This window comes from Oncorhynchus keta, chromosome 14, assembly GCF_023373465.1.
Source record: "Oncorhynchus keta strain PuntledgeMale-10-30-2019 chromosome 14, Oket_V2, whole genome shotgun sequence".
In the NCBI taxonomy this organism is placed as follows: domain Eukaryota; kingdom Metazoa; phylum Chordata; class Actinopteri; order Salmoniformes; family Salmonidae; genus Oncorhynchus; species Oncorhynchus keta.
In genome coordinates, this window is record NC_068434.1 from 48,766,342 (window position 1) to 49,037,782 (window position 271,441).

A 271,441-nucleotide genomic window follows, 5' to 3' on the forward strand; every position below is an offset into this window, starting at 1 on the left:
ACATTTAATATATATATAAAATATACATTTAATATATATATGTATATATATATATACATTTAATATAATATATACATTTTATATACATTTTATATATATATATACATTTTATATATATATATATATAATATTTATATATATATATATATATATACATTTTATATATATATATATATTTAATATATATATATATATATATATATTAAATGTATATATATATATTTAATATATATATATATATATACATTTAATATATATATATATATATATATACATTTAATATATATATATAATGCCTAATACATTTAAACTCAGTTTTTCACAATTCCTGACATTTAATCCAAGTAAAAATTCCGTCTTAGGTCAGTTAGGATCACCACTTTATTTTAAGAATGTGAAATGTCAGAATAAAAGTAGAGAGAATGATTTATTTCAGCTTTTATTTCTTTCATCACATTCCCAAACATAACGATGGTCATTATGGCCAAACAGTTCTATTTTTGTTTCATCAGACCAGAGGTCATTTCTCCAAAATGTACCATCTTTGTCCCCATGTGCAGTTGCAAACCGTAGTCTGGCTTTTTTATGATGGTTTTGGAGCAGTGGCTTCTTCCTTGCTGAGTGGCCTTTCAGGTTATGTCGATATAGGACTCATTTTACTGTGTCTATAGATACTTTTGTACCTGTTTCCTCCAGCATCTTCACAAGGTCCTTTGCTGTTGTTCTGGGATTGATTTGCACTTTTCGCACCAAGGTACGTTAATCTCTAGGAGACAGAACGCGTCTCCTTCCCGAGCGGTGTGACTGCTGCCTGATCCCATGGTGTTTATACTTGCGTACTATTGGTTGTACAGATGAATGTGGTACCTTCAGGCATTTGGAAATTGCTCCCAAGGATGAACCAGACTTGTGGAAGTCTACATTTGTTTCTGAGGTCTTGGCTGATTTTTCGGGATTTTCCCATGATGTCAAGCAAATAGGCACTGAGTTTGAAGGTAGGCCTTGAAATACATCCACAGATACACCTCCAATTGACTCAAATGATGTCAGTTAGCCTATCAAAAGCTTCTAAAGCCATGACATAATTTTCTGGAATTTTCCAAACTGTTTAAAGGCACAGTCAACTTAGTGTATGTAAACTCCTGACCGACTGGAATTGTGATAACAGTGAAATAATCTTTCTGTAAACAATTGTTGGAAAAATGACTTGTGTCATGCACAAAGCAAGGTGTCCTAACCGACTTGCCAAAACTATAGTTTGTGAACAAGAAATTTGTGGAGTGGTTGAAAAACTAGTTTTAATGACTCCAACCTAAGTGTGGCAAGAAAAAATATGTGAACCCTTTGAAGTTACTTGGATTACTGTATAAATGAGTCATAAATCTTAGTAACAACAATAGACAAACATAGTGTGCTTAAACTAATAACACACAAATGATTGTATTTTTCTTGTCCATATTGAATACATAATTTAAACATTCACACTGTAGGTCAAATCTACACAGGAGTTGCTTACCAAGAAGACAGTGAATGTTCCTTAGTGGCCGAGTTACAGTTTTGACTTTAATCTACTTGAAAACCTATGGTTTGACAATGATCAACAACCAATTTGACAGAGCTTGAAGACTTTTGAAAAGAATAATGGGCAAATGTTGCACAATCCAGGTGTGTAAAGCTCTTGTAGACTCACTGTAAATCGCTGTCAAAGGTGCTTCTACAAAGTATTGACTCAGGGGTGTAAATTGTCGTTATGGGGTATTGTGTGTAGATGGGTGAGATTAACCAAATATTTATTACATTTTTTAATTCAGCTGTAACAACAAAATGTGGAATTAGTCAAGAGGTATGAATACTTTATAACTTAATAATAAATCATCTGATTGGCTAAGAATAAAAACCGGTATGGTACAACAACGACATGAGCTGGTGAAACGTGAAATGGCAGAAAAAAAAAATGTTTTTCTTTGAATCCAAAGATTGAAGTGGGCTTAATGGGTATACTTACCCTACATCAGGGATGGGCAACATTGATGGGAGTGGGGCCACAAAAAAATGTATTTTGCCCATCCCTGCCCTGCATCATCACCAAGCACAAGGTGGATGCAGGTGAGCTACGCTGAATCTCCAAGCTTGCACCATATTGCTTTGAGATCAAACACAATCCAGGGAAACAATGTTGTGCCCAACTCGCTGAGCAGGGACCCGTTTGTGAAGCCACAGAGTCATCGACTCTTGTCCGAGCCATATTTGGAGCTGCTTAGGAAAGTGTGTGATGTGGAAGATGGATGTGTGCAGGATGCATTCCACCAGACATGTCAGCCGCAAGTCCTAGGATAACTCCTCCCTGAGTGTGTCTGCGGATGTGTCCTTGTCTGAGGATGGCGTGTCAGTCTTACTCTCCTCTCATGAAGACTGGGAGTCTGCGTCTCAATAGAGAGCTGCTTTGTTAGTGGACCACATGAGCACCAAGCTAGTCAATACACACTCCCCTCCTTGTCCGTAGAAGAGCTCAAGCCCCACCAACAACATGATGCCTCCATCTCCACAGTGATCCACTATGTTGAGAGGAAGTGCAGACCAGCCAAACGTAAGCATCACAATGACAACCAGCTCGCTCGGAAGAATCTGAAACAATGGGAAATGCTCACACTGGTGAATGATATATTGTACAGAGTTTCCAATGATCCACTTAACAAGAGCAAGCAATTCCATACGTCCTACCTGAGACTATGAGGAAGGAGGCCTTACCTGGTGGCCAGCCACGCAACGTCTCCCTCGCCTGTCAGAGGTTTTTATGGCACGTAATGGAGAAACACGTCCGCAACTATGTCAAGACCTGTCAAAGGTGTGTCCTCAGCAAGACCCCAGAGCCAACAGCAAGAGCCTCACTGGAACTTGTATGCATCGACTTCTGGTCTGCTGAAGACAACCAGAACAAGTCTGTGGATGTCCTAGTGATTAGTGATCACTTCACCAAGATGGCACATGCATTCCCCTGCTGGGACCAGACAGCAACGGAAGTTTGAAGAAGCTTTGGGACAGCTTCTTCTGTGTCCATGGATTTCCTACCCATCTCCACTCAGACCAGAGAGCGAATTTCCAAAGTGAATTCATTGTCGAACTCCTGGAGTTGGCCTGTGTCAAGAACCTGGACTCCACATCTGCAAGATCTGGGGTCATAGTGGAAATGGGAAGGTGGTGCAGAGAAACCTCCTGACACAGGATATGTCAGACCCCAGCTTCAAGAGCGACAACAGTATGGGAAGTGACACCCATGTGACTGATGTGCCTGATGTATTGATGTGGTTTTGAGCAATGTATTATGACACCCTTTGAGTCCACCTTTGGTATATGTGTGGCAATGGCGGAACAACATAACTTGTTGACCATGATTTGTGGCCATGTTTGTCTCTGCTCGCTGTAATACATCTAAGACTGAAGCTTCTGGTGTTCAACAGTGCAGTGCAGCTGAAGACACTGGCAGCCTCAGCCCAAGTAACCCACAGATGAAACATTCACCTCAGATGAGCTTCCTGTGGCTGGTGCTACTGGTGCTGGTGACCCTTCATCCCCCTCCTCTTTCCTTGCCCCTCAATGCCCTCCTGCCCAAGAACAACCTAGGAAGAGCCCCCATGCAGGCAGTCACCCCCCTTCTAAGTTTGGGAGGGTTATCAAGCCAGTGTGTGGACTGAGAGTCTATGGTAGAACAAATTGTAGACACTAAAGGACAATGGTAGGATAATGTACCCTGTTATTGATAAGGGAATAAACTTAGATGTTGAGAAGTTTTAGTTCACAACAAAAGTATAGGTTTGGCCTTAGTCCTCATTTTTCAAGAGAGAGTGCTTAGACCTGCACAATCTCTATTCTCTCAACATTTTATTAGGTAGCTATTTAGCTGATTTATTCCAGTGAGTGGTTTGGTAAAACGTAGGGCCTGTATATAGGAAGTCATTACAAGTATTTTTATTTTATTTTCATACTCTCCAGATGTCACGCCCTGGTCAAAGTATTTTGTGTTTATCTTTATGTATTGGGTCAGGCCAGGGTGTGGCATGGGGTTTTTGTATTGTGGTGTGTTTTGGCTTGGGGTTTTGGTGTTGGTATTGGGATTGTAGCTTAGTGGGGTATCTAGCAAAGTCTATGGCTGTCTGGAGTGGTTCTCAATCAGAGGCAGGTGTTTATCGTTGTCTCTGATTGGGAACCATATTTAGGCAGCCATATTCTTTGAGTTTGTCGTGGGTGATTGTCCTTAGTGTCTTTGTTCCTGTCTCTGTGTTAGTTCACACAAGTATAGGCTGTTTTCGTTTCGTTATTTACGTTATTTGTTTTGTAGTGTTTGTGTTAATTCGTGTTTACGTTTGTTGATTAAACATGGATCGCAATCTACACGCTGCGTTTTGGCCCGACTCTCCTTCACACCTAGAAAACCGTTACACCAGAGGTTTGCGTAATTTAACATGTTGTAATTATATGTTGTATAAGTACACAACATTTCAATAGTTCCATGCCTGATATTACTGTACATTCGTTTTGTTGTTGTAAGTGCCCTTTTTAACGTTGCACACTCCCTTCTGCATTCCCCCTCAAACATCCCCTGCCCCCCTTAACTCTTCGCTGTCTACTACTGTACCCACGTGGAAGGTAGGGTACTGAAAAATTGTCCCATGAAAATCATAATCAGGCCTATATGTTAAAACACTTACAATGAGTTTATATGGTCACTGACAGTGTATTATAATGGTCTCCCACCAATATATTGAGATATTCATGTATTTCGGTCATTTATTCCAATTGTATCTGTTGATTTGTGAATGTTGTACATGCTAGCTAGCTACTGTACTTTCTACTGTAGCCTACATGTCGTCATTGGGCTTGCATATCTATTAATGTCCCCTTTTGTTGTTAAAAGGGGAGCACAGCATTTGTTTATGAAAGTTTTTCCTGTCATTAAATATGCCATGTGTTTTTGTTGAAGATATTTTTACCATATTTTACTGTTAGTAGTTTGCAAGTGCACGTCACGTACTGTACATAACACCAGGTTGTCATTGAGAAAGCTAGCTAGCCTAAGGTCCATAGACTATACTGTACATAACACCAGGTTGTCATTGAGAAAGCTAGCTAGCCTAGGTCCATAGACTATTCTGTACATTTCTATTTCATACTGTATATTGCATTTACCTTGTATTATACTGTTATGTGAAACTAGATTACTGTTATATTGCCCTGTCTACTGTACCCATGTGTAAGAGAGGACTTTGGCATATAAGGACAGCATTTGTTTATGGATATTTTTCCTGTCATTATCAGAGAATAAAAAATCAACACCAACCCTGATCCTTTGGTCATATGTATGCTGATCAAAACACAATGCAGATAGAGTAGATTGTTGTTTTTATAAGAGGATATAAAGTGGGGCAAAAAAGTATTTAGTCAGCCACCAATTGTGCAAGTTCTCCCACTTATTTTCCACCATAATTTGCAAATAAATTCATTAAAAATCCTACAATGTGATTTTTGGTATTTTTTTTTCTAATTTTGTCTGTCATAGTTGAAGTGTACCTATGATGAAAAATACAGGCCTCTCATATTTTTAAGTGGGAGAACTTGTACAATTGGTGGCTGACTAAATACTTTTTTGCCCCACTGTACATTTGCATAACCTACTACAGTCAGCTGTCATCAAACACATCTAAACAAGACATTTAGGCTAGTGAATTACGTTTATCAATTTATTTTTGTGCAAATAATGACGGCGGCCTGACTCAAAATAAAAATCTACCTGAAGAGTTAAGAAATCCTTGAATACTTTCACACCTAAATATTGCAAATGACAGTTGGGGACATGTGGCCAAATCTCACCCGCAGGGCCGATCCTAGCTTTTTGGTGGCCCTAATCAAGATTTAGTTTGGGGGCCTCACCACCTTGTGGATAAAACATTTTTGTGGTCCCCCTTTTGACATCAGTTAATTTCTTGCAATTGTATGCATTTTTCTATAGGGCGTAGAGAAAATGCTGTGGTTTTAAAGCACATTTTCTGCAATTCTACCCATTTTTCCATGGGGCGGAGAGAAAATCTTGCAGTTTTAAATTGAATTTCATGCAATTCTACTCATGCCATGGGGCGGACAGAACATTTTGTAGTTAAAAGCTAATTTCCTGCTATTCCCAAAATGTTGTGATGCGTGGATAGAACATTTAGCCCTTTTAAAGCTCATTTCCTGCAATTCTGACTGTCATCACTGAAGTCATTTGTGGTGACGAGGCACACAAGGGTTGCTGTACAAAACAAAGTAATTACCGGTTTGATCGTCTCTAACCAATCAGAGTATCAAAGCCAATGGGGGCTGGAGGTTAGGGCCCCTTGGCAAATGCCATGCATGGTAATGTGTAAGGTGTAGATAACTGGCTAGACTAATTTACCAATTTAAACATTTTTCGCTGACATGGGCTAATTGAGTGACTGTCAGTGACTGACATTACAAGAGGAAAAACTGCTGATGCACTGCCAATTTCAAAATTGCATCTTTATGTATTCTACCATTCTAACTCTCAACAGTAAATTGAGACCATGACTGAGTTCCTAAAAAAAAAAGGCGGTTGGGGGCACCCTAGCGGCTTGGGTCCCTGCCGTTTATGCCCAGGGCCGGGACACATGGGTCCCTGCCGTTTATGCCCAGAGGGCTGCACACGCGCCCTTTCCTGCGCCCTTCATGTGCCTCTGACAAAAATGTGAAACGCAATCCTAGCCCTTGTCACAAACAGCAGTTATTTTAAAACTTCAAACTCCGCCACCTCGAGACGACCATAGCAGTAGTAACGACGCTAAGATCGACCAAACCCAACTGACGGATCTCTTCTTTAATTTAGGAATAAAACTAAAACGATCACCCGCCTCATCCAGGTTCAGTTGTTCTCCTCCTGGTGGCGCGTATCCAATGTCTATACCGGTAGTTCTCCCCGGATCGTGTTACCCTGTAACTAGGGTTTCTTTGGGTTCTCAGTTGGCAGACTCGTCGTTCAGGAGCCGGCCGCCCCGCTGTATATCTAGCTCTCGCATGCCTGGTTCTCAGTCGCAGCTGCTACCAGCTCTTCTCCCAGGCGGCCCACTGCTCTCCCTCGGATTACTGCAGCTGGTTCTCGGCTGCTCCATGGTCGCGCTCTCCTTCTCAGCTCTCTCCCTCAGCAGCTCGCCACCCATCCGAAACTCATGCCCTTTCTGGGTCGGATCTTCAGTGAGTAGCCTCAGGTTTATTATTAACATCTAACACATAATTAATAAGATGGCAGTCAATTTTTTTGACTCCATATTCTTACACTATGATAGCTAGTCGACTATATCAACAGGTTGTGTAGTGCTTATCAATTATGCAACTGTTACCCAAATCACACTCTGGTTAGGGGATTAGATCATATCCACCAGAACCAAAAGACATGGCAAAGCGATGGACTATTTGTCAGCTGTCGTGTTCTGGTGTCATATCTAGATGCTGTTTAAGAGTCCAGTGGTATTGGGTGACTTGTGTGCTGACAAGTACATTATTATTATGGGGTGACTTATATTGGTAGCCCCTACAGTTGGATACGAGCCCATTTATGAGTGAACTGGATTGGAGCACATACTGTACAGTTGAAGTCGGAAGTTTACATACACCTTAGCCAAATACATTTAAACTCAATTTTTCACAATTCCTGACATTTAATCCTAAAAATTCCCTGTTTTAGGTCAATTAGGATCACCACTTTATTTTAAGAATGTGAAATGTCAGAATAATAGTAGAGAGAATTATTTATTTCAGATTTTATTTCTTTCATCACATTCCCAGTGGGTCAGAAGTTTACATGCACTCAATTAGTATTTGGTAGCATTGCCTTTAAATTGTTTAACTTGGGACAAACATTTCGGGTGGCCTTCCACAAGCTTCCCACAATAAGTTGAGTGAATTTTGGCCCATTCCTCCTGACAGAGCTGGTGTAACGGAGTCAGGTTTGTAGGCCTCCTTGCTCACACACGCTTTTTCAGTTCTGCCCACAAATTTTCTATGGGATTGAGGTCAGGGCTTTGTGATGGCCACTCCAATACCTTGACTTTGTTGTCCTTAAGCCATTTTGCCACAACTTTGGAAGTATGCTTGGGGTCATTGTCCATTTGGAAGGTCCATTTGCAACAAAGTTTTAACTTCCTGACTGATGTCTTGAGATGTTGCTTCAATATATCCACATCATTTTCCTACCTCATGTTGCCATCTATTTTGTGAAGTGCACCAGTCCCTCCTGCAGCAAAGCACCCCGACAACATGATGCTGCAACCCCCGGTCTTCACGGTTGGGATGGTGTTCTTTGGCTTGCAAGCCTCCCCCTTTTTCCTCCAAACATAACGATGGTCATTATGGCCAAGCAGTTCTATTTTTGTTTCATCAGACCAGAGGACATTTCTACAAAAAGTACGATATTTGTCCCCGTGTGCAGTTGCAAACCGAAATCTGGCTTGTTTATGGCGGTTTTGGAGCAGTGACTTCTTCCTTGCTGAGCGGCCTTTCAGGTTATGTTGATATAGGACTCGTTTTACTGTGGCTATAGATACTTTTGTACCTGTTTCCTCCAGCATCTTCACAAGGTCCTTTGCTGTTGTTCTGTGATTGATTTGCACTTTTCGCACCAAAGTACGTTCATCTCTAGGAAACAGACCGCGTCTCCTTCCTGAGCGGTATGATGGCTGCATGGTCCCATGGTGTTTATACTTGCGTACTATTGTTTGTACAGATGAACATGGTACCTTCAGGCGTTTGGAAATTGCTCCCAAGGATGAACCAGACTTGTGGAGGTCTACACATCCTTTTCTGAGGTCTAGGCTGATTTATTTTGATTTTCCCATGATGTCAAACAAAGACGCAGTGAGTTGGAAGGTAGGCCTTGAAATACATCCACAGATACACCTCCAATTGACTCAAATTATGTCAATTAGCCTATCAAAAGCTTCTAAAGCCATGACATAATTGTCTGGAATTTTCCAAGCTGTTTAAAGGCACAGTCAACGTAGTGTATGTACACTTTGACCCACTGGAATTGTGAAACAGTGAATTATAAGAGAAATAATCTTTCTGTAAACAATTGTTGGAAAAATTACTTGTATCATGCACAAAGTAGATGTCCTAACCGACTTGCCAAAACTATCATTTGTTAACAAGAAATTTGTGGAGTGGTTGAAAAACGAGTTTTAATGACTCCAACCTAAGTGTATGTAAATTTCCGACTTCAACTGTATATCTGAAAGGACTGGGTAGAAATGTTGATATCCAAAGCTATGTCTTTATAAATCAATCACACCAAATAAGGGACTATACAATCCTTTGGCAAAATAAACTGTATTGTTATGAGTTATCAGGGTCAGGGGTAATAACCTAGTAATTTACCCCAGGAAGCACATTGTGATTAAAGTTCTTATAAAACAGGCAGTTTCTTATTGGAAAACACTGAACCAGAATTTGATATTGAATGTTTCTCGATCTAAGGTGTCCATCTTGGTCCAAGTCCGAAATGGCACCCTATTGAATAAATGGCACCCTATTTTCAATTTATCGCCCATAGAGTTTGCACTGTGTAGGGAATAGGGCCTATTCCTGACATATTGCAAACCCTATGTGCCCTGGTCAAAAGTAGTGCACTAAATTGGGACCTGGGTGCATTGTGGGGTGCAGCCCTGGTATTTCTCCATCTTGGTTTATTTAAAAAATTAAATGTAAAATAAAAATGCAGGTTTCACTTTTATTTAGTTACCACATTATTTCCATGCACCTGCAACAACTCAGATGTGCAAACTTTTACAGACACTAATGTTACCACACACTAATGTAACCACACAGTACAATTTGTTTTTGTGTTCTTATGTGGTGGAAAACCCCTTCATAAGGCAGTCCAATCTCAATATACAAAAGCTTTATTTCAGCATGCATTGGAAAACCAAATAAATTCGCTTTTTGTTTTCACAGACATCTTATACAGAAAGAAGATGGGTGGGGTGTTTCACATGCCATTCAAATGAGTCCAGTGCTTCTGCTTATCACCACAGATATTAGGTCCAGACAGAGACAAATCATATCAAGGACATGTCCACTCTCCCACACATCCTGGGATAACAGGAACCATGAATAATTGTTTTACAGAAAGTTAGAAACAGTTATAAAACAGACTACAAAAACTTACAGGGCAATTTGTAACAATCTTACAGAAATTAAGAGGAACAGGATTACCTATCTCTTCTTCAAGCCATATAAGATAACAAATGACATTTTCCTCTTTGACACCACATTATACGGGTTTCACATTGATCTATAAGGGCTTGGGGTGTTGCAGGCTTCTGTTGGCCTTTGTACAAGTCTGTTTTAATGTCCACTGGCAAATCACTCCTCACCAAAAACACAGCAACTCACTCGGCATACATAGCTTTCCTGGAACATGGGTGGGTGTAAGGGAGATAAGGCCTATTGAGCAACTAACTCTAGTTATTGTTAGGAAGTGTGGCGCAATGGCCTACAAAGGAAGATCACTGCTTTAGTTCATTATGTCAGACAACATTCACATAACCTTAAACAACATCCACACACCATGTGTGACTGACCAGCTGGATTCGGTCTTATGTAGCAACGTTTGAAATTGTGTTTTTTACATTGGATAACAGTAGAGACTGCTAGAACATGGTATATCATACACTGCAGTTGAGGAACAATTGGAAAGTCATTCTGCTTTGAAAGTTGATAAACTTGTAACCTCACTTTAGAGAAAATGGCCCTTGAATGTTTTGATATGCCTACTGGAGAGCTCTTCTTAGTCTACACCCATTCAGCATCATTCACACCCGCTTAAGCTTTAGCCCAACCCAGCTCTTTAGATATTCACATGTGAGGCCGTGTACTAAACAACCAAAGATTTCAAGACTAAAGGCTGGTTTATACTACGGGTGTGTTCGTAAATTCAATCTGGAGTGCCAGAGTGCGCTCTGGGCGTTCGTAAACTCAGCGTTGTCAGATTGTCCATTAGTAAATTCAAAGTGGTTAGCTCTCAGAGCGTTCAGAGTGCACACTGGCCACTCTGGCCGAGGAGTAGGGTTGATCCGAGCATTCGGATCTAACAACAGCAGTCAAGCACCCAAGCTAACTGGCTAACTTTGGCTAGCTGGCTAGCTACTTCCAGACACAAATGAGTGAACAGCTCACTCTTACCATTTTACTTGCTCTAGTGGAGCTGGTTAGGCTGTTTTCATGTTATCCAGAACTGTGCTGCTGGTAATAATTTATTACGCTTTTTTGCTAATGTTTACTGACACCGGCCATATTCAACGGGTGTTGAGCGTTCGTAAATTCGTCACATATTCTGCACTCTGACACACTCAGACGAGTGCTCTGAAAACGGAGTATATAGCCAGAGCGAATTTACCAGCTACTTGAGAAACAGACACTCCTCAAGTCCTCAACTGGCAGCTTTATTAAATAGTACCCGCAAAACACTAGTCTCAACATCAACAGTGAAGAGGCGACTCTGGGATGCTGGCCTAAAGCTGCCAGTTGAGGACTTGTGAGGCGTCTGTTTCTCAAACTAGACACTCTAAAGTGCTTGTCCTCTTGCTCAGTTGTGCACCGGGGGCCTCCCACTCCTCTTTCTATTCTGGTTAGAGCCAGTTTGCGCTGTTCTGTGAAGGGAGTAGTACACAGCGTCGTAGGGGATCTTCAGTTTCTTGGCAATTTCTCGCATGGAATAGACTGATGAGTTTCAGAAGAAATGTCTTTGTTTCTGTCCATTTTGAGCCTGTAATCGAACCCATAAATGCTGATGCTCCAGATACTCAACTAGTCTAAAGAAGGCCAGTTTTACAGCTTATTTAATGAGCACAACAGTTTTCTGCTGTGCTAACATAATTGCAAAAGGGTTTCTAATGATCAATTAGCCTTTTAAAATGATAAACTTGGATTAGCTAACACAACGTGCCATTGGAACGCAGGAGTGATGGTTGCTGATAATGGGTCTCTGTACGCCTATGTAGATATTCCATAAAAAATCAGCCGTTTCCAGCTACAATAGTCATTTACAACATTAACAATGTCTATATTGCCTCCCGGGTGGCGCAGTGGTTAAGGGCACTGTACTGCAGCGCCAGCTGTGCCATCAGGCTCTGTCGCCCGGGTTAGGGAGGGGTTGGCCGGTAGGGATGTCCTTGTCTCATCGCGCACCAGCGACTCCTGTGTCGGGCCGGGCGCAGTGCGCGCTAACCAAGGTTGCCAGGTGCACTGTGTTTCCTCCGACACATTGGTGCGGCTGGCTTCCGGGTTGGATGCGCGCTGTGTTAAGAAGCAGTTGGGTTGTGTATCGGAGGACGCATGACTTTCAATCTTCGTCTCTCTTGAGCCCGTACGGGAGTTGTAGCGATGAGACAAGATAGTAGCTACTAAAAACAATTGGATACCACGAAATTGGGGAGAAAATGGGGTAAAATTCATATAATTTATTTTTAAAAACAATGTCTATATTGGGGCGGCAGCGTAGCCTAGTGGTTAGAGCATTGGACTAGTAACGAGCTGACAAGGTACAAATCTGTCGTTCTGCCCCTGAACAAGGCAGTTAACACACTGTTCCTAGGCCTTCATTGAAAATAAAGGTAAAATAAAAATAAATATACTGTATTTCTGAAAAATGTGATGTGATTTTAAAATTGCTTTTCTTTAGAAAAGAAAAGGACATTTCTAAGTGACCCCAAACTTTTGGGCGGTAGTGTATGTGACAAGTGGTTGGGATACAACTGTGATATGTGGTTGTGTCACCTTTCCATCTTGATATGAATGCACGAGCTGTGGGTCGCTCTGGATGGGAGTGTCTGCTGAATGGCTAAATTGTAATGTAAATGTAGTTCTATGTATGTATACTTATGTATATTATGTATTTTTTTTGTTGTGTTTCCTGTTTGGACCCAAGGAGGAGTAGCCATTGCCTTGGCAGCAGCTAATTAGGGGTCCTAATAAATACAAAATACTTTAATGAAGACAAAAATGTGTGTGTGTGTGTGGGGAGGGGGGTTACTGTCTGTGTATGCACATGGTATACAGTATGTAACATTGCGGATTTCTGTATCTGTTTTTCTTCTTCTTCTCCAGGTGATCCTGTCAGGGATCGTTGGCCTCACAACATGGAGGAGACCCATGCTGCTGCTGGTAGGTCATATATCGCAGAACTGTTCTTTTTATACATGAGAGGGATCTGTACTTGCTTACTGTATGAGGGAACCGACCTAAGTACTGTATGAAGGCCAGGGGTATTCAACCATTTTTTCCATATTTTTGTTTGAATATCTCTAGCAACAACAGAATAAACACATTTTGAATTAAATACCTGCCAGTAGCGACTCCTGGTTGGCTAAGTAGGTGGGGGGGAGCAGAGTGCAGGCAGGTTTTTTCCAATTTCAACAGGCCACGCACATTGCTGTCAGGTGTATAAATTTGAGCACACAGCCATGCAATCTCAATAGACCAACATTGGCAGTAGAATGGCCCTTACTGAAGAGCTCAGTGACTTTCAAGGTGGCACCGTCATAGGATACCACCTATCCAACCAGTCAGTTCATCACATTTTTCCCTGCTAGAGCTCCCTGGTCAACTGTAAGTGCTGTTATTGTGAAGTGGACCCTTGCAAAATATTAAAAGGGCTCTGTACACAGGAGGACTGACCGTTCTGTGTTTTACTTTGGACCCAGATGTTTGACGACAGACTCAAGGTTGCGAGAGTACCACGTATTGAGCTTTTCTGGTGTCGAATGTGTTTTCAATCCTTCTTTTATTTATGGTTTGGTCTAGGAACAACAACAGCTCAGCCGCAAAGTGGTAGGTCACATAAGCTCACAGAATGGGACTGCCGAGTGCAGATGCGTGTAGCGCGTAAAAATCATCTGTCTTCGGTTGCAACACTCATTACCAAGATCCAAATTGCCTCTGGAAGCAACGTCAGCACAATAACTATTAGTTGGGAGCTTCATGAAATGGGTTTCCATGGCCGAGCAGCTGCACACAAGCCTAAGATCAACATGCGCAATGCAAAGCATTGGCTGGAGTGGTGCAAAGCTCGAAGCCATTGGACTCTGGAGCAGTGGAAACTCTTTCTCTGGAGTGATGAAACACGCTTCACCATCTGGCAGTCCGATGGACGAATCTGGGTTTGGAGGAGAACACTACCTGCCCGAATGCGTATTGCCAACTGTAAAGTTTGGTGGAGTATGAATAATGGTCTGGGTGTTACGACTTCTTGAAGTAGTGGGTGGAGGAGCAGGCGCAGAGAGCAGGGTAGTTCGATATGTGGATATTTATTTCCAAACAACAGAGTGTTGGTCAACGCCACACACAAGGGCGCATAAAGACCCAGTCCAAACAAACAGGACGAAACTGTTCGGAAAATAGAATCCACAAAATATACACACACCAATAACCGAAAAACAAGCCCGCACAAAAGCCGGCGGGCCTACCGGGTTTAAATAGCCCAAAACAAAAACCCAAACAAGAAACAGGTGAAACTAATCAGACAACACCAAATGAAACAGAAAAGGGGATCGGGGGCAGCTAGTAGGCCGGCGACGACAACCGCCGAGCGCCGCCCGAACAGGAAGAGGCACCATCTTCGGCGGGATTCGTGACACTGGGGCTGTTTACCATGGTTTGGGCTAGGCCTCTTAGTTCCAGTGAAGGGACATTTTTGCGCTACAGCATACAATGACATTCTAGAAAATTCTGTGCTTCCAATTTTGTGGCAACAGTTTGGGAAAGGCCCTTTCCTGTTTCAGCATGGCAATGCCACCGTCTACAAAGCGAGGTCCATACAGAAATAATTTGTCAAGATTGGTGTGGAAGAACTTGACTGGCTGCACAGAGCCCTGACCTCAACCCATCAAACACCTTTGGGATGAATTGGAACGCCGACTGCGAGCCAGGCCTAGTCGCCCAACATCACTGCCAAACCTCACCAATGCTCTTGTGGCTGAATTGAAGCAAGTCCCCGCAGCAATGTTCCAACGTCTAGTGGAAAGCCTTCCCAGAAGAGTGGAGGCTATTATAGCACCAAAGGGGGGGGGCAACTCTATATTAATGCCCATGATTTTGACAAGCATTAGGCTAGACGCATTGAACACACACTATCCATACAACTCCATCAAGTATAGGTCTAATCAATGTAAACTGAATATTAATATGCCTATAATAATGATTTATTTAATTCATAGAGGGCTTTAGACTTGAGGTTTTAGACTAAATTACCTCATGCCTGTCATTGATTTCCACCACTAACAACACCTCTTCTGGTTCCAGCTGCGTCAGTGTACTTGGCACAGAGCAATGGCGCGGAGTCTCGTACCTTGGACAAAACATCCATAAAGCATTTGATGGCATCCTGTGCATCAATGCTTCTTTTATGCAGGTGCTCAAAAAGAATGTCCACTGTGCTGGAACAAATCAAGGAAAAAAAGAAAATCCTTTAACATCGTCGAGAATCCCTTGGCTTCCCTGTCAGTGATGTTGTCAAAGTCATCAGAGGCTAGAGTGATTTCTAAGCACTCCAATAGTTCACCTGTATTTTCATGCACGGTGTTTACAACACGGCTCTGGAAATTCCAGCCCGTCTGGGATGCGCGGGGGAGCCTGCGTACCACTGTGCTGTCCAACACATTTATTTTGTTGGATCGTGAGAAGCAGGTTGAGCGCCTCCTTAAATCTGAGAAAAATACACAAGCATGTGTCACGGCTGATGCTGCTTGTTGGGCATTCAGGTATATGTCTTGAACCTTCTTACTAATGCGACCAGTTGAACCGCGCATCACGCTTTCCCCATCATATGTTTGACCAATATGATTTATCTTGTCTACTTCTTGCTCTGGAAAAAGTAGGCCCAGATTTTAAAGGAGAGCCCTGCTGATGGTGTCTGCATTAGGGCCTCCTTCCAATTTCACAAATCCCCAATATCTCTCTTGCACAGTTTTGGCTGCATCAATGTAGCGGCAAATGATGGCAAGCATCACATAGGTTGTCTCATTCGCTTGTATGGCCATAAAGTCAGTGTTCTGTAACTCCTGTACAATGTGCTCTTTCTTGCATTGTGGAGAGCCTACAGTCTAGTAGCTCTTGCGACGTGCCTTTTAAAAACCAATAGCGGTGTCCAAGTGCTCGTTCATTGCAGTGTCCAGTGATGACACAAAATCAATCAAGTCCCCTAAACACTCCTGGGTTCTCGAATACTTGTGTTTTATCTTGTCCCCTTAGTGCTAGCTCAAATGCACCAAAGAATTTGACTCGGTCAATTAGCTTAGATAAAATGTAGTAATTTTTTTTCCGCACAGTTTTGCGAGCTGGGCAGCCAAACAGCCATGCTTTATTTTCATACCAGGTCCACGAGAAGGTTTGATTGAGAAATTGCTGGATGAAGATGTCTGGTTTATCAGGTCCAAAATGCTTTATTTGCAATTATTTGGAAGGGTCAGCCTTTCAAATTCTGCTTTTAGAAGTGATTCCACAGTGTTAAGTGACAGAGCTGGTGTCACTTTTGCAGCCACAATAATGACACGGTTAGTTTATTACAAGTCAAGTACAATTTGCTCTTTACCGCCATCTGTTGACTACCGGGAGATCCAGGAGATCTGAGCTCAAATTTCAATGCCACAGGACCATCCATTTGCTTTGTGCGGTTAAAATTAATGTGATGAAATCCTTCAATCTCATTGGTGCCGTCCTCCCTTATAGAAAATAGCTGGCAAAATAACCCAAGCACTGGGTGCACAGCCCGTGTGCTCGGAGCTGCTGCTGGCAGAATAGTAAGTAACTGAACAGCTTTGTTTTGAACAATATTTTGTTTTTACAGAACAATGTACACACATTTACCACACTTTTATGAGCATTAATCCATGAATTACGCTGAACAAAAATGTAATCGCAACAAGCAACCATTTCAAAGGTTTTACTGGGTTACAGTTCATATAAGGAAATCGGTCAATTGAAATAAATTCATTAGGCCCTAATCTATGGATTTCACATGACTGGGAATACAGATATCCAACGGTTGGTCTCAGATACTGTACCTTAAAAAAAGGTAGATGCTTGGATCAGAAAATCAGTCAGTATCTGGTGTGACCACCATCAGCTGCCTTATGCAGCACTGTTGATTGTGGCCTGTGGAATGTTGTCCGACTTCAATGACTGTGCGAAGTTACTGGATATTGGCGGGAACTGGAACACACTGTTGTACAGGTTGATCCAGAGCATCCCAACAAGCTCAATGGGTGACATGTCTGGTGATATGCAGGCCATGGAAGAACTGGGACATTTTCAGCTTCCAGGAATTGTGTACAGATCCTTGTGACATGGATGCCGTGCATTGTTGCCTTATGCAGCACTGTTGATTGTGGCCTGTGGAATTTTGTCCTCATGCTGAAACTTGAGGTGATGACGTCGGATGAATGTCATAACAATGGGCCTCAGGATCTCGTCACAGTGTCTTGGTGCATTCAAATTGCCATCGATAAAATGCAACTGTGTTAGTTGTCCGTAGTTTATGCTTGCCAATGCCATAAACCTACCGCCTCCAAGCGGCTCTCTGTTCACAACGTTGACATCAGCAAACCACTCGCCCACACGACGCCATACAGGCTGTCTGCCATCTGCCCGGTACAGTTGAACCGGGATTCATCCGTGAAGAGCACACTTCTCCAGCGTACCAGTAGCCATCGAAGAATAGCATTTGCCCACTGAATTCGGTTACGATGCCGAACTGCAGTCAGGTCAAGATCTTGGTGAGGACGACAAGTGTGTAGATGAGCTTCTCTGATACAGTTTCTGCAGGAGTTCTTCGGTGGTGCAAACCCACAGGTTCATCAGCTGTCTGGGTGGCTGGTCTCAGATCATCCGGAAGGTGAAGAAGCCAGATGTGGAGGCCCTGGGCTGGCAGGGTTACACGTGGTCTGTAGTTGTGAAGCCGCTTGGACGTACTGCCAAATTCTCTAAATTGCAAGCTCCCTCAAAACTTCAGACATATGTGGCATTGTGTTGTGTGACAAAACTTCACATTTTAGAAGGCCCTTTTATTGTCCCCAGCACAAGGTGCACCTGTGTAAATATAATTATTTTTAATCAGCTTCTTGATATGCCAAACCTGTCAGGTGGATGGATTATCTTGGAAACGGAGAGATTAACAGGGATGTAAACAAATTTCTGCATAGAATTTGAAAAAAAAAGTTGTGCGTATGGAAAATGTCTGATATTTTATTTCAGCTCATGAAAAGTGAGACCAACACTACATGTTGCGTTTATATTTTTGTTCAGTGTATATATTTTTTGAAAAATCTGCTCTTTTCATTTTTTTCCTTCCAAAGGTGAGGCGCCACCCCTAACGCCCTAATTAGCAGGTCGCCATTGATACCTACTACAGTAGAAAAGAGCAGAAAATATTATTTTTAATGATGTCAACTTTATTTATCAACTCCTAATATTGAGCTAATTACAGTCATTGGAGCATATTACACTCACTGGAGTATCTGACATAGAGTGGTTATTCCTTTAAAAGTTGCGTCATACTGCAGAACAGCTTGCGGGCTGCCACAAAATTCTAACATGTCAGCCATTGTTGCCATTAATGCTAGTTAGTGCTAGTTTGACCATCAGAGGGCATCTTTGAGAAGTATTTGACAGTTTTTAAATTTTGACTGTTAGGGTGGCACATTTTGGGGGATATTCAGAGGTGGAAACTTTCCGTGGGAATTAATATTAATACCAGATAAATGTAGATGTTTTTTAAATTGGATATATTTACCATATATGGAGAAAGAAACAAACCTTTCACCTTATCGTAAGTAGGCATAATTGCAAATGATTAAGTCCTTCCAATAGAAACAAAATGTTACGAATTTAACTTTTAATGAAATGTCACATCAAAAGAAAGAGAATATTGAATGATCCCCATCACATCTCCAAAAAAACATTTTTAACATACCTCTGTAAAATGATAGTGTTTGAGCTAAAGCTTTGGTTGTCTTCCTCCCAGGCTTGCATGTCTTCTCCCTGGACCTCTTCAATGTCCACATCTTGAACATCAGACTCTGAGGCCTCATCTTCACTGTCACTTTCCAACCCTGTTGAGGATGGCTCGTTGTCAGGCTCAGAAAGCCTCAAATTTGCCCGGATGGCCCCCAATTTCTCAACCCTTTTGGTCAGCCTGTTGCATGCTTTGGTGTGTGTGTTCCCAAACAATGACCAGTTGCGCTCTGAGGCAGCTGATGTTGGTGGGAGGGTGATGGAGGCAACAGGGGAAAGAGCCTCAGATCCACAAAGTCCCTTCCATCAGGTGGCTGATGAGATATGTTGGCACGACTGCCATATTTCATCTCCATCCCAAAGCCCTTGTTTGGAAGTGTACTTCCACAGACTGCCAAGAAACGTGCCCTCATCCAGGCCAAGGTGGCGAGACACGGTAGTGATGACACCATAAGCCTTTTTGATCTCTACACCAGACAGGATGCTCTTGCCAGCATACTTGGGGTCCAACATGTACATTGCGGCGTGTATGGGCTTCAGGCAGAAGTCTTCACGCTTTTTGATGCATTCCAGAACTGTAGAATCTGAACATCAGACAGGATGGGATTGTCTCCCTCAGTCCGTGCAATAGCCAAAGGTTTCAGGAGTTTCAGGCTGCTTACCACTCTCTCCCAAAATACATAATCCAGGAGGATCCTCTTGATGGGGCTGTCTATATCAGCAGACTGTGATATGGGCATTTCTTGGAGAGACTCCTTCCACTCCAGGAGATGGTCAAACATGATGACAACACCACCCCAACGGGTGTTGCTGGGCAGCTTCAATGTGGTGCTCTTATTCTTCTCACTTTTCTTGGTGAGGTAGATTCCTGCTATAACTTGATGACCCTTCACATACCTAACCATTTTGTAGAGTGTATCCATTGTTTTCAGTGTCATGATGTCATTGAGGAGCAGATCCAATGAATGAGCAGCACAGCCAATGGGTGTGGTGTGAGGGTAGGACTCCTCCACTTTTGACCAAGCAGCCTTCATGTTCACAGCATTGTCTGTCACCAGTGGAAATACCTTCTGTGGTCCAAGGTCATTGATGACTGCCTTCAGCTCATCTGCAATGTAGAGACCAGTGTGTCTGTTGTCCCATGTGTCTGTGCTCTTGTAGAATACTGGTTGAGGGGTGGAGATGTAGTTAATTATACCTTACCCACGAACATTCAACCACCCATCAGAGATAATTGCAAAACAGTCTGCTTTCTCTATGATTTGCTTGCCCTTCACTTGAACTCTACATCCAGAAAATGAGTAGATCAAGCATGTCTGGTTGGATGGGTGTATACTGGGCGAAGAATATTCAGAAATCTCTTCCAATAAACATTGCCTGTGAGCATCAGAGGTGAACCAGTTGCATACACAGCTCAAGCAAGACATTCATCAGCATTTCTCTGACTACGTTCCTCCATTGAGTAAAAAGAGTAAAAAAGAAAATCTGATTCCAGGAGGACCATGAGCTGTTGCTATCGATGAGATGTCTGATTCATCATTTTCACCTCGAATGGAAGTAAAGGGACTTTTGTCAGAGGTTGCTTGTTGTGAGTGCTGAGAGAATTTTTATGGACTTGGCATCTTTGTTGCATTCTTCACATATGATTTGGCACAGTATTTGCAAATGTACACAGCTTTTCTTTCTACATTAGCTGCAGTGAAATGTCTCCACACAGATCGCGCCCGTGGCATTTTCCTTTAAAGATTAATAACAACAACAAAAAAAGTTTTTTATAAACACACATGTAATTCAATGTACAGATAATTAGTTAAGCAGTTAGATTAAGCAACTCCTTTGTAAGATAAATGTTTTTTCTTAATGAAACATGAATTAACACTTAGTTAGCAGGCTCAAGCAAGCTAAAACCCATATGGTAGCAAAAACTAACTAGCAGAAACTGTTAACAAGTTAGAAATTATTTAAACACACTTTGCTGTAAGCTACTATTTAGTAGTTAACAAAAAATGATGTCAGAAAATATTTACCCCACCCAGTATTGTAATCAAAACTTACCAGAAAGCATGTAGTCCTTGGCTCAGACAGTGTAGTAGTGTGGGCTCAATATCATCTCATTTGTGTGCAAGATCTTGAGAATCAGCTGTACATGTGAAGGAAGAGTGCACTGCACATGCAATGAAAGAATGCACTGTGCATGCAGGGGGTTGCAATTCCATTTTCCATTCCATGTTTTCTTTTTTTTCTACTGTATTATTGACTGTATGTTTTGTTCATTCCATGTGTAACTCTGTGTTGTTGTATGTGTCGAACTGCTATGCTTTATCTTGGCCAGGATGCAGTTGCAAATGAGAACTTGTTCTCAACTAGCTTACCTGGTTAAATAAAGGTGAAATAAAAAAATTAAAATTAAATTGGGGATAGTGTTACACGGAGTGGAACAGGGGAATCCAAGAGCAGACACAGACGAGGACACTGGAATGAAGTAACCAAGGTATTTATTGAAACACAGGGAGAAGATGGAGTGCAGGTCAGGGGAAGCTCAGGCGGGTTGCAGGAAACCAAATGCGGAGGCTGAGGCTGGAGCGAGAGGGGTTGGGACAGGGTAAGCAGGTCTGGAGGGGAATCCAAGGAACTAGTAGAGTGGGGAATCCAGGACATAGTTGCAGGATGACGAGACAGGGACCAGAGACATTTCGGGCAGAACTGTAACAGAGAGGAAAACAGCGTCAGGCAAGGAAAACAGGCACATCAGGATCTGAATAGAAACAAACGGCTAGAAACATTGACTGATCAGAGATTACGTTCTGGCAGCGCGGAAGTTGCAGGGCTGAGTATTTAGTAGAGGTCTTGATTATGGAACAGGTTGCAGCTGGTGGGGATCTGCTATGACTCCAGCACACCTGTCTCTGCCCACACACACACACACACACACACACACACACACACACACACACACACACACACACACACACACACACACACACACACACACACACACACACACACACACACACACACACACACACACACACACGATAACATACGCACTATACATAGACATGGATTTAGTACTGTGGATATGTGGTAGTGGTGGGGTAGGGGCCTGAGGGCACACAGTGTGTTGTGAAATCTGGGAATGTATTGTAACGAGAGAGAGGAAAAGAGCACTGGGGGAGGCGGCAGGACATGGAGATACAGGATGAGCAGTAGAGGGCGTTGCATGAGCAGATGTGACAGATAGTTTAACTAAAATATGCCACAAAACCTAAAATTACCATGTGTATCCCACAAAAAAGGTTCACAGCTATAAGCTAACTTTTTTGATGACATTTAGCAAAATTCCCAATTTTCTTGAAAGTGTTCGACTATATGGGATCTTTTTTTATTATGTATTTAGCTTAATTAATTTGATAAATATGATCGGGTTTCTATTCCATGAAAAACGAAAATATTTTTTTTACTGTAGCTGTTTTTAGCATAACTTACTTATTGGCATAAAGGCCTACTTCAGTATACAGTGTATCATTCAATCATACAATAATTTGTGCATGTCAATCAATACAAGTCATCCATGTCTTTAAATACAGTCAAGCATTTTAGTTGTAAAACTAATAACATAGGGAGCGTAATAACAAAGGGAGCGTGAAAAAGCACCCGCAAGTACCAGTCACGGCAAATGGCAAATACCTCTGCCTGCTGGTAAGCTTTCTTGACTTGACATACAGTGCATTCAGAACGTATTCAGACCCCTTCCTTTTTTCCCACATTTTGTTATGTTACAGGCTTATTCTGAAATTGATATTTTTTTCTCATCAATCTACACACAAAAAAACTGGTTTTTAGAAATGTTTGCAAATGTATTAAAAATAAAAAAAACAGAAAGTATTTACATAAGTATTCAGACCCTTTGCTATGAGACTCGAAATTGAGCTCAGGTGCATCCTGTTTCCATTCATCATGCTTCAGATGTTTCTACAACTTGATTGGAGTCCACCAGTGGAAAATTCAATTGATTGGACATGATTTGGAAAGGCAAACACCTGTCTGAGCCCCTCAGCCCAGAGCCGCCAGAGCCCCTCAGCCCAGAGCCTCCCCTTCCCCTCAGCCAAGAGCCCCTGCCCCTCAGCCAAGAGCCCCTGCCCCTCTGTCCCGAGCTGCCGCCCCTCTGTTCCGAGCTGCCGCCCCTCTGTCCCGAGCTGCCGCCCCTCTGTCCCGAGCATGCGCAGACAAGCTGGCAGGTGTAATTACGGACATATTCAATCAATCCTTATCCCAGTATGCTGTTCCCACATGCTTCAAGAGGGCCACCATTTTTCCTGTTCCCAAGAAAGCTAAGGTAACTGAGCTAAATGACTACCGCCCGGTAGCACTCACTTCCGTCATCATGAAGTGCTTTGAGAGACTAGTCAAGAACCATATCACCTCCACCCTACCTGACACCCTAGACCCACTCCTATTTGCATACCGCCCCAATTGGTCCACAGATGACGCAATCACACTGCACACTGCCCTAACCCATCTGGACAAGAGGAATGAATACCTATGTAAGAATGCTGTTCATCGACTACAGCTCAGCATTTAACACCATAGTACCCTCCAAACTCGTCATTAAGACCCTGGGTCTCGACCCCGCCCTGTGCAACTGGGTCCTGGACTTTCTGATTGGCCGCCCCCAGGGGGTGAGGGTAGGTAACAACATCTCCACCCCGCTGATCCTCAACACTGGGGCCCCACAAGTGTGCGTTCTCAGCCCTCTCCTGTACTCCCTGTTCACCCATGACTGCGTGGCCATGCACGCCTCCAACTTAATAATCAAGTTTGCAGACGACACTGCAGTGGTAGGCTTGATTACCAACAACAATGAGTCGGCCTACAGGGAGGAGGTGAGGGCCCTTGGAAAACAGCTTCTATCTCAAGGCCATCAGACTGTTAAACAGCCATTACTAACATTGAGGGGCTGCTGCCAACATACTGACTCAACTCTAGCCACTTTAATAATGGAACAATTGATGTAATAAATGTATCACTAGCCACTTTAAACACGGCACTTTAAATAAAGTTTACATACCCTACATTACTCATCTCATATGTATATACTGTACTCTATACCATCTACTGCATCTTGCCTATGCCATTCGACCATCACTCATTCATATATTTTTATGTACATATTCTTATTCATTCCTTTACACTTGTGTGTATAAGGTAGTTGTTGTGAAATTGTTAGGTTAGATTACTTTTTAGATATTACTGCATGGTCGGAACTAGAAGCACAAGCATTTCGCTACATTCGCATTAACATCTGCTAACCATGTGTATGTGACAAATAAAATTTGATTTGATATGAGTATCCGGATATCCTGCCGTTTGCACAGTTAGATAGGGTGGCAGCGTAGCCTAGTGGTTAGAGCGTTGGACTAGTAACCGGAAGGTTGCGAGTTCAAACCCCCGAGCTGACAAGGTACAAATCTGTCGTTCTGCCCCTGAACAGGCAGTTAACCCACTGTTCCCAGGCCGTCATTGAAAATAAGAATATGACTTGCCTGGTTAAATAAAGGTAAAATAAAAATAAAATAAAAAAGATGGTACAATGATTCTCTACGCTGTACTGCTTTTGCTTGTTTTATCACATAAACTGAAATTATGCGAACTATTCGAATTTTAGCAACCAGGAAATAGTGGAGCGATTTTTGCATTGTGCACCTTTAGTGCAACAGATTAACATCAATAATGTATCTTCAGACATAGCCTACCCCTTGGGGAACACTCTTATTAGTGTAAAGGGGGTCTTAGTCTTAATCCCCTCAATTTGTTCAAAACGTGACTTCAGGAAACTGGAAGAGTGAGTGTTCAGTTGGAACTGGGGAGTTGGCGCTTGCCTGAGAGTGAAATCTGGAGTCGAGCTGTCTGTCCTGCAAGCTGTGTATTTGTGTGTGTGTGTGTGTGTCCTGTGTGAGAGTGTGAGAGCGGACACACTGACTGAGTTAGGACAAATTAGTGACTGTATCCTCCCCGTCACAAAGAATACACAGAGCCCCACCTCTGACCTGAGTGATCTCCATGGCCGCGGTCGCTAGACAGAAAGGGACAGACACAGAGAGACAGACAGCGGTCACCATGCGTCCCAGTCTTAGCTCCAGTATAAATACCCCTCTCCCTCACTGTGAGAGGCAGTGGGGGGCTGGATTTGGCCCATCCCCTCCCTTATGCCCGAGACCGCCAGGCGACCGACACGATTTTGCTGCTTGAGGCACGCTTAAAATAGTCCGATCTTTTCCGAGACCACCTATTTGTGTAAGCTTTGAAAAGGGGTCATTTTCATATTGATTGACATATCCTTGGCTGTTCTGAATTACATGCACTATAAACCAACACTCACATCAAGTCAGTCTAATAGTAGTATAGTTAAATTACCCATTGTATATTCCATGATGTCAGCTATCAACAAACAGGTATTGGTCTGTTTTCCCTCCTCTCCTTCTTCTTTCTGTCTTTTTTTCAATAACAGTGTTTATATGACTCATTTTTTCTGTCATCTTTTCTATCTGTAATTTCGTCTTGTGTTTTAATCATTCGTGTTTTATTTGTTTTTACCATTGAGGACCACTTTGAAAACAATAATTTTATGTGATTTCCTCTGGGAATACATTGTTTATCTTGTTGTACATTATATGTATTTTACCCAAATAAATTCAGTTCAATTACAGTGCCTTCAGAAAGTATTCACACCCCTTGACTTTTTCGACATTTTGTTGTGTTACAAAGTGGGATTAAAATGGATTTAATTGTATTTTTTGTCAACGATATACACAAAATACTCTTATGTCAAAGTGGAAGAAAAATTGTAATATCTATAAAACATTTATGAAAAATAAAACAATATTATATCTTGATTAGATAAGTATTCAACCCCTGAGTAAATACATAGAATCACCTTTGGCAGCGGTTACAGGGTCTTTCTGGGTAAATCTCTAAGAGCTTTCCACACCTGGATTGTACAACATTTGTCCATTATTATTTTCTAAATTCTTCAAGCTTTCTTAAATTGGCTGGTGATCATTGCTAGACAACCATTTTCAGGTTTTGTCATAGATTTTAAAGCAGATTTAAGTCAAAACTGTAACTCTGCCACTCAGGAACATTCACTGTTTTCTTGGCCAGCAACTCCAATGTAGATTTGGCCTTGTGTTTTAGGTTATTGTACAGCTGAAAGGTAAATGCATCTACCACTGTCTGGTGGACAGCAGACTGAACCAGGTTTCCCTGCAGGATTTTGCCTATGCTTAGCTCCATTACGTTTATTTTTTATCCTGAAAAGCTCCCTAGTCCTTAAGGATTACAAGCAAACCCAAAACATGATGCAGCCCACCACTATGCTTGAAGATGTGGAGAGTGGTACTCAGTAATGTGTTGTATTGGATTTGCCCCAAACATAAGACTTTGTATTCAGGATAAAAAAGTGAATTGCTTTGCGACATTTTTTGCAGTATTATTTGAGTGCCTTGTTGCAAAGAGGATGTGTGTTTTGGAATATGTTTATTCTGTACAGGCTTCCTAACTACAATGTTGTTGATCCATCCTCAGTTTTCTCTGTTATTTAGGCTTCCCATAAGAAAGGGGTTGAAGATGTATTTCATATTTTCAGTTGTAATTCATTTGTAAAAAATTAAAACATAATTCCACTTCGACATTAAGGGGTATTTTTTTAGGCCAGTGACCCAAAAAATCTCAAGTGTGTCCTTTTTAAATTCAGGCTATAACACAACAAAATGTGGAAAAAGTATGGGGCCAGCTATGAGAGCCTTTCTCTTTCGTCATAAACAGTTTTTCTTTCAACTTCCCTTTCTTCCCTCTCTCTATATTATGGTTCTGTATTATTTGAGGATTTAGTTTTAATATGCTCTCTGATTTGGACTATTTTCCTATTAGGCTGTGTGATATGTTTTGCCAATATCTCCATTACTATTTCTCTCTCCCTCTCCTCTCTTTCCTCCCCCCACCATTTCCCTCTCCCAGGTGAATATGTTTGTGCTGTCGTCAGTGGTGTGTGTTCTTCTCAACCTGGCCGGCTTCATCCTCTGCTGTCAAGGAGCTCAGATGGTCTCCACCATAACCAACTGTCAACTGGTGAGACACCCACACACATGCAGACATCACCCACACACAGTCAGGCAGGCACGCACACACAGACCCACATGCATGCGCGCACAACACAAACTCTTTCCCTGATTTGAAATGTGTGTAGGTGTTTGATTGGTCGAGTGTGTGTGTAGATGTGATGATGTTGTGTGTAGGTGTTTGATTATGGTGTGAGACAGACAATGATTGGGGATAAGTGGATCATGATTATCAGTGATCTATCTTCACATGTTTGTGTGTTGTTATTATAGGGGAGATTTAGATGTCTTAGGTGGCAGGCTGTATTCCTGTATTCATTCTCTCTCTATGTCTCTCGCTTTTGCTCTCTCTCTCACTAACACACACACACACACACACACACACACACACACACACACACACACACACACACACACACACACACACACACACACACACACACACACACACACACACACACACACACACACACACACACACACACACACACACACACACACACACACACACACAGAGCTTCCTGCATTCAGAAGGTATTCACACCCCTGGACTTTTTCCACGTTTTGTTGTTGCAGCTTGAATTTAAAATGTATCAAATGTAGATATTTTGTCACTGGCCTACACACAATACCCATAATGTCAAAGAGGAATTATGTTTTTTTTTATGTTTACAAATGAATAAAAAATGAAAAGCTGAAATGTCTTGAGAAAATAAGTATTCAACCCCTTTGTTATGCCAAGCCTAAATAAGTTCAGGAGTAAAAGTGTGCTTAGCAAATCACATAATAAGTTGAATGGACTCACTCTATGTACAATAATACTGTTTAACATGATTTTTGAATTACTTCCTCATCTCTTTACTCCACCATACAATTATCTGCAAGGTCCCTCAGTCGAGCGGTGAATTTCAAACACAGATTCAACCACAAAGACCAGGGAGGTAATCCAATGCCTCGCAAAGAAGGGCACCTATTGGTAGACGGGGGAAAAAATAAATGAACTGACATTGAATATCCCTTTTAGCATGGTGAAGTTATTAATTACACTTTGGACGGTGTATCAATACACCAAGTCACTACAAAGATATAGGTGTCCTTCCTAACTCGGTTGCCAGAGAGGAAGGACACTATCTGATCTACCTGATGTCTCTTTCCTCTCTATTGGAGATGCTATCTCAACAATGTGACCTCTCTACATCCTAATACCATCCATCATTTTTTTTATTAGTCCAACCGGCCCCACACAGAGACCAGGGCTGTGTCCCAAATGGCACCCTATTCCCTACATAGGGCACTACTTTTGAACAAAACCCTATGTTCCCTGTTTCAAAAGTGGTGCAGTACTGTTTGTAGGGAATAGGGTGCCATTTGGAACAGAAACCACGGCTGGTTCCAGTTCAAGGCATATCAACATCGTATATTTTATTAGCCTAGAAACTTGCCATCTCACACGTTAGCCGTGCAGGAACTTCTCCCACCCCAAAACGAACTTGAACACAAGCAGCGTATCAGACTGGAGCTGAGATCTGGACATTGACACACGCATACGCATGTACACAGACACAAACACAAAAGGTGTAACCATTGAACAGGTTGAACTCCTAGGAGTAACATTGGATAGTCAGTTATCATGGTGAAGCCATATTCACAAAGTTGTTGTGAAGATGGGTAGAGGTACAGTATGTCTGTTATAAAAATATATTCTGCATTTTTGACTCAAAGATCAAGTGTTCTAGTTGTTCAGGATCTGATCTTGTCCCATCTTGATTACTGTCCGGTAATATGGTCAGGTGCAGCAAAGAAAGACCTAGCAAAGCTGCAGCTGGCTCAAAACAAAGCAGCACGCTTTGCCCTTAACAAGCGCACACAAAACTAACCTCCACAACATGCATGTTCATCTTTCATGGTTGCGGGTTGAGGAGAAATTGACTTCTTCTCTTCTAATCTTTTTAAGAAAAATGTGTGTTGAAAATGCCTACCCAATATTTGCATACACTTCAAACAGAGACACCGTACATACCCCACCAGACATGCCAAGGGTTTCTTCACTGTATCCAAACCAAAAACAGACTTAATGCGTTGCTCAGTTCTGTGTAGAGCCATGTAATCATGGAATGCTCTGCCACCAAAGGTTACTCAGGCAAAAAGCAGGTTAAGGCTTAAAGAAAAACACATTTAAAAAACGTATTGTATCACAGCGCCTCTCCTCTTTCTAAAGATCTACACTGTTGGTCCCATGTTTCATAAGTTGAAATAAAATATCCCAGACATTTTCCAGACTCTCAAAAATATTATTTCGCTCAAATTTTGTGCACAAATTTGTTTACATACCTGTTAGTGAAAATGTCTCCTCAACCAAGATAATCCATCCACCTAACAGGTGTGTCATATCAAGAAGCTGATTAAACCGCATGATCATTACACAGCTGTACTTTGTGCTGGGGACAATAAATGGCCACTCTAAAATTGCAGTTTTGTCACACAACACAATGCCACAGATGTCTCAAGTTTTGAGGGAGCATGCAATTGGCATGATGACTGCAGGAATGTCCACCAGAGCTGTTGCCAGAGAATTGAATGTTAATTGCTGTACTATAAACCGCCTCCAACATCATTTTAGAAAATTTGGAAGTACGTCCAACCAGCCTCACAACCGCACACCACATGTAACCACACCATCCCAGGACCTCCACATCCGGCTTCTTCACTTGCGGTATTGTCTGAGACCATCCACCCGGACAGCTGATGAGATTGTGGGTTTGCACAACCAAAGAATTTCTGCACAAGCTGTCAGAAACCATCTCAGGGAAGCTTATCTGCGTGCTCGGCATCCTCATCATTGCCTTGGCCTGACTACAGATCCCGAGGCCAATTGTCGTGCCATTCATCCGACGTCATCACCTCATGTTTTAGCATGATAATGCATGACCCCATGTTGCAAGTATTCACAATTTCTGGAAGCTGAAAATGTCCCAGTTCTTCCATAGCCTGCATACTCACCAGACATGCCACCCATTGAGCACATTTGGGATGCTCTGGATCAAACGTGTACGACAGCGTGTTCCAGTTCCCGCCAATATCTAGCAACTTCGCACAGCCATTGAAGAGGCCACCATCAACTGCCTGATCAACTATATGCAAAGGAGATGTGTCGCAGTGCATGAGGCAAATGGTGGTCATACCAAATACTGACTGGTTTTCTGATCCACGCCCCTACTTCTTTTTAAGGTGTCTGTGACCAACAGATGCATATCTGTATTCCCAGTCATGCGAAATCCATAGATTTGGGCTTAGTGAATGTATTTCAATTGACAAATGTACTAATATGAACTGTAACTCAGTAACATTTTGGAAATTGTTAAATATTGCGTTTATATTTTTGTTCAGTGTGTACTGTGCATTCGTAAAGTATTCAGACCCCTTGACTTTTTCCACATTTTGTTATGTTACAGCCTTATTCTAAAATGCATTAAATATCACATTTACCTAAGTATTCAGACACTTTCCTCAGTACTTTGTTGAAGCAACTTTGGCAGCGATTACACCTTTGAGTCTTCTAGGGTATGATGTTACAAGCGTGGCACACCTGTATTTGGGGAGTTTCTCCCATTCTTCGTTGCAGGCCCTCTCGAGCTCTGCCAGGTTGGATGGGGAGCATCGCTGCGCAGCTTTTTTCAGGTCTCTCCAGAGCTGTTAGATCGGGATCAAGTCCAGGCTCTGACTGGGCCACTCAGGGACATTCAGAGACTTGTCGCAAAGCCACTCTTGTGTTATCTTGGCTGTGTGCTTAGGGTCGTTGTCCTGTTGGATGGTGAAACTTTGCACCAGTCTGAGGTGCCAAAGAGTTCAATCGCCCCGGTCTTCAGGCCAAAGAGTTCAAACTTGGTTTCATCAGACCAGAGAAACTTGTTTCTCCTGGTCTGAGTGTCCTTTAGGTGCAGTTTGGCAAACTCCGAGCGGGCTGTTATGTGCATTTTACTGAGGAGTGGCTTCCGTCTGGTCGCTCTTCCAAAAAGGTCTGATTGGTGGAGTGATGCAGGGAAGGTTGTCCTTCTGGAGGGTTCTCCCATCTCCACAGAGGAACTCTGGAGCTCTGTCAGAGTGACCATCGGGTTCTTGGTCACCTCCCTCACCAAGACCCTTTCCCCCGATTGTTCAGTCTGGCCGGACAGCCAGCTCTAGGAAGAGTCCTGGTGGTTCCGAACATCTTCCATTTAAGAATGATGAAGGCCAATGTCTTCTTGGGGACCTTCAATGCTGCAGATATTTGTTGATAACCTTCCCCAGATATGTGCCTCGACACAATCCTGTCTCGGAGCTCTACGGACAATTCCTTCGACCTCTTGGTTTGGTTTGCACTGTCACCTGTGGTTCCTAATATAGACAGTTGTGTGCCTTTCGAAATCATATCCAATCAATTGAATTTACCACAGCTGGACTCCAATCAAGTTGTAGAAACATCTCAAGGATGATCAATGGAAACAGGATGCACCTGAGCTCAATCTTGTGTCTCATACCAAAGGGTCTGATTACTTATGTAAATAAGGTATTTCTGTTCTTTATTTTCAATAAATGTGCAACATTTTCTAAAAACCTGTTTCGCTTCGTCATTCTGGGCTATTGTGTGTAGATTGATAAGGAAAATAAATAAATGGTCAATTTTAGAATAAGGCTGTAACGTAACAAAATGTGGAAAAAGTTAAGGGGTCTGAACACTTTCCGAATGCACTGTATATACATGTCACGCCCTGACCATAGTAAGCTGTTTATTCTCTGTTGGTTGGGGCGTGATACTGACTAGGGTGGGTCATCTAGGTTTTTTGTATTTGTCTATGTTGGCCTGATATGGTTCCCAATCAGAGACACTGTTTATCGTTATCTCTGATTGGGGGTCATATTTAGGTAGCCATTTCCTCATTTGTGTTTGTGGGAGCTTGTCTACATTTAGTTGCCTGAGTACACAACAGTAGCGTCATGTTTCGTTTGGTTGGTTGTTTGTTGTTTTGTTCAGTGAGTTTCGGTTTATTAAAATGATGTTGAACTCTACGCACGCTGCGCCTTGGTCTAATCATTATAATGAGCGTGACAATACAGTGCAAGTCAAAAGTTTGGGGACACCTACTCATTCCAGGGTTTTTCTTTATTTTTACTATTTTCTACATTGTAGAATAATAGTGAAGACATCATAACTATGAAATAACACATGGAATCATGTAGTAACCAAAAAAGTGTTAAACAAATCAAGGTATGTTTTAGATTCTTCAAAGTAGCCACCCTTTCCATTGAAGACAGCTTTGCACACACTTGGCATTTTCTCAACCAGCTTCACTTGAAGGAGTTCCCACATATGCTGAGCACTTGTTTGGCTGCTTTTCCTTCACTCTGTGGTACAACTCATCCCAAATCATCTCAATTGGGTTGAGGTCGGGTGATTGTGGAGGCCAGGTCATCTGATGCAGCACTCCATCACTCTCCTTCTTGGTCAAATAGCCCTTACATAGTCTGGAGGTGTGTTGGATCATTTTCCTGTTGAAAAACAAATTATAGTCACACTAAGCGCAAACCAGATGGGATGGCATATCGCTGCAGAATGCTGTGGTAGCCATGTTGGTTAAGTGTGCCTTGAATTCTAAGCAAGTCTCTTATTCTTATTGGTGTCCTTTAGTAGTGGTTTCTTTGCAGCAATTGTACCATGAAGGCCTGATTCACACAGTCTTCTCTGAACAGTTGATGTTGAGATGTGTCTGTTACTTGAACTCTGCGAAGCATTTATTTGGGCTGCAATTTCTGAGGCTGGTAACTCTAGTGAACCAATCCTCTGCAGCAGAGGTAACTCTGGGTCTTCCTTTCCTGTGGCAGTCCTCATGAGAGCCAGTTTCATCATGACGCTTGATATCGCTTTTTGCGACTGCAGTTGAAGAAACGTTCAAAGTTCTTTACATTTTCCACATTGACTGACCTACATGTCGTAAAGTAATAATGGACTGTCATTTCTCTTTGCTTATTTGAGCTGTTTGGTCTTTTACCAAATAGGGCTATCCTCTATATACCACCCCTACCTTGTCACAACACAACTGATTGGCTCAAACACATTAAGAAGGAAAGAAATTCCAACAACTTTACTTTTAACAAGACACACCTGTTAATTCAAATGCATTCCAGGTGACTACCTCATGAAGCTGGTTGAGAGAATGCCAAGAGTGTGCAAAGGGTGGCTACTTTGAAGAATCTGAAATGTAAAATATATACACTGCTCAAAAAAATAAAGGGAACACTAAAATAACACATCCTAAATCTGAATGAATTAAATATTCTTATTAAATACCTTTTTCTTTACATAGTTGAATGTGCTGACAACAAAATCACACAAAAATGATCAATGGAAATCAAATTTATCAACCCATGGAGATCTGGATTTGGAGTGACACTCAAAATTAAAGTGGAAAACCACACTACAGGCGGATCCAACTTTGATGTAATGTCCTTAAAACAAGTCAAAATTAGGCTCAGTAGTGTGTGTGGCCTCCACGTGCCTGTATGACCTCCCTACAACGCCTGGGCATGCTCCTGATGAGGTGTCGGATGGTCTCCTGAGGGATCTCCTCCCAGGCCTGGACTAAAGCATCCGCCAACTCCTGGACAGTCTGTGGTGCAACGTGGCGTTGGTGGATGTAGCGAGACATGATGTCCCAGATGTGCTCAATTGGATTCAGGTCTGGGGAACGGACGGGCCAGTCCATAGCATCAATGCCTTCCTCTTGCAGGAACTGCTGACACACTCCAGCCACATGAGGTCTAGCATTGTCTTGCATTAGGAGGAACCCAGGGCCAACCGCACCAGCATATGGTCTCACAAGGGGTCTGAGGATTTCATCTCGGTACCTAATGGCAGTCAGGCTACCTCTGGCGAGCACATGGAGGGCTGTGCGGCCCCCCAAAGAAATGCCACCCCACACCATGACTGACCCACCGCCAAACCGGTCATGCTGGAGGATGTTGCAGGCAGCAGAACGTTCTCCACGGCGTCTCCAGACTCTGTCACGTCTGTCACGTGCTCAGTGTGAACCTGCTTTCATCTGTGAAGAGCACAGGGCGCCAGTGGCAAATTTGCCAATCTTGGTGTTCTCTGGCAAATGCCAAACATCCTGCACGGTGTTGGGCTGTAAGCACAACCCCCACCTGTGGACGTCGGGCCCTCATACCACCTTCATGGAGTCTGTTTCTGACCATTTGAGCAGACACATGCACATTTGTGGCCTGCTGGAGGTCATTTTGCAGGGCTCTGGCAGTGCTCCTCCTGCTCCTCCTTGCACAAAGGCGGAGGTAGCGGTCCTGCTGCTGGGTTGTTGCCCTCCTACGGCCTCCTCCACGTCTCCTGATGTACTGGCCTGTCTCCTGGTAACGCCTCCAGACTCAGCAAACCTTCTTGCCACAGCTCGCATTGATCTGCCATCCTGGATGAGCTGCACTCCCTGAGCCACTTGTGTGGGTTGTAGACTCCGTCTCATGCTACCACTAGAGTGAAAGCACCACCAGCATTCAAAAGTGACCAAAACATCAGCCAGGAAGCATAGGAACTGAGAAGTGGTCTGTGGTCACCACCTGCAGAACCACTGTCTTACTAATTGCCTATAATTTCCACCTGTTGTCTATTCCATTTGCACAACAGCATGTGAAATTGATTGTCAATCAGTGTTGCTTTCTAAGTGGACAGTTTGATTTCACAGAAGTGTGATTGACTTGGAGTTACATTGTGTTGTTTAAGTGTTCCATTTATTTTTTTGAGCAGTGTATATATTAGATATTTTTTGTAACCTTTATTTAACACTTGTTTGGTTACTACATTATTCCATATGTGTTATTTCATAGTTTTGATGTCTTCACTATTATTCTACAATGTAGAACATAGTAAAAATATAGAAAAACCCTTGAATGAGCAGGTGTGTCCAAACTTTTGACAGGTACTATATGTACATATAGTACAGTGCCTTTGGAAAGTATTCCGACCCCTTGATTTTTTTCCGCATGTTGTTACGTTACAGCCTTTTACAAAATGGATTACATGTTTTTTTTTTATCTCAGAAATCTACACACAATAACCCATAATGACAAAGCTAAACCCTGTATAAAGCAATTGGGGGCAAATGTTAAAAATAAAAAAACAGAAATACTTTGTTTTCTTAAGTATTCAGACCCTTCACTGTGAGACTCGAAATTGAGCTCAGGTGCATCCTTTTTCCATTGATCATACAACTTGATTGGAGTCCACCTGTGGTAAATTCGATTGATTGGACATGATTTGGAAGGCACACACAAGGTCCCTCAGTTGACAGTGCATGTCAGAGCAAAAACCAAGCCATGAGGTTGAAGGATTGTGTCGATGCACAGATTGACATCGGAAGTTTACATACACCTCAGCCAAATACATTTAAACTCAGTTTTTCACAATTCCTGATATTTAATCCTAGTGAAAATTCTCTCTCTTAGAGTCACCACTTTATTTTAAGAATGTGAAATGTCAGAATAATAGTAGAGAGAATGATTTATTTCAGCTTTTATTTCTTTCATCACATTCCCAGTGGATCGGAATTTTACATACACTCAATTAGTATTTGGTAGCATTGCCTTTAAATTGTTTAACTTGGGTTAAACATTTCAGGTAGCCTTCCTCAAGCTTCCTACAATAAGTTGGGTGAATTTTGTCCCATTCCTCCTGACAGAGCTAGTGTAACTGAGTCAGGTTTGTAGGCCTACTTGCTGGCACATGCTTTTTCAGTTCTGCCCACAAATGTTCTATAGGATTGAGGTCAGGGCTTTGTGATGGCCACTGTAATACCTTGACATTGTTGTCCTTAAGCCATTTTGCCACAACTTTGGAAGTATGCTTGGGGTCATTGTCCATTTGGAAGACCCATTTGCAACTACGTTTTAACTTCCTGACTGATGTCTTGAGATGTTGCTTCAATATATCCACATAATTTTGCTTCCTCATGATGTTGTCTATATTGTGAAGTGCACCAGTCTCTTCTGCAGCAAAGCACCCCCACAACATGATGCTACCACCCCTGTTCTTCACGGTTGGGATGGTGTTCTTCGGTTTGCAAGCCTCCCCCGTTTTCCTCCAAACATAACAATGGTCATTATGGCCAAACAGTTCTATTGTTGTTTCATCAGACCACAGGACATTTCTCCAAAAAGTACGATCTTTGTCCCTGTGTGCATTTGCAAACCGCAGTCTGGCTTTTTTTATGGCGGTTTTGGAGCAGTGGCTTCTTCCTTGCCCAGCGGCCTTTCAGGTTATGTCAATATAGGTCCTGTTTTACTGTGGATACAGATACTTTTGTACGCGTTTCCTCCAGCATCTTCACAAGGTCCTTTGCTGTTGTTCTGGGATTGATTTGCATTTTTCACAACAAAGTATGTTCATCTCTAGGAGACAGAACACCTCGCCTTCCTGAGCGGTATGACGGCTGCGTGGTCCCATGGTGTTTATACTTGCGTACTATTGTTTGTACAGATGAACGTGGTACCTTCAGGCGTTTGGAAATTGCTCCCACGGATGATCCAGACTTGTGGAGGTCTACAATTCTTTTTATGAGGTCTGTGCTGATTTCTTTAGATTTTCTCATGATGTCAAGCAAAGAGGCACTGAGTTTGAAGTTAGGCCTTAAAATACATCCACAGGTACACCTCCAATTGACTCAATAGATGTCAATTAGCCTATCTGACGCTTCTAAAGCCATCACATCATTTTCTGGAATTTTCCAGCTGTTTAAAAGCACAGTCAACTTAGTGTATGTAAACTTCTGACCTACTAGAATTGTGATACAGTGAATTATAAGACAAATAATATGTCTGTAAACAATTGTTGGAAAAATTACTTGTGTCATGCACAAAGTAGATGTCCTAACCGACTTGCCAGAACTGTAGTTTGTTAACAAGAAATTTGTGGAGTGGTTGAAAAACATGTTTTAATGTCTCCAATCTAAGTGTATGTAAACTTTCGACTTCAACTGGTTAAATTGTGAGAGTTTTTGAGTAATGGAGTCTCCCGTCCAGAACACCTGCTCCTCAAATCTGTTGTTACTTTCACTAAACCCTGACCCCTTCGCTTACCCTAACCTTAACCTTACCGCAATCATTTTAAATGTCAACTTACATTTACATTTAAGTCATTTAGCAGACGCTCTTATCCAGAGCGACTTACAAATTGGTGCATTCACCTTATGACATCCAGTGGAACAGCCACTTTACAATAGTGCATCTAAATCTTTTAAGGGGGAGGGGGGGGTGAGAAGGATTACTTTATCCTATCCTAGGTATTCCTTAAAGAGGTGGGGTTTCAGGTGTCTCCGGAAGGTGGTGATTGACTCCGCTGTCCTGGCGTCGTGAGGGAGTTTGTTCCACCATTGGGGGGCCAGAGCAGCGAACAGTTTTGACTGGGCTGAGCGGGAACTGTACTTCCTCAGTGGTAGGGAGGCGAGCAGGCCAGAGGTGGATGAACGCAGTGCCCTTGTTTGGGTGTAGGGCCTGATCAGAGCCTGGAGGTACTGAGGTGCCGTTCCCCTCACAGCTCCGTAGGCAAGCACCATGGTCTTGTAGCGGATGCGAGCTTCAACTGGAAGCCAGTGGAGAGAGCGGAGGAGCGGGGTGACGTGAGAGAACTTGGGAAGGTTGAACACCAGACGGGCTGCGGCATTCTGGATGAGTTGTAGGGGTTTAATGGCACAGGCAGGGAGCCCAGCCAACAGCGAGTTGCAGTAATCCAGACGGGAGATGACAAGTGCCTGGATTAGGACCTGCGCCGCTTCCTGTGTGAGGCAGGGTCGTACTCTGCGGATGTTGTAGAGCATGAACCTACAGGAACGGGCCACCGCCTTGATGTTAGTTGAGAACGACAGGGTGTTGTCCAGGATCACGCCAAGGTTCTTTGCGCTCTGGGAGGAGGACACAATGGAGTTGTCAACCGTGATGGCGAGATCATGGAACGGGCAGTCCTTCCCCGGGAGGAAGAGCAGCTCCGTCTTGCCGAGGTTCAGCTTGAGGTGGTGATCCGTCATCCACACTGATATGCGATTCGCCACCTGGTCATCAGAAGGGAGAAAGGAGAAGATTAATTGTGTGTCGTCTGCATAGCAATGATAGGAGAGACCATGTGAGGTTATGACAGAGCCAAGTGACTTGGTGTATAGCGAGAATAGGAGAGGGCCTAGAACAGAGCCCTGGGGGACACCAGTGGTGAGACCGTGTGGTGAGGAGACAGATTCTCGCCACGTCATCTGGTAGGAGCGACCTGTCAGGTAAGAAGCAATCCAAGCGTGGGCCGCGCCGGAGATGCCCAACTCGGAGAGGGTGGAGAGGAGGATCTGATGGTTCACAGTATCGAAGGCAGCCGATAGATCTAGAAGGATGAGAGCAGAGGAGAGAGAGTTAGCTTTAGCAGTGCGGAGCGCCTCCGTGATACAGAGAAGAGCAGTCTCAGTTGAATGACTAGTCTTGAAACCTGACTGATTTGGATCAAGAAGGTCATTCTGAGAGAGATAGCGGGAGAGCTGGCCAAGGACGGCACGTTCAAGAGTTTTGGAGAGAAAAGAAAGAAGGGAAACTGGTCTGTAGTTGTTGACATCGGAGGGATCGAGTGTAGGTTTTTCAGAAGGGGTGCAACTCTCGCTCTCTTGAAGACGGAAGGGACGTAGCCAGCGGTCAGGGATGAGTTGATGAGCGAGGTGAGGTAAGGGAGAAGGTCTCCGGAAATGGTCTGGAGAAGAGAGGAGGGGATAGGGTCGAGCGGGCAGGTTGTTGGGCGGCCGGCCGTCACAAGACGCGAGATTTCATCTGGAGAGAGAGGGGAGAAAGAGGTCAGAGCACAGGGTAGGGCAGTGTGAGCAGAACCAGCGGTGTCGTTTGACTTAGCAAACGAGGATCGGATGTCGTCGACCTTCTTTTCAAAATGGTTGACGAAGTCATCTGCAGAGAGGGAGGAGGGGGGGAGGGGGAGGAGGATTCAGGAGGGAGGAGAAGGTGGCAAAGAGCTTCCTAGGGTTAGAGGCAGATGCTTGGAATTTAGAGTGGTAGAAAGTGGCTTTAGCAGCAGAGACAGAGGAGGAAAATGTAGAGAGGAGGGAGCGAAAGGATGCCAGGTCCGCAGGGAGGCGAGTTTTCCTCCATTTCCGCTCGGCTGCCCGGAGCCCTGTTCTGTGAGCTCGCAATAAGTCGTCGAGCCACGGAGCGGGAGGGGAGGACCGAGCCGGCCTGGAAGATAGGGGACATAGAGAGTCAAAGGATGCAGAAAGGGAGGAGAGGAGGGTTGAGGAGGCAGAATCAGGAGATAGGTTGGAGAAGGTTTGAGCAGAGGGAAGAGATGATAGGATGGAAGAGGAGAGAGTAGCGGGGGAGAGAGAGCGAAGGTTGGGACGGCGCGATACCATCCGAGTAGGGGCAGTGTGGGAAATGTTGGATGAGAGCGAGAGGAAAAGGATACAAGGTAGTGGTCGGAGACTTGGAGGGGAGTTGCAATGAGGTTAGTGGAAGAACAGCATCTAGTAAAGATGAGGTCGAGCGTATTGCCTGCCTTGTGAGTAGGGGGGAAGGTGAGAGGGTGAGGTCAAAAGAGGAAAGGAGTGGAAAGAAGGAGGCAGAGAGGAATGAGTCAAAGGTAGACGTGGGGAGGTTAAAGTCGCCCAGAACTGTGAGAGGTGAGCCGTCCTCAGGAAAGGAGCTTATCAAGACATCAAGCTCATTGATGAACTCTCCGAGGGGACCTGGAGGGCGATAAATGATAAGGATGTTAAGCTTGAAAGGGCTGGTAACTGTGACAGCATGAAATTCAAACTTCAATGGGGTAGGGACGTCCCAAGGATCCCGGATAGCAAGGACCCTTTCATTGACCTGGAGGGAGGGAGGGAGATGAAAATGTACATGCCTGAAGGTAAAATATGTCTTGCTCTCACTCTGTTGATGTCTCTCTCTTCAGTTTCCCTCTTTGCCCTATTTCTCTCTCCCTCCTTACTTTCCTCTGGTTGAAAGTGTTAACATTCTTAGAATAGGTTGGGATTGGCATGCCAACATGTCAAACAAAGTCTGTTTGTTTTTGACATTTCTTAGACCTGGTCTGTTGTGTGTTTCAGACTGAGTCTCACGGCCATGTATCTGTTGTGTTTTATGTGTTTCAGTGTGAGTCTAAACGCCATGCATCTCTTGTGTGTTTCAGAGTGAGGTGGGAGATGTGTGTAACTGCTGTCCTCAAACCCCCACTGCCAAGTGTCCTGAGGACAAACTACTCAAACTCTACCCTGGACACTCCTGTAGTACCATGAGGGTCCTACTCAAGGTGTGTATGTGTTAGTTTGTGCATACCATGTGTGTGAGAGAATTTATGTTCATTGCATAGAGTTGTACAGAGATCGCAACATGGTATCTGTCCCATTATGGCATCTGGGCAGCGCCACTGAGTCCATCTCCATTTTTTTTATTCTACTACTTCTATGAGTTGGTTAACAACCTGACACAGGGTGCATACTGCCACCTGGAGTGTGTTGCTAGAAAAGGTTTGAAGCCAAGTTTGGCGATTAACTGCCACCTTCAGTAATGGAATGTTTGCTCACAAGTATAATTCATTGTCTGATCCCTCCTGATGATCTTGATGGAATTATGTGATCCTTACTTAACCCATAGGAATTCCCACCCAGGTGGCTACGTAACCTTTCACACGTACCAACAAATGGGTGTGATCATTCTACAGTGGTCACTGCAGCTTACGCTCAAACTGGTGTGATAACAACGCTTATTTAGAAAGTCCAGTTTCGATTTACACAACAGTCAGCATTTAAGCTTGCCACATTGTTTATTCACAGAAACATTTTGCACAAACACAGTCCTTACAAAGTTATGTCCTGAACGTGCCAAGTTTATTTTTGGATGCAATGTTCAGACATTCACAGAAGTAAAGAAAATGGAAAATGTAGGCTACGTTAGTCCTAGCACTAACTGAGGAAAGATTGACATAACACAAGCAGTCATATTTAGATAACTCTCGACTGTCAGAAACCACAATATGAATTAGCTAATAGCAATTACTATTTATATTTCATCACATCATGGGTGAGCTTATCGAAATAAAATAAATATATATATATATTTTTTTATTTTTTTATTTACCGTAATTGCTGGACTATTAAGCGCACCTGAATATAAACCGCACCCACTGAAGTATTAAAAAATATGTATTTTGTACATAAATAAGCCACAGGTGCCTACCGGTACATTGAAACAAAGGAACTTTACACAGCCTTTAAAAGAAACACGGCTTGTAAACAAAAATAAATAGGCTTTAACGAAACACGGCTTGTAACAAAAATAAATAGGCTTTAACGAAACACGGCTTGTAACAAAAATTAAAACAGTAGCCTACCAAGAAAGTCATTGGTCACTATCTTCTCCTCCTGTGCACTGAAACCACTGAAGTCATCTCCTCGGAGTTGAATGGCCTCAGAATTGCTTCATCCGATGTTGGATCGTTTTCATTGTAGCTCTCCGCTGAGCTCATGCTGCCCCTTCAACATGCAGCAGTCCAGCCTTTCGAAACCCGTTGATGATAGTGGATTTTTTGACAATGCTCCACGCTGTCAGGACCCACTGGCAGACTTGACCATAAGTTGCTCTTCGCATGCGGCCTGTTTTAGTGAAGGATTTCTCCCCACTTGTCATCCAAGCCTCCCACTGAACACGGAGCGCCACCTTAAATGCACAATTTACACTGATGTCGAGTGGCTGCAAATACTTTGGGCCATCTGCTTTTCTTCCCTCTGAAAGGTTTGTTGTCTTTTTGCACTGAGTCAGTTCCTCACGCTGCTGTTTACAAAGTCTTATAATCGACTCATTAAGGCCAAGCTCCCATGCAGCAGCTCTATTTCCTTTTCCAACAGCCAGATCGATCGCCTTCAACTTGAAAGCTGCATCATATGCATTTCTCCGTGTCTTTGCCATGATGAGGGTGACAAAATTACTACCGTAATCAGAATGATGGGAAGTTTGAGTGCGCTCGATTTACGTCACATTATGTGACGGTGCTCAGTTTTGCGGCATGAATCTTGCGAAAGCAGGAAAAATCCATAAATTAGCCGCATCATTGTATAAACCGCGAGGTTCAAAGTGTGGGAATAAAGTAGCGGCTTATAGTCCGGAAATTACGGTACCCCTTTTTCTCCCCGATTTCGTGGTATCCAATTGTTTTTTTAGTAGCTACTATCTTGTCTCATCGCTACAACTCCCGTACGGGCTGGGGAGAGACAAAGGTTGAAAGTCATGCGTCCCTCCGATACACAACCCAACCAAGCCGCACTGCCTCTTAACATAGCGCGCATCCAACCCAGAAGCCAGCTGCACCAATGTGTCGGAGGAAACACCGTGCACCTGGCAACCTTGGTACTGCGCCCGGCCCGCCACAGGAGTCGCTGATGCGCGATGAGTCAAGGATATCCCTACCAGCCTTCCCTAACCCGGACGACGCTGGGCCAATTTGCGTCGCCCCACGGACCTCACGGTCACGGCCAGTTGCGACAGAGCCTGGGCGCGAACGCAGAGTCTCTGATGGCACCGCTGGCGCTGCGGTACAGCACCCTTAACCACTGCGCCACCCGGGAGGCCATTGATCGAAATAATTGAGTAAAACACTTCTAGAAATCGAAAGTAATCCGATAAGGGTTAGTTTGTGCGCGCCGCCATGTTAGTTTTTTCACGTCAACCAAAGATAATAAGAGGAGAAAAGATGAGTTTGGTCTGTTTGCAGTATGCATGTTGAAGGGGGTGTGTCGTCTATGATCATTCACTTCCCTTCATTCACTTTCGGAAGTTTACCCTTAACCTCATTATAAAATATTTGGTCTGACAGATGTTTCCGTGACACCCAGAATTCATTGAATAATTTCAACAAGCATAGTGCCACAAAAATAGCATATAGCTTAGCATTAGCTCATTATAATCAGTACAACCCTCAAAAAAGTATTTTACACGCATCCATTATAATCTATGCAATAATCGGAATGCGTTATTTGTCACCAGTACTTGAAAACGTGAATAAAACTGTAAATGCTCATATATATATATATATATATATATATATATATATATATATACTGAATGCTAAGGTAGAAATTACATACAGGAAATAAGGCGCTTGCTTTGATAGGAACGCACGTATGTTCAAATGTATTATTTGTCAGGAAAAAAACAAGGAAGGCAATACCAGCGCCAGTCTTAAAATGTGCCAGTTCATGTAAGACTGCGCAAATGTCTGCATACTTGATCTGCGGAAACATTTGTGAAGTGTGTGGGCTCTCCTCGAAGAGAGAAGTTTGTCCAGCTCAGTAAAGCCTCAAACATAAATTGTCCGCAATGCTGAAATGGGCTACTTCTATGTGAATTAATGAGGAGGCGAAACACACCTCAATTAAGGTGTTGTTAGAAACTAAAACTTGTTCGAAAATAATTTGAAATTGAAAAGTTGAAACATAGATAATTAGCAAGCAGCACGTGTTAACTGTCCTGTTTACGTAACAATCACATTTTGGAACAGTGAGTGCATTCTGACATCACGTGCATAGAGATATTTTGAACTCATGTGTGAAAAGGTTAAAAATGGCGAAAGTGCTCAAAGGCACTGTTAAAACGGGGTTTTGGGCACTAGAGCCCTCTATACAACTCTATGGTTCCTTATGGTAGTCTTTAACCATAAAGCAAGTTAAGATGGTTATTGGTGTTTGTGGGGTGGTTTAACCCAAACTGTTTCTCGTCTGTCCGTGTTTCCAGAAGGTTCTGTTTGCGCTATGTGCTCTGAATGCTCTGACCACTGCAGTGTGTCTGGTGGCTGCTGCCCTCCGATACCTACAGGTCTTCACCACCAGAAGACCATGTATGGTAAGACTACCCCATGTACTCTATCACAACCATTCACAGGGCCTGAGAACCCCCAGCTACATTCATGTAGGTTAGAGTCTGCACCACGTCCAATCACATAACCGAATAATCTCCATATCAGAGTGTGTGAGCAGAGTTGAGTGGTTGGAAATCCCGCTCATGCTGTGCTTGTGCACCACTCCAGTGCTCACAGGATAAAAAACTGCAGCTCTGAATTCACTCCATTCATTAAAATCACAATTTAACCGACACCCATTTGGCGGGTATCCCTTTTCCATCTATTTTTGTGACTACCTGGTCGTACCGTTTGGTTTGGAAGTATTGAAACCAAACCAAATTATTTGAATGAAAAGTATTTTAATAAACATGAAAAGGTGAATGTAAGAAGCGCTTATAATTTCAAATAGGCTACGTGTCATATTTAACAGCATATAAACTCTCTAAATAGGTCAGGAGCCAGACAGGGAGCCTAAGAATATATATATATATATATGCCATTTAGCTGACGCTTTTATCCAAAGCGACTTACAGTCATGTGTGCATACATTCTACGTATGGGTGGTCCCGGGAATCGAACCCACTACCCTGGCGTTACAAGCGCCATGCTCTACCAACTGAGCCACAGAAGGAACGCAAATGTATTTTTCAGGCTATATTATTTCAATTATTTCAAGGCTATAGCCTACAAAGAAATACATTGTGAATCATTTGCGAGTGCGACACTAGGCTGGTAGGGACATAAAGCGCTCAGCATTAATCAACATTTAGTTGTATTAAATCATTATAGTTTATAAATTGAGCATATTGGCTGTGACTTACTTAGAATGAAATACAAATTAAATGAAAAATGCCTTAGGCTTAGTCTACAGTGGCTTTGCATTCATTTTTAGAAACACGAGTTTGGCCAAAGTCTGTGGCTTCAGGCTCATGCAATGGTGCCTGGAGAACAGGCCAGCAGTGGAGAGGACACACTTTCCAGGCTAAGCAGAGATGCAGAGTTCTTTATTTTCATTTTCTATAGGTAGGCCTAAAGGTTTTTAGACAAAATAACCCAATCAAAACTGAAAGCTCTTTTAAGTGTGAATATGCCAGGCCTATTGGGCCAAAATATGGCTTATTGTATAGAACAAAAATGAACAAAACGTTTAATAGATCAGATTTTTTGTTTATATTTACTTTGCTACAATGTCACACTTCGTTATCTACCCACCTCGTTTCTTTCTTTTAGCATGTTCACGTAGTAAGTACACCATCATGCTTTCCGCATATGTGTATTTTCAGATTCCACAATGATTCTTTAGTTGTGGACACTACATCACTGCACTCCCTCTCTTGCTATTGGTCCTCGTCTTTGTAAATCACCTTGATTTTGCACCTGTGTGTTTTATCAAATTCTTTGTGAAAATATTTATCGAACTCCATGACAGTAGCTAAATCAAGGGGCTATAGCAGCACAGAAGTAGACTAGAAATACATGCTGGGCCAGGCATGCCCTGAACTCGTGAAGTGAGCACTACTGGAGCGAAGTCCAATGCTCAAACTTTTGTGAATCTCGCTCTGTGCTCCTGTCAAATTGGGCATACTGCTCCTCGGTCCGCTCCAGCTCCACTCCGCTCACATACTCTGCTCCATATTGACCAATGCTTTTTTAATTTGTCAACACTACAGGTGCATCTCAATAAAGGGGCTTATCTCCCCCCTCTATTAGGATGATCCCAGGCCAATTGCAGAGGAGGTGGAGGAGCCAACTATTATCCCTGACCCGGATGAGTTTGTCCCCCCTGCCCCTCCCCCCTCCTACTTTTCAACCTTCTACTCCTACACACCACGGCTGGCTCGCAGGATGTTTGGGGACAGTGTGACACCACTACCTCATATCTATGGTGCCAGGATTAAAGGAGTAGAGGTGTTCAGTCCTTTAGACCCACCCCCTCCCTACGAAGCTGTTACTGGAGGCTCCACCCTGGCCAGCGCAACACAGGTACTTACAGCAGATTACATTTATATCATTTTATGGGTACCTTGAAAGTAGACTATGGATTTAGATAGTCATTTAGTTACAGCTTAACATTAGCATCGTTTATTGCAAAACAATGGGAATGGCTGGCCCCCATCCAGTCAGCATGCTCCAAGTTGTATTCCAGCAAAAACTTAGTAACTTCAAATCAAGTAATGCAGCAATGTGATACCTTTGAGTTGTAAATGCTTTGTATTGATAGTTGCAGGGTTGGAGTCCATTTGGAATTTCTGAGTTCAATTCAAACAATGCACTTAAATTGAATTGGCCACACCCCCATAAAGAAGCAGAATTTTAATTGAAGGAATTAGAATGGAATTCATACCAATTCAAACCATGGAGCATGAAAGTTTGGTTCATTTGACAATTATTTTATCAAAAGGATATATAACATATTAATGCAAAGAATACACATACTATTTAAAATATTAGTTTTGAATTATTACACATTTTGTTACAACCTGAATTCAAAATGAGTTAAATATATGTTTTATAACAAAGTGAAAAGTTTTAGCAAATTTATTGGAACTAAAATACAGATTTAATTTACATGCATTATCAGTCAAAAGTTTGGACACACCTACTGAGGTGTGTCTCCTCTAAACAGTTGATGTTGAGATGTGTCTGTTACTTGAACTCTGTAAAGCATTTATTTGGGCTGCAATTTCTGAGGCTGGTAACTCTAATGAACTTATCCTCTGCAGCCTGTGGCGGTCCTCATGAGAGACAGTTTAATCATTACCTCTTGATAGTTTTTGCAACTGCACTTGAAGAAACTTTCAAAGTTCTTGATATTTTCCAGATTGACTGACCTTCATATCTTTTACAGATTATTGTATGTGTGGGGTACTCCTGAACTTATTTAAGCTTGTCATAACAAAGGGGTTGAATACTTATTGACCCAAGACTAGAGCCGTGGTTGCCGGTGTCGGTCTCATGGCAATTGACCAATAATTAACATAAACACATTTAGCATCTCCTGGCTTCCACACATAGCCTACAAGCCATTTTAGTCTAATAAATGCATGTAATATAGCCTAAACCTTCACAATAAATCCATTATTTGTTTTAGACAGGTCTATAGAAACATGATATGAAGAAAATGTATTCTATTTCAGAAGAAAATAATTGCATACTCTAAGTTGTCTTTAAGTTGTTCCTAATGTGGCTGTGCCAGATGGATGTGGGCTACACTAGTTCATTTAGCAGACAAGATTTGCCTATAATTCCGTGTCATTATTTGATATTATTTTATAGTATGAAGAATACAATTGAACAAAGCTGAATAAAATGTAAATATTTTCTCCAAACATTTGAGGGAGTGCGCACATGCGGCTATTATGTGTTAAGCTGTTAATAAAGAAATAGGTACTCCTATATGCTTAATTTAGAGTTACTAATGTAACTTTAGTTGTTCTACAAACGTCCGGGCTATATGTTTTGATGTTTAATACATTGTAAGGCTGCATGATTCTAATGATGGAAAAATTCGCTTGAAAGGCATGAGCTCTGCGTTGTTTTTTGCGCAGGCTGTACACACTCCAATAGTCTCTCATTCACAATTTGACAAACACTTGATAATGCCACGAATTTCCCAGCAGCATTCCCTTTGTGGCCATAATGCACCCTAAAAAAACATGCCTTTTGCGGACCGGAGTGCTGCGTTGTGTCCTTCTCCCCGAGTGTACTACGCAATCCGAAGCGTCTCTCACTCACACTGCTCTCCGTCAGGTGATCGGGGACGCAACCGCGTGCGTCCTTATCCAATTCCGAGGTGCATACTGAAAATATTGGAAGAACTGTCAACCAAAATATGAGTATTCCTAACAAACAGAAAAAGCACTAGCCTATGTCAATCTACTCTCCCTCATAGTACAAAAGTCGATCTATTCTATGTAATAAATAAATATTACAAACATAGTCTGGGACAGTTGAAGGATGCGATAGATCCCAAATTAATACAACCACTAGCATTAAAAAAAACAGTTTTATACAATGTGGCTGACGCAACAGATCAGAACAATTAGCTTAAAATGTTGATAATCTGTTAGGCTATTTCTTCGCATTATAAACGCAGCAATGCGCTCATGCTAGTAGGCTGTACGCGGGAAACACCATTATCAAAAGTGATCACAAATGCAATTATGTATGTAATGCTTTTATTATAAATGTGCATTTTTATGGTGAAAATCATCTTCCCCAAACTTGAAACTCACGCGCTGCTTATATATGTCAATTAGGCTCCATACCCTTGTAAAAGTGGATTATGTGCTTAATTTAAAAGTTATTTGGCCACTTTAGTTGTGAAGGCATTGTTTCATTCACAAGTGATAATATACGATTCACAAGTGATAGGCTAATATTCTCACCGTTCAGAATAGCCTTGATTTCATCTTGTCTTTACATATACTAAATAGTATATGTGTGACATTTGTTTAGATTTAGAATGGACCTGTATCGAAACAGGGGCAGCGGAAATAATTACACGTCATTACATTACATTTAAGTCATTTAGCAGACGCTCTTATCCAGAGCGACTTATGCACTTCCAGTTGAAGTCAGAAGTTTACATACACTTAGGTTGGAGACATTAAAACATGTTTTTCAACCACTCCACACATTTCTGGTTAACAAACTATAGTTTTGGCAATTCGGTTGGGACATCTACTGTGTGCATGACATAAGTACTTTTTCCAACAATTGTTTACAGACAGATTATTTCACTTAAAATTCATCGTATCACAATTTCAGTGGGTCAGAAGTTTAGATTACACTAAGTTGACTGTGCCTTTAAACAGCTTGGAAAATTCCAGAAAATTACATTCAAGGGTTTTTCTTTAGAAGCTTCTTAGAGGCTAATTGACATAATTTGAGTCAATTGGAGGTGTACCTGTGGATGTATTTCAGGGCCTTCCTTCAAACTCAGTGTCTCTTTGCTTGACATCATGGGGAAATCTAAAGAAATCAGCCAAGACCTCAGGAAAAGAGTTGTAGACCTCCACAAGTCTGGTTCATCATTGGGAGAAATTTCCAAATGCCTGAAGGTACCACGTTCATCTGTACAAACAATAGTGTGCAAGTATAAACCCCATGGGACCACACAGCCATCATACCACTCAGGAAGGAAGACGCATTCTGTCTCTTTGAGATGAACGTACTTTGGTGCAAAAGGTGCAAATCAATCCCAGACCAACAGCAAAGGACCATGTGAAGATGCTGGAGGAAACAGGTACAAAAGTATCTCTATCCACAGTAAAACAAGTCCTATATCGACATAACCTGAACGGCCGCTCAGCAAGGAAGAAGCCACTGCTCCAAAACCGTCATAAAAAAAGCCAGACTACGGTTTGCAAATGCACATGGGGACAAAGATCGTACTTTTTGGAGAAATGTCCTCTGGTCTGATGAAACAAAAATAGAACTGTTTGGCCATAATGACCATCGATATGTTTGGAGGAAAAAGGGGGAAGCTTGCAAGCTAAAGAACACCATCCCAACCGTGAAGCATGGGGTTGGCAGTAGCATGTTGTGGAGGTGCTTTGCTGCAGGTGGGACTGGTACACTTCACAAAATAGATGGCATCATTAGGAAGGGAAATGATGTGGATATATTGAAGCAACATCTCAAGACATTAGTCAGGAAGTTAAAGCTTGGTCGCAAATTTATTTATTTATTTTTCACCTCTATTTATTAACTAGGCAAGTCAGTTAAGAACAAATTCTTATTTTCAATGACGGCAAAGGAACAGTGGGTTAACTGTGGGTTAACTGCAACCTTGTCAGCTCGGGGATTTGAACTTGCAACCTTCCGGTTACTAGTCCAATGCTCTAACCACTAGGCTACCCTGTGGTTAGTGGCCATCACAAAGCCCTAACCTGAACCCTACAGAAAATGTGTGGGTAGAACTGAAAAAGCATGTGCGAGCAATGAGGCCTACAAACCTGACTCAGCTACACCATCTCTATCAGGAGGAATGGGCCAAAATTCACCCAACTTATTGTGGGAAGCTTGTGGAAGGCTACCTGAAACGTTTGACGCAAGTTAACTAATTTAAAGGCAATGCTACCAAATACTAAGTGAGTGTATATAAACTTCTGACCCACTGGGAATGTGATGAAAGAAATAAAAGCTGAAATAAATCATTCTCTCTACTATTATTCTGACGTTTCACATTCTTAAAATAAAATGGTGATCCTAATTGACCTAAGACAGGGCATTTTTACTAGGATTAAATGTCAGGAATTGTGAAAATCTGAGTTTAAATTTATTTGGCTAAGGGGTATGAAAACTAAGGGGTATGACTTCAAATGTAAATAGCGAATGGAAGATGCTTTCCCCCGTGGTTTATTATCATGCCAGCCAAATAGGCTATACTCCTGTGGTAAATATAAGCAATATGCTTAATATTAGGAAAGGTGAGAAATAAATATAGTAGGCCTAGCCTATAGAACGATGATGGGATCCTCCTCTTTTTATTAGTGGCCATCAGTCTGTTTTTTCCTGCGATTGCATAGCCTATAGAAATGTTGCGCAACATGAGCTCTCATAAAGTGTTTGATTAAATTTTCATAAACACTTGTATTAGATGTCAGAATGATTAGAGGGACAATAGAATGCTGAGTAGGCTACTAATTACCAGCAGCATCGGAGCTTGGAGAATCCTAATTATGGTGACTAAACGGTCATGTGGAATTTGACTGTCTTCATGGCTTGTGACCGCTGGTTTGGTGGTAATACGGTCACCGCAACAACCCTACTAAAGATATTTCAGCTTTTGATTTTTTGGTTTTGTAAAAATGTAAAAGAAAAAGATTGCTACTTTGACATTATGGGATATTACATTCAGACTGTTACAATAAAATGTGGGAAAAAATCAATATTGAATATTTTCTGGAGACACTAATTGATAACTGTATAACAGTATTTTTTCTTTGTCATGATATTAGATTGTTCCCTTCCATACTGCAGTGTTTGATATAATCAATTCTGGGAAATGTATTTTGATATTTAAAAACATTAAGGGAACTATGAACTGTTATAGACAACCCACAACAATGTTAGAATATTTTTCAGGCCACTATAATTCTAGAAAATTGATTTAAGAGAATGTGTTTTATATTTCTAAAGCTCATTGTCCTAAAAATATATATATGTATATTATTCTAACATGTTGTAGGTTGTCTATTATAATTCATAGTTAATACTTGTTAAATATCAGAATACATTTCCCAGAATGCATTAGAAATGTTTCCCAGAATGCATTCCCAAAAATGTTACAACCTTATGCTACATGGTATTGGTAACTATACGTGAAGTCAAAATAAACATTTCTATGGTGATGTATAAAGGCACAAGGTGAGACCCAAATGCAGACACAGGAGGCAGAATGGTCAGGCAGGCGGGTACAAAGTCCAGAAACAGGCAAGAGTCAAAACCGGAGGACTAGAGAAAGGAGAATGCAAAAAGCAGGAGAAGGGGAAAACCGGTGGTTGACTTGGAAACATACAAGACAAACTGGCACAGAGAGACAGGAAACACAGGAATAAATACACTGGGGAAAATAAGTGACACCTGGAGGGGGTGGAGACAATCACAAAGACAGGTGAAACAGATCAGGGCGTGACAGTGATTTGTAGAATAAATAGTGCATTTGAGTCTAAATTAATTAAATTAATTAAATTCTACTTCCTTCAATTCAAATTCTATTAATTCTGCTTCCTGTGGGGTGTGGCCAATTCATATTCAAGAATTTAATTGAAATTAAATGGCAATTCACAACTCAATTCAGAATTGATCCCAACCCTGGATAATTACTTTTATTGTTTGTTTCATAACTGTGTGGATTATTAATGTCTCCCAATCTCCAGTTACAGTATAATATTGAATGACTATGTTATCTTCAGGAGACAGAGATTCAGATTCCCGTGACGGATCTGACAGAGTTGACAGAAGAGTTGAATAACAGCTCAGAGGCGGGTACTTCAATTAGAGGTAGGACACACGGATAGATGGATTGATGGACCGACATACTGTAATAAAGCTTGAGAGAGAGGTGGGACAAGTACTGGGTTGGGCAGAGTAGTGTAGCATAGTGCATTAAGCGGAATGGCGTCAGAGGTCTGAACATACCAAAACACAACCACAATGTAAGATATTTTATTAGATATTAAAATTCATAGGACAATGTGGCCCATACGGAAAAATTATATTGACAGATATTTTAACATGTATTTAATTATATGTAAATTACAGATATATAAATATATGTTTAAGCATTATATGAACATATATTTAAATATTAACCAGCAGGTCTGCTATGTAGAGGCAGTGAAAATAGCTGAAGGAGTAAGAAGTGAGATGGCTGTGGATGGCCGTGGATGTCCCACAGTCTGCAGGAGTGCCATGCAAGAGAAGGATCCCAACACATGAACAGTGGATAAAAAATATTATGAAAGACCAGCATTGTAATTTAGAATTCCGTAAAGTAAGTGTGGAAGAGGTGAAAAAAGTATTGTTGTACACCATCAATGACAAGCCACCGAGGTCTGACAACTTGGATGGAAAATTACTGAGTATAATAGCGGACGATATTGCCACTCCTATTTGCCATATAAATTTAAGCCGAATTTAAGCCCTCAGTGTGTGCCCTCAGGCCTGGAGGGAAGCAAAAGTAATTCCGCTACCTAAGAATAGTAAAGCCCCCTTTACTGGCTCAAATAGCCGACCAATCAGCCTGTTACCAACCAATAGTACACTTCGAGAAAGAATTGTGTTTGACCAGATTCAATGCCAATCGACAACAGACTTTCAACACGCTTGTAGGGAAGGACATTCAACAAGCACAGCACTTACATAAATGACTGATGATTGGCTGAGAGAAATTGATAATAAGATTGTGCGGGCTGTTTTGTTCGACTTCAGTGCGGCTTTTGACATTAACGATCTGGAGAAACGTATGTGTTATGGATTTACACCTCCTGCTATATTGTGAAACAAGAATTACCTGCCTTAACAGAACACAGAGGGTATTCTTTAATGGAAGCCTCTCCAACATAATCCAGGAAGAATCAAGCAGCTCTCTAGGCCACTTACTTAAAAAAAAAAAAAACCTACTAACGAGTAAGGCCAGTGTGTCTATGTATGCAGATGACTCCACACTATACACGTCCTCTACTACAGCGACTGAAATGACTGCAACACTTAACAAAGAGCTGCAGTTAGTTTCAGAATGGGTGGCAAGGAATAAGTTGGTACTAAATATTTCAAACCTAAAAGCATTCACTAAACCTTATAAACCTCAACAAAATCTTGTAACAAATCGTGTGGAAATTGAGCAAGTTGAGGTGACTAAACTGTTTGGAGTTACCCTGGATTGTAAAACTGTCATGATCAAAAGATATTGATACAACAGTAGCTAAGATGGGGAATGTTAATAATAATACAGTGTCCTCCACTAATATTGGCACCCTTAGTAAATATGAGCAAAACAGGATGTGAAAAAAGTCTTTATTGTCTATGTGTCTACACCAAACCCACTTCTGGTGTTTGTTTCCAAAAAGCTCTATTTTGGTCTCATCTGACCATAGAACCCGGTCCCATGGAAAGTTCCAGTAACGTTTGGCAAACTATAGGTGCTTGAGCTTGTTGTTTGATCAAGTAAAATAAAAGTGTATTTGTCATGTGCGCTGAATACAACAGGTGTAGAACTTACAGGGAAATGCTTACTTACAGGCTCTAACCAATGGTGCAAAAAAAGGTATTAGGTGAACAATAGGTAGGTAAAGAAATTAAACAACAGTAAAAATACAGGGCATTTACAGTAGCGAGGCTATAGAAGTTGCGAGGCGACATACAGACACTGGTTAGTCAGGCTGATTGAGATAGTATGTATGTACCATGTAGATATGGTTAAAGTGACTATGCATATATGATGAACAAAGAGTAGCAGTAGTGTAAAAGACGGGTTGGTGGGTGGGACACAATGCAGATAGCCCGGTTAGCCAATGCGCGGGAGTGCTGACCTTCCTCTGTGTGCAGGCCTTCCTCTGACACCGCCTGGTGTAGAGGTCCTGGATGGCAGGCAGTTTAGCCCCAGTGATGTACTGGGCCATACGCACTACCCTCTGTAGTGCCTTGCGGTCAGAGGCCGAGCAATTGCCGTATCAGGCAGTGATGCAACCAGTCAGGATGCTCTCGATATTGCAGCTGTAGAACCTTTTGAGGATCTCAGGACCCATGCCAAATCTTTTTAGTCTTCTGAGGGGGAATAGGCTTTGTCGTGCCCTCTTCTCGACTGTCTTGGTGTGTTTGGACCATGATAGTTTGTTGGTGATGTGGACACCAAGGAACTTGAAGCTATCAACCGGCTCCACTACAGCCCTGTCGATGAGAATGGGGGCGTGCTCAGTCCTCCTTTTCCTGTAGTCCAAAATAATTTCCTTAGTCTTGGTTACGTTGAGGGCTAGGTTGTTATTCTGGCACCACCCGGCCAGGTCTCTGACCTCTTCCCTATATGTTGTCTCGTCGTTGTCGGTGATCAGGCCTACCACTGTTGTGTCGTCTGCAAACTTAATGATGGTGTTGGAGTCATGCCTGGTCATGCAGTCGTGGGTGAACAGGGAGTACAGGAGGGGACTGAGCACGCAGGGGAGCTCCAGTGTTTTTTTTTATGGTAACCCTCCCAAACAACTTGTGGTTAAACTTCTTAATTATTGCCCTGTTAGTGGAAAGGGGCATTTTCAACCTTTGAGCTATTTTCTTATAGCCATTTCCTGATTTGTGCAATTTAACAACCTTTTGTTGCACATCATTACTGTATTCTCAGGTCTTTCCCAGAGTGATGGATGACTCTGGGAACTTGGCCTGTGTGTCACCTCATATTTATACCCCAGTGAAACAGGAAGTAGTCTTAATCACTCAGATGAACTAAAAAACGTAAAATATGAATGGGAATATACTTCAGTTAGATTGCCAATAATTGGGCACACGTTTCGGAAATAAAAAAAAATTCACATACATTTTACTTCAATTAAAGGTTTGATTTTTGTGAATATTTTGAATGAAAGACCAAGAGGATAAAAATAAAAATACAAATTTTCACAACAAATATCAAATCATAGACTTCATTATAACATAATAACACTCAGAAATACGAGCCTTAGGTCATTAATATGGTAAATTCCGGAAACGATAATTCGAAACAAACGTTTATTCTTTCAGTGAAATACGAACCCTTACGTATTTTATCCCTAAGTCCAAATATTGCTGTTACATTGCACAACCTTTAATATTATGTCATAATTATGTAAAATTCTGGCAAATTATTATGGTCTTTGTTAGTGTAATATTTGTGTTGTGGAGAAATGACCAGGCAGGAGACAGTTAGTTTTTCGTTTAGTCAAAACCCCTCGTGCTCCACAGTTCGCGGCATTCCAGTGCGCATGTGCATTTCCTATTAGGTGTAGTAACGTAACACTGCCGTAATGCATTACTGCTTTGTAACAGCACAGTAACTAATATAAACAGATGTAGATTCTAGATGTATCGGCCTGCAGCAGTTGGTGAAGCGGATGCAACAATTTTTTTAAACATTTTATTTCACCTTTATTTAACCAGGTAGGCTAGTTGAGAACAAGTTCTCATTTGCAACTGCGACCTGGCCAAGATAAAGCATAGCAGTGTGAACAGACAACACAGAGTTACACATGGAGTAAACAATTAACAAGTCAATAACACAGTAGAAAAAAAGGGGAATCTATATACAATGTGTGCAAAAGGCATGAGGAGGTAGGGGAATAATTACAATATTGCAGATTAACACTGGAGTGATAAATGATCAGATGATCATGTACAGGTGGAGATATTGGTGTGCAAAAGAGCAGAAAAGTAAATAAATAAAAACTGTGGGGATGAGGTAGGTGAAAATGGGTGGGCTGACAAGTTTGCCACAAACTTTCCGTAATAGTTCAGGAGCCCCAAAAATGACCTCAGCTCTGAGATATTTGTGGGTGCTGGAGCGTTTACGATTGCTTCCACCTTGCTGTTGGTTGAGTGCAGGCCTTGTGCATCAATCTTGTATCCGAGATACTCCACTGTCCTGGAGGAACTCACACTGCGTTTCATTCTCACTCCGTATTTCTCCAGTCTTGACATCACTTTGTCCAGCACTACAAGGTGCTCTCCAATGGTTGGTGCTGACACGAGGATGTCGTCCATGAAGCACACGACATGGTCTATACCGTCCAAGATCTGATCCATTGTTTGTTGGAATATCGCTGGAGCTGTCGAGATTCCATAGGCCAAGCGATTGAATCTGAATAGCCCCTTGTGTGTATTGATGGTCAGATACTGTTCTGACTCCGGATCCAGCTGCAGTTGCTGTTAAGCGAATGCCAGGTCCAGCTTACTGAAAACCGTCCCACCAGCTAGAGTGGCAAACAGATCTTCAGCGTTTGGTAGTGGATATTCCTCTGGTAGTATGCAGCGATTTACTGTGACCTTGTAGTCACCGCACATTCTGACGGTCTTGTCTTTCTTTGGGACTACAACAATCGGAGCGGCCCAGTCGCTCCTCGCTACTTTCGTTATTATGTTATTCGTCTGTAGGCGGTCCAGTTCCTTCTCTACTGCTTCCTTAAGAGCATAGGGAACTGGACGTGGTTTGTGAAAGATAGGCTTGGTTCCTTCTTGCACTCTGACTTTTGCTGTGAAGTCTTGTATTTCACCGTAGCCATCTTTAAAAAGTTATTTGTGCTTCTCCAGCATGTTAGTGAGTGTAGTCTGACTCACTGGTTTGTCATTTGTCAGACTGAAGATTTCTCCCCAGTTCAACTTGATCTTTTGTAGCCAGTTTCTGCCTCGCAAGGCTGATTTTTCACCTTTAACAATGACAAGCGGTAGCGTCCACTCCTTCCCCTCATACCGGACTGGTACCTGGAACTGCCCTAACACAGGAATAGTGTCACCAGTGTATGAAGAAAGGTGGATGGACGCGGGCTGAAGAGGGCACTCTTTCAGTTTTTCTTTGTAGAGTCTCTCTGGAACCAGGGATACAGACGCTCTTTTTGGTGAAGTAGGCTTTGATTCAATGAGAAATGAACAGGCACCCCATCGATTATATGCAACGCAGGACAAGCTAGATAAACTAGAAATATCATCAACCATGTGTAGTTAACTAGTGATTATGTTAAGATTGATTTTTTTTTATATGATAAGTTTAATGCTAGCTAGCAACTTAACTTGGCTTCTTGCTGCACTCGCGTAACAGGTAGTCAGCATGCCATGCAGTCTCCTTTTGGAGTGCAATGTAATCGGCCACAATCGGTGTCCAAAAATGCAGATTACCGGTTGTTCTGAAAACATTAAATCGGCCCTAATTAATCGGCCATTCCGATTAATCGGTTGACCTCTAGTACAGAGTCCCATTATCAGCAACCATCACTACTGTGTTCCAATAGCACGTTGTGTTAGCTAATCCAAGTTTATAATTTTAAAAGGCTAATTTATCATTAGAAAACCCTTTTGCAATTATGTTAGCACAGCTGAAAGCTGTTGTTTTGATTAAAGAAGCAATAAAACTTGCCTTCTTTAGACTAGTTGAGTATCTGGAGCATCAGCATTTGTGGGTTCGATTACAGGCTCAAAATGGCCAGAAAGACCTTTCTTCTGAAACTTGTGAGTCTATTCTTGTTCTGAGAAATGAAGGCTATTCCATGCGAGAAATTGCCAAGAAACTGAAGATCTCGTACAACGCTGTGTACTACTCCCTTCACAGAACAGCGCAAACTGGCCCTAACCAGAATAGAAAGAGGAGCGGAGGCCCTGGTGCACAACTGAGCAAGAGGACAAGTACATTAGAGTGTCTAGTTTGAGAAACAAGATGCCTCACAAGTCCTCAACTGGCAGCTCCATTAAATAGTACCCGCAAAACACCAGTCTCAACGTCAACAGTGAAGAGGCGACCCCAGGATGCTGGCCTTCTTGGCAGAGTTGCAAAGAAAAAGCCATATCTCAGACTGGACAATAAAAAGAAAAGATTAAGATGGGCAAAAGAACACAAACACTGGACAGAGGAACTCTGCCTAGAATGCCAGCATCCCGGAGTCGCCTCTTCACTGTTGACAGCCGCGACCGGGACTTAAACCCGGGCTCTGCGAGTGTCAAGCCAACACGTTAACCATTTCACCAAGAGGTCAGAATAGCTTGACAGTCATCTCAGAAGTGGGATGGCACTCGAGAGGCCATTGTAGAGGATTGTATACGTGAGGGACTTGGTATAGAGAAAAGGGGTGGGTAACACCTAGCGAGCTCATCAAGAGGTTCGGAACTCTTAGCATAATGGTTTAGGTGTTGGCTTAACAGTTGCTGGACCTGGGTTCAACCCCACCAAACACCCACACACAACCAGACATTGGTTGATTTATTGATTGGAGACAGCTTGTCAAAGAACATTTCCTTGGAATTGTTTTACCTGCATAAATATGGGGTCAATTTCACGCCATATGTATTGAATTGAAAATGAAATAAATCATGAACATGAAAAATAAAGTTGAGAATGTAAACATTATATTTTTGAGGACGGGTGAAATAATGGATGTTGAAATCAAAAACCAAACAATTAAAATAAACATTTATAGAACAATATTTGAAAAAGAATGCAAAGATATTTTCGGTTAAACTTTCCCAGCAACTAATCCTATTGAATACATTTTGCCTACACTCTTGCCTGCATGTACTACCTTTTGGTTACGCTACTCGTATCTTTGTTTTCGATGTCTGTTTCTTTCGAGTTTTGGCATTATTTTTCTGTGAAGGGAGGGGTTTAGAGGGAGGTGTAGACAGTGAGTCTCCATTGGTCCTCTATTTTTGGAGTGAAGGTTCGTCTTGACCCAATCAATGAACATGATAAACTTTGAAAGCAAAGATACGAGTAGCGTAACTAAAAGGTAGTACATTCAGGCAAGAGTGGAGGCAAAAATGTATTCAATAGGATTGGTTGCTGGGAAAGTTTAACCGAAAATGATTTTTTATCATTTGTCATAAGAGTTTTGCTCTCGCTTTAAAATTATTTGCTTACAAGTTTTGTGGTTTTGCTTTTGATATCTTATTTTTGTTTACAATTCTATACATTTTGCTTTCAATTGTTTGGTTTTTGATTTCAACATCCATTATTTCACCAGTCCTCAGAAATACAATGCTTACATTCTCAACTTTATTTTCATGTTCACGATTTATTTTATTTTTCAATTCAATACATATGGCATGAAATTGGCCCCATACAGCAAACCTAATGAATAATGCTGGAAATGCCAGTTACAAAACTGAGAGAAAAAAACTGTCCCTACCTATAAATTACAGACTATATGCAAAACACAGGGCATCCTGTGAATGGACATGTCCAAACCTCGGTATGAATCTCTCATATCTTCTTTCCACCATCATAATTCACATTAACACATGTGAGCCTTGGAAAAAGCTAAATGTGTGTGTCCTGACAAAGCATCCGCGAACTTGTATCCTTTTATTTTTTATTCAACTAGGCAAGACAGTAAACAACAAAATCTTATTTTACAATGGCGGCCTTCTCCGGCCAAACTTCCCCTAACCCGGACGACGCTGGGCTAATTGTGCACTGCCCTATGGAACTCCCAATCACGGTCGGTTGTGATACAGCCCGGGATTGAACCAGGGTCTGTAGTGATGCCTCTAGCACTGAGATGCAGTGCCTTAGACCGCTGCGGCACTCGAGATCCTTGCTGAGAGAGTCCTGTTGCTAGTCGGATGTCTGTCTGTAGCTATTCCATTACAGCTATAGTTACTGCTAACTTACAGTGAAAGTACTGATATAGTTATCCTAGTGAAAGTGCTGCTATAGTTATCCAGTGAAAGTACTGCTACAGTTGCTGTATCCCAGTGTACTGCTATAGTTATCCAGTGAAATTACTGCTACAGTTACTGTATCCCAGTGTACTGCTATAGTTGTCCAGTGAAAGTACTGATATAGTTATCCTAGTGAAAGTATGGCTATAGTTATCCAGTGAAATTACTGCTACAGTTACTGTATCCCAGTGTACTGCTATAGTTGTCCAGTGAAAGTACTGCTACAGTTGCTGTATCCCAGTGTACTGCTATAGTTATCCAGTGAAAGTACTGATATAGTTATCCTAGTGAAAGTATGGGTATAGTTATCCAGTGAAAGTACTGCTACAGTTGCTGTATCCCAGTGTACTGCTATAGTTGTCTCAGTCAGATGAATGGGACTTAACCTTGCCCTTCCGTCATAGATTCACCCACTGACAGCTATGCCATCAATGTATTATAAGAACATTTATTTCAGTCTCAGATGTTACATTCACCACCCCCACCCACCCTCTATCTAGCTCTCACAAACTCTGTCTCCTTCATACATACAGCTCAGGATAGGAACGTTTCTTCCCTTTCTTCAATCTCTGTGAAAAGTGTAGTTTCACTCCCAGTCTGGAACTATTTTAGAGCAGAGACATGTTTGTCAAGCTGAGAAGATTAAGACGTGGCGAAAAAAGTCTGACAGACAGAGACATTATTATGATCAAACAATTCAAATTGTAACTTTCCCTTTCTAAGGTCACAGTGCCTGTGCGATAGAGATGGAGCTTTGGGTGTGACCCTGGCATAATTTGTCACACCACACACACTTAAGGGAGAGGAAGAAAGAAAGGGAAAAAAACTGACAGAAAGACAGAGTTAAAGAGGGGCAAGAGAGGAGTGAGCGCTACGCATAGAGAAGGTATAGCTGTTTATGCATGGTTCTCATTAAATCTCTAGGGAGTTTCTTAAGGATAGAGTAACAACATTAGCTTGGGGAGTTTCCTGAAGAAACGCAGGTGTATCAGCGACTGGTTTATGACCCCTATTTACACTAGATATGAATCTGTAACCCCTCCCTCTCCCTACGTCTCTCTAGGTGTCCCACTTTTCCCTACCCCTCAACCCACCTCCTTTCCCCCTACCCACCCCTCTCCTAACTGACTGACTGTGCTTTTTATGTGTGTCTGTTTTAGTGCCCCCCTACCCCTCTCCTCCTAATTGTGTTTAGTGTTCCTGTGATTCAGACGTTGCTCCCCAGACGACGGTTATGGCGGTGCCCACATCTCCGCTGTCTTACCCCTCTCCGCCATCACCCCCCCTGCTCCAGGCCAGACCCCCCCAGGGTGCCCTGGTGCCCCCCGTCAGGAGGTCTCAGCGCCAGAGAATCATGCGCTCCTACAGTGACCCTGTACTATTGGACCTGGCTGCCAAAGGTAAGGCAGGGTTACCCATGCACACACACACACAGTGGCTCCGACAGTCAAAAACACGATTATATCAACTTTATAGTTCCTCAGTAAATCTACAGTCTCTGCGTGCGTGTGTTTTAGAATCTCCTCATTCTCTGAAGAGTGTAACTACATTTACAAACATTTCCCTTGCACAAATTCACATTTAATATGATACCATTTGGCAGACACTTTTATCCAAAGCGTGTGTACAGTTTTAGTGTGGGTAAGCCCCAGCAGTGGTTAAACCCATGATGCTGACATTGCAAGTGCCATGATCCACCACTGAGCCACACAAGACCACAGTTTTTGCAAGAAAGGAAACAAATGTTTATTCCTTCTGACAGGGAAGGGAGTTCAAAAACATGGCTCATTAGATTTTATAGTGGGATTACATGATAAAATACAACAGATGTTTTTGTTTGTTTAATATTCACTCAGCAATAGATCAGAAACAAACACTTGAAATGTCAATTCACATTGTAACGAAAAAGAAGAAAGGAGGACCAAGGCACTCTTCATATAATTGATTAAAATGCCTTGATTAGTAAGGCATGTTCAATAGAAACAAAGTTTTTTTTTAAACCGCCGCGTTCTTTGGAATTGGCCATATGGAATGTTCGCTTTTAGCCTTTTGGGGTGAAAGCTGTCTGCCCTCAGAATGGTTTTCCCATCTGTAGGCTTCCTAAAGATAGATCTGTGCAAACAGCCTTTGTCATTTTTACTAATGTTGAGGTCCCAAAAATGAATGTTATGTTTGCTGTACTCTATAGTTAGTTTGATGTTAGGGTTAATGTTGTTAAGGTATTGGTGGAAGGAAGTAAGTTCATCTTCTGAGCTGGACCAAAACAGGCAAACATCATCAATACAGCATCCCCACCATATAATCCGGTCAAAGAACTGGTTATTAGACTGATCCAAAATGAAGTCATTTTCCCATTTACCCAAGTACAAACCAGTGTAGGAAGGGCTGTAAGCAAGCTCCCATGGCACACCCTTTTACCTGTTTAAAAATACTGTCCTGAAAGATAAAGATGTTATGATTAAGAGTCCATTCAGTCAGAGAGACAATGAATTCTGTAGGAGGCATCTCAGCCTCAGGTCAGGTACTCAAAAAATGGTGCATAGCTGCCCATCCTTGTTCATGTTCAATGGTGGTGTATAGAGACTCCACATCCATGGTGACTAAAAAGGAAGCTCTACCTATATTGTTCAATTCCTTCATTTTGTTCAACACATCTGTGGTATCTTGACGATAGGCTGGGAGGAACGTCAGAAAAGGCTGAATAAAGTAATCAATGTACTTAGAGATGGGTTCTGTCAGGCTTTCATTACCACTAATGACTGGTCTGCCTGGGGTGTTTTCAAGATTCTTGGAAGAAGTTAAAACGAAGCCATACTGCCATTGAAAAGACATTTGAACTCCTTGTCTGAAATGTAGCAATTCTCCTTAGCTTCTGTGAGGATCCCTTTCAATTAAGTTTTTAGGTCCTCTGTAGGGTTGAAGGTTGGTAGAATTCATCATTATCTAATTGACGGTAGGCTCCTGTCACATATTTGTCTTTACTCCACACTACTGTAGCACCACCGTTGTCTGCTTTTTTAACCACGATCTGTTCATTTTTGGACAATGATTCAACTGCATCCCGCTCTGTCTTAGAAAGATTACGTCGTGTTTGGTTGGAGTAAATTTTACCCTTAAACTGTCACGCCCTGGTCGAAGTATTTTGTGTTTATCTTCATGTATTGGGTCAGGCCAGGGTGTGGCATGGGGTTTTTGTATTGTGGTGAGTTTTGTCTTGGGGTGTTGGTATTGGGATTGTAGCTTAGTGGGGTATCTAGCAAAGTCTATGGCTGTCTGGAGTGGTTCTCAATCAGAGGCAGGTGTTTATCGTTGTCTCTGATTGGGAACCATATTTAGGCAGCCATATTCTTTGAGTTTGTTGTGGGTGATTGTCCTTAGTGTCCTTGTTCCTGTCTCTGAGTTAGTTTACACTAGTATAGGCTGTTTCGGTTTTCGTTACGTTCTTTGTTTTGTAGTGTTTGTATTTAGATTCGTGTTACGTTTTGTTCATTAAACATGGATCGCAATCTACACGCTGCGTTTTGGTCCGACTCTCCTTCACACCTAGAAAACCGTTACAGAATCACCCACCCCAAATGGACCAAGCAGCGTGTCAACAGGCAGGAGCCACAGGAGAAGCAACAAAGGCAGCAACAGTGGCGCAATGAGGATTGGACATGGGACGATATATTGATGGCAAGGGTTGCTACACATGGGAGGAGATCCTGGCGGGAAGGGATCGCCATCCATGGGAACAGGTGGAGGCAGTGAGGAGAGCAGAGGCAGCCGGAGAGAGGAGCCGGCGATATGAGGGAACACGGTTGGCAAGGAAGCCAGAGAGTCACCCCCAAAAATTTCTTGGGGGAGGCTCACAGGGAGTAGGGCTACGCCAGGTAGGAGACCTGCGCAAACTCCCTGTGCTTACCGGGGGGCTAGAGAGACCGGGCAGGCACCGTGTTATGCAGTGGTGCGCACGGTGTCCCCAGTGCGGGTGCATAGCCCGGTGCGGTATATTCCAGCTCCTCGTATCGGCCGGGCTAGAGTGGGCATCGAGCCAGGTAAGGTTGGGCAGGCTCGGTGCTCAAGAGCTCCAGTGCGCCTGCACGGTCTGGTCTATCCAGTACCACCTCCACACCCCAGCCCTCCGGAAGCAGCTCCCTGCACCAGGCTTCCTGTGTGTCCTCGGTCTAGTACCACCAGTACCAGCACCACGCATCAGGCCTACAGTGCGCCTCGCCTCTCCAGCGCTATCGGAGCCTTCCTCCTCTCCCTGCGCTGCTGGAGTCTCCTGCCTGTTCAGCGCAGCCAGAGCCTTCCTCCTCTACTGCGCTGCTGGAGTCTCCTGCCTGTTCAGCGCAGCCAGAGCTGCCAGCCTGCATGGAGCAGCCAGAGCTGCCAGCCTGCATGGAGCAGCCAGAGCTGTCAGTCTACATGGAGCAGCCAGAGCTGCCAGTCTGCATGAAGCAGCCAGAGCTGTCAGTCTGCATGAAGCAGACAGAGCTGTCAGTCTGCAAGGAGCTGTCAGTCTACATGGAGTAGCCAGAGCTGTCAGTCTGCAAGGAGCTACCAGTCTGCAAGGAGCTACCAGTCTGCAAGGAGCTACCAGTCTGCACGGAGCTGCCAGTCTGCAAGGAGCTGCCAGTCTGCAAGGAGCTGTCAGTCTGCAAGGAGCTGTCAGTCTGCATGGAGCAGCCAGAGCTGTCAGTCTGCAAGGAGCTGCCAGTCTGCATGGAGCTGCCAATCTGCATGGAGCAGCCAGAGATGTCAGTCTGCATGAAGCAGCCAGAGCTGTCAGTCTGCATGAAGCAGACAGAGCTGTCAGTCTACATGGAGCAGCCAGAGCTGTCAGTCTGCAAGGAGCTGTCAGTCTGCAAGGAGCTGCCAGTCTGCAAGGAGCTGCCAGTCTGCAAGGAGCTGCTAGTCTGCAAGGAGCTGTCAGTCTGCACGGAGCTGCCAGAGCTGCTAGTCTGTAAGAAGCTGCCAGAGTTGTCAGCCTACATGGAGCAGCCAGAGCCGCCAGTCAGCGTGGAGCAGCCAGAGCCGCCAGTCAGCATGGAGCATCCAGATCTTTCAGTCTGCCAGGATCCGCCATTCAGCCAGCCTCTTCCAGATCTGCCAGTCAGCCAGACTCTTCCAGATCCGCCAGTCAGCCAGACTCTTCCAGATCTGCCAGAACTGCCAGTTGGCCAGGATCTGCCAGTCGGCCAGGATCCGCCAGTCAGCCAGGATCCGCCAGATCCGCCAGTCAGCCAGGATCTGCCAGTCAGCCAGGATCTGCCAGTCAGCCAGGAGCTGCTGAGACCACCAGCCAGCCAGGATCTGGTAGATCTATCTACCTGCCTAAGCTTCCTCACTCCTGAGCTTCCTCTCACTCCTGAGCTTCCTCTCACTCCCGAGCTTCCTCTCACTCCCGAGCTTCCTCTCACTCCCGAGCTCTCACTCCCGAGCTTTCTCTCACTCCCGAGCTTCCCCTTAGTCCCGAGCTGCCTCAGTCCCGAGCTGTCCTTCAGTCCCGATCTGCTCCTCAGTCCAGTGGGGTTCTGGGTGAGGACTTACTAGGCCATGGTCGGTGGCGAGGGTGGACTATCCAGGGACGCGAGGAGAGGGACTAAGACATTGACTGAGTGGGGTCCACGTCCCGCGCCGGAGCCGCCACCATGGACAGACGCCCACCCGGACCTTCCCTATTGTTTTGAGGTGCGTCGGGAGTCCGCACCTTAGGGGGGTTCTGTCACGCCCTGGTCGAAGTATTTTGTGTTTATCTTCATGTATTGGGTCAGGCCAGGGTGTAGCTTAGTGGGGGGATATCTAGCAAAGTCTATGGCTGTCTGGAGTGGTTCTCAATCAGAGGCAGGTGTTTATCGTTGTCTCTGATTGGGAACCATATTTAGGCAGCCATATTCTTTGAGTTTGTTGTGGGTGATTGTCCTTAGTGTCCTTGTTCCTGTCTCTGAGTTAGTTTACACTAGTATAGGCTGTTTCGGTTTTCGTTACGTTCTTTGTTTTGTAGTGTTTGTATTTAGATTCGTGTTACGTTTTGTTCATTAAACATGGATCGCAATCTACACGCTGCGTTTTGGTCCGACTCTCCTTCACACCTAGAAAACCGTTACATAAACAGATTCTCCACATCAAAATTCACTTTCCCTACAAGCTTTTGATCATATTAATCATATTCCGGCCTCTATTAGAAAATGGGACCGTCTTAGACAGTTAAACCAAAGGGAAAGTTTTGGGATTTACAAACTCCAGGCCACTAAATACCCGGGTTTATATGAAGATATGGATTCCTCACCCTTCTTGTAGGGTCGTGATGGGTCCATTTGCTGTCATCTAGTGGACATTTTGCTCTATTGCCCTCAGCTATGGTTAGACTGTTGTTGTTCATGTTTTGCTGTGTTCTAGTGTACTATGGAATATCTAGCTTTCTTATTTTTGACACTTCTGCCAGTCATATTTAAGGTTAGAACTACTTTTTAGTGTTCTGATACTTCTAGTTTGGAGTTGTATTTTTATGATAACATAGCTACAGTATTTCAATGTGTATAGTATTGCTTACTAGGTGTGTCCAATCAATTGTGTAACCACTCCCTCTTCCAATTAGGGCTAATTGATAAGCTGTTTAAAAGAGGACCTTGTATTCCTGTTTTTTTTTTGTACTCCCCGACGAAGGCCATACAGCCGAAACGTGTCTTTTAAAAACAACTTTGTTTCTATTGAACATGCCATCAATGCATTTTTTAATCAATTATATGAAGAGTGTCTTGGTCCTCCTTTCTTTTTGATGACCAATTTACCCCTTTTACCAAAGAGCACCTTCTATCTACCAAAATGTACTATTGTGTACCTTAGTAGCGCTTCCCTTCCTCCTCTTTCTCACATTGTAATGAATTCATTAAACAAGAAAAACATACATGTTGGTATGTTATAAAGTGCATTAAAAAGCTATATTTCTAAACTATTGTATTTAAAGGGATGTATGCGTGTGTGTACGTGCATTTTTGCGTGTGTGTGTGTGTGTGTGTGTGTGTGTGTGTGTGTGTGTGTGTGTGTGTGTGTGTGCATGTGTGTGTCTGTAACTGGCTGATCCACAGATAAACAATCTCACAGATCCATGTTGCCTTTTCGATGCATGGTAGGTCATTCCAACTGTACAACTGATGCGCAGGCTCAACGGTGACACAGTCCTCCTCTTCCCCACCTCCATTTTTAGGCTGTCCGGAACTCCAGAACCTACAAACCATATATAATGTTGAACTTTGAACTTATCCTCAATCATGTGCAAAGAGACTTACCTTCTGCCCACAATAGAATGACAGTGTCGATTTTCTTTTTACATTTATATTTTGATATACATTGTTGATATAACCATTTCCTGGTTTCCCTCAGAATCCTTGTCAGTCAGACCAATCAATACGTGTTGAAGAACTGACTGATAACAAACAGTGAAAGAAGAGAGTAAAAGGAGCGTTATGATACAACTGCACTGAAGGCAATTAATATTGACTTTTTTTCTGTTTCACTTCTGATTTGAAAATCTGAAGTCTCTCGCTCCATCTTTCTCACACACACACACACACACACACACACACACACACACACACACACACACACACACACACACACACACACACACACACACACACACACACACACACACACACACACACACACACACACACACACAAACCTGTTGTTTTTGATCACCTGCTATCCTCTTCAGACATTCCTCTCTGTTCTTCTCCCAGGTTTTATTCTCTTAGGAGAAGTACCAGCTGGGGTTAAACTTATTCCGTCCTTTCATACAGAGTTGGGAGAAAAAAGTGAATTGCTTTCCCTTCATTGGAGTGCACTGTTAGCTGATCCCCCACACACACACATGTACACTGTACAAACACACACACACACACACCAGGGGTAAAATATTAGTACCAGCAAAATAAATATTGAATATGAGCCTATGACAGTAATTAAAACAAAGATGCCAAAAAAACTGTAGGCTATTAAACTATTTACACTATGTATACGAAAGTATGTGAACATCCCTTCAAATTAGTGGATTTGGTTATTTCAGCCACACACACGGGTGTGTAAAACCAAGCTATGAGGTCGAAGGAATTGTCCGTAGAGCTCCGAGACAGGATTGTTTCGAGGCACAGATCTGGGAAAGGGTACCAAAAAACTTCTGCAGCATTGAAAGATCCTAAGAACACAGTGGCATTCATCATTCTCAAATGGGAACCATCAAGACTCTTCCTCGAGCTGGCCGCCCGGCCAAGCTGAGCAATCGGGAGAAGGGCCTTGGTCAGGGAGGTGACCAAAAACCCAATTGTCACTCTGACAGAGCTCTAGAGTTCCTCTGTGGAGATGGGATAACCTGCCAGATGGAAGCCAGATGGAAGCCACTCCTCAGTAAAAGGCACATGACAGCCCTCTTGGAGTTTGACAAAAGGCACCTAAAGACTCTCAGACCATGAGAAACAAGATGTTCTCCTCTGATAAAACCAAGATTGAATTCTTTGGCCTGAAATGCCAAGCGTCGTGTCTGGAGGAAACCTGGCACCTACGGTGAAGCATGGTGGTGGCAGCATCATGCTGTGGGGATGTTTTTTAGCGTCAGGGACTGAGACTAGTCAGGATCGAGGCAAAGATGAACGGAGCAAAGTACAAATGAAAACCTGCTCCAGAGCGCTCAAGTCATCAAACTGGAGCGACGGTTCACCTTCCATCCTGACAATGACCCAAGCACACAGCCAAGAAAACGCAGGAGTGGCTATGGGACAAGTCTCTGAATGTCCTTGAGTGGCCCCTATCAAACATCTCTGGAGAGACATGAAAATAGCTGTGCATCAACGCTCCCCATCCAACCTGACAGACTTTGAGAGGATCTGCAGAGAGGAATGGGAGAAGCTCATACATCATGGAAGCAGAACTTAATATTTGGTACAGAAACCTTTGTTTGCAATTACAGAGATCATACGTTTCCTGAAGTTCTTGACCAGGTTTGTACACACTGCAGCAGGGATTTTGGCCCACTCCTCCATACAGACCTTCTCCAGATCCTTCAGGTTTCGGGGCTGTCGCTGGGCAATACGGACTTTCAGCTCCCCCCAAAAATGTTCTTTTGGGTTCAGGACTGGAGACAGGCTAGGCCACTCCAGGACCTTGAGATGCTTCTTACGGAGCCACTCCTTAGTTGCCCTGGCTGTGTGTTTCGGGTCGTTGTCATGCTGGAAGACCCAGCCATGACCCATCTTCAATGCTCTTACTGAGGGAAGGAGGTTGTTGGCCAAGATCTCGCGATACATGGCCCCATCCATCCTCCCCTCAATACGGTGCAGTCATCCTGTCCCCTTTGCAGAAAAGCATCCCCAAAGAATGATGTTTCCACCTCCATGCTTCACGGTTGGGATGGTGTTCTTGGGGTTGTACTCATCCTTCTTCTTCCTCCAAACACGGCGAGTGGAGTTTAGACCAAAAAGCTCTATTTTTGTCTCATCAGACCACATGACCTTCTCCCATTCCTCCTCTGGATCATTCAGATGGTCATTGGCAAACTTCAGACGGGCCTGGACATGCGCTGGCTTGCGCAGGGGGACCTTGCGTGCGCTGCAGGATTTGAATCCATGACGGCGTAGTGTGTTACTAATGGTTTTCTTTGAGACTGTGGTCCCAGCTCTCTTCAGGTCATTGACCAGATCCTGCAGTGTAGTTCTGGGCTGAACCCTCACCTTCCTCATGACCATTGATGCCCCACGAGGTGAGATCTTGCATGGAGCACCAGACCGAGGGTGATTGACCGTCACCTTGAACTTCTTCCATTTTCTAATAATTGCGCCAACAGTTGTTGCCTTCTCACCAAGCTGCTTGCCTATTGTCCTGTAGCCCATCCCAGCCTTGTGCAGGTCTACAATTTGATCCCTGAGGTCCTTACACAGCTCTCTGGTCTTGTCCATTGGGGAGAGGTTGGAGTCTGTTTGATTGAGTGTGTGGACAGGTGTCTTTTATACAGGTAACGAGTTCAAACAGGTGCAGTTAATACAGGTAATGAGTGGAGAACAGGAGGGATTCTTAAAGAAAAACTAACAGGTCTGTGAGAGCCGGAATTCTTACTGGTCGGTAGGTGATCAAATACTTATGTCATGCAATAAAATGCAAATTAATGACTTAAAAATCATACAATGTGATTTTCTGGATTTTTGTTTTAGATTCCGTCTCTGACAGTTGAAGTGTACCCATGATAACAATTACAGACCTCTACATGCTTTGTAAGTAGGAAATCCTGCAAAATCGGCAGTGTATCAAATACTTGTTCTCCCCACTGTATTGTAGACTTGTCAACAGAGATGTTAGCATCTTGCAGATATTTCTGTCTTTAGCTGACACTCTAAGGTTCTTCTTAATTAACCTCATTGAGCATTCTGCGCTGTGCTCTTGCAGTCGTCTTTGCAGGATGGCCACTCCTAGGGAACAGTGCTGAATTTCTCCATTTATAGGCAATTTGTCTTACCGTGGACTGACGTTTAGAGATACTTTTGTAACCCTTTCCCTTTTCGAGGCATGGTTCACATCAGGCAATGCTTCTTGTGAATAGCAAACTCAAATTTTGTGAGTGTTTTTTATGGGACAGGGCAGCTCTAACCAAAATCTCCAATCTCGCCTCATTGATTCGACTCCAGGTTAGTTGACTCCAGACTCCAATTAGCTATTGGAGAAGTCATTAGCCTAAAGGTTCACCTACGTTTTCCAACCTGCACTGTGCCAAGTTTAAATTATGTATTCAATATAGACAAGAAAAATACAATAATGTGTGTGTTATTAGATTAAGACTTAGTTGAAGATCAGATCAAATTGTACGTCAAATTTATGCAGAAATCCAGGTAATTCCAAAGGGACACTGTATATGCAGTTGAAGTCGGAAGTTTCCGTAAACTTAGGTTGGAGTCATTTCCACTCGTTTTGCAACCACTCCACAAATTTCTAGTTAACAAACTATAGTTTTGGCAAGTCGGTGAGGACATCTACTGTGTGCATGACTCAAGTCATTTTACAGCAATATTTTACAGACAGATTATTTCACTTACAATTCACTCTATCACAATTCCACTGGGTCAGACGTTTACATACACTAAGTTGACTGTGCCTTTAAACAGCTTGGAAAATTCCAGAAAATGATGTCATGGCTTTAGAAGCTTGATAGGCTAATTCACATAATTTAAGTCAATTGGAGGTATACCTGTGGATGTATTTCAGTGCCTACCTTCAAACTCAGTGCCTCTGCTTGACATAATGGGAAAATCTAATGAAATCAGCCAAGACCTCAGGAAAATTGTAGACCTCCACAAGTCTGGTTCATACTCAGGAGCAATTTCCGAACGCCTGAAGGTACCACGTTCATCTGTACAAACAATAGTATGCAAGTATAAACACCATGGGACCACGCAGCCGTCATACCGCTCAGGAAGGAGACACGTTCTGTCTCCTGGAGATGAACGTACTTTGGTGCGAAAAGTGCAAATCAATCCCAGAACAACAGCAAAGGACCTTGTGAAGATGCTGGAGGAGACAGGTACAAAAGTATCAATATCCACAGTAAAGCAAGTCCTATTTACTCATTTTAATTCTTCAGAATGTCTTTGGAACAAGAGATACAAGGAATTGTAAAACGATTGTAAAACGTCTTCTCTTTTTAGTGAAATATAGGCTTAGCTGTGCCCAAATGGCACCCTATTCTCTGCACTACTTTTGACCAGCCCCTGCATCACTGAACATGGTTGGAGTGGAGTTACTGACATCAAAAACTCATAATTCCGGTGTCCCGGACACAGATTAAGTCCTTCACTAAAAACACAAAATGTACAGGACATTGAAACCTAACATAGACAAATGTGTACAATATAATCTTCTCTCTTACCAGATGCGTGGGCCACTTGTAGGTGTACTGCTGTGTTGGTCGTCGTATTGACATACGTAATTGGATCCTCACAGGTTTGTTTCAATCTCATGGATCCTAGGGAATAGGGTGTCATTTAGGACGCACACCTAGACTAGTGAAGTCATCACAGACCATTCACTAGTCACTTGTGATATCTTTGAAGAATGCTTTGTTATAGGCTAATGTCGTGTTTGATTCGTTAGAAGTGAGATCTGATCATCTACTCAGCATGACTGCAATAAAGACGTGTGTGTGTGTCATTTGCTAAACTGTAAAGCAAAGCTGACGCTTCCAACAGACGTCCCACTGCATGCCAGTCTACAGACACACTAAGCCCCTACCCCCTCTCCTTCTCAGTATTAAGTTGTGAGGCGGCCACACAGACCACCCAGACTTCCACCCAGACTTCCCAGTCCGCACTGGCCGCCCAGTCCTCTCGGACCCAGACAGTGACCCTCCGGCAGGGAGGTAGAGGCCCTCGGCGGCCCCGGCCCTCCTCCATGGTGGACTACCAGAGCTACAGACACACCCAGCAGCTGGTCAGTAGGTTCCTGGAGCAGCCAGTCCACTGCAGCCTGACCCCCGAGGTCCAGGAACTGGTGGACAGCATTCGCAGCGTGCTGCGCTCTGACCAGAAACAAATGGAGGAGGCCGTACGCTGTGCCAGCTACATAGAACAGGTATAGTGGCTACATAGAACAGGTAGAGGTTTACATAGAACCAGACCTGGGACAACTATAGTTTTACCTATGCTTCGTATAATATTTTTTTTTATAAATGGGGAAACAAATAGTTACTTTGAAGGGGACTCTGAATAAAGATCCAAACAAATGACTTTTACTTTACAAAACTATTTCAATGAAGAGCTCCGAAAGTTACTACTTTTTCTAAACTATTTAAATACAGATCTGAGAACACAACTTCTTAATATTTCTTAATATATTATTATATTATTTTATATATTATTAAATATATGATATATTATTAATTATATTATTTAAATAAAAAAAATATCCAGATCTTATGAAGCTATTGGATTTGCTGGTTTCAACTAATTGCAGGGCTGCATCTGCCACTTCATGTTGAAGATATAAATAGAATGAATATCTAACACAATCTCCAATCTATCTTAGTCATATTTGATCTACACAATACTATCTACTATTCTATCTGAACATTCTGTAAATATCTATTCTCCTGAATGTCTATTGCCCCAGGTGTTCATAATCAAGTCAAACCAATTAAACAATTATATTTTGTACAGATAACTATAAATAAGTTGTGACACTCAATCCAGACTCGGTTTCCCAAACTTGGTCCTCTGGACCCCAAGGGGTGCACCATTTTGGTTCATGCCCTAGCACTACACAGCTGATTCAAATAATCAACTAATCATCCAGCTTTGATCATTTGAATCAGCTGTGTACTATGCATTCCTTGGGGTCCCTAGGACAGAGTTTTGGAAACGGTGAATTAACCAATTATATTTTGCTAAGATAAGTATAAATACGTTGTGATGCTCAACTACTGTATGACTCTTTCAACATGCCACTGAAAAGGTAAAAAGCTGCAATTCACTTAATAATACCCGAAAATACAAAAGCCATTTGATAACATTGCAAATTGCAAGTCGAATTCTGAGCTAAATCAACTTCTAACCTCTTTGTCCATCTTCTTATTTCAAACACACTATAACATAGTTAAAAGGATAGTTTATGCAGAATACAAACCAACACGTTTCCCCCCCTACCTTGGCTGTAGTTGATATTTGTATGTGGTATATTTTGTTTCCTTTCGACACTTAGCCATATTTTGTTACTGTTAGTGTTCTCAGTAACGCTTAACATTAAACTGTTCCTGTGCCTGTGTAATAAAGCTGTAATTACTTTTGGAGCAACATGTTATTAGCATGTTGTTACATAATACTTTGGTAATTGCATTTTAATTGCATAATGAGCTGAGAGGAATAGTGACTGTTCCTTATTCCACGTACGTAATAACTCCATTATTATGCAATTATAAAGCAATTTCCAAAGTCATATGTAACAACAATGTTGCTATTGTAATAATCACAAAGTTAGTATATATAATAATTTCAGCTCACTGTTGTAGCTTTTTTCAAAATACTTTCAAAGATGATTTGGTTTTCTGTATGAATATGTATGAATATCAAAGAAAAAAGTTGCCTTTTAGTTTAAACTCTATATAAACTATATTTGACTATTTAAAGTATTTACAAAAGTTGGTATTTTCAAATAAACTACAAAATACAACTGTTTTCTGCCCAGGTCTGCATAGAACAGATAGAAGGTATATAGAACAGGTAGAGGAGTGGAGGACGGAGGAAGAAGGGGGTGAGAAGGATGAGTCGGTGAGAAAGAGGAGATAAGAAGAGATACATTTGTGTGAACTATCCCTTTAAACTGGACCATTTATATCCTCCTCTCCAGGTGATCACAGTATCAGAGAGAGCAGCTATCCTCCAGCCCCTCTCCCTCCCCAGGCCCCGCTCCAGACCCAGTGCCCCCCTGTTGAACTGTTCCTCCCAGACCCTGCCCCAGCCCCTCCGGAAGAAACCCTGGCTGCTGCACCTCGGGAGCTGTGGGGACCTCAGCACCTTCACCTGGGCGGAAAAGCAGCCGCTAGAGGACAGGCAGGGTGGTGGCTCTGGCTCCAGGTCCTGGTCTAGAGCTGGGTCTAGAGCAGGTTCTAGGGTGGGTTCTAGGTCGACGTCACGGGCGGGGTCACACTTGGATCATCGCGAGCGCCCCCACAGTCTCATAGGGGTGTTCAGGGAAACTGTGCTCTGATGAACTCTGTTATCCCATCTCAAAACTCCCTACCGAAGAAATAATGCTATGCTCCACTGGGGGAAAACAGCCCATTGACTCCAAGTGAAGTGCTCCTACTAGTGGTGAGGTTTGGGACTGCCACTGCTAAAGCTAGTGGAGAAAAGTCCCACAGACTGCAAGGATTAGCCTTTGGGAAGGCTGCATGGGCGTGTGTGGTTGTGTATGAGAGTGTCTGTATGTGTTTTTTATTTTTTATTTGTGCTGTGCTAATATTGTTGAAGTGTTCAGTACAGATGTTTGAATCGCGAGAGAATATTTCCCATGAACTATTCTTTGCTATACAACCTGTTCTAAAATGATTGGCACTGAACATATGGCTAGACAGCACCTGCCCCTTTGCCCTCCCACTCGCCAAGTCCCATTTTGGGTGGCGGTATACTTGTTTTTTTGAATACCGTTTTTGACGTTGTTGTTCTGAACCCACTGCCCGCAGGTCATCGTTAAGTTCGCCACCCCCACCCCGTCTGTTGATTGCACATGTTGGTCTGCCTTGTGCGGAGCTTGGGCATGCCCGGGTTGTGCCTGTTTCCCAGTCTGCCCTGCCACTTGATTTTACATAATCATCAGTACTCGGTCTGGTTGGCTGATACGTGCAGCAGCAACACAGGTAGTCTGTACCTAACCACCATATACTCAAATATCCACCATGAGTTAGACGATTGTGCATATTCTATTATGAAGTTATTTTATCATTTAAGAGCATTTATTGATCACAATCAGTAAAAAATAAATCAAGCTAGCTAACTAGCAGTTTAACGTCAATCATCAACAATGATCAGCTGAATCCTCACCCTATTTTCCCGTAGTCAATCATGTATTTTTCTGATGTGTGTGTTGTTGCAGAAATAAATAGGCTTATGCAAAAAAAAAAAAAAATTGAATGAATTTCAAGATTGAAAGTATTTTTTTTCTTCAGTCTGTGCACGACCCTGCTAGACAGCAATGTGTCACTGAACAATAAGAGCTAGATTCAATCCAACCTGCATCTTTCAAAGGAAATGTTTCTACATTTGCGGTTAACCGCTATATATGTCTGCTCAATTGAAAATGTAGGCCTAACTGGAAGGAGAACTGCATGTGAGAGTCTGTGGAAGGAAGAGTCTCTCTCTACACTTCACTATCTACCCAGGAAAATTCAGTTCAACCCCTTCTGCCTGTAAATGTTCCAAATCATGTACATTTGAAATGTTCAAAATGAATTACACTGGTCATACAATGCAAGAGTGTTTAGTATTGGGATGCTAAATTTAGCTTCAATTCATTCAATCAAACTGCATCCTTTAGACTGGGATTCAACCCAATGCGCATTATAGAGCAGTGCACGTTAGGCAATGTCCCTAACGTTAGCAGAGATGCCATTCATGGTAAATGCTGCTGATGTTCCCATGCTTAATTACCTTTAAAAGGCACATTGTCGGCTGTCCAGTGCATTGCTCTATAACACACCTTGGATTGAATCCTGGCCTTTAAAGGCAACAAAAAGTGTGTGGTCCAGTGGTTACAGCCGCTGACCCCGGCACACACATGTATGTATGCCAGTCGGCATGGGGTCGAATCTGGCCCACTGCCCTTTAACTCACACTTCCCCATCTTCCACACTGTAGTACCTCTTCAATAAAGAAAACAAAAGGACTGCCGCACTCTTTAAAAAAGAAAGTGACAACAGTACTGTCCTTTTGCAAGTAGTTTATTGTTGTAAATACTGTTACAAACATTCCAGTTCTGGTAAGGTAATGTAGTTCAATAACTGTAACATCACAGAAAAGCTAGCAAATAAATAAACATTGCCATTGCTTTACAGAAAGTGTTTTTTTTTTTTAGATTAATTACATTCAAAACAGTGCATTATAAACACTAGTTATCCCACCTCTCAGTCACCATCTACTCAAGTGTATGTTTGCTACCATCTCTTTACAAAGTACAATTTTTTTTGCGGGGGAGGTCTACAGTAATTACGCCCCTGTGTTTGTTACCTTGTGCGCTCGTCAAATATGTACAGTTATGTATTTTCACACAAATCAACTCCATCTCTAGTTCATATGAAACCCCTTCTTTCTGAGTCACATTAAGGGCCCTTGCCATCAGTTTGAATTCTCTTTTCACGTTACTTGTTATCCATTGAAGCTTGCTTATATGGTCAATCCAAACACACAAATAACCATTAGAAGTATATATACCTTTATATATATATTTATGTATATATTATGTAGTCCAGCTGGTTTTGGTTGAACATGGAGTAAAGAAGTTGTCATTACACACCACACACACTAGAAGCAGGAATGATACAGCATATTACCGACCAACCGGTGACTCCATAGATAAACCATGCTAGAACATCATGTGGTCAACCGCACAGGAACTACTTTTTCAGTATCATTTAGTAGTTCAATGTCATAAGTACAGTAATAAATAAGGCCAACATTTGATTTAGGGATGAGATAGAATAGACATTTGGAACAATCAATGGTTTAGAGGGGAGAGTAGGGCAGAGGGGAAGGGTCAACGTTTGGCACACAAGCTCAGGTGGCAGGGTGCTCCAGCAGCAACTCGCAAGAGGTGTAGCGTCATAATAATGTGTCCCCTCCACAAGTCAGTGTAGGGGAGGTGTCGCAACAGAATGTGTCCCTCCTACAGAGGCGTTATTATGACACACGTCATAATGTGTGCCCACTCCCCAACCCGGAAACTGTCCCATGACGGTTTGTAAACACGAATCCAAAGGGGGCGTGTCTCAAGCGGGAAGTGACACAGGGGACAGGAATTGAGGGAGAGGATGTCTGGGCAGAAGGTCAAAGCTCATTCACGTTAAACAAGGTGGAAGCTTCCTGGAATTCATTTTTTTTAAATTGTCTAGAGTTCTAGACATTTCTGAATGACATTTTAAAACATTCTAAAATAACTAGATCTGATTCTTAAGTAAGCTTACAGACCCAGAGTAGAGCTAGAGTGAGAAGAGTCTTATTTACTTCTGTGAAGAAAATAGGTTTTGAAATGTATACGGCAGGCCAGACAGATCAATGAAAGGGAGGATATGTGGTTATAGAGGAGGAATCATAACATCAACATTAGTCATTTCTTCCCATTGTCAATCCATCATCTGTATTAACTGACACTCCTAGAGCAAGGCCATAATCAGAGCATCTGCTCATCAATTTACTACTACAACATAATGCTTCCATTGTGGTTGACGTGTTCATTACCAGTGGTAAGTCGTCGCATCTTGCTTTAGTTACAAGGGCTATAGCGCGAATGAAATGTAAAGGCACTATTCCTGCGTTCGCGGAGACTGAATTCACGGTGAAATGCTGCATATGTTGGCTAAATCAGAAATGACCTTTAAATGTCAAGTTGCTATTCACCGATAAGGATGGAATCGAGCTCCTAGTCTCAAAACACTGTAGCCTCATTAATCACTTCTAGTCAGAAAGGCAGCAGGGCCCAACATAAACAGGAGAGGAACATCTATCCACTTTATGCAACAGAGATACATTTGAGGACTTGTGAATCATGTACACCAGGGAGATAATATGTTGACTCATTTCAGTACTTTCATTTCATCACATTTGCGAGATAACAAAATAAAATCTAAAAATAAAAGAATAAATCATGTTTTTTAAATAACAAACTAATGACCCATTTCATGTACTATGATAAGCATCCTTCAAGTATAAAGATTGAGATCCAAATGCAATGCAATATAATGACCTATAAACAGAATTACAGTATAGTCTGGCAAAAATATTGCAGATTATATTCAAGACATTTTTAAAAATATTAAATAAGACAGAGGATGAAAAATCCTTGGTAATGAAAATATAAAATAATTTCATTGCAGGTTGTTTTTAAGGTTGTACTGTAATACAATCTTATCCAACTGTCATGGTCGCAAAAAAATATTAAATCCTGAACTTCAGTTTGGTGCCAAAGTCTGAGGTATTCTATACACATCTGGTTGACCTCTGCTATCTCTCCTCAGCCTAAGATGGATCTGAACAGTTTTAGCTTCTACTGTATTCCACCACCAGAGCCTATAGTACAGAACCTTTGTGGAGGCGTCCCGAATGGCACCCTATCCCCTACATAAGTGCACTACTTTCGATCCAGGCCCTATGGGCCCTGCTTAAAAGTAGTGCACAATAGGGAATAGGGTGCCATTTGGGATACAGACTATGTGAAATGTAACGTATGGCTTAAAGTAACTGCCCAGTTAAAATTTCACTTTTAAAGTTCATATGCTGTTAACTCATATCCAAATAATGTTGTTGACTTGAATGTGACCAAAACATAAATTGTGGGGGGAAAAAAAGACTTCAAAAACCCCACCTCAAACTTGTATCTCAAACAAACCTTTTCAAAAATGCTTGCTATTTTCTCATAGACGTATCACCCTGAAGGGGATGAGGTGGTCAATCAGCTGTCTAGAGGAGGCTGAGCTGGTCAATCAGCGGTCTACTTGCGTGAATATTTTTAATGACCAGTATACGGCCACACTATTCTGTTGTTGGGGTACGCCCATACCATTCCAACACAGAAAAGCTACTTTTTAACATACCAATTACCATTTTTTTTAAACGAAATTCATTTCACTCATATTGTAATTATTGGTCATATTTCATAGAAATTTAGAAACACTGGGCATTTACTTTAAGCTCTGGTCTCTGAGTGACTGTAAACCCTTAAGACATATGGTGGTGTGATGATGCAGAGTCCCCTCTTCCCAGAGTGGAAATAGTATGTGATTAGCCGAACCGATTTTGAAAAAATATTAGCAAGTGTTTGTTTTTTTTCCTTCCGTAATAGTGGTTGTGAGTTCTGTTGTCACCTAATCATAGTTTTCAGTTCAAGATGATGCTGAAGGGAAAGATGAGGATGGAGAGCGTTTTGCTATTAATGCTAATTCCATGTGAGAACGAGACCAGTGTTATTTTGTTGTCCTGGCAATAGGTAGAATTACATGTTTACTTTCAAAAGCTCCCATTTCAGGGCTGGCTTCTGTCTAAACACTGTCTTACAAGGCTGTCCTCCAGCCTTGTAGAACTGTTTTCCCTGGGCTGCATGTTGTTTCAGAAGGGAATGTGAATTCCTTTGGAAGGTTTTAAATCATTTGGTCTATGTAGTGTAGCCTTCCCTTGACGAGGCCTGACTTAAAACAGATGCGCGTGGAGAAACTTGGAATGCTTGTTATATCAGACCAAATCTCAGCCTTAAAAACAACATTTAAAAAAATAAAATAAATGGGAACGTTTGGTTTTCTTTGTCTTTCCTGGAGGACTTCCACAGTCGGGAAAAGTCCTCCCTGCTTGGACATTCATTAACGTTAGACGGAAGGCATGGAATGTTATGACGAGGAATGATAGGGGCTTGTTGTTCAGAGTAGTAACACTTGTTTATCAGCAAGTCTCACACTCCCTCTCTTTTTGTTTGTGTTGTGGGAGAACACAGAAATATTCAACATTACATCAGACGAGTGCAGCCGGTGAGAGAAAGGGAGAGGGATAGAGAAGAGAGGTAGAACGATAGAAAGTGAGAGGGAGAGGGATAGAGAGAGAGAGAGAGAGAGAGAGAGAGAGAGAGAGAGAGAGAGAGAGAGAGAAACAGAGAGAGGGAGAGAAAGAAACATGGGAAGGTCAGTGTGAAGCTCAGGGAGCAACCCTCAGTATGGGAGGGGCTTGAACAAGCTGTCTTTTTCAGCCAAACTCTACTCTCCACAGCAAAACAATCAGATAAAATAGTCATCCAGAGCATGTGATATGTCCATTCGTTATGATTAAGAAGCTTCAGTCTCCAATGGTGATCTGGGGCTTGAGGGAGGGGGAGGAGTTGCTCACACATAGAGGGTGCAGTGATGCTGGGGGTTAGGGAGTGAGGTCATCGGGGGGTGAGGTCGGATGTCAGGGTAGGAGAGGGAGGTCATCACTAGATGTAAACAGGTTGCTCCTGGGCAGTTAGCAGGCGGTACATGGCAGCTGGCATCGTCTTCATGTGGATCTGTGGAAGAGAGCGAGAGAACGAAAGACGAAGAAAGTCAGAAAGCCGAAGAATGAGAGTCACGCTGATCATGGATATACAGTAACTACACAACCATAGCCTTACCCCCAACCCTAGCTTCATGTCCACATGCCAGCTCAACCCTAACCCTAGACAAACCTAACCGTAGCCTTGTCGAGAACCAGGCTTCCCTATACAGAAAGCCTGGGGAAATCAATGGCAGACAACAAAGATGCCTAACAACACGTCAAACAAATGAAATGCCTTGCTTGGGCAGAGCTCCACAGGTGCCCACTCATAACGTCTCTTTTTTTGTTGTAGAGTTTTCAAGCAGAGAAGTTTCACCGACTCGATTTTGTGTGTAGAGCACCCACTGGCAAACCATAATTCAGTTTTTACTCCAAGCTTTCTTCCATTTTCACCAATGTTGCAAACTAGCAACAACTCTACAAAATGTATCTTACCTGGTCTGAAAACAGTGACAAACATAGCAAAGATGCAGCGCCCATTTAGGGGCATGTGGGGAAAGTTCTTGAAATGTAACATCCAATAAAAATGTAGCTGCTGGAATCCTGCGAACCATTCTAACCATTTCGGCTAATACCAAATTCTCCAGACCACCAAAGGAAGCGTGACATGATTTTGGAGCACAGGAGATTGGTGGAACCTTAATTAGGCACAGGAGATTGGTGGAACCTTAATTAGGCACATGGTGATGGCAGGAGCGGAATACGGGGAAAGGTATCAACAACATCAAACGTGTTTTCCATGTGTTTGATTCCATTTTATTCGCTCCGTTCCAGCCATTATTATGAGCTATCCTCCCCTCAGCAGCCTCCACTGTTTTGGAGGTATGGCTATGCGAGAATACCCTAAACCTAACCCAACAATGGTTGACGGTCCAGCACCAAAACTGAAATGCTTTTTTAACAGTTACAGGCTCAGAATGACCTTTCCCCTCTGACCTCACCTCTCCCACAGCATTGGACAGGATGTGGACGATTTTCTCGTGGGGCGTGGCCACCACGCTCTGGCCATTGATCTCGATGATGCGGTGGCCGACCCTGACCCCTCCCCTCTCAGCGATGCCCCCTCGCATAAGGCTGCAGATCTGTGGGTGTGCAGGGGAAGGTCCAAAAAAGACAGTTACATTCAGACAATCGGCTTAACGTTTGTTATATTCAGTTTCCGCAAAAGCATGAGCCCATCACTTCAAGAGTCACCACTATCATACACAAACGGAAGGTTATTATCACAAAGCAAAGAGGACAACGTCAAATGCCGAGAAAGTTTGGGGCTCATGATATCACACAACACATGGTCTCCCTGGTGATACCCACAATGCCGTTCTGTACGCTGAAGCCCAGCTGGTATCTGAGGTCAGGTCGTCTGATGAGCACCGTGGTAACAGGAGGACACCTGACAATGTTCAGCTTGATACGAGACTGGTTCTTCAGACCCTGAGAGAGAAGAGAAGTGGAGAATGAATTAAACTAGTCTAATAAGATAATTGGTAGGTGACAAGTATAGATGTTGGCTGTGTGTACTGCACTGTCCTCTGCATTCCCGTTCTCACATAAAAGAGAACACGTCATTGTAAGAGGAGAGGATACAGAGATAGCGAGGAAAGAAAGAGGATGCAGAGATAGATGAGAAATACAGGAAGGAGAGTTAGAAGAGATATCCTGTCCTCCAGTACCTTGATGACACTCTGGCAGACAGGGGCAGGCCTACCAGACTAATGCAAGGAGAGAGAAAGAGAGGGAGGAGAGAGTGTGTGTGGACAGGGGTAGCCCCACCAGACTGATTGAAGATGAGAAAGGGAGGGAGGGAGGGAAAAGGAGAGAGAGAAAGAGAGAGAGGAGAGAGTGTGTGTTACCTTAATTATGGTCTGGCAGGTGGACAGGGGTAGCCCCACCAGACTGGTCCCGTTGATAGACATAATCTGGTCTCCGATATTAAGACGGCCTGACTTCTCCGACGGACCAGCATGCATCATGTTGGCGATGATGACTGTGGGCAGGATGGAGCCCCACCCACTCTCCACAATGACCACGCCCAGAATCTCACCTTTCTGCTTCTCTATGTAAATCTGGGGAGAACCACAATCAGTCAATCAATCAATCGGTTGATCTCAATGTATTTATAAAGCCTTTTTTACATCAGCAGTTGCCACAAAATGCTTTTACAGTAACCTGGTCTACACCCCAAATAAAGAGCAAACCCTTCTCTCTACATAGGCTGCGTTTACACAGGCAGCCCAATTCGGATCTTTTTTGTGTGCTAAAATTGTTTTATTGGCCAATCAGATCAGCTCTTTTGCCAGCAATTGGGCAAACTATCATAATTGGGCTGCCTGTGTCAACCCAGCCATAGTTCACTACTTTTGGCATAATAACAAATGTTTTGTTTAACTACGTTGTACATCCGTGGTTGCCATGGCACCTTGTTCTGTGTTTTTTATGTATTCTTTCAATTTATTTATGGGGATTTTCATTGCTCTGTGTTTCACTTACATTTGGTTGTCTTGCCTCACAGTTGCAGGACAGATCAAAAGTATATTTGTTTGGCTTGATAGTTACACTATTTGGATTTAAATAATGCAGCACTGGCTTTTTTGTTTCATCTGCTGGGATTGACAACTGCTTCTTGCAGTTTCCAGGGATGGCAGAGAAGGCAAAGGGACTGTTCCTAACCACTATCAATGTGTGGTGGCTTTATATTTGTTATTTTAATGACGCATTAAAAGATGAATCATAATCAAGACTCCATGCCCTACACCCAAGTGGGGTGCCACATTTTCGGGCAATGGAGGACCTGTACCTGTGGAGGAGCCGCTCCTGTGGAGGAACTGAACCTCGGAGGAGCAGGTGTGGTGCACTGACTAAGAGTCTTTGCTTCTTCTTGACTGTACCATCGATGCCCCCTCCACTCGAGCTATACTGCATTTCCAGCGAACTGCCTCAACTCCCTTCCCATCATCTGACACCGACTACTAGAGAGCCTTTTCAATCTCCATCAAAGAGGACCACTTTTCTTTTAGGGGAAATAAGTCTCAGACTTTTTGTGATATATCACTACCGCATTTTTAAAAAATGTACTGTGTTTTTTTAACTGGTAAAATCAATTGATTAATTCTCCAGAGGCCTGCCTGGGAGATCCCAGTGTCTGAGAGACTCACATCTTTGCTGCTTTGCTTCATTTCGAACTTGAGTTCTTACTCCGCGCCATGGTCTTGGTTTCAAGGTTAAAAATGATTCAGTGGTGCTGCTGACTGGAGACAGTTTATAGCATAGTAAGAACTCCGCTCTTCATTCGTAAAACCACGGTCGTTCTCGGACTTGTAGAAGTGGAACAGATGTATTAATACACCGTAGCGTTAGCTTTACGAACGCCTTTAGTAAGATGAAACCAGGTACAGAATACAGACGGGTACTGTTCATCATTCTACAACAGACTCACGTCTTTGCAGTTCTCAGACTTGGAAAAGTGTATGAGGTCGTCGTTGTACATGTCCTGCGTGTTGAGCAGGTCACTGTACTCCTTCTGACTCAGGTCCTCTGGGTTGATGCCGTTAGCCCGCAGGAACTCCTGGTACGCCACACTGAAGGCCTGGCCTATAGACTGGGCAATCAGCTGGGCCTGGAGAGGGAGAGTGGGAGAGAGGGAGGCAAGGGATGGAGGAGAGGGAGGGAAATAAACTGTGACACAGTGATTCGTTAGACATACAGTGATGATTTAAAATCCAATCAAAAAGACTGCGTAGGGGCTTTAAACAGAACAAACCAATCAGGACAGAAGTGTTTCATATTGATGAGATGAATGTTTCATCTCTCTGAGTCACACTATGTCTTCTGGCAGACCTTTCCTTTCTCTGTACTCCAGTGATTTGAGATCAACTTCAGAAGACATAGTGTGACTCAGAGAGATGAAACATTCATCTCATCAATATGAAACACTTCTGTCCTGATTGGTTTGTTCTGTTTACTGGAATGTGTGTCATCACTGGCATGTGTGTGTGTGCGCGTGTGTGTGCGCGAGTGTGTGTGTGTGTGTGTGTGTGTGTGTGTGTGTGTGTGTGTGTGTGTGTGTGTGTGTGTGTGTGTGTGTGTGTGTGTGTGTGTGTGTGTGTGTGTGTGTGTGTGTGTGTGTGTGTGTGTGTGTGTGTGTGTGAACCCAGTTACACCAGGGGTCCCAAAAACAACTCTGTCAAGTGAAATGAACCATTAGATGATGAGGGAGGGTGTGGAGACTTGATTATGATTCATTAATGCAACATTAAAATGCTATAATTTTGAGAGTCAGTAAACAGGACGAGTCGAATCCAGATACAGAGAGAAAAATTATGAGAAAGAGAGGGAGAGAGCGCGGTGGAGAGACTAAGGGTTGTAGTTGTAACCACAAAGAGAGAGAGAGAGAGTGTGTGAAATACCAACATAAAGTAAGGGTTGTAATCAAATAAAAGATACAGAGAAAGTTATACAGAGTGAATGAATGAACAAACGAGAAAGAGTGAGAGAGTAAAAGACAGAGAGTAAGTAGGGAGGGAGGGAGGGAGAGATGAAGAGACATCGTTTGAAAGTAAAAGTAAAGTGAGATCCTCACATCCTCGGACTCAAAGACGTGGCAGATCATCTTGTACTGCCGTTGTTTCTCGTCCTCGGCGGGGTCTGACGCCTCCACGCTGTCCATGGAGTCTGGGCGGGGCATACGGCGCCTTGCCATCAGAACCACAATGTTGCCGATGTCAGCGATGTAGGAGATGGTCCTCAGAGGGTGGTCCATCATAGTCTCCTGTAGATAGAGGAGAGATAGGGTCAAGGGTTAAGAGGTGATGATAGGGTTAGGGGTTAAAGTGTGATGATAGGGTTATGGTCAGGGTTCAAAGGTTAAGGGGTGATGTTATGGTCAGGGGGTGGCCCATCATGGTCTGCTGTAGACACAGAGGGGACAGTCAATACCATACGTTTCAGGTCTAACAGATTCAACCCTTCTCTATGTCTATGGTCAGGACAGGGAGGGCACAGAAAGAAGAAACTCAGGACCAAACCATTATCAAAGCAACGCCATTAGTTGTCGTGTGAAAAAATCTACACTATACTATATTGATTGTCCCAGGGGTACTTGTGCAGGTAATTGGCTAGTGTGGCCAGGCCCCCTGATTGGCCCCACGCTGCGATTAATGAGCCAGGAGGAGAGGAGGAGAAATGTCAACAGAGAAGTGGACAACATAGAAGATGAGAGACAGAGAGAGTATACCTGTGAGTCAGCGTTGAGGACTTTAATCCTCTGGGTGGAGATGAAGAGGTCCACCTCCGTCATGGGCTGGGCCTCACCTTCTGGAGCCTGCTTAGACACACACACAGACCGATACATACAGTGACAGAGAAAGACACAGAGACAGAACAGGGCAATTGAGCATCTAGTCTATTATTAGAGCAGTACAGCTGACAGTCCATTATTATCATTCCACAACTAGACAGAGGTCAGAGACAGTCCACAACTACCCGAGATAACACTGAAGGAAGACACCAGCACTTTCAATCAATCAAAAGCTTTGAGGTGTTCAGAATGTTGCAGGTAGTGTGTGTGTGTGTGTGTGTGTGTGTGTGTGTGTGTGTGTGTGTGTGTGTGTGTGTGTGTGTGTGTGTGTGTGTGTGTGTGTGTGTGTGTGTGTGTGTGTGTGTGTGTGTGTGTGTGTGTGTGTGTGTGTGTGTGTGTGTGTGTGTGTGTGTGTGTGTGTGTGTGTTGTTGTTTTCCTTCAGTGTAATTCTGGCTTGTACAGCGTATTCAGAGTTAGTCCAGTAGTTAGTCGAGTATAGCCTGTCCATAGGTAGCAGAGAGACTGGAGTTAGTAATGGGGTTAGTCTTATTAGTTATACTGTGGTGTTTCTCAACTTCCCTCCTGCGGACCCACTGTGTTAACTGGGTTTCACTCTAGTTATATTGGTTTTTGGCCACTTCATTTAAGTCGTATTACAGTGATGAGAGTGTTGGTTGTAATGAAAACCTGGATGGATGCCTGTGAGTCCCCAGGACCGGAGTTGGGAAACTTTGGGGTTACAGTGAATACTTAGTCGGTCTGTGTTGGAAAAGAGAGGTGCTGCTGTGTGTAATGTTAGCCATCCACAGGATTCACAGTGCTAACAGCCTTGCAATTGTTACAACCACAGTGAAGTACCACACTAATACAGAAGCTAGTGCCAGGGAAAAACCTCTTCAATTACGATCACAAACACAACACAACTTCATGGTATAACAAAAATGGCTGCACAGCCATTTTCTGCATCCAGCAATTTCAGTTTCTCCTCATATAAAGCTTTTATTCGTTGTACATCTATGTCATGTGTCCATGTATTCCTGTCAGTATCTTGTAGAAACTCTATAGGAGGATAAAATCGGAGAATGTCTGACATGGAATGAGAAAATGGTGACGGATTTAACTGACAGACAAACCTAAGAATGGTATACATAACATGACTGCAAATCAACAGAGAGGACTTTGTTGCTGGATTCAGAAAATACAGCGAGTAAAATAAGTAGAAAAATAAGGAAAGAGGAGAGAGAGAGAGAGAGACTTTACACAGCATGAGTCCCTAATGGCACCCTATTCCCTATATAGCCTATTGGGCGCTGGTCAAAAGTAGTGCATTAAATAGGGAGTAGGGTGCCATTTGGGACATAGACACAGACAGACACAGGAAAACACAACGGAACACTGAACAGCCAATCAATGAGGAGTACCGCACCTTCTTCTTGTTTTTGGCTAATTTCTGGGCCGTCTGCTTGGCATGGAACAAACATACATACAGGAGAATGGGTTAGACTGAAGCAGGGCTCAGGGCTCAGGCAGGGTGCGCTGTGTGTATGTGTGGGTGTGCTTGTTTTCCATTATCAGGACCCAATATCCTTACATTTCATCTTAATGTCCTGAACAGATAAGAAACAACTTTTTTGAAAAGTCAGGACTTTCTTCAGGTCCTCAATTTGTTCAAAATTGCTATTTTAAGCTAAAGGGTTATGTTTAGGGTTAAGTTTAGTTGTTTAGGAGTTAGGGTTAGGTTAAAGGTTAACGGTTAGGGAAAATAGGATTTGTAATGGTTCAAAAGAATTGACACTCCAAAAAGTCCTGACATTTCACAATAACACAGCGGTTGCTATTTTAAGCAAAATATGCATCCTGTTTGCAGTGTGTGTGTGTGTGTGTGTGTGTGTGTGTGTGTGTGTGTGTGTGTGTGTGTGTGTGTGTGTGTGTGTGTGTGTGTGTGTGTGTGTGTGTGTGTGTGTGTGTGTGTGTGTGTGTGTGTGTGTGTGTGTGTGTGTGTGTGTGTGTGGTCAGAGTAGTGCAGGGCCGAAGTAGCATGGGCATAGATAGTAGGCCTATGGATCTGGGGAGGGGATTGAGTGGCAGTGTGTGTTTTGATTACATCCATTGGGACATTCCATTTTAGAACATATCATACATTTAAATGTCTGGGATTCAACCAGTCTGTAGTCAACCAGTCTTTAAAAAAGTACCCAATGGCATATCTACTACTGTTCAGTGGGTTATGTTTTGGCCAGCAGGTGACTCACTAGTGCACTAAAAGGATTAGACACAGTTATTACCACCCTAATACTTTTTGAAATTAAACTGCACCATTAATTTATGGTCAAATTCACTGAATGAGGTCAATTAATGTGAAAGTGTATCATGCTTAATTGGAATCTTGAGTATGTCTTTACAATACATAGTAAACTAATAGGTACAGTGCCTTCGGAAAGTATTCAACCACCTTGACTTTCCCACATTTAGTTGTGTTACAAAGTGCAACTAAAATAGATTGAATTGTAATTGTTTTGGCATTGATTTACACAACATACTCCAATATCAAAGTGGAAAAAAATACATTTTAAAATGAATATAAACTGAAACACTAATATATCTTGATTAGATAAGTATTCAACCCAATACATGTTGGATAACACCTTTGGCAGTAATTGCAGCTGTGAGTCTTGTTGGGTAAGTCTCTAAAAGCTTTGCACACCTGGATTGTACAATATTTGCCGATCATTATTTTTCAAATTCAAGCTCTGTCAAGTTGGTTGTTGATCATTGCTACATAGCCATTTTCAAGTCTTGCCATATATTTTCAAGCCAATTTAAGTCAAAACTGTAACTAGTCCACTCAATGTCATCTTGGTAAGCAACTCCAGTGTATATTTGGCCTTGTGTTTTCGGTTATTGTACAGCTGAAAGGTACATTTGCTTTCCAGTGTCTGTTTGAAAGCAGACTGAACCACGTTTTCCACTAGGACTTTGCCTGTGCTTAGCTCTATTCCATTTCTTTTTATCCTAAAAAACTCCCTAGTCCTTGCCGATGACAAGCATACTCATAACATGATGCAGGCACCACCATGCTTGAGAATATGAAGAGTGGTACTCAGATAAGTTAATTTCTTTGTCACATTATTTGCAGTATTACTTTAGTGCCTTGTTGCAAACAGGATGCATATTTTGGAATATTTGTATTCTGAAAAGGGTTCCTTCTTTTCACTCTGTCATTTAGTTCAGTATTGTGGAGTAACTACAATGTTGTTGATCCATCCTCAGTTTTCTCCTATCACAGCCATTCAACTCTAACTGTTTTAAAATTACAATTGGCCTCATGGTGAAATCCCTGATCTCTTTCCTTCCTCCCTGGCAACTGAGTTAGGAAGGGTGACTGTATCTTTGTAGTGACTGGGTGTATTGATACACCATCCAAAGTGTAATTAATATCTTCAATATGCTCAAAGGGATATTCAGTCTGCTTTTTTTCATTTTTACCCTTCTACCAATTGGTGCCCTTCATTGCGAGGCATTGGAAAACCTCCCTGACTTTGTGCTTGAATATGTGCTTCAAATTCACTACTCAGCCGAAGGACCTTACAGATAATTGGGGTAGTCATTCAAAAATCATGTTAACCACTATTATTGCACACAGAGTGAGTCCATGCAACTTATTATGTGATTTGTTCAGCACGTTTACTCCTGAACTTATGTTGGCTTGCCATAACAAAGGGGTTTAAAGGGGTTTAAAACCTCTTGAATTGTAATCTGACCCTTTTTTATTTATTTTTTTGCCTAAAATGACATACCCAAATCTAACTGCCTGTAGCTCAGTACCTGACGCAAGGATATGCATATTCTCGATACCATTTGAAAGGAAACACTTTGAAGTTTGTGGAAATGTAAAATGAATGTAGGAGAATATAACACATTAGATCTAGTAAAAGATAATGCAAAGAAAAAACATCCGTTTTCAAAAATGTTTTTGTTCAATCTTCTTTGAAATGCAAGAGAAAGGCCAATATACGACTTAGGACTCCAGCCGCAATTTTTTTGGGGCCACTAGATGGTAGATAGTAGAACATGCAGAGGTGCTATGGTGGCTCTGTCTGATGAGAACAGGAGTAACAGAAAACATACTCTGGGTGTGTATACAGTATGTATGGGCTGATAGAGGCTATGGGCTACAGCTCAGTGCATTTTGATCAGGCGGGCTGTAAAATGCTGAGTCACTACAGTGTGGGCTATGGGCTGGAGGTGCGCCAGGAGGCTGATAAACCAGGAAGATGTCAGGAAGACTCAGGTCATGTGACAGAAAGTGAGTGAGGGGAAGTGACCATAGAGAATGATAGAGGACTCTTCATTGTATCTGTCCCATTATGACATCTGTGAGCGCATGGGCAGCGCGATTGAGGACATCTCCATTTTGAAGTAGTCAATTAAACAAACTCAAAGGGTGCACACAGCCACCTGAAGTGTGTTGTTTGAACAGATATAAAGCCAAGGTTGGCAATTTACTGCCACCTGCAGTTATGGAATGTTTACTCAAGTATAATGAATTGTCTGATCCCTTCTGATGACCTAGATGGAATTATGTGATCTGCCTTCCCACCCAGTTGAATACTTCAAAATGGGGAAAGGCCTCAATAGCACAGGCCAAGCTAAAACAAGCTTTTGGGCACTATAGTTCTCTATTATTCTCTATGGAAGTGACACAGTTATAGGTAGAAATGTACTGATGTGAGATCTTGACCTTTTTTACACATTCAGGTTCGTACATAGCATAGAACATGTTTCTATTCAAAACAGATATCGATTTGATCACTTGTGATAAAGATGTTATAAAGCAGTACGTTCCCACTGGGCACAGATGTCATTTCAACATGTAGTTTTCATTTACATTTGGTTGAGATGTCAACTAATGTGAATTTAACGTGAAATCAACAAAAAATGTCACCATGTCATTGGATTTAGGTTAAAAGTTGGGTGAAAAACAAATTCCCTTACACTGATGACTTTGCTAATCCAATCAGTTTTCCACGTTGATTCAACATCATCCGATAGATTTTTTGTTGTTGAAATGATGTGGAAACAACGCTGATGCAACCAGTTTTTGACCGGTGTGTTATCAGACAGTATTAAAAACAGGTTATTAGATATTATCCATTACCAGGTAGAAAACATAATCCAGTACAAGGTCAGGATGGAATCAGGTTGGGCGACATGTAGCCTAGGTTAAGAGCGATGGGCCAGTAACCGAAAGGTCGCTGGTTCGAATCCCCGTGGTGACTTGGTGAAAATTCTGTGGATGTGCAAGGTACTTAAACCTAATTGCTCCTATTGCTCTGGACAAGAGCATCTGCTAAATGACTAAAATGGGATCTATCCAGAAGTTCCTCTGTAAGAAAATAATTTGTACTGTCTACTAGCATTTTCAATCACATCATTGCGAGCAAAGAAAAACATTTGAATTAGTCTCTCTCCTCACCTTGATGCGGCTGACAGCCTCCTGGGCCTGCATCATGCGCACGTTCTTGGAGGGGGTCTTGTCAGACAGCAACTGGGTGGAGCCCAGGTAGTTAGCGGCAAAGATGATCCCATCGATCAGGTCCTCTGGGTCACATGGACCTGGGACTGGGAGGAGGAAGATTAAAATGCCATGATGTGCCATGGAATATATATACGGTTTGAATCTTAACATGTTCGTGAAGGCTTCAACTCTAAAGATGCAGAAATTAGAACAGTTGGTTTGATTGGGACATCGTAGTGAGAGACAGAAAGAGAGAGAGAGTGTGTGTGTATGTGTCACCAGAATGTCATTGTGCTTCACACAGAGCTAGAGAGACTAGAGACACAATGCTCCTACTGAGCTAAAGCACACAGAATGCATGAGTAAAGAGGGAAGGATAAAGAGTGTGGGTGGGTGGGTGTGTTTGTGAGATAGATAGATAGATAGATAGATAGATAGATAGATAGATAGATAGATAGATAGATAGATAGATAGATAGATAGATAGATAGATAGATGTGTATGTGTGAGAGAGAAATAGGTGAGAGAAAGACCGCACTGAAGCGTTTGACTGGTGCACTAGAGGCCCTTTCTCTGTCTCTAATTTTCCTTACCTCTCATTCAGCCCTCCAATGACATTTAAAAATGCTGATCTGGTACTAAATGCACGCCTGCACATCACCCCCACAGAGCTAAATCACCCAAGCATTTACTGGAGAGAACCGCTTCTCAAATATATTCTGCACTGGCAAAATGCGGCCCACTGAATTAAAGCAGAGAGGGACGTAAAGACCAGGAGCCAGGAGCAAGTCTTACCTTCTACATAGGTAGGAAAGGAGGCCAGGCTTCTCCTGGACTGCAGGTGCAGAGGAGAAGACAGATAACACGTTACTGACGGGTCACACAGGCATGGTCATTATAACACTGTCATAGCACTATCAGGACACTGGTGAAAGACAGACAAACGTTGGTTGACACACTGGGCATTTGCGGGTCATGACATTTTCTTAGCCGGTTTATTGTCACGCAAATGACTGCCAGTCTCACGGTAATTACCGGTTAATTAACATAAACATGTTTACAATCTTCAGGCCTCTATGCGTACAAGCCGGTGATGCGCGCCTTTGGAGCATCTGCATTTTAAAAAGTCTAATAAATCCATTTAATATACACCATCACAATAAATCCATTATTTATTTTAGGCAGGCCTAAAGAAACATTATATGAAGAAAATGTATTTCAAAAGAACCGAATGTCAGTCTGCCTACTGTATGTTATCTGGCTATGCGCCATGCCCGTAGGCTAGTTCATTTAAGCAGACAAGATATCGAATCAGTCCTGTGCCATGATTTTATATTATATTATTGTAAGAATAATATAATTGAAGTAAGCTGAAAAAAATAGAAAGGATGTTTTCCCATTGCGGAGTGCACATATGAAGTGGCTATAGTTTTGGCAAATCGGTTCGGACATCTACTTTGTGCATGGCACAAGTAATTGTTTACATATTATTTCACTTATTCACTGAATCACAATTCCAGTGGGTCAGAAGTTTACATACAAAGTTGACTGTGCCTTTAAACAGCTTGGAAAATTCCAGAAAATTATGTCATGGCTTTAGAATCTTCTGATAAATTGGAGGTGTACCTGTGGATGTTTTTCAAGGCCTACCCAGGCCTCTTTGCTTGACATCATGGGAAATCAAAAGAAATCAGCCAAGACTTCAGGAAAAAATTGTAGACCTCCACAAGTCTGGCTTATCCTTGGGAGCAATTTCCAAATGCCTGAAGGTACCACGTTCATCTGTACAAACAATAGTACGCAAGTAGAGATGCGTTCTTTCTCTTAGAGATGAACAGACTTTGGTGCAAATCAATCCCAGAACAACAGCAAAGGACCTTGTGAAGATGCTGGATGAAACAGGTACAAAAGTATCTATATCCACAGTAAAACGAGTCCTATATCGACATAACCTGAAAGGCCGCTCAGCAAGGAAGAAGCCACTGCTCCAAAACAGCCATGAAAAAGCCAGACTACGGTTTGGATGACGGATCACCACCTCAAGCTGAACCTCGGCAAGACGGAGCTGCTCTTCCTCCCGGGGAAGGACTGCCCGTTCCATGATCTCGCCATCACTGTTGACAACTCCATTGTGTCCTCCTCCCAGAGCGCTAAGAACCTTGGCGTGATCCTGGACAACAAACACCCTGTCGTTCTCAACTAACATCAAGGCGGTGGCCCGTTCCTGTAGGTTCATGCTCTACAACATCCCCAGAGTACGACCCTGCCTCACACAGGAAGCGGCGCAGGTCCTAATCCAGGCACTTGTCATCTCCCATCTGGATTACTGCAACTCGCTGTTGGCTGGGCTCCCTGCCTGTGCCATTAAACCCCTACAACTCATCCAGAACGCCGCAGCCCGTCTGGTGTTCAACCTTCCCAAGTTCTCTCACGTCACCCCGCTCCTCCGCTCTCTCCACTGGCTTCCAGTTGAAGCTCGCATCCGCTACAAGACCATGGTGCTTGCCTACGGAGCTGTGAGGGGAACGGCACCTCAGTACCTCCAGGCTCTGATCAGGCCCTACACCCAAACAAGGGCACTGCGTTCATCCACCTCTGGCCTGCTCGCCTCCCTACCACTGAGGAAGTACAGTTCCCGCTCAGCCCAGTCAAAACTGTTCGCTGCTCTGGCCCCCAGTGGTGGAACAAACTCCCTCACGACGCCAGGACAGCGGAGTCAATCACCACCTTCCGGAGACACCTGAAACCCCACCTCTTTAAGGAATACCTAGGATAGGATAAGTAATCCTTCTCACCCCCCGCTTTTAAGATTTAGATGCACTATTGTAAAGTGACTGTTCCACTGGGTGTCATAAGGTGAATGCACCAATTTGTAAGTCGCTCTGGATAAGAGCGTCTGCTAAATGACTTAAATGTAATGTAAATGTATGTTGTGAGCTTAAAAGTTAGCATTTGAAACAGGTCCTATATGCCCAGATTTAGAGTTATTTTGTCAATTTAGTTGTGAATGAAACAAACCTCAGACTGTCTTAGAAATCAAAACATGATGCAGCTATAGGCTATTGACTATTTGAAAAAGTCTAAAAAAAAAAGCTTTGCCTCTGGCTACACACCCTGTTCTTTCATCGGGTGATCATATTTTTACCCATCAGACTATTCTCAATTTAATTTCATCTTAAATTTGTTTAGAATGGCCCATTATGAAATGGGTAGGAACAGGAACAGGGGCAAAATACATAGCATCCATATGCACTCGAATAGCGAATGGCCCCTTTCCCCCAGTTAAATCATGCCGTGTATGCTACTCCGCCTTTATAGCAAAGCAGCTGAGAAATAAATATAGTATCAGCTAGGATCCTCTTCTTTTTAGTGGCAACCACCAAAACTCTGTTTTCACACAGGATTGCATATATATTCGTCTGGGTTTATAAGAAAAATAATTTAACTTCAAGCATCAAACACTGTTTGAGAAGCATGCAGACTCTCACTGCGCGACAGGTGATATTCCGCCCAACATCTCTATGCCATGGGCTCGACAACCATGTTCCTGCAGCTATCGAGGCTATTCAAAATCAAATACAAATTCACCATAATTGTAGGTTAACTTTGTAAGCCACCCTGCACAACAAACAGCATCGCCTCTGCCTATAAGTTCTCTCCCATATTCACGGATAGAACGTTTTTGTCACGCCTTGGTCATAGTGTTTTGTGTTTCGTTATATATTTGGTCTGGCCAGGGTGTGACATGGGTTTATTTTGTGGTATTTCGTATTGGGGTTTTGTAGTTATTGGGATTGCGGCTGAGTAGGGGTGTTGCATAGGCTTGGCTGCCTGAGGCGGTTCTCAATCAGAGTCAGGTGATTCTTGTTGTCTCTGATTGGGAACCGTATTTAGGTAGCCTGGGTTTCACATTGTATTTCGTGGGTGATTGTTCCTGTCTCTGTGTAGTGTTCACCAGATAGGCTGTAATAGTTCCGTTTGTTGTTTTTGTATTTATTAGTTATTTCATGTATCGTTCCGTTTTTCTTCATTAAAGACATGAGTAACCACCACGCTGCATTTCGGTCCGACTCTCTTTCGACAAACGAAGAACGCCGTTACAGTTTTGAGCGTAATTTAAGCCAACCAGTCCATCAAGTATGCATAATAATACAGTCCACATTCTAAGGTGATTACTAGAATATGTTTAATTTCAGAGTATAGGCTAGACCAGTTATGTACTAAAAACTACGTTTTTTTGCCATGCTAATATGTGATAGACTATTAGGATATGTATTGTATAACAGCACAATCATTATTTGAATTCTGTTTTTTGGGGGTGACTTGGGCTCATACAGTTGAAGTCGGAAGTTTACATACACCTTAGCCAAATACTTTTAAACTCAGTTTTTCGCAATTCCTGACATTTAATCATAGTAAAAATTCCCTGTCTTAGGCCAGTTAGGATCACTAATTTATTTTAAGAATATGAAATGTCAGAATAATAGAGGATAATTATTTATTTAAGCTTTTATTTCTTTCATCACATTCCCGGTGGGTCAGAAGTTTACATACACTCAATTAGTATTTGGTAGAATTGCCTTTACATTGCTTAACTTGGGTCAAATGTTTTGGGTAGCCTTCCACAAGCTTCCCACAATAAGTTGGGTGAATTTTGGCCCATTCCTCCTGACAGAGCTGGTGTAACTGAGTCAGGTTTATAGGCCGCCTTGCTCGCACACACTTTTTCAGTTCTGCCCACAAATGTTCTATAGGATTGAGGTCAGGGTTTTGTGATGGCCACTCCAATACCTTGACTTTGTTGTCCTTAAGCCATTTTGCCACAAATTTGGAAGTATGCTTGGGGTCATTTGGTAGACCCATTTGCGACCAAGCTTTAACTTCCTGATTGATGTTTTGAGATGTTGCTTCAACATATCCACATAATTTTCCTCCCTCATGTTGCCATCTATTTTGTGAAGTGCACCAGTCCCTCCTACAGCAAAGCACGACGTTGCCACCCCTGTGCTTCACGGTTGGGATGGTGTTCTTCGGCTTGCAAGCCTCCCCCTTTATCCTACAAACATAACGATGGTCATCATGGCCAAACAGTTATATTTTTGTTTCATCAGACCACAGGACAAAAAGTGTGATCTTTGCCCCCATGTGCAGTTGCAAACCGTAAACTGGCTGTTTTCTGGCAGTTTTGGAGCAGCGGCTTCTTCCTTGCTGAGCGGCATTTCAGGTTATGTCGATATAGGACTTTTGTACCTGTTTCCTCCAGCATCTCCACAAGGTCCTCTGCTGCTGTTCTGGGATTGATTTGCACTTTTTGCACCAAAGTACGTTCTCTAGGAGACAGAACGCGTCTCCTTCCTGAGCGGTATGACGGCTGCATGGTCCCATGGTTTTCATACTTCGTACTACTTCGTACTATTGTTTGTACAGATGAAAGTGGAACCTTCAGGCGTTTGATAATTGCTCCCAAGGATGAACCAGACTTGTGGAGGGCTACACATTTTTTTCTGAGGTCTGATTTCTTTTGATTTTCCCATGATGTCAAGCAAAGAGGCACTGAGTTTGAAGGTAGGCCTTGAAATACATCCACAGATACACATCCAATTGACTCAAATGATGTCAATTAGCTTATCAGAAGCTTCTAAAGCCAAGCATCATTTTCTGGAATTTTTCAAGTTGTTTAAAGGCCCAGTCAACTTAGTGTATGTAAACTCCTGACCGACTGGAATTGTGATACAGTGAATTTTAAGTGAAATAACCTGCCTGTAAACAATTGCTGGAAAAAAATACTTATGTCATGCACAAAGTAGATATCCTAATTGATTTGCCAAAACTATAGTTTGTTAACAAGAAATTTGTGGAGTGGTTGAAAAATTAGTTTTAATGACTCCAACCTAAGTGTATGTAAACGTCAGACTTCAACTGCATTTAGACATATGCGTATGCATAAGCTCTAATATGCATTTGGTTGTTCTACACATTTCGTTGTGCTCGGCTCTGAAACAACATCCACAACGACCATGTTTTCCACTCAGTTGTTGAACTTCTTTCTTCAACTTGATCATCACAGTGAGGTCAAAATGTTTTACCTAATGGTGGGTTTTAAAAGCATGATAGTATTTTGATGATAAATTGACAAGGTAAAAATCTGTCATTCTGCCCCTGAACAAGCCAGTTAACCCACTGTTCCTATGCTGTCATTGTAAATAAGAATTTGTTCTTCACTGACTTGCCTAGTTAAATAAAGGTTAAATAAAATTTAAAAAATAAGTGTTTGATGTTATTTTCCATTGATTTTCCCATTGGTCTCAGTGTGGTTAGAGGGACAATAAGAGCTCTGAGTGCTAAACCATTAGCGACCTGATGGTTGTTAGTGATTTGGGTACTACCAAAGCATGTCCAGAGTGCATAATAGGAGATTACCATGACTCAACGTTTATGTGGAATTTGACTGTGTTCATGACATGACTGCCGGTGTTGCGGTAATATGGTCACCGCAACGGTCCTATATGCAGTGATATTTTGATTTGTCAGAATGCCTGGTAAGTATCATAACATGGACAAATACATCCACACAAAAACACCTCTTTAGTGGAAAGCGGTGGAGACTCGAAGCTTTCACTCCCTTCAAGCATGGGTGTCCGGATTGAAGACTCCGCCCCCTGAGGAGAGGCCTGAGAGTCTGAACCTGGAGACTAGAGAGAGAGTGAGGAGAGGAAGAGAGAGAAAGGAAGAGAGAGAGAGAGATAGAGAGAAAGCTCATTTTACTTCCATCATTCAAACATAAAAACATAAAACAGAGCAGGGCCGTGGAAAGATTGGTCATATGGTATACAAGACCTTTCACTGAACCAAATCAATAAGGGTAACACCCACATTTGGTTCAAACTCAACAAAAGCACGGTCCTTAGTGACAATCATTTACATGTACTGTATGTGCAGTCTATGCTTCTCACTCAAAATCAGTTTTATGATAATTTCCAAAGAGAAACCAACCAGTTCCAAGCTGATGGAAATGTGCTTTCGTGTTGGGATTTTAATGCTAGAGCAAGTTCCGAACCTGACTGTGTAGACCCTTAGGGTAATAAACATATACAGTATTTGGACATTTGGACAACCTGTATCAATGATTTCCTTTCGAGTACATATAGCCCAAACCTCCCTGACTTAAATTTGGCTTTGATAGCTGCCACAAAAACACATTTATGCAAAAGGAAAAGCATTCTAGTTGAAAACCTCAAAAGAGAAATGGTTAGATTCCGAGTGTAAACTCAAGGATATTTATCAAATAAAAAACATTACCAACCACAAGATTCAGCAAGAATATTGTGGTACATTTAAAGAATACAAGCAAAACCTAAGATGTAAGAAACGGAAGCATTTTGAAAACTATGAAAACCAGTTCTGGGAGTAATGGAATGGCTTAAAAGGAGAACAGAAGAATGATCTAGGCAACATCTGGAAAGATCATTTTGAAAGTCTCTATGGAATAATATCATAAGAAGACCTTACTTTAAAACAGAGAGATATCCAAGAAAAACCTCATTAAAAACAACCAGAACCCAATTGACTACCAAATTACACGAGCTGAACTTTCAAACATACAAGCCTTAAAACCTGGAAAGGCATGTGGCCCTGACAGCATCAGGAATGAAATGGTTAAACACAGTGCTCCTGAGCTGCAGGATGTCTAATTAAAACTATTCAACCAGGATTTGGAGAGTGGCTGCTTCCCTGGTACTTGGAACCAAGGGTTCGAAACCCCCATATAAAAAGCGACAAATTACATTGATATTTAGTCATTTAGCAGACGAATTAAACCCCAACAACCATTGAGAGCAATTGTAATGCCGTCTTTTGTAGGCACTTTACAGAGGCTCCGCCATGGCTCGTTGGGCAAAGCCTGTGAAGAAATTAATTGGGTTCTTGGAGGGTATTTGGATAAATGCAGAAAATAAGGTCTGTGATAAACACAGGATTAGGAGATTTTATACGTTTTTTTTTCTATGAATAATCTTCATCAGTTTACATCACTATTTGAGAATTTGAAAGCATTTATTTAATTGAAAAAAGTAAAAAGCTAACGATGTGCTTACATGTAAAAAATAAATAAAAATAAAACTACAGCGCATGCCTTTGATGTCACCAACGCTACGCCAACCAACGCTACGTGTAAAACAGCTCTGGGATATCGACAGCCAGAGACTGTCTGAACCCTTTACACTCGTGAGAATTGGCCTATATAGATAGGGATAAATTGAAATGTTTCTTACAGAAGAAATATGAAAAGCAAATGCATGCACAAGCATGGAAGCAATTAAAACAGTTTGGAGATTATGGGGATATTATTAGACCAAAGTTACAGGCACAACAGTCCATCTGACACAAGACTGAATCCAAACATTAAACTATTGATCTAATGTGCATTTTACGTTTACTGTACTTTTTGCTATATTCGTGGTAAATGTGGGGTACTGTAGGTGCAACACAAGACAAAACAATTACAAGGGTTTGAGTGAGAGGACTAACTGGTGTCTCCAAGTGGCCACACTCCTCTCCAAAGTGTGCACAGTTCCTAAGTCATTTCAATGCACTTTTATGACTCAAAGAAGAGTCTTCAACTAAAGGTGTTTTTTGATCTCTCCTAGCTGTGCCGTTGAGGAACTCGAGCAAAGCACATTTCTAGTTGTTTTGTTTGGAACACAACCCTGCATCTCCGCCATCACACAATTATTGTTGCTTGTTTACGCAACCCATAAAAACGGCTCATTATAAATCGCAATCTGGATCAGGTGGGCATCGATTGAAAGCTTGTTCTGTTCAATTGCCAACGTGACTAGCTTAAGTTATAAAATATGATCTTAGAGTGTTACTGTAGGGCTTTCACAAGGTAATTCAGAGAAACAAATCGTCATTTTTGATACACAGAGAAAGGATTCATTAGTGCATTCAGGTGCGTGTTCTTCACAATAGACAAACATAGGCTCCTTCTGTTCAGAACAAGCCAGGATATGATGCCATGTCATCTTGTAACTGTACATCAAACATAGTGCTAAAAAAGCATTGACACTGTACATGACATGAGTTTTATGATATGGAAATGTGAAGTGCACTTTTGGACAGGGTGTTTGGCTAGCTTGTATGAAATGTGGTGGTTCATTTCTTTACTATCAAATGAGGAGAGACAAACTTATCACACAAGTCAGAGTCATACTTAAGCTAAATCTTTAACAGTGAGAGCTTTGCAATAGCAATGACTTGGCGACGAATCAACGTTTCTGATGATCCGTTGAGAGCGGCGAGACAAAAGTACAAAGGTATTTTATAGATTACACCCCTTTCAACCTACATGACGAAAAACAGATGTATAGAATGGGTCACAAGGTTAAGATGTGTATGAAAGATACCTATAATACATAGCAGACAGTATCTGCTGTGGCAACAGTTTTCATTGTATAGACCAGTGTCTGGTCCTCCGACTCCAAACTGGAACCATCTCTCCCTGGTACGGTATAGAACAGAAACATTAACTCATGCTCTGGAATGCTCTTTAGGTTTTATCACCCAAAATACACCGTAAATCTCCTGTCAGTGTTATGTCCCAGAGGCCCATCCTCAGTAGAACACACACACAATAGTTAACAGAATACTCTATTCTGTTGAATAAAAAAAAACATTTGATGCAATAAATGCCTTATAACATAATCTTGCAATAGACATCAAATGTGTGTTATTATAATCCTCAAAAACTCTGCTTTCAAAATACATTGAGTCCTCTTCATTTATAGCATTTTCCTCACTCCCCAATTAGTGGAAGTGATGGGGAAACATCTTGTCGGGTACGGTTCTCAAGTGTATTATTATTATTATATGTATTATTATTATTGAAATTAACTATTTCATTATCCTCATTGCATTGTACTGTATTTACTGAAATGCTGTACCACTATACTGCTTTGGCAATATCTACAAATTGTATTTCATGCCAATAAAGCAATCTGAATATGAATGAAAGAGAGCGACAGCGAGAGGGGGGATAGAGAGCGGGGAGAGAAGGGGGAGAGAGGGATAGAGAGAGTTGGGGATACGGAGGAGGAGAAGAAGGAGGAGAAGGAAAGGGGAGAGAGAGATAGAGGGGTAGAGAGAGAGAGAGAGGAAAAAATAAAGAAAGGGAAGGGAAACCAGAGGGGAAAAGAGTAGAATAAGATAGATTATATAAATGCACTACATCTCGTTCCAAAATAATATAAATTAATATGGAGCTGGTCCCCCTTTGCTGCTATAACAGTCTCCACTCTTCTGGGAGGGCTTTCAACTAAACTCACCAAAAAAATAAACTTCCCCTTTTCAGGATCCTGTCTTTCAAAGATAATCAGTAAAAATCCAAATAACTTCCCAGATCTTCATTGTAAAGGGTTTAAACACTGTTTCCCATGCTTGTTCAATGAACCATAAACAATTCATGAACATGGACCTGTGGAACGGTCGTTAAGACACTAACAGCTTACAGACGGTAGGCAATTAAGGTCACAGTTATGAAAACTTAGGACACTAAAGAGGCCTTTCTCCTGACTCTGAAAAACACCAAAAGAAAGATGCCCAGGGTCCCTGCTCATCTGTGCGAATGTGCCTTAGATATGATGCAAGGAGGCATGAGGACTGCAGATCAGGCCAGGGCAATAAATTGCAATGTCCGTACTGTGAGACGCCTAAGACAGCACTACAGGAGACAGGATGGACAGCTGATCATCCTCGCAGTGGCAGACCACATGTAACAACACCTGCACAGGATCGGTACATCCGAACATCACACCTGCGGGACAGGTACAGAATGGCAACAACTGCCTGAGTTACACCAGGAACGCACAATTCCTCCATCAGTGCTCAGACTGTCCGCAATAGGTTGTGAGAGGCTGGACTGAGGGCTTGTAGGCTTGTTGTATGTCAGGTCCTAACCAGACATCACCGGCAACAGCGTCGCCTATGGGCACAAACCCACTGTCGCTGGACCAGACAGGACTGGCAAAAAGTGCTCTTCACTGACGAGTCGCGGTTTTGTCTCACCAGGGGCGATGGTCGGATTCTCGTTTATCGTCGAAAGAATGAGCGTAACACCAAGGCCTGTACTCTGGAGCGGGATCGATTTGGGGGTGGAGGGTCTGTTATGGTCTGGGGCGATGTGTCACAGCATCATCGGACTGAGCTTGTTGTCATTGCAGGCAATTTCAACGCTGTGCGTTACAGGGAAGACATCCTCCTCCCTCATGCGGTGCCATTCCTGCAGGCTCATCCTGACATGACCCTCCAGCATGACAATGCCACCAGCCATACTGCTCGTTCTGTGCGTGATTTCATGCAAGACAGGAATGTCAGTGTTCTGCCATGGCCAGCAAAGAGCCCGGATCTCAATCCCATTGAGCACGTCTGGGACCTGTTGGATCGGAGGGTGAGGGCTAGGTCCATTCCCCCCAGAAATGTCCGGGAACTTGCAGGTGCCTTAGTGAAAGAGTGGGGTAACATCTTACAGCAAGAACTGGCAAATCTGGTGCAGTCCACGAGGAGGAGATACACTGCAGTACTTAATGCAGCTGGTGGCCACACCAGATACTGAATGTTATTTTTTATTTTGACCCCCCACCCCCTTTTTTCAGGGACACATTATTCAATTTCTGTTAGTCGCATATCTGTGGAACATGTTCCGTTTATGTCTCAGTTGTTGAATCTTTTTATGTTCATAGAAATATTTACACATGTTAAGTTTGTTGAAAATAAACACAGTTGACAGTGAGAGAACATTTCTTTTTTTCTGAGTTTAGATGTTGGAACATTGCTGCGAGGTCTTGCTTCCATTCAGCCACAAGAGCATTAGTGAGGTCGGGCACTGATGCTGGGTGATCAGGCCTGGCTCGAAGTCGGCGGTCCAATTTATCCTAAAGGTGTTCGATGGGGTTGAGGTCAGGGTTCTGTGAAGGTCAGTAAAGTTCTTCCACACATCATTATCTTGTCCCTGGAAGCTCGTAGAAATGCAATTAACAGAATGGATATTCCAATTCAAAGCAATGACCACATCGGCGGCCATATTGGATGCACTATTTGGAACGCTCGATGAATTGAAGCTTATCATTCCATAGAAATTAATATAGCACTAATCTATGGCCTGTTTATTGATTCTCTATCTATGTGGGCGCTCCTATCCATCGATGCTCCATTGCCCAATGCCCATAGTTCCAGTAGCTACTTCTCTGCACAGAAAACACACCTTGGTTGACTCATAAATATTCTTCAACAATATTCAGTGATGTTTCATTCATACAGCTCACCTGTCATACATTTTAGACATTAAGACAAATTGAAGGGAAAACTATTCCCACAATGAAAACTGGCCCGAATCCACAGTCCATAGAAAAATAAGTCCTGGTCCAACACCTAACAACATAGGAGGAATGTTTGGTATAAATCCACCAAAACCACACTAATGTTCACTCCAAACAAACCTGGCTTCCATGGTTTTCATGCAGACGGTCTACCAGGAAATCCCAGAAGTTCTCCATACTTTGAGCCTGAACAACGGTCAAACTATGACGCAGACTGTACTTAACTTACACACACAGACAGACACTACCTAGTGGCTACAGAACCTGAATGAGGTAAAATAGCTAACCTTCTCTCAAGGTACTGTGGTGGTAATGTAGCTACAGTCTCTGGTGGCTTGGTACCGAGTCTGAGCTCTGCTCTACTCCTGTTTCACACGCTATCAGAATTCACAATGGACTTGTCAGAAAGGCACAGGGGTGTGTGTGTGTCTGTGTGTTTGTGTATAGACAGAGGCCTGCAGTGGATGAAAACAGGCTCTCCTCAATGTTATCGGAAACCCTCTGAATTATTCACTCTCTCTCTCTCTCTCTCTCTCTCTCTCTCTCTCTCTCTCTCTCTCTCTCTCTCTCTCTCTCTCTCTCTCTCTCATCTACACTAAATAAATAATCCTGGGGACGGCAAAAATAACATGTTCTTCTGATGAACGGGAAACTGCCAGAAAGGAGAAGTAAATGACACTATAGTACAGTACGCATAAGGTCATTAGCACAGTCTTAACCCATCTCTCTTTCTCTCTCTCTCTGATATATTTAAGGGGCTTTATTGGCATGGAAAACATATGTTTAAATTGCCAAATTAAGTTAAATAGATTGAAACATGTGAAATATGTGTCTCTAATATGGTCATACATTTGGCAGGAGGTTCGGAAGTGCAGCTCAGTTTCCACCTAATTTTGTACGGCAGTGTGCACATAGCCTGTCTTCTCTTGAGAGCCATGTCTGCCTACGGCGGCCTTTCTCAATGGCAAGGCTATGCTCTCTGAGTCTGTACATAGTCAAAGATTTCCTTGATTTTGGGTCAGTCACAGTGGTCAGATATTCTGCCATTGTGTACTCTCTGTTTAGGGCCAAATAGCATTTTAGTTTGCTCAGATGTTTTGTAAATTCTTTCCAATGTGTCAAGTATTGGGTCTAATTGTATTGCTGTCTTGGGGCTCTATGGGGTCTGTTTGTTGTTGTGAACAGAGCCCCAGGGCCAGCTTGCTTAAGGACCTCTACTCCAGGTTAATTTCTCTGTAGGTGATGGCTTTGTTATGGAAGGTTTGGGAATCGCTTCCTTTTAGGTGGTTGTAGAATTTAATGGCTCTTTTCTGGATTTTGATCATTAGCGGGTATCGGCCTAAATTCTGCTGTGCATGCATTATTTGGTGTTTTACGTTGTACACAGAAGATATTTTTGCAGAATTCTGCATGCAGAGTCTCAATTTGGTGTTGGTCCCATTTAGTGAATTCTTGGTTGGTGAGCGGACCCCAGACGTCAAGTATTTTTAGCCAGATCCTAATTGGTATGTCAAATGTTATGTTCCTTTTGATGGCATAGAAGGCCCTTCTTGCCTTGTCTTACCAGTGGCGCTGATGTTTAGACCGTGGTATGTATATTTTTTGTGTGCTCTGGGGCAACGGTGTCGAGATGGAATTTGTATTCATGGTTCTGGCAACTGGACCTTTTTTGGAACACCATCATTTATGTCTTATTGAGATTTACTGTCATGGCCCAGGTCTGGCAGAATCTGTGCAGAAGATCTAGGTGCTGCAATTGAATCGAAAGCTTGTTCTAAATCAACAAAGCATGAGAAGCATTTGTTTGTTAGTTAATTAGGGTGTGCAGGGTGAATACGTGGTCTGTCGTACGGATGTGAGGATGATGTTAAAGAGTTTACGTATAGCCAATTGGAATTTGTGGTCTGTATATTTTATAATTTCATTTAGGATACCATCAACCCAACAGGCTTTTTTGGGTTATGGGTTTGTATTGTGTCCTATAGTTCATTAAGTGTAATTGGTGAATACAGTGGAGTCTCTCTCACTCAACTCACTCACTCACTCACTCACTCACTCACTCACTCACTCACTCACTCACTCACTCACTCACTCACAATAACAACGTTAGTACCAGCAGCAATTCCATGAGAGCTGGTGGTTGGCTCTAAACCAGATGTACATTGTGCTGTCTGAAATTAATCAAAGACAAACAGAGCTAATTAATGAGTCTCAACAACAGGATAGGAGACAGACAGTAATCTAGCAGGGCTCTGTTTGTTAAATGTAGTGTGTGTGTGTGTGTGTGTGTGTGTGTGTGTGTGTGTGTGTGTGTGTGTGTGTGTGTGTGTGTGTGTGTGTGTGTGTGTGTGTGTGTGTGTGCGTGCGTGCGTGCGTGCGTGCGTGCGTGCGTGCGTGCGTGCGTGCGTGCGTGCGTGTGTGTGCGCGCATGTGATAAACCACTATGCTGATGGCTTTGACCTTCTCAGGGGATGCGTGTGATCTGATACAATGGCATCAACTCCTCACATCTCTAGACAGTGTCAGGCTCTTGTGACTAAAAGTCAACAAACATTACCTCAGCTCACCGCTCATGCGGCACACCTTTTGGATAATATGATAAGCTTGAATGTGTTTGTGTGTGTGTTGCGTGACTCTACTAAAACCCAAATGACTGCCTGCTCCCAGACATGAGTCCGTTGTTGTCTCCAGAGGTCTGAGTGAGTACAAAGAATCTCGCTCCATCATTCCTTCCCCTTTTGAAGAGGAACAGTCTTTTATACTCGGAGGGGATTTCTCAGGCTAGCGTGACAGTAGAAAAGTGCCCATCCATCCACGAGTCACTCTCATCACTACTATGCCCCCTGGGTAGTTATACAGAAGAGTAAGAGCTCCAGTGGTGTAAACCCCCCACCCCCCTCTCCCCACCACCTCAACCCACCAACCTCCCATTACCAGCCCCCGTCCCCGACCGTGCATGAAGGCACACGCTAATACTCCATGTTCACCCACGACTGTGTGGCCAAGCACAATTCCAACACCATCATTAAGTTTGCTGACGACACAACAGTGGTAGGCCTAATCACCGACAACGATGAGACAGCCTATAGCGAGGAGGTCAGAGAGCTGGCAGTGTGGTGCAAGGACAACAACCTCTCCCTCAATGTAAATAAGACAAAGGAGCTGATCGTGGACTATAGGAAAAGAAGGGCCGGATATGCCCCCTTTAACATCGACGGGGCTGAAGTGGAGAAGGGTCGAGAGTTTCAAGTTCCTTGGTGTCAACATCACCAACAAACTATCATGGTCCAAACACACCAAGACAGTTGTGAAGAGGGCACGACAACACCTTTTTTCCCCTCAGGAGAATGAAAAGATTTGGCATGGGTCCTCAGATCCTCAAAAGGTTATACAGCTGCACCATCGAGAGCATCCTGACCGGTTGCATCACCACCTGTTATGGCAACTGCTCGTATCTGACCATAAGGCACTACAGAGGGTAGTGCGTATGGCCCAGGGGTGGCAGGTAGCCTAGTGGTTAGAGTGTTGGGCCAATAACCGAAAGGTTGCTGGATTGAATCCCCGAGCTGACAAGGTAAAAAATCTGTCGCTCTGCTCCTGAGCAAGGCAGTTAACCCACTGTTCCCCGGGTAGCGAAGACATGGATGTCGATTAAGGCAGACCCCCGGACCTCTCTGATTCAGAAGGGCTGGGTTAAATACGGAAGACACATTTCAGTTGAAGGCATTCAGTTATACAACTGACTAGGTATTCCCCCTTTCCTGACATACAGGACCTATATACTAGGCGGTGTCAGAGGAAGCGGAGCGCCAAGTCTAGGACCAAAATGCTCCTCTTTGGGCTGCAATCCCGCTAATGGCATGATATGAGAACAGCCAGTGAAAGTGCAGGGCGCCAAATTCAAAACAACATAAATCTCATAATTAAAATTCCTCAAACATACATGTATGTACCTTATACTGTTTTAAAGGTAGTCTTGTTGTTAATCCCACCACAGTGTCCGATTTCAAATATGTTTTTCAGTGAAAGCACCACAAATGATTATGTTAGGTCACCACCAAACCACACCACAATAAAAACAGCCATTTTTCCAGCCAAAGAGAGGAGTCACAAAAAGCACAAATAGAGATAAAATGAATCACTATCCTTTGATGATCTTCATCAGATGACACTCATGGGACTTTATGTTACACAATACATGTATTTTCTGTTTGATAAAGTTCATATTTATATTTAAAAAAGCTGAGTTTACATTGGCGCGTTACATTCACCAGTTCCAAAAACATCCAGTGATTTTGCACAGCCACATCGATTCAACAGAAATACTCATCATAAATGTAGATGATAATACAAGTTATACACATGGAATTATAGATATACCTCTCCTTAATGCAACCGCTGTGTCAGATTTTTTTTTTTTACTTTACGGAAAAAGCAAACCATGCAATAATCTGAGACAGCACTCAGAACAATAGTCAAATTAGCCACCATGTTGGAGTCAACATAAACCATAAATGACATGCTAAATATTCCCTTATCTTTGATGATCTTCATCAGAATGCACTCCCAGGAATCCCAGGTCCACAATAAATGCTTGATTTTTTTCGATAATGTCCATTATTTATGTCCAATTAGCTACTTTTGGTTGGTACACCTATCAAAAAGTTATATTACAGGTTGAAGAAACATTTCAAACTAAGTACAGAATCAATCATTAGGATGTTCCAACCGGAGAATTCCTTTGTGTCTTGAGGAGGAACGGAACGCAGGAAGATATCATGCGGCACGTGACCTGGAACTGGCTCTCTGCCAGTAGTCTGATTCATTCCCCTCTTAGTCAGTCCCACAACACAGTAGAAGCCTCATTCAAATTTCTATAGACGGTTGACATCTAGTGGAAGCCCTCTTCATTCATATCGCAATGGGATTTCAATAGGGAATGGTTTGAAAATATACCAACCTCAGATTTTTCACTTCCTGTTTGGATTTCTTCTCAGGTTTTTGCCTGCCATATGAGTACTGTTATACTCACAGATATCATTCAAACAGTTTCAGAAACTTCAGAGGGTTTTCTATCCAATACTAATAATAAAATGCATATATTAGCAACTGAGACTGAGGAGTAGGCTGTTTACTCTGGGCACCTTTCATCCAAGCTACTCAATAGTGCCCCTGCAGCCATAAGATTTCTACCCCTGCTGAACAATGAATCAAATGGCCACCCGGACTATTTACATTGACACTCTGCTACTCATCTATGCATATTCACTTTACAAATGACCTCGACCAACCTGCACATTGACTCGGTACCGGAACCGCTGTAACAGGGGTTGGGTTATTGTTATGTAATTTTCTTGTGTTACTTGATGATTTTTTTTATATATATATTTTTTTTATTACTTTAGTTTATTTAGTAAATATTTTCTTAACTCTATTTCTTGAACTGCATTGTTGTTTAAGTGCTTGTAAAGTTAGAATTTCACGGTAAGGCGCATGTGACAAATCACATTTGATTTGATTTGTTTGACATCAGCATGCCATCTCCCTGAATGAGATTGGAGTCTCCCTAAATGCAACAAAGTCTAACTTTGGTGGGGTGGGGGGTCTCTAAATAATGCTAATTGAACTATTCTCCTATTTGTTTAAAATGCAATTTGTACTGCTACAGTGGTACATTTTTTAAATAAATGCTTATTCCAAATTAAATGAACATGCCCACGTCTTTACTATTAGGCCCATAAAAAACATTCTGAAAACATAGGAGGTCCCGTGAAAAAAATAGTGACCCCTGAATGTCACGGTATAATTCGCACTCCGGAATTCAGCAATCCTCTCCGACTCTTCCCTCTGTCTCTCATGCTCGCTTCTCCATCCTCCCCTTTTCTTTCTTCATCTCTTAACCTACACTCTACCCCCTCCCCCCTCTTATCAGTGTCAGGCTGTCGAGGTCTGGCAGGCGAAGACAGCTCCATTTGCAAGGCTGACTGTGTAGTGGAGAAGCTAAGAGAGGAAAGGTGGCGTGCAACCACAGAGCTAGGAGGAATACTGATGACATGAGACCGCTGGTCAAACGATTCAACCAACCTACCCACGCTATAGCTACTGCAGCAGTCAAACGGTGAGGGGAGGAGGATCATTTGTCCTCACAGCCACCACTCAGAAAGCAAAACCAGTATGTGACAAACAACCCCTCTGAGGGGAAGAGGGATAATGAGAGGGGGAGGGGGAGGGGGAAGAGAAAAGGGGAGATGACGTATTATAGAGATATGAAGTGAGAAGGGGATGGTGAGACAGAAAAGAGGGAAAGAGAAAGATAAATGAGGGAGAGAGGAAGAAGGGGGAGTCTAATCTTGTGGTCTTGAAACCAGAAGGATATGTGTTATTCAGCTCTTCTGCTGTTGCCTTTCTGGAACTTGATCCAATACATTCGAAATACAACTAAACCTTTTCCTAGGCTGTATCTCAATAGTCTAAAGTTGATATCTCTTTTCCTTACCTCCTCTCCTTCTATTGTACTGATTTGAAAGAACTGGAGAGACGAGCTAATTTCATAGTGAGCATCCCCCATATTGCTCTCACCTATCTTGTCTTTTCATATAAATAAAGATAGAGAAAGAAGACCAGGGAAGGAAAGGAAGCCACTCCAGACTATTAAGAGACCCTTCTTCTTTCCTGTCCTGACCAGTCTGAGGTTGTAACTCAAGATGCTATCGACTGTATATAAGAATTACATCATTATTAAGCAACCAGCTTCATTACAGTGTGTCAGGTGACCACACACATGCACACACATTTACGCACGCGCGCACACGCACTCACACACACAGGTGAGGTGACTAAAACCAACACACACCCACTAGTGTTAGTCTGTATCAAACCAGTACTCACGTCGCCCCCTAGTGAGGGTTGCAGGTCACAACACTCAGCGGTGGGACTCAGGTCCTGTCTCATCACCCAGATGGGTTCTTTAGGCTCATCAGGGGTGTAGGGTGACCTCACCGTCCTGGTCTTCACCTCCTCTATGGCCTCTTTGATGTCCTTTATGGCCAGGGTGATGGCGTCTCTTTTCTCACGACTGTTACGAACCCCAGACGAGTCCTCAGAGGGACTGTCTGCTGGGGCTGGAACGCCCTCTCCTTCTCTCTCATCCCCCTCTCTTTCCATCTCTCCCTTGGGATGTTTGGAGTCTGTGGGGGCGTCGGATTGGGAGTTGTAAGAGTCTCCCTCTTCCTCTCCTCCTTTCATCATGTCTTCTTTGTCTCCTCCCTCCCCCAACCCAGCAGCAGCTCTTTCCAGACTCTGAGAGCTGGAACTCTCTCTGACTTCCGTTACGATCATGTTGATGTCCTCTTCACCGTCCTGGTCACAGCTGTCTGCCCGCGGGTACGGAGCAAACTCCGCCTCCTTCTCAGGGCTGTCTGACTCGCCGTCCGAGCGCTCGTCGTAGTGGTGCAGCCTCGACCCCACTGCCTCCTGCTGCCAGTAGTCCCCGCCCCCGTCCCCCCCCTCAAACAGACGGAACGCCGCCTTTCTCTGCTGGAGGTTCTCGTTGGCATTTGTAGGAGTTGCCCCCTCAGCAGCAGCAGCAGAGGGGGCGTCGCTGATCTCCTCATACACATGTTCTGTCAGGGAGTAGTGGTAGGCTTCAGAATATGCCTCGTCTTTAGGCTCCATCCCTTCCTCAACGCTGCTGTCCTGTCCCCCCGGCACCCTGGCCCCTCCCCCATGGAGGTTGAGAGGTTGGGTGTAAACGTAGTTAGAGTAACCACCACCAGGGTTCAGGGTTTCCTCTGCCTCCTCCTGACTGTGGGGTCTCCCAACGTCTGGTAGGGGTTCCCGGGGTAAGGGAGGGGGCTGAGGGGGGTAGTTGAGGTTCAGGTTGGGCTGAGGGTGGGGATGGTGCTGCTCTGACTCAGCGCTCTCTGTGTATCCCTCCGCCTCTGGGCGAAGCATCACCTCATAAGTACCGCCCTCGTCCTCTGCCTCAAGATCTAGGGCCATGACGCAGTCGCCCTCCGCCCGGTCTGTGTGTGTGTGGAAAGCACTCTCCGTGCTGGCCGAACGGCCTAACGCAGAGTTATCCCCCTCTGTCTCCCTCTCTCTATATCTCCCTCTCTCCTCCTCATCCTCCTCTGGCTCTTCTCGTTCTGGGGGTAGAGAGTGAACAGGTTGTGGGGCTGGCAGAGGTTGTTGTTGTTGTTGATGTACCCTCTCAGCCTCTCTCTGCTGTCTCTGTATGTGTCTCTGCTGCTGTGCTCTGAGCCGGGCCTCGCTGTCCCCCTGTCTGCGGTAACGTGTCACTGCAGGACGCAAGATGGGCTGTGACTGACCCTGGGCCTGCTGCTGCTGCTGGGGTTGGGGAAGGGACTGGGCCCCCAGGTGAAGTTCCGCCTCTGGCTCCTCTGTTGACCTGCGTTGTGGGGCCCCTCTGACCCTGCTGCCACCTGCGCCAGGAGCCTCATTATATCTCCTGTAGCGGGGAGCAGGGTGGTTGTTGTTTTCACTACTGTGGTTGCTAGGCTGCCGGGGTCGACCGTTGTTGGTGGCAATGTGGTTGTCGTGGTGACGGCGTTGAGGAGGGGGCAGGTCGGCTTCTACGTGCTCAATCAGCTCCTGGCCATGCTCCACTTCCTCGGGGTTCATGGCTGCCTCGGTTTGGTCGGGGAACGAGGGGGAGAGTCTAGGCGGAATGCATCGCCTGCCGTCTGGGAGAAAGGCAGCTCCGTGGAAGGGCTTCTGAGAGAAAAGAAAGAGAGGAGAGTTACAATGCTACTACAAACTAAAACATAGTCAACAAAAGGTACTAAGTCACTCGTAGAGGACGGAAGTTCAATAAGAACTATTTATTAGTAAAAAAAAAACACAGTTTTACATTAGTGAAACAGTCACAGTATTGAGTCTTTAATGCCATAAAGTATGAGACAGCTGGACCACAGTGATATCTCTAGATCATAGACCTCAGAACTTCTTGTTTAGCAACCTGTTGAGGCTCCTTCCTTCTCCCCTCACCCCTCATAGCAAAGTGCACTCCCCAGGCCCAACACACACAGCCACCCACACAGAACGTTCCCCAGATCCAGACTCTTCCTGTCATAAAGACCACCTGGAGGTCTAGCCTCTTCTCTCTTCTCTTCCGGTTCTATAGCTGGTTACAAAACAGGTACAGACACCGTGTGTGTGTGTGACATTGACCCACTTTGTGCTGTCAAGAGCCACAGCAGACAGAGAGAGAATGTAAGCGCTAACGTCTTCAGCTCTGGAAGAGAGAGAATGCCACACACACACACACACACACACACACACACACACACACACACACACACACACACACACACACACACACACACACACACACACACACACACACACACACACACACACACACACACACACACACACACACACACACACACACACACACACACACACACACACACACAGTCCCAGAGGAAAACTGACATGAGTAGAAATCAAAGTGTAACAGGGAGGAGAAATATCAACTCCAAACGATGTATGACTACCACCACTAACATCACACATTCAGTAAAACATTGAAAGGAATGTAGGGCCTCTGTTTTAATCATATCATAACCCAGATTGGTCAAAGCTTTCTTTAAATGTAAGCTTTTAAATCAGACATCATCACTGGACTGCATTCAATAGAATGATCATAGCCCTATGTTTTCATTCCACAAACACTTTCCAACTCTTTACTATAGTCAATCAATCAAAAAGGAATATTCATTTAATAACTGCCAACAATTAGTATTTGGTTGCAGAAGACCACCAGAGAATGAGAATAGAGACTCTGTTGAATCATAATGAGTAGATGAGAAGGATTTTCTCTCATTCACAATGAAGCATGGGAATCAGTCAGTCAAGGGCTAACACCCCATCTCATTAGCAAAGAAAGGATCTAAAACTACACACGCACACAGCCAGAGCGCACATCTGTGGTAACCATGGTGATAGTCTCCCTTGACAACAACTAGGTGAGGTGTTCAGACTGCAGCAACAAGGAAACTACCTTTCCTCTCCTCTCTGTTCCTGCTTAGCAACCACCTCACACTTGCACACACAGAAGTGTGGCGGGCACACACAAAAGTGTTGTGGGCACACACACAAGGCATACAAGCACAGGCATGCAGGCTGACATTCACACGTACAGACACACACACACAAGTGTATTCATGCACGCACGCATGTTCAAACACACGCACATAGACATACAAACACAGACACACCCTCTCCCTCGGGACCTGGCAGTCCTTACCCACAACAGCAAGAGGGAGGAAAAAATATAGATAGAGGCAGTCCACAAAAAAAGAGAGAAACATAACAGCTGTATATCCAAATGAAGGTAGCTACATCAGGAGAGGCTGCGGTGGAATGAAACCACAACACTGTGACAGTCCAGAGGGCGAGGGAGGGATAGAGAGAGAGAGAGAGAGAGAGAGAGAGAGAGAGAGAGAGAGAGAGAGAGAGAGAGAGAGAGAGAGAGAGAGAGAGAGAGAGAGAGAGAGAGAGAGAGAAACTGCTGAAGTAGTAAGACTTACTGCTATCAATTGACTTACTACAGAATGTTAAAGATCTTCTGTAAATCTAGGAGGTTGCTTTTAGATGAATATACACACACAGGGAGGCACATGCACACATATAGTTGTTGTGATTGATTGAACACACATCAGTCCCTGACGCAGACTTGCATCCATATACAGTGTGAACAACTAGCAAAGGAGCACCTACAGATAGCTGTCAAAATAAAGAAAACACCAACATCAAGTGTCTTAATGTGGCGTTGGGCCACCACAAGCCAGAATAGCTTTAATGCACCTAGGCATAGATTATACAAGTGTCTGGAACCCTATTGGAGGGATGCGACACCATACTTCCATAAGTAATTTGGTGTTTTGTTGATGGCTATGGTGGAAAGCCCTGTCTCAGGCGTCGCTCCAGAATCTCCCATAAGTGTTCAATTGGGTTGAGATCGGGTGAATGAGATTGCCATGGCAAATGGGTTACATCGTTTTCATGCTCATCCAACCATTCAGTGACCACTAGTACCCTGTGGATGGGGGTATTGTCATTATATGGGGGCAGAGCCATGGTCGCCAAAATAATGGCCAAAATAATGTCCTGCCCAGCATTTTCATACATCACCCTAAGCATGATGGGATGTTAATTGCTTAATTAACTCAGGAACCACACCTGTGTGGAAGCACCTGCTTTCAATATACCTTGCATCCCTCATTTACTTAAGTGTTTCCTTTATTTTGGCAGTTACCTGTATGTAACCGCCGTTACTCAAGCGAAGATAGATTAATCCATGTACTGTGCCTACACTCGTTCCCTCTGATGTCAAATGTAAATGCCAGAAGCAAAGGCAGGGCAACACAGCAGGACTCTGGTATGCTAGAGGGCACTGGTATACTGCTGTGACGGAGGATGCTGATCATACTGCATGAATGTTTTATGATCATCACTGGGTCTGAAGTATCTCTATACTGTACTATAATGGAACCCCTTCAGTTCTCATCACCCCTTTATTCTCTATACTGTTCTTCCTATACTGTACTGTATGGAACCCATCCTCCTCACCCCTCATCCCTTCTTCTCACAACTCTCCTCTCTCACCACCTTCCTCGCCCACTTTCACCTCACTCCTTCTCCCCTCTCTCCTCACACCCTCCAAAAAAGTGTCAGAACATCAATTTACAGATCTTATCAGAACATACAGTAGTAAAATATGACAGTTAAAATGCCTGAAAATGCTACATTATGAACCTTGACCCCTCTCTCTTCTCCTGCCTTTGATCGTGATGTGGTTGGGCAGTTCGGAAGTGAGGTGTGACCCAGCTGGAATGACAGGGAGTGGTGATCTGTGGCTAGGATTCCCACTGTCACTTTGACCTCCAACCTGTCTGTCTGTCTACACATCTCTCACTCTCTGCGGGAGAATCACTGGAAACTGGTCTCTGTCAAGGACATACACACCAACACACACAACCATCCTTGTCATAAACAGAAACGCACACACACACACACACACACACGCACGCACACACACACACACACACACACACACACACACACACACACACACACACACACACACACACACACACACACACACACACACACACACACACACACACACACACACACACACACACACACACACACACACACACACACACACACACACACCAGCATGAACCAAAACACTTGCTCACACGCACACATTCCTGCCTCCAAGTGCTGAAATCCCCTGCAGCTCTGGACTGAGGCAGTGTGGAGATAGTGGTCATGGAAAGATCATACCACACTACAGTACCTCTTCTCTCTCACACCATTTTTCCCTATGCTTCTCTTTCTTTTTCTCTGTGTCTGTCTGTCTCTCTCTCCTTCCTTCCTTCTCTCATATTGCAGGAGAAAAACACACTATTCAGCTCTAGCCTCTACAGTGTATTGCTGAAGGTGGGGCTGAACAGCTTCAATACATTGGAATTGCTTCATTGGAAAGTCTGATTCTAAAGTTTGAACAGTATTACATGGTTTTAGAGTTAGCTATTAAAAGGTCCAAACAGCCATTTTTATCACAATATTCAATTATTTCTGGGAAACAATGAATTACCTTACTGTGATGGTTTTCAATTAAAATGGTCAAAAATAAAGTAAAATATCTTCTTAGCGAAGAGTAATTTCTCAAGCAATAATTTTTGCTAGGACTGTGTGGAGTGGTCTGAGTGAGGGCCCTAATTGGATGAGCCTAATGGGAGGGATATGTAACCTGAAAACTAGCTGGTATTGGTCTATTTACTTACATCACCGGGCAGGCCAAAACTCCATCCAACCAAAACAAGGCTCAATTTTCAGGCAGTATTAACAGTATTATTCAAACCCCATAGTGTGGAAATATATATAAAACACAGGAAAATCATGTTTTGGCTGCACTGGGCTGTAAATGCATGTACAAAAGGCACTGTAATGATACTGCAATTAATCCAATAATCCAAACAAAGCAGTTGAAAATACTCAAATACACAGTATTTACACAAATACTAAAATGCACAAGTACAGCCACATTTAGAGTTATCACACGCATTTTAAACAGGCATCATTGAATAAATCATTGGTAACATGGAACACTTGAAATTACTCCATTTCATCTCTGAACGCAACAACGCCTCAATATTGTCATGACGGTTTACAGCCGTCGCTGTCTAAAAGCTCAGACAAGTTCTCCTCCTCTCTCCGGATCATTCCTCCTCTCTCCGGATCATTCCTCCTCTCTCCTGATCATTCCTCCTCTCTCCGGATCATTCCTCCTCTCTCCTGATCATTCCTCCTCTCTCCTGATCATTCCTCCTCTCTCCTGATCATTCCTCCTCTCTCCTGATCATTCCTCCTCTCTCCGGATTATTCCTCCTCGCTCCTGATCATTCCTCCTCTCTCCTGATCATTCCTCCTCTCTCCTGATCATTCCTCCTCTCTCCGGATCATTCCTCCTATCTTTTATCATTCTCATTAAGGTTTTATCTATCAGCCGATCAATTACCCCTCATCCTAACGACTTGTCTAACTAATTGTGGGATAAATTCATGTTGGCAGCGTTCCGTCAACAAAGATTTACCCATAATTCCAGTTGAGTCACGCAGCATTAATTCCTGTGATAAAAGAGCCATTTTGGAGTTAATCACACGTAGGGAAGTACTGAACACACACACACATACACACAAACACATGCGTATGCACCAGACCTGGGTTCAAATACTATTTAGGGTATTTCAATTACTTTCAAGTAGTTGAATATTGGAATATATTTGGAAATACAGTCGTGGCCAAAAGCTTTGAGAATGACACAAATATTAATTTTCACAAAGTCTGCTGCCTCAGTTTGTATGATGGCAATTTGCAATTACTCCAGAATGTTATGAAGAGTGATCAGATTAATTGCAATTAATTGCAAAGTCCCTCTTTGCCATGCAAATGAACTGAATCCCCCAAAAACATTTCCACTGTATTTCAGACCTGCCACAAATGGACCAGCTGACATCATGTCAGTGATTCTCTCGTTCACTTTTTTGGGGGGTACCCCCCCTTCTTCTCAATTTCCGCCCCAAAAACATACCCTAATCTAACTGCCTGTAGCTCAGGTCCAGAAGCAAGGATATGCACCTTCTTGGTATTATTTGAAAGGAAACACTCTGCATTTTGTGGAAATGTGAATTGAATGTAGGAGAATATAACACAATAGATCTGGTAGAAGAAAATACAAGGAAATAAACACAAGTTTTCTGTTTTTTTATCATCTTTCAAATGACCAAGAACAGCCAAACATACAGATAGGATGCTGGGAGTGAAGAACATGAGATGTCAACAATAGCTGAGCAAAGTTTTAGACAGATAACTTCATAAATGAATGTACCCAAATGTACCCAAGTGGCCGAATTGGTACAGTGATACATTTTGAAGGAAAGAACTATATACAAAATACATAAATGCTATTCTAACACACACCCCCCAAAAAATATATATAAAAAGATATAAAAAAATAAATAAAGAATAATAATTATAATTAAACATAAACAAATAACAATGATAACTATTTACACATTTTCTATTTACAATATTGGGAAGACCCTCAGTCCTCTACACAATATTGTGCTGCTGGTGCCATGGCCCATAGCAGTCTCTTTCTGCTGTAAAGCAGAGGCTTACTGAACAGGTGGTGCAGGTGATGGGGCATTTCCTGTGACAAAGGGCACAACAACGTCTCCCTACTGTGCCCTTTTTGCTCTGAGGCACATTCATGCCTGCAGAGATGAATCTGGGCAGGTGAACACCACTGGTTGGAGCAGAAGGGACAGAGATAGAGGGGTCAGAAGGTGCTGAAGCAACTCGGTCTCGCTTTCTCTATCAATTTCCTCTATAATTTGGGTTAAATTACCTAGACTTTGTTTTAGCTTTTCCTGATTTATTCGCCATAATTTAAATATATAAACTTGCTGAAAATGCTATTGACTATGTACTGCTATGCGTAACACTCGTGGCTCCGTGAAGTAGGATTTGCAATGGCGAATGGCGAACCATGACTGGATAAACGTTTGTTTTGTGTGTGTAATTACCACAAACGCTTCGTCCAAAGTTGAATGAGACGGAAATCACAAAGCAAGCGGTTTACAAATGTTTTGTGTTAGGCTTTAAAAATGAATGTTTTCAAACAAAACAAACATTCACTGTGTAGTTAAGACACTTGGCATTGCCACCAGAGGAAGATCTTCAAAGGTAAGCCATTTATTTTATTGTTATTTCTGACTTTCGTGACGCTAATGCTTAGTTGGAAAATGCTAGTAATACTTGTGTGTGCGGGGAGTTGTCCTCAGAAAATCACATGTTTGCTTTTGCAGTAAAGCCTTTTTGAAATCTGACACAGTGGCTGGATTAATAAGACACTCATCTTTTCAAGGATGTAAGATACATGTATTTACAAGAATGTTTACTATAACAAATGGTGTATTTAGAATGTTAGCGCTCTGCAGTTTCGCCGGATGTTGGCCTGGTGGGACCTACCCTAGAGAGGTTAACACAGGTGTGAGTGTTGACGAGGACAAGGGTGGAGATCACTCTGTCATGCTGATTGAGTTTGAATAACCGACTGTAAGCTTCAAAAGGAGGGTGATGCTTGGAATCATTGTTCTTCTTCTGTCAACCATGGTTACCTGCAAGGAAACACGTGTCGTCATCATTGCTTTGCACAAAAAGGGCTTCACAGGCAAGGATATTGCTGCCGGTAAGATTGCACCTAAATCAATCATTTATCGGATCATCAAGAACTTCAAGGAGAGCGGTTCAATTGTTGTGAAGGCGGCTTCAGGGCGCCCAAGAAAGTCCAGCAAGCGCCAGGACCGTCTCCTAAAATTGATTCAGCTGCGGGATCGGGACACCACCAGTACAGAGCTTGCTCAGGAATGGCAGCAGGCAGGTGTGAGTGCATCTGCACAGTGAGGCGAAGACTTTTGGAGGATGGCCTAGTGTCAAGAAGGGCAGCAGGGACAGACTGATATTCTGCAAAAGGTACAGGGATTGGAATGCTAGGGACTGGGGTAAAGTCATTTTCTCTGATGAATCCCCTTTCCGATTGTTTTGGGAATCCGGAAAGAAAAGCTTGTCCCGAGAAGGCAAGGTGAGTCAGTCCTGTCAGTACCATCAGTCCTGTGTCATGCCAACAGTAAAGCATCCTGAGACCATTCATGTGTGGGGTTGCTTCTCAGCCAAGGGAGTGGGCTCACTCACAATTTTACCTAAGAACAAAGCCTATGAATAAAGAATGGTACCAACACATCCTCCGAGAGCAACTTATCCCAACCATCCAGGAACAGTTAGGTGACGAACAATGCCTTTTCCAGCATGATGGAGCACCTTTCCATAACGCAAAAGTGATAACTAAGTGGCTCGGGGAACAAAACATCGATATTTTGGGTCCATGGCCAGGAAACTCCCCAGACCTTAATCCCGTTGAGAACTTGTGGTCAATCCTCAGGACGGGGGTGGACAAACAAAAACCCACCAATTCTGACAAACTCACATTGATTATGCAAGAATGGGCTGTCATCAGTCAGGATGTGCATCAACTTCATGTAATTGTCAATAAAAGCATTTGACACTTATGAAATACTTGTAGTTATACTTCAGTATTCCATAGTAATATCTGTCAAAAATATCTAAAGACTCTGAAGCAGCAAACTTTGTGAAAATTAATATTTGCGGCATTATCAACGACTGTACACTTAGAAAGTACTGGCAAAAAAAAATACTTGAATACAGGAATTGGCATGTATTTGAATATACTCAAATACACAGTATTTACACAAATATTTAAATACTGCCATGCATTTATAGGAAATTATTTTAAAATACTTTAAAATACTTCAGATAGAAGTAGCAGATCCAGGCCATATTATTTGAAAATACTAAAATACATAGAAAAAACGTATTTACTGTAAAAAAAAAATACACACACTATTTACAAGGCTTTCACCAGAGCCATGTCTCTCTTTCTTTCATTCCCTATCTCATTCTTTATGTGTCTGTTTTACTCCTTCCCTCTCAGTCTCTACCTCACACACGCTGATTCATTGTCAATAATTAATCATTCAGCCTAGTAGTAGGGGTGTCAAACATATGGCCTGTGGGCCGGATCCGGCCGGCCAGGTGGTCCAATCCGGCCCGCAGGTGATTCTTTGTGTTACTAAAACCAAATTGAAACTGTGTAGAAATTACAATGGTTTCTTGACCGTGTCCAGCTCACTGATAATCAGCTAAATAAAAGCTAGCAAGCTAGCAAGGGAGCATCGGAAATTCCAAAAACAATAGAGGACAATTTCTTTCTAATTTTGACAGCGAGGAAATATAACACATTTTTAGTCCGGCCCCCCAAACCTCGTTGAAGACAGAATGCGGCCCACGGGGCAAAATGTATTTGAAATCCTAGAGAGACCATCTATGTGGCGGAGAGAGAGAGAGAGAGAGAATGGGAAATATGAAGTGATTGAGCAAGGGAGGGAGGGAGATGGAGAGAGATAAAGAGAGATGGGGAGAGAGATATGAGGGATAGAGTGAGACACAGAGTGAGGAAAAGAGGGAGATAGAGAGAGAGAGAGAGAGAGAGAGAGAGAGAGAGAGAGAGAGAGAGAGAGAGAGAGAGAGAGAGAGAGAGAGAGAGAAAGGGAGGGGGGGGAAGGTAGAGAGAGCTTGCGGACCGTCTGATTGCTTAAAGACAATATTGAGGGATGGAGATAGAAGAGAGGAGGTTATTCAAGTAAATCATTCAAACTAAAGCAGAACATTACTGCTAGGCTCAGTGGGCTGTAATAAGACTGTAGAGCAGCTGAATTAGCCTTCAGAATTAGCCTTAGGCACTTCTCATGGACACACACAGAGTCAAACGCCTAGTGTAGGTCAGGTTGCTGACGTGTGTGTGTGAGGGTGCTTGCTTGTATGTGTGCAGTATGTGTGTGTTGACCTTGAGTTTTGGTAGAAGACAGAGGAGAGGATAGCAGAGTCACGGTATACAACTCCTTGAAAACCATAGAGTATACTGGTGGTATGTTTTCTCCTCTTTACCACGTGGATGCTTTGGTCTATCGATCACACTAATTATTTGTGTGCATGTGCCTCACTGCGTGCGTGCGAGTGTATGTGCATGCGTGAGTGTGTGTGTGAATGTGTGTGTGTAAATGTGTGTGCGTGCGTGCACGTGCAGGGTGAGAGAGATAAATCATGATAACTACAAGGGGATGACAGGATGACTGCAGGACATAGAGAGGCAGGAGGACTGAGTTATAGTGCCTTCCATCCCCCTCTCTCTCTCTACCAATCTACTGCTCTCTCCTTCCATCCCTCTTGCTTTCCGCCGATCTCCCTCTCTCCTCTCCCTCCCTTGGAGAGTTATATATGTGAGGTGGGAGCTGTCAGGATGAGGCAATAATACACACACACATTGGCTTTCCTCCAGTGGTCAAACTGCCCCGTAAATAAAGTCACAGAGCCAAGCTGAGCTGAGCCAGACTGAACCAGGACAACTATACAGAACGAATAAGAGTCTGTAGCTACACTGCAGAGAGAGGGGGATGGAGGAAGAGACAGAGGGATGGAGGAAGAGAGAGAGGTGGGAGGAAGAGAGGGAGAGAAGGATGGATGGATGGACAGAGAGAAACAGAAGTATGAGAGGAGCTAAAAAGAGAGAGTGGGGTGAGATGCCCAAACCCAAAGCAATGGCCGAATACCCATACCTGTGTACTACAAACTTAAACTGCATACTATGTACTCATTGTCGCATTCTATTTGGCACGTACCGTTTAGCGAAAAGTATGCAGTATCCCATGGCCGCATCGCAGGAGTGGCTCCTGATTGGCTGAGTAGGTTATAGGAGTTATAGGCAGAATATCACATTCAACATGTAATGTAGCCCCTATAGCCCATCTATCCTATTAAAAAAAAAAAGTGAAACAAAAAAAACTGTTCTATTTTGTTAGTTACAAAGGGAAACCCCGATGACACGAGTCTGCCTTTCATGCTCGCTTCGAGGCAAGCAACACTGAAGTATGCATGATAGCACCTGCTGTTCTGGACGACTGTGTGATAACGCTCTCAATAGCCGATGTGAGCAAGACCTTTGAACAGGTCAACATTCACAAAGCCGCGGGGCCAGACGGACCAACTGGCAAATGTCTTCACTGACATTTTCAACCTCTCCCTGACCGAGTCTGTAATACCTACATGTTTCAAACAGACCACCATAGTCCCTGTGCCCAAGAAATCGAAGGTAACCTGCCTAAATGATTACCGCCCAGTAGCATTCACGTCGGTAGCCATGAAGTGCTTTGAAAGGCTGGTCATTGCTCACATCAACAGCTTCCTCTCAGATACCCTAGACTACAAATCGCAAACCACCCCAACAGATCCACAGATGACACATTCTCAATTGTACTCCACACTGCCCTTTCCCACCTGGACAAAAGGAACACCTATGTGAGAATGCTGTACATTGACTACAGCTCAGCGTTTAACACCATAGTGCCCACGAAGCTCATCACTAAGCTAAGTACCCTGGGACTAAACACCTCCCTCTGCAACTGGATCCTGGTCTTCCTGACGGGCCACCTCCAGGTGGTAAGGTTAGGCAACAACACGTCCGCCACGCTGATCCTCAACACTGGGGTCCCTCAGAGATGTGTACTTAGTCCCATCCTGTACTCCAGGTTCACCCATGACTGTGTGGCCAAACACGACTCCAACACCATCATTAAGTTTTCTGACGACACAACAGTGTTAGGCCTGATCACCGACAACGATGAGACAGGCTATAGGGAGGAGGTCAGAGACCTGGCAGTGTGGTGCAAGGACAACAACCTCTCCCTCAATGTGAGCAAGACAAAGGAGCTGATCGTGGACTACAGGAAAGGTGGGTCGAACAGGCCCCCATTAACATCGACGGGGCTGTAGTGGAGCAGGTTGAGAGTTTTAAGTTCCTTTAGTATCCACATCACCAACGAACTATCATGTTTCAAACACACCAAGACAGTCGTTAAGATGGCAAGACAACCCCTTTTGCCCCTCAGGAGACTGAAAAGATTTGGCTGCACCATCGAGAGCATCCTGACCGGTTGCATCACCGCCTGAATGGCAACTGCTCGGCATCTGACCGTAAGGCGCTACAGAGAGTAGTGCGTACGGCCCAGTACATCACTGGAGCCAAGCTTCCTGCCATCCAGGACCTATATACTAGGTGTCAGAGGAAAGACCCAAAAATTGTCAGAGACCCCAGTCACTCTTGTTTTCTCCGCAACCGCACGGCAAGCGGTACCGGAGTGCCAAGTCTAGGACCAAAATGGTCCTTAACAGCTTCTAACCCCAAGCTATAAAGACTGCTGAACAATTCATCAAATTGCCACCAGACTATTTACATTGACACCCTCCCCCCCTTCAATTTGCTTTGTACACTGCTGCTACTCGCTGTTTATTATGTATGCATAGTCACTTCATTCCTATCTCCATGTACAAATTACCCCGACTAACTTGTACCCTCGCACATTGACTCGGTATCAGTACCCCCTATAGCCTCGTTATTGTTATTTTATTGCATTACTTTGATTGTTTTTTACTTTAGTTTATTTAGTAAATATTTTCTTAAGTCTTTCTTGAAATGCACTGTTGGTTAAGGGCTTGTAAATAAACATTTCGCTGTAAGGTTGTTGTATTCGGCACATGTGACAAATAAAGTTTGATTTGATGTATGGCAATTTAGCTAGCTAGCTTGCTGTTGTTAGCTAATTTGTCCTGGGATATAAACATTGGGTTGTTATTTTACCTGAAATGCACAAGGTCCTCTACTCCGACAATTAATCCACAGATAAAAGGATGAATCGAGTTTGTTTCTAGTTCTCAGGCTTCTTCTTCAGAATTTATATGGGGGTTGGCAACCAACTTTAAGGTGCATTACCACAACCAACTGGACTGGAGTGTGGACCTCAGTTCATCTTTCAATCACCCACGTGGGTATATGCTCCTAAAAACCAATGAGGAGATGGAAGAGGCAGGACTTGCAGTGCGTCAAAGTGTCACAAACAGAACCAAGTTCTATTTTAGCGCCTGGCTAGGCAGACGCTCGTTGATGCGTGCGAGCAGTGTGGGTGCAATAATTGAATAACATGTATGTGTACATTTATTTTGTGAAGAGAGAGGTGTGGTCAGCATGTAAGGCTTGAGCCATAAACGTAATAATTAAATAGGTAGCCTAGCCTACAAAACTAAAACATTCCATATGTTCAAATCAAAATGCCTGATTAACATGACATCAATAACGCAGCCACATGTAGCCTATGATGCAATACTCATGATTATTTTAAGGAGAACTAAATCTACTTAGCCTACATTTTAACATCACTGCAGAAGCGATTCGGCACCTTCTCAATTAAGTAGCCTAGTTTTTTAGTTTGGCTACTTGAATAGATCTAGGCACTATCACTCGCAGCCCACCTCTTCCAATGCATTGTGGAAAAGTGTGCATCAAATTCTACTAGATGAAGTTGATGAAATGAGTATTACATCCTGGCATTTAAATCATACCCTGAATATTTGCCTACGAAGAATGCGTCATGCACAATTGCGTTTCCAGCAATTCCTTGATTTCGCTAAAGCATCTCCATATCTGATTGATCAGCTGTTGTCAAAGCCTAAATTAGTATGACAGGGATCATCAACTAGTCAGTCATGGGTAGATTTTTTTCTTGAGTGGATGGTTAGGGGGACAGAACCCAATTACAAATCATTTGTAGACTGCAAATTGACCGCAAGAATCCCAAACAGATATGTTTGACGAATAATTTCAAACCTTGCTTATATTTCTTTACGATCACATCTCTCGATTATGTGTGGGAACACTTGAGGACAGATTTCTTCAAGTAAAATCCCTTGGAGCTGATTTCCTAGTGTTTTTAGAGTCAGTTACATTTTAAGTCGGAAGTTTACATACACTTAGGTTGGAGTCATTAAAACTTGTTTTCAACCACTCCACAAATGTATTATTAACAAACTATAGTTTTGGCAAATCTACTTTGTGCATGACACTAGTAATTTTTCCAGCAATATTTTACAGACAGCTTATTTAACTTTTAATTCACTGTATCACAATTCCAGTGGGTCAGAAGTTTACACACACTAAGTTGACTGTGCCTTTAAACAGCTTGGAAAATTCCAGAAAATAATGCCATGGCTTAAGAAGCTGCTGATAGGCATAATTTGAGTCAATTGGAGGTGTACCTGTGGATGTATTTCAAGGACTACCTTCAAACTCAGTGCCTCTTTGATTGACATCATGGGAAAATCAAAAGAAATCAGCCAAGACCTCCACAAGTCTGGTTCATCCTTGGGAGCAATTTCCAAATGCCTGAAGGTACCACATTCATCTATACAAACAATAGTACGCAAGTATAAACACCATGGGACCACGCAGCCATCATACCGCTCAGGAAGGAGAAGCGTTCTGTCACCTAGAAAGGAACGTACTTTGGTGTGAAAAGTGCAAATCAATCTCAGAACAACAGCAAAGGACATCGTGAAGATGCTGGAGGAAACAGGCACAAAAGTATCTATATCCACAGTCCTATATCAACATAACCTGAAACACAGCTCAGCAAGGAAGAAGCCACTGCTCCAAAACCGCCATAAAAATAAGCCTATGGGGACAAAGATTGTACTTTTTGGAGAAATGTTGTCTGGTCTGATGAAACAAAAATAGAACTGTTTGGCCATAATAACCATTGTTCTGTTTGGAGGAAAAAGGGGGAGGCTTGCAAGCCGAAGAACACCATCCCAATCGTTAAGCACGGGAGTGGCAGCATCATGTTGTGGGGGTGCTTTGCTGTAGGAGGGACTGGTGCACTTCACAAAATAGATGGCATCATGAGGAATGGATCATTTATGTGGATATATTGAAGCAACATCTCAAAACATCAGTTAAAGCTTGGTCGCAAATGGGTCTTCCAAATGGACAATGACCCCAAGCATTACTTCCAAAGGTGTGGCAAAATGGCTTAAGGACAACAAAGTCAAGGTATTGGAGTGGCCATCACAAAGCAGAACTGAAAAAGCGTGTACGAGCAAGGAAGCCTACAGACCTGACTCAGTCACACCAGCTCTGTCAGGAGGAATGGGCAAAAATTCACCCAACTTATTGTGGGAAGCTTGTAGAAGGCTACCCAAAACATTTTACCCAAGTTAAACAATTTAATGGCAATGCTACCAAATACTAATTGAGTGTATGCAAACTTCTGACCCACTGGGAATGTAATGAAAGAAATAGAAGCTGAAATAAATCCTCTCTACTATTATTCTGACATTTCACATTCTTAAAATAAAGTGGTGATCCTAACTGACCCAAGACAGGGAATTTTTACAAGGATTTAATGTCAGGAATTGTGAAAAACTGAGTTTAAATGTATTATGCTAAGGTGTATGTTAACTTCCGACTTCAACAGTCCAACAGAAAACCTTGAGCGCAAATAAAACCAATGGGCTGCCAGTTGGGGGACCCTGGAGTTTGACATCCGGGCATTTAAAACATACTTGATATTCGAAATGTTGCATACTATTAAACTTGTTTTTTTTTGCATACTCAAACGGTCTACTATTTAGTATAGGTATTTGTACATGGCCATTGTCTCATTCGCCTAAGAAGGGTACGACATCATACCATTAAGCCATACAGGATGAACTATAGGTCTGGCAAGGCCAATCAGTCAATAGACCCCATGGTTTCATTATGTGGTCTGGTCTGGTCAGTTTTCTGGCCTATTGTTAGAGGAACTCGTAGTTAAGATGATGTATACATTATTGATTAGAACCATTGATATTCTAATACTATTATGTTATGATATGAAAAGTAAAAGTTATTGGTTAAGCTGTTACTGAAAATGTAAGCAGAACTAATTTGATTGTCTGTGCCTCTTGGGAAGGTCAAGGGGGAGAAAAAGCTTTTCAGACAAGATAAGAATGTTTGGGTTTTGTTCCATTGGTGAGAGAAAAGTATATCTTTTAGACAGGTTATAATGTCTGGTTTATGAGGGGAGTAGAAAGCATCTCCGGACCTAAACAAAAAAACAACGGGGCTATCGTGGGAAACTGATGATGTCATTTTGAGTTTATAACCTGTGGAAATCTGTGTATGTAGTTAGTACTCTCTGGAATTAAACGCTCTTTAACCTGGCTTTTAAGACTGGTCTCGATCTACTTCATGCATAATTAATGAACTTACAACTCATTAATGAATTAGAAATGAGTGCTAATTGGTTTTGGCAATTAAAACATTAAAGGAATTTAGAATTCCTCTATCACCTATAAACCAGACCTGGTCATTTATAGACACTTACTGTAGGGCTACAGACATATGGGCAGGACCAGGCATTTATGTGGTCCTAGAGGCATACCTATATACAGTACATGTCACACACACAACACTAGAGGCGCTGAGCTCAGGCTATATTCATGTCATCAGTTGGGCCAATCAGAGCTGACACATGACAGTGACACAGAACTCTGAACCGCCTGTACATGCCACAACACACACTTCCCATTAACATCAGAGACATTATCTTACAGCCTCATGCACACACACACACACACACTTGCACTCTTGTATGCACGCACACACACACACACACTTGCACTCTTGTATGCACGCACACACACACACACATATAACAAACCATCTCAGAGAAACACAGTCGCAGAGAAAGGCAAGGACACACACATAGAACAGTGTGGTTGATGAACAAGCCTCTCCTTCCTTCCGAATCTTTCAGCTCTCAGTAAACAGCCTGTCCAGATGCGCCCACTTTGACAGGGTGACAACTTGATTGAATCCTTCCTCTAATCAGATAAGTGCTCAATAATTTGTGTGTGTGTGTAGAGGGTCGTGGGGAATGAGGGGAGGACAGACAGACAAAATCCCAGGGTATTATGTAAGGATAACACACACACACACACATCTCACACCACCTCTCCCCCTATATCTCTCTCCGTCTCTTAATGGTGGTTGTATTTGTGATTGAGGCAATGGCTTGGATCATGGTCAACACACACACACACACACAAACACACAGTTATGGATGGTAATCCGGTCTAATGGACAATCTTGTGTGGTTGACCTATGTGCTGTCTAATGTCCCCTGGTTCCTACCTGCCTATGCTGATGAGGCTGCATCCACCACTTATCGACCCCTCGTATGGATCTGGAACACACAGTACACACACATGCAGCAATATCAATCACTCACACACACGCTCATTCAATCACACAACATCAATCACTCACACACACACACGCACACACACACCAAAATCAATCACTCAGCCATGATGCACTCATAGATATGTAGTTCTTTCCTACACACATAGACATTCAAACACACAGATACACACGCAAACTGTACTGTATATCAATCAAGTAAATGTTCCACCCACACACATACACAATTACATGCACACAAGAACATACAGAGTCTGCATCAATTACTGAACATGCACACACACACACACACACACCTATTACTGAACTAATTACATTCCCTAGGAACACAAAGAATACTACGACAATTAAACATTAGGTCAAGGACATTCTGCCAAAACACAACGATCGCTGCATTGACCGTGTTTAATACCATTAACATACTGGTTATGCCATCTTTATAGCCACTAGTCAATACACAGAGAAGATAAACATTGATTGCTGGTCTGGAGGTCATATTATCTGTGATTGTAGACTCTATATCAATTACATAGGCCTAGCACTATTCTGTGAGGCAGAGAGAAAGCATACAAGCCTAGAATAAATTGCATATTTTAAATGTAGTGACATGATTCCAGGTACAGGCAACAAAGCTAGGGATAAGTGTTATTTTAACTCAAAAATATATTAAAAGCCAAAAAAGCCTGTTAATTCCATGGATATCTTTGTTGGTTAAATCCTCTTGCTAACGGATTAGCCAGGAAAGCTCAAATTAAAAAATCTGAATCTCAGTCAGAGAAGAATGATGAATGCGCAAAAGTCAAATAGAAGCAGGAGAAAATTGGTTTCCTCCTTTTCTGAAGCCACGCAGCACGACGGAGGGTTTATTTTACTCTGCGAGTTAGAGATGATTATTCCCTCTGCTCTCTACTAATTATTTCAACTTTGGTGAGAACCGCAAGTGAAGGCTGCGTTAATCTGCCTTACATCTTTTTCATTCAGCTTTACTCACGCAGTATAAGATGGTGCTAGCCTCCAGAGACACAGTATAAGGATCTATAATCTGTACTTGTCACAGTGCTGGGTTGGTTCTGTCTGAGGGAGTTACAGAGGTGCCCATGGGCAAACACACATCCATATTTGACTATTCTCAAGTAAACTACAGTTTTGTTTAATTATTATTATTATTTTTTTTTGTGCAATTATCACACAATTGAAACACTCAAAACAGCTAGTCAAAAAGGCAATTTCAAAACTCTAAGCAGATTTTCAATTGACAAAGTACAACACACAACTTTATTTTTTCACTTAATAACTTAGTCAGGCTTTCATCTAGAAATACATCTTTCACTTTGCAATACATGCTTATATAAAGTAATTGCCTTTCAACGATGTGATGCTCACATTACTTTTGATATTATTCTCTTCTCTTCAGTTAAAATACATTTTTACTATCGCTTAATCCAACTGCTCTTAATTGATGATCACATAAAAGTTGGGTAAAGCTACTGTAGCTATACATTTAACATGTAAACTGGTTTGTCTAATACAGGTTTTGAGAAGTACATAATGAAAGTGTATGTCTGTAAAGTAGAAACATACAAGTAGGAAATATACTCAAATGTACTATTATCATGACTATTCTGATTTTACTTCACAGTAAGCATTAAAAAAGATCAGAGATGCACTGTATGTAGCAAATCAAATCAAAGTTTATTGGTCGCGTACACAGCTGAGCGGATGTTACAGCAGGTGCAGCGAAATGCTTGGGTTTCTAGCTCCTATAGTGCAGCAATACAATCTCAATACAATACAATTCCCCAGTGGGAATCGAACCAAAAACGTTTGTGTTGCTCGTGCCATGGTGTTATGAACTGAGCCATCACTGTAAAATGCAATACATAATTACAATACAGATGGAAGATGTATGATTGCCATCCCCATGAGCGTACCCCCCTCCTTCAGGCCATGGATGAGGCATGCAACGACATCAATCCAGATCTACTGAAAGTCAGGCTTGGATTCACCATGCCAAAGGGTTTTTCTCCAGGTGCATGAACAATGATGATATCTACAGCGATTTTGATGAGAACCTATATCCACATTTTCAAGACAGGCATTGATGCAAACTAGTCCCTGCTAAACATTATGTTTCTTTCATTTCTTTCATTTGACTACATTGTGAAAGTTGTTCAGTACATTTTAATGGGTTGGGCAAGTGTATTGCCTTTGTGAAAACTAATGTACATATTACATTCAAAGGGCAATTTTGAAACATTTCTCATATTTTTTGCTTTTGGATGAACTGGTGGTTAACATATCTGAATTGAGAAGACATCACTATGTTGTGTTTTGGATCAATGGTTTTGTGGTGAAATATGTCTACAAACAAAATTAATGCACAATGAAAGGTTTTGAATGGCTGCGTTACAAGTGTTACCAGTTTGGAGTTTTGTACGAAGAGTTTAGAAAATTCCCCCACATACTTGTGGAAATAGTACCAAAGCAATCAAAAAAAAAGAGAAAACTCAACCTTTCTCCAGGCTATGTGTGTGTGTGTGTGTGTGTGTGTGTGTGTGTGTGTGTGTGTGTGTGTGTGTGTGTGTGTGTGTGTGTGTGTGTGTGTGTGTGTGTGTGTGTGTGTGTGTGTGTGTGTGTGTGTGTGTGTGTGTGTGTGTGTGTGTGTGTGTGTGTGTGTGTGTGTGTGTGTGTTTAAATTGAACAAGCCTTTAAGATAAGCCTATGTATTTGGCTGTAACTAAACATCACAGTCAATATACCCTGAAGGAAAGTCAAAGAGCTCAATGGGATCATATGGTTATTTCAATATCAGTTAGAAATGGGATTTTGGCATTGTTACAAAATCAGCTGGGCTATAAAAAGTAACAGGCATTTATTTTGAAGAAAGAGAGGCCTTCAAGACATCCAACCCCCACAAACACACTCAGACAGGAAAGTTGCAGGCACACGCACGCACGCACACACACACACACACACACACACACACACACACACACACACACACACACACACACACACACACACACACACACACACACACACACACACACACACACACACACACACACAACTCTTATAAAAGTTCAAATGTGCACCATTTCATTAGTTAAAGATGAAAAGATGTGTACAGCTGCAGGGGTCTCAAATCCAAGCTGTGTATACCGATTAAATAAACTACAACTCTAAACGAGTCTACTGCACACATCTCTGATATGAAATTCAGTGAATAAAACATTTTTCATGGTTATCTATTTTCTATAACGCCAGGCTCCAGTGACTCAGACCCTCCGCCTTCTCCTCCCAGGGTGATTCCCAGCATGCATTGCAAAAACAAATTGACTGCCGTGGCCTGCGGAGGCAAGAGAGATTGAGAATCAATATTTCAAAACATCCATTCTTTATTTCTTCCCACAGAACAGACATACAGTACGTCTCCTCCTCTTGAGATGGACTGGTGCATAATGGCCCTCTTTCCTATCTGCACATCAAATCAGAGATCAGGGGTTGTATATATCAAGCATCTCAGAAATGGAGTGCTAGGGTCCATGTAATGTTATTTATTGTGTGGTCTAAAAAGGCCAAACTGATCCTGGGCTCAAGTTGAACAAACCTAACGCAATGGTAAATCTAAGCAAAGGGGGTTTGTCAGAAATATTTCAGCTATTTTCACAGCCGGAAATATGAGCGCAATAGCTGGCAATGATACAAAAGGGCTGGTTGTTGATAAATAAGTTGTAGGTGTAACGAGGGCTTGGCCACTCATTGGAGAAGCACGTTTTTGGTAACCGGATGAGAGGCGGTCTTTGGAGATGGGGATGTATACTTGAACAAGCTAAATGAAGTATGCTGGTCGGCATACTACCATTCCAGTGTTTTACTTGCTATATTGTATTTACTTTGCCACCATGGCCTTTTTTGCCTTTACCTCCCTTCTCACCTCATTTGCTCACATCGTATATAGACTTGTTTATACTGTATTATTGACTGTATGTTTGTTTTACTCCATGTGTAACTCTGTGTCGTTGTATCTGTCGAACTGCTTTGCTTTATCTTGGCCAGGTCGCAATTGTAAATGAGAACTTGTTCTCAACTTGCCTACCTGGTTAAATAAAGGTGAAATTAAAAAATAAAATAAATAAATAAATAAATATGTGAGTATGTTTTAGGATGTGCAGTATATTTTCAAATGAAGGCACTCTGACGAATAGACCATTTAAAGAGCAACAGCCCCTAAAAAACTACTTCTCATTTAGAAAACAGACTATGTGGCATTGATATCAGTCAGAAACATTTATTATACTGTCAGAATTGACTACAAAGTGTAAAGAGGATAATTTTGGTCATGAAGTCAGTCTCGTGAAACTTTTGGTCCTGACTGCATTACAATGTAAATGAAGGTTGGGTTTGTTTCAATCCTGCCCACAGCTGGCAAGACACAAGTAATCATGGAGTGCAGCTGCAAGCGAACCGATTGTAATGTCTGTGGTAAATTTGATTTGACTTTGGATATCCCTATGGGGCTAGTTAGGAAACATCTGTAAATTGGTCAATATATAAAAATTCCAATAGCTCCAAATTTCAATGACTTAAAAACCTCAAATCACCTATAAATTGTAGAAATTAACATGTTCTCATTTACATTGTGCAATTTATTGACAGCCCCCAATTAGCCCCGGAGATAGGTTATCCAAAGTCAAACCAATTTTGTCACGGTCAGACACCAGCCGGCTGAAGCTAATTGGCTAAATATTTTGTCTAACTTCTTTCAAAAACAGGGACATTTCTAAGTGACCCCAAACTTTTGAACGGTAATGTATATATTGGTGCATAGCCAGGGGGACAATGTAATTAAGTATCAAAAGTAAAAGTACAAATATAAACCATTTCAAATTCCTTATTGTAAGCAAACCAGATTGCACAATTTTCTTGTTTTATTGACGGATATCCAGGTGCAAACTCCAACACTGACATAATTTACAAACAAAGCATTTGTGTTTAGTGAGTCTGCCAGATCAGAGGCAGTAGAGATGACCAGGGATGTTCTCTTGATAAGTGTGTGAGAATTGGACAAATTTCCTGTCAAAATGTAATGAGTATTTTTGGGTGTCAAGGAAAATGTATGGAGCCAAAAATATAAAATGTAAAGAAATGTACAGATACCACAAAAAACTACTTCAGTAATACTTTAAAGTATTTTTACTTCAGTACTTTACACCACGGCCCAAATGCCTTCACACCAGTACATTAGCACACTTTATATACTGTTACACATGCACTTATCACATAGTATTCCATACATAAGTTAAGGCCATGCAACCTGAGTTGAAACGTGAGTGAGGTGCACATGTACAGTACAAGCGCCATATATTTGTGGTGGACACTTGATACAGTCGCATGATAATGTTGTGGTATGTCACAAAATCATGTTATGACCACTTAATATCAATATTAATTTTATATATCAATATTTTTCTAAGGTGTAAACGGTACAGCCAAATGGTTACTTGCAAAGTAGCAATATCAGAAATAGATTGTGTGAATATAAATAAAATGTACAGTATGTACAGGAACAATATTAATAACGATATCAGTGATAGTCATATGCATACAATCAGAGGTAAAGTGGCTGAGCAGCAGGACAAAGAAAATTGTAGCAGCAACGTATTGTGAATAGAGGCACTGCAGATAGTGCTGATGACTGGTCCGTCCAAATCACACATGAGCAAGGGAATCTACAGTTGAATTCGGAAGTTTACATACACTTAGGTTGGAGTCATTAAAACTCGTTTTTCAACCACTGCACACATTTCTTGTTAACAAACTATAGTTTTGGCAAGTCGGTTAGGACTTGCATGACACAAGTCATTTTTCCAACAATTGTTTACAGACAGATAATTTCACTTATGATTCACTGTATCACAATTCCAGTGGGTCAGAGGTTCACATAGACTAAGTTGACTGTGCCTTTAAACAGCTTGGAAAATATCAGAAAATTATGTCATGGCTTTAGAAGCTTCTGATAGGCTAATTGACATCATTTGAGTCAATTGGAGGTGTACCTCCAAGCGAACTTCAATGCCATACAACACTCCTTCCGTGGCCTCCAACTGCTCTTAAACGCTAGTAAAACCAAATGCATGCTTTTCAACCGTTCGCTGCCCGCACCCACCCGCCCGACTAGCATCACTACTATGGAAGGTTCTGACTTACAATATGTGGACGACCTAGGTGTCTGGCTAGACTGAAAACTCTCCTTCCAGACACACATTAAACATCTCCAATCCAAAATTAAATCTAGAATCGGCTTCCTTTTTCGCAACAAAGCCTACTTCAATCACGCCGCCAAATATACCCTCGTAAAACTGACTATCCTACTGAACCTCGACTTCGGCGATGTCATTTACAAAATAGCTTCTAATACTCTAGTCTATCACAGTGCCATCCGTTTTGTCACCAAAGCTCCTTATACCACCCACCACTGCGACCTGTATGCTCTAGTCGGCTGGCCCTTGCTACATATTCATCGCCAGACCCACTGGCTCCAGGTCATCTATAAGTCTATGCTAGGTAAAGCTCTGCCTTATCTCAGATCACCGGTCACGATAACAACACCCACCTGTAGCACGCACTCCAGCAGGTATATCTCACTGGTCATCCCCAAAGCCAACACCTACTTTGGCCGCCTTTCCTTCCAGTTCTCTGCTGCCAAATGACTTGGAATGAATTACAAAAATCGTTGAAGCTGGAGACTTAAATTTCCCTCACTAACTTTAAACATCCGCCATCTGAGCAGCTAACCGATCGCTGCAGCTGTACATAGTCCATCTGTAAATAGCCCACCCAATCTACCTACCTCATCCCCATATTGTTTTTATTTACATTTTGCTCTTTTGCACACCAGTATTTCTACATGCACATCATCATCTGCTCATCTATCACTCAAGTGTTAATTTGCTAAATTGTAATTACTCCGCTACTTTGGCCTATTTATTTCTTTACCTCCTCACGGCCTTTGCACACACTGTATAGACTTTCTTTTTTTTCTATTGTGTTATTGACTGTACGCTTGTTTATATCAACTAGCCTACCTGATTAAATAAAGGTGAAATAAAAAACAAATACAAAATAAACCGATGGATGTATTTCAAGGCCTACCTTCAAATTCAGTGCCTCTTTGATTGACATCATGGGAAAATCAAAATAAATCAGCCAAGTCCTCCGAAAACAAATTGTAACCTCCACAAGTCTGGTTCATCCTTGGGAGCAATTTCCAAAAGCATGAAGGTACCACGTTCATCTGTACAAACAATAGTATGCAAGTATAAACACCATGGGACCACACAGCCGTCATAACGCTCAGGAAGGAGACACGTTCTGTTGCCGAGAGATGAACGTACTTTGGTGTGAAAAGTGCAAATCAATCCCAGAACAACAGCAAAGGACCTTGTGAAATGCTGGAGGAAACAGGTATCTATATCCACAGTAAAATGAGTCCTACATGGACATAACCTGAAAGGCCGTTCAGCAAGGAAGAAGCCACTGCTCCGCCATAAAAAATATAGACTACGGTTTGCAACTGCACTGTACTTTTTGGAGAAATGTCCTCTGGTCTGATGAAACAAAAAATAGAACTGTTTGGCCATAATGACCATCGATATGTTTGGAGGAAAAGGGGGAGGCTTGTAAGCCAAAGAACATACCCCAACTGTGAAGCACGAGGGGTGCTTTGCTGCAGGAGGGACTGGTGCACTTCACAAAATAGATGGCAGCATGAGGAAGGAAAATTATGTGGATATCTTGAAGCAAAATCTCAAGACATCAGTTAAAGCTTAAACCAGTTAAAGCTTGGTCACAAATGGTTCTTCAAAATGGACAATGACCCCAAGCATACTTCTAAAGTTGTGGAAAATGGCTTAAGGACAACAAAGTCAAGGTTTTGGAGTGGCCATCACAAAGCCCTGGCCTCATCCTATAGAAAATTTGTGGGCAGAACTGAAAAAGTGTGTACGAGCAAGGAGGCCTACAACTTGACCTAAGACGTGGAAATTTTACTAGGATTAAATGTCACATAATTGTGAAAAACTGAATTGAAATGTATTTGGCTAAGGTGTTTGTAAACTTCCGACTTCAACTGTATCGTCGGAGAGCCTGTTTCTGTCCTGCCCTTGACTTTGGTGCAGGGAATGTGATGTCCATAACCTCTTCGTCGCAAAACTGCCTGATCTTCTCAAAAAGATAGTTTGTCTAGCTGTATCAAGTCCAGGTGCTGCTTTAACAGGCAGACCATCTATGGGAGGAAGGATGTCAGCGTTGCACAGCAGTTGAAAACAGGTACCATCAATCCGAACGCTCCTTGGCGACAACGCCAGGCTTCAGAGCATCGATGCTGTAAAACAGGGAATAACAACAAAAAAATCTGAAGACATTACAACATTCATTCACCTCCTAAGTTTAGATGAGAATAACCTCATACAATATTTTTTTTACCTGAAGTTCTGATACTGCTTGATCTGTGGCAGCAGCCTGAAGTACCAGCCATAGCTTTCCACCAGCACCGTACCATCGTCCAGTCCAACCAGCTGTGGGATGTTGACCCCTGTCACAGTGCTGTCCTTCACAACACCAGCAATCTCAGACAAAGTTTTCAGTCACGTCTTTCTGAAGCTCTGCTTGAAGAGGCCGAAGCACCAGTCAGGGTCAAACTTGGTTGCCTGTGATCAGGTCCAGATTGTGGTGGAGCTTGTGCATGGTCCACCAGGCATAATACCAGAGCATAAACTTGTTCTTGTCTTCGCCACTGCAATTATTACAATTCTGGTCCACACGTGTTTTCCCAACTCCATAGTTGGTCAAGAAATGGTGCAAGTAGTTGATGACTGCGCTGCTGCCTTTGCTTGCTTGGGCCAGCTCTCTTTTTGATGACTGTATGACTGGTGGATTAGAGTCAGGCGTGTTCTACTGATTTATGCTGAAAGACAAATTCCAGACACAAATATTTTAGCATTATTATACAATAGATGCGAAATGGCATTCTGAGATAACATCACTACACACAGTTCACACAGGTAATGTTAGCTACTGAAGCTAACATCAGCTGGCTAGCTAACAGCAAGCTTTAACTAGCAATACAAACTGATTGTCATAGCTGGCTAAAGTTAACCAATAGGGTTCTATGTTAGCTATTTAGCTAGCTAACACTAGGCTATAACTACCAATGCAAAATGGCATTCTGAGAAAACATCACTCACGTTACACACACTTCATGCCAACCACATATGCAAACTTAGGGATGACATGCCAGTAACAAACGCTGACACTACACATTCATGTATATAGGACCAAATTATGAAAGACAAGAATTGTACTTTAGAATTCTGTAAAGTCAGTGTGGAAGAGGTGAAAAAAATAATTGTTGTCTATGAACAATGACAAGCCACCGGGGTCTGACAATCTGGATGGAAAATTACTGAGGATAATAGCAGACGATATTGCCACTCCTCTTCAATTTAAGCCTACTAGCGAGCGTGTGCCCTCAGGCATGGAGGGAAGCTAAAGTAATTCCGCTACCAAAGAATAGTAAAGCCCTCTTTACTGGCTCAAATATCCGACCAATCAGCCTGTTACCAACCCTTAGTAAAAAATTGTGTTTGACAAAATACAATGCTATTTCACAGTAAACAAATTGACAACAGAATTTCAGCATGGGATTATAGGGAAGGACATTCAACAAGGACACTCAACAAGCACAGCACTTACACAGCACTTACACAAATGACTGATGCAAAGATACTATAAAAAAAATCAAAAGTCCATTATTTGGGGACAGACAAATTATCACGAGACAGAATGTTAGTCCACTGTCCAACGTAAAGAAAGAAAATATGGTGGAATATAAGCAAGACAACAAGTTGCCAGTGCAGCTTTTGATATTAACGGTCATAGCCTGATACTGGAAAAACATATGTGTTATGGCTTTTCACCTCCTGCTATTATGTGGATAAAAAGTTACTTGTCTAACAGAACACAGAGGGTGTTCATTAATGGAAGCCTCTCATATATAATCCAGTTAGAATCAGGAATTCCCCAGGGTAGCTTTTTAGGCCCCTTGCTTTTCTACATTTTTACTAATGACATGCCACTGATTTTGAGTAAAGACAGAGTGCCTATGTATGCCGATGACTCAACACTGGTCTAAGACACTGTATCTCAGTGCTAGAGGCGTCACTACAGACAACCTGGTTCAAATCCTGACTGTATCACAACCGGCCATGATTGGGAGTCCCATAGGGCGGCGCACAATTGGCCCAGCGTCGTCCGAGTTCGTCATTCGTCTAAACCCTAAACCTCAAATACATCTTGGAATAAATAATGTGGAAATTGAGAAAGTTGAGATGACTAAAATGCTTGGAGTAACCCTAGATCATAAACTGTCATGGTCAAAACATATTGATGCAGTAGTAGCTAAGATGGGGAGAAGTCTGTCTATAAAAAACCGATGCTCTGCCTTCTGTACAACACTATCAACAAGGCAGGTTCTACAGGCCCTAGTTTTGTCGCACCTTGACTACTGTTCAGTCATGTGGTCAGGTGCCACAAAAAAGGACTTAGGAAAATTGCAATTGGCTCAGAACAGGGCAGCACGGCTGGCCCTTGGATGTACACAGAGAGCTAATATTAATAATATGCATATCAATCTCTCCTGGCTGAAAGTGGAGAGATTGACTTCATCGCAACTTTTATTTATGAGAGGTATGTTGAATGCACCGAGCTGTCTGTCTAAACTACCGGCCCACAGCTCGGACACCCATGCCACAAGACATGCCACAAGAGGTCTCGTCACAGTCCCCAAGTCCAGAACAGACTACGGGAGGCACACAGTACTACATATAGCCATGACTACATGGAGCTCTATTCCACATCAAGTAACTGATGTAAGCAGTAAAATTAGATTTAAAAAACTGATTAAAAAAACACCTTATGGAACAACGGAGACTGTGAAGCAGCACAAACATTGGCACAGACACGTGCATACACACACACACACAAATGATAACATACGGACTATACGTACACATGGATTTAGTACTGTAAATACATGCTAGTGGTGGAGTATGGGCCTGAGGGCACACAGTGTAATGTGACATCTGTGAATGTATTGTAATGTTTTTAAAATTGTATAAACTGCCTTAATTTTGCTGAGCCCCGGGAAGAGTAGCTAATGGGGATCCATAATAAATACAAATACAAATGTTAGCTAGCAAGCCAGCCACCTACCCTCAGCTAACATTAGCTAGCTATCAGAAGGCTTTAACTTTGGGTCTTTTGTTAAGACATGTCACGCTAACATTAGCTATCTAGCTCAATCTATAGAGTAATGTTACTAGCAATACAAACCGATTGTCAAGCAAAAGTTAACCAAATAACATTAGGTTTAATGTTAGTTAGCAAGCCAGCCATGGAACTCCAGCTGGCTAGCTAACAGCAACATTTAGCTTGCAATGAAAACAACTTTGACAAAATTAGAAATGTATAATATCTGAATCTGTAGCTCGATTCTTACCTGTATACATGGATGCAAGCTTCACGGCAGACTGCAACCCATTTTATAAGGCATCCTGTGTTGTTTCCGTTTAGTTTGCACAGCTTGTTTGGCCCGTTGTGTTCCACTGATTTCAAAATGTGTTATTTTCAGGGTGAGAGAGAGTCAGCATGGCACGATCGTCATCCAGATAGTAGTCCATCACAACTTTTTCCCACTGACCTTTGTCGATAGCGCCTGATAAATTCAGGGCAGCAATGTTATTGAGAGCAGTAGCAACATATTTGCAGTTTTCCATGGCTAATGTTATATCTTTTTTAAAAAATGCAGTAGAAAGGATTATCTATGCATTACGAGCAGCTCAACACCGCAGACCAATCCAAACTAATCTCTCAGCATGCCCAGCCCACTCATTATCTCTGCCAATCATGGCTAGCGGGAAGGTTGCTCTCTTTCTCTGTGGCTAAACCAACTAGGCTCTTAATTTAACAATTACATTTGTATTTACAGATGACATACAAGTTTGATATTAAAGCACAAGAAAGTTCATGTATCTCTGGAACATACTAACATCTCTGTTGACGAGTCTACGATTTCGTAAAACACTAAACAAGAATGGTGTTCATGAGAGGACACCACGGAAGAAGCCACTGCTGTCCAAAAAAAAAACATTGCTGCAATAGAAGGGAAAATTAATTCCCAAGTTTATCAGTACATTTTGCAGGAGAATGTAAGGCAATCTATCCGCCAATTGAAGCTCAACAGAAGTTGGGTGATGCAACAGGACAACGACCCAAAACACGGAAGTAAATCAAAAACAGAATGGCTTCAACAGAAGAAAATACACCTTCTTGAGTGGCCCAGTCCTGACCTCAACCCGATTGACCTCAAGAGAGTGGTTCACACCAGACAACCCAAGAATATTGCTGAACTGAAACCGTTTTGTAAAGAGGAATGGTCCAGAATTCAACCCCAAAAATTTGGTTGATGTTATTGTCGCAAAAAGGAAGGTCAACCAGTTATTAAATCAAAGGGTTCAAAGCTTTTCCCACACTGCACTGTGAATGCTTACGTAGTGTGTTCAATAAAGACATGAAAACGTATAATTGTTTGTGTGTTATTAGTGTAAGCAGACTGTGTTTGTCTATTGTTGTGACCAAGATGAAGATCAGATAAAATTTTAGGACAAATTTATGCAGAAATCCAGGTAATTCCAAAGAGTTCACATACATTTTCTTGCCACTGTATGCATGGACACTCTGAACAAGAGCGGACAAGTATTGGCCATACAGTGGTGTGTGTGTGTGTGTGTGTGTGTGTGTGTGTGTGTGTGTGTGTGTGTGTGTGTGTGTGTGTGTGTGTGTGTGTGTGTGTGTGTGTGTGTGTGTGTGTGTGTGTGTGTGTGTGTGTATGTGTGTGTGTGTGCACCATGAGTCTATCAGTGTGTTTATTTGATCCCTTGGCCAGTCATTTAACGATTCATTAACTCTGAGCCTAGTCCCTCTCTAGTACGTGTAACCACTGTAGATGTGACCAACCATTACAAAGCAAATAAACAAAAATTTGCAGGTTCACATGTTGAGCTTAAATTTCACATGTTAACACCATCTTTACACATGGGAGGAGAATAACATGTTTTCACCTCACATGTGAATTGCAGTTTCACATGTAAATATTGTGGTTTCACATGATAAAATCATTCATATAATCGTATACTCACGTTTCACGTGAAAAGAATTCACATGTGAAAATCACATTTGCTGTTTCACATGTGAAAAAAAGAAAACTCCACATGTGAAAATCCCACTTTCACAAGAAAATTCCACATTTTCTTGAATGCTTGTAAACAAAGTAAATGTAAACAAACACTGTATAGCCTAAAAACATGGTTAAATGTATAATTTTCATATAATGGATGGTCAGTCCTTGCATACATAGCATAGTCTCAGCTTTTTACCGAAACTGTTCAATTAAGGATTGCAGCTTTAAACACCTTTAATAGAGGTACAGTGTTATTATTTTATATGGTGAAATCCTCTAGTGAGTGAGTTACGTTTGTGCCATTAATATTAAGCAAAACTTCTGAAGTCGAGAACAACATTTTTAGTATTGCAAACACAAAGAATGATCTTGAAAGCAAAACATAAACCCAAAAGTACTGGTAACAAAATAAAATATTGCAAGGAAATACTATTAACTGTAAATAGACAACGCAATTAAATAAAACACCTTCCTCTTTCCTGTAATTTGACTGACATATTGTTGGTTTTTACCCTGGCCTTTCGCTGCTTTTTTTCGAGTTGGAATTTTTGGTACATTCATTTCAGCAACATAGCACCCTGCATCACAGTGCTGGTTTACTTCTGAAGCTAAGCATGGTCGTTCCTGGTTGGTCCCTGGATGGTTACCAAACTAAGCTGAAGTGATGAAAATAATACTATGAAAAATTTAATTTGTTCACACGTCTGACACAATGTTTTTCATTTTTTGTTGTTGAAAGGGAACACACTAGGCAGAGAGAGAGGGGGGGGCAGAGAGAGAGAGACAGGGGACAGAAAGAGAGAGACGGGGGGGGTGTGAGGGAGCAAGAGAGACAGAGGGAGTGTGAGGGAGACAGGGAGTGTGAGGGAGCGAGAGAGACACGGAGTGTGAGGGAGCGAGAGAGAGACAGTGGGGGTGTGATGGAGTGAGAGAGAGTGTAAGGGAGTTAGAGAGAGAGAGAGAGAGAGAGAGAGAGAGAGAGAGAGAGAGAGAGTGAGGGGAGGGAGAGAGAGTGTGTGAGGGAGGGAGGGAGAAAGAGAGAGTGTGAGGGAGGGAGAGAGAGGGAGAGTGTAAGGGAGTTAGAGAGAGTGTGAGGGAGAGAGAGAGAGATGGAATAAGATAGAGAATGGGGAGCACCAGAGTACCAGCTTCAGCCAGGTTAATGAGGCATCACTGAACAAATTAACCACTGTAGCACGATGACCAGCTGGCTATCAAGCATACACACACACACACACACACACACACACACACACACACACACACACACACACACACACACACACACACACACACACACACACACACACACACACACACACACACACACACACACACACACACAAACTTACAGTATCTCTAGCTAAACATTTATCTCTATCCTATAATTCCAAACGGGCTGGCCGGTGAAATTCCCTGGGTAAAGGAACAAGTCTACCGGTACATTATCATTATTGCAATCTGGCAGAAAATCCAACCAAGCTGCATGATTGGAAGAACAAACTGAATGTGCAAGAGATATTTAGCCATGCTCAGACGAAAATAACAGTTAAATAAAATACGTTGTCATTAGGTAGCAGAGAGAGAGAAAAAAACAAAGGAAGGAAGGGAAGCATCTCCAGGGGTGTGGAAGCAGACAGACACTCACCTTCTAGAACCATCTATAGGTGTGGAGGGTGGTGAGGTGGCTTCTCAGAGCAGAGGTCAGGGGGCCGGAGTTGGGGTTGGACCCTATGGTTCCGTGGATCTCAGTGGCCTTGTGGCTCGTGTCAGTGTAGGTCGCTGGCTCCTTAGACAGAAAAGGGCATACCTGGCTGCATTATAACACACCAGCTCCAAACTACAACACAGAAAAGAAGTGGAGACATTATAGATAAGGTTAGGGAGAGGCAGATGGGGATTTAATGTAAGAGGAGTGGATGGGGAAACAGAGAAAAACGGATGAAAAAAAAACGTTGCCCTCCTTCACACACACATACTACAAAAGGTTGAAACAAGCTTATTCCATTGGCAGAGTGAGAGAAGAGAGAGAGAGAACAGCTCCAGTTTGTCTCTTAGTAGTCCTATCTGTAATAATCCTGGCAGAGCAGCAGCAGCAGAGAGGCTGTGGAAAATCAGCCTTGTGTTCTTGTTAAATCTCTGGCTTTATGATGTGACTTCTGTGGCTATGTGACAGATGAAACAGAGTGAATCTGAACAAGAGCTCTCACACACAAACACAGGCGCACAAACACACTACCACACACACACACACACACACGCACACACACACGTGCACACACAAACGTGCACACACAAACGCAGACCGCACACACACTCTCGCCCAATTTGTCAAGGCAATGTGAGATGTCTGGGACTCAACTGAGAGAGCCATAACCTAGATTTTCACGGAGCGGATACCAAAACCATGTTTTTGTTCTGAATCTAGTCTGGCCTTGATAAAGTTTCCATCATTTAGATGAGTTTAGACAGACAGCAGAGCAGAGTATTACTTAATGGCAGCACAATGTGACTCTATGACAATATCTGAATAACACCTGAAGAAAATAAATAACAAAAAATATGGCATCTCCTCTTGCATCCAAAAAGAGGTGATGTCATAAACTGTTGCCTGATATAAAATATGTACTACATGCTGTATGTCTAAAGGTTGGGAGGAACTGAGGAAGTGGGTAGGACAGAGTAGTGTTTTCATGATTAGGGCTGTTGCAGTGACCGTATTACCGCCACACCGGCGGTCACGAGTCATGAAGGCAGTCAAATTCTATGTGACTGTTTAGTCACGGTAATTAGGCTTCTCCAAGCTCTGATGCCGTTGATGGTAATTAGTAGCCTACCAAACTTGTTAACTGCTAACACTATTGTCCCTCTAATCACTATGACATCAATGCAAATGTAATCAAACATTTGATCAAACATTTCAGGAGAGCCCATGAGCTCAGATCCGGCAATGCGGAAGCATGCAGCTCATCCAGGGCCCACCTGAAAAAGGGCATCAAGATGGCTAAACATGACCACAAACTGCGGATTGAGGAGTACTTCAACAATAACTCCGGCCCTCGACGCATGTGGCAAGGCATCCAAGCCATCACAGACTACCGGCCAAAAAAAACTTAAGTCCTGCCTCCCTCCAACACTGGATCCCCACCAGTTTGCCTACCGACTGAACAGGTCTACAGAGGACGCCATCTCCACAGATTTACACTCTGCCCTGACCCACCTGGACAAAACCAACACCTATGTGAGAATGCTGTTCATAGACTTAAGCTCAGCATTCAATACGGGCATTCCCTCTAGGCTGGTCACAAAACTCCATGACCTAGGGGTCTGCCCCTCTCTCTGTAACTGGACTTTGGACTTCCTAACCAACAGACCCCAGTCTGTTAGGTTAGACAACTTCACCTCCTCAACCCTGAACCTGAACACCAGTGTACCACAGGGCTGCGTGCTGAGCCCCCTCCTGTTACTCCCTCTTCACCTATTCCTGTACACGGTTCCAACACCATCGTCAAGTTTGCAGATGACACCATGGTGGTAGGCCTGATCAGTGACAATGATGGGTCAGTCTACAGGGAGGAGGTCAAGCATCTGGCTGCATGGTGTGCTGACAACAACCTGGTCTTCAATGCAAAGAAAACCAAGGTGCTCATTGTGGATTACAGGAAGTCTAAAAGCTGCAGCCACGCCCAAGTTCTCATTGATGGCATTGAGGTGGAGCGTGTTCCCAGCCTCAAATTCCTGGGTGTCTACATCTCAGAGGACCTCTTCTGGACCCTCAACATCTCAACCCTGGACAAAAAGGAACAGCAGGGGGCTGAAGGAGGCCTGCCAATGCTGTACGGTCGAGAGCGCTCTGACTAACTGCGCCACAGTGTGGTTTGGCGGATGCTCCATGGATGACCAGAAGGCCCTGCAATGGGTGGTGAAGCTCCCTGCCATCGTAGACCTCCAGCGCAAGCGGTGTCTGCATAGGGCGCGTGGCATCAACAGGGACCCTTCACATCCATGCCACAAACTGTTTGCCCTCCTACCATCAGGCAAGCGGTACACGTCTCTACGTTCCTGCACTTGCAGGCTCAAGAACAGTTTCTTTCCAGCTACAGCTACTGTAACCCTGCTGAACTCTGTGACACGGCACTAGAAATATCCACCCGCCCACCGCTTAGTACTGCCTCTCAGGGACCTTATTGCATTACTCTCTTTGCACTCTCCACGGTACTACTGGACTCGAATATTGCTTTGCAAAGTCTGTTAAAAACATTATTCAGTTGTACATGTACATGTCTACCTCGGTAACCTCATTGCTGCTATCCCTGTATTTCAGATGCATGCCTCCTTGTACTTCAATTTGCCTTCATTGCACATTTAGACTTGCCATTTACCTTCATTGCACATTTATACATCCCACTTAATAATATACATTGTATTTAATTGTTTCACTTGTACATTTGTTGTACTGTTTTATTTGCACATCTGGTTAGATGTTAACTGCATTTCCTTGTACTGTACTTGTTCAATGAAGTTTAATCTAATCTAATCTAATCTAATCTCATTTCCAGGATGTGCACTAAAGCATGCGCTGACCAACTGGCAAGTGTCTTCACTGACATTTTCAACCTGTCCCTGACTGTGTCTGTAATACCAACATGTTTCAAGCAGACCACCAAAATCCCTGTGCCCAAGAACACTAAAGTAACCTGCCTAAATGACTACCGACCCGTAGCACTCACGTCTGTAGCCATGAAGTGCTTTGAAAAGGCTGGTCATGGCTCACATCAACACCATTAAAGCTCATCACTAAGCTAAGGACCCTGGGACTAAACACCTCCCTCTGCAACTGGATCCTGGACTTCCTGATGGGCCGCCTCCAGGTGGTGAGGGTAAGTAACAACACATCTGCCACACTGATCCTGAACACGGGGGCACCTCATGGGTGCTATTATTTGCTATTATTTGACCATGCTGTTTATTCATGAACATTTTAACATCTTGGCCATGTTCTGTTATAATCTCCACCCAACACAGCCAGATGAGGACTGGCGACCCCTTATAGCCTGGTTCCTCTCTAGGTTTCTTCCTAGGTTTCGGCCTTTCTAGGGAGTTTTTCCTAGACACTGTGATTCTACAGCTGCATTGCTTGCAGTTTGGGGTTTAGCCTGGGTTTCTGTACAGCACTTTGATATATCAGCTGATGTAAGAAGGGCTATATAAATAAATGAGATTTTTTATTTGCAATGCTCAGTCCCCACCTGTAGTCCCTGTTCACTCATGACTGCACGGCCAGGCACAACTCCAACACCATCATTAAGTTTGCAGACGACACAACTGATCACCGACAGCAATGAGGGAGGAGGTCAGAAACCTGGTCGTGTGGTGCCAGGATAACAACCTCTCCTTCAACGTGATCAAGACAAAGGAGAGGACTGTGGACTACAGGAAAAGGAGGACTGAGCATGCCCCCATTCTCATCGACGGGGCTGTAGTGGAGCAGACTGAGAGCTTCAAGTTCCTTGGTGTCCACATCACCCACCAACAATCATGGTCCAAACACACCAAGACAGTTGTGACAAGGGCACGACAAAGCCTATTCCCCTTCAGGAGACTGAAAAGCTTAGTCATTTTAACTCGACCTACATGTACATATTACCTCAATTACCTCGACTAACCTGTGCCCCCGCACAATGAGTCTGTACCGGTACAGGTTTCCCGACTTTTCTTTTGACAAAAAAGTTCAATTTGTAGGGAAAATGCATAAATTAATTCAAGCTACAAGAGTGTAGGTCTAATGACAATCTCCAAATGTCATTACACCTACAAGTGTTGGTGTTTTGTAACAGATCTCTTTGCATTCATCCAATGGCTGGTGCACTGTTTGGATATTGGAATTATTTTGGGGATGGTTCGGTATGATTCCTTTGGTTTTCCATAAAAAGCTGGGAAAAAAGCTTCCCTGTGGTAGGCTAAGTGGTTAACATGATACGCCTCCGCCTGTAGTATTTGATGGGCGGGGTAAATTTGTACAGTTGAAGCTGCTTTACTCAACTCTGCCTCACAACTAAAGAGTTAAGTTAGCTTCTTAGCTAGTTCTAAAAAGCTTTAGTGTTATTAGCCGTAGCCTATTTAGCAAGCTCGAATCTGCCATGCGACGATTTATATCAGAAATGGACTTCGCCAAACAAATCCAAGAGAGGAAAAAGAGCAATGAGCAGCATCAAACTACCAAGCCCAGCAGTGATGATGTTGCCGAGCTCCAGCTAGCTCCGCGTGCAGAGCCTACCCACCCAGGATAATGGCTCCACAGCCCCGCTGACTGTTCCTGACAATCTTGGAACAGAGTAGCCAGCCCAGGTTAGCCTAAAATCCTACTATAGCTGCAGATTTTCTGTCCAAACACTTTAATTTAAAAGCAACTTGTTCATAGGAAGATAGTGGCTGGAATACTCGGTTACTGTTTTCCATGTCGAAAGTTCTGCTAATGCTAATCCAGCTTCACCCAAACTGGGTATTCTAACTGGAAGCATGATATTGATAGTACCAAACGATTCGCTAAGTACGCAAAGAGCATTTGAAAGGCACTGCATCGTGGAAAGAAACACAAGGTTGAAGTGCTATGGGAACATTGGTGTCAACATTTGTTAATGACGGGCAGCTGGCGAGAAATGTCATATACCTTTTCTGTCTATGATGGAATATACTCTCCGAAAAGACAATGAACTTGCCAATGTGTTTAGTACCCACAATGCCACATACACGTTACACAATATTCAAAATGAACACATGAACACTGACTCATGGGTGGGGCATCCACAGTTAAATGTGTGAACTAATTTTCCACTTTGACAAACGTGTTCAGTGTTATGGTAGGCAGGCATTGCTTAATTGATTGAGTGGGTCGAATTTGATCCAGTGTATTGTGCCATATCTCAACGTGTTGCTGTACTCATGAGTGGCATTGTTTTCCATGTTTGAAGCGGGCCTATTTGTTTGGCAAGACAGCTGCATCTCATTGTAGTAGGCGATAGGCTATAGTTTGGTTATTTGGATCTACATTTTGTTTACTGGGTGCACCTGTGTAATGATCATGCTGTTTAATCAGCTTCTTGATATGCCACACATGTCAGGTGAATGGATTATCTTGGCAAAGGAGAAACACTCATTCACCTGGGATGTAAACAAATTTATGCACAACATTTTAGAGAAATGCGCTTCCCTATCTTCTCGCAATCATGTATAACTCCCTGTCAAAAGACACAATTCTTTGTTGAATAGTTGATTTTAAAAAGCCATAAACCGTAAATGACTACTGTGGCTAGCTATGCTCTCTCTGGCCATGCTTAAGGTTAGCCTAGCTGTAGTTAAACTGTAGCATAAATGCTAATTTCTGATAAGGCCTTCAACATTTGTCTTGTTTTACCAGTCAGTTGATGGAGTAGAGAACTTGAAAAGAAAACTTGGAATTAGTTGAATTGCCTATTCTTGGATAAATTAAATCTTATTGAATTTAATTAAATTAGAAGACCTTGGCCTCCTCTCCCTGTCCTGCTCTTCCAGTGCATAATGTACTGTAGGCATAATGTGATAGGGTGCTGCTTGACTCTGGCCGACAGAAAACAAACAGTAAAACATCAGATATTGGGACAGTTCTGGTCTGTGTGTGTACATACCAGAAGACAACAGTTGTCTCCTCTTATTGGGAGTAAGAAGAACAGACAGGAGAGTGGTTGAACTAGAGGTTTACTATAGCAGAGACTGAGCTAAATAGCCAGTGAATCCTGTGATCGAGAGGTCTAGATTCTGGGATAGGGAAATAGTCACTGATTTGGCTGTGATTTAGCCACATCCATACACAGAGCTGCTCAGACTGGAGCACTGACTCAGACAGAGGGCAAAACATTTTGGAACCATATGTGCAAACATTAGAAAAGATTTAAGTTGAAACAGTTTTTGCATCTCAAAATGGGCATCAACCAATTAAAATCGTTGATTTACTTGCACGTGATAGAAGGCTACATTCTATCTAGTTCCATCAGATAACATGGAACACGTTAGCCCTATGCTAACTTCACCAGCTGACTTTGATTATATCCAGTAACAGGTTCTGCATCAGCCAATTACAAATGTTGACATAGATGGACTTAATGAAAAACTTTTCAATGAGAAAATCCTGAAGTATCCCTTTAAGGACAATGAGAGCCTTTATCTCTAATGTCCTTCATACTGGACACAGAGACATAAAAATGGTATCCATGAATCTGACTGGGGATGTAGATAAAATGTTTGCATTGTATGTTGTAAGGAGGTTCCCCCTTCCACTGTGCTAATGGAGTAAAGCCAACCATGCTGGCACGTGTCCCTTGTGAATTAGCTGTGAATCAGGATCTCTGAATGGCTATGTTCAACTGTGTATTTACTGTTGGCTTCCACAACTGTATCTTTCCCTCTCTCCTTCCATCTGTGATATAGGAGCTGGGTAGGATATAGGCGCTGAAGTCAGGCTCATTCATGACCTGTATCTGTGACGAGGGGGATCTGGAGCTGATCTATGCTAACATGCCAAACATCTCAGAAAGGACAAAAGGTGATTACTAACAAGACGGTACATCATAAGTGTTTAGTATTATTACCCTTTCAATACATGGCACTCATCAACTTATCCTCATTTTTCTACAGATGGAGGACAGAAGTGTCCTCTGACTGAAAGACAGGTTGATACTGATGTCTGAATTGGGACAGACCTTGCACTCAAGCATTAAAATTATAAAAGACATCGATTGCTTGTTATTGTCTTTTGTTATTATTGAATCGAATTCTTTCTTCAAACATGCCAGGGAACTCCGTTCTTATATGGGACACACTACACGAAGGTATAATATTAGCACATTGTTATATTAGCAGAACACTGCTTCTACAGTATGTGAAGGATGGTTTATTCTACATGGAAATTTGAATGTTATCAAAACATTGTTTAGAATATCTACATAAGTTCAGCAATTGCACTCTTCCCATATTACTCTGTAGGCTACTGAGCGATTCAACGATTGGTCAGTAGCTACAGAGTGGTATGAGAAGAGTGGCATCCTCTGGTATTTCACATCTGCCTGTGGTTATTGAACTCTGTCATATCTATGATGGAGTGTCATGCACTCCAACCCTCCTGTCACCTGGCTGCACCTGTAATACATACTACATAGATGGAATCACCCACTGGAGACTGGAAGACAGAACCTCACCCAGAGAGATGTGCATTTCAGTGGGTGGTTAGAAAACCAAATCCTTAGATTTGGCCAAATAGACAAATATAATGCCCTTCTAGTTCATGTTAGACAGCTGAAGTTGTACTCTACACACATATCAATATGATATTGAAAGCATGAAATGTTTTGTCTTTGTCACATGGACACATACATTTTTTGTTGATCAATGTATGTACACCAGTACTGGCAACTCTCACGCATTGGCCATGAAACACACACATTTGACCCTCTTCACACGCCACACTTCTTATATCTCAAACATTGGAAAGTATAGTGCTTTTATTTGTCTAATTAGTCCAATGTTGAAATCGGAGGATATGAGCCTGTAATTTAACATCACAAGTGGAACCTCTGAACCGCGGCACATTGAAGTATATGATTGGTCTAGTTATGTAAGGGATCAAGGGAATTGGATGCACTTTTTAAAGAAACACCACTCAAGATTAGATTGGAGCTGAATAGAGAGAGAACGTTCTCTGCTTTATAAAACTGTATAAAGAGCAGCACTGTTCACAACAAAAGTAGGTCGCATGCACCAAAGTCAATTTAATCCACATTGCATTAGTCCCCTTGTTTGGTGATTGGAATTTAGGTTGTGACAGACCTACAATATGTTTTAGCAGGAAAGTTTGGTAGGGTGACCTGATTTGTATCTGATTTTCAGACAGTGAACCCAAAAGTGTAAGTTTGATTCTAGAGGGGGGACAATAGAGAAATAATTTGGTTAGGGTGTAGGGGCAGATTAATGCAGTCTTGTTTTCAGGAGATATGATCTACTTACTTTACTTAGTCTGATCAGTGAAACAATTCTCATTCTTAACAATGGACAAAAATATTGAGTAATTAATTATATGCTTATTCAAAAAGAACACTACTGTTATTCCCCACACTTATTTTATTATTCCATTTCTTCCCAATTTTGCCACAAAGCAAAAAACAGGTTTTTAGAAATGTTTGCAAATGTATATAAAAAACAACTGAAATATCACATTTACATAAGTATTCAGACCCTTTACTCAGTACTTCGTTGAAGCAGCCTCAAGTTTTCTTGGGTATGACACTACAAGCTTGGCACATCTGTATTTTGGGAGTTTCTCACATTCTTTGCAGATCCTATCAAGCTCTGTCAGGTTGGATGGGGAGCGTCGTTGCACAGTTATTTTCAGGTCTCTCCAGAGATGTTCGATCGGGTTCAAGTCCAGGCTCTGGCTGGGCCACTCAAGGACATTCAGAGACTTGTCCTGAAGCCACTCCTGCATTGTCTTGGCTGTGTGCTTAGGGTCATTGTCCTGTTGGAAGGTGAAACTTTGCCCTGGTCCAGAGCGCTCTAGAGGATTTCTCTGTACTTTGCTCCGTTCATCTTTCCCTCGATCCTGACTAGTCTCCCAGTTCCTACCACTGAAAAACATCCCCACAGCATGATGCTGCCACCACCATGCTTCACCGTAGGGATGGTGCCAGGTTTCCTCCAGACGTGACGCTAGGAATTCTGGCCAAAGAGTTCAATCTTGGTTTCATCAGACCAGAGACTCCTTTAGATGCCTTTTGGCAAATTCCAAGCGGGCTGTCATGTGCCTTCTACTGAGGAATGGCTTCCGTCTGGCCACTTTACCATAAAGGCCTGATGGGTGGAGTGCTGCAGAGATGGTTGTCCCTTTGAAAGGTTCTCCGATCTCCACAGAGGAACTCTGGAACGAACTAAACTAAACGAATTGCAAAGACAGGCAATCCAGCTCCTAAAGTTATGTAGGTCAGGAACAACCAAATTATATATTTTTGGTGAGTTTGGACATTTACAGGCGAATGTGAAAGAGAGACATTGTGCAAATTATAAAAGTTTTGACACATGCTTGTCTGAAGGAAGAACAATACTGGCTCTGAAGCAGCATGTGTACACGCAGCTCTGCTCGGAGACAAGGGGGGAGGAGCAGACAAGCGCAGAACGGAGAGGAGAAGAAAACACAAGGAAATCAAGCAGTGGTAGCTGTACAGATAACTCATCCAAAGGGCTTTGACTTCTCAAACACTATATGATGCCTCGTCACCTTATTATTTCAGCCACTTGCTTAGATAAGTTAAACTTTGGGGTCACGTTAACGCAGAATTATGCATTTTTCACACAGGAAAAAAATATAAAACGCATAAGAAATATCTCGCTGCGTTTTGTAAACGTAGATCTAAAATGCTTGTTGTTATTTTTGCTCAGCATCAGACACATTTTTGCACTTTCCTCAGTGTAGCCAGCCTACTTTGCTCCAGTTAAACATGGGACATGTAGCTGGCTACATTCTTTCTATGATAAATATTAGAAACATGATGGCCATGCAACGTTTTTGCAAAAAAATACATTTTTTTCATTGAAACTAATTTACTCGTGTGGCTGCCAGCCAAATAGCGTTTGACTTCTGCAGAATGTGTTGAACTAATGTATTTTATGTGAAGTGCGGCAGGGTAGCCTAGTGGTTAGAGCATTGGACTAGTAACCGGAAGGTTGCAAGTTCAAATCCCCAAGCTGACAAGGTACAAATCTGTTGTTCTGCCCCTGAACAGGTAGTTAAACCCACTGTTCCTAGGCTGTCATTGTAAATAAGAATTTGGTCTTAACTGACTTGCCAAGTTAAATAAAGGTATAAAATAAAAAAGTGAAACTATAGTTTCATATCCCGGATCATTCTATTGAAGCAAAAAAACACTGACTCTCAATATAAAATGCGACCCCTGTCAATATACAGTTAGAATCAACTGCTCCCTCTTTCTCCCGTCGTGCTATTTACAAACAAACGCGACTGGCTCAACTGTTCTGGGGAACTACCTTCATAACGTGACAGGTGATAGGAAGAACGCTATCTGCTTTATTTCCTAAAGTATTGCACAAGTTGACTGTAGGTATTCACTTAAAAAGTTGCTAGAAATATTGAAATTTATTGAAACAAATAAATAAACGGCAAAAACCATCCTGTGGCTATTTACAAATACCCCAGTATATGATATGTACAGTATATCGCCCAAGCCTACTCAGAACTGTTGACCCAACTCAATAGGTGGACTGTCACGAATCTGTGTGTCTTGTGTTCCGTTTGAGGTGTTCCCCTCATTAAGCAGTAACAGGCGTAGTCTGGTAGTTGTGCCATTTTAGCTGTTGGTATAATATACACTACTGTAAATACTACAGTATACTGCAGTCATGTAAGAAAAAACATTACAGTAAGTACTACATTGAAGTCAACAAAAACATAACTGAATACTATAGTATATAAATATAATAATACTACCGTATTTAAACTATAGTATACTATAGTATTTTTTTCATAAAGGAAGCATCAAAACGAGGCCAAATCAGGAAGTTCAGTCACTCTTTAAAGGCTGTTTAAGATAAATATAAACCACAGATAGACCAAACAGCAAAGCATACTATAAATACATACATACAGTATGTAGCAATAACTTTTGACTTGTACAATTATCGAAACCTGAATCTACACTTCAGAACCAATGATAAACATAGTTCCTCTATATCTTGTCTGTCTATAGTAGTCAGTCAGGGTGGGAGTGTTATAGTTGTTGTGATCATGCTTGGCTGAATCTCCCCACGCAGAGCAAGCTGCTGCCGGATTGTCATGGTGTGCTCCTGGGTTGTCATGGAGATGCCTCGGAAATAACTTCCACTGGGACGGCAGGTGAAGGAAGTGATCTTTACACTGGACGCATCTCAATAGTCTAACGTGGCCTCCTCTCCTTCATCTCAATAGTCTCAGAAGGCCACCTCCTCTCAGGTATCTCAAGGAAAGGATATGAGGCACCCAGAAAGTCAGACACAGAAACCTCTGTCCACCAATGGAAATACAGCACCTACTGTCCTCTCGACCAATGGAAAAGCAAGAAAAGACAGACATAATACAGACACTGTTCTGACAGGGAGACAGCATGGACAGTGAACCCTCCTGTCATTGTAAAACCCCAGTTACTGATCACAAATCATTTACACCAAGGATGGGAGGCAGTCGGGAATACACAATCAGATAGTGGCGTTTGTGTGTGTGTGTGTGTGTGTGTGTGTGTGTGTGTGTGTGTGTGTGTGTGTGTGTGTGTGTGTGTGTGTGTGTGTGTGTGTGTGTGTGTGTGTGTGTGTGTGTGTGTGTGTGTGTATATTTGACAGTGGCCTTGGGGATAGAAATCCTCTCACTGGTGCCCATTGATTAAGCACAAACACTCATATATACAACAATGACCAAGCTGTCTAATACTCTTTCTCACACACACACACACACACACACACACACACACACACACACACACACACACACACACACACACACACACACACACACACACACACACACACACACACACACACACACACACACACACACACACACACACACACACACACACACAAGATCTCTGAAGTCAGCTTAGCTTAGCTCAGTGTGTGTTAGAGCAGGTTGACAATGACAAGGCTGGAAAACCTTCAGCATCACACACACACACACAGGGATGACATCTGTGGGGTGACAGAAGTGGTTTGTCCTCCACTGTCTGACAGGAACAAACACTAGGTTGTGTCAGACTGGGGTTGAAGATCAACACTGAAGGGAGAACACAACAGCATTTCTCAGACAGTACTAAGACACTATCTCAGAAACACACACAGTCATGTAGTGATAGATAGTGTTGTTGGAAGATCTGTCATGTTCTAGCCTCACTACACTCCACTCCACTGGAAATGGCATTTCTATTGACAAAAACATGTTATTTCATCACGACAGGTAAAGGGTATGAACTGTGGATTACAATTTATCTTTACGGGAGTGATATTATTCATATTTGGTTATTGCGTGTTCTTTCTGGTGGCTTACATGCGGACCACACCACTCGCGTTACGTGCGTGAGCGTTGCAAAATAAACTTACACATACAGTACATGTTATTCAATAATTTCATCAAAACTGCTTGCGAGCGTTTGCATAGCCAGGTGCTAAAATAGAACTTGGTTGACACGCTGCAAGTCCCGCCTCTCCCATCATCTTATTGGTTTTTAGGAGTGTGTGTGATTGAAAGATGAAATTAGGTCAACACTCCAGTTCAGTTGGTGGTGGTAATGCACCTTAAAGTTGGTTGCCAACCGCCATATACAGTCGTGGCCAAAAGTTTTGAGAATGACACAAATATTAATTTTCACAGAGTCTGCTGCCTCAGTTTGTATCATCCAATTTGCATTTACTCCAGAATGTTATGAAGAGTGATCAGATGAATTGCAATTAATTGCAAAGTCCCTCTTTGCCATGCAAATGAACTGAATCCTCAAAAAACATTTCCACTGCATTTCAGACCTGCCACAAAAGGTACAGCTGACATGTCAGTGATTCTCTCGTTAACACAGCTGTGAGTGTTGACGAGGACAAGGCTGGAGATCACTCTGTCATGCTGATTGATTTCGAATAACAGACTGGAAGCTTCAAAATGAGGGTGGTGCTTGGAATCATTGTTCTTCCTCTGTCAGCCATGGTTACCTGCAAGGAAACACGTGCCGTCATCATTGCTTTGCACAAAAAGGGCCTCACAGGCAAGGATATTGCTGCCAGTAAGATTGCACCTAAATCAACCATTTATCGGATCATCAAGAACTTCAAGGAGAGCGGTTCAATTGTTGTGAAGTCCAGCAAGCGCCCGGACCGTCTCCTAAAGTTGATTCATCTGCGGGATCGGGACACCACCAGTACAGAGCTTGCTCAGGAATGGCAGCAGGCAGGTGTGAGTGCATCTGCACGCACAGTGAGGCGAAGACTTTTGGAGGATGACCTAGTGTCAAGAAGGGCAGCGGGGACAGACTGATATTCTGCAAAAGGTACAGGGTTTGGACTGCCTGGAAATGGGGTAAAGTCATTTTCTCTGATGAATCCCCTTTCAGATTGTTTGGGTAATCCAGAAAAAAGCTTGTCTGGAAAAGACAAGGTGAGCGCTACCATCAGTCCTGTGTCATGCCAACAGTAAAGCATCCTGAGACAATTCATGTGTGGGGTTGCTTCTCAGCCAAGGGAGTGGGCTCACTCACAATTTTGCCTAAGAACACAGCCATGAATAAAGAATGGTACCAACACATCCTCCGAGAGCAACTTATCCCAACCACCAGTTAGGTGACGAACAATGCCTTTTCCAGCATGATGGAGCACCTTGCCATAATGCAAAAGTGATAACTAAGTGGCTCGGGGAACAAAACATCAATATTTTGGGTCCATGGCCAGGAAACTCCCCAAATCTTAATCCCATTGAGAATTAGTGGTCAATCCTCAAGAGGCGGGTGGACAAACAAAACCCCACAAATTCTGACAAACTCCAAGCATTGATTATGCAAGAATGGGCTGCCATCAGTCAGGATGTGGCCCAGAAGTTAATTGACAGCATGCCAGGGCGGATTGCAGAGGTCTTGAAAAAGAAGGGTCAACACTGCAAATATTGACTCTTTGCATCAACTTCATGTAATTGTCAATAAAAGCCTTTGACACTTATAAAATGCTTGTAATTATACTTCAGTATTCCATAGTAACATCTGACAAAAATATCTAAAGACACTGAAGCAGCAAAATTTGTGGAAATTAATATTTGTGTCATTCTCAAAACTTTTGGCCACGACTGTATAGTCCAAAGAAGAAGAGGAAAACTGACGGAGGAGAGATTACAAGAAACTAACTAGGTTTACTTTTTTATCTGTGGATTAAGTCAAGGACCTTGCGCATTTCAGGTAAAATAACAACCCAATGTCTATATCCCTGGAAAAATGTACTAGCAACAGCAAGCTAGCTAGCTAAATTGAAATGAATGTTTCATGCGTTTCATGAGTTTGTTTTGATATTTCAAACTGTGTCCTGATCGCGTCTGGTATGGATGGACAAAATCAACATGCCTGCGATGGAGCATGCGCGTGCCCGATCTGGTCAGCATATTACAATACAATCTGACTGTTGAAAACAGATGTAGTGCCAGCCTGAGTCATCTTTATCTCCACAGAAAGGACTAATATTCTCTGTCCATTTCCACTCTGCACTGAGATAAAAATATTGGTGCTATTTCAGTACCTTCAATGTGTGTGTGCAGATACACTGTCTTTGTCAGTGTATCTGTCTGTGAGCGTGTGTGTGTGGCCTTGGCTCAGATACCAAATCTAAAAGCTGTGTGTGTGTGAGACCAAAGAGCTATCTCTTAGACTCTATAGGCCCCTGAGCCATATCTTCTTCCCTTTGCCTCTCTGACTGCCTCTTTCCCATCTTCGCTGCCCCTCACCTTTCCTGCCTCCCTGTCACCTTTTTCCCAGCTTTCCAACACTCTGGGTTCATCTCTTCATCCACCTTCCCCCTTTCTATCTGGTACGATATCTCGTCACACCTACCACTCATTTTCTCTCCCTTCTCCCTTCCTCCTCCTCTTCTCACCCTGAGCCATCTCAACCTCCCTCCCTCCCTCCTCTCACCCTGCGCCCTTTCTCCCTCAACTTCCCTCCCTCCACCTCTCTCTCTGGCACAATTTCTCCTCAGGCCTTACCACTTTTTCTTTCCTCTCCTTCTTTCCATTATCTACCTCCCCCTCTCTTCTAGTTGTGTGACCTCACAGAAATGCTCAAGAATTATCGGAGTGGGCTTTGGCTAAGTGTGCTCCAGGCTTTTAGCCTAGTGGTTAGAACGTTGGGCCAGTAACCAAAAGGTTGCTGGATCGAATCCCTGATCTGACAAGGTAAAGATCTGTAATTCTGCCCCTGAGCAAGGCATTTAACCCACTGTTCCCCGGGCACCAAAGATGCGGATGTCGATTATGGCAGCCCCCCGCATCTCTCTGATTCAGATAGGTTAAATGCAGAAGACACATTTCAGTTGAAGGCATTCAGTTGTACAACTGACTAGGTATCCCCCTTTGCCTAGTTGATGTGAGATCCACCCACTCGCTCAACTACCCCTGGTACACCCCAGTCACAACCACAACTGCTCTCTCTCTCTCTCTCTCTCTCTCTCTCTCTCTCTCTCTCTCTCTCTCTCTCTCTCTCTCTCTCTCTCTCTCTCTCACCACCTCCTCAGCCCCCCACACACACTCTCATGCTTGGCTGAAACCGGCAGGCACTCAGGGCTTGTATGCATGGATGCCTGTTTGTGTAAGACGCAGCGTGTAGAGCTAGGTTGTGGATTAAATGACAGAAAGCTTAACAATGTAACAGTGAGAGGTGAAACACATACAGTCATTATAATATCTGATTAAAGCAGTAGACTAATGATCCTAGAGAGGAGTCATGTGGTCTGTCTGACTCACTGAGTTTAAAGAAGTATTAGCCAGAAAAGCTTATAATACTACTGTACCCTTATAATCATTTTTGTTACACGCGTTTATGTCATAGTTGTATCATTGTAATGTGATTGTACGAAGAGTTCATGTTAGATGAATGTCACAGGGTTGTCATGTGACTTATAAGCGAGGGGCGAGTGAGAGAATAGAGGGAGAGCAGAGAGAGAAACATAAATATGTGTTAACAAAAGAGCGAGAGAGAAAGACAACTCTGCACTAACAAAGGGAGGGCGAGCTGGAATGCTAATAGCCTAATTTCAACAGGACATTCAAGAGTAAAACGCACTGTATTAATATTCTGTCAGTTTCACTTTCTCCGCAGTCATAGACCTGAATAACATGAATATTCAATGGATTATTACTGTCCGTATATATACACACTGCTGTTCAAGCGTTTGGGGTCACTTAGAAATGTCCTTGATTTTGAAAGAAAAGCACATTTCTTGTCCATTAAAATAACATCAGAAATACAGATCAGAAATACAGGGTAGACATTGTTAATGTTGTAAATGACTATTGTAGTTGGAAATGGCAGATTTTTTACGGAATACCTACATTGTACAGAGACAACCAAGATGGCATAGCAGTTACATTTACATTTTACATTTAAGTCATTTAGCAGACGCTCTTATCCAGAGCGACTTACAAATTGGTGCATTCACCAATTTCAGTTCAGACGTCTTTTGTCCTTGTCTTGTCGTGTCCTGTATATATATATATTTACAACTTTTTTCACATACATTTTATTTTTATTTTCCATCAATTCATCTTCAAAACACTCTCCTGCAACCCGCCTCACCAATTTATATTTATAAAAAAGTATTATTTACCTCAAATCTGTAATCCTCCAAGAAGCTAGCCAGAAACTCCAAGAAGCTAGCCAGAAACTAGCCAGAAGCTAGCCAGGAGCTAGCCAGAAGCTAGCCCAGAAGCTAATCCAGAAGCTAATCAGAAGCTAGTTCAGAAGCTAGTTAGCTTCTTTACTGGCATATCGTTAGTATTCAGCTAACCACGGTTTGTGGTCATCAGCTATCCTTTAGCTCGAAAATCTATCGCCAGTTTTGTACGGCGCAGCGCGGCTCCATGTCCCTGGATTTCAACTGCTCTCTGGACATTCATACCCAGAATTCACAGCCAGCTAGCTGCTTTCCGTGTGACTATCGGCTTTCGTCGATTCCGGAGCAAACATCAATTATTCCGGAGCTAGCCAGCTCCGTCAATCACTCCTGAGTTCCATCAATCACTCCTGGGTTGCAGTCACCTATCCGGACCCATTTTACTGCCTACGCGGAGCCCCACCGGGCCTTCACAACTGGACTGCCGACATTATCTACCCGAAGGAGATCTGGCTGGTTCCTCCGTCGCGACGTTACCTGAACGCCCATCTGCAGCCTGCTAACCGTTAGCTGTCTTACCGGCTGCTATCTGAATAGACAATCGGACAATTTTTTATTTTTATTATTATTATGTTTTCTTCTTGGGCCTCTATAACTATATCTATTGTTTTTATTTTTGTTGTTGTTGTGTGATTTGGATTAATCCCCTCTACCACACGGAACCCCACTAATCTACTGACGGAACGCAAGAGGTGGCTAACAACAGACCTCCATCCTATGCTAGCTTGCTACCGATGGCCTGGCTAGCTGTCTAAATCGCCGTGACCCCCAACCAACCTCTCCACTCACTGGACCCTTTTGATCACTCGACTAAGCATGCCTCTCCTTAATGTCAATATGTCCTGTCCATTGCTGTTCTGGTTAGTGTTTATTGGCTTATTTCACTGTAGAGCCTCTAGTCCTGCTCACTATACCTTATCCAACCTATTAGTTCCACCACCCACACATGCAATGACATCTCCTGGTTTCAATGATGTTTCTAGAGATAATATCTCTCTCTTCATCACTCAATACCTAGGTTTACCTCCACTGTATTCACATCCTACCATACCTTTGTCTGTACATTATACCTTGATGCTATTTTATCGCCCCCAGAAACCTCCTTTTACTCTCTGTTCCAGACGTTCTAGACGACCAATTCTTATTGCTTTTAGCCGCACCCTTATTCTACTCCTCCTCTGTTCCTCTGGCGATGTAGAGGTGAATCCAGGCCCTGCAGTGCCTAGCTCCACTCCTATTCCCCAGGCGCTCTCTTTTGACGACTTCTGTAACCGTAATAGCCTTGGTTTCATGCATGTTAACATTAGAAGCCTCCTCCCTAAGTTTGTTCTATTCACTGCTTTAGCACACTCTGCCAACCCGGATGTTCTAGCTGTGTCTGAATCCTGGCTTAGGAAGACCACCAAAAATTCAGAAATTTTAATTCCAAACTACAACATTTTCAGACAAGATAGAACTGCCAAAGGGGGCGGTGTTGCAATCTACTGCAAAGATAGCCTGCAGAGTTCTGTCCTACTATCCAGGTCTGTACCCAAACAATTTGAACTTCTACTTTTAAAAATCCACCTCTCTAAAAACAAGTCTCTCACCGTTGCCGCCTGCTATAGACCACCCTCTGCCCCCAGCTGTGCTCTGGACACCATATGTGAACTGATTGCCCCCCATCTATCTTCAGAGCTTGTGCTGCTAGGCAACCTAAACTGGAACATGCTTAACACCCCAGCCATCCTACAATCTAAACTTGATGCCCTCAATCTCACACAAATTATCAATGAACCTACCAGGTACCTCCCCAAAGCCTTAAACACGGGCACCCTCATAGATATCATCCTAACCAACTTCCCCTCTAAATACACCTCTGCTGTCTTCAACCAAGATCTCAGCGATCACTGCCTCATTGCCTGCATCCGTAATGGGTCAGCGGTCAAACGACCTCCACTCATCACTGTAAAACGCTCCCTGAAACACTTCAGCGAGCAGGCCTTTCTAATCGACCTGGCCGGGGTATCCTGGAAGGATATTGATCTCATCCCGTCAGTAGAGGATGCCTGGATATTTTAAAAAAAAAATGCCTTCCTAACCATCTTAAATAAACATGCCCCATTCAAGAAATTTAGAACCAGGAACAGATATCGCCCTTGGTTCTCCCCAGACCTGACTGCCCTTAACCAACACAAAAACATCATATGGTGTTCTGCATTAGCATCGAACAGCCCCCGTGATATGCAGCTGTTCAGGGAAGCTAGAAACCATTATACACATGCAGTTAGAAAAGCCAAGGCTAGCTTTTTCAAGCAGAAATTTGCTTCCTGCAACACGAACTCAAAAAAGTTCTGGGACACTGTAAAGTCCATGGAGAATAAGAACACCTCCTCCCAGCTGCCCACTGCACTGAAGATAGGAAACACTGTCAGCACTGATAAATCCACCATCATTGAGAATTTGAATAAGCATTTTTCTACAGCTGGCCATGCTTTCCACCTGGCTACTCCTACCCCGGTCAACAGCACTGCACCCCCAACAGCAACTTGCCCAAGCCTTCCCCATTTCTCCTTCTCCCAAATCCATTCAGCTGATGTTCTGAAAGAGCTGCAAAATCTGGACCCCTTACAAGTCAGCCGGGCTAGACAATCTGGACCCTTTCTTTCTAAAATTATCTGCCGAAATTGTTGCCACCCCGATTACTAGCCTGTTCAACCTCTCTTTCGTGTCGTCTGAGATTCCCAAAGATTGGAAAGCAGTTGCGGTCATCCCCCTCTTCAAAGGGGGGGACACTCTTGACCCAAACTGCTACAGACCTATATCTATCCTACCATGCCTTTCTAACGTCTTCGAAAGCCAAGTCAACAAACAGATTACCGACCATTTCGAATCTCACCATACCTTCTCTGCTATGCAATCTGGTTTCAGAGCTGGTCATGGGTGCACCTCCGCGACGCTCAAGGTCCTAAACGATATCTTAACCGCCATCGATAAGAAACATTACTGTGCAGCCGTATTCATTGATCTGGCCAAGGCTTTCGACTCTGTCAATCACCACATCCTCATCGGCAGACTCGACAGCCTTGGTTTCTCAAATGATTGCCTCGCCTGGTTCACCAACTACTTCTCTGATAGAGTTCAGTCTGTCAAATCGGAGGGTCTGCAGTCCGGACCTCTGGCAGTCTCTATGGGGGTGCCACAGGGTTCAATTCTTGATCAATTCTTGATCAATGAGGTCGCTCTTGCTGCTGGTGTGTCTCTGATCCACCTCTACGCAGACGACACCATTCTGTATACTTCCGGCCCTTCTTTGGACACTGTGTTAACAACCCTCCAGGCAAGCTTCAATGCCATACAACTCTCCTTCCGTGGCCTCCAATTGCTCTTAAATACAAGTAAAACTAAATGCATGCTCTTCAACCGATCGCTACCTGAACCTACCCGCCTGTCTAACATCACTACTCTGGACGGCTCTGACTTAGAATACGTGGACAACTACAAATACTTAGGTGTCTGGTGAGACTGTAAACTCTCCTTCCAGACCCATATCAAACATCTCCAATCCAAAGTTAAATCTAGAATTGGCTTCCTATTTCGCAACAAAGCATCCTTCACTCATGCTGCCAAACATACCCTTGTAAAACTGACCATCCTACCAATCCTCGACTTTGGCGATGTCATTTACAAAATAGCCTCCAATACCCTACTCAACAAATTGGATGCAGTCTATCACAGTGTAATCCGTTTTGTCACCAAAGCCCCATATACTACCCACCATTGCGACCTGTATGCTCTCGTTGCGACCTGTATGCTCTCTGGCTCCATGTCATCTACAAGACCCTGCTAGGTAAAGTCCCCCCTTATCTCAGCTCGCTGGTCACCATAGCATCTCCCACCTGTAGCACACGCTCCAGCAGGTATATCTCTCTAGTCACTCCCAAAACCAATTCTTTCTTTGGCCGCCTCTCCTTCCAGTTCTCTGCTGCCAATGACTGGAACGAACAACATCTCTGAAACTGGAAACACTTATCTCCCTCACTAGCTTTAAGCACCAACTGTCAGAGCAGCTCACAGATTACTGCACCTGTACATAGCCCACCTATAATTTAGCCCAAACAACTACCTCTTTCCCAACTGTATTTCACTTATTTATTTATTTTGCTCCTTTGCACCCCATTATTTTTATTTCTACTTTGCACATTCTTCCATTGCAAAACTACCATTCCAGTGTTTTACTTGCTATATTGTATTTACTTTGCCACCATGGCCTTTTTTGCCTTTACCTCCCTTCTCACCTCATTTGCTCACATCGTATATAGACTTGTTTATACTGTATTATTGACTGTATGTTTGTTTTACTCCATGTGTAACTCTGTGTCGTTGTATCTGTCGAACTGCTTTGCTTTATCTTGGCCAGGTTGCAATTGTAAATGAGAACTTGTTTTCAACTTGCCTACCTGGTTAAATAAAGGTAAAATAAATAAAATAAATGAAATAAATAAATAAATCAGCAATCATCACTCCTGAGTTGCAATGGCACGTTGTGATAGCTAATCCAAGCAGAGTTGCAAAGAAAATGCCATATCTCAGACTGGCCAATAAAAATAAAAGATTAAGATGGGCAAAATAACACAGACACTGGACAGAGGAACTCTGCCAAGAAGGCCAGCATCCCAGAGTCGCCTCTTCACTGTCGACATTGAGAATATTTAATGAAACTGCCAGATGAGTACTTGTGAGGAGTCTGTTTCTCAAACTAGACACTCTAAGGTACTTGTCCTCTTGCTCAGTTGTGCAGTCATGCACCAGGGCATCCCACTCCTCTTTCCATTCTGGTTAGAGACAGTTTGCACTGTTCTGTGAAGGTACTCGTACACAGCGTTGTACGAGATCTTCAGTTTCTTGGCAATTTCTTGCATGGAATAGCTTTAATTTCTCAGAACAAGAATAGACTGATGAGTTTCAGAAGAAAGTCCTTTGTTTCTGGACATTTTGAGCCTGTGATCAAACCCACAAATGCTGATGCGCAAGATACTCAACTAGTCTAAAAAAGGTCAGGCTTCTTTAGTCAGAACAACAGTTTTCAGCTGCGCTAACATAACTGCAAAGGGGTTCCTAATGATCAATCAGCCTTTTAATTAGCTAACACAACGTGCCATTGGAACACAAGGAGTGATGGTTGCTGATAATGTGCCTCTGTAGATATTCCATAAAAAATCTGCCCTTTCCAACTACAATAGTCATTTACAACATTAACAATGTCTACACTGTAGGTTGTAACTGCCAGGTCGCACTTGTAGGTCGCAGTTGTAAATGAGAACTTGTTCTCAACTGGCCTACCTGGTTAAATAAAGGTGAAATAAATAAAAAATCTGATCAATTTGATGTTATTTTAATGGACAAAAAATTTGATTTTCTTTCAAAAACAAGGACATTTCTAAATGACCCCAAACTTTTGAACGGTAGTGTGGGTGTGTGTATATATACACTGCTCAAAAAAATAAAGGAAACACTTAAACAACACAATGTAACTCCAAGTCAATCACACTTCTGTGAAATCAAACTGTCCACTTAGGAAGCAACACTGATTGACAAATTTCACATGCTGTTGTGCAAATGGAATAGACAACAGGTGGAAATTATAGGCAATTAGCAAGACATCCCCCAATAAAGGAGTGGTTCTGCAGGTGGGGACCACAGACCACTTCTCAGTTCCTATGCTTCCTGGCTGATGTTTTGGTCACTTTTGAATGCTGGCTGTGCTTTCACTCTAGTGGTAGCATGAGACGGAGTCTACAACCCACACAAGTGGCTCAGGTAAGTGCAGCTCATCCAGGATGGAACATCAATGCGAGCTGTGACAAGGTTTGCTGTGTCTGTCAGCGTAGTGTCCAGAGCATGGAGGCGCTACCAGGAGACAGGCCAGTACATCAGGAGATGTGGAGGAGGCCGTAGGAGGGCAACAACCCAGCAGCAGGACCGCTACCTCCGCCTTTGTGCAAGGAGGAGCACTGCCAGAGCCCTGCAAAATGACCTCCAGCAGGCCACAAATGTGCATGTGTCTGCTCAAACGGTCAGAAACAGACTCCATGAGGGTGGTATGGGGGCCCGACGTTCACAGGTGTGCTTACAGCCCAACACCGTGCAGGACATTTGGCATTTGCCAGAGAACACCAAGATTGGCAAATTCGCCACTGGCACCCTGTGCTCTTCACAGATGAAAGCAGGTTCACACTGAGCACATGTGACAGACGTGACAGTCTGGAGACGCCGTGGAGAACGTTCTGCTGCATGCAACATCCTCCAACATGACCGGTTTGGCGGTGGGTCAGTCATGGTGTGGGGTGTCATTTCTGACTGCCATTAGGTACCGAGATGAGATCCTCAGACCCCTTGTGAGAACATATGCTGGTGCGGTTGGCTCTGAGTTCATCCTAATGCAAGACAATGCTAGACCTCATGTGGCTGGAGTGTGTCAGCAGTTCCTGCAAGAGGAAGGCATTGATGCTATGGACTGGCAAGCCCGTTCCCCAGACCTGAATACAATTGAGCACATCTGGGACATCATGTCTCACTCCATCCACCAACGCCACTTTGCACCACAGACTGTCCAGGAGTTGGCAGATGCTTTAGTCCAGGCCTGGGAGGAGATCCCTCAGGAGACCATCCACCACCTCATCAGGAGCATGCCCAGGTGTTGTAGGGAGGTCATATATATATATATATATATATATATATATATATATATATATATATATATATATATATATATATATATATATATATATATATATATATATATATATATATATATATATATATAAAATCACACACAAGGCGCACACACACACAGGCGCACACACACACAGGCGCACACACACACAGGCGCACACACACACACACACACACACACACACACACACACACACACACACACACACAATACTGTCCATTATCAACACACTAACTTCGTACAGCAATTGTGACGCAGGTCCAAAGTTTGTAGATCCCAAACTCCTCAAATTCCAATTAACAGCTTCATACAAAAAAAATCCAGATTGGCAGATCATTTTCCAAATTTAACATAAATTCCCACATAGAGGACTACCCGCTGACTGATAACATTAATATGCAGGAGCTAACTCTAAGGTTTAGTCCGCATTAAATATTCCCTTTCACTGTAATAGTTCTAGTGACACAGTAGTACACCACATTATATATGTAGCAGGGTGCAATTTGGGACAAAGCCTATGATTCATAACGATAATCTATTGTAATCTATTAATATAATCTAATAGCAAACCAAGCAGAGGCCAGAAATAGACACAAAGCCATATGGCGCATTACTCCATCCCTCTATTCTTCTATCATCCCTCTTTTCCATCCATCCATCCAGAATGACTGCTCCCTTTCATTGAAGCCACGGAAGTTAAGGCCAACCGCGGTACTGCAGGCATTTTTAGCAGAAAACAGGATCCCCGTTACAGTAAATAGAAAAATTGCGATCTTCGTGGTCAATATTTGTGTAAATGAAATAAAAAAATCGAAAGCAAACATGGGAGCAATAATTGCTTATACTACACCAGATGTATGTCCTTGAACAGATTATTTCAAAATTGCACAAAGTTCTAAGGACAATTTAGTTGCTAATCGATCCTGGGCTGTATCACAACCGGCCGTGATCGGGAGTCCCATAGGGCGGCGCACAATTGGACCAGCGTCGTCCGGGTTAGGGGAGGGTTTGGCCGGAGTAGGCTGTCATTGTAAAATAAGAATTTGGTTAAATAAAGGTTAAATAAATAAAATAATGCCAGCCTGCAGTACCCCGGTCAGCCTTGAGTTACTCAATGAGAGGAGGCAGCACTGAGCTAGCCTGCAACGTCTCTTCCTGGTTTAGCTCAAACTGCACATTTTATGTCTCCATGGGCAGCCATTTTAACTGATTTCATTTGGCTTCCAATGCGCTATTGAATCTTCACATTGGAATTAATGGTGTCACATGATCAATTGCTTCGTCCATTCATATCATGGGTTCAAATAGGCTGGCTCAAGCAAACATTCAGGATGTTTGAAAGAGAACAATTACGACTTGAACCCAGGTCTGATGCACAGAAGAGAGGTTATGTTTAGGTTATACAGGCCATATGTTTTCTGTCTACCCAATTATGCTGATATGCTATTGATATTACAACACAGCAGAGTAATAGGCCAGTAGGATGTACTGTAAAGACATAGCTTCATGCCCTCGCTACCTCCGCTTGCCTTGGCTAAACGTCTCTTCAATATAACCTCTATTTTGACGAGGGGCATTTTGTTCCAACTGAGAATATGGCGGCCAATTACTAAAAAGCCCTTGAGCTCAAAGCTTTTTTCTTTCTTTCAAATATATGCCTAACCTAAAATGTATTTAAAGATACTTCATTGGAGTTATATCTTTGTAGTAGTTGTGCAATTACTCAATATTCCCACACACGGAATGTTTGAAGATACCAGTCTAGTTCCCAGACAGACAGTTGTAGCTCTAAGACTGTCCCAGATATTGATGTTGATAGATTACTATGTAGGTCGTAGCTACACCCTAGGTGGTCATTAACTCACCTACATCCAGTCAAGGGCACCTTAGTTGTGCCAAGTTTCGATACCTACAGTACTGTATGTGTGTAGCTCCTGTGTGTATCTACACTGGTGTGGTCAGGGCATCCAGCTGAAATAAGGAAAGCATGAGTGAGGAGTGCCAGGTGAGGGTGAAGCAAAGCTATGGGTAGAGAAACCATTTTAAATATCTTTGGTCAATCTTAGATATCTTAAATAATCTGGTTCTTCCCTGCACACTACACAACTCACCTTCATGTCCTCACAAAATACAGTGACACACACACACTCCCAAAGAACTCTTGAGCAGTAGCTTGAGGAACACTGATAAACAGCTAATTAGGTTTGTGGAGCCCATTTGGTAATTTGTTTCCTGCATCCCCTGTTGAGTAGATATATAAGTTATTGACTGCTGAGATTTAGAAGGTGGGTAATTAACTACAAAAATTTGGCAAAAAAATATCACCATTAACAACACAGACTAATATCTCTTATGTGTATATACAGTGTGTGTGTGTGTGTGTGTGTGTGTGTGTGTGTGTGTGTGTGTGTGTGTGTGTGTGTGTGTGTGTGTGTGTGTGTGTGTGTGTGTGTGTGTGTGTGTGTGTGTGTGTGTGTGTGTGTGTGTGTGTGTGTGTTCACCTGTGAGGATGTCTCATTGCTCCTGAATGATTCTCCCACATACTGACAGCTCATTAGGAGAGAGTGGGAGGTAGCAAGCGAGAGAGAGAAAAAAATAAAGAAAGACAAAAAGGGAAAAGGGAATCCACAGAGGCCTCTGAGACACAGTCCATATATCTAAGATCGAGAAAAATACTAACATTTTCCCTCAAGGCCTATGTCTGCATGACGTTAATTGAATAAACAAAAAACATACTTTAATTTGACTGTATTCTGAATCGTGACACTCGAAAACACCATTGAACACATAGTGCAGCATGACAGTGTGATTCTAGCCTCAACAACAAAGCTTCAGTCCCCCTGCTTCACTTTCAGTGTGATTGGAGGCAGACAGGAGATGAAAATGTTTTGAACAGTGAATACCAGCAGCAGCAGACCAGCAGACTGTAATGGACAGACCATGTTGTATTGTGAGGTGGTCCTGTGAGATCTTGAATGCGTCCCAAATGGCACCCTATTCTCTATATACAGTAATGCAATACCTTTTACCAGAGCCTATGACACTCATCTTGTGAACTCCATCCCTGTGTTCTCACTGTGTGACTTTAGGCACTCAAGCTTCTACATCAATCACACCAACCAGACATATGACCCTTACATATGACCTCTTATACCCTGTAGCCTGACAGCTCTTCACAAAAATATATCTACAACAAACACACACACACACACACACACACACACACACACACACACACACACACACACACACACACACACACACACACACACACACACACACACACACACACACACACACACACACACACACACACACACACAGCACAAGCTCTTTTCTCAGCATAAGAGATGAAAACTGTGAAGAGGCAGAGAGCATTTACTAGCTGCTGATACAGTCTAGTGTTGTCAATACAGTATACAGAAACATAATTCTGTGGTAAATAAAACAGAATAGCTGGTGTTAGAACTACTACAATGCTGCCTAACCTTTCCCGCCTCTGTCATTGTTAAGCCGTATCAACACACAGAACTCCTCCAGAGAGCGATTCATATTGAAAGGAAGCTCAATGGCATTCCAACTGACCCAGAGGAGAAGGATAGGACAGTGCAGCTAAGGAAATAAGCAACAGCAAAGAGTTGAGAGAGGAAGAGCAGAAGGGGAACGTTTCAATATTGCAAGGTGTGCACCGGAATACCCGACATCATTATGTGGACACGGTGTGGCAAGTCAGGGAGGAAGGGAGAGTCCCTTGTAGGGGTATAAATCAGAAGGAAAACATGCTGGTGATACACACACCTTCAGACACACTGTACCCCCAGGATTAGCCTCTGTTGGATTCTAGCTTGAAATATACTAATGTATGCACACATGACTGTAAGTCGCTTTGGATAAAAGCGTCCGCTAAATGGCATATATATATATATATATATATATATATATATACTTATTTGTGTTACCATACTAGAACTTATTGATTACTTTACATGCATAATGAATGTATATGTTTGGGTCAATGGGAAGTAAGATAGGAACTAGGTGTATGGAAAGTTACTGAGTGAGAGAGGGGGAGTGCAGAAAGTTTACATTCTGTCACAGACATAGGCCCCGCCCACTATGTACTTTGCCTCCGGCCACAAATACATTTGCACATAGATCCTTCCTGCTTACCCATAACATGTTAATCACTACTGCTAGGCCACTTACTAAAACGTGCTCAAGTCAATTAGTCAGTTTCCAATGCCTGCCCTGTATCCTGTCAGCTCCCCTGGACCCTAAACAGACACACCACAGGAGCAGATGAGAGCATTTACCGCAAAATGTATAATGTAAACAAAGAGACAGCCACCACAATATGCAGCACTTGAGGGAGTCTTTCCACCTCAAAAAGCACAAGAGGTTCTGTAAGAAACAGATACGATTTGCATTCCTGCAACATTATTTGGTTGAAATATAATATGATCTCTGAGAAATTAAGCTAATTGATTGCACCCAAATTGGCGATATTAATTTAATTGTAAATTTATAGATTCATATACAGTCGTGGCCAAAAATATTGTCATCCTTGCACTTTTTTCAAATAATGCACCATTTCTTCCAGAAAACTGTTGAAATTAAAACTTATTTTGGTATCCACATATGTATGTCTTCAGTGTGCAGTTGAACAAAAATATATTTTTAAAAATGAATAATTTACTAAATCTTAGTTAATTCCACAAAGAAATCCTAAAATGGCTCGGACAATATTATTGGCACCTTCTAGAAGTAGCTAGAAATAATTAGATTTCAAGTAGGTGACTCATTTACTTTGGAAATGAACTCACCTGTGGTGAGTTGAAGCTGCTTGCGGTATAAAAATCACATATTCAACCAGTTTGAATAGAGAAAAGGACTTATTCTCCTTTTTTTGTGTCACTGTGTGTACCACACTGAGCATGGACAAAGGAAAGAAAACCAAAGAATTTATCTGAGGAGATCAGACACAAGATTGTAACCAAGCATGGACAATCTCAAGGCTACAAATCTCCAGAGACCTTGGTGTTCCTGTTTCCACCATATGTAATGTTATCAAGAAGTTTAAGGCCCATGCCACTGTAGCCAACCTCACTGAACTTGGCCAGCAAGTGAGAAATTGATGGAAGATTGCAGTGAAGGATTGTTCGAATGGTGGATAAAGCACCTCGGTCAACTGCCAAACAGATTCAAGCTGACCTTCAGACACAAGGTGTGACAGTTTCAACTCGCACCATCTGTCGCCAACTCAATGAAAGGGGGTTATGGTAGGAGACCCAGGAGGATCCTACTGCTGAGAGAAAGATTTGCCAAAACACACCTGAACATGCCCCAAATCCTTCTGGGAGAATGTCCTGTGGACAGATGAGACCAAATTAGTTTTTTTGGTAAAGCACACAATCTCTATGTTTACAGAAAACAAAATGAAGGTTTCAAAGAAAAGAATACCTTCCCCACAGTCAAAAATGGAGGAGGTTCGGTGATGTTTTGTGGTTGCTTTGCTGCCTCTGGCACTGGGTGCCTTGAAGGTGTGCATGGCGTCATGAAATCAGGTGAATACCAAGGCATTTTGGAGCACAATGTCGGACCCAGTGACAGAAAGCTGGGTCTCCATCGAAGGTCATGGGTCTTCCAGCAGAACAATGACACCAAACACACTTCAAAAAGCACCCAGGAATGTTTCAAGACAAAACACTGGACTGTTCTGAAGTGGCCAGCAATGAATCCAGGTCTAAATCCCATTGAAAACTTGTGGAGAGGTCTGAAAACAGCAGTTAGGAGAAGGCTCCCATCTAATCTGGGAGAAATTGAGGATTTTGCACAAAAGGAGTGGGCCAAACTGTCAGTACAGAGGTGCAGCAAGCTCATCGATGGTTATAGGAAGGGCTTGATTGCAGTTATTTTGACCAAAGGCTGTGCTACCAAATATTAAGTATAGGGTGTCCATTTTGTCAATGCCATTTCTGTTTATTTTCTGATTTAAATGGATATAATGAATAAAAAACAAAAGTTATGTAATATTAACAGTGAAATAAAGAATTGTGGAGGTCAAATACTTTGTTCAATTTCAACTAATTTTTAGGCAAAATTGTGAGAAAGACATGAAGAATGAAAAATAAAAAGCCACTCAGGGACTCCCCACATCTCACACCAGGCCCACCCCAACAGACAGTATACAGTATTAGTTCTCTATGTTTGACATGTAGTATGAAGCTGCAGCTTGGAATATTGTGTTTTCATACTATGTATTTGTATTTCTTATAGATCCTCATAAGCAGCTGCCTTGCTCTTCATGGGGTCAGGCAAAATTAAGGCAGTTCTACAATTTTAAAAACATTACAAAACATTCAGTACATAATTCACAACACACTAAGTGTATTATCAGTGAATATGTTGCAGAGAAATTAGCCATTGAAGTCACTTGCATTTCCCCCCATAAATATGTGTGAAAATGCAAGGTTTTTCGCATTAAATACCACTGTTCCTACTATTGCCACTCTCGTTAATCCTCATTCATTGTAGTTGTGGTGCAGGTTGTAGCAGTGGTGTAAAGTAAAAATACTTGAAAGTACTACTAGTTATCTGTACTTCACCAATTTTTTTTTGAAAACTTTTACTTTTACTTCACTACATTACTAAAGAAAATGATGTACTTTTTACTACATACATTTCCCTGACACCCAAAAGTACTCATTACATTTTGCATTCTTAGCAGGACAGGAAAATTGCCTAATTCACACACTTATCAAGAGAACATCCCTGGTCATCCCTACTGCCTCTGGTCTGGCAGACTCACTAAACACATGCTTCATTTGTAAATTATGTCTGAGTGTAGGAGAAAGCTCCTGGCTATATGTAAAAAAAAAAAGATAACAAGAAAATGATGCTGTCTGGTTTGCTTTATATAAGGAATTAGCAATTATTTATACTATTATTTTTGATACTTAAGTCTATTTTAGCAATTATATTTACTTTTGATACTTAAGTATAATTCAAACCAAATAGTTTGACTACTCAAGTATGACAATTGGGTTATTTTTCCACCACTGGGTTGTAAGCATTGGTGGAAGTATGAAGAACGCACATTTTATGGCTTATAAAGATGTTGAACTGAATTCAAACTTAAACATGATCTTAGGCTACTCATAAAAACAGCAGCTTGTCATGGTTTTAAATGTTTTGAAATCTCACAGTATCAACATCGCTGTGCATTCGAGGCTTCTTTTTACAGTCTATGGCTCGAGGAAACTGTGCACACACGGTGATCTGAGCTATCTGATCTGCCAGCTGTAGGCCTATAGATGCACTTGATTTGCTCTCTGGAGTTCTACCTTCAGACACATGAAATGGTTCAAAATGGAAACACTTTACCCTCCTCGCCCTAGGGCTGCTGAATCAAGTCCACTTATCGCAAACAGTGCCTAGCGAATACAAAAATAGGAACCCGAGGTTTTAACGTTTAAACATTTTTTTTATTTTTAGAAATGTTTGGTGATCGACTCGGAATCCCATTACAGATCAGCCGGTTGGTGACTACTGCTGTATGGTGTTTTGCAATGGTAATGGTATTGGGTTGGGTTTAATGGTAAATGTAACACAACATATAGAGATGTTTTCTAGTAATGTTATTGAAAAACATGAGACTGACATGCAAAGGTTTATAATTGTATTATTAGGGTTGTCCTAAAATATTTGGGCTTCATATGAGAATTGTGCCATAGGGAAAGCCCCTCTCAGAGAGCTGCCACTTGTTTGACTATTCAAGGGGAGTTTGGTTGAAGCATTAGGTTGCTCAGAGAATTACAAACTGAATTGCTTTCATGGAGGACTGGCTTGACTTTTGAGGATGACTACAATTTATTTTCATCATGAGAAAAAGCTATTGGTTTTCAAACCAAAGTTGCAGATAAAATGTTATGATCCATTTGATAAACACAAGAGACCCACAAAAAGGATAAAAGGTTATGGTAGTAGCAGGAACAGTTTACACATTCATTTATGGGGGAAATGCAAGTGACTTCAATTTATCTGAACAGGAAGGGAAAGAAACACATATTGTACATAGTATAAATAATCAATACTCTAATGGGCTTCATACTACCTGTCAAACATAGGGAAAATATACTGTATACTGGCCATTAGGGTGGGCTTGGTGTGGGGTTTGGGGGGTCCGTGGATGGCTTTTGACCATTTATTTGGATTCCTCACGTCTTAATCATTTATTGAATATTATATGAATCCAAATGGTCTTAAAACAAAATAATATTGAATAATATTGCAAGATTCCTAATCTTCTAACTACAGAAACAATTTCAGAACAATCTGAAACAATCTGGATGTCATGGCTTGCAGAAATGACATGGACCAACCCTGAGAGAAAGATTAAATGTGTCTACATAGAGAGAGAACCAGCTTCATGAGGTGACAGTCACCTGGAATGCATTTCAATGTTTAAAAAAAATATATTTAACCTTATTTAACTAGGCAAGTCAGTTAAGAACATATTCTTATTTAAAATGACGGGCTACCCGGGTCAAACCCTCCCCTAACCCAAACGACGCTGGACCAATTGTGCGCCACCCGATGGGACTGCCGATCACGGCCGGTTGTGATACAGCCCGGGATCGAGCCAGGGTCTGTAATGACGCTTCTAGCACTGCGACGCAGTGCCTTAGACTGCTTCTCACTCAGGTGGGCCTTGTTAAAAGCTAATGAGTGGAATGTATTTCCTTCTTAATGCGTTTGAGCCAATCAGTTGTGTTGTGACAAGATAGTGGTGGTATACCGAAAGAAGATAGCTCTATTTGGTAAATGACCAATTCCATATTATGGCAGGAACAGCTCAAATAAGCAAAGAAAAAATGACAGTCCCTCATTACTTTAAGACACGAAGGTCAGTCAATACGGAAATTTGTGCAGTCGCAAAAACCATCAAGCGCTGGCTCTCATGAGGACCGCAACAGGAAAGGAAGACCCAGAGTTACCTCTGCTGCAAAGGATAAGTTCATTAGAGTTAACTGCACCTTAGATTGCAGCCCAAATAAATGCTTTACAGAGTTCAATTAACAGACACGTCTCAACATCAACTGTTCAGAGGAGACTGTGTGAATTGCTGTAAAGAAACCACTACTAAGAATAAGAGAGTTGCTTGGGCCAAGAAACACAAGCAATGGACATTAAACTGGCGGAAATCTTTCATTTTGGTCTGATGAGTCCAAATGTGCAATTTTTGGTTCCAAGCGCCTTGTCTTTGTGACACGCAGAGTAGGTGAACAGATGATCTCCGCATGTGTTGTTCCCACCATGAAGCACGGAGGAGGTGGCGTGATGGTGCGAGGGTGCTTTGCTGGTGACACTGGCAGTGATTTATTTAGAATTCAAGGCACACTTAACCAGCATGGCTACCACAGCATTCTGCAGCGATACACCATCACATCTGGTTTGGGCTTAGCAGGAGTATCATTTGTTTCTCAATAGGACAATTACCCAACACACCCAGAAGGCTGTGTAAGGGCAATTTGACCAAGAAGGAGAGTGATGGAGTGCTGCATCAGATGACCTGGCCTCCACAATCACCCAACTTCAACCCAATTGAGTTGTACCGCAGAGTGAAGAAAAAGCAGCCAAACAAGTGCTCAGCATATGTGGGACCTCCTTCAAGATAGTTGAAAAATCATTCCAGATTAAACTGGTTAAGAGAATGCCAAGAGAAGAGTGTGCAAAGCTTTCATCAAGGTAAAGGTTGGCAACTTTGAAGAATCTCATTGAAAATATATTTCGATTTGTTAAACACTTTTTTGGTAACGACATGATTCCATATGTGTTATTTCATAGTTTTGATGTCTTCACTATTACTCAACAATGTAGAAAATAGTAAAAATAAAGAAAAACCCTTGAATGAGTAGGTGTCCAAACTTTTGACTGGTTTGGACACCTACTCTGCATAATACTGTACATAAATTTGTAAAATACCCCAACCATGTGGGAATGTGAGCCATCACCTTGTTTATTAAATTTTAGCAAACAACATACTGTATTGTGAAAAACATGCATTAAGAGAGGAGAAACCACGTCAATTTCATGTTTTTAAAATGTAACCTTTATTTAACTAGGCAAGTCAGTTAAGAACAAATTCTTATTTACAATGACGGCCTACCAAAAGGCAAAAGGCCTCCTGCTGGGATTAAAAATAACTCAAATAAAAAATATATAAAGGACAAAACACACATCCCGACAACACAACATAAAGAGAGATCTGAGACAACATAGCAAGGCAGCAACACATGACAACACAGCATAGTAGCAACACAACATAACAACATGGTAGCAAAACAACATGGCAGGAGCACAACATGGTAGAAGCACAAAAAATGGTACAAACAATATTGGGCACAGACAACAACAGCACAAAGGGCAAGAAGGTAGTTCATAATTGTAATGGACTATCTCTGATTGTAATCTCCAAAACATCTCTCCTCCTCTTGTTATCACTCCATTGGAGAGTAAATGGAAAGGAGTAATCTATATGCACGTAGCAGAGAGTAGTGTGGGTAGGCAGCCAGTGCAGACGTTGACAGTGAGTAACTGAGAAAACAACTGCTAAGAATGATGAGACACTGACAGTACTGCAATTAAACTAACAACCATTATGACAGAGACAGACAATGAAACACTTATAGTGAAGAATGACAAATTAAAAACACCTCCTTTGACAACATCTTTAAGGGTCCCCAAAATAATAGCAATATTATGCTGTGTGTGTGTGTGTGTGAGAGAATGAACAGCTGTGTGTGAGTGAGTAGAGTGATATTGATACTAGCCCGACATATTCTATCTCTCTCAACATGCTGGTCAATAACAGATGTACATTTTCTCCTCTGAAATTGTATTTATTTAACCTTTATTTAATTTAACTGGGCAAGTCAGTTTATTTACAATGACGGCTTACCTCAGCCAAACCCGGATGACGCTGGGCCAATTGTGCGCCGCCCTATGGGACTCCCAATCACGGCCGGGTGTGATACAGCCTGGATTCGAACCAGGGACTGTAGGGACACCTCTCTTGCACTGAGATGCAAGAGAGGCCACTTTCGCCACTTGGGAGCCCAAAAAAGGACCACGCAGAGTGCTAAACACACACAATCTCTCTCTCTCCTTGGAGAGAAAATTAGTCATGGAAACCAATTCCACAACTCTGACTTCCATATCTCAGAGGGGAGCCGAGGGAGGAGGTAGGAAGGGGAGGGGGTGTTCACATCAGAAGTCCTTTCTGTAGGTCAGAGTCCCCATCTCTCACTCTCCATCTCCTCCCCTCACTCCCCCTCCATCTCGCTATTCCCTCACTACCCCCATCCATTCTCTCTCCCCCTCTCCTTCACTCATATCTCTCAGATTTTGTAGCATTCTTCCTCTTGACAACCTCCACCCCAGTAGAAAGCCTGCCATGTAGGTATGCCTGCTGTTCAACCAATCACATTTCATACTGAAGTAGCTCTAACCACATCTCATTCTGCCTGATATCCACCAATCACATCTCTTTCTGAATCAGGGACAGACAGACGGCTCCAGTGAAAGGTCACAGATTGGCCTAACACACCAGGACAATACAGCCTCACTCCTCCTCCTCTGCCCAGAGAAAGGGCATTTCTGATCTGTGATCTCTACCCCCTTCCTTCTCGCCTTTCCAAGACAAATGCACTTGAGGGTTTGCCAAAGGGAAAAGAGCCGCAGAAATGAAATGCACACACTAAAGTCAAATGCCAGAATCAATGACGGTCATGAAGCTCCTTAAACTTCCACAACTTTCACATAATCGATTAGAGAGCTACTGGGTGTGCAGAATATTACTGCAGCCCAGCAATAACACACCTGATTCAACTTATCAACTGCTCGACAAAACAGCCAGTGGTGGGCTGGAACAAAAGCCTGCACACACCAAGCTCGGACCAGGTTGGCTAACCACTGGACTAACCCTATTAGTCTTTCAATTAGATATCAACCATGCTTCCCCAAACTTGAAACTCACATGCTATGGATGTCGGCAGTGGCGGTTCTAGCTTGTATGCTCCCCCCCCTCCAAAAAAAACAACAACCAGACATTTGGAACAACACAAATAAATAATCATAACATTTAAAATTATATAAATAAAAACATATATACAAAAATACAACTCAGAAATGTAAAAAATAAGTACAAGACAAATAGAAACAAATTGTAGTATATAAACACAAATAAAAAGATAATCAAATTATTACACTATTACCCTATTGCTAACAGAAAACACACAAATAAAACTAAATTGCACAAATCCTATATCACACAAATACACAATAGAATAACACACCTTTAAAGAAAAGAACCTGATTATTACACTATTGCACCGCAAACAAGAAACACAAACTAAATTGCACAACTAATTGCATTAGTACTGTACAAAGTTAGAGGTGCGCTATTAGTCTTTCAATTAGATACCAACCCTGTCCTATTTATGACCATTTCCATGGTGATGAACCGTTTATAATACATCCTATTCAGCAATTACACAGCTTACTGGCTCAACATGGAAGGAGAGGATCAAGAATTCTGCAAATCCTTTTAAAGCAGTGATATACTTCTGGTCCTTACCCTCCCTCCCTCGGACTACACGCGCCATATGCTTCTTACGCTGATAGCCTAAACAAACACACACCCGCTAATCTCAAAAGACTATAAGGTTAATTGGAGGAAGTAAGACTTATTTAGCAACACTGTAGGGCTAGTATCTGTGTCAGAAACATTTAACAGAAGCAGCCTTTTCAGCAAATGCACATAATGTGTCTATGTACCTTTGAAGGGGGTTGACTACTGTCACCATGAACATCAAGAGGGGTATCAAGAGGGATTACAGTTGGGTATGGCAGGCGCCATACACTAGCTCAAGACAGAAAATGTCAACGTAGGCTATAAAAAATCTAGACAAAAATCATTCCAATCCCGCCTAAAATGTAACGGCTGTAATTGAGAGCTGGCTTTAGGACCATGCGGAGCATCGCTGAGAGAGAAGCTGCCAGTCTGCACACCTTTCTCACCGCAGAAAGCATAGGCAGTGCCAGACAGTTTGCTTTGTTTGTCTGCCGTTTAGGCAGTGCGCTCATTGCTTTTGAATTTGATGTCGGTATATGAACTCAGCCCTGTAAACCTTGCAGCCAGCTATTTTATGCACTGGTTACTTTCACATTGATGTCGACATTGGCGGCGCGTCCAATAGGTTAAGGGAGGATAAGCTTCCTCTAAAGTAAATTAAATGTGATATATAATTACAAAATGCCTATACAGAAATAAATAAAATCATTCAAAATTCTACACCAGAGTATATGATTTGGCCACAGAGGGTCATTCGAATCTTTGAAAAATTAGCTGTGGATTGTTTTAAACCTGTAATTTGGGCAGCGCTTGGCAAATAGCCTAACAAATAGCTGATTGTTGAATTGCAGTGGTCAGTGAAAAGTAGTTAAACAGGCCTGTTGCAATATTTCAAAAATACAGTCGTAGGAGAAACATAGTTTAGAAAGCTAATGGCTATTGCTTACAATTCTCAACTCCCAATTGAGTGAACAGTAGCTTATCTTATTGGCAGCAGCGGAGAGCAAAACCATATCCCTGGTGAGTGTGTGAATAATCACTGTCATTATCATTGGATCAGTACCATTGGGAAGTTTTTAGAGATTAGACGGTTGCATTTAAAGTTACACTACACAGAAAATCCTGCATTTCCTGGCTGCTTAAACTCCAATAGTTTGCCGAATTTCAGTTTGTGTGACAAAATAAGCTAGTATAGTGTAGAGAATCATTGTACCATCTAAACCGCTGTGAAATGTATTTTCCGCAACCAAAAATATTGTTGTTTCAGCTGTTTGAAGCTGAGTGTACAAAACCGAAAGTAAAAGACACAAAAACAAAATGTAAGAACGGGAAGCATAGAAATAGCACACATAGAACATATCTACCACTTCTTCAACTTGGTTTCAAGTGGAATGGTAGATCTATAATTCACATTTCTATGTGAATTTGGTCAGGTAAGATTAAGACATGGTCGATTTTACTGATCTGTTTGTCAGTGTCAATAGAGTAGGCTACTAATGTGTTGTACTTAAAAATATGTTGCTTATGTCTCCAGTCATATAAAGCATAGTAGAACTGCATGAAACGTGTTTATCAAAGGCCACATTTCCTATGCAAAGAAAGGAGAAGAAACATCTCTGATTAGGTTTAGTTTTTCACTGAACCATGCATTGTTCAGAACCCCCCCAAACATTCTGAAATTGCATTTTTGTCCCCCTTAGTTTCATCATTGGAATGTGATACAAAACGAGGCAACGGTGTGCTTCAGGACCTACCCGACCGCCTCCGAGCGACCAAGTTGTGGCCGCTGTTCAGAACTGTCTGTTTCGCTAACAGTGATTGAGTTATATGACTGCTCCCGAGTGGCGCAGCGGTCTAAGGCACTGCATCTCAGTGCTTGAGGCGTCACTACAGATCCTGGTTCGATTCCAGGCTGTATCACAACCGGCCGTGATTGGGACTCCCAAAGGGCGGCGCACAATTGGCCCAGTATCGTCAAGGCCCAGTATAAGACAAGCCTGTCTAGAAGTGCAATGATAGATGCCTGTAAAGGTGAAAAAAAATTGCTTCCCCAAACTTGAAACTCACATGCTATGGATGTCGGCAGTGGCGGTTCTAGCTTGTATGCTCCCCCCCCTCAAAAAAAAACAACAACCAGACATTTGGAACAACACAAATAAATAATCATAACATTTAAAATTATATAAATAAAAACATATATACAAAAATACAACTCAGAAATGTAAAAAATAAGTACAAGACAAATAGAAACAAATTGTAGTATATAAACACAAATAAAAAGAGAATCAAATTATTACACTATTACGCTATTGCTAACAGAAAACACACAAATAAAACTAAATTGCACAAATCCTATATCACACAAATACACAATAGAATAACACACCTATAAAGAAAAGAACCTGATTATTACACTATTGCACCGCAAACAAGAAACACAAACTAAATTGCACAACTAATTGCATTAGTACTGTACAAAGTTAGAGGTGCGCTATTTGAAAGATTCCCCTGCTCCTAGTCCGGCTTCATCATCTCAACTTCTGAGTGGGAAATCTTCCCAGGCAGTAGTAAACTGCCTAGCTCACAAACTAGAATCAGGTCGCCCACTCCGACAAGGTTAATCGACCCACGGTCCCACACAGTGACATGATATCATTGACGTGACCTGAAAATAAGCGATAGAAAACTGATTGCGCAAATGCCACCATTTCAAATGTTGTTTTTTTTTGTGTGCGGGCGCCGGGTGCAGCTGGGCGGTTGCCCATGTCGCCTATACCTACATCCGCCACTGGATGTCGGAATTTGAAGTTGGCTTTGTTGTGACTTGTTAGTGTGTATCATGGATCTATTTCAAGTTGCACTGTATGAGCGATTCCACAAGTAAAATTAGTAACGTTACATTTATGATACGGTTCAGTAGTGGTTGACATTACATACTGTTCCACAGAACTTTAAACCTAATATTTCTGTGATAATTAATGGCTGGGGTCCTACGTTTTTGCAGTTCTCCAAATAGCATTTGGTTGTGAACCACGTATTTTGATGCTATTGAAGAATAAAAATGCGACCAATCAATCTCCACCCATATAGACAACACATGACATACAGGCGGGGTACTGCTTTTCTGCGACCTGCATCATCCGTAGGATGAAGAGAACGCGTGCGCTGCGACTAGTCTGTGGAAAAAACACAGACAAGCGGAGAGCTATGAATACAGAAAATCCAGAAACAACTCCTAAACCCCAAAACATTGACGTAACATACTTTTACCTTAATTACTTCAATAGTTGTTTCCTTGCCACCTGCTCCGAAACGGATGAGCCAAGGCGACAATTGGGACGAATATTTTCAGGAATGCAAAATCCGAAGCACCTACTGCGCTTGCGTATTCCGGGCCCGGACCGCCATTCGCCACTATTTGGCAAAAAACACCGATCTTGCACCGGTCCCCGTGGACGGCGGAGGCAGCTGCGAGGCAGTAACAATTATAAACGCATCATAATGAATGCTCTCTTGTTACAGAAGCCAAGTCTGCAAAAGGATGAATCAGACCAGAGCCCAGCCAGATCAATAGCACTGTTGTGGCCAGCCTGGTCAGATTTAGGAGGGGCCGCATCACTCGGAAAAAAACACCTATTTTTTGGCAAAGCCATCAAGTTAGGGATAGCCTCATGCCATGGAACCTAATGCAAAGCAAACCCGTTATAGCATAACTGTCACGTAGCCAAGCACTGTTATCTTAATTGAAAAAAAGAAGGGAAAAAAACAGAATATATCAACGAATGCACTTGTTGCGCAATTTAAAGCATCATCTCGGCAATATCACAATTTGTAATCTCCTGAAATTTAGAATGTTGTCCATAGATAAATTGCTGTAGTTTATTATATCTAATATTTTCTATTGTTTTAAAATGAAGCTTATCAATGCCTTCGGAACATCTGCAAATTAATGACCTGGCCTAGAAAATATTCTATCCGCCGCATATAATGTTTGTTTCATGTCAACAAAGTGGGCGTTTAAATTATTCCCTACGCTACATTGATACATTTTAGCCTAACGCTTGTATTGCTTATATGGATCAACAATCTCCCGCTGGCCATGACCATGAAAAAGTATCGGCAGCAGGATGACTGGGCTACCCTGGCCACTCAAGTGCCATTCGCCCAAACAATCTCTGCTAGTGATACAGTTCGTTCACAAAAATACTCGGAAAGTGTTGCCTTGTTTGAAACCCAATTATATCGCATGCACACGTAACCGTGCGTTCACAAGCAATTCGCGCGAATCAACGGTAATTCATCTCACCTCAGGTTCTTCAATATCGATGTTTCTGCAAGCTTGCGGTCCGTTCCATTCCCTGCAATTCCACCATCTTTCGTTCCACACCTCTCTCACTCTACCCGGCTAGGCAGGGCAGCAGTCGGTCTGTGCTGTGCCGTGAGCGAGCTGCCTCCCTCCCCTACCCCTCCTCCTCAGCCACCGTGACATCAGAGGGGGATTACAAACAATCCAAAAGCATCTTTAAATGGGGGGAATTTTGTCCAGCATTGGATGGCCGCTTCAGCGGTCTTGAAAGGCTTATATTGTCTTCAACTAGAGTACACATATTTCTGGTCCGCTTCATATATCCATGCTATATTGCATGTCAGTTCAATTATTCTTTTCAGTTCTGTACTTAGTCATAGGGAACCAACTGGATTCCATTTATAGGCTGTCATGTGATGTCCAAACATTTAGCTAGATAGGCACACGTGAAAGAGAGAAGTATTGTATGGCAATGGAATAGCAAGGAAGTTTCAGTCAGAGATGTAAATAAATTGTTTACCATTACCAACATGCTTATTAATTTTCCACCAACAACCCATTCTTCACCTATTTTACCTCAGGTAAAAAGTTGTACACAAAGTTGTGTATTCCAGATGATGATCTTTATTAAACTTGGTAAGCAGTTGATACAAACTATTTATTGAAACAGTATATATAATTAATTGTAATACTCTAAATAACTACAGAAATAATCAAAGATGAGCTACTAGGCATATTAACATTGGTCACACCCTCCATAAACAATTTTACAATAAATGAGAAAAAGTACAAAGAAAGTAAGAAGCTACATTATCTTTTAAAAACTAAATGAACCTTTGTAAAAATAATGATTCTGCATATAAACTCAGCAAAAAAAGAAACGTCCCTTTTTCAGGACCCTGTTTTTCAAAGATAATTCGTAAAATTCCAAATAACTTCACAGATCTTCATTGTAATGGGTTTAAACACTGTTTCCTGTGCTTGTTCAATGAACCATAAAACATTTATGAACATGCACCTGTGGAATGGTCGTTTAGACACTAACAGAAGGTAGGCAAATATGGTTACAGTTATGAAAACTTAGGACACTAAAGAGGCCTTTCTACTGCCTCTGAAAAACGCCAGACGGGACTGGCAAAAGGTGCTCTTCACTGACGAGTCGTGGTTTTGTCTCACTAGGGGTGATGGTCGGATTCGCATTTATCGTCAAAGGAATGAGCATTACACCGAGGCTTGTACTCTGGAGCGGGATCGATTTGGAGGTGGAGGGTCCGTCATGGTCTGGGGCGGTGTATCACAGCATCATCGGACTGAGCTTGTTGTCATTGCAGGCAATCTCAACGTTGTGCGAAGACATCCTTCTCCCTCATGTGGTACCCTTCCTGCAGCGTCATCCTGGCATGACAATGCCAGCAGCCATACTGTTCTTTCTGTACGTGATTTCCTGCAAGACAGGAATGTCAGTGTTCTGCCATGGCCAGCAAAGAACCCCGATCTCAATCCCATTGAGCACATCTGGGGCCTGTTGGATCGGAACTTGCAGGTACCTTGGTGGTAGAGTGGGGTAACATCTCACAGCAATAACTGGCAAATCTGGTGCAGTCCATGAGGAGGAGACGCACTGCAGTACTTAATGCAGCTGGTGGCCACACCAGATACTGACTGTTACTTTTGATTTTGACACCCCCCTTTGTCCAGGGACACATTATTCCATTTTTGTTAGTCACGTGTCTGTGGAACTTGTACAGTTTATGTCTCAGTTGAATCTTATGTTCATACAAATATTTACACGTTAAGTTTGCTGAAAATTAATGCAGGTGACAGTGAGAGGACGTTTCTTTCTTTGCTGAGTTTATGTACAATTCCTATATTCTAACGTTTGTATTCTAATGTCTGTAAGTAGGCCTAGTATGCAATACAACAAACCCATGTGGTAAAAAGAGTAAGGATATGCTTGCGTTCATTCATTCAAAAGACGCTGACACAGACAGAATGAAAACTACTCAATGACAGCTAACAACAAGTGACAGCTCAGAGAAAACTAAAAACAACAAAAACCAAATGTAGCTTTGATAGTTTGACAAATTATTTTCATCATTCAGGACACATTGGTTTTGAGATGAGAAGGGTCTCTTACATAATGCTTAGGTTATATACAGTCTTCTTAATGACTCCAAACATAGGTAACAGAGGACATGGTAATAGTAGGAGTTAAATGGAAGCCCTCGTAGGTAAAATGTTGTGAACTAAAAACAAAAGTGCCTTCGGCAGGACAGGGCAGACGTATGGCCGACACACTGCACACAGTATCCAAATTAAGTGATAGAAGGGTAAAGGCTGCATTTGAACTCTTTCTGCAATGATCTCCAACAGGACAGACACTGTGGCTGTTCCAATATCCACCTACAACAGTCATGATGTTTCCCAGCTTGTGTGACTGACCACCGCAATGGCTGAAGACTTCTTCACACATTACTGCCCCTACTGTCTGCCCCTAAAACACACTAGAGCTACATCACCTTAGTACTTTGTGTATAGTTATTGTCATAGGCTGTTATAAGCTGCTTTGTCTGTTCACAGTGGCATTATGAATGTTTTATGAATGCTCGTCTAGGCCTATGTCTCAAGCGCGTCTAGCTAAGCCTCTTGGGAACGATATACAGTTGCAAGTTGATTGTTATGTTGTGCTACAAGCGCTAAAGAGCATGCCCCTGCTCCTTCCACTCAAAACGTCAGTTTGGTTTTTGATCCATTTGAGCTCTGTCACATTTTGCTATGCGGCAGCCGTGAAGAGAATACTTCAGTGGCAACTACCAAGCTCTCTCCCAGCTTGTTTGTTTGTCTGTCTGTCTGTGTTGACATTGTCTCCCTCGTCCACATGCTTCATACCAGTGCCTGTTCTGATCACATTACAGATACACATGACAGTAGCCTAAGCCTGTATTCATAAAGTGTCTTGAAGTAGGGAGCTGACATAGGATCAGGTCCCTCCTATCCATATAATATTATTTATTATGATCAAAAAGACAAAACTGATCCTAGATCAGGACTCCTAGATACGCTTTGTGCATACTGGCCCTGTTAAGTAGCACCTCGACGAGAGGGCTCAGACACCTAACAGAAATACAAGTCTGTCTCTAATACAAATGGAAACGTTTTCCCAACCTACTCTATAGCAGTATCCCTCCCTATCCGACAGAGAATCTGACCTGCCTGCCCTGTGGGCAGTGGCTCAGACACATAATACAGTATTGTATAATAACCACTTTGACAAATGAGCTGGAGTGACTTAGGGGCAGATCTGCAGGAGGATGCATCTGAGATAAGAGAGGTTAACTGCAGGTTAGAGTAGGAGAACTATCCCTTTAAGAGGAGATACATAGGTGGTGAAGTATCGATGTAAGAGGAGAAGACAGAAAGGTGAACTATTCATTTAAACCAATAATCTTAGACTTGATTCAGCCTAATTTAGCCCTGCCACTTAAAAGCTATAGTTCACCCAAATTACATACTTTTCAAATCCACTATAAGTGACTTTGTTGAGCTTCACAATCAATTTCAGATTGTTTCAGATGATTCAGACATGATGCGTGAAAAAAGCTCATATCGGTCCAATGACTTAAATAGGATTTGTGCCACAAATGTAACAATGTTAGCATGTGGAAACAGTTCCAGGGAAACTAAACCAAAGCATGGATTGCTGTCATACCCTGTAAGCAGTCTATGGGTAAGGTAAGGAAAGCACATGTTTAATTTTGTAATGTGGGTGAACTATCCCTTTAAACTGAGATGGGGCTGGAAAATGTTAATTACGAAAACAGCTGCAAATATCCCATTTGCACCTTACAGAAAATAATACAGAAGAAGCCCAATGTTCATCAGAGCTGCTCCTCTATAAAATATTGATCTATTAGTCTATGACCAATAAAGGGTGGAAGAAGTGTTCTGCCGTTGTTATTATTATCATGTTCATAGTGGTTTGTGCAACTGAACAAATTACATTTACAAAAGGTACAGGACAGGGGCCCTTTCTTACAAAATGTAACCCTACCGGAATATGTACATTGCGAGTATGTGTCAGTCTAAAGATATGTTCTGTGAATATACAGGTTAGGGAATGTAATGTCATTCTTATAAAACACAAACTTAGATGATTTACCTTGAGATAATGTAACACGTATCATTTTAACACTACCAAAAGATAGGTCTTTATACCGTATTTACCATAGAGTAACCTATTATCTGGTTATAATACTTATTACAGGAGCCAGTGCAGTGTTTGATTGAATACCTCAAGTATATACTGTGGGTTGAGAAAAATGAGCAGAGAATGGATCAAAAACATTTCTTAATGTGTATAATCCTATAAAGGGATAGATCAGTATTTTGGCAATGAAGCCCTTTGTGTACTACCCCAGTCATTTGAACTCGTGTATACAATTTTTATGTCTGTGTTCAGTTTGAAGGAAGTTGCTAACTAGCGTTAGTGTAATGCTAGCAGTTCCAGTCATTACGCAAACTTCCAGTCAATGTGCAAATGCTAGTTACCCCTAACTTCCTTCATACTGGACGCAGAGACATACAAATGGTATGTGGACTCAAAATCCCAAACTATCCCTTTAATGTTATGTGCTGAATTGAGAGACAGTCATATAAATAGAATCCATTCTATCCATGAGTCCTATTTCTATGGAGATAGTGCTGTAAGCATAAAATAAACTCTTCCTACACAATGCTTTCACTGACTCCTAATGACAACAAGCTTTAAATCATACGCCTATAATACCCAGATCAGTGGGTCTGTGAGATATGAGGGGTATACAACAAAGCAGGATCAATGAGTTAGCCAGCTACCTTGCCTAACTATTGAAAAAAATATGTTTTACAAAGATAAGTTTGAAACGGGCATGGTCTAAATTAGTCAACAACCAGAAACACATATCTAAGTTGAGCTTTCTCAATGGACCAGAAAATCAATAGCTATTTCTGGTTGTTATTTGAAGTTGGCCAGCTAACTCATCGATCCTGCTTTGTAGTAAACCCCACTGGACTGAAACGCTGTCAAGTTAGTGGGAGCCAAGTTACTCTACAGGGAAGAAAAATAAAAAAACAGTGAAACATCAAAAACATTGAATGAGAGCAGCTGCCTCGCCCTTGTTGCTGTTGGCCCAAGGAAAGGCGACCATTTTGAATGTCGTTCTGAATGATAGGCATTCAGGCCAGTTATTGCCAGTTACATACACTACATAACCAAAAGTATGTGGACACTCATCGAGCATCTCTTTCCAAAATCATGGGCATTAATATGGAGTTGGTCCCCCCTTTGCTGCTATAACAGCCTCCACTCTTCTGGGAAGGTGTATATATAGTTGTGCTGTCATGTCAACTCCGTGTCAACCATTGTCATGCCAAACAAAACATTGTTTGGATTGACAAGGACAGCAATGGAGTAGACAAGAGAACAAACAGATCTGGTACTATTGTTGAGCAATAATGCATGCCATCAGCCAGGGCCTGTATTCATAAACAGTAGGGAAGTGCATCTTTCCCTTCCAATTTCAATTCGATACGTATCTAGATCTGTTTTAGCTGATTTCTCTGTCTGTGTGTGCCAGGGTTTCCGGTAGCCGGCAATTGGCCGATAAATGGCGATATATAACATACTTACTTTTTTGATACCTGAATGTTTTATTTCATATTATCAAGCATGTCTTACCTTTCTTCAAAGTAGTCTATATGCAAAATCTGACCATGGGAGCATGGAGGCAATTATTTTCTAAAGATTTCATGAAGTAATATCGGAATTAAAATGCTAAAAATCTAAAAGTCAAAAGTCAACTAATGTGAGATCATTGTGTGAATTGTTTGTCCTTTGGTTATTTATGTTTTATCAATTCCCCATTACATTCACTGCCGTTCAAAAGTTTTAAAACACCTACTCATTCAAGGGGTTTTCTTTATTTGTACTATTTTCTACATTGTAGAATAATAGTTAAGACATAAAAACTCTGAAATAACACATATGGAATCATTTACATTACATTTACATTTAAGTCATTTAGCAGACGCTCTTATCCAGAGCGACTTACAAACTGGTGCATTCACCTTATGACATCCAGTGGAACAGCCACTTTACAATAGTGCATCTAAATCTTTTAAGGGGGGTGAGAAGGATTACTTTATCCTATCCTAGGTATTCCTTAAAGAGGTGGGGTTTCAGGTGTCTCCGGAAGGTGGTGATTGACTCCGCTGTCCTGGCGTCGTGAGGGAGTGTGTTCCACCATTGGGGAGCCAGAGCAGCGAACAGTTTTGACTGGGCTGAGCGGGAACTGTACTTCCTCAGTGGTAGGGAGGCGAGCAGGCCAGAGGTGGCTGAACGCAGTGCCCTTGTTTGGGTGTAGGGCCTGATCAGAGCCTGGAGGTACTGAGGTGCCGTTCCCCTCACAGCTCCGTAGGCAAGCACCATGGTCTTGTAGCGGATGCGAGCTTCAACTGGAAGCCAGTGGAGAGAGCGGAGGAGCGGGGTGACGTGAGTGAACTTGGGAAGGTTGAACACCAGACGGGCTGCGGCGTTCTGGATGAGTTGTAGGGGTTTAATGGCACAGGCAGGGAGCCCAGCCAACAGCGAGTTGCAGTAATCCAGACGGGAGATGACAAGTGCCTGGATTAGGACCTGCGCCGCTTCCTGTGTGAGGCAGGGTCGTACTCTGCGGATGTTGTAGAGCATGAACCTACAGGAACGGGCCACCGCCTTGATGTTAGTTGAGAACGACAGGGTGTTGTCCAGGATCACGCCAAGGTTCTTAGCGCTCTGGGAGGAGGACACAATGGAGTTGTCAACCGTGATGGCGAGATCATGGAACGGGCAGTCCTTCCCCGGGAGGAAGAGCAGCTCCGTCTTGCCGAGGTTCAGCTTGAGGTGGTGATCCGTCATCCACACTGATATGTCTGCCAGACATGCAGAGATGCGATTCGCCACCTGGTCATCAGAAGGGGAAAGGAGAAGATTAATTGTGTGTCGTCTGCATAGCAATGATAGGAGAGACCATGTGAGGTTATGACAGAGCCAAGTGACTTGGTGTATAGCGAGAATAGGAGAGGGCCTAGAACAGAGCCCTGGGGGACACCAGTGGTGAGAGCGCGTGGTGAGGAGACAGATTCTCGCCACGCCACCTGGTAGGAGCGACCTGTCAGGTAGGACGCAATCCAAGCGTGGGCCGCGCCGGAGATGCCCAACTCGGAGAGGGTGGAGAGGAGGATCTGATGGTTCACAGTATCGAAGGCAGCCGATAGGTCTAGAAGGATGAGAGCAGAGGAGAGAGTTAGCTTTAGCAGTGCGGAGCGCCTCCGTGATACAGAGAAGAGCAGTCTCAGTTGAATGACTAGTCTTGAAACCTGACTGATTTGGATCAAGAAGGTCATTCTGAGAGAGATAGCGGGAGAGCTGGCCAAGGACGGCACGTTCAAGAGTTTTGGAGAGAAAAGAAAGAAGGGATACTGGTCTGTAGTTGTTGACATCGGAGGGATCGAGTGTAGGTTTTTTCAGAAGGGGTGCAACTCTCGCTCTCTTGAAGACGGAAGGGACGTAGCCAGCGGTCAGGGATGAGTTGATGAGCGAGGTGAGGTAAGGGAGAAGGTCTCCGGAAATGGTCTGGAGAAGAGAGGAGGGGATAGGGTCGAGCGGGCAGGTTGTTGGGCGGCCGGCCGTCACAAGACACGAGATTTCATCTGGAGAGAGAGGGGAGAAAGAGGTCAGAGCACAGGGTAGGGCAGTGTGAGCAGAACCAGCGGTGTCGTTTGACTTAGCAAACGAGGATCGGATGTCGTCGACCTTCTTTTCAAAATGGTTGACGAAGTCATCTGCAGAGAGGGAGGAGGGGGGAGGAGGATTCAGGAGGGAGGAGAAGGTGGCAAAGAGCTTCCTAGGGTTAGAGGCAGATGCTTGGAATTTAGAGTGGTAGAAAGTGGCTTTAGCAGCAGAGACAGAGGAGGAAAATGTAGAGAGGAGGGAGCGAAAGGATGCCAGGTCCGCAGGGAGGCGAGTTTTCCTCCATTTCCGCTCGGCTGCCCGGAGCCCTGTTCTGTGAGCTCGCAATGAGTCGTCGAGCCACGGAGCGGGAGGGGAGGACCGAGCCGGCCTGGAAGATAGGGGACATAGAGAGTCAAAGGATGCAGAAAGGGAGGAGAGGAGGGTTGAGGAGGCAGAATCAGGAGATAGGTTGGAGAAGGTTTGAGCAGAGGGAAGAGATGATAGGATGGAAGAAGAGAGAGTAGCGGGGGAGAGAGAGCGAAGGTTGGGACGGCGCGATACCATCCGAGTAGGAGCAGTGTGGGAAGTGTTGGATGAGAGCGAGAGGGAAAAGGATACAAGGTAGTGGTCGGAGACTTGGAGGGGAGTTGCAATGAGGTTAGTGGAAGAACAGCATCTAGTAAAGATGAGGTCGAGCGTATTGCCTGCCTTGTGAGTAGGGGGGGAAGGTGAGAGGGTGAGGTCAAAAGAGGAAAGGAGTGGAAAGAAGGAGGCAGAGAGGAATGAGTCAAAGGTAGACGTGGGGAGGTTAAAGTCGCCCAGAACTGTGAGAGGTGAGCCGTCCTCAGGAAAGGAGCTTATCAAGACATCAAGCTCATTGATGAACTCTCCGAGGGGACCTGGAGGGCGATAAATGATAAGGATGTTAAGCTTGAAAGGGCTGGTAACTGTGACAGCATGAAATTCAAAGGAGGCGATAGACAGATGGGTAAGGGGAGAAAGAGAGAATGACCACTTGGGAGAGATGAGGATCCCGGTGCCACCACCCCGCTGACCAGAAGCTCTCGGGGTGTGCGAGAACACGTGGGTGGACGAAGAGAGAGCAGTAGGAGTAGCAGTGTTATCTGTGGTGATCCATGTTTCCGTCAGTGCCAAGAAGTCGAGGGACTGGAGGGAGGCATAGGCTGAGATGAACTCTGCCTTGTTGGCCGCAGATCGGCAGTTCCAGAGGCTACCGGAGACCTGGAATCATGTAGTAAAAAAAAAAAAAAAAAGAAGTTAACTTCTTATGGCTTGGGGGCAGTATTTTGACGTCTGGATGAGAAGCGTGCCCAATGTAAACTACCTGTTGATAATTGGTAGATAATGTCAAATAATGTCTATGAGTATAACAGAACTGATATGGCAGTTGAAAACCTGAGGAAAATCCATCCAGGAAGTGGCATACTTCGAGTATCTAAATGGGTTGGGACCCAGATTGCAGATCCTATGGGTTCCAGTAGATGTCAACAGTCTTTATACATTGTTTCTGGCTTGTTTTCTGATAATTAAATAAGAATGAAACCTTTCTGTCAGTGGACTGAAGAAGAATGCAGAGCTGGTTTGCGCGCATGACCGCGTTGCGCGGCCTTCGTTGTTTTTCCTTTAGATTGAATACACTATTGTCCGGTTGAAATATTATCGATTATTTAGACAATTAACAACCTGAGGATTAATTATAAACATCGTTTGACATGTTTCAACCAATTTTACCGGTACTATTAGGATGTATTTGTCTGCATGTTGACCGCCTTTGTGCCAGTGGATTATTGAACAAAACGCACCAACAAAACAGAGCTTTTGGGATATAAAGAGGGACTTTATGGAACAAAACAAACATTTATTTTGTGAGCTGGGACTCTTGTGACTGCAACCATTTGAAGATCTTCAAAGGTAAGTGATTAATTTTATCCCTATTTCTGACTTTTGCAATTCCTTTACTTATGTAAGCTGAGCACTTGTTGGCTGCTTTTCCTCCACTCTGCGGTCGTACTGATCCCAAATCATCTCAATTTGGTTGAGGTCGGGTGATTGTGGAGGCCAGATCATCTGATGCAACACTCCATCACTCTCCTTCTTGGTGAAATAGCCCTTATACAGCCTGGAGGTTTGTTGGGTCATTGTCCTATTGAAAAACAAATGATAGTCCCACTAAGCCCAAACCAGATGGGATGGCGTATCGCTGCAGAATGCTGTGGCAGCCATGGTGGTTAAGTGTGCCTTGAATTCAAATTAAATCACAGACAGTGTCACCAGCAAAACACACACACACCACAACACCTCCTCCGTACTTTACGGTGGGAAATACACATGTGGAGATCTCCTCTGAACAGTTGATGTTGAGATGTGTCTGTTGAACTCTGTGAAGCATTTATTTGGGCTGCAATTTCTGAGGCTGGTAACTCTAATGAACTTATCCTCTGCAGCAGAGGTAACTCTGGGTCTTCCATTCCTGTGGAGGTCCTCATGAGAGCAAGTTTTATCATAGCGCTTGATGGTTTTTGCAACTGCACTTGAAGAAACTTTCAAAGTTCTTGAAATTTTCCGTATTGACTGACCTTCATGGCTTAAAGTAATGATGGACTGTCGTTTCTCTTGGCATATTTGAGTTGTTCTTGCCATAATTGTAAGGCACACCTGCTAATTGAAATGCATTCCAAGTGACTACCTCATGAAGCTGGTTGAGAGAATGCCAAGAGTGTGCAAAGTTGTCATCAAGGCAAAGGGTGGCTATTTAAAGAATCTCAAATATCACATTTATTTTCATTTTTTAAACACTTTTCTGGTTACTACATGATTCCATATGTTAATTTCATAGTTTTGATGTCTTCACAATTATTCTACAATGTAGAAATTAGCAAACAAAGAAAAACCCTTGAATGAGTAGGTGTTCTAAAACTTTTGACCGGTAGTGTATGTCACCAGTAGTAAATGTACCGTTAATCCCCATCATTTGGTTACATCAATTTCTGTTAATGCATGTATTAATTACAGTCATTTATTGTTCTCATTCTCAGTGGAAATGTTTGCAGAGTTCACAACCTGCTACATTTGAGAAACATGTTTTGGTTTATTTCATAATAACCATCATTTTCATGAATTGTCTATTTTTTCATTGTCTTTTGTTTGGAGTGCTCCATGTTAGCAATGAGCATGTATCTGGTTTTCATATCAACGATGCATTTCTCAAATGACCAGTATATTCAAATCCTCCAGTTCATGTTGTCCGGCACCACATTTTCCTAACGGAAACCCTGGTATGTGTGCGTTTGTAAATGATGTGTATGTCTATGATGTATGTGGTCACCTGAGCTGAGCCTTAAGGGAGACTGACTGGTGGGCATCTACTACCTCACTGTCAGATTAGGGGGAGGGGGCAGTGTATGCTTTTTTCTCCCCACACTTTTGATTTTAAATCACCCACTTGTCATTTTTCCAGATTAAAAGTCTTTGAGCTATCAATATCTATGAATGTATAGCACACCTTTGGATTTCACCCCCGTCTCAAAATGAATGTTTATTTTAATTTTTTAAAATGTTACCCCTTTTTCTCCCCAATTTCGTGGTATCCAATTGTTTAGTAGCTACTATCTTGTCTCATCGCTACAACTCCCGTATGGGCTCGTTGAAAGTCATGCGTCCTCCGATACACAACCCAACCAAGCTGCTTAACACAGCGCCATCCAACCCGGAAGCCAGTCACACCAATGTGTCGGAGGAAACACCGTGCACCTGGCAACCTTGGTTAACGTGCACTGCGCCCGGCCCGCCATAGGAGTCGCTGGTGCGCGATGAGACAAGGATTTCCCTACCGGCCAAACCCTCCTTAACCCGGACGACGCTAGGCCAATTGTGCATCGCCCCACGGACCTCCCGGTCGCGGCCGGTTACGACAGAGCTTGGCGCGAACCCAAAGTCTCTGGTGGCACAGCTGGCGCTGCAGTACAGTGCCCTTATTCCACTGCGCCATCCGGGAGGCCCTCAAAATGAATGGTTTTGATTGTTTGGAAGTTTTTAGGGAGCGAGGTTCTCCTTCTGCTTCGGCCATGCAGTGATTGCAGTCCTCATTATGAAATTATTAACTTTACCCTGTTAAATGATGGTGAACCAGGATGGGTACATTACAGGCACATTGTTTTTCTGCAGTTCTCATTTGTTGCTCATATGGTAAGTAAATATTTTCTTCCATGAGAAATATAAGGAAAGCTATTACTGATGCCAGTGAAGACTAGCTAATTTTCCCCCAACATCGGACACCCCCTAACTTCGAACGCTCTAGTGGTTGGAGGATTAAATCACTTCGAGCTCAACATTTACATGGGCAAAAAAATAACAGCACGTGTTGTGACTAAAGACACCCTTCTAGCTATCTGACCACCAATTTTCATTGCTGTTTATGTAAGTTAAGTTAGATTTTGAGAGTTGTCAAAAAAGTAATATATATATATATATACACATTCTGTGGGACAAGCTGTGTATTGTAAAATTAGACTGCGAAACACATTTACTTTCCAACTTTTGACCTAAATTATTCACACTCATTTATATGCAAGTATAAAACTGTTATTTACTTCCTCAAAACATAAGCTTAATCTGTAAAACAAATAATGAGACATTGAACAAGATGCTGGTGAAGAACCTCTACAGGAGGGCGCACCGGGCAACGCAATGACAAGTTGACAGGCAAGTCATTTGTTTATTTTACTGGAAGGCTAGCCAACTAATCAACTATCTAGTAAACACTCCAGATATGAGGTTGGTGTCTTTTTTTTAAACAAAATTAAACGGATATATCTTGTAATTGAACAAAATATTAAGGTGGCCGATAACTGGGGACTGTATGCTGATAATACGGGATGTATTTTGTTTTGCTAAACCGCTTATCAAAAATATGATAATAGTAGTATTTCCACTGAAATGTCAAATATGCTAATTGCTAACCCGTTAGCAAAAAATTTTACTACACCAATAATCACACAACATTGATGACTTGATCACAAAATAATAGGTAATGTATTTCTTAAATGATTTTGAATATGCCGATTATACGGGGTGCTACGCTACTATGAACCTCAGCTAGCATAGTCGGTTGTACTGATTTTAAACATGATTTTTATGGTTTCAAAAAAAGAGTCAATTACTATTTACCTGTGAATAAATTCATGAAACGGAGAATGGATTACATTTTTGTATGGAGGTCAATGAGTGTCGAATTTGGTCAGAAAAACATTGAATTGCTAATTTGCTACTTGAAGGTTATTTGACTGAATGTTAGTTTCGTAATGATGAAGTTGTTACAAATGCACTGATATATGTGGACACAAGTGGCATTTCACAACATTGGAATTTTTTTTATAATCAGAGTAATGCCTGTTGTTCACACGCGTATCTGCCCTCTCATTGGTAATGGGCCCTCCTGAACTCGCCTCCATTCCATCTTTGAGGGCGTTCACTCGACTATCTTGTCAATATAATGGAAAATCTTTGCTAGGCTACTGACATTGCCTGGGGTTTTTCGGCATGCAAAATGACTTGTTGATCAATGACTGTCAACGCAGTTCTCTCTTGAACATTAGAACTAGGGACTAATGCGTATCGGTAAATAGTGAGTTACATCTCTAATAAAGAGTCTCAGAGTAGGAGTGCTGATCTAGGATTAAGTACCCCCTGACCATGTAATCACAAAGATCAAAAGGCCAAAACTGAACCATTATCAGGCAACGCTCCTCAGAGAAACTTTGTGAATACAAGCCCAGGTCTCACTAAGAGGACTAAACAAACAGAACTGTGAAAAAAATACAGCAGCAGCAACCACTCCAGGAGAGTATGAGTGTGTCGCAAATCAAATGGGACACTATTACCTATATAGTGTGCCATTTGGGATGCAGACAATGTGATGATCAGATCTGGGGGGATTATAGTTCCCCCTCAGAATGGAAATAGAGGTTGTGGTACCAAGTTAGCCTTGGTGCCAGTCTGTTTCTGCTCGCTTGTCAAATCCTTATGGAATTGTCATGCAAAATGTTTGCCTTTACAATGACAATGGGGTAGGCAAAAGCACAAACAGATCTTGGACCAGGCTAGCACCAAGTTGTTCTTGAATAAAAAGGGAAAGCAGTGACACAGCCTATATACCAGTTGTGCTTACATACAGTACTGTAATCATTCTCATTGACAGACTCGATGGCTAGGTACTTCAAGAGAACCTTCTGAGGAAATTATAATTTTTAGAATGTGCTTGCAGTCATTTCTTTACAATCGAGCACCTCTCTACAATTGAAGTGACTCAGACCATTGTACGCCTGGCAATTGATATATAGATATATTTCACATCCAGGTATGAAGAAACCTGGATTTATTTGCTTTCCTCTCTCCTTGCGAGATACTTACATTTCTCTGAGAGCTACAACATGAGTTTCATTGGTTCATGGTTGTGCTCAGTCTAAATGTTGTTTAGTTGTCCGTAGGGATGCACAACATATCGGTATCGGCATATAATGGCTTTGCTAGTTTTTTGTTCTTTGTTTTTGTATGTTGACAATGAATGATTTGCTGCACTGCTCATCTCACTATAGTCCTTAGTTTAATTCTGCAGAATTGACCTGATAACAACATTTATGATGAATAGTCTTCTGTAACCTGGCAGCTTCACTTAACCTATTCTATACATTTAGTTACTGGAAGACAAGAAAGATACCGGAAGAATGAATCTCTTAAGTGAAAAAACTAAAATGACAGACAGAATTGGTTGACAGAATTATTCTAGTCCCTAACATTGAAAGAGACCTGAGGTATTGAGGTACCTGAACTAAGCCACTAACAGACCATACGAGCCATACTCTTCCTGAGAAGTCATTCCATATTATTTCAGCAAGCCATAACACCCACTATCTCAGATTGTTCTCAAAATGTTTCTGTAGTAAGAAACAGGTAAGATAGGTATTTCTGAAACATTATTTTGTTTACATTTTATCTTGGAGAAATTAGGCTAATTAATTGCACCCATAATCGGCAATTTAGGATTCAGATAATATTCAATAAATATAGTCCCAAACATCCGCTTCGGACCAAATTTCTTCCTACCAATGAGTAAGACACGAGGAATCCCCCCAAAAATGCAAAAGCCACCCACGCACCCCCAACCAGTATTCAGTATCTGTTCTCCATGATTGATATGTAGTATGACGCTGCGGTTTAAAGTATTGCTTTTCCATACTATGTAATGTATTCCCTATGAAACCAATGTTTTTCCCCCCTGATAGTATTGAAGTTGTTTGCATTATTTACCATGAAGTAGTGTGAAAGTACCATGTTTGACCACTAGATGCCACTGTTCCTGCTATACCATCACACTCTTTTATGCTTTTATAGAGCTGTTTCCTGATCAGTTGGTTTTCAGCATTAAGTTGCTATAAGAACAAGCTGAATTGCTTTCATGGAGGACCGGCTTGAATTGTGAGGACCACACCATTTATTTTAATAATGAGACAAATCTATTTGCTTTCTACCCAAAGTTGTAAAATGAAATATTGTGATATAAACACAAGAGACCAGCAAAATTGATAAATAAGTGGCGGTATAGCAGGAACAGTGGCATTTAGTGGTAAAAATCTATAGACCTGATAACGTCACAAAAATTATGCACACACATCGTTGTGGCCTGAAGCTGTGCTTTGTAATGATTCTGAACGGTGAGATAACGAGCAACAATGACAAGAAGCTACCATATGGGGAATCTTATGTGTCTCCTTTCAGCTAGTTGTATCTTCAAATAAAATATATTTTTATTGGTCACATACACATGGTTAGCAGATGTTATTGCAAGTGTAGGGAGTGTGTTCTTGATACCATGTCTTGTTTTGAATTATTTCATGTCAATGCTAATATGGCAAAAAAATGCTAACTAACAACTGTAACAATGTATTTGAGAGTGCTCATTGTGAAAATGTATTTATGTGTTCAACAAACATTTGGAGACTAAATATAGTTCACATGTTGTCAACAATCTAAGCCAAACAGGTCTGTTTTTCCCCATAGTTGCGCAAGCTTCACTTTTGTTTCTTAACAACCAATGCAAGCCACTTTAATTACTAATTTCTCTGAACAGGGAGGAAAGAAACATCACCAGATGCACATGGAATACATTACTTAGTATGGAGAAGCAATACTCCAAGCCACAGCTTCAGACTACTTGTCAAACATAGACAGCTGATACTGTATACTGGTTGTTGGGGTGGGATTGGCATGGGGTGTAGGGGGTCTGTGGGTGGTCTTTGACATCTTTTGGGGGATGCATTGGTAGGAAGATGTTTGACTACAATCTGAATCTTGTAAATTTGGATGACATCAATTAGCTTAATATTTCAACAAAATAATGTTACAGGAATGCTAATTGTATCTCCTCTTACCAACTACAGAAACAATTTCAGAACAATCTGGTGGTCCTCTTTCTTGTGTTTTGAGGTGAAACGACTCAGAGCAAAGCCACACTCAGATTTCCATTCTGAAAGGGGGATTGGTTCAGACAAAGCTCTGCCGACGAATCAGAGTCCAGGCATTTCCAGGAAGACGGGAGGGGCCACAAATAACTTTGAGATCTCCCAGCCCCCTTCCAGAGCCTTCAAGATGAGCATAATGTTACCAGCCACTAGACGCTGATCTAGGGACAGTATTTTACAGTTCTTGCCCTAATGGTTAAGGTTAAGGATTGGGTGAGAGTAAGCTGATCCTAGATCTGTGCCAGAGGGGCAAATTTAAACCGTAACCCATCTCCTGTGGAGTAGGAAGCGTCTCCTCTCACTGACCAATGACCAATGACCTTGTCCGTCCATCTCTCACTGACCAATCACAGAGTCTAGCCACTTCCTGTATGCAAGGGCGAAGCATCCCTGCTCGTGGGAGCGGCAGCCGTCCAGGACGCTGGCTATGAAACCGTGCTCTGAGGGCAGGGCGGGGGGGCAGGAGTCAGGGGGACCCCGCTTCAGACGCTTAGTGTCGCAGGGGTCTGAGACCCCGACCCCGTCCACCTCCATGGCATTCTGACCCTCCTGAGTCTGTCCGTTCCTGCTCTCCACCCTGGCTAGACCCACTCCTCTCGGGGAAGCTGTGTGAGGGTAGCTGCTCAGCCCAGCGTCAGTGTGGTTCAGCTGGGGAGACTCACTGCCACAGCCCTGGCCATCGTGGTGATCGTGGTCCCGCCTCCAGTGGTGCCAAAGGTAGAAGACGTGTCGCCTGGAGACAGATAGTGGTTAGGAAATACAGTGTTGGTTTTGATGTCATAGTAAACTGCTATCATTGAAAAACTGGATTTCTAGGATCTGTAGAACTGTAAAGCTAAAAAAACATTTTATGTTGAAACCATATTATGTTCTTAAGGGGAAAAGATGCCATTCTAGACAAAAATAACAATATCCTCTAAGATATCACAGAGTCATAACCATCTTGGCCAAATCAATGTATAATTAATCTTCATATTCTCTACAGCCATTAGTAATCAGTTAGCAACCATCTGAACACTGTTACCATGGCGCCCCTTACATCGCCCTATCACAACAAAGCTGGTCAGTAGGGCTGGGCGATATATGGCCTAAGAATCGAATCTCCCGTTTTTTTTTATACTTATGGGCAATTCACAATATATATATATATATATATATATATATATATATATAAAGATTGAATGTTTTAAATAAGCTTTCTTGTACAATTAAACTGTAAAAAAAACGGCATTTCAAACAGTCAGCAATAATCTAATGAATTCAGGGCTAGGCTAAATATAATAATAATAATAATAATAATAATAATAATAACATATGCCATTTAGCAGACGCTTTTATCCAAAGCGACTTACAGTCAGTCATGTGTGCATACATTCTACGTATGGGTGGTCCCGGGGATCGAACCCACTACCCTGGCGTTACAAGCGCCATGCGCCCACCAAAAGTAGCTGCTGCCTTGGCAGATACAAATACTATGACAGTTTTAGATGAAAGCCCCACCCGGGAAATCAGGGGCTCGATAACATGTTTCTAGGGCCCGATAACATGTTTCTAGGGCCCAAAACGTCTTAGCGCATGGAACATCCTCACCATGTTTGAAACTTCATGACTGCTCAAGTTATCAGAGAGATGGAACATGAATATCCTGTGTGTAAGCGAAAGCAGATGCTGGTTCTGGACGCACGGTGAAAAGTGATGGCTAAACGATCTATTCAGGAAAGGATGATTCCTACTCCAGTGGTCTAGCCCTCATTATCAGTAGAACAACTGGCAAATCACTCTTGGAATGGGAACCCATCAATGACCGGTTCATCAGAGCAACACTTGACTCCAAAGACTGCAAGTTCACCATCCTGCAATGCTATTCCCACACCAACGAGGCAGAGAACAAGGATGACTGATACGAGCAGCTACAACAAGCAGTATCCAAGGTCCCACAACACGGCATGGTCATGACAGCGGTGGATTTGAATGCAAAGGTTGGAGCAGATAACACAGACTGTGAATAGACTATTGGGCAATAACAGTGAAAAGATTGTTGACTTTTGCCTCAATAACATCTGTGTGATTGGTGGCACACAATTCCCTCACAAAGACATCCATAAATTAACATGAAGATCCCCAGATGGTCACAGTCAACCAAATCATTATCAATAAGAAATGGCGAAGGTGTCTGCAGGATATCAAGTTCCACCGTGGGGCAGATGTCAACAGCGACAACTACCTGGTAATAGCCAAGGTCAGGCTGAAGCTGTGAGCCACACACATACACAATACAACAAGGGCAGAACGTCTTTGACATCAACAAGCTCACATCTCCTGAAATAAAGAAAGCTTTTACCATTGAGCTAAGACATCGCTTCAGTCCATTAGCCAATGCAGAGGAACGCCAGGGCACAGTTGAAACCACGTGGAGTAAAATCGAGAATGCGTAAACAGAAACGGCAAAGAAAGTTATTGGCTTTAGAAAGAAGGGCAAAGAAGTGTTTAACACAAGATACATGGAAGAAAATAGATGTGAGAAGGCTGGCCAAAGATAAACTGCTGAGCACAAAATCAACCAGGCTGATTGAGCGAGCAAAGCAAGAATATAAGACCAAGGACAAAAAAAGTAAGAAAGAGTGCTGGAAGGGATAAGATTATTGGCCAGTGAGGCAGAACAAGCTGCGGGCAAGAGGAGAACTAAGTACTCGATATAAGATTACAAGACAGCTCTGTGGCCGAGTTAGCAACCACACAATGCCAGTCAAAGACAAACAAGGTAAAACAACCAAAGAGGAACAAACTGCAAGATGGGTCCAGCACTTTGAAGAGGTTGTCAACTGGCCAAAGCCTAATGATCCAAAAGACCTACCAACCTCGGATGAGATTGATGGTATTGACACCGGCCCACCAGTTGAAGCAGAGGTCCAAGCAGCCATCAGGGCTTACGAAGACTCTCTGCACACTAAGGTACTTAAAGCTGATGTCAACACAGCTACCAAGGTACTGACTGATATCTTTTGCAAGATCTGGGAGCATGATGTCTTACCACAAGACTAGAGAAAAGGCCTTATCGTCAATCTGTCAAAGAAAGGAAACTTCAGCGAATGTGAAAACTGGCAACATACAACTAAACTCAGCAAAAAAAGAAACATCCTCTCACGGTCAACTTTTCAGCAAACTTAACATCTGTAAATATTTGTATGAACATAACAAGATACAACAACTGAGACATCAAGTTCCACAGACATGTGACTAACATAAATTGAATAATGTGTCCCTAAACAAAGGGGGGGCGGGTCATAAGTAACAGTCAGTATCTGGTGTGGCCACCAGCTGCATTAAGTACTGCAGTGCGTCTCCTCCTCGTGGACTGCACCAGATTTGCCAGTTATTGCTGTGAGATGCCACCACTCTTCCACCGAAGAACCTGCAAGTTCACGGACATTTCTGGGGGGAAAGGCCCTAGCCCTCACCCTCCGATCCAACAGGTCCCAGACGTGCACAATGGGATTGAGATCTGGGCTCTTCGCTGGCCATGGAAGAACACGGGCATTCCTGTCTTGCAGGAAATCACGCACAGAACGAGCCGTATGGCTGGTGGTATTGTCATGCTGTGGCGGGTCATGTCAGGAAGAGCCTGCAGGAAGGGTACCACATGAGGGAGGAGGATGTCTTCCCTGTAACACACAGCGTTGAGACTGCCTGCAATGACAACAAGCTCAGTCTGATGATGCTGTGACACACCGCCCCAGACCATGATGGACCCTCCACCTCCAAATAGATCCCGCTCCAGAGTACAGGCCTCGGTGTAATGCTCATTCCTTCGACGATAAACGCAAATCCGACCATCACCTCTGGTGAGACAAAACCGCGACTCGTCAGTGAAGGACACTTTTTGCCAGTCCTGTCTGTTCCAGTGACGGTGGGTTTGTGCCCATAGGTAACATTGTTGCCGGTGATGTCTAGTGAGGACTTGCCTTACAACAGGCCTACAAGCCCTCAGTCCAGCCTCTCTCAGCCTATTCCGGACAGTCTGAGCACTGATGGAGGGATTGTGCGTTCCTGGTGTAACTCGGGCAGTTGTTGTTGCCAGGCAGTTGTTGTGTGATGTTCGGATGTACCGATCCTGTGCAGGTGTTGTTACACGTGGTCTGCCACTGCGAGGACGGTCAGCTGTCCGTCCTGTCTCCCTGTAGCGCTGTCTTTGGCGTCTCACAGTACGGACATTGCAATTTATTGCCTTGGCCACATCTGCAGTCCTCATGCCTCCTTGCAGCATGCCTAAGGCACGTTCACGCAGATGAGCAGGGACCCTGGGCATTTTTATTTTGGTCTTTTTCCAAGAGTCAGTAGAAAGGCCTCTTTGGTGTCCTAAGTTTTCATAGTCTGTGATCTTAATTTCCGACCGTCTGTAAGCTGTTAGTGTCTTAACGACCGTTCCACAGGTGCATGTTCATTAATTGTTTATGGTTCATTGAACACGCACAGGAAACAGTGTTTAAACCCTTTACAATGAAGATCTGTGAAGTTATTTGGATTTTTACTGATTATCTTTGAAAGACAGGGTCCTGAGAAAGGGACGTTTATTTTTTTGCTGAGTTTATATCTTCTGCAGGATACATCTCAAAAGGATTGACATTGCTGTCAATGACAAACTCAGACAAGAACAAGCAGGGATCCGCAAAAGAAGAGCATGCATTAACCAGATCTTTGCCCTGCACAACATCATTGAGCAGTGCCGAGTGGAATGCACTCCTCCACATCAACTTTATTGATTTCAAGAAAGCATTCGATAGTGTTCACCATGAGAGTTTATGGAGGGTCCTTGGAGCCTACGGAATACCACCTAAGATTGTTAAACTCATTGGGAAGTTCTATGAACACTTCCAATGTAGCATCATCCTTGATAGTTCTCCTACAGAGTCATTTCAAGTCTGGTGTCAGACAAAGCGGTATCCATTCTTTGATCCTTTTTCTTGTTACCAACGACTGGGTAATGAGTCAAACAACATCTGACAATTCCAAAGGAATCCAGAGGACCCTCTTCCCCCATCTAGAGGACCTTGACTTTGCTGATGATCTGGACCCTATATCATCTAAACACATCCACCTCCAGGAGAAGTTAGACAGACTCTGCATGTATGCTAAACAGACTTGTCTCCATATCAACATACACAAGACCCAAGCCATGAGCATTAATACATCACCAACACCTACAATTACCATTGATGGAGAGGCGCTTAAGTTTGTCGACAACTTCACCTAACTTGTAAGCCTAATCAGCAGTGACAAAGGAGACAAAAAAAACTCAAGGCCCGAAAAAACAAAACCAGAGGAGCTTTCAGTCGACTCCATCCCATATGGAACTCAAAAGTACCAATTGCACATAGGGTTGCACATTTTGGGGAATATTCAGAGGTGGAAACTTTTCGTCTGAATTAACAGAAATATATGGAGATTAACAGAATGCAAATTAATATTAATATAATTTAAATGTAGATGTTTTTTGCATTGGATATATTTACCATATAATATGGAGACAAAAACATAAACCTTAAACCAGAAACATAAACCAGAAACATAAATGATTAAATCCTTCCAATAGAAATTTGCCCGGATGGCCACCAACTTTTCAACCCTTGTATTGGTCAGCCTGTTGCGTGCTTTGGTGGCTGTGTTCCCAAACAAGGGCCATTGCACTCTGAAGCGATTGATGTTGGTGGGATTTGGAGGATGGAGGCAACGGAGAAAGAGCCTCAGATCCACAAAGTCCCTTCCTGCAGGTGGCTGATGAGATATGTTTTTTTCTAGCTCATCAACTCATCCCTGACCGCTCGCGTGATCCTGGACAACACCCTGTCGTTCTCAACTAACATCAAGGCGGTGGCCCGTTCCTGTAGGTTCATGCTCTACAACATCCGCAGAGTACGACCCTGCCTCACACAGGAAGCGGCGCAGGTCCTAATCCAGGCACTTGTTATCTCCCGTCTGGATTACTGCAACTCGCTGTTGGCTGGGCTCCCTGCCTGAGCCATTAAACCCCGACAACTCATCCAGAACGCCGCAGCCCGTCTGGTGTTCAACCTTCCCAAGTTCTCTCACGTCACCCCGCTCCTCCGCTCTCTCCACTGGCTTCCAGTTGAAGCTCGCATCCGCTACAAGACCATGGTGCTTGCCTACGGAGCTGTGAGGGGAACGGCACCTGAGTGGTGTATGTCTGATTGGAGGGGTATATGCTGGGCAAAGAACATTCATAAATCTCTTCCAATACACATTGCCTGTGAGCATCAGAGGTGAACCAGTTGCATACACAGCTCGAGCAAGACATTGATCAGCATTTCTCTGACTACATTCCTCCATTGATTCAAAAAACCTTCTCATTCCAGGAGGACCATGAGCTGTGAGGTGTCCGACCATGAGGTGTCCGACTCATAATTTTCACCGTGAATAGAAGTAGAGGGACTTTTGTCAGAGGTTGTGTGCTGAGGGAACTTTATGCACTTGGCCAGATGATTCTGCATCTTTGTTCCATTCTTCACATATGATTTGGCACAGTATTTGCAAATCTACACAGCTTTTCCTTATACATTAGCTGCAGTGAAATGTTTCCACACATCAGATAGCGCCTGCAGCATTTTCCTGTAAAGATTTGAAAAAAAATGTGTAAAAAAAAAAAAAAATACTTTTCCATGTACAGATAAATCGTTAAGCAGTCAGATTAAACAACTCCTTTGTAAAGTAAACATTTTAACACTCCTCAGTTAGCAGGCTCAAGCAAGCTAAAAACCCACATGGTAGCATAAACTAACTAGCAGAAATTGTTAACAAGATAGAAAAGATTTAAACACACTTTGCTGTAGGCTATTATTTACTAGTTAACAAAAAATAATGGATTTTATTATTTTTATTTTACCTTTATTTAACTAGGTAAGTAAGTTATGTCAGAACAAATTCTTATTTTCAATGACGGCCTAGGAACAGTGGGTTAACGGCCTTGTTCAGGGGCAGAACGACAGATTTGTACCATGTCGGCTTGGGGATTCAATCGTACAACCTTTCGGTTACTAGTCCAATGCTCTAACCACTATGTCATATATACTATATTCACCCAACCCAGCATTGTAATCGAAACTTACCAGAAATCATGTAGTCCTTGGCTCAGACAATGTAGTGGTGTGGGGTCAATAGCATCTCATTAGTGTGCAAGATATTGAGGATCAGCTGTATATGTGATGGAAGAATGCACTGTGCATGTAATGGAAGAATGCACTGTGCATGAAAAGGGTTGCAATTCCATTGAATTGGGGATAATTTTACCAAAATATGCCACAAGACCTAGAATTGCCTTATGTGTATCCCACAAAATAAGGTTCACTGTTATAAGCTAACGTTTTTGATGAATTTAAGCAAAATTACCCAAATTCCCGGGCTAAACTTCCTATGGAAAATTACTGGAAAATGTCCAACCCTTTGCAACCCTAATACAGACAAACTAATTTCAGGATTTATAATAGCATTGTCAAGTCACTGCTTCTCCAACATCTTCCAGCCAAACAAGATCTCTAACGAGAACCTGTATAGGAGGACGGGCTGTAAGAACATGGTCCTGGAAATAAATATATGCAGGTTGTGTTCACTTGGTCATGTGCTGAGGATGCTGCCAGAAAGGATCCCCAAAGATGCCCTCAGATGGATACCAACTGGAAAGCGCAAGTGACGTAGGCCAAAAACAACATGGTGACAGACAGTGGTGGCTGAGCTGGAAGAGATGGGTCTTTCATGGGACAGGGCACAAATTGTGGCCAAAGACAGACACCAGTGGCAGAAGATTGTTACAGCCATATGCCCCACCCGGGCCGAAGAGGACTAAGTAAAGTAAGTATGCAATAATGCAGTCACAAATACACCTCTTGTAACAGGCAATTTAGAAAATTATAAAGCGTGTTGTTTGGATCCTGGATGCTGATTGAGTAATATGTGGGAGTTGTGGGATCACAACCGTAAAATACCATGACATGTTAGTGTCACAATTCCACTGTGCCTCAGCACTGGCTGTAAATTCAAAAACATCATCTCGTTCGGGAAAATGGCGCCTTCACATTATTTTTCCACGCTAATATTTGGTTTGCAACAGTTGGGAGTTGTATAAACCCTTCTGTCTGCCTCTGCGATCTGTGCAACAATGTATAATTTTACAAATGTGATCTCTACCTAGCCCAAGAAGGAACATGAAACTAATAATTCAACATGGAATACGTAAACACTCAGAATTCCATGAATTCATTAACCAGCGCATGTGCGGCCTATTGGATATTTATTAAAACATTATTTATTGAAGTTCTTGTCAATCATTGAATCTCTGATAGCTAGATACATGCCAATGATTTGTTTAGCATAACAAAGTCAAATGAATAGAATAACCAGCCTGCTTGGATAGCAAGCAAAAGTTATCAGATGCAGGCCTGGAGTCAAGGGAAATAATGGCCATCGGTCCAAGAGCTCACTCAAGAGTTATTGGCAGCCCCTAACATGGAGAACAGAAAGCACTTGAGTGTCATTTTAGCTCGCAATGATGTGAGTGGGACGTCCCATTCTCCACCAAAGAGGCAAGCACTGGCTGTCACCAACCAGTGCCAGGATCATGGACAGTTCGTCCACTCTTGTGCCATCAACGGAAACATCACTATAAAACATCATCAACTAGCTTGGTTAGTTCGGACTCGGCAACAATAATAGTTGTTGCCCATGTAGGCCTATTGGATATTAAATCATTGTTTATTGAAGTTCTTGTCAATCATCCTCATTGAATCTCTGTTAGCTAGATACATGCCAGTGATTTGTTTAGCATAACAACATCGAATTAATAGAATGATTAGCATTAACAACTAGGTCAAAACATGAGAAAATAACTAATGACAAGCCCGCTTGGGAAGCAACTTCAAAATACAAAACAAATTGCCTTGCTAAAACTAATGGTTTTTAATGAAAAAATGTCATTTCTATTTTTATAAAAATGTTGGCAACCGTTTTATAAAAGCAATAAGGCCACTCGAACCCTGGGATAATCATGTGACAACTCTATCCTAAGGGCTGTTCTCAGCGAAGCCCTTAATTGGAAGTTAGCACACGATAATCACAGATAACGTAATACAAAAAGTAAGGCCGTCGATCAGAAAACCAGTCAGTATCTGGTGTGGACACCATTTGCCTCATGCAGCGTGACACATCTGCTTCACATATAATTGATTAGGCTGTTGATTATGGCATGTGGAATGTTGTCCCACTCCTCTTCAATGACTGTGCGAAGTTGCTGGATATTGGTGGGAACTGGAACACACTGACGTACACGTCGATCCAGAGTATCCCAAACATGCTCAATTGGTGACATGTCTGGTGAGTATGCAGGCCATGGAAGAACTGGGACATTTTCAGAGTCCAGGAATTGTGTAAAGATCCTTGCGACATGGGGCTGTGTATTGAAACAGGAGGTGATGGCGGCGGATAAATGGCACAACATGGGCCACGGGATCTCAACACTGAATCTCTGTGCATTTAAATTGCCATCTATAAAATGCAATTGTGTTCGTTGACTGTAGTTTATTCCTGCCCATACCATAACCCCACGGCCACCATGGGGCACTCTGTTAACTTCTTTGGGATAGGGGGCAGCATTTTCAATTTTGGATGAATAGCGTGCCCAGAGTAAACTGACTCCTACTCAGTCCTTGATGCTAATAAATGCATATTATTAGTAGTATTGGATGAGATGAGAGGTAGCTCTCGTTCCATTGCTTTTCTACAGACAATGGAATTCTCCGGTTGGAACATTATTGAACATTTATGATAAAAACATCCTAAAGATTGATTGAGTTGAGTTTATTTTATTTTTACAGGGACAGTGCACTTTAATCAACGTTTCAGTAAAAGTGCCGTTTTTTTTAGCCAATTAGCCAATTTTCAACCGCAGTCCCTGGGCAGGTTATTAAAAACAATTACAATATAGACAATAGCAACATAGGACAAGCAAGACATATCATACAGAGCAACATAGTACAAGCAAGACGTAGCATACAGATTCTATACTTATTTTGACAAATTTCTACGACCTGTAATATAACTTTTTGAACTTTTCATCCGACGTTCGGCTGGACCTGAACACGCGCTTGGATTTGTTTACAAAACGCGCTAACAAAAGAAGCTATTTGGACATAAATGATGGACATTATCGAACAAAACAAACATTTATTGTGGAACTGTGATTCCTGGGAGTGCATTCTGATGAAGATCATCAAAAGCAAGTGAATATTTAATGCTATTTCTGACTAATGTTGACTGCGCAACATGGGCGGATATTTCTTTTGACTGGTTTGGGCTCGGTACTCAGATTATGCTTTTTCCGTTTAAAAAAAAAAATGTGTGTATCTAAAGTTCCATGCATAACACTTGAATTTTCATCAACATTTATAATGAGTATTTCTGTGAATTAATGTAGCTCACTGAAAAATCACAGCATGTTTTTGAACTACTGAACATAACTCACCAATATAAAATTTGATTTTTGGATATAAATATGCACTTTATCGAACAAAACATACATGTATTGTGTAACATGAAGTCCTATGAGTGTCATCTGATGAAGATTATCACAGGTTAGTGTTTCATTTTATCTCTATTTGGCTGGAAAAATGGCTGGGGTTTTCTGTGACACAACATAATTCGTTTGTGGAGCTTTCGCTGTAAAGCATTTTTGAAATCAGACACTGTGGCTGGATTATTTATCTTTAAAATGGTGCCTAATACTTGTATGTTTGAGAAATTTGATTTATGAGATTTCTGTTGATTTGTATTTGGCGCTCTGCATTGTCATTGGCTGTTGGCGAGGGGTTCCTAGCGAAACCCCAGTCCTAGACAGGTTAACAATGTTGACATCAGCAAACCGCTTGCCCACACGACGCCGTCCGCCATACATGCTGTCTGCCATCTGCCTGGTACAGTTGAAACCACGATTCATCCGTGAAGAGCACACTTCTCCAGTGGGCCATTGGCCATCTAAGGTGAGCATTTGCCCACTGAAGTCGATGACGACGCCAAACTGTAGTCAGTTCAAGATCCTGCTGAGGAGACGACGAGCAAGCAGATTAAATTCTTTGGTTGTGCAAATCCAGTTTCATCAGCTATCCAGGTGGCTGAAGCAGGTGATACCACAGTTGAAGAAGCCTTGAATGGCGTGGTTACATGTGGACTGAGGTCGGTTGTACGTACTGCCAAATTCTCTAAAATTACGTTGGAGGTGGCTTATGGTAGAGAAATTAACATTCAATTCTCTAACCCATCTCAAATAGCGAGTTGTCAAAGAGGAAGAAGTGAATCTTTCATCTTTGTTGTTCTGAGTGGCAGGGGGAGGAGCTTTGTGTGTATGGGAGGAGCTTGGTGTGTGTGTGTTTTAACGAGAGGGTGCACAGTCATAGCAGAATTAGCGAAGGAGACGAGACCATAAAGACACGAGAACAAGTGGACATAGACACTCATAAAAATGAAAAATAGAACAGCAGATTCTTGCGATATTGGCATTTGAAATATCGTGCTAAAACATAAATTAGATTTTTATATATATATATATATTTTGTTTTTTGTTTTTTGATGATTTGGAAAGGCACACACCTGTCTATATAAGGTTCCACAAAAAATGCCTGCAGCATTGCAAGTCCCTAAGAAGTCCACAGTGCCCTGAATTATTATTAAATGGAAGAAGTTTGGAACGACCAATACTCTTCCTAGAGCTGGCCGCCTGTCCGAATTGATTAATCTGGGGAGAAGGGCCTTGGTCAGGGAGGTGAACAAGAACCTGATGGTCACTCCGACAAAGCTCCAGCGTTCCTCTGTGGAGATGGGAGAACCTTCCAGAAGAACAACCATCTCTGCATCACTCCACCAATCAGGCCTTTATGGTAGAGTGGCCAGACGGAAGCCACACCTCAGTGATAGGCACATGACACCCGGCTTGGAGTTTGCCGAAAGACACCTAAAGGACTCTCAGACCATGAGAAACAAGATTCTCTTGTCTGATGAAACCAAGATGGAACTCTTTGGCCTGTATGCCAAGAGCCACATCTGGAAGAAACCAGCATCAATGGTGGTAACAGCATCATGCTGTGGGGATGTTTTCAGTGGCAGGGACTAGGAGACTAGTCAGGATTGAGGGAAAGATGAGCGGAGAAAAGTACAGCGAGATCATTGATGAAATCCTGCTCCAGAGCACTCAGGACCTCAGACAGGGGGCGAAGGTTCACCTTCCAACAGGACAAGTGGCCCAGCCAGAGCCTGGACTTGAACATCTCTGGAGAGACATGAAAATATATGTGTAGCTACGCTCCCCATCCAACCTGACAGAGCTAACGTAACAAAATGTGGAAAAAGTGAAGGGGTCTGAATAGTTTCCGAATGCACCGTATATGACATGATAGGGACCTACCAACACATCCACTACTGAAGAGTCCTGAGAACATAGTAATGGTCTAACAGACAATAAAAACGATTGGCATAATAAAGCATTTGCCACCAATATGGAGGGTAGTTAGCCAAACTCTGAACAGTGTCTATGGCTCTAGTTGAAATTAGGCCGCACCCTAGATACAACAACGTGCTGGTCCATGATTGTTCCTCCTTTGATCTCACCTGTGACACCAGAGCGTCTCATAATAAAATGTGTTCTGTGATTGGCTAACATTGTAGTCTGAGGTTGAGTGACAGTGGCCTGTGGGCTCGTACCTGTGACACCAGAGTGTCTCGTGTCCGGGGAAGGACTGGATGAGGTCAGTACACAGCTCCATCTCCTGGTGAAACAGCTGGGGCACAGCCGGCACCGAGGACTGGTCCTCTGGGGTGGCGGGAGAGAGGCAGGGGGCTGCTTCTGTGGCCTCTCCGTTAGCCTGGTGGTGGGGGTGGCCTGGCTGGGGGTCCGGGCTGGGACTGCGAGGGCTGGAGCTGCCAGGGCTGGGCCAAGGGGCATGGTGGTGGTGCATGGATTGGCTGAGCTCCCTGACCAAGGCCTTGAGCAGGAACTGGCGGTAGTGAAAGCCACTGTGGTCCGACACATGCATGGAGACCCACTCACGCATGGAGGACAGCTCATCATGGAGGACCTGGGAAAAGAGGAGGAGAGGTGACCTCATTCAAGCAAGGTTTTCCATTCAAAGGTATTTGCCCTATGCTAACCAACATATGATTAAATAGGACATTGAATTGCAGGTGTACATGTTCAGACAAACAGCCATTTTTAACAATAAAACAATGTATGTTATGGTTGGCATTATACTTGTGCACAATAGAGAAAAAAAAAGAGAGGGAAATTATTTCTTACAAAGAATTTATTTGAACAATCAAACGCTATCAGGACAGCCATTACAAGAACCAAACCCCAATGGGTGATCAGAAAGTAGGCATATCCTATCATAACAGGAAGCACCTATTAAAGTATCATTGCTACAGTCTACTCTGTCACAGTCCTATATCCCTGGTTCTAATAAACAGTAGCATCTTTCCATATCCTAGGAGTGCCTGGCATGGCTTAAAAATTAGGAACGGATCAACTGAGCCACAACACTCCATCCACCTTTAAATCCCTAGGCCTCTTATTTTAGGATCAGGCCTTAGGGATTTGCTGCATTAATGCCTGCACTGTCCCCAGATCAGTTAAATGGACAAGAAAGTTCCTGTCCTCCTCAACATTCGGTGACAGGCCAGAGATATGAGGCAGCGGGGGCTGGAGACACACAGACCCTGGTCATACTGTATAAGCCATGCTAGCTGCATGAAACATTCATAGCTAGTTGCCGGCTAGACTAGCACACACAAATGTTTTCTGTCAGTGTTACATTGAAAGAACTGTCATAGTTACATTGAAAGAGCTGTTAATGTTTTGCCAGAGCCCATGACCATACAATTAAGAGGCAGAGATAGAGAGAGGTAGAGACAGAGAGAGAGAGAGGCAGAGAGAGAGGCAGAGCGAGAGAGAGGCAGAGCAAGAGAGGCAGAGACAGAGGCAGAGAGAGGCAGAGAGAGAGGCAGAGCGAGAGAGAGGCAGAGCGAGAGAGGCAGAGACAGAGGCAGAGAGAGGCAGAGGCAGAGCGAGAGGCAAAGAGAGAGGCAGAGAGAGAGAGAGGCAGAGCAAGAGAGAGATAGGCAGAGCGAGAGAGATAGGCAGAGCGAGAGAGAGAGGCAGAGCGAGAGAGAGGCAGAGCTAGAGAGAGGCAGAGCGAGAGAGAGGCAAAGGCAGACCCAAGAGGCAGAGGCAGAGAGAGAGGCAGAGCGAGAAAGAGAGGCAGAGCGAGAGAGGGAGAGGCAGAGCGAGAGAGGTAGAGGCAGAGCGAGAGAGAGGCAGAGAGGGAGAGAGAGGCAGAGAGAGGGAGAGGCAGAGCGAGAGAGAGGCAGAGAGAGAGAGGCAGAGAGAGAGACCCTATCTCGTCCTACTCCTACCTTCAGGTTGCCCTGGGCCATGTTCTGCAGGACCCAGATACGGTGCGACCAGGCGTTGTAGTTGCTAGGGTAGCGGCTGGCGGCGTCGGCGCATACCTTCATCTCGTCGTGTAGAACCCTGTGGAGGCGCTCACTATGCCGAGTCCTCTCTGCTGCGTCACGCAGGCCACTGTCACGCTGCTCCTTCCTGTCCGAGCTGGGGGAGGAACACTCCCGTAGCACCTGCTGTAGTACCCAGCGCCTGGAAACACAGGGGGAATGTTTAACTATATACACTGACTGAACACACACACACCTCAAATACCCTCGGTTCCCAAAACAGCCCTAAACCCAGAACCAACCGAACCTATAGTAAGCATCTGGTTCAACAACAGAGCCAAGACAAAAGGCCTAGATAATATCAATACAAAACAGCTACGTAAGTGACCTATCATCTGCGATGACATTCTCAGAATGCATTGTGCAACCACAGCCTTTTCAGGCTGCTAAACACTTTGCTGGCCAGATGAGAGGTCATTTTGGGTCAGTTAGCTCATGTCATGTGGTTGAAGGATTTTTTTTAATCAACAATGACTAAATGATGTATACATTTAACGTAGAATTATAACTAATAGAATTCTATCCTGTCTGATGAAGAATGTTTGTACATAGGCCAGGAGGAAGGGTTAACAGACAACTTGTGATCACAGTGAAACTAACAACAGGAAGGATGTCTGGTCCCCAACCAGGGAGGGGAGAAACCATTGGGCTTGCAGTAGATTGTGTAACATGTGGAAGCATATGATAAGCAATATGTATGTGTTGGAATGGAATTGAAAAGCAGCTTTGTCATTGTCTTAGAGGAGGGACATTTATGACGAAATGAGAGGTATATAAACCAATGTACATGAAATTATGGGTAGAGCTCTCGAGAATAAACGTCACTGGCTATTTTTGACTGGTCTCAGTCTGTTTCATTTCTCCCAAAACCTTACAAACTCTGGGTACAGACTGAGTATTTTAATTGAATTGTTTAATGAACACATAAGAACAAAATTCATCTAACACATGTACACACCATATATGGCCATATACAGTGCCTTCAGAAACCATTCACACCTTGACTTTCTACACATTTTGTTGTGCTACAACGTGGTATTAAAATGTATTTAATTGTATTTTTTTTTGTCAACGATCTACACAAAATACTCTAACGTCAAAGTGGAAAACGAATTCTAACATTTGTTAAAGCTATATAGTACCAGTCCATTGATTCGGGGACACATACTCATTCAATTTTTTTTCTTTATTTTGACTATTTTCTACATGGTAGAATAATAGTGAAGATGTCAAAACTAGTAACCCCCAAAAAAGTTTTAAACAAATCAAAATATATTTTAAATGTGAGATTCTTCAAAGTAGCCACCCTTTGCCTTGATGACAGCTTTGCACATTCTTGGCATTCTCTCATCCAGCTTCACCTGGAATGCTTTTCCAACCGTCTTGAAGGAGCTACCACATATGCTGAGCACTTGTTGGCTGCTTTTCCTTCACTCTGCGGTCCGACTCATCCCAAACTCAATTGGGTTGAAGTTGGGTGATTGTGGAGGTCAGGTCATCTGATGAAGCACTCCATCACTCTTTCTTGGTCAAATAGCCCTTACACAGACTGGGGGTGAGTTGGGTCATTGTCCTGTTGAAAAACAAATAATAGTCCCACTAAGTCCCACTCCTATTCCCCAGGCGCTCTCTTTTGACGACTTCTGTAACCGTAATAGCCTTGGTTTCATGCATGTTAACATTAGAAGCCTCCTCCCTAAGTTTGTTCTATTCACTGCTTTAGCACACTCTGCCAACCCGGATGAACTAGCTGTGTCTGAATCCTGGCTTAGGAAGACCACCAAAAATTCAGAAATTTTAATTCCAAACTACAACATTTTCAGACAAGATAGAACTGCCAAAGGGGGCGGTGTTGCAATCTACTGCAAAGATAGCCTGCAGAGTTCTGTCCTACTATCCAGGTCTGTACCCAAACAATTTGAACTTCTACTTTTAAAAATCCACCTCTCTAAAAACAAGTCTCTCACCGTTGCCGCCTGCTATAGACCACCCTCTGCCCCCAGCTGTGCTCTGGACACCATATGTGAACTGATTGCCCCCCATCTATCTTCAGAGCTCGTGCTGCTAGGCGACCTAAACTGGAACATGCTTAACACCCCAGCCATCCTACAATCGAAACTTGATGCCCTCAATCTCACACAAATTATCAATGAACCTACCAGGTACCTCCCCAAAGCCTTAAACACGGGCACCCTCATAGATAGCATCCTAACCAACTTCCCCTCTAAATACACCTCTGCTGTCTTCAACCAAGATCTCAGCGATCAATGCCTCATTGCCTGCATCCGTAATGGGTCAGCGGTCAAACGACCTCCACTCATCACTGTAAAACGCTCCCTAAAACACTTCAGCGAGCAGGCCTTTCTAATCGACCTGGCCGGGGTATCCTGGAAGGATATTGATCTTATCCCGTCAGTAGAGGATGCCTGGATATTTTTTTAAATGCCTTCCTAACCATCTTAAATAAACATGCCCCATTCAAGAAATTTAGAACCAGGAACAGATATAGCCCTTGGTTCTCCCCAGACCTGACTGCCCTTAACCAACACAAAAACATCATATGGCGTTCTGCTTTAGCATCGAACAGCCCCCGTGATATGCAGCTGTTCAGGGAAGCTAGAAACCATTATACACAGGCAGTTAGACAAGCCAAGGCTAGCTTTTTCAAGCAGAAATTTGCTTCCTGCAACACTAACTCAAACAAGTTCTGGGACACTGTAAAGTCAATGGAGAATAAGAACACCTCCTCCCAGCTGCCCACTGCACTGAAGATAGGAAACACTGTCACCACTGATAAATCCACCATAATTGAGAATTTCAATAAGCATTTTTCTACGGCTGGCCATGCTTTCCACCTGGCTACTCCTACCTCGGTCAACAGCACTGCACCCCCAACAACAACTCGCCCAAGCCTTCCCCATTTCTCCTTCTCCCAAATCCATTCAGCTGATGTTCTGAAAGAGCTGCAAAATCTGGACCCCTACAAATCAGCCGGGCTAGACAATCTGGACCCTTTTTTTCTAAAATGATCTGCCGAAATTGTTGCCACCCCTATTACGAGCCTGTTCAACCTCTCTTTCGTGTCGTCTGAGATTCCCAAAGATTGGAAAGCAAAGGGGGGGACACTCTTGACCCAAACTGCTACAGACCTATATCTATCCTACCATGCCTTTCTAAGATCTTCGAAAGCCAAGTCAACAAACAGATTACCGACCATTTCGAATCTCACAAAACCTTCTCTGCTATGCAATCTGGTTTCAGAGCTGCCACGCTCAAGGTCCAAAACAATATCTTAACCGCCATCGATAAGAAACATTACTGTGCAGCCGTATTCATTGATCTGGCCAAGGCTTTCAATCACCACATCCTCATCGGCAGACTCGACAGCCTTGGTTTCTCAAATGATTGCCTCGCCTGGTTCACCAACTACTTCTCTGATAGAGTTCAGTGTGTCAAATCGGAGGGTCTGCTGTCCGGACCTCTGGCAGTCTCTATGGGGGTGCCACAGGGTTCAATTCTTGGACCGACTCTCTTCTCTGTATACATCAATGAGGTCGCTCTTGCTGCTGGTGAGTCTCTGATCCACCTCTACGCAGACGACACCATTCTGTATACCTCCGGCCCTTCTTTGGACACTGTGTTAACAACCCTCCAGGCAAGCTTCAATGCCATACAACTCTCCTTCCGTGGCCTCCAATTGCTCTTAAATACAAGTAAAACTAAATGCATGCTCTTCAACCGATCGCTACCTGCACCTACCCGCCTGTCCAACATCACTACTCTGGACGGCTCTGACTTAGAATACGTGGACAACTACAAATACTTAGGTGTCTGGTTAGACTGTAAACTCTCCTTCCAGACCCATATCAAACATCTCCAACCAAAGTTAAATCTAGAATTGGCTTCCTATTTCGCAACAAAGCATCCTTCACTCATGCTGGCAAACATACCCTTGTAAAACTGACCATCCTACCAATCCTCGACTTTGGCGATGTCATTTACAAAATAGCCTCCAATACCCTACTCAACAAATTGGATGCAGTCTATCACAGTGCAATCCGTTTTGTCACCAAAGCCCCATATACTACCCACCATTGCGACCTGTATGCTCTCATTGGCTGGCCCTCGCTTCATACTCGTCGCCAAACTCACTGGCTCCATGTCATCTACAAGAGCCTGCTAGGTAAAGTCCCCCCTTATCTCAGCTCGCTGGTCACCATAGCATCTCCCACCTGTAGCACACGCTCCAGCAGGTATATCTCTCTTTTCACCCCCAAAACCAATTCTTTCTTTGGCCGCCTCTCCTTCCAGTTCTCTGCTGCCAATGACTGGAACGAACTACAAAAATCTCTGAAACTGGAAACACTTATCTCCCTCACTAGCTTTAAGCACCAACTGTCAGAGCATCTTACAGATTACTGCACCTGTACATAGCCCACTTATAATATAGCCCAAACAACTACCTCTTTCCCAACTGTATTTAATTGATTTATTTTGCTCCTTTGCACCCCATTATTTGTATTTATACTTTGCACATTCTTCCATTGCAAAACTACCATTCCAGTGTTTTACTTGCTATATTTTATTTACTTTGCCACCATGGCCTTTTTTGCCTTTTTACCTCCCTTCTCACCTCATTTGTTCACATTGTATATAGATTTGTTTATACTGTATTATTGACTGTATGTTTGTTTTACTCCATGTGTAACTCTGTGTCGTTGTATCTGTCGAACTGCTTTGCTTTATCTTGGCCAGGTCGCAATTGTAAATGAGAACTTGTTCTCAACTTGCCTACCTGGTTAAATAAAGGTAAATAAATAAAGCGCAAACCAGATGGGATGGCGTTTCGCTGCAGAATGCTGTGGTAACCATGCTAGTTAAGTGTGCCTTGAATCCTAAATAAATCACTGACAGTGTCACCAGCAAAGCACCCCCACACCATCACAACTCCTTCTCCATGCTTCACAGTGGCAGGGATGCAAACTGGTGAGGGCCCAAAAAGGTGACCCATTCTTTGCACTGAAATACATAAAACATCCCTGCTAAGGGGATTTCTAATTGTAAATCGGCATTAAAATTCAAATTTCTAGTGCCTTTCACGCTGAATCCCTTCTTGAAATGCAGCTTAACTGTGTACTAATTAAACAACAAAGAATATGATCTACATGGTCAGTCTCTGTGTGTAAAATAAAAAGTGGTTAATGTGAACCTAACTCATAGCTAAACATTTGAAGGAAAACAATCCAATGTTATTTGTTGCCATACTTTACTGTACATGACACTCAAGTCCACAAAATAAACAATACATTAATATTTCATACTGGTTTATGTAGTCGAGTCAATATAATACCACATACATTTTAGGTCAATATTTTCTCAAAGGAAGGAGTTATTTCAAGATAATCTGGAAATTTAGCTAGTTAACTCATTGATCCAGTTTTCAGGAACAAGTCCCTCTGATGCTGCATTGTCCAACAGATCTGAACATTTGAGGGAAAGTTAAACGAGACCCAAATAGAACTCTTTCCTATACCCACATACATTTTCACAACACTTTCTTTAAAAAAATATCTGAATTACAAACATAAAAACATAGCCCATCAAATTAAGGTAAATGGTGGCAGAAAACAGGCCTCGGATGCTGCGTCCTAGGCCAGAAACAATGTGAGATTTATTTGACAAAGGGAGAGGACTGGAGGGAAGGAGAGGGCTGGGTAGAGGGTTTGCCCCTACTTCTTTTTCATAACCCGGATAAGTATTTCAAGTGCCCTCTTGCTCTGTTTTGAGGCATGTTTGAGCCTTGCCCTCTTGTCCTCTTCAGCTGCCTCCGTCTTGCTCTCCTGAGCACTTCCAGATGGCTAACAGCCATACCCGAGATATCATCTTCGGGCTTCCAGCAGACTCCGCTGCCACTGGGTGTCCTGCAGACCTGATGTTTCTGCAGAACCTTCAGTTCACCTCTCCAAACCTTGCATCCTCCCGTTTAAACATCTCCACTGCGGTCTTCTGCCTGGTCTGCAAGGTGTAGTTCACAGTTTGTATTGCATTGAAAGTTGAGATATTCATGTTGGTGCTTCATGTATTAATGATGTCGTTCATCCAGCTAAATGAAGATTCAACCCTGGGACCATGAAAGACAGAGAGGGCACCTTTCACCACATTAACCAGGGCTGGATACAATGTCTGGGCCAAGACATGAGCCCACCACTCCTCCATGTCATCTCCCTCCATGAAGCTGGCCAGGCATGGATCAATGTTGTATCGCATTATCTCCTGGTGGAGATCACTGTTGGCAGGTGAGTGGTGGCCCAACATTGCGCTCAGCTTCTTCAACTGGGTCGCGACCTGCGAGTGGCCTCTCAAAATCGGGTCCAGAGCAGACAGTGACCTCAGTGTGTGACTTTGCAAGGCTTTGGTGACCTTCTCCATGAAAGACTTCAGCAGCTGAAATATAGAACACCACAAAACTGTTTTGAAACAATGAAAAAAAAGATAAAGTATTAAATGTAATTAAATTGTAGGGTACTAACAGCATGATTAGGATTCCTGGTTCTGAATCCATCTGCTTCCCGCCCCACATGCATCTTCTCCTTAAGTACCATCACTCCCATAGTCTTGGGTGACACTTTAGTGATGTATTCAGCATTGAAATGTTTCAAGCTGCTTGTCGTGGAGCATATGTACCAACGTCTGGCTACCCTGTGAATGTAAAACAAACTGTTGTGAAATACAACATTATATATACAAGTGTAACCAACAGCCGCAGATAGAAAATACCCACCTGGGAAACCATTACGTGTTCCATCAGGATAGGCAGTACACCCACGTAAATGCTGAGTTGTAGGTCAGTTGTAGTGCCCTCATGCCACACCTTCCTGGTCACTCTTCTTTCTGTATTTTCCTTGCTGTGTTATACCTGTGAAAACAGAATCAATAAGTTAAGTGTAAATAAGGTACATTTTTCCATTACAGACCACAAAGGGAAGCACAGCCGAGAGCTTCCCAGTGACACGAGCCTATTAGACGAGCAAAACTACTTCTATGCTAGCTTCAAGGCAAATAACACTAAAACATGCATGAGAGCACCAGCAGTTCTGGACGACTGTGTGATCAAGCTCTCCGTAGCAGATGTGAGTAAGACTTTAAACAGGTCAACATTCACAAGGCCGCAGGATGACCAACTGGCAGCCTTCACTGACATTTTCAACCTCTCCCTGTCAGAGTCTGTAATACCAACATGTTTCAAGCAGACCACCATAGTCCCTGTGCACAAGAACACTAAGGTAACCTGCCTAAATGACTACCGACCCGTAGCACTCACGTCTGTAGCCATGAAGTGCTTTGAAAGGCTGGACATGGCTCACAACACCATTTTCCCAGAAACACTAGACCAACTCAAATTTGCATACCAACCTAACAGATGATGCAATCTCCATTGCACTCACCACTGCCCTTTCCCACCTGGAGAAAAGGAACCTATGTGAGAATGCTATTCATTGACTACAGCTCAGGGTTCAACACCATAGTGACCTCAAAGCGCATCAATAAGCAAAGGACCCTGGGACTAAACACCTCCTTCTGCAACTGGATCCTGGACTTCCTGACGGGCTGCCACCAGGTAGGTAACAACACATCTGCCACACTGATCCTCACCACAGGGGACCCTCAGGGGTGCGTGCCCAGTCCCCTCCTGTACTCCCTGTTCACTCATGACTGGACGGCCAGGCAAGATTCCAACACCATCATTAAGTTTGCAGATGACACAACAGTGGTAGGCCTGATCACCAACAACGACGAGACATCCAATAAGGAGGTGGTCAGAGACCTGGCCGTGTGGTGCCAGGACAACAACCTCTCCCTCAACGTGATCAAGACAAAGCAGATGATTGTGGACTACAGGAAAAGGAGGACAGAGAACTCCCCCATTCTCATCAACTGGGCTGTAGTGGAGTAGGTTGAGAGCTTCAAGTTCCTTGGTGTCCACATCACCAACAAACTAACATGGTCCAAGCACACCAAGACAGTCGTGAAGAGGGCACAAAGCCTATTCCCCCTCAGGAGACTGAAAAGATTTGACATGGGTCCTCAGATCCTCAAAAGGTTCTACAGCTCCACCATCGAAAGCATCCTGAGGGGTTGCATCACTGCCTGGTATGGCAACTGCTCGGCCTCCAACAGCAAGGCACTACAGAGGGTAATGCGTACGGCCCAGTACATCACTGGGGCCAAGCTTTCTGCTATCCATGACCTCTATAACAGGCAGTGTCAGAAGAAGGCCATAAAAATGGTCAAAGACTCCAGCCACCCTAGTCATAGACTGTTCTCTCTACTACCCCACGGTAAGCGGTGCCGGAGCGCCAAGTCTAGGTCCAAGAGGCTTCTAAAACAGCTTCTACCCCTAAGCCATAAGACTCCCGAACATCAATAAAATGGCTACCCAGACTATATCAGCTGATATCTCAAAGTGCTGTACAGAAACCCAGCCTAAAACCCCAAACAGCAAGCAATGCAGGTGTTAAAGCACAGAATGCTGTACTATGGGTTCATTATTGCTATTTTACTGCTGCTTTTTAATTGCTTGTCAGTAAGCATTTCACTGTAAGGTTGCACCTATTGTATTTGACGCATGTGACTAATAACATTTGAACATAGAACTAGTGATGATCTTCACCTTTTCTGTTGAGGTGCTCATGCAAAGGCTTGTGCCTTCTCGCTCGCGTGGTGTTTTTTATAAATGTGTTCCAGTGGGTCCTATTACAGCTCCTGGTCTTCGTTGCTCGGAAATCCATAGTACAGCATTCTGTGTGTCGAAATGCTGACATCATATGCAGACAGCCAGTGATGGGGCACAAACCTCTGAGGATTGGAGGCAGGGATGTTCAGGTACCGGCATATAACCTTGAGGTACATCACTAGACAAAAAGAGAGAGACTATGAAATTATAAAATTCCATACACTGCCCCTTTATTATTCTTTGTCATTTAGGATTGCACATAAACACAATAGATTTAGAATCAATTCAGTATGATGAATTCATGAATAAAGATTTAATTCATTGAGTGATAAGTAAATACCAAACTTTAAAATATACTTGTTTTTACTTGATATGGAGACCACTGATGATCAGTGTGCTGATCATTGAAGAGCTGCTCAAGGTGGTGGTCGAAGGGCTCTGCAAACTTCTTTGCTGCATTGTGGATGTGATGACAGGAGACTCCATCAATGTCGAGCAGGGTTGGAAGGATCCTTGTCTCGATGCCGGTCTTGCTACCTCTCATGATGCTACAAGAATGTTATGGTTGAAGAAGTCGCAGAGCACGCTGTCCAAGCTGACGGCATTCACCTTTATGACCTCCAGGGACCCCAAGTACTCGCCACCACCTTTCCCATGTCATCATGGTAGTAGCTTACCAGCACGGAGAGGACCTTCAAAAATCAAATCAAACAAAATCAGTTATTTTGTCAAATACACAGTAAACAGATGTTGACTGGACAATTAAATGCGTTCTACTTGAGCTCTCCAAAAGTGTAAGATAAGATTAAAACAAGATACAAGTAGTGCAAATAGAGTGAATAGAATGCCAAATTGATAAGATAACAATAATTAAATATGAGAACAACCTTTTTGTTGCTGTTAGATGTGCTCTCATCCAAGTTCAAAGAAAAAGGAAACCTCAGGTATGAGAAGGTCCTTTCGGAGAAGGTCCGCCCTAGGCCATTGACCATCTTGTCGGATGCCGCTGTTCTCGAGAGCTTCATCCTCTCCAAAGCCACCTTGTCAACGGCAAGATTTTGCACTAGCTCAACAATTACTGGAGCAATAGCAACGGGGAGGGAATGCTCTGCTAGGACACCAAGGACCACAGCCTATGTCATGACTTGTCCTCCTGGATCAAAGGTGCCAGCAAAACAAACGTTTCTCAAGACGCCCCTCTCCTGGGGGAGTTGGCCAGTTTTATGACGGTCATAAATACCTTGCAGAAACTGTCTCTCCCTGGCCATGCAGTATTGAAGGGAAATAACCCTTTGTTACAAGCAGATTCTTCCCGCTAAAACTACAACATCCAAAAGTGGATAATGAAACAACATTCCTTACACAAAGAATGTGGGAAATGGTCAGGAGGGACTTAAAGAACAATCATGTAAGCATTTATTGTTTGGTGATATCATTAAAGACGTTATAACGGAAACATTGTAACGAAGAGTTTCCAATGTATGTCAGAGTTACATCTAAATGTTGTAAAACTTAGATAATTAAATATGAAACTATTTGTGAGAAGATGAAATGTGAGTTTAGCCTTCGAAATTAGATAATTGTTTTACCCAGTCAGTAACCATGCCCACATGAGCACAGACATGCCAAAGGGATGGAACGCCCTTTTTCCAGAGTGCTTATAAAGGACTCCTAACAAAATTGACATTAGACCAGAAAACATGGAGCGGTGGCAGGGTTGCTACTGGCGTAAGGACATGGTGATCTTTGGTGGACAACCAGAGACTTACACAACCAGAGGCTTTCTGTCAAATTTTTCGTAACAGACGGATCGGGCAATTTCAACAGAGAAAGACAACAGACATACAAGCATAAATATCAGGGATGCAAACTGGTGGGACCAAAAAGGTGGCATTTTGTTTTGCACTGAAACATGCAAAGAATCCCTGCAGGGTGAAATGCAGGTTTCAACTAATTAAACAACATATGATCAAGAATAGAATATGATCTACATGATCAGTCTCTGTGTGCAAAATAAAGTGGTTCATGTGAACCTAACTCACAGCTAAAAAAAATGTAAGAAAGCAATCCAATTTAATTTGTTGCCTAGACTGTTCCAAGGATGAGGCAATTTCAACAGAAAAAGACAGACATACAAGTGTAATAATGTACATTGCATTTCCAAATCCGAATGAGCGGTTAGTAGGCTGCCAAATATCCATACTGACGATGAGCGTATTATTTAACTGTACGTACGATAGTTTAATTAATTTGTCTCTCCTTCTCCCGCTCTTTCTTTCCCCACCCCTTTTCATCGTGTAACAAGCTGTCATATCGGTTTAGTACACTAGGGACTTTTCATTGCATTATGTTAGCAATGGTATAATCTATCCTCTGTGTTTATGTAATTCTGTGTGATTATTTAGTTAGTAAATAATTAAGCCAATTTGTGTATTGCTGAGCCATCAAGTAGACTAGGGTTTGTGCTGGTGGTGGGCAGTATCTGGGCAGTATCTGGGCTACACTGCACGTTATTACATTGTACACAGTCTACCTGTGCTGTTCTACAATGTGCCAGAAGAGCATGAGACCCTTTGCTGGCATAAATGATCTATTTCAGGCAGAGTACACCTGGCATACCCCTTTTTATCGACCTTATTGAAAAATTGAGAAAGAGGGAAAGTGTGTGGTGTTCCTTTCACCTCTATAGTAGAGGTTGACCGATTAATCGGAATGGGAGATTAATTAGGGCCGATTTCAAGTTTTCATAACAATCGGAAATCTGTATTTTTGGGTGCCAATTTTGCCTATTTTTTTGCCTATAATCATAATCACTAGTTATAACTACACATGGTTGATGATATTACTAGTTTATCTAGAGTGTCCTGCGTTGCATATAATTGATGCGGTGTGTATCATTGCTCTAATGTGTACCTAACCATAAACACCCATCTCTTTCTTAAAATCAATACACAGAAGTATATATTTTAAACCTGCATATTTAGCTAAAAGAAATCCAGGTTACCAGGCAATATTAACCAGGTGAAATTATGTCACTTCCCTTGCATTCATTGCATGCAGAGTCAGGGTATATGCAACAGTTTGGGCAGCTCATTGCGAATTAATTTGCCAGAATTTTACGTAATTATGACATAACATTGAAGGTTGTGCAATGTAACACGAATATTTAGACTTAGGGATGCCACCCGTTAGATAAAATACCCGAATGGTTCCTTATTTCACTGAAATAATAAACAGGTTTTTTCCCAATGTCACGCCTTGGTCTTAGTATTTTGTGTTTTCTTTATTTATTTGGTCAGGCCAGGGTGTGTGACATGGGTTGTTGTGGTGTGTTTTTGTCTTAGGAGTTTTGTGGGGTGTTACGTAGTCTATGGCTGCCTGAGGTGGTTCTCAATCAGAGTCAGGTGATTATCGTTGTCTCTGATTGGGAACCATATTTAGGCAGCCATTTTCTGTGAGTGTTTTCGTGAGTGATTGTTCCTGTCTTTGTGTTTGCAGGGCTGTTTCGGTTTTCGTTATTTCATTTTCGTATTTTTGTAGTTTCTGTATGTATAGTTTTTCCTTCATTAAAATATCATGAATCATCATCACGCTGTATTTTGGTCCGATCCTTGTTCTACCTCTTCGTCAGAGGAGGAGATAGAAGAGAGCCATTACACCCAAAATTATAGTTTCTGGATTTGACCATATTAATGACCAAAGGCTCGTATTTCTGTGTGTTATGTTATAATTAAGTCTATGATATTTAATAGAGCAGTCTGATTGAGCGATGGTAGGCAGCAGCAGGCTCGTAAGCATTCATTCAAACAGCACTTTCGTGCGTTTTGCCAGCAGCTCTTCGCAAGCACAGCGCTGTTTATGACTTCAAGCCTATCAGGCTAATGGCTGGTGTAACCGATGTGAAATGGCTAGCTAGTTAGCGGGGTGCGCGCTAATAGCGTTTCAAACGTCACTCGCTCTGAGACTTACATTTACATTACATTTAAGTCATTTAGCAGACGCTCTTATCCAGAGCGACTTACAAATTGGTGCATTCACCTTATGACATCCAGCGGAACAGTCACTTTACAATAGTGCATCTAAATCTTAAAAGGGGGGTGAGAAGGATTACTTATCCTATCCTAGGTATTCCTTAAAGACTTGGAGTAGTTATTCCCCTTACTCTGCAAGGGCCGCGGCTTTTGTGGAGTGATGGGTAACGCTGCTTCAAGTGTGGCTGTTGTCGATGTGTTCCTGGTTTGAGCCCAGGTAGGGATGAGGAGAGGGACGGAAGCTATACTGTTACACTGGCAATACTATTGTGCCTATAAGAACATCCAATAGTCAAAGGTATAAGACATAAATGGTACAGAGAGAAATAGTCCTATAAATACTATATTAACTACAACCTAAAACCTCTTACCTTGGAATATTGATCATATTGTGCAGATATTGTATTTTTACTTCTCCAACACTTTGTTTTTGCATTATTTAAACCAAATTGAACATGTTTCATTATTTATTGAGGCTAAATGTATTTTTATTGATGTATTATATTAAGTAAAAATAAGTGTTAATTCAGTATTGTTGTAATTGCCATTATTACAAATAAATAAAACAAAATCGGTCGATTAAATCGGTATCTGCTTTTTTTGGTCCTCCGATAATCGGTATCGGCATTGAAAAATCATAATCGGTCGACCTCTACTCTATAGTGACATCCATCTTAAACCAGGCCCAGCTTCAGCTACACTTAATCCCTGAATCCACTTGTTAAACAAACAATGCCGTATCTTAACCTATTTCTTTCATTCTGAAAACTAGAGGGAAAACATAAAATCAAATTTTATTTGTCATATGGACATGGTTAGCAGACATTATTGCGAGTGTAGAGAAATGCTTGTGCTTCTAGTTCCAACAGTGCAGTAATATCTAACAAGTAATCTAACAATTCATAGATAGTAGTAAGGTCGTTAGCTAGCTATCGAGTTAATATTTCACTCAGATTTCCATCAGGGTCCAGTGAGCAACTAACAATGTTATAGCTTGAGGAACGTTAAGAGTCGTATACCAGTTAATACTATATCTAACGTTAGCTCATCTGATGTTGTAACTTTAACTAGCTAAAGCTAGCTGTCTGACTTTGTTAGCCAGAAAATTTTCACACCATAAACTAAATAATTTGATCAGCTCATGAAGTACACCTCTTCACCTCCGTCGTATCCGTCGGCAGACTTCTAAACTACCTCTTCATTCTCGTCAGGGGACGTGCTGCTGCTGTAACTGGCAAACTGCTTTTCCACTTTTCCACTCTTTCCAAAGCGTGAGCTGATGCTGTAACTAGCAAGTTGGTAGTCTCTTCTCTCTTTAGTCGCGTGCTGCATTCTGTTGTTTTTGTGTATGATTGGCTGAGCCTTGGATACAGGCAGTATTGCTCCAAACGCGCATCACCCCCCGCCCCCACTCAAACTTTTCTCATCGGATCTACACGAATCACGTAGCTCACCTATTTTGGATTCAAAACGTAGGTCACCTATTTTGGATTCACCTACTCAAGGAACAGGAATTAAATCATCAACATGTATTGATCACATCTTAACTAATGCTGCAGAAATGTGCTTTAAAGCAGTATCCAAATCCATAGGATGTAGTGATCACACGATAATAGCCATATCAAGGAAAACCAAAGATCCAAAGGCTGGACCTAATATAGTGTATAAGAGGTCACACAATACGTTGTGTAGTGTTTCATATGTTGATGAAGTAAAGAATATTTGCTGGTCTGTGGTGTGTAATAAGGAGCAACCAGATGCTGCACTGGACACATTTATGACATTGCTAATTCCAGTTACTAATAAGCACACACCCATTAAGAAAATTACTGTAAAAACTGTTCAATCCCCTTGGATTGATGAGGAATTGAAAAATTGTATGGTTGGAGGGATGAGGCAAAATGTATGGCAAATAAGTCTGGCAGCCCAACTGATTGGCAAACGTACTGCAAATTAAGAAATCATGTGACTAAGCTAAATAAAAATAAACTATACTATGAAGCAAAGACACATTATATAAAGAATGATAGTAAAAAGCCTAGGAGCACCTTAAATTACATTTTTTGGAGTAAAGACAACTCAGCTCCATCATTCATTGAATCAGATGGCTCATTTATCACAAAACCCACTGATATTGCCAACTACTTGAATTACTTTTTCATTGGAAAGATAAGCTTAGGGATGACATGCCAGCAACAAACGCTGACACTACACATCCAAATATATCTGACCAAATTATGAAAGACAAGAATTGTACAATTGAATTCCGTAAAGTCCGTGTGGAAGAGGTGGGGAAATGATTGTTGTCTATCAACAATGACAAGACACGGGGTCTGACAATCTGGTTTGAAAATTACTGAGGATAATAGCGAACGATAATTGCCACTCCTATTTGCCCTCAGGCCTGGAGGGAAGCTAAAGTCATTCTACTCCCAAAGAATAGTAAAAGCCACCTTTATTGGCTCAAATAGCCAACCAATCAGCCTGTTACCAACCCCTAGTAAACTTCTAGGGAAAAAATGTGTTTGACCAGATACAATGTTATTTCACAGTAAACAAATTGACAACAGACTTTCAGCACGCATATAGGGAAGGACACTCAACGAGCACGGCACTTACACAAATGACTGATGATTGGCTGAGAGAAATTGATGATAACATTATTGTGGGGGCTGTCTTGTTAGACTTCAGTGCAGCTTTTGACATTATCGATCATAGTCTGCTGCTGGAAAAACATATGGGTTATGGCTTTACACCCCCTGTCATAATGTGGGAAAATAGTTACTTGTCTAACAGAACATAGAGGGTGTTATTTAATGGAAACCTCTTCAACATAATGCAGGTAGAAGCAGGAATTATCCAGGGTAGCTGTTTAGGCCCCTTGCTTTTTTCAATCTTTACTAACAACATGCCACTGACTTTGAGTAAGGCCAGTGTGTCTATATGTATGTGGCTGACTCAACACTATACACGTCAGCTACTAAAGCGACTTAAATGACTGCAACACAAAGAGCTGCAGTTCGTTTCAGAATGGGTAGCAAGGAATAAGTTAGTCCTAAATATTTCAAAAACTAAAAGCATTATATTTGGGACAAATCATTCACTAAACCCTAAACCTCAACTACATCTCGTAATGAATAATGTGGAAATTGAGAAAGTTGAGGGGAATAAACTGCTTGGAGTTACCCTGGATTGTAAACGGTCATGGTGAAAAGATATTGATACAACAGTAGCTAAGATGGGGAGAAGTCTGCCCATAATAAAGCGCTACTCTGCCTTCTTAACCTCTCTAGGGTAGGTGAGACGCTAACGTCCCACCAGGCCAACATCCGGTGAAACTGCAGAGTGCTAACATTCTAAATACACCATTCGTTATATTAAACATTCTTGTAAATACATGTATCTTACACCATTTAAAAGATGAACGTCTTATTAATCCAGCTGCTGTGTCAGATTTCAAAAAGGCTTTACTGTGAAAGCAAACCATGTGATTTTCTGAGGACACCGCCCCGCACACACAAGTATTACTAGCATTTTCCAACCAAGCATTAGCGTCACGAAAGTCATAAATAACAATAAAATAAATTGCTTACCTTTGAAGATCTTCCTCTGGTGGCAATGCTAAGTGTCTTAACTACACAGTGAATGTTTGTTTTGTTTGATAACATTCATTTTTATAGCCGAACACAAAACATTTGTAAAGCGCTTGCGTCATGATTTCCGTCTCATTCAATTTTGGACGAAGCGTTCGTGGTAATTACACACACAAAACAAATGTTTATCCAGTCATGGTTGGTTTCATTGCAATCCTCTGGTAGTTACTAACACAACCATACTTGATGGTTCTTTTCCCGGGACGTATTGACCGAAACAAACCGATTTGAAGACACCAATCAATGACCTCATTGCGCACCAATGGTAGGACCGGTCTATCGCTGATTGACTGTATTTTGGCCCAATGATCATCTTGAAATCTAGCTTGGAAGATAGCCAATGAGCTGAGGTAAATGGCAAAATGTAATGGTTATACGTTCGAAGACCAGCCTTTGTCGTAAACTCTGCCGTAAAAGAGGTTCATCCGCCATTGCAAATCCTACTTGACGGAGTCACGAGTGTTACGCATAGCAGTCAGTACATAGTCAATAGCATTTTCAGCAAGTTTATATATTTAAATATTGGCGAATAAATCAGGAAAAGCTAAAAGACAGTCTAGGTATACAGATTTAACCCAAATGATAGAGGATATTGATAGAGAAAGCGAGACCGAGTTGCTTCAGGAAGATGAATCTTTCAGGAAAGCTAGTTTTGACTCCCAGGCGGAAGACATGTTTCTGCACGGCGAGGATGCCATGCTGGACTGGTAAGTTCTAATGCTAATGTCGTTGTTTGAAATTAATAATATAAAATATTATTCATTTGAGTTTTTTGAAATAGATTTTCTTATTTTATTTGCAATATATAAAAATATCATCAGTAATGAAATGTGTAAAGTACACATTGGCTATACTGTGTGTGTGTGTTGTATATATATTTTTTAAATTTATTTGACAAACATGGAATGGAACAGCACTTCACCATAGTGATTATGTTCCCTGTACTCTATATATATATATATCTGTTTATTTTACGTGTTGATACAGGGCTCATACGTGAAAGTATTGTTACTGATTTAAAAAAAAATCTTTCACAGTGGCAGTGATTCTGATTATGACCCGGCAATGTCTAGGTGTCCATCTCCTTCTGAAGCTGGTTCATCCAGCCGGACCCCCGCTGTCTCCGGCTCCACACCTACCTGGCCATCTAGAGGTGTGAAGTCAGTGACAAAGAAGAGGAGGTGGGGAAGAGAGAAACCTGCAGACAAAGGGCCAGAGTCGTTGGCACTTTGTGTTAGAAGATGATGTGGAACCAAATCCACCAGTTTTTAGACCCAAAAGGCAGCCAGGACCTCAACGAGGCATGACTGCAAAGTACAGCCCCCTTCAATTTTTAATTGTTTTTCAACTTGTCAGTTGTTGATTCCCTGGTGTCGAACACCAATGAGTACGGGGCTAAGAAGCAGGCAGGAAAGAAAGAGGCATGGAAGACCATTTCCATGTCAGACCTTTTCTGCTACTTTTCAATGGTCATTTACATGGGGCTGGTGAAGTTGCCATGTCTTGTAAACGGTTTCTGACTATCAGTGATGCTTCACATCAGTGACCCAGAAGTTGATGGGGAGAATGACAAGAGGCACACCAAGGTTTGATAGGCTCTGCAAAAATCAAACCTCTCTAACCCAATATCGTTGGGGCCTGCAAGACCTATTTTCAGCCTGCCCAGAACCTGTCCATCGATGAGGGGATGGTAGCCTCAAAGGCCAGAATCAGCCTCAAACAATACATGCGTAACAAACCAACCAAATGGGGTTACAAACGGTTTGTTTTGGCTGATTCTGTGTGTGCCTACACTTGCAATATTTTGGTTTAACAGTTTGGAAAAACAGTTTCGCTACCGGTAATGGACTTGGAGTTATGATTCCGTTATGGAGTTACTGGATTTTCAACTGCTGGGGAAGGGCTACAAAACTGCTTGTGGACAACTTCTACAAAAGCCCTACCCTGTTTACAGAGCTGAGGAAGCGGGAGGTGTGGGCTTGTGGCACCATTTGGACCAACAGAGTGGACTTTACAAAAACAAAGGTGAACGACATGCCTAAGCGGGGTACCATGCAATGGATTCGTGAAGATGGCCTGCTCTTTGTAAAGTGGATGGATGCCAGAGAGGTGGTCATGTGCACAACTATCCACAAGTCCTTCAGTGGCGATCACGTCATCAGGCGTGTGAAGGACGGTAAGCAAGGGGATGGACCATAAAAATAATTCCCCATTCCAGCTGTTGTGAAGGACTATAACAAGGGCATGAGAGGTATGGACCTGTCAGATGCACAGATAGGATACTACAATGTTGTCCACAAGACCATTAAATGGTACAAGACATTTTTCTATAATTTCATTGACATTGCTGTGGTGAATGCCTTCATCTTCCAGAAGGAAATGGCCAAGAGCTGTGGACAGCCCTCCATCTCACAGCTAGCCTTCAGGGAGCTGCTCATCCAGGAGCTTGCTAGCTACAGCAAGTCCACTGCAGCACCTTCTGTCCCTTCTGCTCCAACCAGTGGTGTTCACCTACCCAGATTCATCTCTGCAGGCATGCCTCAGGGCAAAAAGGGCACAGTAGGGAGACGTTGTTGTGCCCTTTGTCACAGGAAATGCCCCATCACCTGCACCACCTGTTCAGTAAGCCTCTGCTTTACAGCAGAAAGAGACTGCTATGGGCCATGGCACCAGCAGCACAATATTGTGTAGAGGACTGAGGGTCTTCCCAATATTGTAAATAGAAAATGTGTAAATAGTTACCCTTGTTATTTGTGTATGTTTAATTATTATTATTATTTTTAAAATATTTTTTGTATATATTTTTTTGGGGGGTGTGTTAGAATAGCATTTATGTATTTTGTATATAGTTCTTTCCTTCAAAATGTATAACTGTACCAATTCGGCCACTTGGGTACTTTTGTTTGGGACACCTGGGTGACTTCATGCTCAATGTCATGTAGCTCGCTCATGTTTTAAGTTATCTGTCTAAAACTTTGCTCAGCTATTGTTGCCATCTTATGTTCTGCATCCTATCTGTATGTTTGGCTGTTCTTGGTCATTTGAAAGATGATGCAGCAGCAATAAAAAACAGAAAACGTATGTTTATTTCCTTGTATTTTCTTCTACCAGATCTATTGTGTTATATTCTCCTACATTCAATTCACTTTTCCACAAAATTCAGAGTGTTTCCTTTCAAATTATACCAAGAATATGCATATCCTTGCCTGAGCCTGAGCTACAGGCAGTTAGATTAGGGTATGTCTTTGGCCGGAAATTGAGAAGAAGGGGGGGGGGATACCCCAAAGAAGTTAACAACACTATCAACAAGACAGGTCCTACGGGCCCTGTTTTTTTTGCACCTGGACTACTGTTCACAAAGACGGACTTGGGAAAATTGCTGGTGGCTCAGAACAGGGCAGCACGGCTGGTCCATAAAAGTACACGGAGAGCTAACATTAATGATATGCATGTGGAAGTGGAAGAGAGATTGACTTCCTCATTACTTGTTTTCGTAAGAGGCGTTGACAAGCTGAAGGTACCAAGCTATCTGTTTAAAATACTAGCACAAAGCTCGGACACCCATGCATACAAGACATGCCACCAGAGGTCTCTTCACAGTCCCCAAGTCCAAAACAGACGATGGGAGGCGCACAGTACTACATAGAGCCATGACTACATGGAACTCTATTCCACACAGATTTAAAAAGCAGGTAAAAATACCCATTATGGAACAGCGGAGACTGTGAAGTAACACAAACATAGGCACAGACACAGGCACACGCGCACACACACACAAAAACACACACACCATAACATACGCACTATACACACACATAAACATGGATTTTGCATTGTAGATATGTGGTAGTGGAGTATGGGCCTGAGGGCACACAGTGAGTTGTGAATTCTGTAATAAATGTACTGTTAATGTTTTTAAAACTGTATAACAGGCTTAATTTTGCCAGAGCCCCGCCAAGGCAGCAGCTAATGGGTATCCATAATAAATACAAAATACTCTGCGTCTCACAAAGACACGGCGGTTGGAAACAGAAAAATATAATGTCTAATGTCCATTGTTTGTGTTTCTTGGCCCAAGCAAGTCTCTTCTCATTTGTGTCCTTTCGTAGTGGTTTCGTTGCAACAATTCGACCATGAAGGCCTGACTCACACAGTCTCCTCTGAACAATTGATGTAACGATGTTACTGCATTTATTTGGGCTGCAATTTCCGGTTGGTAACTCTAATGAACTTATCCTCTGCAGCAGAGGTAACTCTGGGTTTTCCTTTTCTGTGGCCAGTTTCATCATAGCATTTTTGCAGTACTACTTTAGTGCCTTTAGATGCATGTTTTTGAATATTTTTTATTCTGTACAGGCTTCCTTTTCTCTCTGTCAATTATAGGTTAGTATTCTGGAGTAACTACAATGTTGTTACTTTATTTCATCAATCAAGTACAAGGGTGGAGCAAAAATAAACAGACCCTTGGCTCTCTGTGGAATGAGTTTGACACGTGCTCAAAGGGATATTACATGTCTGTTTTTTTGTAATTTGTTACCCAACTACCAACAGGTGCCCTTCTTTGCGAGGCACTGATCAACTGAGGGACCTTATAAATAATTGTATGTGTGGGGCACAGAGATGAGGTAGTCATTCAAAAAGCATGTTAAACACAACGATTGCACACAGCGAGTCCATGCAACTTATGTGACATTTTTACTCCTGGACCCATTTAGGCTTGCCATAACAAAGGGGTTGAACACTTAGTGACTGAAGACATTTCAGCTTTTCATCTGTAATTAATTTGTTTTAAAAAATTACGAAAAACATAATTCCACTTATGGAGTATTGTGTGTAGGCCGGTGACAAAAATAAATATAATTTTAAATTCAGGCTGTAGAACCACCATTCACCGTGACCATGTCTCAGTGTGACATAATAATCCCTATTCACATGCTACAGCATATAAACAAACTGCCTCTGGAATCCCCAAATAGAACCTCCACTCTCCGGTAGACAAGCACAAAATGCAATAATCTATCCATCTATCTAACCCTTTGGAATTACCTGGATTTCTGCAGAAATTGGTCCTAATATTTCACCTCACCTTTATCTAATTCACAAGAATTGACAAACACAGTGTGCTTAAACTAATAACACACAAATTATTGTATTTTTCTTGTCTATATTAAATACATAATTTTAAAATTCAGTGTAGGTTGGAAAAAGTATGTGAACCCCATAGGCTAATGACTTCTCCAAAAGCTAATTGGAGTCAGGAGTCAGTTTACCTGGAGTCCAATCAATGAGTTGATGTTCATCAGTCCATGGTAAGACAACTTGTCTATGAATGGAGAAAGTTCAGCACTGTTGCTACTCTCCCTAGGAGGCCGTCCTACAAAGATGAATGCAAGAGCAGAGTGCAGAATGCTCAATGAGGTTAAGAAGAATCCTAGTGTCAGCTAAAGACTTACAGAAATCTCTGGAACATGCGAACATCTCTGTTGACGAGTCTATGACACGTAAAACACTAAACAAGAATGGTGTTCATGGGAGGATACCACGGAAGAAGCCACTGCTGTCCCCAAAAAAATATGAAGTTCGCAAAAGAGCACCTGGATGTTCCAAAATATTCTGTGGACAGATTAAACTAAAGTTAAACTAAAGAACACACAACACTGTGTGGAGAAAAAAAGGCAAAGCACAGCACACCAACATCAAAACCTCATCCCAACTGTAAAGTATGGTGGAGGGAGCATCATGGTTTGGGTCTGCTTTGCTGCCTCAGGGCCTGGACAGCTTGCTATCATCGTTGGAAAAATTCATTCCCAAGTTGATCAATACTTTTTGCAGGAGAATGTAAGACTACCTGTCAGCCAATTGAAGTTCAACAGAAGTTTGGTGATGCAACAGGACAACGACCCAAAACACTGAAATAAATCAACAACAGAATGGCTTCAACAGAAACAAATACAGCTTCTTGAGTGGACCAGTCAGAGTCCTGTCAACCCAATTGAGATGCAGTGGCATGACCTCAAGAGAGGGGTTCACCCCAGACATCCCAAGAATGTTGTGGAACTGACACAGTTTTGTAAAAAGGAACGGTCCAAAATTCCTCCTGATCGTTGTGCAGGTCTGATCCGCAACTACAGAAAACGTTTGGTTGAGGTTATTGTTTCCAAAGGAGGGTCAACCAGTTATTAATCCAAGGGTTCACATACTTTACCCACTCTGCACTGTGAATGTTTACACGGTGTGTTCAATAAAGACATGAAAACGTATAATTGTTTGTGTGTTATTAGTTTAAGCCGACTGTGTTTGTCTATTGTTTTGACTTAGATGAAGATCTGGTCAAATTAAGCAGAACTCCAGATCCCACCCCAAAGTCTCTCTCTGTCTCTCAAAGGGTCCACAAGTGTCTCTCTCTCTCAAAGGGTTCACAAGTATCTCTCTCTCTCAGGGTTTACGTTCTCAAGGTTCACTCTGTCCCAAAGGGTTCCCTCCCCAAGGATTCACAAGTCTCTCTCTTGCTCTCCCCCAAAGGGATCCCAAGTTTCTCTATCAAAGGGTTCACAAGTGTTTCTCTCAAAGGGTTCACAAGTGTTTCTCTCAAAGGGTTCACAAGTGTCTCTCAAAGGGTTCACAAGTGTCTTTCAAAGGGTTCACAAGTGTCTTTCAAAGGGTTCACAAGTGTCTCTATCACTCTCAAAGGGTTCACAAGTGTCTCAAAGGGTTCACAAGTGTCTCTCTCTCAAAGGGTTCACATTCTCATGTTCACTTGTGAACCCTTTGGGAGAGACTCTCTTAAAGGGTTCACAGGTCTCTCTCTCAAAAGGTTTTACAAGTGTCTCTCTCTCTTTCTCTCTCCCCCCAAAGGGTTCACAAGTCTCTCCCCCTCTTTCTCCACCCCAAAGGGTTCTACCCCCCAAAGGGTTCACAAGTCTCTCTCTCTAAAGAATGAACAGTAAACATTACAATAAAGTAATGTCAAATGTCATTTTATGTCTCCATACAGTGTTGCAACAATAGTTAAAGTACAAAGGAAAATAAACAAACAGAAATATGGGTTGTGTTTACAATCGTGTTTTTTCTTCACCGGTTGCCCTTTTCTTGTGGCAAAAGGTCACAAATCTTGCTGCAGTGATTGCAAACTGTGGTATTTTAGATATTGGAGTTCATCAAAATTGAATATGTTTTCAAATTCCTTGTGAGTCTGTGTAATCTGAGGGACATATATCTCTCTAATATGGTCATACATTGGGCAGGAGGTTAGGAAGTGCAGCTCAATTTCCACCTCATTTTGTGAGCACTTTGTGAGCACTGTGCACATATCCGGTCTGCCTACGGTAAAGCTTTCCTTAATTTTGGGTCAGTCACAGAGGTCAGGGAGTCTGCCAATGTGTACTCTCTGTTTAGGGCCAAATAGCCTTCTAGTTTGCGCTGCTTTTTGTTACCTTTTTAGTGACAGGGGGCAGTATTTGGAAAGGCCCAGAAGGTAGGATATGCATATAATTGGTAGATTTGGATAGAAACCACTCTAAAGTTTCCATAACTGTTAAAATAATGTCTGTGAGTATAACAGAACTGATATGGCAGGCAAAAACCTGAGGAAGATCCATCCAGGAAGTGGGATTTTTTGATGTGGGTGGTTTTCAATTGAATGCCTATAGAGTATCTAATGGGTTGGACCCCAGATTTAGCCATTGTTAGCCACTGCTAGCGGCCATTACCTTCTGCACAGGTACCTGCCCTTTTGTTAGCCTGGATAATACTTGCCAGCCTACCAGTATTGGACTGTTTTCTCCACTACAACACCGGACTCCTGCTGAAAACACTTATTTTAACTTAATATAATACATCAATAAAATCAATTTAGCCTCAAATAAATAATGAAACATGTTCAATTTGGTTTAAATAATGCAAAAACAATGTGTTGGAGAAGAAAGTAAAACTGCAATATGTGCCATGTAAGAAAGCTAACGTTTAAGTTCCTTGTTCAGAACATGACAACATATGAAAGCTGGTGGTTCCTTTTAACATGAGTCTTCAATATTCCCAGGTAAGAAGTTTTAGGTTCTAGTTATTATAGGACTATTTCTCTCTATACCATTTGTATTTCATTAACCTTTGACAATTGGATGTTCTTATAGGCACTTTCGTATTGCCAGTGTAACAGTATAGCTTCCATCCCTCTCCTCGCTCATTTACATTTACATTTAAGTCATTTAGCAGACGCTCTTATCCAGAGCGACTTACAAATTGGTGCATTCACCTTATGACATCCAGTGGAACAGCCACTTTACAATAGTGCATCTAAATCTTTTAAGGGGGGTGAGAAGGATTACTTTATCCTATCCTATCCTATCGCTCCTCCCTGGGCTCGAACCAGGAACACAACGACAACAGCCACCCTCGAAGCAGCGTTAGCCATGCAGAGCAAGGGGAACAACTACTCCAAGTCTCAGAGCGAGTGACGTTTGAAACGCTATTAGCGCGCACCCCGCTAACTAGTTAGCCATTTCACATCGGTTACACAAGGCTAATTTCGGGAGTTGATAGGCTTGAAGTCACAAACAGTGCAATGCTTGACGCACAACGAAGAGCTGCTGGCAAAACGCACGAAAGTGCTGTTTGAATGAATGCTTACGAGCCTGCTGCTGCCTACCACCGCTCAGTCAGACTGTTCTATTAAATCATAGACTTAGTTGTAACATAATAACACACCAAAATACAAGCCGTAGGTCATTAATATGGTAGAATCTGGAAACTATCATCTCGAAAACAAGACCTTTATTCTTTCAGTGAAATACAGAACCGTTCCATATTTTATCTAAGGGGTGGCATCCATTAGTCTAAATATTCCTGTTACATTGCACAACCTTCAATGTTATGTCATAATTACATAAAATTAGGCTGCCCAAACTGTTGCATATACACTGACTCTGCATTCAATGAACACAAGAGAAGTGACAATTTCACCTGGTTAATATGGCCTGCTAACCTGGATTTCTTTTAGCTAAATATGCAGGTTTAAATATATATACTTCTGTGTATTGATTTTAAGAAAGGCATTGATGTTCATGGTTAGGTACACATTGGAGCAACGATACGCACTGCATCAATTATATGCAACACAGGACACGCTCGATAAACTAGTAATATCATCAACCATGTGTAGTTAACTAGTGATTATGATTGATTGATTGTTTTTTATGAGATAGGTTTAATGCTAGCTAGCAATTTACCTTGGCTTACTGCATTCGCGTAACAGGCAGGCTCCTTGTGGAGTGCAATGAGAGGCAGGTGGTTAGAGCGTTGGACTAGTTAACTGTAAGGTTGCAAGATTGAATCCCCCGAGCTGAAAAGGTGAAAATCTGTTGTTCTGCTCCTGAACAAGGCAGTTAACCCACCATTCCTTGGCAGTCATTGAAAATAAGAATGTGTTCTTAACTGACTTGCCTAGTTAAATAAAGATTCAATAAAGGTATAAGAGAAAAAAAATAATAATATCTGCAAAATCGGTGTCGAACACTACCGATTTCCGATTGTTACGAAAACTTGAAATCGGCCCAAATGAATCGGCCATTCCGATTAATCGGTCGACCTCTACCTTGTATACTGTTGTTTAGGATATTTATCATTGTTTTAGTTTACTGCCGAGCCCCAAGTCCCACTCAACATGCCTTAGATACCTCCCACACATGCGGTGACCTCACCCAGCATATCTAGCGCCAGAGAAGTAACCTCTCTTTTCATCACTTGGTGCCTGGGTTTACCTCCACTGTACCCGCACCCTACCATATCCGTCTGTACATTATGCCCTGAATCTATTCTACCACGCCCAGAAATCTGCTCCTTTTATTCTCTGTCTCCAACGCACTAGACGACCAGATCTGATAGCCTTTAGCCGTAACCTCATCCTACTCCTCCTCTGTTCCTCGGGTGATGTGGAGGTTAACCCAGGCCCTGTGTGTCCCGAGGCACTCTCATGAGTTGACTTCTGTAACCAACAAAGCCTTGGTTTCATGCATGTTCACATCAGAAGCCTCTTCCCTAAGTTTGTTTTATTCACTGCCCTAGCACACTCTGCCAACCCGGATGTCCTAGCCGTGTCCGAATCCTGGTTCAGGAAGACCACCAAAATCCCTGAAATTTCCATCCCTAACTATAACTAAGGGGGCGGTGTTGCAATCTTCTACAGAGATAGCCTGCAGAGTTTTGTCCTACTATCCAGGTCTGTGCCCAAACAATTTGAGATTCTACTTTTAAAAATCCACCTTTCCAGAAACAAGTCTCTCACCGTTGCCGCTTGCTATAGACCACTCTCTGCCCCCTGCTGTGCCCTGGACACTATATGTGAACTGATTGCCCCCCATCTATCTTCAGAGCTTGTGCTGCTACGTGACCTAAACTGGGACATGCTTAACACCCATCCTACAATCTAAGCTTGATGCCCTCAATCTCAAACAAATTATCAATGAACCCACCAGGTACAACCCCAAATCCATAAACACAGGCACCCTCATGGATATCATCCTAACTAAATTTGCCCTCCAAATACACCTCTGCTGTGTTCAACCAAGATCTCAGCGATCGCTGTCTCATTGCCTGCATCCGTAATGGGTCTGCGGTCAAACGACCACCCCTCATCACTGTCAAACGCTCCCTAAAACACTTCAGCGTGCAGGCCATTCTAATCGACCTGTCCCGGGTTTGCTGGAAGGATATTGACCTCATACTGACAGTAGAGGATGCCTGTTTGTTCTTTAAAAGTGCCTTCCTTACCATCTTAAATAAGTATGCCCCTTTCAAAAAAAGATATAGCCCTTGGTTCTCTCCAGACCTGACTGCCCTTTACCAGCACAAAAACATCCAGTGGCGATCTGCATGAGCATCGAATAGACCCCGTGACATGCAACTTTTCAGGGAAGTTAGGAACCAAAATACACAGGCAGTTAGAAAAGCTAAGGCTAGCTCTTTCCACGATAATAGAACATTTCAATTGGAATTTTTCTACTGCTGGCCATGCTTTCCACCCCGGTCAAAAGTCCTGCACTCCCCACAGCAACTCACCCAAGCCTCCCCCATTTCTCCTTCACCCAAATCCAGATAGCTGATGTTCTGAAAGAGCTGCAAAATCTGGACCCCTACAATCAGCTGGGCTAGACAATCTGGATCCTCTCTTTCTAAAAGTACCTGCCGAAATTGTTGCAACCCCTATTACCAGCCTGTTCAACCTCTCGTTCGTATTGTCTGAGATTCCCAAAGATTGGGAAAGCTGCCACGGTCATCCCCCTCTTCAAAGGAGGAGACACTCTAGACCCAAACTGCTACAGACCTATATCTATCCCACCCTGCCTTTCTAAGGCCTTCGAAAGCCAAGTTAACAAACAGATTACCGACCATTTCAAATCCCACCGTACCTTCTCCGCTATGCAGAGCTGGTCATGGGTGCATCTCAGCCACGCTCAAGGTCCTATCATAACCGCTATCGAAAAGAGACATCACTGTGCAGCTGTATTCATCGACCTTGCCAAGGCTTTCGACTCTGTCAATCACCACATTCTTATTGGCAGACTCAACAGCCTTGGTTTCTCAAATGATTGCCTCGCCTGGTTCACCAACTACTTCTCTGATAGAGCTCAGTGTGTCAAATTGGAAGGCCTGTTGTCCGGAACTCTGGCAGTCTCTATGGAGTTGCCACAGGGATCAATTTTCAGGCCGACTCACTTCTCTGTATACATCAATGATGTCGCTCTTGCTGCTGGTGATTCTCTGATCAACCTCTACACAGACGACACCATTCGGTATACTTCCGGCCCTTCTTTAGACACTGTGTTAACTAACCTCCGGACGAGCTTCAATGCCATACAACTCTCCTTCCGTGGCCTCCAACTGCTCTTAAATGCAAGTAAAACTAAATGCATGCTCTTCAACCGATCACTGCCCGCACCTGCCCGCCCGTCCAGCATCACTACTCTGGACGGTTCTGACTTAGTTCTGAATATGTGGAAAACTACAAATAACTAGGTGTATGTTAGACTGTAAATCTCCTTCCAGACTCACATTAAGCATCTCCAATCCAAAATGACATCTAGAATCGGCTTCCTATTTCGCAACAAAGCATCCTTCACTCATGCTACCAAACATACCCTCGTAAAACTGACCATCCTACTGATCCTCGACGATGTCATTTATAAAAGAGCCTCCAACACTCTACTCAACAAATTGGATTCAGTCTATCACAGTGCCATCCGTTTTGTCACCAAAGCCCCATATACTACCCATCACTGCGACCTGTACGCTCTCGTTGGCTGGCCCTCACTTCATTACCCGTCGCCAAACCCACTGGCTCTAGGTCATCTACAAGTCTCTGCTAGGTAACGCCCTGCCTCATCTTAGCTCAATGTTCACCATAGCAGCACCCACCCGTAGCATGCGCTCCAGTAGGTATATCTCACTGGTCACTCCTAAAACCAATTCCTCCTTTGGCTGCCTTTCCAATCAGTTCTCTGCTGCCAATGACTGGAACGAACTGCAAAAATCACTGAAGCTGGAGACTCATATCTCCCTCACTAGCTTTAAGCACCAGCTGTCAGAGCAGCTCACAGATCACTGCACCTGTACATAGCCCATCTGTAAACAGCCCTTCCAACTACCTCATCCCCATACTGTATTTATCTTGCTCCTTTGCACCCCAGTATCTATACTTGCAGTCATCTTCTGCACATCTACCATTCCAGTGTTTAATTGCTATATTGTAATTACTTTGTCACCATGGCCTATTTATTGCCTTACCTCCCTTATCTTACCTCATTTGCACACACTGTATATAGACTTTATTTATTTTTTCTACTGTATTATTGACTGTATGTGTGTTTATTTCATGTGTAACTCTGTGTTGTTGTATGTGTCAATCTGCTGTGCTTTATCTTGGCCAGGTCGCAGTTGTAAATGAGAACTTGTTCTCAACTAGCCTACCTGGTTAAATAATGGTGAAAAAAAAATACAAAATGTAAACCTCCAACTCTGTCAGGAGGAATGGGCCAAAATTCACCCAACTTATTATGGGAAGCTTGTGGAAGGCTACCCAAAACGTTTGACCAAGTTAAACAATCTAATGGCATTGCTACCAAGAACTAATTGAGTATGTACACTTCTGACCCACTGGGAATGTGATGAAAGAAATAAAAGCTGAAATAAATCACTCTCCACTATTATTCTGACATTTCACATTCTTAAAATAAAGAGGTGATCCTAACTGACCTAAAACAGGGTTAAATGTCAGGAATTCTGAAACTGAGTTTAAATATTATTTGGCTAAGGTGAATGTAAACTTCCGACTTCAACTGTGTGTATGTGTTGTGTGTAAGTTGTGTAATTGCCCCTCTCTCTCTCGCTCTGTTTCTACCTGCTTTCTACCTCTAACCCCTCATCCTTCCTCCCTTTTCCACCTCCTTCTACAATATACTGAATGAAACCAGTGTCAGACCAGTCACAATCATGTGACCATAATTTCCTAGGGTCCCTTGGGGTACGCAGGGTGTCTTTCTAATGGGATGTGATCCTACAGCCTACAGGCGTGGGCTTGGTCCTGATCTAACATGACGGGGATGGTGTGGGGAACGGGGGGGGGGGATTAAACTGTGGGAAATAGGTTAGACCGTCCGTGTCGCAAGAAAGATATCCCCACTCTCACTCCTTCTGTGCCTTCCTCTGTTTCTCTCTCTTTATTACTAAGTATTGTTCCATCCTTCTTTCTCCACCACCACCCCCCCTTTTCTCTCCAACCCACACTCTCTTGCTTTCCTTCTCTCTTCATCCCTCATTAATTCTCTCCATCCCTTCTTCCCTCCCAGCTTTGGTTAGTGGTGGTAAATTGTATAACTTTACTCCATCAATAATATTTCAAAGATTTATTCTGAGTCGAGAAGGGACTCAGTAGAGGCAGTAATGATTGGACCTGTTTAACCGTGTGTATGTGCATGTGCATGTGACGTGTTTGAATGTGTGTTGTGTTTAAGTGTGTGAGAGGATTTGAGAGGATTTACAGTGGAACCTATAAATGCCATCATTTTATTTTGGTCCACTGGTGACTAAACATGCATCGTAAAAACGCCAGTTACAGTTTAATATTTTTTAATATTGAACGTGGACACACGCGCAGGCACACACCACACACACACCTCTCCAGTCCTACCTGTGTATCCATGTCTCGGGGCTCTTGGGGAACTTGGTGAGGGCCAGTTTTCCCAGGTACAGGTCTCTCTCTGGATTTAGGGTGCCACATTGCAGCAGCTCCTTCCTGCCAAAACAGACAGAAGAGAGGAACTATTCAATGAATGTAAATCTCAATGTTCTCTACCGGATGTGAATGTTATGTTACTGCATTTGTTTGCATGCTATTTGCATACTTGTTTTTGTTTTATGAAACAGAAAAACTTCTCACAGGAAAAATAAGTTATTTGAATTGATCAAAGTTAGGCAAGTTAGACCCTCAAAGACACTCAATGTACAAGCAAACACATTCACAGGCTAAATAGCCTACACCATAGTAGTGCTGACTACTTTTTTTATTATCTGCCAAATGAGCAAATGTTTGAAAGCGGCTAGGGCTTAATGAAATATACCAGGCAACGATTAGGTATGTGACCTTGACAGTTGGAAACTTATTTTGTATGACAGAATGATTTGACCAGGGTGTTTGTTGTCTTCAGCCCTATTCGCAAGGGACTAGTATTACAAGAGAATGTTGGTTATGAATTTATTACCCCAGAATGTCCATTACACCAGAGAACAATTCAGACGGGATTATAATTTTTTTTTTTCAAACTGCCACCTGTAAGAATTTTTTTATTTTTCAAAGAATTGACAGCTATGACGAAAGCCTGGAGATTTTTTTCAAAGCCAGAAGATATTTTAACAAGTCTGGACGATAACAGGCCACACTGAAAACTTGAGCTTGGTTTCCAAGTGTCGCCGTAATATTTGAATGAAGGAAGTATAATCATAATCATTAGGATATTTTAGCAATCCACAGTAGGCGACATCCTAAATAACTCCCAGCCTTCAGATGTGGGCTAAACAGCGCATTTGCACTTGATATGCGTTTTAGGCTATGAATGACAAAGTGAACTTGTCATTTACCAATGTTTAGCTCAGTTGTATGCTGCATTATGATCTATTAACAGCAAGGTTTGCATTAAATAGGCACAATATATTTTTTAATGCTATTCAATTAAATCGTACGAAACGTATAAATAAAAGCATTCACTGTGAAAGTTCATACAGTTGAAGTCGGAAGTTTACATACACCACAGCCAAATACATTTAAACTCAGTTTTTCACAACTCCTGATATTTAAACCTAGTAAAAATTCCCTGTCTAAGGTCAGTTAGGATCACCACTTTATTTTAAGAATGTGAAATGTCAGAATAATGAGAAAAGTATTTATTTCAGCCTTTATTTCTTTCATCACATTCCCAGTGGGTCAGATGTTTACATACACTCAATTAGTATTTGGTAGCATTGCCTTTAAATTCTTGGGTCAAACTTCGGTCAAAGGTTTCGGGTAGCCTTCCACAAGCTTCCCATAATAATTCGGGTGAATTTTGTCCCATTCCTCCTGACAGAGCTGGTGTAACTGAGTCAGGTTTGTAGGCCTCTTTGCTCGCACACGCTTTTTCAGTTCTGCCCACAAATGTTCTAAAGGATTGAGGTCAGAGCATTGTAATGGTCACTCCAATACCTTGACTTTGTCCTTACGTCATTTTGCCACAACTTTGGAAGTATGCTTGGGGTCATTGTCCATTTGGAATCCCCATTTGCGACCAAGCTTTAACTGCTTGACTTATGTCTTGAGATGTTGCTTCAATATATGCACATACATTTCCTGCCTCATGATGCCATCTATTTTGCGAAGTGCACCAGTCCCTCCTGCAGCAAAGCATCCCCACAACACGATGCCGCCACCCCGTGCTTCACGGTTGGGAAGGTGTTCTTCGGCTTGCAAGCCTCCCCCTTTTCCTCCAAACATAACAATGGTCAATACGGCCAAACAGTTCTAGTTTTGTTTCATCAGACCAAAGGACATTTCTCCAAAAAGTACAAACTTTGTCCCCATGTGCAGTTGCAAACCGTAATCTGTCTTTTTTATGGCAGTTTTGGAGCAGTGGCTTTTTCCTTGCTGAGCGACCTTTCAGGTTATGTCGATATAGGACTCGTTTAACTGTGGATCTTTTCTCCCTGTTTCGTCCAGCATCTTCACAAGGTCCTTTGCTTTGTTCTGGGATTGATTTGCACTTCTCACACCAAAGTACGTTCATCTCTTGGAGACAGAACGCATCTCCTTCCTGAGCGGTACGACGGCTACGTGGTCCCATGGTGTTTATACTTGCGTACTATTGTTTGTACAGATGAACGTGGAACCTTCAGGTATTTGGAATTGCTCCCAATTTTGAACCAGACTTGAGGTCTACAATTTTTTTCTGAAGTCTTGGCTGATTTCTTTTGATTTTCCCATGATGTCAAGCAAAGAGGCACTGAGTTTGAAGGTAGACCTTGAAATACATCCACAGGTGATGTGTACCTGTGGATGTATTTCAAGGTCTACCTTCAAACTCAGTGCCTCTCTTGACTCAAATGATGTCAATTAGCTTATCAGAAGCTTCTAAAGCCATGACATAATTTTCTGGGATTTTCCAAGCTGTTTAAAGGCACAGTCAACTTAGTGTATGTAAACTCCTGACCCACTGGAATTGTGATACAGTGAATTAGAATTGAAATAATCTGTCTGTAAACAATTGTTGGAATAATTACTTGTGTCATGCACAAAGTAGATGTCCTAACAGACTTGCCAAAACTATAGTTTGTTAACAAGAAATTTGTGGAGTGGTTGAAAAACTATTTTAATGACTCCAACTTAAGTGTATGTAAAATTCCGACTTACGTTAATGAATGATTTACGCATTAGCTAAGCATGCATATTTAGCCAATGTGAAATGGCTAGATAGTTAGTAGGTAATAACTGGATAATTTATTTTTTTGCCTCTTAAAATAATAGGAAATAAATATCATTGTTTGTTCTATCTCTCATACAGCTGTGGTTGAGAATAGCCTATGCCGAGGCTATAGACTTCCATTCTTGTTCTTTTTAAACGTGCAACTTTAGGACAACCCTTTCTTAAACTAGAATATTTGGGAAATAAGTTACTGTTCATAACTTTAAAGCTGCAATATGGAACATTTTGGGCGACCAGACCAAATTCACAAGGAAATGTGAGTTATAGATCTGTCATTATCATTGAAAGCAAGTCTAAGAAGAGGTAGGTAGATCTGTTATATGTGCACTGTTTTTATGCTTCCCGTTCTTAAGTTTGTTTTTCAGTCTTTTACCTTCGATTTTGTACATCAGCTTCAAACAGTTGAAAATTCTATATTTTTGGTTATTGAACATATATTTCACAGCGGTTTAGATGGTACAATGATTCTCTACACTTGTTTGTTTTGTCACATAAACTGAAATTAGGCAAACTATTAGAATATTAGCAACCAGGAAATGGCACAGCAACTTATGCATATCGCAACCTTTAACTTGTCTTATTAAAGCTTTTATGATAGTCTTTAGTAGAAGGAAATGTTACTGGCTGAATTTGTCTGGCCCCCATGGATAATTTATTTCTAAATGAGCTTAAACTTGATTAAACTTGTCATTCGATTTTATTATAGGCCATTGTTCTCTCTCATTATTAGTCCCCTGGCTACCTTACGTTTTAAGGCTATTCAAATAAGGTTTTGAGATGTAACTCCGTTAGATTCATTGTTTTATTGGTGGAGCACAAAACGATGGAAGCGTAAGCCAATATCCCAAAGATACTCATAGCCTATCAAATGGAGAGAGAATGGAATATAGGCCAAGATTTTAAAAACAGCTAGACAAGATAGTTATGTTCTACATTTTTTAAATATGTTTAGGCTATAGCCTAAGGCCCATGCATCCAACAGAGAGAGAGAAACAATATTTTCTGACTGTGCACTTTGGTAGGATTCTCCGCTTTGTCTGGCCTACATTCCACTCTAGCGTTCTGTAGAAAACATATTTATTGAAATAGGCTACAGCAAATAGAAATATACAAATTACTCGGAATGTCACTTGTGTGCTACGCCGCTGTGCACTGCGAGACTATGTTAAGTTCAAATAGACCATTATCTGTCACATCACAATGTCGTCACCATTGACGAAGGCCATCAATCATCGTCGGTAGACAATGCTATCGGAATATCGCCCAACTCTAGTTCAGAGGGTTACTGGTTCAAGCCCAGGTTGGGGCAAGAAGAGGGAAGGAAGCAATACTGTTACACATGGTTATCTTAACTCCGAATTCATGGGTTGCAGCTCAATCACTCTGTTTCGTTGTTATTGTTATGAAAGTTCTACAGATGCCGCAGCATTGGTGCCCAAAAGTCGAGTGATGCCCAGTCATTTTGAACAGTGGCTAATGACCGTTTAGTCTAAATTCCACTAAATTACACAATAGTGGCCTGGAAATACACTGAACAAAATTATAAAACAGTGTTGTGTTGGTCCCATATTTCATGCGCTGAAATAAGAGATCCCAGAAATGTTCCATACATACATTCCCGTTAGTGAGCATTTCTCCTTTACCAAGATAATACATTCACCTGACAGGTGTGGCATATCAAGAAGTTGATTAAACAGCATGATCATTACACAAGCGTACCTTGAATCCCCAGCAGGACAATAAAAGGCCACTCGAACACAATGCCACAGACTTTGAGGGAGCGTGCAATTGGCATGCTGACTGCAGGAATGTCCACCAGGGCTGTTGCCTGAGAATTTAATGTTAATTTCTCTACCATAAGCCGCTTTCAATGTCGTTTTTGAGAATTTGGCAGACCATGTGTATGGTGTCGTGTGGGTGAGAGGTTTGCTGATGTCAATGTTGTGAACAGAGTGTCCCATGGTGGCGGAGGAGTTATGGCATGGGCAGACATAAGCTACGGACAACGAACACAATTGCATTTTATGGATGGCAATTTGAATGCACAGATATACCGTGACGAGATCCTGAGGCCCATTGTTGTGCCATTCATCCGCCGCCATCACCTCATGTTTTAGCATGATAATGCACAGCCCCATGTAGCAAGGACCTTTACACAATTCCTGGGAACTGAAAATGTCCCTGTTCTTCCATGACCTGCACACTCAGACATGTCACCCATTGAGCATGTTTGGGATGCTCTGGATCAGAGGTCGACCAATTAAATTGGCATGGCAGGTTAGGGCCGATTTCAAGTTTTCATAACAATTGGAAATCTGCATTTTTGGATGCCGATTATGGTCGATTACATTGCAATCCACGAGGAGACTGCATGGCAGGCTGACCACCTGTTACGCGAGTGCAGCAAGGAGCCAAGGTAAGTTGCTAGCTAGAATTAAACTTGTTTTATTTAAAAAAATCAAAAGATAATCACTAGTTTACTTCACATGGTTGATGATATTACTAGTTTAGCTAGCTTGTCCTGCGTTGCATATAATCAATGCGGTGCCTGTTAATTTATCATTGAATCACAGCCTACTTCACCAAATGGGTGATGATTGAACAAAAGCTCATTCACAAAAAAAAAGCACAGTCATTGCATCAATATAATATAACCATAAACATCAATGCATTTCTTAAAATCAATACACAAGTATATATTTTTTAAACCTGCATATTTAGTTAAAATAAATTAATGTCAGCAGGCAATATTAACTAGGGAAATTGTGTCACTTGCGTTCAGTGCAAGCAGAGTCAGGGTATATGCAGCCGTTTGGGCCGCCTGGCTCGTTGCGAACTGTGTGAAGACCATTTCTTCCTAACAAAGACCGTAATTAATTTGCCAGAATTTTACATCATTATGACATAACATTAAAGGTTGTGCAATGTAACAGCAATGTAACAGACTTAGGGTTGCCACCCGTTCGATAAAATACAGAACTGTTCCGTATTTCACTAAAATAATAAATGTTTTGTTTTCGAAATTATCGTTTCCGGGTTTTGACCATATTAATGACCAAAGGTTCGTATTTCTGTGTGTTTATTATATTAGAATTAAGTATGTAATTTGATATTTGATAGAGCAGTTTGACTGAGCGGTGGTAGGCAGCAGCAGGCTCGTAAGCATTCATTCAAACAGCACTTTCCTGCATTTGCCAGCAGCTCTTCGCAATACTTGAAGCACAGCTCCATTTATGACTTCAAGCCTATCAACTCCCGAGATTAGGCTGGCAATACTATAGTGCCTATAAGAACACACAATAGGCAAAGGTATATGAAATACAAATGGTATAGAGAGAAATAGTCCTATAATAACTACAACCCAAAATGTATTAACTACGAATATTGAAGACTCATGTTAAAAGGAACCACAAGCTTTCATATGTCCCTTGCTCATGTTCTGAGCAAGGGACTTAAACGTTAGCTTTTTTACATGGCACATGTACACTTTTACTTTCTTCTCCAACACTGTGTTGTTTGCATTATTTAAACCAAATTGAACATGTTTCATTATTTATTTGAGACCAAATTGATTTTATTTATGTATTATATTAAGTTAAAATAAAAGTGTTCATTCAGTATTGTTGTAATTGTCATTATTACACAGACATAGATACATATATATATATATATATATACAAATTGGCTGATTAATCAGTATCCAATAACCAGCAACTTCACACAGCCATGGAAGAGGATTGGGACAACATTCCACAAGCCACAATCAACAACCTGAATAACTCTATGCGAAGGAGATGTGTCGCGCTGCATGAGGCAAATGGTGGTCACACCAGATACTGACTGTTTTTCTGATCTGTTTCTGTTTTTTAAAGTATATTTGACCAACAGATGTATTCCCAATCACGTGACATCCATAGATTAAGGCCAAATGTTTTTTTTCAATTGACTGATGTCCTGTAGCTCTGTTTCATTTTGATTTATCTTTGAAATTGTTGCATGTTAGTTCAGTATACAATGACATTTCTAAAGTAAGCAGGTGAACAGTGCTTAAGCCAACACATTGGTGTGGCTAGCTTCCGGGTTAAGCGGGCGGGTGTTAAGAAGCACGATTTGGCGGGTCATGTTTCGGAGGACACGTGACTCGTCTGTTGGAAAGTTGTAGCGATGAGACAAGATCGAAATTGAGGAGAAAAAGGGGGGTAAAGTAAAAATATATATAGATATATCTTCATCCTTGTCAATTGACAATGCAATGAGGAAAACGCTTAGTTTGGGAGTCAGTTCTAAAACAAATGTTCATGAAACGTGCAATTCATGAATAGGGCCCACAACTGAATACAACCTATAGCTGGCCAAAATACACTACATGAACAGAAGTATGTGGACACCTGCATGTTGAACATATCATTCCAAAATCATGGGTATTAATAGGAAGTTGGTCCCCCCTTTGCTGCTATAACAGCCTCTATTCTTCTGGGAAGGCTTTCCACTAGGATGTTGGAACATTGCTGCGGGTTCTTGCTTCCATTCAGCCACAAGAGTATTAGTGAGGTCAGGTACGATTAGGTTGGGCGATTAGGCCGGGCTCACAGTCGGCATTCCAATTCATCCCAAAGGTATTCGATAGAATTGAGGTCAGGGCTCTGTACAGGCAAGTCAAGTTCTTCCACACCAATCTTGACAAACCATTTCTGCATGGAACTCGCTTTGTGTACAGGGACATATTTTTAACTTAACACTTATTTTTCTTAAAACTGCATTGTTGGTTAAGGGCTTGTAAGTAAGCATTTCACTGGTAGGTCTACACCTGTTGTGTTTGGCGCATGTGACAAATAAAATTGTATTTGATTGTCATGCTGAAACAGGAAAGGGCCTTCCCCAACCTGTTGCCACAAAGTTGGAAGCACAGAATTGTCTAAAAGGTATGCTGTAGCGTTAACATTTCCCTTCTCTGGATCTAAGGGGCCTAGTCCGAACCATGAAAAACAGCCCCAGATCATTATTCCTTCTCCACCAATCTTTACAGGTGGCACTATGCATTCGTGCAGGTAGCGTTCTCTTGGCATCCTCCAAACCCAGATTAGTCCGTCAGACGGCCAGATGGTGAAGCGTGATTCATCACGCCAGAGAATGCGTTTCCACTGCTTCAGAGTCCAATGGCGGGGAAGCTTCACACCACTCCAGTCGACACTTGGTGATCTTAGGTTTGTGTGCGGCTGCTCGTTCATGGAAACCAAGCTCCCGACGAACATTTCTCGTGCTGACGTTGCTTCCAGAAGCAGTTTGAAACTCTGTACTGAGTGTCGCAACTGAGGACAGATGATTTTTACACGCTACGCGCTTCAGCACTCGACGGTCTCGTTCTGTGAGCTTGTGTGGCCTACCACATTGTGGCCTACCACATTGCGGCTGAGCCGTTGTTGCTCTTAGACGTTTCCACTTCACAATAACAGCACTTACAGTTGACCTGGGCAGCTCTAGCGGGGCAGAAATTTGATGAACTGACTTGTTGGAAAAGTGGCAAGTCACAGAGATCTTCATTAAGGCAATTCTACTGCCAATGTTTGTCTTTGGAGATTGCATGGCTTTGTGCTTTAATTTATACCACTGTCAGCAGCGGATGTGGCTGATATCACCGAATCCACAAATTTGAAGGGGTGTCCATACACTTTGGTATATATAGTGTATCTCCAGAAAGAACCAATTGGAGAGTAGAGACTGACCGATATGGGATTTTTGCGTCTGATACCGATTTTTAGGGAGGCAAAAGTCACTGAATCCCGATATATACACACACACATACATATGTATATATATTTATTATATTTTTTATTTTTGGGGGGCAAAAGTTACTGAATTCCGGGGGTGAAATGAAAAACCAACCTTTTCTTACACAAATTGTGCTCTAAAGGATTAACAGATACTATAAAATATGATTTCTTAACAAAATATTAAAATTAACATTATTTAAGAACATTTTGTGGTTTACAGTATATCCACCAAAAGGAAACTATATCCTCTATAAATACGACAGTAAAACTGGTTTAGTTTACCTTCTTAGGTACAACTTAAAGATGTGTCTATCTATGGCAGTGGATAAGAAGAATGCAAAAGTGTTTGTGCTAAACCGCCACAAGGCTGAAGGCTGAATAAATTAAACTTTCTTTCAAAGTTCATCTGAAACCGCACTGTTCACAAATAAGCATTGAAATGTCAGTAACATGTTGTTCCTAATCTCACCGCTAGGTGTCAGCATTTGTCTTGAGTAGATATACTACAGCACATATGTCAGAGTCAAGGCCCGCGGGCCACATCCGGCCCGCGAGAAGGTTTTTTACGGCCCCTGGGATGATCTTGATTTATTATTAGAACCGGCCCGCAGACCGCAGCAAGCCGGCAGCCCGCAGATCTTTTACACGCACCAATACTACATTTCCCACAATGCAACGGTGACGCACCGAGCAGTAGGCTGCTTCATTTCAATATTTATTGGCACAGCAGTTGTCAGCATCACAGTAAAATTAACTTTCAGATACCCATCAAAAATGGCAAGACGGAAGGTGGACACTGAGAACCGGGGTTTCAAACAAGGTGGGAGTCGGAGTATTTGTTCACGGAGGTAGCTGGAAAACCTGTGTGTCTTCTGTGTGGAGAAAGTGTGGCGGTACTGAAAGAGTATAATCTGAGACGACATTATGAAACGAAACACGCGGACAAAAACAAGAATATGGACATGGAACAAAGGCTACAAAAGGCAGAGGAATTAAAACGAGGCCTCAAATCTCGACAGGCTCTGTTCAAAAAAGCCAAATCACAAGGCCAGGCTGCTGTCAAGGCCAGTTTTATTTTGGCAGAAGAGATCGCTAAATCAGCCCGGCCATTTACGGAGGGGATTTCATCAAAAACTGCATGATTAAAGTTTGTGACGAAGTTTGCCCAGAAAAAAGGCAACTCTTTTTAAATGTGAGTCTGAGCAGAAACACCATTGCCGAGAGAGTAGACCAGTTGTCCATCAATCTAAAAGAGCAGCTTGTGAAAAAGGGAAAAGATTTCATTGCATATTCCTTGGCTGTGGATGAGAGCACCGACATTTCTGACATTGCCCAGTTGTCAATTTTCATCCGCGGAGTGGACTCCAGCCTAAGCGTGACAGAGGAGTTTTTGGCTTTACGTCCTATGCATGGCACAACTACGGGGCATGATTTGTATGAAGAGGTGTCAAGATGTGTAAATGAGATGGAGCTGCCTTGGGAAAAACTCGTGGGTTTGACAACCGACGGAGCACCTGCGATGTGGACACAGGAGCGGACTGGTGGCGAAGATACGGGAAAAGATGCAAGAGGAAAACGCGACAGGTGAGCTGACAGCTTATCATTGTATCATACACCAGGAAGCGTTGTGCGGTAAAGCCTTGAAAATGGAGCATGTAATGAGCATCATCACGCGCACAGTTAACTTTATCAGAGCCAAAGGTTTGAATCACCGCCAGTTCAAGGCATTTCTGACGGAGTTAGAAACGGAGCATGGTGATTTGCCTTATCACACAGAGGTGCGATGGCTAAGCCAGGGAAAGGTGCTTCAAAGATGTTTCGAGCTTCGTGAGGAGATTTGTCTGTTCTTGGACAGCAAAGGGAAAGACACAACACAACTCCGAGACGAAATGTTTCTGTGTGAAATGGCTTTTCTGTGTGACATTACGAGTCATCTGAATGCAATGAACTTGCAGCTGCAGGGTCGGGATCGTGTCATCTCTGATATGTACAGTACAGTGAAGGCATTTAAAACCAAACTGACTCTGTGGGAGACACAGATGCGGAAAGAAAATTTGAGCCACTTTCCCAGCTGCCAGACCATGAAAGAGAAGCTCTCTACCAGTGCGTTCCCGAGCGCACAGTTGGCTGATAAAATAGGTATGCTTGCCGCTGACTTTCGACGCCGATTTGCTGACTTTGAAGCACAAAAAAGCAGGTTGGAACTGCTCGGTAACCCATTTGCTGTTGACGTGGAAAGCTCACCACCAAACCTCCAAATGGAGTTGATTGACCTCCAATGCAATGATGCACTGAGGGCAAAATATGCGGCAGTGGGTGCTGCGGAGTTCGCCCGTTTCCTCCCCGACACAATGCCCCAGCTGCGCATCCAGGCTGCTCAAACGTTGTCTATGTTTGGCAGCACATACCTGTGTGAACAACTGTTTTCTTTGATGAACTTGAACAAAACATCACACAGAAGTCGACTTACTGCTGAACACCTCCACTCAATTCTGAGGATTTCCTCAGCTCAGAGCCTTACCCCGAACATTGATGAACTTGTGGAAAAGATGGGACACCACCAAGTATCACCCTCAACCTCAAACAAGTGAACATTACTGTGCAATCACATATTTAGAGTTTTTACTCAGTTCAAGTTTAAAGTTAAAGTTTAATATTTGTTTTCACTGCATGTTACTTCTCTTTAAACAAAGTGTTGTTTTTGATTAATAGATTTTTGCACTTTATTTTATTGTATTTCAATCCAATTATATTTTAAAAATATTTCAGTTGAGTGGATGATAGAAAATTGCTATTATTGTTTTTTTCTTTGAAGTAAATTTAGCCCACTTTTGCTAAAATAGAAAATATAGGCTACTGATGGTGCCTTGAATACCGGTTTCTTTCATTTAATGTTCATGTTATGGGGATTTTTATATAAAGGAAATTTGTCTTTTGTGTCTGTTGAAAATTAAAGATTACTGACAGAGCCATAAGAAAATATTGCTTTATTTATCTGATCATATTGGAATATATTTGTTAGGTTTTCAGTAGGTTCAATTAGGTTCACTAGACTATATGCGTCATTTAAAAATTTTTCAATGAACATTCGAACAGTCCGGCCCTCGGCTTGTAGCTAAATTTTTTATTTGGCCCTCCGTCCATTTGACTTTGACACCCCTGTACTACAGTGTTTACAATAGTCAAAGGTCATGTAAACAAACACTTTATGGCAACCTCGCAATGAGAGTAAATTATGACAAGCACAAGCTAGCTGTTCATTACAACAATGTTTTCTCACAGAAACCATACGTACATTACATTGCAAAATGGCATGCGCGGATGACTGAAAACGTTTATGCAGGCAAATGCTTGCCCCACTGGTTTTAGTCACACGTTCTAATTTATCTCGCTTGCAAACGTTAGGTACTTATCATGAATGCAAACACATGGCCTTAGTGATGAGGACAAGGCTGCTTGCTTGGTGAAGTGTTCTTCTAATTATTTACTTATTCATATACACTGGCTGTGACAAGCTATTCACCGTCAAACTACCATGCCTACTCTCGCTCACGTTGTGACCTAGGGCTGAATGATGTCAGGCAACCATTGACATTTTCAAAACATTACTGCAAATGAGCAGACATATTTGTTTATTCTATGTATATAATATCGGTGCTTTATCTGTGGAATAAAGACTGATATCATTTTTTTTGTGAAAGGCTAATATCGGCTGATTATATCCGTCAACCGATTTATCAGTCTGGCTCTATTGGAGACTGAATCTCTTGAAACCTTGATGAAGACAGCTTGCTATCGAAACGTTGATAAATAAATGATTGTAATTAGTGTTAAGAAATGATTGCATCAAAGCTACCCGAGTGTGTGGCTTTTCCTTTTCTTTTGAAAGATAGTGAATGTCTAACATCAAACCGTGAGATTGAAATAGCTAGAAAGAAGAATAAAAGACTGATGCAATGAGACAATATACAGTGCATTCGGAAAGTATTCAGGCGCCTTGACTTTTTTCACATTTTGTTATATTTTTATACATTTTGCCCTGTTCTAAAATGTATAAATAAATGTTTTCCCTCATCAATATACACACACAATACCCCATAAAGACAAAGCAAAAACAAATATGAGGGGACTCAGCGGAGGTTCAAACAAGTAAAAAGACAGCGTGGCCTAATTTCTTCAGAGCAGCTAAGAATTCTAGTTAACATTTCAACACAGTATTGACTGAAGCTTTCTAGAGAATGGCATTTAAAAAGCAGCCTCTGAGATCATAAGGAATACGTTTTGTTGCATGAAGAATTTATATCAAGGAATCTGGTAGTTTTTGTCTGTCTAGCTGATAGGGAGTGAGCGGGCGGAGTGGGTCTATTTACAGGACTTTGTTATTGCAGGCACAACATATATACACACGTAGCTTACACATAATAGGGCCGGCATGATACTAGTATAGCAATATTTTTTCCATGGCAAAAATTCAAACATGAAGCAGAACTAAAGTTTTGGTCCTTTCTAAACCTGCTGTATGTAAAATATTGCATGCTATAACTTGAAAAATAAATAAATGTGATATACTAAATAAATAATGTTTGTTTCCAATACTAACGAGTTTTACGATACTGCTATCGTCCTGGTTTTTAAGCAAAACTTAAAACATGAAGTGGAACGAAAACTTTGGTCCTTTCTAAACCTGCTGTAATAAATAAATGTGACTCTGGATGACAGCATAATGTTTGTTTCCAAGATAAGGTCTGTTTTCCTAAAGGAGTAAAATTCGCTTCATGTTTTATTTACTTGCCACGATACTAATGAGTATCGCGATACTGCTATCGTCCTGGCCCTAATACACAACACAGCTGGTGGGAGCTGGAGTCAGTGGTTGGTGTCCATACCTGACATTCCAAGCAGTGGTAAAGTCTGAGTTGAGCAGCAGCAGAGTGCAAGTAATGTCCACCAGAGCTGGAAGAGGGAGAGACAGAGACAGGTTAGCATATCAAGTGATTATTTGAAGTACAACTAAAACGGTCTATAATGCCCCTTTTTCTTGGAAAAATACATTCTGGCTGTCCAAAAGGTTAACAAAAGGACCAGACCAACTGAAAATTTTGACACATCCCCAAAGCTCATATATATGACTAAAACTAGAGCCCGCCCGATAAATCGGTTAACCAATATTATCGGCGATATTAGCCTTTCACATATTCCACAGATGAAGCACCGATATTGTGTACATAGAATTAACAAATATGTCTGCTCATACATGTCACGCTGTATAATGATAGGAGACAGGCGCAGGAATACGTAATTGTTTTTTAAAATTTCTCCACCTAAAATAAAGTACGTCATGAAAACGACGGGGACGAAGACCAAAACAAACACGTGTGTGTGTATATATAAAAACACAGGGATGCAACCCAAACAAAAGAGCGAGGTGTAAACCTCTAAATAATACACAGGACTAGACCCGTAATAACAAGTGCACAATAACACATATTGTGTCTCTGTCTCTCCCAGCTCTGGTGGACATTACTTGCACTCTGCTGCTACTCAACTCAGACTTTACCACTGCTTGGAATGTCAGGTATGGACACCAACCAATAACTCCAGCTTCCACCAGCTGTGTTGTGTATTAGGGCCAGGACGATAGCAGTATCGCGATACTCATTCGTATCGTGGCAAGTAAATAAAACATGAAGCGAATTTTACTTATTTTAGGAAAACAGACCTAATCTTGGAAACAAACAATATGCTGTCATCCAGAGTCACATTTATTTATTACAGCAGGTTTAGAAAGGACCAAAACTTTCGTTCTGCTTCATGTTTTAAGTCTTGCTATGGAAAAAATATTGCAATACTATTATCATCCCGGCCCTATTGTGTGTAAGCTACGTGTGTATATATGTTGTGGCTGCAATAACAAAGTCCTGTAAATTGACCCACTCCGCCCGCTCACTCCCTATCAGCTAGACAGACAAAAACTACCAGATTCCTTGATATAAATTCTTCATGCAACAAAACGTATTCCTTATGATCTCAGAGGTTGCTTTTTAAATGACATTCTCTAGAAAGCTTCAGTCAATACTGTGTTGAAATGTTAACTAGAATTCTTAGCTGCTCTGAAGAAATTAGGCCACGCTGTCTTTTTACTTGTTTGAACCTCCGCTGAGTCCCCTCATATTTGTTTTTGCTTTGTCTTTATGGGGTATTGTGTGTGTATATTGATGAGGGAAAATACTTATTTATACATTTTAGAATAAGGCTGTAATGTAACAAAATGTGAAAAAAGTCAAGGGGCCTGAATACTTTCCGAATGCACTGTATATTGTCTCATTGCATCAGTCTTTTTTATTCTTCTTTCTAGCTATTTCAATCTCACGGTTTGATGTTAGACATTCACTATCTTTCAAAAGAAAAGTAAAAGCGAGCCAGGCCTAATCGCCCAACATCAGTACCTGACCACCTCTTGTTTGTGAACACCTTGCTTTTAATAATGTCCAGCCAAAATCCGACCATAGAAAAAAAGCAAAGATTTCCTGATACCAGCATTTCCTCTTCTTCTACTTCTATTAAGGCACAATACCTTGTTCAGATATTCCCTTTTTCTAAGTTTCTACCATTAGGCTGCATATCCATCTCTGTCACTATAAAAACCGCTCACATCAGGTGAGCGTTTGAGAATGGCGTTCTCCCGTAATAGCATTTTGGAACATTCACGCATATGGCCGAGACAAGTTAACACATTGCTGCACTTGTAATGTGAAGTATTCATAGTTTATCAACTTTTAAGCTAAATGTTGTGGTCTGTTTCATCAGCCTCATCTTTGTATTTAAACATTTTAGTATGGAACCACTGTTGTATGCATTTGATATTTTTCTGCTCTATCATCCCGCAACTGTTCCAATGTGTGTTTTAAATAGCCCCAGACATATATTTTTTTTATCATCCCCCGGATGACGGGACACTAGGGCTGGGTGATATGGACAAAATCTCATATCCCGATATAGATCATTTCATATCACGATATAGCACACTTTCTGTAAATTCAATGAATAAATAGTTTATATAAAATGACCACATGTAAAGACCTATTTCTTATTACATTTTTAATTATACTCAACAAATAAAAGGTACTTACACATATTTGATTATTTCTCCTTTTATTTAGAGCCTTGGTGCAAATTTGCAATTAAGCATGTAACAAAATAATAATGTATAAAATCTAAAAAGGTAAATAAGAAAACACTTCAACTATAGTTGCAAACAAAATAAATATAGGCCTAAAATATATATTTTGGGAGCTTGACTGTTTTGCATGTCAATTTGGCATTAATACCTGTCACATATCAATTTGCATTTGGTACCTTGGGTAGAGTGTTAGCACCAACTCACGAAACCTCCGTTTCTCGACCGTGTAAATTGGGGCCATGTCTTTGCAGATGTAAGTTGTAATCTCCTTCCATGGAGGAGACTTAATCAAGCTAGTCGTCTTGACTACATTCGTGTCTCCTTCTCTCTTGATTCAAAGGTTAAAAAAGTTTTAATAGGAGACCGAATGCGATCGGATCACCATCTAATTGGCCTTCACATAACTCTTATAGATTTTCCACGTGGACGGGAATATTGGAAGTTTACTGGAGGACAACTTATTTTTAACTATTGGATCCTTAAAAAATACAACTTTTAAATTACCCTGCAGTTTACCTATAAAATGGGCTGATGGTGAGTAGACATACTCAGTATTCATATCACAAAAGATATAAATAAGCTCTCCACAATAAATTTCAATAGAAAACGTGTAAAAACAGACTACCTCTCCATGGTTGCAGGATCTTAACACCTGTCTATTTATGGAAAAATTGCCCTGATTAACTCCTTATTCATATATCTGTTTACTCACTTACTTATGGCGCTGCCTACTCTTGCTGATTCATTTTTCAAATCATATGAGCAAAAAATATTTTGCTTTATCTAAACCAGACAAAATAAAACGAGCCTATCTATATAATGAATATGAATTGGGCGGGTTGAGATTATTAAATATAAAAGCACTAAACCTCTTTCTAAAAGCTTCACTCATTCAAAAGTTTTATTTGAACCCTAAATAGTTCTCAAGTAGATTAATAAGAAAAGCTAATCCAATGTTTAAAAAAGGCCGTTTTGCCATGTCTCATTTTCGATTAATTGAAAATTATACTTTTTTCAAAGTATCTGTCTTTTTCAAACAAGCATTGCAGAGCTGGCTACAAGTTCAATTTCATCCCCCTGAAAAGATAGACCAAATATTATGGCTGAACTCAAATGTGCTGGTTGATAAAATACCTGTTTTTATGGGAAAGATGTTTGAAAGGGATATTTTGTTCTTAAATTATATTGTAACGGTAGAGTTATGTCCTTCGTGGCGTTATCAGAATTGTACGGGAAGGTCTGCTCAATCCAAGAGTACAACCAATTGATTACAGCATTACCCCAAAAATGGAGGAGGCGGGTGGCAGTGGGAGGAGGTAGGGAACTGGTCTGTCTGCCCAATACAAAGGATCACAACTGGTGGAGAAATAAAAATAGCATAAATAGGAAAGTATACCAGTTTCATTCGAGGACCAGGATGTTGACAACTGTGCCATACAGATTGCAAAATAGTTGGGAAGAGATTGTTGATGTACCGATTCTATGGTATGGTATGGGTTGATATATAAAACAATGCAAGATTCAAGACTTCATGCTTTTCAGATAAAATTATTATTTAGAATTCTTGGCAACAACAAAATGTTGAATATTTGGGGCATAAAATCATCGAAGCTCTGCAGATTTTATTGTGTGAATACAGAAACAATAGACCACTTATTTTGGTATTGCCCTCAGGTAGCCCGTTTCTGGTCTCAGGTTCAGGAATGGCTGAAAATGCATACCATCGATCTAAAATTGACCCTAGAAATAGTACTGTTAGGAGATCTGGAGAGACCGGTTCACTCAATTACTAATATACTAATACTCTTAGTAAAAGTATTTATCTTGAACACGCAAGCTGTAGATTATATTCAATTAGATAGATTGAAATTGTACGTTAAACATCATAGCATAGTTGAAAGATATGTGTTGCGTAGAAACACGAAGTGGGTGGCCAGCAGAGATAGATGGGATGGGCTGAGGGAAGCTGAGGGCTGGTATGTGGAATTGGAGACAAGTGGGAGAGTTGCTGTGTGAAAGAGAGAATGATGGTCAAAAGATAAAGGGGGGAAAAAAAGTCAAAATAAAGCATAATAAAAGTACATTTGAATGACACTAAGTGGCAGTGTTTTTACAACTAATGCAGGTGTGCCTGAGGCTGATGCTGTGCAGGTGTTTGTACACATGCATATACACACACTCTCGTTCAAATCAACACATACAAGAACACACACATACATGTAATAGTGCCAGACAATGCACGCAAACATAGACAGTTGGCATTGCTGTTATGATTTCAGTTGTTCTTGATGTCCTTTGTTTTAAATGTATTATTTTGTTTGATCTTTTTTGCATTATTTGCTGTTTTCTTCTGTATTTTCCTTTTATCTCTTTAGTTCATTATCTTGGTTGTTGGTGCATTGTGGGGGGTTCTTGGTGGTGGGGAATGGAATTTATTTTATTTTTTCCGGGGGGTGACTGTGGGAGGGGTCTCGAATGGTTGAGGGACAGCTATTGAGGAACTGTGGTGGGATCTTAGAGGGTTCGGGTTTCACAAGATTGTGATCATGAAAACGGAAACTATGACATATTTTATATCACCATCATGCACATGCACCCTCACACATAAGGATGGCTCTGTTGAGGAAAGACTGATACATGTTTGATAGTGTCTTGATGCTGTATTGTTTGTTCTTCATGCTCTAATACTTTAATGTTACCCCTTCCTTGTGTTTTTTTGTAATAAAATAATAATAATGAATAAATAAATCTCCTTCCATCTTCGTTATTCTTTGCCATATGGTGTGCCGCGGGCAAAATCCTCTTGCAACGTCTGAGTCGGGGGTTTGTTTTGAGCACTCGACTGTACTTTTTTGGGTCTCATCCGTAGACTCTCGCCGTATTGTTTCACATGATTCTTGCGTAGGTGGTAAAGGAGGTTAGTGGTGTTTGAGCCTGTTGTCGGGACCGGCCTGTGGCATATTTTGCAGAGGATGGTTTTCTGGTCCTTGTCAGACTTTTCATACCCAAACCACATCCATGCAACCTAAGTAGCCCCTCTTTTAGGTATGAGGTCTGTGTCTCTGTGCTCTGTGTAACGTTCACTCTCCTCCGTGTTTGTTTGTGTTGCAAATTTCCTTCCACACGGCACGCAAAGCATTATCCAATTTATAAAAAATATTTCAGTAAAGAGTGTGATTTGCGACACAATTAAATAAACGATACAGCATAATATGAAACGATAGAAAAACGTCTATCGTCACACAATATTATATCGTCATATCGCCCAGCCCTACAGGACACCCTTAATTTCGAGCCTTGGGGTGTGCGTGTCTCAGTGGACTAAGGAAAATGGATAAAGAATAAATAATTCTTCTTCTTACCTTCCCTGTCCAGCCACTGTTTGCGCTGCCTGTAGAGCAGTAGTTTGTTGTGGACATAGGGTAGCAGGAACTTGACACACCAGCTCTCCACCCCCAACTTGTTCTCTACCAAGACGATGGGGCTACGGTTGTACCTGGCCTCAGGACACAGGATCAGACCTATCTCATCACTAGGAGGGGGAGGGGGGAGGAGAGAGAGAATGTGAACCTGCATGCTCATTGCTCTAACACAACAACTACACAAACACACGTTCTCAGATACCCATGCTCTCTAACATGCATGCTCACACATACATAACCTTTTAACCTCTAGACTCAGCAGAACCCCTGTCTGATGGTGGGCTTTATTCACTGCCTGGCTTATGGAGTAGGGACCCTTGTACTTAGCCTAAATGTCTCTAGTTGAAGGAGCAGGAGCACACTTTAGATGCCCAATACAGCACTGGTCTGGAGTACGGGGCACAAGCCTTGAAGAGAGAAGCCGAGTTTGCACAAGTGCATCTCCAGAGAGTCTACGCCTCACTGAGCACACAACAGAACTGGTTTGCCTCAAACTGCGGTGCGCGCACACACATACAGTGCCCTTTGCAGCAGGGCCATGTTCAGTAAGCAAAATGGATTGGAATGTTTCAGATAGAAATGTCACAAATAGAACTGGAGTGATTCCTTATTCTACATGTCAGAGTGGCATGTTTGCTCTATATTTTTTTTAGATGGATGCCACCAACTGAAAAACCTAGTGGGGAAATTGTTGGTATGGAACCCTGGTGTGTGTATGCACACAGCACAGCATAGCGCTCAGCACAGGTCACTCACATCACCAAAGGGATTGAGCCTATACAAACACTACTAATCAGGCTTAGATGTTATTTTTATTGAAGGATGTTTTGCCCTGTAAAAATGCCTTCAATTTATTAAGTAGAAATGTACTCAGTTCAAATAAGTTCAGACAGGTCTGTGTATGTTCTACTTCTGATAAACTGGAACTGAAATGTGCATCAATTCAATTTTATATGAAAAGTTATATTTTACATTCCATTGTGCCTTGTACTGCGAAGCCTCTTTTGATATCTCTCAAAATAGGCTGGTGGTTATGAGTTGGCTACCAAAACATGGAGATGCAAATGAAAGGGAAAAGATCTGGCCTACTCGGCATCAAGTTGAAGCATTCACACCCTGTTCTTAAATGAGCTACAGAATGTAGGCCAGTTCTAATTTAGAACACTCAGTCGGAGAAGTTTCTAAACAGAATACATCTAGCGGGCTGACACTCTTCTAAGCCCAACAAGGCATTATTTACCATGTTATTATAACAATATATAAAAAATATTACCAAGTAATAAAATGATCATTAATGGATATGATTAGCTAACAACTTGTCATCACCAGAGTAGATCTCCATTGGAATCAAAACAGCAAGTGTGAAACTTGACAGGTTTCTGAGATAAGATGATAGATAAAACATCTATGAATCACAGAGCCAAACTCATCAGTCAACGCTAGGGTGAGGGATGACAACTAAACTCAACAAAAATGTAAATACAACACGCAAAGTGTTGGTCCCATGTTTTATTAGCTGAAATAAAACACCCTAGAAATGTTCCATATGCACAAAAATCTGACAAGTATTTATGTCTGTAATAAAGCTATTTTGTGGGGGAAAACCATTTCCAATTGGGTGGGTCTGGCTCCCAAGTGGGTCGGCCTATGCCCTCCCAGGCCCACCCATGGCTGTGCCCCTGCCCAATCATGTGAAATCCATAGATAACGACCGATTTCATTAATTTCAATTGACTTATTTCCTTGTATGAACTGCAACTCAGTAAAATCTATGAAATTGTTGCATGTTGTGTTTATATTTTTGTTCAGTATAGTAAAGACACATTTTGGATACAAACGTGTCAGACCTTTGCGTACATAGGTAGCCTAGTGGTTAGCGCGTTGGACTTGTAACCGAAAGGTTGCAAAATCGAATCCCTGAGCTGACAAGATACAAATCTGTCGTTCTGCCCCTGAACAAGGCAGTTAACCCATTTGTCCTAGGCCGTCATTAAAAATAAGAATTTGTTCTTAAATGACTTGCCTAGATAGATAAAGGTGTAAAAAAAGATCTGGAAATGTCACTCCCACATAACAGGCTATATATATATAACGTTACATGCGAGAGGAGAGTCGCGAGCCGCAGACTGTTCCAACACTATTTAGCTGGCTATATACTTTCATTTGTGGTCAAAACAAACACTTTCTGATCACGTGATTTATGCATGCCATTCCAGAGCTGGGAATAACAAGGCTGAGTCAACTTTTTCTGCAAATCAAGTAGCTCGCCTTCTTGGCTAATGAATAGTAGCTAGCTACTAAGTGGCAAACGAATTCCGCTGCACAGTCAAAGATATATCCTCTGCAACGTATGGCTAAATGTATGCAAATACACAAACTAGGCGACCCTCTGGGCTCTGCAGATTGCTTTTTATCCTGAATGTTTGCTTGCTTGCTGGACAACAAACTGTGATGGATAGATCGCTAACGTTCGTTAGCTTGCTAATAAAGCAGCAAATGATAGCCATCTCGTTCGAGCATCATGCCATGATTAGTTTGCTGTTATCTTGTAGCTAGCTAATCGTACTCGTTATTTACGATAAATTGGATAATGCTACGTACATATTGGGATTTCTCTTGAAGGCGTTATTGATATCTTTGACAACTCTCTGGACCAAGACATCCTCCTCCTCCGATTCTGCCATTTTTGTGCACTGATGACGTCAATGAAATCTCATGTTCATCCGGGTCATTAAAAATGAACACACTAGGCAAAAATCTTTGATGAACATGTTTAAAACAAGTTTCATCATGGTAACATTGTAGCAACATTTCTTACACCAACTCTGCCACACCAGGGCCGTCACTAGATACCAGACACAAAGTCATAAACCCCGCCTATTTCTACAATGTATCTTCTTAAAATCTGATTTTAAACCTAACCTTAACCACACTGCTAGCCTTACGCCTGACTTTAAACCAAGACCAAAAAGCCACAAAGACCGTTTTGACTTTGTGGCTGTGGTAACTAGTGAAAAACCTGAATGTTGGTACTGTACTCTAAAATCAACTGAGAAAAACATCAGTGATCTTTCGTTCAGAAATCCAGGGCATACCCTAACTTTCATTTATCACTCGTACTGCATACCGACACTTCAAAGAAGGGACTCGGAGCCATCCTTTATCAGCAGCAGGATGGGAAGTTGAGAGTAATCGGGTATGGATCAAGAAAATTAACACCAGCTGAGAGGAACTACAATTTGCACAGCGAAAAGCTTGAGTTCCTTTCTCTAAAATGGGCAGTGTGTGAAAAGTTTAGGGACTACCTATGCTACACCTCGTACTTCACCATTTATACAGATAACAACCCACTAACCTACGTCATGAGCACCGCAAAGCTTAATGCTGTCGGATGAACTGTCAGATGACCGGTTCAACATTAAGTACAGGCCTGGAAAAATAAATATAGATGCGGATACATTGTCTTGTATCTCCATGGACATCAATCAATATGTGACAGAATGCACTGAGGAGCTGTCACAGGACTTTGTGCGTGCAAAGAGGGAAGGGAGCCAAGTGGCCCAGAGGAAGGATGTGGCCTGGATCACTGCCCTCCACATCTCCTCTGTAGACTCCAGATCTGACCGGAAGATGAAAGGGGCAGTTCTGTAACCTGGAGACCGAGTTCTGGTTAGGCACCTCAGTGAGCCGAGAGGGCCCGGGAAGCTAAAATCATACTGGGAAGGAAGGAACAGTTTGCAGACAATCTGGTAGACATAGTTCATTCCGAGGTTGGAGACAGGCATAAAACCAGAACACAGCACCGAAACTTGTTACTACTTGTGAATTACTTACCGGTTGAACCTCCACCACCGCTCCTAAACCAGCACCAAAGAAGTGATCTATGCAGAGAAACAGACAGTCAAGAGTCAGTGATGTGGAAGAACACACTCACAATGGGGACACATCTGACTTGGATGATGAATGGACAGGAGGCTATTGGCTAAGGAACCGTCTGACTGGGACAGAACAATGAACTTCAAACCAGGTATCTGCAAGACCTCCCATGATATAAAGGGATTCAGTCCAAGTACTTATAAGGGAAGAGGACAACCTGCAAATGAGTACCTACCTGATACAGCTCCCGTACCTGTAATGGAAGAACAAAGTCAACCTGAGAACGAACACCTACCTGATCGAAACGAACCAGAGCCAAAGAATGAGCACAAGGAGCATCTCGAACATCTCCCCCCTGTAGTTAATGCACACACAGAGTAGGCGGTAAACCTTCAATGCAATCACACCCTACAGTTAACACGCTTGGACTAATATACAGTGTGCCTTACTTACCAGTATGGGAACACCTTACTACAGTGGTTGTTCCTTTAAAAGTTGCGTCATACAGCAGCACAAATTGCAGTTATTTACTTGTCAGTCATTGTTGCCAATAATGCTAGTTTGACCACCAGAGGGCATTTTTGAGAAGCATTTGACATCTCTTCAATATTGGCTGTATTAGAGAATTGAAAACATTTTCATGTAAGAATATAGTATATGGGATTGATTAAGCTTAATTCGTTTGATTAATATTATGGTGTTTAAAAACCAAGAAAAACTAAACCCTCAGGGTCGGCGCTGTAAAACGTGACGGTCGGTAGTAGGCTACAGTGCGAAAAGCATAACATTTCCACACCCTAATTGTAGCCTAACCAATACCGAAACGGAGATTTAGTGAAAATAAAAATCTAATCGATTTATCAAGACCAGTCCCCATGCTTGTCTCAGAGCAGTGCTGTCTTTTCCCCCTTCCACTTGCCTCTTCCATTAATTTTTAAGAGTATTTTCCAGTAAGCAAGGGTAGTACAGAGGGTAGTGCGTATGGCCCAGTACATCACTGGGGCTAAAATGATTGCCATCCATGACCTCTACACCAGGCGGTGTCTGAGGAAGGCCCTAAAAATTGTCAAAGACCCCAGCCACAGACTGTTCTCTCTACTACTGCATGGCAAGCGGTACCGGAGTGCCAAGTCTAGGACAAAATTGCTTCTCAACACTTTTTACCCCCAAGCCATAAGACTCCTGAACGGGTAGTCAAATGGTTACCCGGACTGTTTGCATTGTGTGCCCCCCACCCAACCCCTCTTTTTACGCTGCTGCTACTCTCTGTTTATCATATATGCATAGTCACTTTAATTATACATTCATGAACATTCTACCTCAATTGGGCTGACCAACCCGTGCTCCCGCACATTGGCTAACCTGGCTATCTGCATTGTGTCCCACCCTCCACCCGCCAATCCCTCTTTTATGCTACTGCTACTCTCTGTTCATCATATATGCATAGTCACTTTAACCATATCAACGTGAACATACTACCTCAATCAGCCTGACTAACCTGTGTCTGTTTGTAGCCTCGCTACTTTTATAGCCTTATAGTCTTTTTACTGTTGACCTAATGCCTTTTTTGCACTATTGGTTAGAGCCTGTAAGTAAGCATTTCACTGTAAGGTCTACACTTGTTGTATTCGGCACACGTGACAAATAAACTTTGATTTGATTTGAAATAGAGGCTTTTTTTCTGTTGTTCTATTAGAACTCCTCCTTGTCTGTCACCGATTTACATACATCGCCCTCATGCGGCAATGTTTGTAACACAGAAAGGGGTCTATATATAAGAAGTCATTCTAAAATCCCATACGGAAAAATGAATTGTGTAAAAATGGTTGCGTGGTAGGTTTTATGGGTATTATGACTCATACTAGGATACTCAATCGAGAGAGAATCTTTGCTACTAGCCTCATGACATGAATATGCATAGCCATCTCGAGATAACTCCGATATAAGTTTTTTTTTCTCAAAGTTGCCGGGATGTCACGTGTAACAGTACACTCGTAACAATTTAAGCATTACGAAACTTCTATTCGATCAAATAAACCTCATATCGGCCATCATTGTAAATAAGAATTAGTTCTTAACTGACTTGCCTAGGTAAATAAAGGTTAAATCAAATAAAATAATAAATGTAGCAAATAATAGGATGACTTCCCACAGTCAAAGTCCTGCAATTTGAGCTAATAGTAAGACGTTAACATTTGTGTAAACTTTACAGAGTTGTGTTCTGTGGGTGTTACTGAGTAGGCTGATCAGGT

The 271,441-nt window shown here is 42.3% G+C and overlaps 3 protein-coding genes and 1 long non-coding RNA gene across 9 annotated transcripts; 2 read left to right on the top strand and 2 right to left on the bottom strand.

Moving 5' to 3' along the window:
* Positions 1-6,578: 6,578 nt before the first annotated feature.
* On the top strand, positions 6,579-76,572 carry LOC118393559 (endosomal transmembrane epsin interactor 1). The gene is made up of 10 exons (XM_035786324.2): positions 6,579-7,239; positions 13,147-13,203; positions 27,064-27,174; positions 40,375-40,494; positions 43,971-44,078; positions 45,787-46,059; positions 51,999-52,086; positions 61,185-61,373; positions 72,245-72,567; positions 74,338-76,572. Exons 1-10 carry the CDS (start codon positions 6,943-6,945, stop codon positions 74,695-74,697), a joined length of 1,926 nt encoding a protein of 641 aa, XP_035642217.1. The 5' UTR covers positions 6,579-6,942; the 3' UTR covers positions 74,698-76,572.
* A 2,895-nt stretch (positions 76,573-79,467) lies between these two features.
* LOC118393558 (amyloid-beta A4 precursor protein-binding family A member 1) lies at positions 79,468-184,961 on the bottom strand. 6 transcript variants are annotated; one of them, XM_035786320.2, is made up of 14 exons: positions 184,677-184,961; positions 144,196-144,387; positions 110,827-112,671; positions 98,149-98,259; positions 92,363-92,402; positions 91,527-91,672; positions 87,477-87,509; positions 85,987-86,073; positions 85,333-85,521; positions 84,190-84,369; positions 82,607-82,819; positions 82,068-82,187; positions 81,698-81,838; positions 79,468-80,727 (listed from the first exon to the last, which is right to left on the bottom strand). In XM_035786320.2, the coding sequence occupies exons 3-14, from the start codon at positions 112,579-112,581 to the stop codon at positions 80,656-80,658; spliced, it is 3,087 nt and encodes a 1,028-aa protein (XP_035642213.1). In that variant the 5' UTR covers positions 112,582-112,671; positions 144,196-144,387; positions 184,677-184,961; the 3' UTR covers positions 79,468-80,655. The 6 variants fall into 6 exon arrangements, with proteins under 6 accessions (XP_035642213.1, XP_035642212.1, XP_035642210.1 ...); XM_035786319.2 differs by having other exon boundaries at positions 110,827-112,674; positions 144,196-144,336; positions 184,677-184,960; XM_035786317.2 differs by having other exon boundaries at positions 110,827-112,674; positions 184,677-184,960.
* Positions 148,246-151,318, top strand: LOC118393560 (uncharacterized). The gene is made up of 3 exons (XR_004827571.2): positions 148,246-148,895; positions 151,011-151,125; positions 151,218-151,318. It is a non-coding gene; the product is annotated as an uncharacterized LOC118393560 (long non-coding RNA).
* Positions 184,962-200,326: 15,365 nt separating the features above from the next.
* On the bottom strand, positions 200,327-268,108 carry LOC118393561 (protein prenyltransferase alpha subunit repeat-containing protein 1-like). The gene is made up of 7 exons (XM_035786325.2): positions 267,915-268,108; positions 265,254-265,423; positions 259,598-259,664; positions 246,120-246,224; positions 215,424-215,664; positions 213,717-214,090; positions 200,327-201,696 (listed from the first exon to the last, which is right to left on the bottom strand). The coding sequence occupies exons 1-7, from the start codon at positions 267,995-267,997 to the stop codon at positions 201,300-201,302; spliced, it is 1,437 nt and encodes a 478-aa protein (XP_035642218.1). The 5' UTR covers positions 267,998-268,108; the 3' UTR covers positions 200,327-201,299.
* Between the last annotated feature and the right edge of the window lie 3,333 nt (positions 268,109-271,441).

Excerpts from the sequence above, each read along its gene's own strand:
- LOC118393559 (XM_035786324.2), top strand. The coding sequence starts at position 6,943 with ATGTCTATACCGGTAGTTCTCCCCGGATCGTGTTACCCTGTAACTAGG. Across the intron at positions 46,060-51,998 it reads CCCTGGCCAGCGCAACACAG|GAGACAGAGATTCAGATTCC; the intron begins GTACTTACAGCA and ends TGTTATCTTCAG. Across the intron at positions 52,087-61,184 it reads GGCGGGTACTTCAATTAGAG|ACGTTGCTCCCCAGACGACG; the intron begins GTAGGACACACG and ends CCTGTGATTCAG.
- LOC118393558 (XM_035786321.2), bottom strand. The coding sequence starts at position 112,581 with ATGAACCCCGAGGAAGTGGAGCATGGCCAGGAGCTGATTGAGCACGTA. Across the intron at positions 98,260-110,826 it reads AACCCTCACTAGGGGGCGAC|TCTCCAGGTTCAGACTCTCA; the intron begins GTGAGTACTGGT and ends CTCTCTCTCTAG. Across the intron at positions 87,510-91,526 it reads AGGCTGTCAGCCGCATCAAG|ACGGCCCAGAAATTAGCCAA; the intron begins GTGAGGAGAGAG and ends CATGCCAAGCAG.
- LOC118393561 (XM_035786325.2), bottom strand. The coding sequence starts at position 267,997 with ATGGCAGAATCGGAGGAGGAGGATGTCTTGGTCCAGAGAGTTGTCAAA. Across the intron at positions 246,225-259,597 it reads ACCACTGCTTGGAATGTCAG|GAAGGAGCTGCTGCAATGTG; the intron begins GTATGGACACCA and ends CTGTTTTGGCAG. Across the intron at positions 201,697-213,716 it reads GAGACACTCTGGTGTCACAG|GCGACACGTCTTCTACCTTT; the intron begins GTACGAGCCCAC and ends ATCTGTCTCCAG.